General features: G+C 36.5%; 1 long non-coding RNA gene across 1 annotated transcript; it reads right to left on the reverse strand.

Annotated features, from left to right (window-relative positions):
• Positions 1-27,073: 27,073 nt before the first annotated feature.
• Positions 27,074-233,340, reverse strand: LOC138823272 (uncharacterized). Its single transcript, XR_011370774.1, has 3 exons — positions 233,071-233,340; positions 175,862-175,939; positions 27,074-27,145 (listed from the first exon to the last, which is right to left on the reverse strand). It is a non-coding gene; the product is annotated as an uncharacterized lncRNA (long non-coding RNA).
• Positions 233,341-288,358: the final 55,018 nt, after the last annotated feature.

Here is a 288,358-nt window from a genome sequence, read left to right on the forward strand (position 1 = left end):
CTAAATGAAGCAAGAGAATTAGAGGCATGGGTCAAGTGATCCAGCCCCTGCCCAGCAAGTGTGAGGCCATGTGTTTAAGGTTCGGTGGTGTCTTTGAGTGTCAAGATAAGATTATGGAAGGTTTTCATTAATAGTATCTATTTTATGAGAGACACTTAGATACATTATATATGAGACACTGTGTTTGTTCATAAAGATTAGGGGATGGCAAAGCACAATCCCAGAGCCAAACCTGACCCCGTTTTTTTTAAAAATAGAGTTTGTACGGGAACATGGCCAGGCCCAGTTCCTTTCATCTTGTCAATGGCTGCTAGCTTTCACCATATAAGCTCAGAGCTGAGTGGTTGCAGTAGCGATCATATGGCCCATAAAGTCAAAAATATTTACTATTTGGCTTTTGACAAAAAGGATTTGTTAACCTCTAAGTTAAGCTCTCAGAGCTGAGTGGGAGGGACTGCCATAAAACTCCAAATGTTGTGTGAGATAAGGGTTTAGAAGAGACAAGCCAGAAGATTCATGGAGAGGTAGTAGAAGAACAGCCAGCTCTCATGACAGTATGATCTGGATCCACAGATTCAACCAACTGAGGATAGAAATGTCTGGAAAAAGAATGGCATCTGTACTGAACATGTGCACATGTTTATCTTGTCCATTGTTCCCTAAATGGTATAGCATATCAGCTCTTCAAATGACTTTCCTTGAATTGGGTGTTATAAGTAATTTAGAGATGATTTAAAGTGTATGGGAGAATATATATATATATATATATATATATATACACATATATGGATATAACATATGCAAATACTATACCACATATAAGGGACTTAAGTATTTACAGAGTTTTGAGGGACCAAGGTACTTAATTACCTATGATCTTTACCAAGAGAAGCTAGACAGACAGCCTTGAGTGTAGGGATGAAGCATCTGAAATTCATCAAAGACAATGGGCTGACTTGGAAGGCTCTCGTCATAGCAATGATATGGACACAGGGAAAATAGATGGTTAGAGTTTGAGTCTGCTCATGACAGGGAGGAACTGAGGCTTCCTGGAGACAGTCTACTGAAGAAGTTAGAAGAATTACAGCTCTGAGGGAAAATTGAATGCATAGATAGACCTTCCATTACGCATATGCTGTTGAACATTTAAAGCAATTGTCTAGTCAGGAAAAGGATATTTTACATAAATATCCAGATTTCTACAGCTTCTTTAAAAAGTCCTGCTCTCTGGCAACACAGAGTATATACGTTCTTGGGTAGCAGTGTGGGGTTGAAGCTGAGTTGTGCTATGTAGGGATAAGAGAGCAGGCTCCACCCTGGCCACCATGTGTAATCATGGAACATCATCACCCCTGCCATATGGATGTAAAGACTGACACTCTTCAATTAGAATGTAGCCTTCACCTTTCTTTTTTCTCCTTGAGTTTTTATGTATGGACTATTCTTTATGAAGCATTCTGAAGACTCATTTCCTTCCATTTTAATCAGTGTGTGTGTGTGTGTGTGTGTGTGTGTGTGTGTGTGTGTGTGTGTGTGTGTATGTGTGTGTGTGTGTGTGCCATGTGCACTTTTAATTGGAGGATGATAGATCTCATAGGTGAACAACTGTCTTGAGGTCATGATCCCTGATTCAGTTCCACTGTGGCATATCTTTTCCTTCTCCCTCATGAATTTCTCACAGTCCACATCTTACCTTCAAGCTAAACATTCTGGCACCAGCTCCCCAGCCCCCCATTTCTGAATCCTGTAGATTCCATCGCTCTTTCCTGATTATATAACCACAACAGCTTTTGTTTGTGCTTTTTAGTAGTGTTGTATTTTTAATTCTTCCTTAAACAAAAACCGTTTCTCCCAAGCAAGGTTTTTAGAGGGTAGCTGGAGTTCGGTTCCCATGAGGATTCTTTAAATTCCTTCATACAATGTTTTCCTCTCTTTGCCTGCCTGTTAAAAATATAACCCTTGATGACATGTGATTGGGGGTTGGAGGGGGTGGGGTGCAAATGCTATAAAGTGGCAGTTAATCTGTTGCCACTCGGACTGAACTGGGGGGCTTCTCCATTCCCCCTGGCTGGAACCTCAGCTACTCTTGACGCCCCACTCCATAAACAGGGAGCAGACCCATGATGGACTCCGCTGAGCAAGCAGTATAGACACACGTCTACAGACAAAGCCGGGGATCAAGTTACATATGTTTTATGTTTCAGGGAAAAATAGTCTGGCCTTTGAAAACCAGTTTAGGCCAGAATCACCATGTTAAAAGCAGGCTGTAGAGTGCTGGAACTCTGCCAAAAGACTTCATAACGAAATTTTATCATTTTATTTAAAAATGCATATTATGGCATTTTTGAGCCAGTGAGGACCCAAAATTTAGGAGGGGGGAAAAATCTTCTAATTGGAAAAATCCAACTACAAAAAAAACCCTAACTCCATGACCTTAACTTCCTCCTGCCTGGTTTGCAAAGTTGAAAGGGCCAAACACATGCCATCCCAAGGGACACGTGTGCCAAACCCGAAGAAGAGATGGATGGGGGGTCCTGCTTGCCCAGTGGGAAGCTAGGTTTTCAGGTAGGTTGCCCTGAGCCAAACTGTCTGGATGAAGAAGCTGGTGAAACCCCCAATTCCTCCCCCTGGGTAATGACAGATACGGGCTACGGAAAGCCTGTGCTACAGAGTGAACGGAAGTCTGAGACTTCAGGCAGACCCAGGGCCCTCTATGAGCTCTTCAACCTCAGCTGTTCACTCAGCTTCTTGCCTTTTGGTTTTTTTTCCCCCCTCATCACAAAGGACTGACACCTGTGATAGAAGTCAGCTCAGACTTCCACACAAATGCCACAGTCACCTTGTGATAAGCAACAGACAGCGTTTTCTCAGGGCTGGAAGTCCAGGATCCAGGCTGTAGCATGCAGCAGGTTGGGTTTCTGGTGGAAGCAGAGCCTGTTGCTTCATCTTTCAGACAGCTAGTTCCTCCTGGGCGTGGCCTCTCTTCTGTGCATGCGCAGAGGGGAAGGTCTCTGGAGTTTGCACTCTTAGACCTTCATCAGTGCTTTGGGATTTGGGTCATACCCTCATGACCTTGTTTAACCTTAATTGCCTCTCTGAAGGCCCTACCTCCAAGTCCATTCATGTCTCCATGAGGACTTCAATGTATACATTTTGAGAGGTCACAGTTCAGTCCATAGCACCTGTTTTAGAGGACTGATGTGGCATGAGACAGGGGGTTCAGACAGCCGATGTTAAGCACGCCTCGGCGTTCCTGGCCCGCTCTGGGCCCTCTCTCAAACTGCAAGTTCACTCCATTGACTGAGGCTACACGACCTAATAAAGACATGTCAAAGACGAAACTGAAACAGAAAACTTAGAAGTTCAACTACAGAAGCCATGTGATTCTGCTACTCAGGGGAGTTTCTTTAAATACTATTTCAAATGCTCCATTCCTTTGTTGTCAATAAGTAGATATTTATTGGGGCTCTAAATTTAGTTCATTCCTCTAGTCTAGCAAAATTGATTGGGCAGAGAAATGCCACCCATTTCCCCCCTTTTCACTAGTCATCTTTTACTTCTACAGAAAGTTTTCTACAGTCGAGGGACTAATGAATGTTTAGACCTAGCACAAATGAGGAGTTGAGTTTAATTTCTTATTTCTCTAAACTACAACAACAAACCAAGCGGGCTGGGAGTGTGGCTCGGTGCTCGCCTACTTGTCTAGCATGAACGAAGCTGTGAATGAGAATCCGAGCATTGCAAATCAAAGTATCTGAATGCAAAGTATCTCCAAAGCAGTAAATCAGTAAGAATATCTTCATAGAAAGAAGAGTATGAAGACAAGACAACTAACTGGGCTGCTGGAAATAGCTTCAAATTCTTTACGTACAATCAGATACTTACAACATGATGTATCATTTTTACTGAGATGATCCCCTAACGAACAAGAAACTTTCTCTGTAACTCATTGACACTGATGCAAACATTAATTTGTCTTTTTTTTTTTTGCTTCTAAATAATTTTTAGAAATCTTTAAAAGATGATTTTAGGTTTCCTTAGCCACAGAAATGTAAAAGCCCTAAATTATAATAATTGATCAAAAAGGAGAAATGATGAAGAACTGTGTAAGGTGTTTCAATAATTAAGACAAAATGCCATGACAGAATAATGATACTGAATGGGGAGGAGATCTAGGCACAACTTTGACTCTGAAAAAAAATGTACAGAGTAGGTATTAGAATTATTGTAATAATTTCTGTCTAAAGATGCTTTGTCTAGGATAATCCAGAGGCTCCAACATTCAGAGTGAGTTTACTTGTACTAAGCAATGTGTCAGGTACTGGGTAAAATGAGGACATATTTCAAGATGAAATATATACCTACATTAATGTATCATTTTTTGAATAGTGTGATCTTATTGAATTAATTTATGTACAGACTTTTTTTCTTGGAAAAAAAACGCAGGGGGCATCGATGCTTTGACCACTTAAGTTTCTAGCCACTTCTGGTTCTTTGCTGGTTGACTGGGGAAAAGACTTTCATCAATTTTGTTTTGTTTTGTTTTGTTTTTGCCTAGGCTGGCTTCAAATCTCGCTCCTCAGATTTCAGCCTCCTGAGTAGGTAGGATTGCAGGCATGAACCGCCAGTGCCTACTGATTCCTTGCATTCAGTTTTTACTTTTTCTATATCTGGGTTCATTTATGATGGGGACTTAGATTTATCATCTTTAACGTTACTCCAATGCTGACTTTTTGCTTTTCATTGGGTTGCAAGTTGAAAGTTTCTAATACATAATAGACTCTTTTCCCTTTTCTGATTATTCTGCCATATTCTCTTAATGTTCTAAATCTGTTTTCCATGTGGAGGTTTGGAAATGGTCTGATACCTATTAATTTGTTATTAATTTACAACATTTATTTTAGTACTCTATGAAATGTTTATTTTTAATATTTGTACTCATAGATAATGCATATCACCAAGTTTTAATCTGAATCATTAATGTGTTTCTCCATCTTTCACCACCCAAATTTTTCATATTTATGGGCTCTTACTCAAACATTTCATTGGATTCATTAAAGTGCATCACCAAAAAGTGCTTTTATTTACAACATCTTGGTACACATATGTGTGTAAGATCTATTACTTAAATAGTTTAGGAAAACTTACAATAAAAAGATGGAAAGGCATGCTTTTACTCTTATTTCAAAAGTTAATTAAATATTCTTTGGAGAATATAACACTGGAAGCTGTTTCTGCCAAGAAGGAAAAAATTATTACATTTCTTTATTTTTTTAATATACTTTAGCTTCATTAAGACACTTTAATTGCTATAATGAAAACTTGTTCTTAATCCTCATCCAAGGGAGCAAAAGCTGTTTATTACTTAGGTTAAAAATAAGTGGTTTAGCATGAAATTCCACATAAAGGCAGTTTTCATTTATCACAATTCAGAGCGATCCTCAGTGACAACATCACCCCTCCCCCCAACAATGGTAGTTACTGGACAAGAGTGTGCCCTAAATTTGCGTGTGTTTGCCCAGCCTACTTTCCCAGTCCAAGTCTGTAAGAGAGTTCTTTTCTTTCTTTTTTATTAGCATATGACAAATTCAGACTTTGGGATATTAGAGAGAAGGGCATTCAGATCATCCCTCCACTAGGTAGAAAGCAGAGAACTTCTCAAATGCTTTGAGAGTCAACTTATGAGTAAATCAGGGATTTCCTGAGACACTGCCTGCCTCAAGGAATCATTTCCTGAATGGGATATCCAGTGTGATGCTTGGTGTACAAGATCCTCCGAAAATGATTAGTTCTTGTGTGTGTGTGTGTGTGTGTGTGTGTGTGTGTATGTGTGTGTGTGTGGTATGTAGCACCACTCTTCAATGAAATATCAATAACTGCACAGAAAAAGGGAGGAAAAAAAGACTGGTAAAAAGATAGAGAAATCAGACTGCCAGTTACTGGTAGCCCCAACTTTTAAAATGTAATTAAAGCATGATTCTAAGTAAGTACTTCAAATCTTCAGAGACCCAGAATGGTGAGTGTCTCCGCAGAGCAGGGAATCCCACCCCACCTGAGGGGCGGTGGAGAAATCACCATTATGCCAGTCACAGAGTCGACTTCATCTCAGGAGGCAGAGATGGAGTTTCGTTAGGTAACTTAGAGCTCTCAAAAGCCCACTTGGGGTTTCCTTTATCTTCTTCAGCTCCTGGGATTTGATATACTCTGGAAGAATAGTTTTTTAATTATTGCTCTGGGTCGGAGCTCTCAAAGTCAGGTCAGTTGCATTGTCGGCGGATGCTATCCTCTTGCTGGCTTCCTATTTGGGTGTCTAGCTCACCACTAAACAGGCAATCACGGTTGTGTTGCTTTTGCTGAGATCTGCTATATGCTACATGAGTGGGGTCCAGGGAGGAGCTCATTTATAACATGAATAAGCTGCTGGGTTTTCTGTAGTCTAGCTCTACCAGGTCCTGTAATGAGCACTCATTCATCTAAGATGTGTCCTGGCTTCAGATGTCATATCGGGTCTCTGCAGTTGTATTTCAGCATCACTCAGCGACCACAGATAAGGAAATATCTCAGAGGTCCTGAAAGGTATGCTGCCTGGCTCTCAGCAGAGCGGTCTGACACTTTTCAATTCAGGCCCACAGGGCTGCAAATGTGAAGAGGGGGAGAGATGGGAGAAAGAGAAAAAAAATACAGAAAAGACTTGGACTGATAGGAGATAAGGAAGCTCCCAGGACAGAGGCATTCACTGGAGGCCCCAGCTGAGCCTTGGTTAGCAAAAGAAGGAACCACTTAGAAGTAGAACCTGGACACTGTTAAAGGGGTCTCTGTGTGCGAGCTTATATCTTCACTAGAATCTTAATTCACGTGCAATAAGAGAAAAACAAACAAGCCAAGCATGGTGGTATGTACCTTTAACCCCAACATTCAGGAGGCTGAGGCAGGAGAACTGTGAGATGAAGACCAGCCTGAACTGGCCTTAACAGAGAGACACTGCTTCAAAAAGTCCCTCCCCCAGGGTACAAGCCCTGCTTTCACTATATTTGATGTTGATATAATTTGTGGAGGGGAAGGGAAAAAAATGTTTAAATAGGGATACAGGTGGACCCATTACAACAATGAGATGTACAAGACATTATGTCGAAAAACAAACTTTACAACTTTGGCAGGGAGGGGGGTTAGGGGGTGGATGGTGGTGGTAGGGTGGTGTGGGGATTAGGAGGTGGTAGGGGGTGTGGGTGTGGGGAGGTGGTAGGAGGGTGTGGGGGTGAGGAAGTGGAGAGGGGAAGGGATGGTATGGGGAAACAAAGGAGGAGGCAACACTGATAAGAAATGTACTCACTATCTTGCCCATGCAATTGTAACCCTTCTGTGTAATAATAATAATAATAATAATAATAATAATAATAATAATAATAATAATAATAATAATAATATAAAGTGAATGGATAAATGAGTGTAAATAAATGAATAAATATTAGAATGATCCCTAGATGGGGAATCAAGACTGAATTCCATTCTTAAACCACTCTTAAATTTCCTTCCTTCCTCCTTTCCTCCCCTCCTTCTTTCCTCCCTTCCTTCTTTCCTTCCCTCCTTCCCATTCTTTCTTCCTTCCTTCCTTCCTTCCTTCCTTCCTTCCTTCCTTCCTTCCTTCCTTCCTTCCTTCCTCCCTCCCTTCCTTCCTCTCTCTCTCTCCCTTTCCATTCCCTCCCTCCCTCCTTCTCTCCTTCTTTCCTTCCTTCCCTTTTCTTTTTTTCCTCCTTTTCTTTTTGCATTACTGGTAATTGAAATAAGGGTCACCTTGAGGTTGCTAGACAAGTGCCTTACTAATTAAGCCATTTTCCCCATTCTTTTGCTTTCAGTTTATTTTTCATGTAGTCTCACATTTTTGCCTAACCAGCTTAAGACCTTTTTACCACTGCCTCTCAAGTAGCTGAGATTACAAATGTGTACCTTTATGCCCAGTTTAGTTTTGAGATAAGGTATTACTAACTCTTTGGCCAGAGCTGGCCTTGAACCATAATCTTCCTGTCTCCATCATCTGAATAGCTGGGATACACGAGGTAATCATTATGCCTGGCCTTAAATTCATCTTCTTTTTGCCTTCTTATGATGAAAACTTGTGTTTTTTTCAAATCAATTTTTTTGTTATCTTTAAGCAGTTTTACAAAGGAATTTTAATTCAGCATGTCACTTTATGAGTATAATGCATTTTGATTAAGTTCATTTTCTAACTTTAAGTCACATGTTTAGGCTGAGGTAAAATCTACCCTAGAATTCTAATCTTCCCTTTATTCAAAGTCATATAAAAGAGCAAGTGTTTTCTGTGTTGCTGGCATTTATTCTGCATAGTTTTAATCATACATTACTTGTACAGCAGTAGTGTGTTGAGCAGAGTCTAATAGTTGTTGTATCTCTGACCTTGTCTAGCACAATATCTTGTTTACAATAAGTATTCAATAATTATTTGTTCAATAATGTATATAGATTACCTGTCAGGGAAATAATACTGTTATATAGATTTGTTTGTTAAACTTCTTCATAAGATTGCATCTTACCTCTTCAATCTTTTACTAAATATAATTTTTTGACATCTTGGGAGCATTTAAATAAATAGGTTGAACATTAGGAGAGTATTCCTAGCTTTATCATATGATTCAAGTGCTTAAAATATTAAGTGCTACAACTTATTTTTATCCACTTGCTTACTTGAACCAACACTGAGACACAAGGGAGAAGAAATTACCGTTTGTAAATCTGTTACCTTAAACTTCTTATTCTCCTGAGTTTCGTGATAGGTCCATATAGAGAAATTAATTTACAGGCATAGTCAGCATAATTGCTAAAAAATGCAAGCATAAACCACTGCTTACTCTCTCTCCTTTGTGTGACTTCTGCATATTTCAATATTCAGTTCATCACCTTTAAGGCTTTCAAATTCTCCAGCTGTAAGAATAACTATCAGATTCTGGTGCTGCACTAAAAATACACTGATGTTTTTGAAAATAAGTGAATCAGCACATTCTTTGTTGAATTGTTTTCTCATGTGACTTGTATTCTTTAACTTTTCCTTTCTCATTGTTCCTTTACCCTATCAGAGTTTCTTTGGATATCTGCATCTTCAAGTACAAAAGGAGAGACATGTAGAAAAAGTTCAGTAGAAAGAAAAAACTCAATAAAATAACACTGATCTGGAGTTATCAAAGCAAAACATTACTGGGGCCAGTCACTGTGGATTTAGCTAAAAAAAAATTTTTTATTTTTTAAGACATCAAAAAGTGCCCTATAATTTTCAATATTAGGATAGTCTGTTTACCAATAAAATTTTATTTATGTAGAGCTCATAATACTAAACTTCATGAAGCCCTTCTGTTTAGTTTACATCAGAGGATATTCTTGATAGAGCTCATCTCAAAATCACTTGGAGTCCAAAGTGTCTATGCAAAACCATTAATCTCAGAATGGGTCTAAACACCAACCTTGAGACAGGCTGCAATTTACTGTTCTCTGTGACAGACAAATAGCTGAGAAAACCCTGTCATTTAACCTCAATGCTTTCTTTGGTGGTTGTAGAAAGAAAGGCTTTTTCACATTGGCCTAACATAAAAAGGCTACAAAATCCATCAACACAGTATAACTTTACATGGAAAATAATACCATGCATATAGATATTTTGGCTATTATATGAAAAATAAACAAGGTAGTCTTTGAATCAATATAATTCTCAAAGAAACAGCATGGAAAGTTAGTTGCTTGCTGATTTTATAGTTAGAATATGTGATATCTGTATATTTATTCTATTTTGATATGCATGGTATTGGCCATATTTCCCTCTGCATACCCAAATACCAAATTACAAAAGAGTTTCCTTTACAAAGGCTGGGTGTGAATTTTCTATTAATGTTCAGATATTCTTATGTCAGTTGAGTTTAAGTGTTTATGCTGTATCGATTTTCTGAAATATGAAATGCATACAGGCAAGTTAATCTGGCTTGCACTAAGTGACTCAGACAAATACATGCAAATAATATCAATGAAGTTTACTGAATAAGTAACCCCTGAAACAGTCACACTCAGGATATGCAGAGACTTTGGAAATTTCCTAGAAAGTAAGAAACTTCGTCTATGCATATTATTCAGGTTTTTATATGAATTATTTTACTACTTCAAAAATTACACATGAATATAAATAAGAGGCAAGACAGTTTCCACTAATTTGCTTATCCTTATTCCAATTACCAAATACTTGCTGGAGACACACAGGCATGAAAGTTACTTTCTCTGTACTTAGGAAGCAGACCATAATTTTAGTTTTTTTCCCTCCATTGCTGATGCTACCTACTTATCCTAGCATGCATTGATCCTGCCTCTTCATCAACCTCTCCTCAATTCTGCTTTGGACACTGTGCTCCTTCTGGATGGCCTATCTGACCTCTCCAATTAGCCACACAGAAAAGCAGGGAAGACCTATGATTCTTCCTCAAATCTTCAGATTCTTCAAAAATAGCAGAGAGCTACTTCAAGTTTCTTTCATCTGTTTTTATTATACTATAGAGCACCTTGCCAATTATTTTACTTGTTTGAAGATTAAATTGTTTCCCTTTATAAAGGTAAGAGAAAAAAATTTAATAATCACAGATCAAGAAGTTCAAATAATTTGTTAGGGCACTATATTCTCACTAAAATCTGTTTGGTAAAAAGATTGATTTAGTTCTTAGAGGATTACATACAATTGAAGAGCTGAATAACAGATAGGTAAAGGTATTAGAAATATGATATATTCATTACTTGTAGTTCCTTATTTGAAACAAAATGTGCAAAATGTAAAAGGGCTTTCTTCTATCTCTGTGATTCATTTTACTGAAACGCTGGCCCAGATTTGAAAACTAAATCTAATTATTTTTGTTTTGATGGCACTGGGGTTTGAACTCAGGATTTTGTATTTTCTTGGCAGACATTCTCTGACTTTAGCAATTCTATCATTCCTTAAACCTAAATTTTATTGAGCATCTTTAACAAATTGCTAAAGTGGGTAGAATAAAGCAGGGTAAACATAGGACTTCCCATAGGACCTCTCCCTAAGATTTATATTTTAAAAAGAGATGAAGTTAATGTACCACCAAAGAAAGCAGATAGCTTCAAGATGAAAATGAATGACCTCTCGATTTTCATATGCTATTAATTAATTACCTATACCATTGTAGTTGGAGAAAAAGAATCTAATGTACTCCACTGAAAATTTGTTCTTACTTGAAAACCCCAAACCTAATTTGTTCTTACATGAAAACCCCAAACCTAAATATCTACTCTATTTATAATTTAAAAAGTACTTGCAATTCTTCAGTGAAAAACATTAAGTCTTCATATTCTGGCCCATAACTTTAATTAAGATAGCACTTTATTTAAGATAGCTCTTTAAATCTTTAACAAACCCAATGACATCTGTGTCTTTAACAGCTGATTAAAAAAATAAAGCATTAACCTGCTCTGTCACTGGGCTTTCTGTGGGATACAAAGGTGCTAAATTTCTTGGCAGAAATCCTCTGGGGGATATGCACCTTGTCTTAAATTCCTTTGCGGTAAAAGTCCTTCTCATTATGTTGAACATCATGCCAAACTGTGATTCTTAACAAGGCTGGTTGGTCTGAAGTTAGGCAGAGAAACACATGACCAATCAGAGGTCAGATGAGCACTCTGGGTGGAGGCAGATATACCTCCTTTCTTTTCATTGCTTCTACAGCTCCTCTCCATTTCAATTTCTGCCTGTGCCTCCATCTCCCAGCAATGTCTTTACATTTTATTTTTTATGTTAAAATACCTGTTTCCTCTAACGTTCATCCTCAGTGTCTTCCCATATGCTTTATTCTCCTCCAGGATCCATTCCTCCTCTAAACACTTATCATCCACTGCTTGGTATAAAGAGAATTCCCAGCAGTCGATTTTGAAATAAAAGATGAAGTGTTGAGCATCTGAACGTTCTCAGGTGCGGATGTCAGTACCTGGATGCTTCCTGTTGACAATGATGACTTTTACTCCGAGCATCCCAGATCTCTCTGTGCCGAACCGTCTTCAGAAATCAGCCGTATCTGATTGTTCTTTCAGATCAAACGAAGCAGGAAGACAAAGTAAGCTGAGAGCATATTCTTTCACTCTGCACTTTGTTGTTAAAAGAGGGGAAGAATCCCACTAGGATCCCCAACTCCGTTTTAGATATTACGAAAACTTTTGGAAGAATTTCTATTCTTCCTCTCTTAACTCATACCACTCCCCTTACCATCTCTCTACACTCTCCATTCACTGATGGTGTTGAATAAAAGTTTCTCTGCTCCTCTAAGGATTATTTTGTCCTGCTGAGCATGAACTTGGGGAATACAGAAGTAGACCACAGTCAAACTGAACTAAAAGACATTTGCTGTTTTTCAGAGAATGTGGCAGGCAGCTTTCTGTTTAGCTTCAAACAAGATCATTTCCCTCTCTTACAAAGAATACTTGAAAATAATCATTCATGGAACTATTGTGGTTCAAGCTTTATTTATTTTGATGTGTAGGTCCTAGAGCTTGAATTTAGGTTCTAGGCACTGTTCTGAGCTTTCCCCCTTCCCTCCCCCCACCCTCCCCCATGCTAGAGCTCTACCACTTGAGCCACAGATCCATTTCCAGCTTTCTGGTGGTTGGTTCACTGGAGGTAAAAGTCTTATTGACTTTCCTGACTAGGCTGGCTTTAAATTATGATTCTTAGATCTCAGCTCCTTGAGCAGCTAGGATTGCAGAAGTGAGCATCCGTGCCTGGCATGTTACTGAAGCTTTTTTGAACATATCTTATCCAAAGAAAAATAACAAATGTTTCAATGTCTTTGGGAAAGAGACAGATAAGAAGCACAATAGGCTATGCCAGATTCTTTACCAGGAGTGAATCCTTGTTGCTGAAGATGGGGCTAAATGCCTCCATGGAAAACAGCAAGGAAAATAATATGCACTTGGCATGCTTCTTAAAATATATTTCTTGTTGGACACAGGAAGTAAATTTCTATCAAATTGAAACGTGACATAATGTACAATGTGTCAAAGACATTGTTAAAAAACAAACAAATTGGAATTGAGCTGTGTATAGTTAGTCTTAGATCTCCGTCAGTTTCATACATTAAGTCAGTTGAACATGCAGAGCTTATAAATTCTCCTGTTGGAGAGGTTTGGGGAAAATTTCACAAAACTCAGTGGCGTCTTAGTGGGGATACTGACATTTACCACTGAGTTCTTTAATGACAAATAGACAAGAGAACACCACTCCTAATTTAACTCAAGCGGAATTCAATATCATAACAAGCCAATTGTAGAACATTGTTCTTTTATGAAACCAGTGTATTTTTGTGCTATGATTTTTAACTCTTTTATTTGGCAATGATTTGAATTTGGTTCTCAAAACCTAATTCTGCACATGAATAATCTTATATTAATGAATCTATTTCTCTTGAACACTTTCCGCTATTATAAATTATACACATATTATACATGTACATAATATAATATGATTATGTAATATATATTATATACACTATGATATATATAACATATAATTACATATTATAATAAAGTGAAATATGTGTTCCAGTTCAGTATTGTGTATATATAATTATATAATATATAGTATGCATAATATATGTTATATATTATAGTATATGATACATAGAATTATATGTATGGGATTGAAAGTGTAATACATGTCACAGTCCAGCATTGCAACTTAAGTGATATAGTTTTATAGCTCTTTTTTATCCACTCTTTAGAATGATATCCACGTGATCAACAGGTTGGCCAAAGGTAAATTGATTTTATGGGGAAAGGGACATCATAGGGTTTGAAGACAGGTCCACATTGGGATTTGAATGCAGAGCCTCAAGCTAGTAGGCTAGTACTCTTAACAGTTGAGCTTTTTGCTTGTTTCTTTTTCCTATAGGGTCTCTCACTTTTGCCCTGATCATGATCCTCCTATTTCCTAGACATGATCCTCCTATTTCCTAGAAAATGATCCTCCTATTTCTGTTTCCCAAGTAGCTGAGATTATAGGTATTTGCTTTCATGCTTGGCAGAGGTATATTATCTTTTAATCCTACAAAAGTTGTGCTATTTCTCTCTACTATTTCTACTTTTTCTACTATTTCTCTCTCAAAACATTGGAACAAATGGCCAGTTGGGACTGCAGAGTTCAGTGGGAGTGGCATAGGGTGCTTGTTAACTTTCTGGCCCCATAAAGAGAGTTGCCCTGCTTCTGCTGGGTGGCAAGAGTTTACTGTATGAATCCACTTTTTCAAAGACTAGTGCTTTGGAAAAGTAGACAGAAAGAATTACCACTCTGGGGATGGGATGGGGTGGGGGACTTGACATGCACACGCTCCTTGAGAAAGAAGAAATATGTGATCTTATTCAGAGGAGAGCAGAGGAACAGATAGAATACATAGGAGCTGAATGAAGCAAAGGCTCCGTCTGACTAGGTCAGTGTGGGTGGGTAGATGATAAGAAAGAGCATTGTGGCAACACATTTGCAGATGGCTCAGTTCTCCTGCTTTAGAGTCACATTGGGTACTCCTTGTCCTGGGTACTCCTTGTCCTGGAACTGTTATCTCTTATCTGTCACATGGTTTTAATGCTTAGCGTCCATAACATCACTCTGTGGAGTCTTCCGTGACCTCTCTCTCCTCTATTAACATTCTGCTGTTAGTCTTAGTCCTAAAATCTATTCATTTCTCACTAACCACACATCACACTTGGTAACCGTTTAATCAATCTATTTCCTGTAAACTGGTGCTAAAGAAATAAAACTCAACAGATGACTTTCCTTGAGACTCTCACTTCTATATTCTGAGCACTAAGCAAATTACTGACAGTCAATGTGTGGAAAGTTTGTCAATTAATACAATTAACAATTTTGACAGAATGTGTTTCAGAGAGAAGAATTGTGAGCAGGAGAAGAGAGTGGAGAAGGTATTGTCTTCCTCCTCCTCCTCTTCTTCCTTTCCCTCCTCCTCCTTTTTCTTCTTTTCAGTACAAGGAATTTCTGCTTCTTGAGTTATTAGGTAAGTACTCAAGTACCCAAGCCATACCTCAGTACTTTTGCTTTTAGTTCATTTTTCAATAGGGTTTCAAGCTAACTTTCCTTGGACCAGCCTCTAATTGTGATGCTCCAGCCTCTGTGTCCTAAGTATCATATAACTGGATTTACAGGCACACACCACCATGCCTGGCAGGAAGAAGCCACCATTCTTGACAGAGGAATGAGTCTCCTTGGCAGGCATAAGTTTTTTTTTTTGTGTGTGAAAATACCATACAGAGGGGTTACAATTACATGGGAAGATAATGAGTACATTTCTTACCAAGCATTGTTGCCTCCTCCTTTGTTTTGACATTTATGAATTTCCTATATGGAGTCACCAGAATGGCTGACCTGGAATACTGGAAGATGGGAATGATGAATGAGCTTGAAAAGTTAAATTAGGTCTAGAATGCTGGGCTATGGGCTTTACGCTCTCTTCTTTGAGAAAGGGATAGGTTTTTTTTTGAGCTGGAAACTGATATTATTGCCCTTATATCATCTCATATCTTCAACTTACAGACTTGGAAGAGCATGTCTTTGCTTTAACTGTATCTAGTGTCAAAGCTATGCTCTTTTGACCAGACCCATGGACCTCAGAGAGAGTTGGTTGGAACCATCAGGAACCTTGGATTTCAAGTGAAATGAGTTCCAGTGACCTGCTGAGTCCTACAGTGTGAAGGTTCACATCAGGCCAAGCCCAGCATCTGAGATCAATTCAAGTCAACAGATTAAATGCCTCTAGGGTATGCTCAGCCCTGTGGCGAAATACAAAATAAATCAAAAGCAGGGTTCTCCTGCCTTACAGAGCTGAGAGGGTTGTCTCTGATGGAATTGCTCTGAGTGACCTCCTTACTTGACGGGGTACAAGGGAATCAGGCAAAGCCCTCTTCCTAAAGAGCTCACTCTATGAAGTGAGCTGCCACTCTGGGATCCAGGGAATAGCTCAGTGCCATTGTAGGCCCCTATGACTATGACAATCCTTTGTCTCTCCTGGTCTAGACAAACCCAGAGAGGCTGCATGAAAGAGCCCTGAAGAGTACTCAGCTTCCCAAGGCTCTAAATCTGTCTCTAAGAATCCATGGTTCACTGAGTTAGCCATTTGAACAGACAATGTGTTTCATCACTTTAAATACTGAGTATAGGTTAACTTTTCAATGATTTATCACGTGTCCATTGAATGCTAAACACTACGCTGGAGAGGCTCCCAATGTTGCCTAAGCATATGTAAGAAACATGAGAAAATCATGGAAAATATCTAGCCAACTACAAATACCTTCATGGTATTTTACATTTTGTGAGAGTCTGCAAACCTCCCAGTAGAAGTAGACTATAGGCATACAACGGATGTGGCATGTTAAAATTAGGTCATTGAGTTCTAAAATGGAGTAAACTATGTAGATAATGGTGTTTGCCAAGGTTTCAAGACACTATGGATATAGAGCTGAGTCTCTCTATTCCTAGTTTCATCCATGTAGAAAGACATGGGTTTCAAAGACCTTTGGCTGCCCTCATAAACCTTCTACTGTGACCACGCAGTGTTTTTGTGACTTAGTGGCGAACCCAACTGGAGGAAGGCTGAGCTGGGTGAGGAAGGGTGGCTCTGGAGACTTGGGGTAAAAATAAATAAGGAACTCCCACAGAGAGTCCAGGTCAGAGGATGAAGAAACAGGGTTGATAGTTACAAAAGTATGAAGAAAATGAAAATTCTTACTGCTGATACACAGGCAGTAATTGATGTCCAGCCTTTGGGATCACAGTTGGCCATGGAAAAGTGTAGCATTTGAATGTAGCTTTCCTGCTGGCCTCTGTGGTCTGGAAGCCCATGTTTGGTCTATTGACTAGGACCTCTGCTTGCATACTTCTGTAGCCCACAGGACTTTATATTTGGTTTCTCCTCATCCTTCATTTCCCGAGTCCCTTCAATCCTGTACTTTTGATTCTGATGCTATGACCAAAATTTAGGTGGGTCCTTTAATTTTTTTGGGAGGGGGGAGGGAGTCGGTCGTGGGGCTTGAACTCTGGGCCTGGGCTCTACAGCTCAAGGCTAGCACTCTGCCATTTGAGCCACAGCACCACTTCTGGTTTTCTGTGGTTGATTAATTGGAGAAAAGAGTCTCAAGGACTTTCCTGCCCAGGCTGGCTTTGCACTGCACTCCTCAGATCTCAGCCTCCGGAGTAGCTAGGATGACAGGCGTGAGCCACTGGCGCATGGCAGGTTTTTTTATTTTTTTCAAAGCTGAAGAGCTTCTTGATGTGCCATTGAAAGATGTATAAATACAAGGACTCTCCTTGCAGAATTCTCATTATTTCTGTGGCTCTCAGACGGTAACTTAAAGAGGAATATAAGCCTAAACCAGGAGTTTTCAACATCAGGATTCCATTCACATTTTCAGATTAGAGCAATCCTTGCCACACTGCTTGTGCTCTGCTGTGTTAGGTATGCTGGAACACCGTTGGCCAATCTATACTCACTGGGCACCAGCTGTATCCCTCCCGGGGTTCTGACAAGCAGACTATACCTTGATATTGTCCAGAGTCTCTTGAGGAATAAACCTACCCCTTGTTGAGAATACTGAGCTAAATCAATAAATGATGATAATGGCTTAAGCTGGCCCTTGATGACGCTCTACTCTCTGACATGGCTCCATCATGAAAGCATTATCTTTATTTTTGTCATGATTATAAATAATCCAAGTACGAAAACTATAAAAACCTTCAACTACCTAATTGTGTGTTATACACAAGGTGGCCTCACTACCTTCATACATTTCCTATCTAGATAATATACCATTTGTTCCTCAAAAGTAGGAGCCTAGGAAATATTTAAGTTAATAAATAGTGGGTGCTTTTTCACTTCAGGCCACTCAGTCTTCTTTCTACCCTACCAATCCCTTTTTACTCCATTTATTGGCACTCTAAGCCTCTAATGGAAGAAGGTGAACTCAGGAGACATTTGAACATCCCTCAGACAGTGGATTTAAAGCACAGAATCTTCTCTATGAAACCCTGCTAGTCTACATCCTCTTATTTGTCACGGCAAGCCATGTGGTTCTCTGCTGTATTGTGGATCGATTTATCTGATATGTTTTGTTTCGGACTTTTTTTCTCTTAACAGACAGCAAGTTCTTTTTGAGTCTAATACATGCTTTGATTCATCATCTGTATTCTTCTAAGGGCCTACCACAATGCCACACAACTTAAATAAACGCATATTTAAAGGAAGTGTCCTTATGTTTAAGGACTCTATTTATCTCAAGCCAGTTTTTCTAAAATAGAGGTCATACAAAGTTTTCACTTTTCCATGTCTAAATTTTTTATGTTTCCAAGCCCAAATGGCCAAAGGCTAGTTCTGTGTTATACCCACAAGAAATACTTATACATAATCACTGATTATACATATATTAAAGATAAGTATCATTTAAGCTGTTGTTGTAATGATTTATCAGTGGTCATCAAATCCATCTTAGATTTTCTTTTACTTATTCTTTTTTCCTCTTCAATAGCAATCAGATTTCTCTTAGAGTGCCATTTTACCTTAATTTTGAAGTTTGTATTTAATATAATTGTGATCTTAAAAATCAATAGAGAGCAGGGATGTTTCTTGCAAGTGAGAGACATTATCTATTAGTTCTTTTCACTTCCAGCTGACTCTAATGGATGGAGCTTGAATGGGAGTAGAAGGCCCAGGAGGCTACACTAGCTTGTTGGCCACTCTGAAGAGAAGAATAGTGGAAGTGCTTTCTCCGCCCACCTCCCACTGTCCCTTTCCAGGATAGAGGAAAGGAACTCTTCAAACTGGCTACAAACTGCACTTAGACAGGTCTTGAGGTCACAATCTGACACAGACGAGGGAGTACTGAGCCACAGTCTTCTTTGCACACCTCATTCTTCGGATAAAGGCCTATTGCACTTTGTATAAATCTACCCTAAGATCATGCTCACACCAAAGAACTTTTGTTCATGAAGTGTGTCAACGGTAAGTAATTGAATGGAGAGAAAGGATGATAGGTAGATCTATAGCTGGACATATAAATAGACACACACACAGAAGCCAGCTCACAAATTGCCAGTCTCTCCTTGAGCAACTCTGAGAAGTGCCAGCTGTTGGCTGACTCCCCCATGCTAGGTAGGTCAGAAGGATATGAGAACCCAACTATAAAAAATGACAACAAAATGTACCCTTAGTTGGTCCTAAGGAGTTATATAAAGCTCCTCTAATTGACCACATCAGAGGAGAGTTTGAACTTCTTGCGTGAAAACAACTTAGCATTCCTGGTGATAACACCATTTACAACAAGGTTTTACACTGAGTGTTCAAGAATAATAGAGACAGTATTTTTTAAATAAATGTGTTGCCACATTCAGGCACACTGTTTTCAAAAGCATCATCTGGTCTCCTTTTAGAAAGGTAGGTTGCTACTCTGCTGGAAAAGGGAGATTGGCTCTCGAGAATTTTTTTTCAATAAAGTGGCCAAGAGGGGATTTTTTTTGACTCTTGAATGATATATGTGTAAAAAGAAAAAAAGTTTCCTTTATAGAGAGAGGTACAAAAAGTATCTTTTACCCTGAACATGCTATTCAATGGAAGTGGTCTTTGTTAATTCGACTGAGCTTTGTTATGTTCACAAATTGAATTTTTTGACACCTGACGCCTCGAAACATTTGCTGTAGTGGCGACATTTATCATTATTAGCTTCATCTAGATGCTACAAATCATCGGAGAGAGTCTCTCTGGCAATAACTCTGTGTTTGGAAAAAGCAAACCTCACAAAATCTACGGACTAAGGAAACAGTATTCACAGGGGAATGAGAAATTAAAAACGGAATAGCAGGAGACAGAAATCTATAAAATCCGTGTTTCACTTCAATGTTCATTCAGATGTGAACTATCAATTAAAATACTTTATTAGTAGAGAACAATACTTTCTGGTTAATCATATTTTATTGTAGTTTAATATCCCTTAAAATTTGGACTCAAGAATATCTAAAGTTGCATGATAAGGAACTTTGATAAAACTTGAAATCTCCTGGAAAAATGTACCTTTATACCATTTAAAATGATCAAATGAATTCTCACATGAATTCACGGGTAAGTGACTGGAAGATGTTAGTGATGTTTATTTAGGAGACACTGGCCTGGTACACACCATCTCCCACAGAATATTCTGTGTGAAGTGGACTGGGAGTGGGCGGTTGTGCATCTCTGAGTTCACTGGCAATGACATTTCTTATCTGGTCAATCAGCTTTGGAAAATTATAGTTTATTATATATTATAGTTTATGAACAACTTTACAATTTTAATTGATTTCAACCACAAGATTTCAAAGCACTTTAACTTAAATCAGGCTCAGTCTATAGGTGCACAAGGCAGGTTCATGAGGGAGAGACGTACTACTACACTGTTGAAATCCAACATGGTCAAGGTCAATGAATTCTGAGTTGCTACCTCCACATAGGTTAAGAATATCAGTCTTGCTTAATAGAAGTCATTTCTGAGCTCTTAAAATAGACATTATCTACTACATTATTTCCCAGGGAAGTGGTTCATGCGTTCACACATTCAGTAGATACTTACAGAGTTCTATGTACTTGATGTGTATTATTCTGACAGTGTCAGGGAGAAAGAAGAACACTGAATGATTAGTCTTTTCAGTAATGGAGTTCTCACATTTCTACACATGGAAAGTGAACATTCTGTAATCCATTGTAACCTGCCTGTTTATCAAGCTATTTACCTCTAACAATCTCCCCTGAAGTTAAACTTTCTATTTGGAACCTAACAAGAAAGATGACTTTGGGAGAAAATTGGCAGTTGGTTACAGTTCCTGGGAGGTAAAACTTTCAATATTTATTATGTCTCCCTAAATTGTCTCATTTCGGTGATCAGAGGGGTAGAAGGTAGCTTTCTTGAATTGTGACTGCTCTGTTGTAAAAAAACCTACCATTGCCCATTCTCTTTTCTTTCTTCTGCCCAAATATGATTTCATTCTATCTCAGTAAAAAAAAAAATTGTACTAGAATATAAGAACATTGAAAAGACCTGAACCCTATTCAGGATCAAAATGGAAGTTCAAAAGAGAAACCTGTTAGAGAGAGTTCTCTTATTTAATAATGATATCCAAATAAATTAGGATATATAATTTATTATTTATCATATATGCAGATGATCCTAAAATGCACACTTTATTGAAAATTGAAACATAAGTACCTTAGTTTATTACTCAAATGTTGTATTCATAACAATACAGACGTATATTATTTCCATTTTACTGATTTAGAAACTGATATAGAAATGAATGAATGAACATTTCCAGATTGAATTAAAAAGCGATGGGGCTGTAATTTTAGCTATTCAAGAGGCTGAGACATAGGATCAAGATACAAAGCCAACCTGGGTAGACAAATCTGAGAGATTAACTAGCAAAAAAGCGGGGCTGGAGGAATGGCTTGAGTAGCAGATTACCAGCCTTGACCAAAAAAAAGATAAGGAAAAGCTCAAGGCCCTGAGTTCAAGCCCTAGTACTGGGGGTAAAAATGGAAAGGAAGTGATGGAAGCCTTCACTCCAAAATGACTTATCATATAACCTTGCATTATAATTTTTACTTCTTATCTATTTTTTTGTGCCACTGCTGTGACTTGAACTCAGGGCCTGGGTGCTATTCCTTTGCTTTCTGCTTAAAGCTGATGTTCTATCACTTGAGCCACACACCTCCAGTTCCACCTTTCTCCTACTTAATTGGAAATAAAAGTCTCACAGACTTTCCTGCTCAGTCTGGTTTCAAACTGTGATTGTCAAATCTCAGATTCCTGAGTAGCTAGGATGTCTATTTACTTACTTTTTTATTGATGGGAAAACTGAACACTAAAGGTATGTATATATACATAGATACATAGATAGATATGATTCATGCTTTAGTCATCTTGCTCTGCAGTTTCTTATTGCTCTCTGATTATGACACTGTAAAGACTCATCAAGTTGGGCCACATGCTGTCTTATGTATGGTATGGTCTCAAAGAGCTAGTGGGAAATAATGGAGAGTCTTCCCTTATTCCAGGGATGTGTTTCCCCAATGTTCTTGGCTCTTGCCATAGTACAGAGGGCAATCAGAGTTCCTTGGGGACAAATCTTAGGAGTGAAAGGATACTGGGGCAAGCACAGAGCTTTTGAGATGCTGGAGTCTTACCATGTGGTCTCAATTCCTTTTGTGTCCTCCACAAGAATCTCACTTTCCATCTGAGTAGATCTGCCTCTGTGGAGGTTCATGACCAAGTCGCAGGTCATGCACCTGTGCAGAAACCTATTTGTTATATCATTTTACAGTCTGGTTCCTATCTAGGTGCAAGAATAATTACACTGTTATTTTTAGGAGCTGGGACATATCTATAAACTTAGCTTTATGAGGGAAATGCTGTATATCTGACCTCTGACCAAAGGCCAGTCATCTTCAGAATGATGCTTTTTCAACATGCTTCAGAATAAGTTTGTCAACCACCCTTTTGCATGAATTGTTTTTTGCCATTTCTTACTATCTTTTGGACAGCCCAATAAATCCATTTTTGCTCAAACTAGAACAGTAAACTTACGGAATTTTAATTCACCATTATAAAAGCTCAATCATCTAAATAAGGGGATTTTTTCAACTGACTATATTTATTCTCACATAAATTAAATACTTTAGCAAGGAAATCTATTCATATTCTTAAGGTTTTTTAGTGTGTGTGTGTGTGTGTGTGTGTGTGTGTGTGTGTGTGTGTGTGCGCGCGCACGCACGCACGCGCATGTGCGTGCATGCGCATGCATGCTTGTCCTGGGGCTTGAACTCAGGGACTTGGTGATGTCAATGAATGTTTTATTGCACAAGGATAGCATCTTTATACCTAAGCCACTGCTCTACTTCTGGTGGTTAATTGGAGATAAGACATTGGACATTCCTATCCAGGCTGGCTTCGAACCATGACATTCAGATCCCAGCCTCTTGAGTAGCTAGGATTACAGGCATGATCCACTGGCACTTGGCTAGATTTTTTTAAAATTAGGGCTAAATGCTCCTTGGGCTTGACAGAATATTGACAGGGACGTTGTATTGAGAGATCCTCTCCTATAAAGTCAAGCACATACATTTAGCAAAGCATTCAGTCAGCCGGGACACCTCCTTGGCTATAGATTTCTTAACCCTTTTTAACATCAGGCCTATACTGTCTTTCCCTCATTGTCTCAAGCCCAACAAAAAGGCCCTGAACCACATTTCTTGTTTGAGACTTAGCAATAACTCTTGCTTATTCGGGAGGAACCAACTAAGTAACACAGTGAAAAATTACCACAGTGTCTCACAAATTTAAAACTCCTTCCCCTTTGCTCTAAATGCTGTGTCTGCAAGATACCAAAGCCTCCAGATGAAAAGTAAAATCTGTAGTCAGCCACTCTGATTTTTTGTTCTACAAGACAACAAGCACAGAGCTACTTATAATCATCCGAGTGGTTCCCAGTGTTTTCTGACATCGTTAATGTATGCACTTTCTTTCATCTCACCCAATTTTTCGATTATCCACCTAAACACTCATGCAATCAGCTTCCGATCCCAGTTGAAGGTAAAAGGAACTATTCAGTTCTGCTTTGGGTTAATACAGCAAGAAAAAAAATAACAAAATGTATATTTAAGTCAAAGGTTTTGTGACTGTGTGTTGAGTTCCAGGCCTGGGAATGGGTAAATCTCACTAATGAAAATCGATCGTCTTGGCTTATCTGTGATTTTTTAAAAAATTATTGACAGCCTTCTGCCCCCCACCCATTTCTAGAGCAGACCGTGCACATTTTATTTTTTCATTTTTTTTCCCACCAACTCTCTGATATGGTACTGAGACACAGTGCCAGGAAAACTATATGGTATTTACTTCTCTGTCACTTTGGCCAAACATCCTTTTATAATTTTTTTTTAATTTAGGAAGTGTTTCAGAGTCTTTTTTTTTTCTAAAGGCTTCATTAAAATATCTGAGTACCTTACGAAAAACAAAGCCAATTAACTATCAAACTGAAAAGCTAGTGAGAGCATTTACATTAAATACCTACCCATTGTAACTGCTCTGAATCAGAACAGGTAAACTCTAGACACCTGGTTTAAATGATAGACCTGAGGGAGTTTCTTTTAATGTTTTTTTTTATCCTTTTATTTGTGTTGTTCATTTGTATGATTTTTCTGTTTCTTTTTATGGTTTTCCTGGATTGGAAAGTCAGAGGTTGTCCTGGTCCGAACTAGGATGAGTTTGGAGTTGAAGCTGTTATGAATCCTTATTGATACCTGTGTTTCTGTGTGTTTTATAGGCAGCAGCCTACCTACATCACAGAACACAAAAAGTTATCTTTCAATGTGCATCTCAGAGGAGCACTAAAACATTCAAGTTTATATATTAGCTATTAAAGACTAAATGCTTGTCCTAGAAAACCTCCCAGTATGGGAAGAGTGGTTTTCATGAATTGGCAAGAGCAGGGTTTGAAGAGAGGATACTTAAAAGACAAGGGGAGGTTGACATGTTTTATGACAGTGACATTCATGGGAAGTGCTTTTTCTAAGGTGAAATGCCAGAGACCCAGAGGAATTTCCTCAACAATGGGCTTCAGAGAATCAAGTATTGCTTTTGCCCTGAATATTGAGTTATACTTTTACAGCAGAAAACACACAGGTGATTCTATTTCAGCTTGGAGTGTCTGACTCCCATTAGTAATAAGAAGAGCTGTGTACCTAATTCCTGGAATACTTCAATGATAATTTATCCTGCAAATCTAATTTATTTGAAGGCTACTATAAAATTATACAGATAGGTTTTTCAGTATGTGATTTGTCATGATTCACATGAATGAAAGAAGTTAGGAGACACATTTGAGAAACTTATTAGCCAAGCAACTTAGAATATTCAGTTCTTATCTAAGATAGGGGTGTGTGCGTGTGTATGTGTGTATATGCACACTCACATATATATCCAATACATTTAGGATCTTTTTTTTTTCTATCCATGGTGTACAAAGTGTAATTCCAAAAATCTTAGAGAGGATTTAAAAAGAACAGTGACGGAGGAAAATGTACGGCAGTAAAATATTAAAATCTACTTTGTGTTAACTATTTTATCTTAACAGAAAAATCTCACCATTACCTAAATTGAGACCAAGGGAAGACAGATACCCTGCATGCAGGAGATGGCACACAATGCAGCCATTCATTACGGAGCTTTATTTTAGTTTTGATTAATTACTCGCTGAGCATATGAGTATGTGCATACGGATGCTCGCAAAAGCACTTATTAAAGAACTCTCTTATCACATTTTTTTCTGAGACACCCTTAGGGGAAAACTAAGAACCAGAGCCTGAGAGAGATATTAAAAGAAAACAACAGTAGTTGCTGCTATTTTTTAACCCCCCCAAAAATCACAGTATCTTTTTTTAAAAGCATCTTATTTTCTCTTTTTTCTTTTTGTAAATGGGAAAGCAAAAAGGCCTCTTCCTGCAACTGCTAAATTTGTGTCAACTTTATATACTTGTTTTGAATATAAATTAATTCAAATCTAGTAACCTAAAAATAAAATACTATCATTGAGAAAACTGTAGTGACTGCTTTAGACCTTGAAGATGCAGACCTGCACTTTAAGCCTGTGTAATAATTTTTTTCATGTTAAACCACATGTCATCTTTGAATACAAAGCAGTGAGAAGAAATCTGACTGGTTACCAGTGGCTCATGTTTATAATCCTGGCTACTCAGGCTGAGACCAGAGGATCAAAGCCAGGCAAGCAGACAAATACAAGATACTCTAAGTGACCAGCAAAATGAGAAATGGAGGCATGGCTTGAGCAGTAGAATGACAGTTGTAAAGCCTTGCAGGTCCTGAATTCAAGCCTCTTCACAACAACAACAAAAAAGAAATCTCCTAAGTTGCTATTTTTTTCATGGAAAAATGTTATTGTTTTCTATTCGTTTTCTATTTTTCTAATCTAGAAAGCCCTTTGCTTCATGGAGACTTTGGTATTAAATTTTGTGTTAGAGGAAGAAATAAAGTATCAAACAGAAGACTAGAAAATTCCACTCATTTTATTAAGCCCAAAAAGTCAGAGACTTCCTGAATGATTTATTCTAGGAAACAAGGTCTTCTAGAAATATTCCATCAAACATCCTGAATAGAACACTTATCAGATTTTATAGTTTTTTGTTTTGTAGCATTCTCGTAGATGATACTTTCGTTTTGTGGAAATCCTTCAGAATAAACTTTAAATGAGTCTGTTCACAAGGTTCAAAAGCTCTAAATTACTCAGCCCTAGGAACCATTGAGAAAATGCACTGAACTGTATCAAGGAGAGAACAAAAAAACCAACCAACCAACCAAACAAAAACCAGGTACAAGTTTCCTTCTCTCAGGTTGTTACATAAGAGCTGCTCAGAAAGGATTAAGACTTCCAGAGAATAAGCGAACTCCCAAACAAATCACTTCCAAAGAGGTAGAAACACACACACACACACACACACACACACACACACACACACACACACACACACACACACACACACACACACACACAAACACACACACACACACACACACACACACAAACACACACACACACACACACACAAACACACACACACACACACACACACATCTCTATAATCTGTTATGCCTGGCCTATGTCATTCTAGCAGCAAATTCTCTGGTTAAAAAGCACAGCATCTATATTTTAGAATGTCCCCATGCATCTAATTTTTCCAGTAAAAGAAAGTTTATGAAACTATTATTGCGTTAATAAGATCAGAAACACTATAAAATCAGATAATTACATTGCTTGACTGTTCTGCCTATAACAGATTCAAAGTGGTAAATGGAATTATTGGGATCCAGTGTCAATGACAGCTTAGCCAAAGTGACTTACCTCATCAACACAAACTACTTGTATATATTAAAAAGCCGTTGTACCTATATTCATTTTAATTCCCAAGTCTTACCTTTTCTTCTACACAAATTTTCAGTTCCCTGGCTGTCGCAGAAACTCTAAATCACTGTCTCAGAATCAATCGTAGGAGATCTAGAATAAGATAAAGAAAATACATGAACCAGAAGAATATTTAATTGGAAGTTTTGTGTGAATAATTTTAGTTCTGAAACTTTTCAAAAAATTAAAAGCTGTATGATCACCAAAGGTATTGCTGAATTATGACAATTAGATAGAAAAGATGATTATAATCAGAGAGAAAGTCTTTGTATTGTCTCTGGGCAGAATGTGAAGGGAAAATTTATTTTATTTGTCCATGTGGAATCTTTTTTTTTTTTTTTTTTTTTGCGTTGTTGTAATGGTTTGTAACGAAGAAATTCGTATAGCGTATTTATCTTCACAAAATGTTAAGGAATTGTTCCAAACTACCATCTTTCCACTTTGTCTAAAGCCTCTCCTACCTCTAACTCTAGGGCTGATTCCTACTACACTTTATGCAAACTAGGTCAAGGGTATGAGGTTCGGTCTTCCCCAAGCCTAAGATTACATTCATTACACTGTGAAATTTATAAAGTGTTTCTTTTTGTTGCTGAGGAAAAAAAATTACATAACACGCCTATTTTCTGTGTGTCATCTAATTGTTTTGAGCCACAATCCTACCTAAAATAAAATAACTTTGAATTTCTAATTTTAGCAGTTTAGTTCCTTAGGGTAATTTCAATGGATGAATTAGGGAGTTCAATTTTCCCTTCTTTTTTTGTTTTTTCTTTCTTACCCTGTTGTATGAACCAACTAACAAGACAACAACGAAAAGAACAATAATATATATATATATATATATATACCTATGTATAAGCATAATCTAGGAGAGAGATTTTTAATATCATTGATATAATCACCAGAAGATGAGAAATTTGGAGAAAATAAACTTATCAGAAAGTGGGTATGGTTTTTAAATATACTTTGAGAGACAAGGTCAACCTCTGGTTTATATATTAATTCAAATATAATACTTAATAGATTAATTATAATATATTAATTATGATGTTAGTAGTTATGGAGTGGATGAAACTTTCCAAGAGATGGGAGAAAGTGGTCTACAATGTGAGAAAGTACCTACACCAAGGATAATATTTGGGAAGAAAAGGAGGCAGTAAAAGAGAAAGGGGGACAGAGGGTTGGTACCAGGTTAAAGGAATCACTTGAGATTCTGTGGAGAGTCTTGGGGGAAAAACAAGTAGTTCTCAGTGAACCGTGCTGCAGATAGGTTTAAAAGGACGAGGCCTGTTGGAGGATCATAGGATTTGACCTCCAGGAGTGCTTGTACAGAAAAAAGACAGGTATTTTGGTCAGATGGAGAACTGCAAAAAAAAATTCAGGTAGCAGACTGAGGACAGCAGTAAAGAAAGACTGAGTGCTAAAGAAGAGGGTGTGGTTGATTAACTGAGATAAAGAGTGCACAGGAAGGAAGTCTTTTTTATGTTTGCTGGTCCTAGAGCTTGAACACAGGGTGTAGGTGCTTTCTCTGAGCTCTTTTGTTCAAGGCTGGTGCTGTGCTATGTGAGCTACAGCTCTACTTCTGGTTTTTTTGATCATCAATTGGAGATAAGAGTCTCACTAACTTTTCTGTCTAGGCTGACTTTGAACCTGGATCATCAGACCTCAGCCTCCTGAGTAGCTAGGATGACAGGTATAAGTTACCTGCATCTGACAGGAAGTCACTTATTTTAAAGATGTACAGAATAGAACATATGGCTTCTGCAAATGAGAAGGGTGGAAAACAATTGGAGAGGCTGGTTAGGAAAAATGACTAAAAAAATTAAAAGAACATAGAAGAGACAGAAGCCAGTGGCTCATGCCTATAATCTCAGCTACTCAAGAAGCTGAGATTTGGAGGATTATGGCTCAATGCCAAACTAGGCAGAAAGGCCTTCCAGACTCCTCCAAAATAACCTATAAAATTCAGGCAGGAAGTGTCTCTTAAGGGGCAGAAGACCACCTGAGTAAGCATGAGTTTATGTGTTCAAACCCCATTGCCAGCCACAAAACAAAAACAAAACAGCAAAAACTCAAACCCCCACAAACACAAAAAACTGTGATGTGATCTAGGGAGACTGAACAGAAAGTAGCTTTGTCCTGGACATAATTGGGAACATTTTCATGATCTTCTCAAGAAACTCTGAAGGATCATGTTGACAAAATAAAGTTTGCGCAAAGTGAGGATTTACTTTGCAAAAAGCTGGCATGTCAAGGAGGCATATAAACCCCACAAAATGGTAAAGAAATTGATGGATGGCTTCAATGGATAGATGGATTGAATAATCACAAATTGCATCACTGATTGATTTAGTCCACTCCCCTCCCTTCTTCTCTTACTTCCTTTTTTCTTCCTCCACTCCTCTCTGCCTTCCTTCCTGGTCCTATTTCCTCCATTATTGATTTATTAACAGATATTTATGGAGTGCTATTCCCCCCCCCTTCTTTTAGGCATTGTGCCAGAACCAGCAGAGAGGGAAGAGAAAGTGGTTTTAAGATCAAGGATTTGTAGAGGAGTTAAGAGTGTTTCTGGCTACATTTTTTTTTTTTTTTGCCAGCAACAACACTTACCTCTCCTAGGCTCTCTGATATTACCACATACTTTTGTGTATATGTGTTCAGATCACTTGAGAGATGTTACAACATCATTCCTGCTTCTCTTATATCTCACTTTGAAATTCAATGGATTTTTTTCACACAGTGAATATATGAAATAGGATGGCGTGTGTGTGTGTGGGGGGTGGGTGTGCGTGCGCGTGCGTGCATACATGTGTGCACACAAACACACATACTACAGTGTGTTCATTTGAAAACCTGATAATCTTTCAGTATCTCTCACAGTAAGTGCTGTGTAATCAGGAATGCTGTTTGACAGCAGTGTTGCTGGTGTACAGCACATAACTACTATGGATGAACCTAAGTGGAGGAAGCTTTCTAAAAATATCAAGGAATGAAGAGGAATAGATGAGGTATCCTGAAATTGGAAATGGATTCTTGAGGAGGGAGAATAGTTCAAGGCTGGTATGTGTCAATCTACATATGTCGATCAGTATTGTCTTATTGAAAGAAATAAAACAACAAAACTATCTTCCAACCAAGTAAATAGCATTCCAATATCCTGAGGCATTGGTGTTTGAGTCACTGTGTGTTGGAAAGTGCACGAAGGTAGTGTAAAAGCACACAATGTCATAAACATAGTGAACCCATAGAATTTTCAGAGTTCTATTCATTCTACCAATCAGGAATTCCAGGTTTTGTTTTCATAAATTCTAAAATTTCAGAAGCTACAGTTTGTTGCCTATTCTGAGGCTAAATACTAAATTAAAATTACAAGCGAGACAATTAAAATGCTATTAATTTTGCTGATCCAAATAACATCACTTAAATACTTCTCTGTTGCAACTTCATTGAGCTCATTTGTTTATCCTGCTGACACTTTACATAACAAGAATTTGGCAATTTGGGTCATGTTCCCATCCTTTCAATCACATGTAAATCAGGAGTGATAAAATTTAAACTTTGGACATAACATGCAAAACAAAAGGATTTAAGGAACAAATCAAATGTTGAATTATTTCCAGGTTAGAAGCAAGTTTTCAAGTGTCACAGTATTTGAGATTTTATAAAATATCTTTGGAGATACTTTCATGCTGTCATTAGATGAATTTGAAAGGCGTTGTGCCAAAGAATGAAGATTTATATTGCACCTGGAACCTGTTAGTCAGCTTCCTTCAAAGCCCATATTGGAGTAACTGTGCATATGGCAGAGTGAACAATGTTAGACATTTTGAATGAACTAAGTACAATCTGTTTTCTACTACTCATCTTTGAAAAAAATCATATATATATTTGTAGGCTTTACTTTTGCAGCTCTCTAGAGGAATTTAAATAAGTATTCTTATTTTCTTTACGTATCTCATGCTTAATAATAAAATATTTCCTTTTGGAAATCAGTGACCTCAAGATCCAGTTACTACTCCATTTTTGAAAAAAAGAATGAGTGTGAATGAAGACATTTTAAAATATTTTTATGAAGGACATAGACCATAAAAGACACTGCAAACAGAAAATACATAAATGGATTACCAATCATCAAGACCCACCCATCCCCACAATAGGTTGTGAGTGTTTTATCCAGTTTGGTAATACTATTTTGATAGTTTTGTTCTCAAGCCTTTTCTCTCCTTCCATCTCTTAACTTTGACTTGGTAGATGTATTTTTCTAGACATTTAAAAAGTTTTCATTCATATAAGCAAAACAAACACACAATAAAACATACATGATTTTTTTGTTTCCTTTGGCAAAGAATTTTTGCTTCTTCAGGAAAATGATTAGTTAGAATTTCTGATCCTATGTTTTCTTTCTGACCAACCTTTACTCTTTCAAACTCCTTTCTTCAGTGTTTTCTTTATTGCTCACACCACACTTGAACAATAAAATGTTTAATCCGCCTGCAACATTGTCATGCCCTCTCTTAGTGGAATAAAATAACTTGTACAGTAACAGCAGAGAATTCGTTCTCTTGGTAGAATGTATCTATTTGTTACCCACATTATTCCTTACCTCCTGTAAGGTCTTCGCTGGGCCATGCAGGCTCTGTGCAGACACCTCCCTATCTCTTGTCTAAGTTTCTGTCCAGTGTCTGTGTTACCTAGACAACTGGCACACCTGGAAGTAGTCACCTCCCCCTCCTGGTAGGTTTTATACTGGGCTGCCTCTGTTCACGCCTCCCATCTGAGCCTCCCATCTGACAATAGGGGGGTCCCACACCCTGAGGTCACATCCAGATCCAATGTGGCCACACCTTTCCCCCACCTGGCCACACCTCTTCCTGTACCTGGCCTAGGTAACTCCTGGCTCAGGGTTGGGTCTCCTCTTTTTGGCCAAGCCTCTCCACCACTAAGGGGGGGGGGGGCGACGGGGGCGGTGGCGCAGCAGTTTGGTAAATAAACTTATTTTCTTTTCCTGCTTGAATTCCTCCTGGTGTTCTCTTCATCTGCTACCTAATGAAACGTACCTATTTAATATACCTTACACCTCCACTGGTCTTGGAAGTCTTCTGAATTATTTTATTATCAATATATCATGTTTCTGAGAGAATGATAGCCAGTGGATTACCACTATCACAGACTTTTCTATTTACTATTTACAACTATAAATAAATAACAGTAAGTGGATTTTACTATTTACTATTTACAACTATCATGGATTTGATATTTACTACAAATTATAAGAAAAAAAACCCAGTTCTTTTAGGTTTACAAATATACTTTCTTTGTGGTGTATTTTTTACAAAATACTCCCTGGCCATGAAATGCTTAAAACAAACACACAAATAAATGAGCAAACCTTTTCACCAGGTTCCAGGTTAGAACCTGCTGAGATACAATTTTCCATACTCAGGGGCCAATGATCCGTCAAATGCACTTAAACTCACTGGTGTCATAAGCCAGAAGGGGTCAGTCAAAAATTCCTCCCTATGATATAATCTATGTTCAGAATTTGTCTGATAAGCAGGATGGTTCCATATCTTTTTTTTGATGATGAAAAAGCTAAATGTATCTGCTTCTTAGAGGAGGGAAATAATAATTCTAGTTAGGCAACTGCACAGCAAATGATTCCAAGTCACTATTTACCCTCTAGACATATTCTCAGATTCATCAAGCTTTAGCAAACATAAAAGATTTAAAAACATATAGCAGCAACCCCAAATCTCAAGTGTCTTATGACAAAGCTGTTAAGTATTTTTATATGCCTTCATGATGTGTGGAGTAGAGTGCTGTTATTGGTAAGTGGAGATTGGAAAAAAAAAAAAAGTTGAAAAGAGGCACATTTTCTTACTTAAATAAATGGAAGCCAAGAATAACTTTCATAACGTGCTTTAAGTGCCATTTCAAACCCCCCAAATAAGCTGAAACAAATAAACCACTCCTCTCATTTTGATGTAGATTACTGCTTAAACCAAGGTATGTGTTCTTAATTTACATGAAAGGCAATTAGGTCTGCTGTGGACAGCACTCTGAAAAATGCATCTGCTTAGGGCATGCTTTTCTACTTGAAAAAAAAAAATGACACTAAAGCATTTTTCCTTCCTTTACCCCTTAAGCCACTATTCACTTTGGGCCAGATATGTTATTAAAAGTCTTAAACTGATTTGAGTGAAGGATTATTATGACTCTTATACTTGCTTAAAGTATGTTTCAAAATTATTTTTTGATTCACACTTTAGCCCCAAGTTTGATATTTCATGCTATTTGGTATTTAAGACATGACTAGAAAGTGGTATTTTTTTTTCTGTTCTAGAATGCTTTATGAACAAGCGAGGCATTGAAAATACAGAGGAAATAAATGAGCAGGAAGACAGCAGAGAACCATGGCAGGAATATTTATCTTAAAACATAAGTTTGTTAACCTTAACCCATTTTTTAGAATCAATGTATCTTTCTGTAGGAGTTGAATGTTCAGTGCTTAACAAGTTCTTCTGTTTTCAGATTTTTTTCCTTAATAAAGATGATACAATTTCATTTCAATAAGCAGTATTTGGAGGAGAAAAATAAGAGACTGATAACTATCAGCCCTTTCATATTAAAATTTTTCCATGCAAACTTTTTTGTGTGTGTCCTCTTTGTCTGCTAGAACATTCTTAGATGGGGAAGCCGTGATTTACAAGGCAAGCTCATTCTTGGATTTAAAGGGTACAGAGTCTAGACCGTTAAGCCAATTTATAAATGCATTCAAATCATAAAGTTTGATAATTTTTCCCTGTAGTTTTATAGATTGAACCTAATGCCTCATGCATATTAGCCAGTGCTTCACCACTGAGCTATGCCCCTATCCTTTAAAAAAAAATTTTGGTATTGAGATATGTAACTTTTCCCAGGTTACAAAATTGGTAAGGATTCTTCTGCCTCGACTTCCTGAGTAGCAGGAATTATAGTCATGCAGCAAATAAATTGTTTAATTGGAAAGAACTATATTCTTTGAAGGATAGAGCGAAGTTTGTTCTAATCTTGGGTATATTCTAAATAATTGGGGGATGTGAGATGTGTCAAATAAGCTGATGGAATGAGGTGGGGTAAGACTGTGGAGAGATTAGGATGGATGGCATGTGTGGAGGCTCAGTAGGGGAGGACACTGGTATGAAGGGGAACTCACAGGACTGATTGGTAAAGCAGAATGCTGTGCCAGATGAGGCCCAAGAGGTGAGTTGGCAAAGCCTTGAGACAGCTGCTGTCCTGGGATTGATGGATACCATTGGAGGTTTCAAGTTGGCTCCTCAACTCAAATGATTACTTCAAAAGATTGCTTTTTAAAACATAGCTAAGTATGCTATTGCCAAAGGTTCGTGGCAGCTCTGGATCCTTTTATACTAGAGTTGGTTGGAGATACTTGATTGTGTACAAAGCCTCACACAGTTAACTTGTTTGCTCTATTCAGGTGTCTGAGATTCATGCAACCAAATAAAAAAGCCCAAGTCAAATATATTTACACTAACACATTTTCCAGAAGAAACGAAGTTAAGACTACAGTTTGATTTGAGGTAAAATGTCTACTTGAGTGCTTTTTAACCTTGCTCTGCTTTTTATTGTTTTGCAACAGGACACAGATCTGAGTTCTGTTTCAGTCTTTCAACTGCATGATTTTGTAGTGAAAACCACTCTAGAATTTGTTAGCTTTAGTTACACGGATGGGATTGGTCATAACATTTGGAGAACTGAAGACTCTCAGCACATGGGAATAGAGGGAAGTATTCACAGCATCTTGTCTCATAGGAAGGCTGGCCTGGATGGGGATTGGATGAAAGGAAGCTTTTGCCAATGGCATTGCCTGCAAAGAATCAGGCCATGAGACAGCAAAACAAAACATAGCTTTGGTGATTCAGAGGAGACTTGCTGGGTTTTTATTTAGTTCTGCAAGAATCCAGAGTAGAAGGGTGGATCTCCAAATGGAGGAGGAAGGTTGGTATAGCAGTAGGGTAACAAGGCGGTCTGCAGCCATAGAAAACAAAACATCCACTAAAGCTCATTATTACATGAGAAGAGTTCCAGAAATATAAAAGGCAATGTTATTAGCCACATAATTAGCTCAAGCACGCAGACACCTAAATCCAAATAAGATAAAGCTATGACTTTTTCTGTGCAGACACTGCTGTGTTACAATTCTGTGCAATCATGGGTGTCGAAGGCAGTCAATGTACCATAGTAGTCATTACCACTTACTGATTGGATGATTCTGGAAAACTTGCTTAAGTCTTTCAAAGTCTCTAATTTTATTTCCAATGGAAACAGAAGTAAGATTTTTTTCCACAGGGATGTTGTAGAGTGAAACAGGATAATATACAACACCTGATACGAAGTCATCACTCATAAACATTAGCTCTTATCCTAGTTAAAAATTTGTGGTAAAATGTAACTTCTCCTTCTCTTGGTTTCCCAGCTGGAGAAATATCAGAGCTATCAGAAGCAACAAACTGTTCAACTGATTTTATTTGCACAGTATAGTCTGAAAGACCACTTTGCGAACATGGAATACTCTTAACAATGCAGTGAAGGGTTTCATCTAAGTTAGATAAATATTATTAGCCTCATTATATAAAGGTCAGAGTGAGGCATAGAACTAAAGTAACTTGTCAAAGAATGTCAGAGTTTGAAACAAGAATTCTAGTTCTCCTAGTTCCTAGGAATACCGGTAGACAACAGCTTTCTGAAAAAAAAAATTCTCATGCATTCAAATCAATTCAAACATCCAAATGATTACAATTTAGCCAATTCCTTTGCTCCCCCACCCCAAGCTCATAGTTAAGAAAACAAAATACTACACATTTGTGAGATTGTGGCTTTAGCAAACCGTGGTGTAGAGTTACAGAGAACAGAAAGCTAAGGATTCTCTGAAGAAATTTACAAAATGACCAGCAGACTGATGCCATTCAATTTACTATCACATAAATTAATTAATATTGAAATTCCTAAGAATTATTCCCTGCTAGTCTAGACAGACATAGTATTTTATCTGCATATACAGACCAAATAAAACTCATTCGGAATTAGATCTTCCCTAACTCCAAATGAGCATATTACATGCGATGCTTGGGAAACTGACAACCTATTTGTTTTTCTGCCTCATCATGAATTTCTGTGCTTTACATTAACATTTGATATAATATTATAAACTCCATACATACCTTGCTCAGTAACTCTAAGACCTTTGTTATCTTTATTTTGTTTTTCCCCCTTTCCACATCAATTCTAAAATGGGACTTTAGCTTGTAAAACAGAAAAAGGAGATTTTTTTTTTGTCACACTCTCAAAAATATTCCTGGGCTCACAGGAAATTCCGATGCGGATGTAAGTCTGTTATTTAAATCAATGTTATGCCAATGTATAGGATTTTATCACTCTGTCGCCTTGTTCTCAAGCAAAGTACAGTGTGTAAAAAAAAAAAAAAACAGCATACAAATTCCTGAAAAAGATTGCTTTATTGTATGGGGCTATATTTTGTTTAAGATTTAGGTCTCTGCTTCTTATCTAAGTAAGGGGTATCTATGTTATGTCTGGCTGTGTCTGTGTTTGGTAATGTGCACACAATTGAACTAGTGTATCATGTAGCAGTGATTCCTAAGGATTATATTGTCCTTTCTAAACAGCCCAGCTATTTATTATCTACAAGTAAAGAATAATGCTGCTCTCTCAATACAATGGGATTTTTAATTACTCTGTAAAACCCAGTCCAAGAAAAAGTCAATTTGGGCATGTATATCAGGATAGCTCATTTTCACTAGGTTGAATATTCAAAAGAAGCTCTCACATGTCCTCTATCCACCAAACTTCTTGTTCTTCTCATGTCTTTGTTTTGGCAGCATGGAGCAAACACATGTAGTAGTATAGTGTGATGGTGACAGCTACAGGCAGGAGGCCAGGGAGGGGGCTAGGAAGGAACAGAAGCTCAGGGGAAGGAGTGAGGCAGAACAACTGGCAGTAGGGGAAAGTAGTAAAAGATGGCTAGTCCAAAATCTGCTTTGTGCCCTGTGCTGGTGGCTCATGCCTGTAATCCCAGCTGCTCAGACAGTTGAGACCTGAGGATTGTGGTTAGAAGCCAGCTTGGGCAGACAAATCTACAAGGTTCTTATTCCCAACTAACAACAAAAAGTGGAGGTGTGACTCAAGTAGTAGAGCAAAGAAAAGTGTCAAATGAGAGTGCTAGGCCCCGAGTTCAAGCTCTACTACTGAAGAAAAACAAAAACAAAAACAAAAAAAACAAAACCCCAATGAACCAACCAACCCACAAAAAACTTTGCTTTTTAGTCTGAAAGTAAAATTAGAAAATGGCCCAAGTTTCCATGGCCTTGCCTTGTTCATATTTGGAATATCTGTTAACTGTAAGGCAAAGATGAGAGGACATTTGGAAGACTTTATAATTAATAAAACCCTGATAAAAATTCACAAAAAATATGGAACATGCCAAAAAGCAATGGTATGTTTTATGCTTAATATATTTTTGTATTAAAAAAGGATTATTACTTTATTTCATATAGGAACAACTCTGGAAAAATTTTCTAAAATGAATACTAACAAATTTCAAGATCATTTATTAGAAAGGAAGAAAGCAGACTGGTTGGGAGTATAGTTCAATAGTAGAGTGCTTGCTTAGTATGAACAAGGTCCTAGACTCATCCTAATTACCAGAGAGAGACAGAGATAGAGAGAGATAGAGACAGAGAGACAGAGACACAGAGAAAGAGGAGGGAGAAAGAGAGAAAAAGAACAGAGAGATAAAGAGAAAAGAGTCTATTGAATTTATGCATGCTAAGGCCTATGTTATCAGTAAAGGAATTATTTTTAGTTTTTGATATTATTATTTAATGGTATTAGAGTTTGGATTTAGTCATATAGGTCCATGCTTTGTTAAACAAGACAAGATTGCCATTACAGACATGAATTTGGCTAGTGGATCTTATCACATTCTTCAGTCACAATTCAATCTTGTAATTGCTCTGTTCTCAAAGTCCCACTGAAGCCAATGGGAAAATTAGGCAGACTCAAAGAACTTAATTGGAAGGCCTCAGATGATAAGTTGTATAAAGTGGTTGTGAAACCTCCCTTTACAAATATGGTCTTAGGCAAAAAAAAATTTAAAGAACCAAGATATGCCATGCTGACTTCGAAGTGGACGCTATATTGTCTTCCCATGAGAAAATTTAGCATGGAGTAGAACTTTTCAAGTAGAGGAAAAAAATGCTTGACTGTAAGACTGTGGGCCAGGTGATCAGAAGACCTTAATTATAGCACTAAAAGCCTGGGAAATTTTGGTGATGAAGAAACATGATAGAAACATAGGTGTAAATCATCATTCATTTATACAGTCCATTTCTACCGAATACCTTGTCATCTGAACAAATACCCTATTGCAGGAGAAATGTTTCTCTAGCAAGACAGGACTCAAAGTATTCCACATGAAACTAGGCCATCAGAGAAGGAACTCTCAACCATTCAAGTGTTTGTCAGGTTCATGTTTGATAAGAAATGTACTCACTACCTTACCTGTGTAACTGTAACCCCTCTGTATATTACCTTGACAGTAAAATTAAATTTAAAAAAGATATTGTTTATTGATACAAGTTTTATGATATCAAGGGTTATAGAATAAAGCCTACATTTTTTTGTTTGTTTACCTGGGTGTTGAACTCAGGACCTGGGCACTTTGAGTTTATTGTCCTCAAGAATAAGGCTCTTCCATTTGAGCCACAGCTCCATGCTGGCTTCTTTGTGTTTAATTGGAGAAAAGGTCCTCACAAACTTTCCTGCCTGGGGTGGCTTCCAACTAGGATCCTCACATCTTAGCCTCCTGACTAGCTAGGATTACAGGTGTGAGCCACTGGTGCCTATCAAGCCTACGTTTGTAGGATGATTATTTCTTTTCTAACCTGCTAGAGACCAAATATGACAAATATAGTAATCTTTAAATTTTAAATTATGAATTTTAAAAGGCAAAACAATGAAATTACTGAGGTTTCTGAACACCTGCAAAGGAAATGACTGTGTTGGGTGATAGCTGCCATTTTATGAAATCTAGTAAGAAGTCCAAATGGAGGAAAAACAAAGATGTTCAGGATGCTATTTTTAAGTGTGACTTTTCTATTTTTTTTCCCCTTGTGATATTCACGTTCTAATAAGACAAAAGGGGATTTGAGGAACTATAAGACCACCTGGCTGCCATTCTGTATAGTTGAGTCCTCTGTCATTGCTGACAACTAAACAGGGCAGCTGCTGGTGGTCCCAGAGGAGGCCCAGGCTCACACACAAGCACCAGAGACCATTCCTGGCACAAGCGAACACTGCGAAGTCTGTCATGAATAGCCACTGCAGTGACAAAGCACAGAAAGAACAGAATGGGAATTCTCCTTGATTCCCTTTGGAAAACAGGACCAATTCTATAAAAGAAACACACAGGTAAGTGTGTGAAGCGGGGGCCTTGTGTTCCTTAACTTAAACCCTGAAATCCCATTTTGATCCTTTGTCAGAATCTTCTATTTCTAAACTTTCACTTTCTATAGCATATAGAGCCAGGATTGGCGAGTTTGGCTTGATAAACATTTCCATTAATTAAACATGTTAATCTCCCCACTTGTCAGTTGGAGAGTTGTTCCTTTCTAGATAGGTCTTTGGTCCCAGGGCATGCTTGCTGAGCTTGGAGACTTCTACAAAGATGCTGCTGCCCAGGCACACCTCATTAGGACAGGATTCCCAGAGTTTACTGAGGCTAAATGCTTCCCCAGTGCCCCATCCTTCCTGCCGCAGCCTATTTGTTATATTTCGCATCTCAGGATTGGCTTGCCGGTATCTTCCAACATGACAATTAGCTAATTTAATAAATCTAATTTAGTCTAACGTACCGCTGTGAGAGGACTGCAGGAGGGCCCTCCCATGGCCTCTGGGGCTCTTCCTTGCTCTCCTCTTTTCTAAGAGAATCTATAGTTGGAGAACAAATTTCTGGTGGAAGTGGGCTCACCTTTATTTTGGAAATGGCAAATACATTTCTGCTTTTCTTGGAGTTAGTTTTGATTGACTAGTGATGTTTGTGTGGATGTCCATCGTGAGCGCTGGTTTAGGCTTTTGGGGGCAGTGTCATGATTGATACTGATGTCACCATAGGTTGGGTAATGAAGGCCATAGATTTGCTAACCTCACTCTAAGCAGAGCAGAATGCTACTGGGAGGTAGATACAGTGTTAATCTATGAGCTGACAATGTTACCAACTCTAGCAGACCAGAATTTTCAAAATCATCCATGGAATACTGTACTCACAGAGGGGTGAGGAAAATGTGATTATATGTGAATGTCTACCTATATTGATCAGATTCAGAGTAATCAGTTCATTGTACCCAAGCCATTTATAGGTGCTGATCCAAAAATGATTCTTTCATCATCTCGTGGATTTCTACCCAGAGAAATGTCTTTCACTTTCAGATTGGTCCTACAAATCCTTAAGTTGTTAGTATTAGCACTGGAGAAGAAAGGGAAGCCTAGCATAAAGTAAAGCTGAAGGAACAAGGGATCAGAACAGGGACAAAACATTGGAAGAAAGACAATCTAAAGTAATAGAAGTGACATTCTTCTGTAACTGCAAGTTCAGCACACACTGAAACAAAGATAATATGAATACACAAGACAAAGACTAGAGGACTAGTTTTGGGAGAAGTATGTATTTGATTATATTACTCTAGTATATATTTTAGGGAAAATATCAGTATTACAGTCATGAATCGAGTCTTTGTGTTTCAAACAGCAACAACTACCCTTTCCCCTCAGACTTAATTTTCCTAACATTAGCAGTCTGATGTAAAGCAAAGCATGGGTCCAAGGAAGAGAGGAAAACTTTGATACAGTTTCAGAATCAAATATCTCTGTTTGTATTTTTGAATGCCCACCATTCATTCAAGGAGAAAGGTAGAGAACTTACATTTTATGAACAGTAAATTGACAGAGGGGTTATTAGAGTGGTTAGAGTGCCTAAAATATCATGAAGTGCCAGGAGAAGATGGCTCAAACAGAAGAAACAGTGGATACTGGCAGTAGGAAAATCTTCAAAAGCAAGACAGATGAATGTTGAAGGGGTGGCACTGATCACACTACATTGTATTCATAAACTGCTTTGTTTAATGGAAACTCTCTTGTACAATTTCTTCAAGTTAATAAAACAATAAAAATGTACATTAAAAATAGTTGCTTTTCAGAGTTCAGGCCCCATGACCAAGCAAAAGAATAAATAAATAAAATATAAAAGGTGCTTTTGGATCTTTCATACAGATAGCACTCACATGGTTCTGTATTTCCATATATTTAGTCTCAATATTCTCTAAAGCGAATGAAACACCCTATATTCTACCATTCTTGTAATAATGCAGTGGCTTTGGTTGTTTCAATTTTGACATAATGTGAACAAGAATATTTCTCAGGGGGACAAAATATTGTTAAAAAAAAACTTTAAAATGATCCAAAAAGTGTTTTGCAGCACATTCTCCTAATTATGGCTCATGATATTTCAGTTTCACTCCCTCCTATTTCCCCTAGATTTTAGTAGCTTTTAGCAATGCTGTGAGGCCATATACAAGATATCCACAACCTATCAAATGATTCCATGCTCTGCATATTTAAGCCCTTTGCAACAGGATGTATGTTCTGATAACAAAGGAAAACATGGATAGATTAGACAGAGGCTTCACAAGGGAAGTAGTTTGTGGGGGAAGTCCATCCTCTCCCACCCCAAAGGAAAGGAAACATGTATCTTCCGTCATCTCTTCCCTATATTACTATTGGTAAGGTTAGAGATGATTTATGGTCGATGATGAAAATTATGTACTGGAGAAATTGAGGAGATGGAAAGTGGCAAAGCAGGGGACAATATGCTAAGAACAAAGGGCTGAACAAGCCTGGCTGTACCCAGCAGAACACCTAAGCCACTCCACAATCAAGTGGTGTAAAACCGTCGTGTTATTATGCGTGGACACAAGAATAAGGGTCACAAATTTGGATTGGGCATTGTGGGAATGGTTTGCCCATGATCTCTGGGGCTGTAATGGGAAAACAAGAAGGCTTGTTATGCTTACATTTATTGGAATAGATGGGGCCATTGGCTAATGGTCTCAGTTACTCTCTATTTAGGTTGGTCCATGGAATCTTTTGGATAGTCTAGGATTAGGATTCCTGACCACATAGTGGTTTATTAACTAAATCACATACCTGTAAACAAGGGGTCAAGTGAGAATTGTATTTATTTCATATGATCTAGACTTTAAAGTCACAGTGTCACTTTTGCCTTCATCTATTTCTCTATTTTCTTGCCAGATTCAAAGAAAATGCAAATAGATTCCTTCCTCTGATGATGAGTGGCAAGATTTTGGGAGAGCTTGGATCTGGAGGTAGTATTGAGATCATTTTGGGGAGATATAGTACAGCAGTAGTAATTCACATGTAGAACCCAGTGCAAAAGTTTCTTAAAATAAAGCTGGCAAGGTGGGTAGGGAAGAGAATACACAGAATACAGTATATCATGCTAAGAATCTTGGTCTTTTTTTTCTTTCTAAAGCACATAAAAAGTCATTAAGAAGTGTACGCATGGGACTATCAAACTATGATTTGCTGCAGCACAGATAATGGACTGGAGAGAAGCAAAATTGGATGTGAGGAATCCAATTAGGAAATGTGAATGATAAACAGGGCACAATATGGAAGTGCTTAGGCCAGGATTGTGGTGAGATGTGGGAACAGGTGACTGGATTTAAGAAATATATAGGAAGGGATATCAAGTGGGTTTGGATATGGAAAGTTAGAGAGAAGGAGGTGTTGTGAGTGGTTCCCAGTGTCTTGAATTGTCTGTTAATATGGAAGAGAAAATTGGAGATATATCAGGGTTTGAAGAGGAAAGATAATGAGCTCAGTTTTGATCTGTAGAGATATACAAGTGGATATGTGCAAATATGCAGTAAAGTACATGGTTGGACTTTTAGTAAGTGGCTAGGGCTAAGATACACATTGGAGAATCATTCAGTTACAGGTAGTTCCTGACCCCAATGGCATGGCTATGGTTTTCTTGAGAGAATGGAGACGTTTAATATTATGTCAACTTATTATAGAAGGGCAGGTTTGAAAGCAGCTGGCTGAAGACACAGCAGAGAGATCAAAGGGACACTGAAGATAATAGTCTTATTGAAGCCAAGGAATGAGTGTTAGACGCAGGTAGAGGCTGGCTGCATAGACTCCAAGCATTTACATGAAGGGTAAACATGTTAATTGGATTTAATAACCTCTAATATAAAGACGCCACTTCTTAGAATGACATTCAGCACCTCGCCAATGAACTAAAATGCTTGTTACTATTTAAAATCTCTAATATTTGTCACTTACAATAAGACACATGAATTATAACAAGGTGTGAATTTCATAATATGAAGCACACTTTTCCCCTGGTGCTGGTAGCTCATGCCTATAATCTTAGCTCCTTAGGAGGCTGCTATCTGAGGATCATGCTTTGAAGCAAGTCCTGGAAAAAAAAGTCTGTGGAACTGTTATATCCACTCTACTACCAATAAAATCTGGAAGTGGAACTGTGGTTCAACTGTCAGAGTAGTAGCCTTGAGTAAAAGAAGCTCAGAGACAGAGCCCAATCCCTGAGTTCGAGCCCCAGGACCAGCCAAAAAAAAGTATACTGTTCACATGAAGTATTACTTATTGCACTATAAATATAAATATAAATATAAATATAAATATAATACCAAGCCTTTATTTAGGTTATAATGCATATGAATAATTTTTTGGGAGAGTGCCTGATTTTTTTTTTTTGTTCAAGGCTAATGCTTTACCACTTGAGTCATAGCTCCACTTCTGGCTTTTATTTATTTACTTATTATTTTGAGATAAAAGTCTCACAGAGTTTCCTGCTGGCTTTGAACTGTGATCTTTACATCAGTTTCCTTAGTAGCTAGTATTACTGGCGTGAGCCATTGCTACCCATCTGGCTTTTATTTATTTACTTATTATTTTGAGATAAAAGTCTCACAGAGTTTCCTGCTGGCTTTGAACTGTGATCTTTACATCAGTTTCCTTAGTAGCTAGTATTACTGGCGTGAGCCATTGCTACCCATTGAATAATTTTTAGATGCCAGATTTTCTCTACTATTTTCTAATGCATTTTCTATTTGCACTAAACAATAATAATCATCATCATAATAAAACAATGAAACTAAAAACATGCCAGTTTTTGTTGACTTATTTTTTAATTCATGGCATTTTTGATATATATGTATGTCATTTAATATATTTTTAAATTATTTATTCATTTATTTATATATTTATTTATTTTTGGTGCTGGTCCTGGGGCTTGAACTCAGGGCCTAGGCACTATCTTTGAGAAGTTGTGTTCAAGGCTATTGCTCTATGACTTTAAGCCTCAGTACCATTTCCAACTTTTCAGCAGTTAATTGGACTTTCCTCTCTGGCTGGCTTTGAACTGTGGTCCTCAGATCTCAGTCTCCTGAGTAGCTAGGACTATAGGTGTGAGCCAGTGATGCTAGGCTTCAAATGTTTTATTTTTGAATTGGAAATTTTTGTATATTTGAGAATATGTATATTTATACATAGTATATATTAGTAAAAAGGGATATATACATAGTAAAGGTATATATAGTAAAAAGGGATAATACCAAGCCTTTACTTAGGTTATAATGCATAAAACAACTATCTATTTTCCATTTGTTTATTTTTAATATGTTTATATTTAAATATATGCAGAGGAACTATTAAGCATAATGTAATCATTTTCTTTATCAAAATAAAATTTAACTCAATGATACTAAATTGAAAAGAATAATATTATAGTTTTATAATAGCTATATTTTGTCAAGGTCTAAATATGTTAAACATAAGCTAATATAGTTACAAATGGAATATTCATTATATTTCTTTACTTTCAAAAAGAAATGCTCTTTTCCAATGGCATTGTATTAATGAGAATAGCCAGTTGTTTTAAGTCTGTTGATTATTTTTGTTTCATGAATTAGGGAAATGATGACATGTTAAAATGCCTATTAAAACATCAAATTTAGGCATAGGAATTATTTTTCAAATGTTTCAAAGACCTATGAGATTCAAGGTGGTTTTGAGAGAATCATAGAATAAGAAATTCTAAGCTTGATCTCATGTGGGATGAGGGTATTTGAGGACAGCTTTGGCTGTATAAGAAGACCTTGTCTCAAACATGAGGAAAAAACCAAAACTCTATAGAACAAAGGAACTAAAAATGAACAAATATAAAAAAGGGGGTAGAGGCCTATAAGTTTAATGTTTGCTTCAGAAAATGTTGTAGCAGTTCACTATTATATGACATGCAAACAGTAAGATATGATTGTCCTTGTCAACTTCAAGTACCTGATGGCTAAAAGGAAAGCAAAGTCAATATCGTGTCATTTGTGCAATGGTATGTCTACTCCCAAAGGGAAAAAAAAGTTTTCTAAAATTTACTTTGTTTCAAATCCAGTCCTACAACTAATTACAAACATATTTGTTCAAAATGATTATTATGTACCAATGTTTAGTTAATTTAAGATGGTGATCCATTGTGTAGATGAAGTCTAGTTTTATTTCTGAACCTTTATGTCAAGTTATCTAACTTCAGATGATTTGCCTAGGAGCACTAGTTGCTTTCTTAAGTCACAAAACTATACAAAAATATTGGTAGCCTACCTTCTTACACTAATTTATCCCTATGGTGTTCTCTTCCATGGACCCTGATAAGATGGACATAAAATATAATTGTAATTAGAGAGATGCTGAACTACCAGAAAGCAAATGTGGGTACTTACTCATCAAGAATACCTGCTGATTCTCAGGTAGAGTTGGTACTTAACTTACCTGCATGCTGTGCATCCACTGTTTGTATTTCTGAAAGTACCTATTATTCAAATCACTAGTGGCCATCCAATTAAAAATAAGCAATATCTCATTTGAACAAGTACAATATGTCAATTGATCTAATGAAATGGGTTTTCTTTGGTCACTAGTTGAGGTCTGCTGACATTGGTTATCATCCTCAATATATATTGGTTTACTACATGAAAAGGGCAAAGCTAGTGTCAAGATTAATTTGATCTTTTGAATGAAGGCTGAGAATTAAAACATGATGTCCAGTTGAGCTTTGAATGGTGAGGGAAAAGCATTCCAGGGGCATGAATGTAAATGCAAAGTCTGAAAAGGACAAGTGACCTTCAATGGGTAAGAATGAAGAGCCAAAAAGCCTACATGGAATTGTTCTACTAGTAGCACTATTAAATAAACCAGAAACAACAGTTTTCAGAGGTGCATCTACCGATTTTCTATATTTAATAGTTTAGCAGGGATATGAATACTAAGGGGTAGAAAACCAAGTTAAACTTGGTTTAAGCTTTGGTGTGATTGTCTACCTTTAGAAAGTGATGATGAGCCTTACCTCGCTCATTATGAACATTGGAATGGGGATGGGGAGGAAGAGCAAGAAGCCACAGAGATGATGATTGACAGTCAGTGAGTAGGTTTCTACCCAAGCAGAGAACTCTCCCCTATCTCTAGAAATAATCAGAACTCCTGATTTTCAACAGCTTCCAGAATGGTTCCTCATATCTCAGGAGCTGGTAACAATGAATGAGGCAAATTAAATGATGTTTTCTCTCGCTCAGGGGAAAAAAATGCACCTATTTTGAAATAATTAATTTCCTCGCAGAAATCTAATGTAAATGAGATTGGGATTACTTTTTTTGAGACATTCATAGATGTGTTTACAAATATTAAAGGGAATGAGGTTATGTTTTCTCCTTATTAACTGGAAAACCAAGATAGCCAAGATGATAGTTCAATTGGAACTTGAGAAAACATGAATGATGTTTAAAGTCTTCTCAAAACCTTTCATTATTTTTAATGTAAAATTAATATTATTGTAAATTACTAGAGATTCCTGTGGTGAATGACTCATAGAACTCAGTTACTGAAATTGAGCCCATTAGTTGGATCTAATTATTCTCTTTCTTCATTTTAGAAATACTCTAAGTCTTATATAGAGAATAAAATCCACTTAATTGATCTTAGAAAATGTTGTGCCTCTCTTTTAATGTTTCTTATTTATGAATTTTCAGCAAGGATAAATGCATGTGCTGATATTCTTTTAAGGAACTCAATTAATTTTATTTTATTTTTTATTTTTCTAAGACAGAGTCTTGTTAGATAGCTCCAGGCTGGTTTACTACTTGTTGATCTTCCTATCTCTACCTCCAAGTATTGGGATTACAGGCATAAGCCACCAGGCATGTGCCTGGTGTTTCAATGCACTTTAGACCGATACAACTAAATTCTCTAATGATGCAAGTAAATCCCTCAGGTACTTGTCATGATGGTTACTCCCTCCCAGAATAAATAATGAAAGTAGTAATTAACAGAAGTTTGAATTTACTAATTGAAACCCTTTTGGTTTGAAAAAGTAATTGTAGCTCCTAAAACAGAACAAATAAACAACAGCAGCAACAAGGAAAGAAAAAAAAAACAATATTCTTTAAAGGAAAAAAAATCTTGCTTGATTGGTTACTGAACAGGATCTTGGTGTCACAGATGATATTTGAGCTGAGTCAAGCTCCATTTAACAGATGGACAAAGTGAAGCCAGAGAAATCCATTCATAATCAGTGACTGCATATGAAGAAAGCAAGAAAACAGACCCTCTTTTATATAAGTGATAAAGGACCACCCATACTAGCTATGTTATTTTGTTTCTTCCATGTGCAGATGATCTGGTAGGTTATTTTCATTTTTATATTTAGAAACAGCAAGACCCATTAAGGTTAGGAAAATACTTTCTGTTTGAGCTACCTAGTGCTGAACCGGTTGATCACAAACAGGTTCTACAACAGGATGAAAGTGAAACATTTCAGAGAGGAGTTTAAACACAAATGCCTTGGTAGGTGGCAGTGGTCATGGTTCTGAAGCTTTAGAAGAAATAAGCTTTTCTAGTTTGTTCTATATTACCTGGATTCACTTTTAATTGAGAAATAAAAAAGAAAGAAAACTGCCTTTGCTTCGGTCAGCCTTCAGTCTACTTTGATTTAATTCTTGAAAACATTCTTGGTGTTGCTCATTTTCAGCTTTCATGTTAAAAATAATTATTTTGAGTTTCCCTATTATACCATCGACATTCCTTCAACTTATTCTCCCTAATCAACTCAACATAATCGCCTTTTGAATTTCACAGATAGCTCTTACAAAGCCTATCTTCCCACTGATTTTCTCCTGTTTGTTCTCCAGTTAAGCAAAACAAACAAACAAACAAAAGAACCTTTCTATTCTGAAATTGGCTGTAGATTGTTTTCATAGAGAAAGTGGGATATTTTAGACTTTAAAAATATATTGTTTCTTGTAGTCATTGGTGGCTCATACCTATAATCTTAGCTACTCAGGAGGCTGAGATCTGAGGATTGCAGTTCAAAGCCAGACCAGGAAATGAGACCCTCATCTCCAATTACTCAGAAAAGTAAACACCAGAAGTGGCGCCATGATTCAATTGGTAGAGCGCTAGTCCTGAGAGAAGATAGTGCCCAGGCACTGAATTCAAGCCTCAGTGCTGGAATACAGCTTTCTCTCTCTCTCTCTCTCTCTCTCCACATATATATATATATATATAGCTTCTTATGAATTTGATCAAATGCCTATATTTATAATAGTTTAAAGATCTTAAGAGTGACCTCCAGCCAAGCATTCAACTGTACTGGGACCTTGTGTATTCATAATAAACCATCAATTGAGCCTAATATCTCTGATAACATATTTCAAAGCAAGAGACAATGCTAAGTAATGTGAAAGTGATATTTCATAGACACATGCTACTTATTACCTTACAAATATCAGACAGAGTTATGTAACAGGAAGACTCCTTTAGAAGGTGATTTTTACCACTTGAGAATAGTTTCCTTTCACAGGACAGGTTCTCAGTTCTTAGGGAGAACTGGTTCTCAGCCAGTGAAGGGCTATGTTGATCAAGAAGGTCCCAGTGGTATAATTTTAGCTTTTGCAGAATTTTCCATTGCTTATTTTCAGCACTACTGCTATTTCATCATTTCAATGATTGCTCCCCCAACACTGACTGACGATTTTATTGGATGCCGAAGGGGCTGAGTTGGATTATATTTCACTGAACAGCTACATAGCTGGTGTAAAAAAAGGCTTTGGAAATGAAATAATCCCATCTAATTGACCAAGTAAAAGAGAAACAATAAAATCAGTTGCTGTGACGTGCAAGCTTGAAAGCTGAAACATACAATAAATACCAGATTAAAATTTCTGAATCCTGTAGATGAGATTTTAACTATAGATGAGGAGTTGTGCAGTTTTGGAAGGTGTGGAGTTTCTTATCATTTTATATTTCTTATCATTTATATTTACTATAAAGGTTAAACTCAGGAAGGCTCTTTTAGATACATATTCCACCCACTAAGCTTTGTTCCCAGCATCATAAATGTTAAACTGATGAAATATTTGATAAGCACAAAGTTTAAATGGGTTAATAACATGGTGCTTATTTTTCTACAGTGAATTTATTTCCAAATTGAAGGATCTAGATTGAGGGTGAAAATGACATTTTTCTATGTCTTATATTGAGTAAAGCATTGTTCTATTAGCATTAGCAGGATAAAAATATCTTTATTGGACTTTGTTGGGAGTTGTAGATGGGTATATATTGAAGAAGTATATAGCATCACTTACTAGTGAAGAATTGTGGGGCTTTCTCCTCATTTACATTTTGCTATACAGAATGTCACTCATGCCACAGCTTTACTATTCTAATAATACAAATTCATATTATTGCAGGAATATTATAACTACCACTATTTGTAGGAACATTGTATTCTTCCTGCTTCATCAGGTTTGAATACATATAATAGGCTTTCTCATCTCCTACCAACTCATCTAAAGCATCAGTGGTGGTCCGGGGATGTAGCTTAGTGGTAGAGCCCTTGTCTAGTGTGCATGGGGCAAAAGAGAGTCAGTGTCAATGCAGTGTGTCCCCCAGTGTCTAAGAATTAAAAGATGCAAATGAAGCAGGACAGACAGTTCTTCGGGCCACCTTCAGAACTTGGTTCATCTGTTCCACTTCCTTTGTTCCATGTACATACTGGACTTTCTACAACAATTTGCCAATCTCTGGAACACCCAGACCTTGATTTCAAGTTTGTTTTTCTCTGCATGCTTATCTCAACATTCACCAATGTTGTTTTTAGTAAGAGAGAACTATGGGACACTTAACTAACTCAAGCATATCTTGTCATAGGAGGACGAGAGACAAGATTGTTGGTGTAAGGAAAATCCGGCAATTATTACAGGAATTAAAAGGAAAAACTCAAGGACATTTAAATCATTTCCACAGAGACTGGAATAGTGATTGGCATTTAGCTGTAAGTGAAGAGCTCAGGGGCTTTATGAGCAGTTTCAAATTCTTCAAAAGTAAATGATTTCTTATTATGACCATTTTCCATCTGAAAATGCTAAAAGGAAGAAAGCTGAATTGTTTTGCCCACACTCAGAACTAACCAGAGTGTCACATAAAGCATATACAATAAGTATTATGTTAGGTTGTTTCCAGATGCCTCTACAGGACCTAAAGTTTTTCAAAGTAAAGAAGGCAAACGGAGATACTGGAACTAGGTAGGCAATTCTAACAGGAGTGGGTTTGTGATGTCCAAGTTTCTGGTGAGTTCTTAGCTGTTCTGCTGAGGTTGTAAAGAACTCATCTCTACATCTAGGGTTTGCATTCTTAGGTGTAGAGACCTATGGATTGGAAAGATATCCAGTTTGTCTATGTAGGAACTATTTGGTCTTGATTTCTGGCAGAGGTGGGAAACATAAAGCTCATGAATTCATTTGGAACATGACAGGAAAGATACATGTGTGTTACACTGGCTACCTATTGCTCCTGCCTGTATTGATAATTTTGTATAGCCAGGAAATGACATTATAAATTTCCAAATGGACACTGGCAAAAAAAAAAAAATGCTTCCCTACCCCTGTAAGACAAACAATAGTTCTCTAATAGGAAATCTCGGGAACAGAGATAGATTTAGAGACAGGGGAGAACAAAGCTTAGTCTTTTGAGCTCTTATTCACTATTCTTTCATTTTATTCAATACTGATCTCTGAAGATAATGTTCACTGAAATATTACTTTTGTGTGGAATTCCTGTTAGGTTGGAAAAGTCAAAATCTCCCCCAAATTAACACACAGGTCAGAAGGCAATCATCAGCTAATGTAAAGTTTTGCATTCTGTGCATGGCTTTATAAAGATCTGTAAACACGTGGAAATGACAATGATTCAAATCAGATGTTTCTGAGAACAAAAAACTCATTAGATACCATACAAATCTTTAGTGGCCAAAAGAATTTTGGTGGCAAACAATAATACTGCATAAAGAACTGGCATAGAAACCAGTTGTCTATTATTTTGGCTATAGTTCCTTTAACTCTAGGAGTCAGTAACAATATTCTTGCCCTGGTAAGATTGTAAAATTGTACATAAGTTTTCAATTATGTTGAAGTATAGTAACTGAGTCTAATTGTTTAAACAAGATTAAATACCCTGTTCTTGCATTAATAAAAGTGGCTTAATTTTTTCTGTGAGTGTATGAACTTGAAATAGTGATTTAAAAATAGTCTAAGAAATAAAATCCTTTTGAATGTTACTATCTCAATTTATAAATAAACAAATTGAGGAAGACAGACATCGACTTTACTGTTTATCACCCTGTTTTTTAGTATACTGTTTTCCTACTGTCTAGTGTTTGGGGAGCATCTTCAAGAAATGGGATAGATCTGTAGTGGGGGCATCCGTGTCACCCTTTGGAGATTATGAGGCTAAGAATCATATCAGGATATGAAACATAAACCTTTTCTTGACAACACTTGAGCAGCTGCAAATACATGCATGCATGTTGCACTCAGCCATTTAGTTGGCCCATGCTTTTCTTCTCCAGTGAAAGGCCTCACTCATGCATAGGCTCAGACTTATCTACCAAAGATTGAATTGTAAAATTAACTCATTAAGATAAAATGGCCACTGTCATCTTTGTTCCACCGGACACCAAAAGAAAAATCTGCTATTGAAAAATATCAACTGAAGATATTTGATAACCTATGATGTTTTGGGTTGGAATAGATGAAATCAATCTGAAACAACATGGGCATTGTAATTATGACCTACCTCCTGATCCACTGCTTCTCCTTCAAATTTACATATAACCCTACCCTATCCTTTCTACTCACAATTGCAATGGCTGAAATCCTATCTAAGGATGATTTCTATGTATAATAGCTATTAACAAAAAAGATTTAGCGGGCCAGTAGTTATTCATCATCCAACTGTGTGTTGTCCCATTATGACTCATTCTTTAGAAAGGCCAGTCCAAATGAATCCCTCCTAGAGGAACTTTTCTTTCCACTAAAACCAAGGACCATCCTTAATCTCATCTCTAACGCATGAAGTCCTACTGACTTCTTTATTCTTCAAAATACTCTATACCTGAGTACTTCTTGAGTCCTATTAGAACTCTGAAGCAAGTCACACTTTTCTATCAGTTTCATCTTTGCAGTCCCTTCTAAACCAAACCTCTACCATCCAGTGAGTGTGGTGGGAGGGGGGCGTGGAAGAGATTGGTAGAGAAAACGAAATCTAGTTAGTACTTCTTTCCAAACAAGGCTTCTAGAACAATCAATGCTCCTCTCTCAAATGGTTTCCTTCCACTCTCTTGACTTTCTTAATGCTTTTTTTTTTTTTTTTAACTTCTAGACTCTTTGAATACTGAGAGCTTCATGTTTTCTGCTTGTAAGTGGGTACATGTACACTCATGTCTTAGAATGGCTATCTATCATTCAGTCTCAGGTCAAGAGCCACTGGCAACAGAAGGTTTCCTTTCTCTACTGGCTGAAGATGATTTCATCTCCCACTGCTCTTCCTTGTCCCCACTGGCCAAATCACCCTTTTATTCTCTGCATAGCTCTGACCACTGTCTGATTATTTGTTTTCATGCTTGTCTTGTCTTCCTTCCCACAGGAGAAGGTAAACTAGAAAACAGAAAAAAAAATCTGTTTTTTTACCACTGTAGCCCTAGTTCCTCTAATGGAGCCTGGAATATTGTAGCTACTCAGTCAGTTATAGTCAGACAAAACTACCACCATAGTGTTTTCCTTGTAACACTCAGCTATGATTAGCTGCTGTATATGACTCAGTTTGACTGAGAACAATGGAGGTATATTTTAGAGTTTGGAGTTTTTTAAGGATGGGTGGGACAGGTTGTTGTTGAAGTGTCTCTGTCACTGTTTTGTTCTACTGAGAGGCATCTGGGACCCAAGCGGAGAGAACAACTGCTTTTGCCCATTAGTCTTATTTTGAATATGGGCCACATCTGAGATAAAAATGAAGCACCTAATTTTGATCTCTTCATGGCTATTTTGTTATCACAAAGGGAACATAATTATGTTTGTTTCATAGGATTGTAAGGGGTATAAAATACTGAACACAAACACTAATCTACAGCAAGTAGGCAGTTAATAAAACACCTCTCTCCTATATACACGAGCACACACTGTGCACGCAAACAAAGATGATTACTTCAAAAATCAATTATATTCAGGGTTAATTAAGCTTAGGACAATCATTTAAAGTAATTTCTAGGGGGAAATTATATATCTAAACAATCAGCTTCCATATAAACACAATTTAGCATAGAACCTGGTTGCAGTTTGAGGATTATTTGTAATGCAAAATATTTGCGTGTAAGTTTTCTTACCAAGGTGCTTTCCTTACATATTTCCCACAGTACTGGTTTCCCAACACTCTGCATTGTTACTCAACTTTTGACAGTGTATGCTCACTGTACAAATGGGACAGAGGCAAATGTGTAATTCATTCAGTTTTTTTTGTAGAAACAAGAAACTAATTGAATTCCAATGAACAGTAATCAGTCGTCTTTATGATAAACTGAGACAAAAGGAATATAAAAGAACTAACTTGTTATGTTCAAAATGTATCTGAAAGGCTTATGTGATAGGCTGTGAAGGACCATCGCATCCTAATTTATTTTACTTTCTGTTATTTATTCTGTTTTTCGTTAGCTCAACATTCTTGCTTGTGAAAGCTCCTTTAATCTTGGAGGCTGATAGTGACAAAGGATGAACATTGCAATTGAGCTTTTGCTTCTTTCATTTCTGTTGATTTCTTAATTATTACATTTAGTTACATGACAATGTTCAATTTATAGATCTTATCAATACAACTATTGGCTCACTTCAGAAAACAATCCAAGCCTTACAGTACAAATTGAGTTTACTGAAAACCAAAGCCAAACAAAACAATACAACAAAAGCTGGTATTTCATGAAGCTATTAAAGCATTTTGGAATATTAGTCAGTGACTGTGTTCTTTTTATAAAAGATAGATACATATTGGGAATAAAATAACATATATAATGTATTTTATTTAAAAATAATTATGTATTTTAATAGCATTCTTACTGTATCTTCTTTATATTCAAAGTGATCTGAATGATTTTTAATATTTATTTCCTGTTGAGAATACAAATATAAAATATAAAATACTCAAGAACAAACTAAGGTCAATTATCATATACATATAAGGAATATCTGTTCATGAAGACAGGCATAGAAACTTGGAACTACATATATATATATATATATATATATATATATATATATATATATATATATATTTTCAAATACAAGAACATGCAAGCCTAAATCTTACTATTTCCTAAATGCTGTAAGTTTCATCAGGAGACTCTGCTCAACCATCTAAATTACTCGCATAATATTTTCTGTCCCTAGAGAACCAACAGGCAAAAATTTTAATTATATGCTTTGCTCTTTGCATACATATAATTATTTTCTTTATAAGAGCTCAGCATTCGAAAATTTTACAGATGAAGTAACCAATAATAATTAATAAAATTGTTTAAATATATTAGTTTTAACGAAATGTCTTTAAGGATTGAGGCAACGGCTATGATTGGATCTGGAAAATAAAAGAGATTCTTGTTTTGTGTGCCTCCTGGCTGAAATGCAAAACGCTGGCAAGGATTCATGGCAATCCTTACGGATGCTTTGAGGGGTCACAAATGACTGTTTCTGAAATCAGTTCATTAGTTTATCTAATTTATTATGTCCATACAGAAATGCCTTGCCACAGCAGAAATGGTGAAACTGTTTTTTGTCCATGCTTAACTACTAATTAATTAGCTAGAATTCACGTTACTTACTATTACTGTAATAGCGATATAGTTTTTATATTCGATAAGCTATATCGTCGGGTATTTTGAAGAGCGTTGGTATTTAAGTGGCTAAGTCCAGCTTATCTTGAAGTATACTGACCTCTTAATAGGAACATAATGAGTGAAGTTAGCATCTGTACCTCCGAAATAAAAACTTAACATCAACATGCCTATTAACAAAATGAGAAAAAAACTAATTAAAGCAAATTAGCCTAATGTGCACAGGCTGGATAAGACAGATTACTTCTAAAAATCCGAGAAGATAATGGTACCCATATGGGATATGTTTTTGGCATTTTTCATATAAATTGGACAGTTTTAGAGGATAAATATGGTACAGAAGTCCTTACAGGCAATTATGTCTTTACAATGCTGGTGGCTGACATCATAAAAGTATAATTTTAATTGCTATTAATTGCATTAAGTCTACTCTTATTGAATACTTAATGCCATCTCTGACAGTCGTACTAATTTATATACTTTAATGAAGCTTCATGGTAGAAGTTTGGAATTATGGAGCTACTAAAACTATGTCGTAAGTAGTGCATTTTATCCGACAAGAGCTCCATAGAAAGGCATTTTATTGAGTATTTTTTTCTTTGAAAGGAAGCTTTCCTTCTCCCCATGCTGATGTGTGTGATAAAGTGATATCACCAGGTAGGGATTTTTGGTAAGATAATTTTTGAGAATATTTCTAGTAATATTTACTATATGTTTAAAATAGCCCTTGCCTCCCCATTGCATCATAGGTCAAAATATATTTGATAAAAATGATTAACTTACAAAATTTGGCTGCCATAATTTCAGGCACCCTGTCTTCTTCACAAGAGAGAAGTTATTTAAAACATATCAAAGGTAAAGAGACAAAGAATGAAGGATCAATATCATAAAAGGAAGAAACCATTTTTGAATAGAGCAAGGCAATAAATAATTCTCAGTTCAGCATCTATCAGCTGACATTCACAGTCATTCCTCCAGTGCTACTAGTTACTGGAGGTCTCTGCTGTTGGGGTGATTTACATTATTAAATTATGAGAAATTCATTCATCTCAATCAGTGCTAGTTTCAATATTTGTGAATTAGTAATCTGCCTGGTTGCCCTAATGGGAGAACGCATCCATTATTGCCTTTTTAATTTGTTTTCATGTTCGTTTACTAAAAACATGCTATTTGAAATGGTACAGGCGACAGATATGAGATCAATTGAGTGCAAGAGAAATCTTTGCTCTTGGATACAGCATCTTTTGGTAAATTCTAGCGTGTTATTTCTTTTCGCAAAGGCATGCTTAATAAAGTGGACAAGCACAAATGTCAGGTAAAATATGCCATGTACTTTTATATGCCCTATCGATTTTTCCTATAATTAAAGTGATGAACACACACTGTTTGGTAATAATGAAGCTAGCTTTCCATTTGAGACTTTTTTTTAAAAAAAAGGTTTAGCAGAGTCAGTTTCAGCCTGTTGCCTTTTGGCTAAAATATCTTTGCTCAAATTTCCCTGGAGACATCTAAGTAAAAAGCAAGAGTGTGAGGGGCAAGTCTAAAGATTAGAAGTCTACAAAAGTTTCAGTTTCCTTCAGTTCTAGTTCCACTGTTTCTGAGAAAAAGATTTGGGTTAAGATCTCTGGAACTCCTGACTGTCCACCACAAATCGTGGCAAGCAACAGAGGTAACCTGTTCAATGATGCCCTGGGAATTCCCATTGGCAAGCCAAGTTGAAGGCTATTTTCAATTTCAATCTCTTTATTCACTCTTTCATGCTGACAATGTCAACCAATTAGTGCTACTTTAGGTAATGCTTTTTCATGAGACTGACACTGGTCCATAAGGAATTAGGCCGAGACCACCAATCCATTTCACATGGCCCAATGAGTAGCCATTGGACGGTGACAACTTTTGATCATGACCTGCATTTGGGTTCAAACCAATTACTTAGCAGCGACAGGTTCCATGCCACCTGACTAAGCCTGTGTGTCATTCAGGGACCCAGATTAATTAAAACAACAACTAGGCAGAAACCTTTTACATAACTCATTTCCACTGCTCTTCCCACCATGATCACTGAAATGGAAAAGAGCAGACTAGTGTAAGTCCATACTAAAGCCCAGACAGAAACTGGCATCCAGATTTGGTCTTATTTGTGAATGGGGAGGGACAGAGTTAGTCTAAAGGGGAAAAATAGGATGAAAAATATCTTTTCAATTTTTAATTCCTAAGAAGTTGAGTTTTAGTATTTTTTTTCCTTCTTTCATGTAAAGCTTTTTTTTGGTCAAATATTCTGTTTGATTTGAATGTCCTTTTACTTTCAGATTATTTCCTATTTATGAACATAATTCATGCTTACTGCTGCATTTAGAAAAATTAATACACAAAAGCCTGCCACACACACACATATATACACATACACATACACACACAATCCCACCCCAGAGATAACAAATGATTGAAAATTTCCTGAACACAATCTAGTTTTCCCTATTTGTATATATTTTTTGCATGAGTTGTCCATATTTGATACTTCGTTATCTGCCCGTGTCCCTCAGTGAATTTTGTAAGCATATTTTTCTCAATAATGTCACAGTTCATTTTGTTGCTGCTGTGGCTGTTTGTTCATTTTGTTGTTGCTGTTGCTGTTTGTTTCAAGTTGTCTGTTTGGCTTTCTCAGGTAGGGAATGCAATGATTTAATAGTAATGTTTGTTATTATTAGTTGGTCATTTTCAGGTTCCTTTGGCTATAATTGTTAGAGCAGAGGGAGAGGCTATTGCTGGGCACCCATTAACTGAAGCAGTTATTGATCAAACCTCCTTGCCTGCCATTCACTGCTGTACAATATTAACCCAAAGGGAAAAGATACGAAACTGGGATTTCACACATAATTCTCCATAGTCTCAGAGTCACTCTTTATCACTCTTGTATATTCTGGTATCTGGACTTCAAAATAATAATTTTTCTATAAATCTGATAGCTAGAATGCATATCCAATCAAAGACTGGGTTGCTAGTCAAGGAATTTTTTAAAAACACTATAATTTTGCAATGCAAAATGAGGTACAAATTCTAAGAACTATGCATTCAATTGAAAGCATGTACTCTGAGCTTACTCAGTGAAAGATAGCTATTGCCAGTGATACTTTTCAAGTTCCAATTGTTTGATGGCCATCTTTCTAAGAATATTGAAATTTCTTTACTATAATGTATGAATGGGCTGAATAAGGACTGAAGATCCTTATATATCTAATTATATCTAATGTATAAATTAATATATAACATATAAAATTATATATACATAGTAAGTATATATAGCCTACATGAACCTTCCTTTCTTCAGCTGCCTGGCATTATACATTGCATATTAAATGAGGTATTTTTATACATGATAAGCATAGGTTAGTTATAATTTTATAACAAGCCATTTTTATATGCATAACAGGAAGAAGTATTTCTAATTGAACATGGGCTGATTTTAGTATGGACATCACTCTGTCAGATACTAGTAATACTATATTACTTATGAAAATATTTACCTCTGTATAAAATTATGTCTAATTCACACTGATTTACTTCTTACTTATTCTAGTTATTTCTCTGTATATGCTTCAAAAGCAGCTATCCCAAAACATGTCTTTTTGGAACAGATCTCTTGGTTTAGAGCATTCTGGCATATATAGTTGCATGCAAATAGATTAGTAGAATCACTAATGATTAGAATGTGTAATGTAGTAATATATGAATGTCATAATGTAGTAATATGGTAATATACGAAAGAGCTGGTAGCAATATATGAATGATCCCTTTATGTACATAGGCAGCTGGTCTGGCCTCACATTAATCTTTTTATATCAATAAAAAAATCTAAACCTTAGACATAATTAAAAGTACACAAACCTGGACAGAAATTGGTATATTGGAAAATATGAGATTTTTGAAAAGTGTTAGCTTATATGGTTTTACAGCTATGTTCAAGGAAGTTTCTAAGGACTTTATAACAGTTTGTAAAGCAGCTCTTACCTAATGCACAACTTGGTATAGGAATTTATCCTTCTTGCTTCCTCACTCTTTCTGTAGATAGAGAGAGGTTCTTAGCTTTCTCTGGGCTGCTGTTTCTTCCTCCAGTGCCTGTCCCTATGAGTGAGTTTTGGAAACCCTTCTTACCTTGGAAGTTGTCCTGGGTTGCTCAGTGTCACCACCCCTGTTGCTCTTGTTGGCTTTACCCTGATTTCTCCGAGAGAGTCACAGACAAGTGCTATTCAAGACATCACAGTGACCTACCCCTAATAAACAGGGCTCATGAAATTAACTGACACTTACATGGTATTTGAGGATCTTAAGGGTATTGGGCCTCATACTGTAAGTTAAAGGATCTCAACTAAGAGGCTAAGACAAAGATTTCATAATCACCAAAGAGGACCTCAATGCATAGACAACATTCAAATTAGAAGATGCTAGTTGTGCATATGTTTTCAGGAGGTGGGGAGGTGTTTTGGTACATTGGTTCATTACTAATAAAATTGTCCAGAGTTCCTCAGGAGAAAGCATTGTAAAAAATAAAATCAGGCTTCCCTTTTAGGTAACTAATTATCATTCTCTACAAAAGCAAAGTCATAAAACCCTGGCAAGTTACTTCCCTTATCTGCATTCATTCCTTTATTTATAAACTGATTGTGGCATCATTTTGTCTCACCATTTGTGAGATTTAAGTGAGTAATTTCATGTAAAATATTCAGAATAGTATCTGGTGCATTGTCTACCTTTAATTAATGTTGGATAGCAGTCAATTCTATTTTCTTCCTCTTCCTCATTCTCTTCTTCTTCCTCTTTCTCCACAAGAACGGAATAGTTCATGATGGCAAGATATAAGACAGAAGCTCCTGATTTTGCTGCTCCCTGACTAGGTTTTTGCATTACACATGGGCAGAGAAAATGGAAAGAGTTGTTGCTGAATTGAAGCCTCAGAGGAGAGAATAGTGGAGTTAGTGGGGAATTAGCAGGTAAGGGTTTGCTAAGAGAGGGTGATGATTTCAATAGAATGATTTAAGATGATGTATTACATTTTGTGGAGAGAACTGGGCTATGATAATGATAGCACAGCAGGAAATAGGATACAGACAAAATAAAATAAAGTGAGAGGAATTAGAGAACATTAGGAAGTTCAAGAAGTAAAAAGATATGACAGTGAAGACAAGAGCTAGGTGAAATGAGATAAGGAGGCTGCAAAGACACCCGGGGCAGGAGGACAGGAAGCAGGGGACAGATCCTATTTCTTTTGGAAATTAGGCTGGGAGTTTTAATTTCTTTTGATGCTCACTTAAAAAAATCCATTTCCTTGTTTAACCCCATGTAATTACTAAACTAGCCAAGTGTCCATTTCTCCACGCCCCTTTGTCTATCTTCTAGCTTAGCATTCTCTAGTTCTCAGCAATGACTCCATCTCTGTTGCTTCTATGCTTGTGTAGCAGTGGCAATGCCTTACCCATGTGTTCCATGTTTCATACCCTCCTTCTCTTTCTGTCCTTATTACATTGGTTTGAACGTTCATTCACAGAGAATACACACACACACACACACACACACACACACACACACACACACACACATTCAGGCCAAGGGAAAATAGAAATGTGTACTTCAGCTATGACATTTCCCTTCTGCTGTTGTCTGACAGAAATTTCCGCAAAGAACTAAACCAAGAAGTGATTCTGCTGGAGTTCTGCATTTTAAATGGCAAGCTGAAGGCCAGCGCTGTATGCATGTATGCATATTTAGGGAGCTGGTTGCTAGTTATTCAGCTTTTGCTTGTAACCTGTAGCCAAGTGGATGAAGCGAATAATGGCCCAGGTGAAACTGGGAGGCACAGTTCCTTCAAATCTGTATCAAACTGAGAAAAAGATTGTTTAGCACTAGAGTCAGGGTGTAGTGGAGGGTGAATTGGGAGGAAAGCTTTTTATTCCTCTCTCAGCCTCTGTTGGGTTTCTATCTTACTGGACTCCCACACAAATTGCAAAGGAAGCTTTGTTCATCCTTTCTGGTTGTCACTTTGGAATGGTTGTATGAATAGGACATCGTGAGTCATTCAGTCTGATTGACTTTGCTGCTTCCTAATTCTGTGATTTGAGCGAGAAATAAGTGGAGAAATGGCCAGAAGAGTAGCTTGAGGTCAAGGGCAAAATAGAAAACAATAGAAAGCTAAAGAAAAGCCACTACAAAGGAGCCAGATTCATGTTAGAATTTAATGAGTTTGATTTTGCAGACTGAATTGATTTGGTTACATGGATTTGGTAACATGGATTGGTAACATGGATTTAACGTTGTTAAGTACCATAGAATCCTTGGAAATGTTTTTGTCATTGCACTATAACTTCTGTTTATAGTGTCAAAAATTTCTTTATATCATTTATGCAGCTGTTTCCACTCAATACTCTTCCAATAAACACTTTTCTGTGTTGATGGATATATATTATCATCACCAGTTAATGACTACATTTCATTTTTTGTGTTTACTATTAATGCTATGTCCTCATAAGCATTAGTAACACTGTAATGGCAGGTGAGACCTTAAAAGAGTATACAGAGGGAGAAAAGATTTAAACGAAATACAAAGGATTATGTATAGATCAGCAAGAAAATAGAAAGGAATGGGAAGGTGGGGAAAAGAAATACTCAGAGCAGAATGGAGATTAAAAACCCCAGCAATGATAATTTAGAAGATATTGAAGAGGAGACATTAGTCCCTGTTAACTAGGGAAACAACGTACTAGGTTTGGAAACCAGGATGTTATCTCTTGAGAAAACAATAAAGATCATGATTGGGATCACACAAGTTCCTGAAAATGTTGGCAATAACAAAGCTGGGACATTTGGAAGAGTTGAAATATGCTGGAGCTATGGGATATACATGAGACAACATGGTAGGAAGTTCAGAGTGAAGGGGGATCCAGGACATATAGAAATGTCCTCCTTGAATCATTTGTTCTTCAGGAGAAAAGTAAAAAGTAGTTGCAGAAGGCTTGCCTGTAATCCTAGCTACTATGGGAAAGAGAGAATTGTGGTGGGAAGATAACGTGAGTCCAGGAAGTTCAATCTAGCATAGGGAATATAGCAAGACTCTGTCTCAAAACACCGACAACAACATTAAACTGGAGGGAAGGGATGGTAGGAGAAAAACAAAGGAGGATGTAACAATGCTCCATAGGAAATGTACTCATCACCTTACTCATGTAACTGTAACCCCTGTATACTATTTTTTTTTACAATAAAATCCTAAAAAAATAAAAATTGAAGTTAAAAAGAAAATAGGAGGAACAACTGAATGCATACATTCAGAAAGCAGGAAATAAATTGTTGGAAAATTTGTTGGTTTTTTTTCTCATCAGTGCAGCAAGAAGTAAAAGTTAGAGGCTAGCAGAGGAAAAAAAGGAAATGAACATGAAAACTGTAGAAAAACTGAAAAAATGCTTTAGTTAGGAGAAATTGAAATTGATGGTCATTTAGCCAATTGGAGTCTTAATAAAATAATGTGAATTAGAAGTTTATCCAGTCAATGAATTTGACTTTGGCTTTTGGGTTTACAAAGAGTTTGAATAGAACCAGAACTGTTGGCTCAGTTCTGGAATCAGGCATATGAAAAAAATGTATAAATGAGCAAAGAAAAGGATAGAGAAAATCAGAAACAGTTGAAGAAAAGGAACTTTTACCTCTAAGGACCATGAGAAGCACTGAATTGCAGGATGTAGTTGCTTTACAAAAAGCAGTCATTAGATCATAATCAAAAGTTGTAAAATAAAGGATGGAATGTCATTCACTTTATAAAAAGATCATTTATGTTATGGAAAAAGCTGCACATCTGGTTTCTCTGCATTGCTCATTGTTTAAGATACAATTTTCTGGACAAAAATTAGAATTGTGAGCATTTTTCTAGGACACATCTATTATCCAACGTGAACCGTACTCTCATTGTTCTGCTTATGCCAAAACTAAAAGGCGAGGGTGGGTGGTGCATAGATTTAGGACTTAGTCGATCATCAGTTTTGTTGCCAGCTCTGAGGATGTGGTTTTCAGTGGGCCTTTTAAACTCTGCTCCACTTCCCTCATTCACAAAACCAAGAGAATAATCTCTGCCTGTTTCAGAGATGAGGATTATTTTACCTTGGGATGATTAATGACCTGATATCAGTAAAGCAGTCTCAGCTTCTTGCAGATAAAAAGTACATGCCCTGAGATTGCTGTATTAGTCCATTATTATTTTTTTTCCTTCCTCCATGGAGACTCTGAGCTGATTTGCTACAATAATAGCTTGGGATGTTTGGGGGGGTGGAGGGAGGGGGGCATGTGAAATTCTGGAGGCATGGAATGTTCAAGTGTGTTTGATACTCTTCTTTTGTGAATATTATCATGTAAAATGATGCAATTATCTGAATTCTTTTTCAGGGTTTTATGTACTAAGATATAACCACGCCTCTGAAAGAAATGACCCACAACACAGTAAGACTGAGTGAATAGTTTCCTTTTCTAAAGGTTGTGTCTGAAATCTTCCTACTGGCAGTAGTCACTACTGGCCAGGGTAACAAGCAACAGTGGTCATTCTTTTCCTGGATACTTTTAGTTTTCTTCTCTCTTATAAGACTTCTTCTTAATCTCTCTAGCAAATTAGACATTTCTGTCATATGGCAATGTACATGCTCATTATCAAATTCGTTTCTTTCATTTAAAGGTTTGCATAAGTGACTTCTTTTTGGTAAAAAAAAGCAGCCATAAAAAGTCTATGAGATGATGGAATTTCTTTTTGAAATATATGCTTTAGTGCATTAATGTCACAGTAATCCTAAATTTTCTTACCCCATGATTTGCTGGAGATTACTTTGCTTTAGAACATACTATTCTGCCCTACTTTGCTTTAGGTTAATGGGCAAATAACATAGGGTTTAAGCTCATTTGCAAAATCATTTTGCAAACATGCAATATCATGAAGTACACATATACCGTAATATGAATAAATAATACCGAATTCATGATTCAGAGCAGGCTAGAACAACTCCCAAGAAGTCTAGAGAGGAAGGAAGGAGAAGCCAAGTTTTCATCCTTCCCGAAAATTAAATGAAAAAAAAATCCATGAAACAGAAAGAACTATTTCTACCTGTATTTATTTTTCAGGACTGTTACATACATACATTTCCTATAAATTGTGTTACATTCTATGGTGAATGAAATATGGGGATTTGATATGTGCTTTGATAATTTCTGGCAAACCCAGTATTTGCTTGTATTGGTGTTAAATGCAATATACAAGCAATAGAATGGGTGGAAGGGAGGGATGTTGACCCTGGGCTTCTCAGCATTGTAGTGATGCTGTGTAACTCAGATCAGAGGAAAGCGCAAAGAACCAAGGAGGTTTAGAGAGACTCCAGAAAGCTTTAGGAAAACCACAGGGGTGGGAGGAGACTAAGAAAGGTGAGGGAAGGAAGAAGGTCTGCTGCAAGTGTAATTCCGTCACTCTTAGCACGCATATAAGAATTTTTTTATTATTGTGAAAATACCATACAGAGGGGTTACAACTACATGGGCAAGACAGTGAGTACATTTCTTTTTTTTTTCCCTATTTAAACGATTTATTTTTCCCCTTCCCCTCCACAAATTATACCGACATCAAAAACAGTGAAAGCAGGGGTTATACTGTGGGGGAGGGACATACAAAGCAACAAAGAAATAATCTTATAAATGCGTTAGAAACAATCACATGAAAGAAAAAAAACATTTGAATACATATCTTAGGGTTCATTTTCCTAACATCACCTTATCTGACCTTTTCTGTTTGACAGTGAGTACATTTCTTACATGTAAGAATTTTATACTTATCTGTAAGAATTTTATACTCATATAGGAAAATCAAGGTGGTCAACCCATTCTCCTTTCAAAGAGTAGAAACCAAGGAAACATCTTACTACATGTTTTAAGGACTCTTTAAAAAGAAATACAGCTAGAGACTACAAAGATGTATTATTTTGAAAGTTAATTTGTGTTTTGCATTCTGCATAATGTTATTCCAAGTAGACAGAGTAAACATTATTTTATCTGAAAATAATAATAATCCTAATGAATGTAGAAAAGTAAATAGACTAAGACATTAAGTGGGGGAATAGAGTCGATAAATAACAGACTATTATTTAAAAGTCAAGTTCTCTAACATTTGATTTCTTGCTTTAAATTGGTTACTGTATTTCATAAGCTTTTTGATACAGTAAAATGAACTTTGGCTTAAAAAGGGAGCTCATCTTTAAAAATATCTGTAAGGGCTTAGCAAATGTATATAGTACTTATAAAAATGATCAAACAATTCTGTCACTAAGACAGAAAGATGTTGAGGGTGAATATAACTATTTGAGTTGAATATGCAATTACAGACTAAGCCTTGGGTTACTAGTTATCATGGGAATGGTATTATTATCTTGGCAGTTAAAAGGTATCTCAAAAGTGAATTCCATGAACTCTGGAATTCTCCATGTACTTTTTGTTTATCAGTATCCTTTCTATTGGATCTTTCCAAGTGAACTGCTCCTTCTCCTGCCATACTATTCTATCCATGGTGCTGGACACATTACATGCAAAGAAATAAAAAAATAAATAGCACAACAACAAAAACCCTGATACCTACTCAGATGTGTCTGTAAACATCTCAGCTTTCCTAAACACAAGCACTGATGTTCTGTAGCACACAGTAACTTGGCATTGATTCATGGGTGACAGTCTTTCTCTTCTGTAAATCTTTATTAAATAGCAACGGTTCATTATAGCATTCTGGCATGCCGAAAGGTAAAACACAAACATTTGTACAAATCTCTGGAATGACCTCTTCCAGAGAGGAAATAAAGACCAGTTCCCAATTTCTAGGTATCCCTCAACCCTGAAAACCCCAAACATCAAGGTAACAAAGGTAACATTACAATAAAGTAGTTTGCTTTGGCAAATCAAACAGTCTAAATTTATTTCCTGCAACATCTTTTCTTTTTTTAGCACTATAAAAACAGATTACCAGAGGAAAATGTGGTCGTAGGTGCATATTTTTTTTTAAAATGAAACTGCTCCCCGGAACTTTTCAATAAGAAAAAGCATGTGACCTCCTTTCTGCGAGACCCACAGTACAGTAAACAATTGAATCCATATTCAGCCAGATGCTTCCAGTGTGTAAATTACTCCCTGGGTAAATGTTAGGCACTTTTGGAGCCGCATTAACTCTTTCAGGCTTCGAGTATGCAATTTAGTAAATTACTGCTGCCTGTACTTAATGGTGCTCCAGGGACTGAAAAAGATTAATGTATCTCCAGAAGAGGCTAAGTTACTCTCAGGGAAAGCATCTGACTCAATAGAAGTAGCTTGTGTCTAATCATTCTTTGTGAAAGGAGGTATTCTTTAAAATTCGTAAAGAATAAAGTTACCCTCATTTTTAACACTGCACATCTACCTCCCCAAAGCATGCATTCGAAGAATCTGAATTTTCTTTTTCTTCTTTTCTTCTGTGACAGACACACTTTATTTAGGCAAAGATTTTTATCGACCCCTTTTTCTGTAAAACATAGTGGTAGCTATTAGTTCTTGATCAACGTTTTATTTATTTATTTATTTATTTGTCATTTTGTTTCAGCTAATTGCATTCTATTTAATCGCTTCTCTGAAATTCCCTCCTCTGAAATCATCCCTTACTGGTTTTCTTATTATTTCTTCACTAGCCACAGTCTTCTCTTTCATATTGTTTTCTCCTCTGCTCCCACTGGTATTTATTATGGACCCTAGCATGGGTCCTTTCTGGTCTCTAGACCCACTGAGCTCTGTCGACCTCTCTCAAAGTTCAAGGTCTAATGTGGATGTGATCCGCTCCTCCAGATAACCATCTACTTCCGCAGTGTAGGACCTCAAGTACAATTTCAGCCTACGGGCTATCTCACTTGGCATATAATGAAAATATACGGAGCCTTCTCCTGGATCGATTCACCACATGCCATCCTCTCCTGCCACAGGGCACCTGCTCAGAAGCTGAGGGCAGAAGTCATCCTTGTGCTAATGCCAAACCCTTACTTTATCCCTACAGCCCAAGCTTGTCGCCTCTTGTGATATTTCCCGCTGCACTTTGTCTAGTGTCACCTTGGACATCTTTTCCTCTGTGAGTAACTATTGAGTTCTCATTTTGCTTCTATTTAAGCTTATGGCCCCTCCAATTTCTACCTGTCGAAATGAAAGTGATTTAAGACTTTCTTCCCCCTATTAACTTTTGATAGGAACTTGTTTCACTCCACAGAACCAACTCATAATCTCTTCTAGTTTCTGTGTCAACACATTTGAACATTTATGTTGACTTGTGCTATAGAAACCCCTAAAGTTGTAGAGATTGCATTCTAATGACAGGTGTTCATTCTATAGCTCAAGTCCTCAAGTCTTTTTCCTGAACCTAAGACTATCTGAGGAGGTTAAAAATAAACTTGAGTGTGATGGTGATGATGATGATGATGATAATGATGTATAGATGTGTATGTCATAGAGTTACATTAGATATTATTATTATAGAATTATATATCTGTATCTATATCTCTGCCTATATATATACACACACATATATATATATATATATACATACATCTACATCTATCTCTGTCTCTATCTACCTATAGATAGACAGCTATCTATCTGTACTATAAAAAAGTATAGAGACAAGTGTCTATCTATAGGTAGATAGAAACAGATAAATATACCTAGATAGCTAGATAAATAGCTAGCTAGATAGATAGATAACTGCATGAAAAGATCTGAGACTGTGTGAGTGAGCTGTACACAGGCAGAGTGGAGGGAGTGGGCACTGAAGGAGATGAGGACTGTGGAGGGTGGGAATGAGGAACTGAATGTGGCCCGAGAAGGAGCCTGGAAGCCACTGGCCTCCTTGGGCACCACAGTGTGGACTCTCTACTCAGCTCTCATTAATATTTATCTTCCTGCTGCATATTTCTTGTCTACAACTTCGTGCTGAGCCTAGCAGATTTCTCTTACTATGCTCAATTCATTACAAGGAAAAAGAATTTTGAAAGAAAAAGGTTTTAGAATTTTACAAGATGAGAACTCAAACCGATTGCTGTGTAACAGTAAAGGGATTACATATCTAATCCAATCAAGGTCTTTTTGCTTCTGTTTATGGTAAACTTTTTTTTTTAATTTAAATTTTGTGGTAAAGGTGATGTCCAGAAGGGTGACAGTTACATAAGTCAGGTAATGGGTACATTTCTTTTGAACAGTATTACCTCTCCCTCATTTTGTCCCATTTTTTTCCCCCTCACGACTCCCCTTCCCACCAAGTTGTAAAGTTCATTTCCAACATGGTGTTTCTATGATTTCCTTTCCCCTCTCCAAATCAGATTAAATTTATCTACAAGACAAAGGGTATAGAAATTTAAAAAAAAACAAAAGGGAATAAACCAAAGGGGAAAAAAGAAAGACAAAAGGAATAACTGTAAACAGTACAATAAAACCCTCTTGTTTCCATTTCTTGGAGTTCATTTCCATAAGCATCATTTTTATATGGTCATATGCTCATAGCTATGGAGCCATTGAGGTCCTCTCTGAAGAATATTCAACATGCAAAACATTTTGGCTTGCACAGTAGTTTTTGTTAAGTGACTAACTGGGCCTTTTGGATTTAAAACTTGCAAATTTCATCTGTATGCTAGCTTTTGTTAAGTAGCTAAGTGGGCTTTTTTTTTAATTTCAAAATTTATAAATGAAGCTAGATATGTTGCTGCACACCTGTAATGGCAACATTTCTGAGGCTGAGGCGGGAGGATAGTGAGTCAGCGGCCAGCCTGGGCTACATTGGAATAAAACAAAACGATTTAGAAATTAGAACACTGTGGTTGGAGGTGTGGCTCTGTGGCAAGAGTGCCTGCCTGGCAAATTGGAGGTGCCCTAGCACGATCACCCCCTCTATTTGAACAATGTTGCCATTGCATAAATTTTCCAGTGGGGATTGGGGCACACATTTGAGATTGAGTTTATGGAACTGCCACAATTCAGCCATGTTGGACTTCCCTCAAACAGTCATGTCCCGTGTTTTAATTTAAGTATTCTAATGAGGCACATTAACCGATGAGATCTAATTCATTTATGCAGTTTCATTCAAGCCCTGCGTGGGCTTTCCTTTAAGATCACAGTTTCCCCAGTGACTTCTGACCCTGAAGAGAGTCTATAATGTGGAAGAACACAAGTTGCCTGGGAGACAATGCAGTGCACTCAAGAGACACATGAGCTTCAAGAAGAGACTGACATCTGTGTGAGTGATGATGCTGCCAACAGACACAGACCCAATTTATCCTGGGGCATGCACCTCTGAAGTTGAGCAAGTGGTATTCTATTTGCTCCATTTTTAATGTAAGATCTGGGTCTTTACACAATGAAGCTTTCAAAAGGAAGTTGGTACAATAGACCCAGGAACTGTAGAGATGGAGAAGAAAGATGGGGGCGGGGAGAGATTTTTATATCATCATTGTAGCTGGGATACTGAGCAAGTAATCTGACTTCCCTGACCCTTGGTTTTCATAGACCATAAGGCTGGATACGAAAGGGCTGGATAAGAAATGTGACTATACACACTTCATTCTTCTTGATAAACAACACTGGTGCCCACTCAAGCAATCCTAGTTCTGATAGACTTCTTACTTAAGTCAAGTCTCTCTGTCTCAGGGACCCTGTACAGAGAGATGGGTGGCTAAAATAAAAACTTTACCACTTGTCTCAGATTTTCACTTTATGTAGACTTTATCCTTTCCATGAAGTGTTTTATTTCAGCCATAATTTTTTTCTACTTTAGAAAGCCAATAAGAATTAATCAATCAATAATTGCATTGATGGGGAAAAAAACTAATAAAAGTAGAACCATAACAGGACTTGAACTTAATAACTTTGAAATATAAAGGGGAGGCTTTATCCATGGGAATTTACAGATATTATTTGGTCACCAGACGGCTTTCATATTTCTTCATTACTGCAATACAAACATAAGAAATACGGAGAAAAACCCTCTATATAAGTGCTATAAATTTTGAGCTGAATTCCCTAGTCTGTACCACTGGAGTCATCCAAGGAATTTTTTTATATATACAAAATCAGGCTTAATTTAGTGTGCATTTTGCTTTTTCAACACAAAAAATGTGGAATAGTTAAGTTTAAAAAATACATTTGGTCTACTTTTTCTTTTAACTTTTAACTTAATAAAGCAACCCACAGATTTAATATGTCACTTTGCAGCCCCTCACTCACGATGTGACTTCTCAAAGGTCTTCCTTCTTACATTCTTTTAAGCAGAAAGAGAGTCATGGTCCAAAGTTTCCTCCTCTGTTTTGGGTCCTTTATCCTTGCCTGTGTTAGGTAGTGAGGTTTCTTTTGCTGTTTGATTCCTACCGGAATCTTCCATACAGATTTATAATTCTTTCCTCCCTTTTGAAAAGAAAATCAGGGAGTAAATTCCATTTCTTTCCTTAGAGAAACCTGTCAAAAATCAATCCAGACATGATCCAGCTCATTGTCTGGTTTTCTGCGGACAAGTTGTGATAGCTTGTCTTTCACTCTATTCCTGTAGTCCTAGGTCCCCTTTGTCCAGGAAGCATTTCAAGATCTTGGAGTCCCAAACCACATCTAGCCCCAAAGGTTCTGACCCTATTTTTATTGCTATAATTCTGGCTATCTTCTATTTTAAAATGATTCACTTCCACTTTCCACGATTATTCTTCCAGTTTTCATCTTTCTGTCACCTGGGCATGCAGATTTTTAAGAACAACTTTGTTCTCTTGGCTTCAAGGCACCTTTCCCTGGAATCACATGGCCTCTTCATAATCAACACAAAAGGTGTCTCTCTCAGTCACTCTCCTTGACTTTCTATTGTCTTTCATACTGATTGTTCTCAGTTTCAAACTTATTCAACCAGGGGTTTGGGAACCTGGTCTTTGCCTGACTGTTTCTGATTACTTTCTTCACTGTGGACTTTAAACTGATATTCCTGTCCATTCCACAGGAGGTAATCATCCACAAGAAAGGATCAGCTCCAACCAAGACAGGAGAAGAACAAAATCCTGGATCTTCTCAGTTCCCCCAGACAACCTTCTATTTGAGGTGTGTGGTTCTTCCTACCTCTCTCAAAGAGAAATCTTCATAAAATGGGCACTCTCACTTTTCACACCCAGGGCCATGATCTGTCTTAGAGTTGGTTCTCTCTTTCATTGCTTTCACATTTATATGATGATTTATCCTCTCAAAACGTCATTTCTTATTTAGTAAAATTTCTTTAAGGCCGCCTTTCAGAAGTGTCTGTCCATTTTTCCAAATGATCAATTCCTCTAATTAGATTAATTAATCTATGCGAATGCTAAGGAAAGAGTCACATTCACTGTGATGAGATAGAGAAAGGATGGGCTTCAAGTGAAGAAAAGCTTAGGCAATTCGCATTTCTGCTACTTAGGAGCTGTGTGACTTTTAGTTTTTCATAAACGTATTTAATTAACAGGCAGTGCTTTAGGATATGCTATGTTATGCTATGTTACGTTCAAGAACTTAAAAAAAGTATTTATTACAGGGTTCTAATTTATTTAACCCCTCCTATAACCCTATGAAGTAGTTTCTATTGCCTTTGACAGTTGAAGAAATGAAGAAACACTGAGGAAAACTTCATTGCACTGGAGTACAGTGCTAGTGAGAAGTGGAAAACAGTTCTAGCTTACATTATTCAGCACAATGCTATGCTGTTGGTAAAGTATCTCTCTCTCTGAGCTTGAACTAGCTCCCTTGAACTAATGAGGATGGCAATAAGTGTGCAGTGCTGTAGGAATTAGAAACAAAGTATTGATAACTTATTGCATACTGGCTATTCTATACTCAATCCCCAATATGACAAATGGTAAAGGAAATTTCCCTAGTTTGTAGGTTATTGCCAATGATTTTTATTTTTCTTTTCTTCCCTGCTTTAATTTGGAAATGTCAAAGGACCTGTTCTTTCTCTTAGTCTCCTGCTTATACTCTTTCTCCACCTCTTCCTCCTCCTTCTCTTCCTCCTTTTCTTTTGACTCCTCTTCCTCCTCTCCTCTTTCTTTTCCTCTTTTTATTCCTCTTCCTCTCCCTCCTCCTCTCCTTCCTTTACCTCCTTCTCCTCCAGTTTCTCTTCCCCCTCCTCCTACTTCTTTAATATAAAGTGATCACAAGCTTTTGGTTCTTCTGGGGTTGAACTCAAGACCTCATGCATGCTAGGCAGATACTCTATCATTTGAGCTACATCCCCAGCTTATCAATCCTTTTTATCTCATCCAAGATCACAAGTTTAAATAGTATCCACCTATATACTAACAGCTCCTACATTCTTATCTTGTCTCCTAAGCTTTGATTAATATCCATGTAATAGTATACTTGAAAGCTGTACTTGAATGCAAATGAACATCTCAAACTGACTATAGCCAATCTTGTGTTATATAACAATCCATGATCATCCATACTTCAGTGAACAATGATTCCATTTCTTTGGGTTGAAGTTGTTCTCCTAAAGTTCATGTATTGAAACCTAACTCTAATGTAGTAAGTCGCTCCACAGACACATGTTCATGTCTTGAAGGCTCTAACCTTGAGCAGAGTAAGGCTATTCTAGAGGGAGTGATTGGATTAATTCTCTGTGGGGTATTTTTACTATAAAAGAAAACTTTCTCCCACATGCTCACTCTTTCTTTTGCTTTTCTCTGTGAGATAGTTTGACATAAAAGCCTCACCGGAGGCTATTTCTGTTCCTTTGGAATGGTGAGCCAATTCATTTTTTTAAAGTGAAATAACTAAACTTACCTTTATAAATTACCCAGTCTGTGGTGTTTTTTTTTTGTTTTTTGTTTTTGCTGGTTCTGGGGCTTGAGCTCCAGGCCCAGGCACTGTCCCTTTGCTCTTTTGCTCTTTTGCTAGCACTCTACCACTTGAGCCACAGGACCACATACAAAGCAACAAAAAAATAATCTTATAAATGTGTTAGAAACAATCGCATGAAAAAAAACATTTGAATACATATCTTAGGGTTCATTTCCCTAACATCACCTTATCTGACCTTTTCTGCTTGACTCAGACATATACTAGATATTGCAAATAAGGGAAACCATGGGACCTATGTTTCTTTGGGCCTGGCTTACTTCACTTAATATAATTGTTTCCAAGCCTTTCCATTCCCCACAGTATAACTACTGCTTTCACTGTATTTGATGTGGGTATAATTTGTGGAGGGGAAAGGGAAAAACAAATCGTTTAAATAGGGATACAGGTGGACCCATTGCAACAATGAGATGTACAAGTCGTTATGTCAAAAAAGGAACTTTACAACTTTGGTGTGGGGAGGGGGGAGGTTTGGGTGGGGGGGCAGTATGCGGTATTTTGTTATAAGATCAGAAAACAGATTAATACATTATGCTTTCAGGTTTTTTTTAGTGCAATACATTTGAATTTATTCCCACTTTGAGGTAGACTTTTGTCTTCCAAAGAGATGTTAGGTCCTAATATAATACCTATGAGTATCCTTACTCACAAATAGGATCTCTGCAAATGGTCAAGTTTAAATGACATCATGGGGCTATTCCTAATCCTGTATAAGCCATGTTTCTAAAAAATGGAAACAGAGACATATATTCACCAAGGAAAGACAAGGTGAAGAATCAGTGAGAATGTCATTTATAAGCATCGAATGCAAGAAGGGCCCTTGAAAGGACTCTGACTTCAGACTTGTGTGTGATACTTTGTCATGGCAGCCACGGGAACTCATACGTTGTTTCTGTCGTTGCCTCACATTCTGTATATTGTATTTCATACACTTTGGCTGTATTTTTAGGACATACCCACAATGGACTCCTCACCCATCCACTGCTTCCACTGCATTGTGCACAGAGCTCCCAGCATCTCCCACCTGGATCCCTGCGGTAGCCGCCACTCTACTCTCATGCTTTTACCTTGGTCTCTTTGCAACCAGCTTTCCACAGATGTAACTCTAACCCCTTTATATAGCACCCTTACAACAAAATTACAACGACAACGACAACTAAAGTACAATGATGTCAGCTTGTGTTTTTCACTGGTAAAAAATCCATTCCATTGAGAGTGAAGTGCCAATAACCTTACTTATTAGCAGCCAAAGACCCTAGGTGAACACACCCCCATCCACCCCGTGGACTTACTTCTTTGACCTCATTGCCATTCTCTCTCCTTCTCACTCTGCTTTAGCCACATCTACTCATTGTTGCTACTTGAACTTGCCAGTTATGCTCCATGGGCTTCAAGAGAAATGGGCTTACAGTTCACAAATGTGTGATCTGGAGGCTGAAGATAATGCTTGCCAGGCAATGACTGTACAAGACAAAGCTTCCAGAGAGTAGTCATTTCCTCTACACACAGGACTCCACTAAGGAACAGGTGTTGCTGTATGTGGGCTCTGCTTCCATTTTGTCTGAGGTTTTTTTCCAGAGCTGCAGCAGAGACTGGGCCTCTTGCTAACAACCCTCCTTCCTTACCTATCCTTTCCCAGGTATCAGGACAGTGCTGAACCTCGAAGTTCTCCTACCTGTTCTTGCCAGTCTTCCCTTGATAATTCCTGGTAATTTCTTCCTTGCTTGCTTCTGTTTCTCCCTCCCACAACACTTTCCAGTTATATGCATAGCTGGTTCCATTTACTCCTTTAAACTTTTTACTTAAACATCCTCCTCCTCCTGATTCTTAATCTGACCTCCATTTAACACACCATTCATCCTTCATTCATCTTCTCAACTCTGATTTTTTTTTTTGCTAAGGACCCTTTTTTTACTTGTTACTTCCTAATTTACTTAGTTAGCATCCTTTAGTTTTTTTGTTATACATTCATTGCACAATGAAGACCTCTACCTGTTAAGTTTACTAATATGACACAAATAACTAGAAGAATATTAGCAAAGTGAAAAACAAAACATTTAAAAATCATCCTCCCTGTTATTTGCACGTCTGTTTTGAGTTATTCTATATATACTGACAGAGAAAATGTTTGAAAGAAATTGCTAGTCTTAGATTCTTTAACCCCAATTTCTTCCATGGAAAGCAGGAAATATTGCTCTTCCTTTTCCTTTTATCTCTACTTTACTTCAGTTATTTATTTATTTATTCATTCATTCATTCATTCATTCATTTAGCCAGTCCAGAGGCTTGAACTCTGGACCTTGGGCCTGTCCCTGAGCTTCTTTGTGCTCAAGGCTAGCACTCTACCACTTGAGGCACAGCTCCACTTCCAGCATTTTCAGTGGTGCTGAGGAATCGAACCCAGGGTTTTGTGCATGCTAAGCAATCATTCTACCAGTAAGCCACATTCTCAGAGCCACAAACTAATATTTCAATGTTAATATGTTATCAAATTACCCTGTTTCTAATGTTTGAATAATGACAGCATTTTTTCATTATAGAGAGATATCAAGCATCATTTTCCTCTTTCTGATAAGTCCCTGGTAGTCATTTCTCATGTGTTTTTGTCTCTATCTCTTCTACATAAAGAGAAAAAAATAACCTGATGCTAGTTCACTAAGTAATCCAAGTAGAACCATAGGTGTAGGAGAGAGGTCACTGCTATTATTATGTTCCAATTCACCCAATTGGATGAGACTTCCAAGTTTCTCAGCAGCTATGCCAGTTCTCCTGTTGCTGGGTATTCTGTTTAGGTTGCATAGTGATTGACACTCTCTTTCTTGGCTTAGCTTTTGTAAGTATGGATTTTTTCCCCAGATTTGCCCATTTTGTGATAATGGAGGAAAATACTCTTGTTCTTTATACTTTCTCATTTCTTCTTCATCTTTGTCTCTTTGTTTCATTAAAACATGTTTTATGTGCTAGGCACTAAGCTAGGTGCAGGGAGAAGGTACACATAGAGCAGACCTGATACCTACCTTCATGGAATTTATTCTCTTTGTTTCAATTTAATTCTGTTGTGTGAATGCCATTCTGCAAAAATACTATTTGTTTACTGACTATCAGTTCAGAATTACCAGAAAGAGAATTGTAGCATTAAAAATAAATCCCACTGAGGGGCATCTGGGATGATTCCATATCCTGGCAATGGTGAATTATGCTGCGTTGAACATGGTTGTGTTGATGGCTTTACCTTGTAAACTTGTAACCCTGTTGGTGTTCTATTGAAAAAATTCCCAGGAGTGGGATTGCTGGGTTATAGGTTAGTTCTATGTTTATTTTTTTGAGGAACCTCCATATTGATTTACAGCGTGGTTGGACAAGCTCACATTTTCATCAATAGTGTAATAGAGTTCCCTTTTGGCCACAACCTTGACAGCATTTGTTAAATTGTTTGTTTTCTTGATAATGACCATTCTAACTGGGGTAAGGTGGAATCTCATTGTTCTGATTTGCATTTCCAGAGATATTGAACATTTTATGTGTCTATTGGCTCTTGAAGTCATTAGCTCTATTCACCATAGGCAAGATATGGAATGAACTCAGATATCCCTAAATGGATACATGACTCAAGGAAATGTGGTGTATATAAATAAGGGAATTTTACGCATCTATTAGAAAGAATGCTATTGTAGTACTCTTAAGGAAATAGACTTGGAAAAATACATTAATATATATTAATCCAGACTCAAAGAAACAAAAGTTTCATGAAGTCCTTCATTTGTGGTAGATAGAATATACCTATTAATCTATATGTAAACACATATAGAATTGACTGAAGGATAATTCACTGTATCGAGAGCTCAAAGAGTATAATCTTCTAGAAAAATTAGGTTAGAAGCCAACAAAATCAACACCAGGAAATGGTACATGCAAGAGAGGCATTTGAACGAAGGGAAGTGAGGGGGAGGTAAATGAAGAGTGGAGGGGGATAAGGTAGTCAAGAATTCCTTGAATATACCACCAAATTAAGAAAGATAGGGAAAAGTGGGTCATAGGGAAGGCGAGAAGGGGTAGCAGTGATCAAAATGCATTGTATTCATAAACTGCTTTGTAATATGGCATCTTCCTTGTATAAGCAAAGATAATAACAAATAATTCTAAAGAAAAAATTGCTTGTGAAATCTCTACAGTTTCTTGGCGTTTTTAAGGAGCACATTTATTTTGTAACTCACATGAAATACTATTAAAAATTATTTTGATTATTCCAGAAACAAGTTATTGACTAAATCCAGAATTATTCTTTTGGGTCCAAGGCATGTTAGCAAAGCATAGTTTGAGTAGCCATAGCAGGCAAGGTGGAAGAATGCAGAGAAAATTCAAGTGAGAAGGAGATGAAGGAAAGTCCACAGGGCTTCTGTAACCCTGATTAAGTAGGGCCCCTGAAATAACTTTAAAATGTAGACTTTAAAAGATATATCATACGATGACATGAAGGAAGTGGTTATGAATCACTGATGGTGGGAAAATTCTCAAGGAGAGTTCTAAAAACTGCTTGATGTTAAGCAGATGCATTATCTTTCAGATTGAACCCCAGGAAGTGAAAGTTTTAAGATGATAGACAAAAAGAGTATTTTTTTCTTTCATCCTAATAGTTGGGATAAAGTTTCTGTCAGAAATTTCTAAGGCTATCAATGGTGAAACTAATTTTAGGTAGTTTAACAGCCTAATTATTTTACTCTGTAGCAGTGGTGTGTTAATTTGTTGTGGATATACACAGTGAATTCTCATTAATTATAACTTTTGGAAATATTGGCAATTTCACATATAGCATTTATTTATATACTTATAACCCTTATTATTATTTTAGCAACTACAACGTAATTTGGTTGCATGAATCAATACAAGTCAGAACTGATGCCTACAGGAAAACTAAGTAGCTTTTATAACAGATATTTGAGGAAAAAAAAGTGCTGTCTGAAATCTGTCAATCATAATGCAAAGATTTGCTTTCCAAAATTATTCTAACTAGGACAAATGGGGAAGCTATCTTTGACAATTATTTCTTAATTAAAATCAGTCACACAGAAACTCAAAACTATTCCTATAAACCTTGTTTACTTGTATCATACTGATAAATAGAGAACACAGCTTAATTTATCTTTAATTTAAATCAGGTAACAAATTAACAAATTAAATACTGTGTTTCTTAATTGTTTCTTGTCAGGTGGTATCCAAACTTGTAAAATGTTTACCCACCTGGGTGAGATTTCTGCAAAGTGAGAAATAGACTTTTACTCTCTTATAATTACGGATATAAATGTACCTTATTTGGTTTGGTGCATACCAATTTAGTACACAATTTAGCACCATGAATCTAAGCACCTTTGTTGGAAAACAATGGTAGTTTTGATTTACAAAATGTGATTTATTTTAACATATTTAGATATATTTAATTGACAACCATTTGAATTCTAACATTCTTATTTTTCTGAGTCAAGTAACACAGGCCTTATTACAGTTATGGCTCAAAGTATATATTACACATTAAAATGTCATATGTTATGCAAAATATTGAGAAAGATTATTAGCAAAACATCCAATCTCATATTTATTGTTGCTTCTAAGTATAAGAAGAAGGCCCAGAAACTCATTCATATTAGATAATTTACCTGATGTCATATGGTAAGAATAGGGGTTATACCAGAAGTTTCCAGAATAATTATAAAACATAAATAACTATAAATGTTCTAAATAATCAGTGGTAATTAATTTTCTAAATGATGATCAAAAATGTCAGTTTTAGTGAAAAAAGATGCTGAATTGAGTTTTCTTGTTCTATAAATTTTTAGCCTCGTCATAAAGATTATATAAGCTAATTCCAACTTATAAAAAGGAATTGATATGTATGCATAATATATATACATATATGATTATATGTGGTAAGAACACTTAACATAAAATCTGCCATGCTGATAAAATTTTAGTTGTCAATACAATATTGTTCACTTTAGCTACAATGTTGCACAATAGATCTCCAGAACTCTTGTGCAACTAAAATTTTATACTAAGTAGAACAAAAATTCTGTAGTAGTAAAAATGATTATTTATGGTTTTTATGGTCTGTGTCCTCTACTTTTATTTGGTTATTTGCTTTACTAATAATCTAGGTGGTTATATATATATAGATATATAGATATAGATATAGATATAGTTATTGGAAAGATGATTCACAGAGGGGTTACATTTATGTAGTTCAGGTAATGAATGCATTTAGTTTTGAACAGTGTCACCCCTTCCCTCACTCTCCTAGTTTTTCCCTCCTGTCCCTACCCAGAAGTTGTATAGTTCATTTGCAGCATAGTGTCTAGTGAGTATCACTGCTGCATCTACGTGTTTTTAATGAATATGATTATTGTATTATGAGTCAGGACACAAATGTTTGAAGCAAACTAAAGAAAAAGAAAAGAAGTTTCTCTCTTTGTTTCTTGCTCTTCACAGAGCAGTCACCATGGATTGAAAGCTTTATGAGAGGTGGTGCCATGTCAGATGGCCTCATCTGGATACCTGAGTCCAATACAGCTGCCTTCAGACTCAGCTGTCTTTGTCTAGGTGAGCTCTTTGAGAGAAGGAAGGCTATGCCTGAACTCACCAGCCACCAAGGACGGCACAGATTCTAGACCAGTGGCTTCTATCAGCAGAGGCTGAGGAAAGGTTTTGTCAAGGACAAGTCTTCTTATAAGGGGGGAATAAAAACTTCCAATTTAATCATCAAGAGACAGAGGACTTAAAGGCAGAGACAGAGGACTTTGAGAAAGTTCCAGTCTGTAGCAAAATTCAAACCAATGGACAAGACATTTGGATCAAGACACCCACCAGTCCTTCTGAAGGGACTGGTGGGGATAGGTCCTTGTCTTTGCAAGGATGACTCTGGGCATCATAATACAGCTGAAGCCAAATTATCTCAAATGAGTCCCCTGGAAAGGGCAAACTGGCTAAAGTACTCTAGCTTAAGCTGACCCGAGAAACCTGAGCTATGTCTTACCCTGAAAAAGAAGTACTTGCCTTGTATTCCGTGGAGCTCCTTTCTCACAGTAATTAATGAAGCTCAGAGGTTGAAGTGTCTGCTGCATCACAGGGGAATGCTTTAGAAGCTTTAAACTAGCTCTCATATTTCTAGGGAGAAATTCTTGCCATGGAGGAGTTTTTAACCAGCTATGCAACGTAGGTGAGGAAGAACAGGTACATGCCCCCAGTCATTAGAGAGCAAGTGTGGAAAGTGCATGGTATTTCCTTCAAAGACTGCATTTGTTTCATGACAAAAAGGGACTGAATGGGTTTGAGAAACTGGATGTTTCTCTAACACTAACAGTAGTAACTAACGTTTGTGGAGTCATGTATTGAGAATTCTCTATACTGTAGGCATTTTGTCAGGATGCTTTATGTATAACTTAACAATTCTGAAAAGCAAATAAACGTTAATTTTGCTGGCAAAGCCTAGGGTTAGAGAATTGGATGAGGACTCAGGACAGACAGATGGGTTGTCTACAACCATATGTCAAACCTATTCTCCCCGTCTCCAAAGACGATGAAACAGAAAAGCTGAGGACAAGCATCGTTGTCACAGATCCCAAATCACCTCTGCTATTTGCAATTTCTGGGAAACAGAAATGGGTGATCTAGGAATAGAAGGAAACTTTTCATAAACGTCTCTAATACTTAAACTATATCATTAAATTGTGTGTGTGTGTGTGTGTGTGTGTGTGTGTGTGTGTGTGCGCGCGCGCGCGTGCGCGCACTACTGCCAAGGCTTGAACTCAAGACTTGGTGCTCTTGTTTGCTCCTGTTTCTCTACCCACTTGAACCATGCATCCACTTCTGGCAAGTTTGTATCCACTTCTGGCAAATTGGAGAGTCTCACAGAGTTTACTGCCTGGGCTGACCTTGAACCTCAATTCTCAGATTTCAGCTTCTTGATTATCTAAGGTTATAGATAAGGGCCACTGGGAGATCAGCTGATTAAATTTTTTACGTGTATGTGGAAACCAAAGGGGGAAGAGGAAAGTTAAAGATGGGGGAGGGGTGAAGAGAGGGGAAGAATTCAGTCTTCCGCTTGCATTCCGGAGAGACTAGAGAAACACTGTCTCTACTACTCAAACACACTTAAAATGGCACAGGTGGGTCAAAGAAGAGCTCTCTTAGTCAAGAAAAGGTCATGTCTTGCTACGTTCATGTCTAGAGGCACTGAGCTCTGTCGGGTGGGACTCAATTTGCTAGCTATTGTGAAGGGATCTTGCACATTTGAAAGACAGACTTGTTTTTATTCTCACTGAGATTAGATTGGTGCTAGTCCACAATGTCGCCAAATTATATTTGAAACAAGTCTTTATTTCATTCTCTGACCCTTTACTAATTCTTTGCCAGAACCTTACATTTGCCCTTGGGCTTTCAGAAAAATAAGCTTATTTCAGCTCACATTTCATTCTCCTGGATCGACTTTATCTGGCAGTGGAGTGGGGGGAGGGTTGAAGACAGAAGACAACAAGTCAAGTCTTGAATGGATTGTTCAGGCTTCTGCCTCCTTGACTTTTATAGAAAGTGAGAAATAGGCTCAACATTAGCTGTGGCCTTCTGAGATAATCCAATAGAGAAAATCTGTGGAGAGCTCTGAGAACCACTTCGTATTATTAAGTGAAGAAAATCACTCTACCATATGGCCCTGTACCAAATATCTAAGGACAAGCTCATGACCAGGCATAATTTTTTCCCCCAACCCTACCATCCCAAATTGAATGACACAGAGATCATTTTGATACCTGCTGAAGAAATATGTGTGTAACTTACTCTGCTCAATATCTTGCTCCAACCTTTCTGGGGGCCTGTGTGCTGCGATGCCTACAAGGTCTACGGCTTTATTTGGTGTCAGACATAATTGTAGCCTTTCTTGTTATCTATGAGAAGAGTGACATAGCTGCGGATTTGCAGCCAAATTGATATACAGGCTTTTTAATAAATTGATGAAGACTGAATCACTGTTTTGTCAAGCATAATGGGATCATTATCTTGGCAGCCATCATCCAAGGATGCTAAGCTTGGAGGTGAAAGGTCAAGAACCTCAATAATGAACAGATCAGGCGGATATCACCTAAACCTACCCATCAGCCTTAGCATCACTTCATGGAACATAGCTGGGGACATGCAAGAAGAATATCACTGACTGGAATTTCTGGCTCCAAAAAACCTCTGCGTTCCACCAACAAGTAACTGTCACTAGGAAGAGAAAGAGATGAATGGAGAATATAGGGGGAAATGCAATAGGGAGATTTGTCTAGATCCTAATGTTAATTATTAAATGGTATATTTGAGGTATGATTGAGTGTTACTTGTTATCAACCACTTGTGTCAGGAGGAATAAAGTCATGATGACAAACATGGTAATAAATTATTATCTGCATCGATGGGAAATTTACTTTGAAGTATTGGTAGGTGCAAAAAGATTTTTTTTTGACACAGGATTTTGCTGTGTAGCCTAGAATAGTCTTGAATTCCAGAATCTCCTGCCACAGCCTCCTAAGTATTGAGATTATAGGCATGCATCACCATGTCTAGCTAATTTGCTTTAAATATCAGTAGTTTAATTAATAATAAATCATATGGAGTATATAAGTCAAACAGGCAGGAATGTATAGCTGAACTTTTGTGTATACTTAGACATATCAATAATAAACTTAAAATGTTCAGAGCTTTGTCTTTTTCAAAATACCTGTTTCTCTAAGGAGTCCTGTGGCCTCTTGATAATATGGAAGTATAGAAAGCTAAAGGCTTCTGTGGCTTTCTCCAACCCATAAACTGTGGCCCCATGTCCATAGGCTTCCTTACTTATATCTATTCCTGTTCTCTAGAGTAGCACAGTCTCCAACAGTACACTCTCTTTGAAGATAGTACCTGTCCATTGCAGTCTGATTCATGAAGAGTGATAAAATAGGTTGTTTCTCCAATTCTGGCTGGCTTCACCAAATGGTCACTACCACACCAAATCACTGCACTGGCTTCAAGGCATACAAAAAAACCTCAAGCTTATTTTATGGCTCAGGCTGCCAGTCCTCCCCTTACTCCAGGAAGCTGGCCTTGGAGTTGGAGGTGGCTTCCTACTTTTCCCTGCTTGTTCTTCTACTGTTCCATACTTTACCGTAGTTCTGTTATCTTCCTCATGATCTTTTCTCTATCTCTTTGACAACGTAGTCTGTTTTTTAGTTACCATCGCTCCTCATTCAGAGTGACATGGAGGAAGCATTTAACCTGCCACTTTATCCTGGAAGCTCCTCAAGAATTGTATTTTCCAGCATTATATTCTGCCTATTACCTTTCTAAGAGCCAGTATTCCCATGTGTCATTTGCCTTAGAGACCTCAGATTGTCAAGCAAAAGCCTGAAGGACATTTATACAGATACCATGCTGATCTTTTTCATCAAAGGAGTCTTGCTTTCCAAATAAGAGATTTCTTAAACTCAACAAGTCAATATAAGTCTTATTTTACACTCTTTCACTTTCTCTTTTTAATTTTCATATTTGTTTACCAACTGTCTGTCCTTGTATATATGTTTACGCTCTCACCTGAGGCAAATGCATATTTTATAGCTGAGTCCCTGCTGGTACTTGTCACATGTTGACAATATTTAGTAGTGTTTGTAGTGTACAAATAACATCATATAGATGCGAGGAAGAAAATAAACAACTCATTCAACATATTCACAATTGGATATCTGTTTTTGTTTTGGATGAGCTGAGGACCGAACTCAGGGCATTGTACTTGTCAGGCAAATGCTCTTCCACTGAGCTAAATCCCCCAACCACAATTTGCTATCTGAATGACTCTTTTCCTCTGAGCTCCATTAAGGAGTTTAGAATGTTGGAGAGCTAGACAGGAAGAATAGAATTGAGGAGCGATGCCCAAGAAGGGAAGAAGCAATACTCCTCTACTACATGGATGCATGAATAACAAAAGGAAAGAACACAGCAAGATTTTTCCTCAAAGAGTCACGTGACACACACAAACAGGAATAGCTGCTACTAGACAGATTCAGTAGTTTGCCAGGGATAGAACTTCTGAAAGCTTGGTAACATTATCCTGCATTTCTCTAACACTCTCAGTTCATATCTTATTTTATTGTTAGATCAGCCATTTGTTGAGACATTCTAATGGGTTTCATGAGAGCCAATGCTTTCGTGGTTACCATCTATGCAGATAGATATTTGCAATTTTTTAAGCCATTTGGTCAAAGGTCTTTATCAGTGTATTTTTTTTCTCCTAAAGTCATATCATGCCCTTTAGTCCCTGGAGGAATATCAGGAGAGGTCTCAAAAAATCAAAAGGTCATTGCTTTAGTCTAAATCAATTTAACAGGAAATTTCTAGACGGTCCAGGTTTTCTCCATTTTTTTCTTAGATTTAGTTTTTCTCCAATACTAAGTTTAAAACACCCAAAAACCATAACTGAAGAAAGAGTTGAGCACTTAGCCTTGACCCATGTCTTTCTGGGGTCACCTTTTGAGTGTTAACTATCCACAATTAATTACTTATAATACATAGAGCTCTGTATGAATTCTTTGCGAATACCTAAAGTTATCATTTTTCTTTGCACCTACTTATACAACAAGCATCCATTAAGTTTTAATTATCTGGCTCATCAAGCCTTTCATCTTCATGTTCTATCCACTGCTGGGGGCCTTTGAAGATGGAGACTTGACTTAATATATACAGTTCATCGAAGAACTTAACTTTGGGCCATACAGGTTCACCACTTATTGATTGAAGTTATGAGGCCAATATGCTCTTCATCCATGTAAAAGTTCCCATTCCCTCTGAATTCAAATTATTATATTTCTTAGGGAATCGGGGCCAAATTTGGCCTGAAGTTTGTATATCCCTTCTAGAACAAAAATTTGATGAGATCAAAGTTTAAAAACAGCTTTCTTTGTTCTGGGCAAATTCAACTCTGAAATTTAACAGAAAATACTGCAACATGGAGGTACTGGTTTGAAAGAATATACAGCAGAATAAAAGAACAAGAGAGTCTGCGAAAGAGAGAAATATGGAACACACAAAACTAGGCAATTAGAATTGTTTATATTCAACTAGTCATTGATTGATTTTAATATACCACTTGTCTAACTGAAATCTGACATTATTTCCAGTTTTATTTATTTATGGCCACTGGAGGAACAGGTTTACACAGCATGGCCAATCTAATTCTTTCTCTTGTTACAATGGTAATATTCTGTATTTTCAGAAGAAATCAATTTAAAAATGTATTCAAAGGAACTGCTCATAACCCGCGTCAAAGCATTCAATAAGATAAACTTAACAAAGTCTAGAAAGTCTTAAAATAAAGGAAGATAAAGGTAGAAATGTTCTTATTTGAGAAGCTATAGTCATTCACTAGCAAAGAAAACTCTTTACTAATCACACAATAGATAATCATCCACATATTCAGCTTTTAAAAATTTTAGGTACCATTTATTTAATATTATTTCATTTCCTCTAGTCTACATATTGATAAGGAAATGGCATTTGAGTACTGGCATTTGAATTTTGAGATGCTAAAAATCTGGCAAGAACAAAAGTGTCTCTTATTTTAAGTGTCATTCGAGTGTCATATAATAAAGTTAGCTGTGACTGTAAGCTTTCTTTGGAAGTGGAGACCAAGCAGCTATTTTTTTAAAGGTAATCATCATGCCACATATAGTATACTAGTTTGCTTTCTCATATGCCAGCTAAGACAATGAGCTCTTAAGCTGTACAGCTGGATAGGGTTTGGCACAAACACAACCTGTTTTCTCCACATCAAATTCCTTCCCTTAATTCATTTAGCTGTGAAGCAAAGTTTCCTGGCATGATACCCACTACAAAGAACAGATACAACAACACCCAAACTACTACCACCACCAGGTTAACATCTATTGTATTCTTTTGTATGCAATTTACAACAGATGTTAAGGCACAGTACAAAAAGCAGAGAGATCAGTTCGGTTTAACCATCTTACTGCTACTTTACTCAACTATTTGCTGTTAATAAAATTCTGGAAGTTAGATTCTGGCTGACATTTTCAAGCTTCATTTATCTGAGAAAAATGATTTGGATGCATTAAAATTAGAGTGGGAGAGGCAATTAGAATAACTTAAAATACAGTATGAGTATTTTATTTTAGGGGCCCACTTATGTCTAATTTATGTTAAGAGATACACATACAGGTTGAATGCTACCTCAGTACAGTTCAACCTGCTTCTAGACAGTCTTTTCTTAGGTGATAAATACTGTTATTCTAAAAATCATAATCTATTGTGTCTGCAGAGTAGTTGTAGACTAAGCTTTTCCCTTTCCTTCTCTCTTTTCTTACTTCTTTTTACTTATACTTCTCTCTCTTTTTCTTTCTCTTTTTCTAAGTTGTAGTGTAACATTGTCAAATAATAAAAGTATTTTGCTTATAATTTTGAATTTTAGTCTTCTGAGAGTAATATTAATGGGCTACCATTATAAAAGGCAAGTGAAACTCAGCAGTGGTAGAGCTTGAGCACAGCAAGAGAGAATTTTACTGTGAAGGTAATTGAAAGTTATACTAACTAGCATTTTGTAATATCCTGAACAATAGATTTTATAGGAAACTCTACAGAGACAATGTGCTTGAAAGAACATTAAGAAATATGATTAATGTTAACATGCATACTTAGCATGCATGAGACTATGGCTTTAATCCCCCAAATATAATTATATAATCATAAACACACATGCATACATACATTTAGCTTATTTTGAGATTTAAAAGTCCTTTCTCTGCCCTCCAAGAGGACTCCATTGGACTGCTCTTTGGGGCTTCTCTCTAAATGGACAGTCTGCCATTTCATGCCTTTCTTCCCGCTATCAAATAAAGTCACTCTGTCTCCTTAAAGAAATGAGAAATTTTTTAAAGTTCCTTGTCTCTAGCCAACTTTTTAGGTACACTTATTCAAGGTCATTTTAAATAGTAGCATAAAAAGAATACCTCCCATGCAATAACTATGGAAAATAGCTGTGTATTACCACTGAAGTCTGGCTTACATGCATGGTGTTTTACCCTTTCCCTTGTATTTTTGCTCCGGCCAGCAGAGAAGTGAAGATAGAAGTTGATAGCCAGCATCAGGCAGTTTTAAGCAATGTGCACAGTGGTTCCAATTATTTTAAGGTAGTATGTGCCCATGGATAATTGCTTACACATTCACTTATTCCTAATTTGAGTCTCACGATTCCTAAGTAGCTTCATCATCGCCCCCTCTGAGCAGGCCTTTTGCCCCCCTGGGCTAGATCAGACATCCAAAGTCATCTGTTTACTAGTGCTGTGTTACCATTAGCAATCTGCAGTGGCTGTCACAGAGCTGTGTGATCAGCAGGTGGTATTCTGCATGACCAGGGTTGCTTGAGAGATAACACAAACATAATCTTCTGGGAAAAATAAAAGAAAATATCTAATGAAATCAGTACTTTTAAAAAATATGTGCTCAAGTAAGCTTAAGAGCACATTTATTATACTTCCCTTCTAAATCGTATATATATAAAATCATTTCATGAGCAGCTGATGACTTGAAACCAAGACTGTCTGTTAAAGTTATAGTATACACAAAATTATAGATGTTGGGAGATTTCCCCCTGCCATTGTTCTACTGGAGAATATCAACCCTCTTTATTTAAAGGCCAGTGTATCCCCAGGCAAATTGAGTTTCCATGCTCAGTTGATTCAGAGCCTATTTCAAGCAAAGGCTGCCAACTATGTCAAAATGTATACTGATTTTGTGATATACATAGTTTTCCAAGGGATGAACTGAGATCAGCAGTCTCAATCCATTTGTGACTTGACTTAGATTTAAAGTTACCCTCAAGGAATAGCTGGCTGGTATATAGTGAACATGAATATTTTTCATTGAGATAGGCTTCTCCTTACCCTTCAGTTTTGTTGATTATGAGACATGAAATTGTCCTGAAACCCTGGAAAAGAATATGTCCTATTATTAAAAGAATTCATTACATTAGTGTAAGGAAAAACAGCCTACTTACAATCAACAGTACCATTTTGAGTAATTTTTTTGACATTTTTCTGAAAGAATAGTTTCTCCCTACAGTATTAATGCTAAGTAGATGGAAAGAGAATGCAGTACAAGAATACAGTATACACAAATTGCATTTTAATTCCTATTTTTCTTTCAAAAGATGTCAAAGATAAATCTAAATGTGGTTTAAATACACACTTTGCTTCCAGTGTTTAGGAAATGATGCCTAACACAGAGAAAAAGAAAGCCATTAATTTTCCATTTGCATAACTTGCCCTTGAACTTGATTTGACACTTCTCATTTGTGTTTACAATATAAAGTCCAAAATTCTAGTCGAAAGGGGAGAACTCTGACTTGTTTTTGCCTCTCCCTTTTGGCACATAGGCACTGTATTTTTCTTCATGTGTATTTTGTATAGACAATTTATATGCCTATTTAATAGTATGTGACTCATTATAACCTACTCCTATTCCATCGATTTCTACTTTTGTATGTTTTAAACATCTATTGGAGTATTTTACCAAAAAATATCACCCACCATGTAAAATTTGTACTACACATTAAATTTTCTTTTAAGTTTTTTTGGTGATATGTAAGTTCGACCCTTCCCAAATGAAAAGGTGCAGCCCATGATGTAAATGTAGGTGTATTCCAATGAAGCGTCACACGCCTCACTGCTGTAAAGGAACTCAGGAGTTAAGTTTCATTGGCTGACTTAAACTAAAGCATATCATATCATTCCATTTCTTCTCCCTCCCGAGCCCTTCTTACTTCCTTCTTATCCTTCCTTCTTCAAATGTCATGAGCAATTTCTTTTGTCAGAAGGACTGTGTCAGACACTGGAGATACAGGGTTGTCAAAGCAGTGGCTGCCCCCAGCTTCCATAGATAGTCAGAAAGGAGAGTCAACACATCGCCATGGATTCCTGCTATTATAAAGTGCTGTAAGAGCTGGTAGGGGGCGCCAGTGGGGCGGGGAAGTGGGTAGAACACTGGCTCACCTATGTGGGTGACAGGTTTGAGGAAAGACTTCTAGGAAGAAGTCATTGAGTTTAGAGAATTGCCACCAAATGACAACACTTTTTTTAGAGGTAATCTGTATATGATCATATACTTGGTTCTGCAGCTAAAATTCACACCCACAATAATCACCACCAACAAAAAATACGCCACAGAAATGCAGCTAATGCTCTGATTCTTACCTTCAAGTATCATTGTTTATACTTTTGTGTGTACTTGTACAAATCGGTACATTGTTTAGACATGCACAGATTCCTTGAAATACTTTCAAGTACCTTCCCTTAATTAAAGGTATATTTATTAATTCCTGATACTAATTGGGTAACCTTCTTAATTAATAAACATCATTGATTTTTTTTAAACGTTATGATATTGGATTCTGGGAATATGATATTGAAGTGTCACATATAATGTAGGAGACACAGAGCAGGAGGAATGCAGTGTGGTGTCATGTTTTCTCTGAGGGGTAGACTCAGGGTGGAATGAAGTCTGGGGAAGGCAGGCATTTGTAGCCTGAGGTCAGGGATTCTTCCTGCTAGGCAGTTATCAGCATTCTCATTCTACGGAGCAGCAACTGAGATCCATAAATATTAGATGATTTGCCCAACTTCAAACGTCTTCAGAATTTTAGAAAATTATTTTAAAAATCGTATCCATAGAAGGAAAATAAATGTCTTTGTTTGAATCATTACTGTATTATTGATAGTAGTCACTGAAATCTTAATTTAAAATGGTATTTAACTTCAAACAATTTAAACCATTCTACAAATTACTAGGCAGCTAGAGAACCTAACTCGTATGGTTTAATGATAGAGTTCTAAAAAGACACAACAAACAAATGGAAAGGCCTGTGAACTTTTCATTTACTTTGAACTTATTTTGATTCCAACTTTCTCTGCCGAGGTAATTAATCACCACGGAGACTACTTATGTTAAGGAAAGTGTGGGCTGGAACGGGTAAGGTGTTGTATCTATAAATCAGGAATAAAGAAAGTCAACTTTTATTTCAAATTTTTCATTTTTAATATAGTATTTAATTATAACTTACCTACTCTAGCAGCATAAAAGAAAGTCTGAAATATGCAAAGAACTTTAGCACAAAGGAGCTTCTTATAAGTCTCAACAAAGGATAATCTTTTTTCCCCTAAGACTTTATAATATGATAGGAAAAATTATCAGGAGGTAATTTGGAAAAAAATAATATTGAAAATCTCCAAAAGAAAACATATTTTGTCAGATATCCAGAAACTCAGCACAGTTTGGTCTTGAATTATAATCTCAGTTAGTATTGGCAGTTTTGCAAAGCATTTAGAACTGAAATGATTAGTGCACTGAGCCACATAGCCGACTTTGTCTATCATTCTCCATCAAAATCTGTTTTTTTAAATAACAGTATACCACTGGACCCAAATTCAATGGTTTCCCAGAGACCAATTTTTACTGTCAGATGTTAATAAACTAGTGTCAGCATAGTTGGATGATTTAGATGTGCCTGGATTGTTAGGGTGCTCGGGGTAGTTCATCACCATTGTAAATTACAATAGTTCACAGAAATGATAAATGTCTCTCATCTGCCATTATACTAGCACATTTAAATTATGTTGCGTTACTATTCTGTCTCTTTAAACAAGAAGGAAATTAAGCCTCGGGTTTAATTAAACATTATTTAAAAAATTGGTTTTTAGTTTGTAAAAACTCACCCTGTGATTCTTCCAAGTTCTTTCCTTGAGAAAATAGATTGCAGGTTTCATTGGGATTTGACCTTAATTAATCCTGTACTTTGTGATCTACCCCTTGCTGAAACTGTCTTATCAAAAGGAATGCAAGCTATGGGCTAAGATAACAATCGGTCATTAACTTCTGTGTGTGATGCTGGCTGTGGTCCATGGCATGGAATTCAAAACCCATTGTACACAGTAATGTCCAGGCTTAGTGCTCTATGGCCAAGAGACAAAATAAACTATGCAGAACAGCATCATTACAGAGTCTACATGGATTTACACTAGCGCAAACCATCTGAAACATTCATAACGCAGCTTGTGTCTTGGCATCCAGTCCTGCCCTGTTAGATTACATGGGAGATAGCTCATTCCAGCAAGTAAACAAGCAAACATGATCACTTTCCAAACACCATTATTTTAATAAGAATGATATACAAAGTCACTCACTTAATATTTCTACTGTTCTGTATTGTAGAGCTATAGCTCTCTTTATTGACACAACCCAACTGCTTTCTAAATCAGGGAAGAGTTTGAATTAATAAGTATGTGTTGCTGATGATATAGGTTATATGTAGTCAAGATTCATATAACACATCTGCAGGACTACTTACAAAGCAAATGCTTACAACATCTGTAATCTATTATGTAGTTTAGCCTTTCTTTCTTAGCCCGGACATTTACAATTTCTCCACTACGTTTTTAAATTTGGGAATTTAAAGAATGTCAAGTGATGATTTCTTTGCATTTGTGCAAGTAATCTAAGAAACATCTTGTGACTGTCTGTCACAATGATGATGCCCTACATTTTTTAAAATTGTGATAATACCATACAGAGGAGTTATAATTATGTGAGCTAGGTAATGAGTATATTTCTTATCAAGCATTGTTGCCTTCTCCTTTGTTTCCCCTACATTTTATACTACCTTTTTCAGATTCAAGATGACTCTTCTGACTTTCAATTATTAGTCATTCATGTTGCATTTAATGAATCCCCTAGTATGTGCTGGGTACTCTTCTAGAAAATTGGAATATAGCAATGAATATCTATGTAAAAATAATAAATCTGCTCTCAATTAACTGCATATTTTGAAAGTAGCAAGTAGGGAAGATTTAGAATATACTCATCAAAAAGAAACAAAAAGAAGGTAAGGGATATGCTGTTACCTTGATCTGGTGGTTAAACATCATAGACATATATTGAAATATGAAACTATAGCTCATAATTAAATGTAATTTTCCAGACAATTATAATAAATATATTAAAAAATACCCACCCTCATGGAACATACATTATAAACATGTCAATAACCACATCAGAGATTTTAATACACCTTTTATAGTACCTAATGAAAATGATGATAGCTGTTAGGATATTATGGTAATAATATGCCAGTCCTGGGGCTTGAACTCAGGGTCTGAGCACTGTCCTTCAGTTTCTTTTGCACAAGGCTAGCACTCTACCACTTGAGCCACAGCACCACTTCCAGCTTTTTCTGTTTATGTGGTGCTGAGGAATCGAACCTAGGGCTTTGTGCATGCTAGGCAAGCACTCTACAACTAAGCCACATTCCCAGCTCTAACATGAACTTTTTTAAACAAAATTTTCTAAAATTATTTTTTTAGTAGATACTGTGTTCTGAATGTGTATGCTTCCCAAGTTGGCATGTTGAAAGTATAACCCTCAAGAATTCAACCTTTGAGAGGTGATTTGGTGGTGAGGACAAAGTTTTCAGGACTGGGATCAGTGCCCTTCTAAAAAGATCTGGTCTCTTCTTTCATGTGAGGACATTGGGAGAGGATGCTATCTCTGAATGAGAAATGTATCCTCACCACACACAGAATCTGCCTTGACCTTCAACTTGACATCTCTCAGGACTGTGAAAGACAAATCTTTGATGTTTACTAAAATTAACCATTAAAAATTGAAACCAACCCACCAATCAACTGTTAGTGTTTAGAATACATCAGAATATCTCAACAGGTATAAATACAAATATACAAATACCCAACAAGCACATGGGAAAAGCCAAATATCACTAATCAGCATAAAAGTGCAAAATTAAAGCCACAATGAGTTATCGCTGCACAGTTATTAGGAAGGCTAAAGTGAAGATGACTAACCATATCAGGTAATAATAAAGGTATTGAAAAGAGCTAATTTTACAGACTACTTGTAAGAGTGTAATGTGACGCAAGCACTTTGAAAAAACTCATCATTTGTGTGCATGTTACCAAGTACTCTACCACTTAGCTAATAACCTCATTGCCTTCCTCCTTTTTCATTTAGTTTTTAATTTTTTTTTCCCAGAGCTGAGGACCAAACTCAGGACCCTGAACTTGTCAGGCAAGTGCTCTTATACTGAGCTAAATCTCTAACTCCTACACACACACCCACACACCTTTTTCTTCAAACACACACACACACACACACACACACACACACACACACAGCCCCAAACTCTAATTTTAACACTGTCTTACCCAGAAAGAATCCTGCTTTTAATCTATCTCTCCAACTTTTATTCTTCAAATTTGCTTGGATCATAGGTGAGTACCAAAATCCTTGGCTTGTTATATGACTCAATACTTACATCTTGGATATTTTCCCAAGAAAAATATCTTTACAAAGACTGTACACAAATCATCAGAGCAGCTGTTCAAAATAGTTTAAATTGGAAACAACTGAAAATGTCCATCAATAAGTAAAAGGATAAACAAATTGAACTGTATGTATTCATGATCATCAGTAATGATATGTGCAACTGCATGGGCACACTGCAGAGTGAAATCCATTTACATGGAATTCTAGAAAAGAAAATTTTAATTGTTAGGGACATAAGACCTTGGTTGCTTGGGAGAAGATGTTGATCTGACTGACTGGGAAGGATCATAAGCAATCTTTCAGGAGTGATGAAAATGTTCTATTCCTTGACTCTGGTAGTGATTATGTGGTGTGTAAATGTGTAGGAACACACTGAAATATATATACACATATATATATATATATATATATATATATAAATACAATCTTGACTTTCATAATTTGAAAAATGCTCTCACATACCTTATTTTCCACCTTAGGCAGACACAACTTTATAAGGTTGTCATTTTGCTGTATCCATTTGCTGTATTATATATATATATATATATTATATATGTATATATATACATGTATGTATATATGTGTGTGTGTATGTGTTTTGTGTGCATGTATTTGTTACTATACGTGCACATGAAAAAACACAGATACATAAACTATCTTCTGCCTGTATTCAGACAAACACAGAGATGCTCATTGTTGCTACCAGAATCGTCATCATTGTCTAAACCATATATAATAATGTGAGCATCCATCTCACCGAGTTACAGTGAGGATGCATTCCGAAAGCATCATGAAGTGCCTAAGTACACAGTAAGCGGTGACCACTGCCATTATGCAATGCCACTCATTATGCTCCATCCAGTCTCTTGAATACCATAAACATAAACCCAAAACCCGTGTTTCAGGATCATTGTGTGAGTCAAGTGAGTCCAAGAAGGATAATATTTGTGAATTCACTAGCATCCACAGCTGCCTCTGAGCTATGGCCAACATGACTGTTGAATGAACATATATAGTTGGGGCCCTTGTTAGGGAATTACTGGTGAGATTCCATACCTATATGGTATGCATGCATTAAGCACTTTGATCCAGACTCTCCATGTAGACGATTGTTTACATTGTATGCACCCAGTTGACCACCCCCTCTTGAGGTCCTCCTGTAAGCAAATCTGGGGAGTCTTGTCCCCATGGCTCTATCTCCAGCTCACATATTTTTTTTTTGCACAGTGTACTGGTTCATTTGGAAGTAACCCAAAGAGGAAACAACATAAAGCAGTCATTCTTTCTTTTCAGTTATTAAGGGAACCTAGATCAAGAAGGTAGGGATTGTCTCCTTTATTTCCTTCCTATTACCAGTGTCCATCATTTGACAGTGCTGTGCCTCCTCCTGCTCTGTCTGCGAAGTGCCCACTGTGGAACCTGAGAACATAACTTAATTGCTGCTAGTCTACATTTTTTTTTGTTTAGTGTGTTGTATAGTAATTCAATTACCAGAGTCACACAGGTAGAAGATCTCTTCTGTCTATTCTAGAAGGGAAGGACAAAACTGAACTTCCAAGTCCATCTACAACAGAGTGTGGCAATGAAACAATTTCTAGATAAGGTTCTTATTCATTATACAAACAAAGCAAGCAAAGCCTTAATGATTTAGAAGAAGAAAAAGTCCAATTCAGAAACATAGTGATTCACTTCCAAAAGAAAGGCAACACAAATATCTTTATAACAACATAAAAGTATTTCCACAGATCATAGCCTTAATTACATTTATGAGTTTTAAAGCTTGCTTTACTCACTGTAGGCATTATGACAGAGATGAAATGAAACACAAGTCTACCCACCATTTTTATAAAGTCTGATTCTGTGAATATAAAAACCATTCAGCATAATATAGTAATACTGTAGACATTCAAGTATTTAAAAAAATTGCAAAATATATCCTGTTAGATAAGCAGCAAGTATTTAAAATAAATCCAACAAAATAAAAAGAGAATTCCCTATGTCTTGAACTGTTTTACTTTAAGTATAAAGCTTTCTATTACATTTCAGAAAACAACTAAAATTGTAATAAGTCTCTTCTCTTCCTGTTTTCTTCCTGATTTTCCTCTCTTGCTTGTTTTCTATGTTATGTGATTATAAGGAACGTTTTAAAAGTCCATAAAAATTTGATGACAAGTATGTGCTTTCTGTTACTACCATGAAGCAAATACACTGAGGTGGACTAGTTAACAGATATCTTGCTGAAGCTTAAATGAGTCCATCTTGGGACTCAGCAAAGCAGAGGTTTCCTTGGATACCATGGACCAAACGGAAATGCCCTAAGCTGCCACAGTGCTAGAGTAGAGTTCTTATATGGACTTTGTCATTTCTCCTTTATTTTGACTGTAGAATGAACTTTAAGTCTTAATACCAGCTGACAACTACATGGTACTAAGCCACTAAGTGTCAACCTCTGTCAACATGTCACACACAAAAGCTGGTAGGTTGCATAATTCAGGTCTGCACACACATGCTCAAGTTCCTATTTCTAGCACTTTTGATTATGATCTGGAAGGTATTGCTTCTTTTCTCTTTGCAACTCTGATTTTGAGACCAGGTCCAGAGATAAGAAAAATAAAAAGAGGCCATGCCCTGTTCAAGTGTTGTTCAATGAAGTCGGTAAAAAGAGAAAGATTTATAAGATCTGAAAAGGAATCAGAATATTCAATGAATTGGACTAGAAACAATGTGTATGGGTTTCAAGGATGATATTTTAGGATAAAAGACACTGAGTGCAAAAGAAATTGTAGGCATCCTTTGAGAGATGTTAATAAAGAAATATGAGACAGTAATATTACCAAAGTTAGGATTTTCAAAAGCTGACCTATGGCTTTCTCTTCTCATAGAACTGCTTAATGTGATAAGGAGAAGATTTCAGGTGTTTGAGAGAATGTTCTCACTCTCAGTTAGGAGCTCAACTTAGGTACAATTATCCCCAATGACCCCCAAACATTTCACTTCATTTGTTGAGGGTTTTCTATGTTTTGCGCTCTGTCCAGGGTACTAGTCTAACATCAGAGATGCAGACAAAATTTCATCAAGGAGCTTACATCCAGCTCGGATGCACCTTTGCTAACAGATGCATTAGGAAATGTACACTTGCAAGTACAGCTTGTTATGTGTTGGTGAACAAACTTTGGAGGGAAAAGAAGGGAGAATAAAGAGGTGGGAAGGGAAGTAGCCATTACAGGGATGATGGCAGGGAAGGGCTCTTCAACAGCAGAGTTTGGTTTAAAAGCATGAAGGAAGGGAAGGAACAGCTAGAGAAAGGCCTTGAAGCCAGAGAGAACTTGATTATGGAACAAAATCCCAATGAGGCAGCTCAGCTGCAGAGGAGGATAAGGAAGGTCTGAGTTCAGTCAGGATATGGATGAGAGTGGACCATAGCTTGGAGTAGTCACTAATGAAAGAAGTAAGTAGAGAATGGTTAGTTTTGAGGTTTGAGGGTTTTTTGGTGGTGGATAATTAAAGATCAGAGTCTCATGGACTTTAGTGCCTGGGCTGGCTTCCAACCATGTTCCTCAAATCTCAACCTCTTGAGTTGCTAGATTAACAGGTGTGAGCAACCAGGAGCCTGTTCTTTTGTTTGTTTTCTAATGGAGAGGAATGTCAAGTTCTAGCCATCACAGTAATCGAGGTGAGACATACACTGATTTGGACAAGAGTACTGGAAACACAGGTGAAGAAAAGTGGTCTGATTGAATATTTAATTGGTTAATTAATTAATTTTGTGCTGGTCCTGGGGCTTGAGATCATGACCTTGCACCCTGACTTGGCTTTCTCACTTGGAGCTGATGTTGTTGCCCCTCTACTTCCAGCTCTTTGTTGATTGATAAGAGGTAAGAGTCTTATTGACTTTTCTGCCCAGGTTGATTTTGAACTGAGATCTCAGCCTCCTGAGTAGCTGAGTCAAAAGCCACCAGCTGATTTTACATTTCTTTTAAGCAAAAGGAAATAAGCTAGATGTTGAAGAGAGAAGACAAGAATGAGTCTAAGATTTTCATATTTTTCATAAGCCAAGTCTTACGAGAAGTTCTGTCTTCTATCCCTACCCTCCTATATCTAAAGACAAACAGAAATAAAAAGTGCTTCAAAACCACACCTTTGGAGTTGTTCTGCTAAGAGAAGATAGACAAGAGTACATCTACTGCTTAGAAACGCATCCAGTTTGTAGTTAATTCATTTAAGAAATTGTTCTTGAATGGCTACCCTTCTAAACATTCTGCATATAAGGCTGACAAGTTCAATTTCTGCTTGGGTTAATGGCCACATGAATGTCTTACACGAGTTAAGGTTGCTTGGAGGCAGGAATGATTTCTAATTTTTTCCTTATGTTTTGCAATGCCAGATAGGGTTTTTTTTTTTAACTTGCTGTTTAAGGTCTTGCCTCCCCTTGTAATGGTGGGTAAATCTAATTAACATTAATGAGGGTTCTGTGTGCATATTGACAGGATAATAGACCTTTTAGGAAGGTTCTCCCCCTCCTGAACTACCACTCCCCCACTGCATACCAGCCGATTATTTCATTAGGCAGCAATAATATAAGCCCATGCAAGAGAACACACACGGTAGAAACTGAATGGAAAAATCTGCCTTCATCCACACTTTCCCCAGCATTAGGGTGAAGGCTAGTGGTAGGGGAAGGGAGGAAGGAGACTTAACAACCAACAAAGAATCTAGTTCGCTTGAAAGGAAAAGTTTTGGTTTTTTTTTTTTTTTTTTTAATAAAAGTCTATTTTGAGATATCACCTCACTCCAGTTAGAACGGCAAAAATCAAGAACTCTAACAACAACAGATGCTGGAGGGGATGTGGACAGAAAGGAACCTTACTTCATTGTTGGTGGGAATGTAAACTTGTTCAACCACTTTGGAAAGCAGTATGGAGGTTCCTCAAAAGACTTCACATAGAACTCCCCTATGACCCAGCAATCCCACTTTTGGGCATTTACCCAAATGTTTACAAACAAGACCACACTAAAGCTACCAGCACAACTATGTTTATTGCAGCATTATTTACCATAGCTAAGATATGGAACCAACCCAGATGCCCCTCAGTAGATGAATGGATCAAGAAAATGTGGTATATATACACAATGGAATTCTATGCCTCCATCAGAAAGAATGACATTGCCCCATTTGTTAGGAAATGGAAAAACTTGGAAAAAATTATATTAAGTGAAGTAAGCCAGGCCCAAAGAAACATAGGTCCCATGGTTTCCCTTATTTGCAATATCTAGTATATGTATGAGTCAAGCGGAAAAGGTCAGATAATGTGATGTCAGGAAAATGAACCCTTAGATGTGTATTTTAATGTTTTTTTCTTTCATGCATGTGTTTCTAACGCATTTATAAGATTATCTCTTTGTTGCTTTGTATATCCTTCCCCCACAGTATAACCCCTGCTTTCACTATACTTGATGTCAGTATAACTTGTGGAGGAGATGGGGAAAAACCAGTTGTTTAAGGATACAGGTGGACCTGTTGCAACAATGAGAAGTACACGTTGTCATGTCCAAAATGAGCTTGACAACATCGGTGCGGGGGGGGGGGGGGAAGGGGGAGAAGGAGAAGGATTGGGATTGGGGGGAGGGGGGAGGCTGGGAAGGGATGTGAAGGGTAAACAAAGGAGGAGGCTGCAATGCTTGGTAAGAAATGTACGCATTATCCTGCCCACGTAATTGCAACTCCTCTGTACAGTATGTTCACAAATAAAATAAAATTAAATTAAAAAAAAAGTCTATTTTTGAATCCAGTCTATTCAGTGGTACTTGCTTATGGCTATTTTCTGCCTTTAAAAAATGACAGTGTTTATTATATCGATTTCTAATTTTCATCATAAGCAAATTAGTAGAGAATTGAGAATATCAATAAGACCCAAGAGACTTCTCAAGTTGTGTACTTAAAAGGATCAGAGGAGTGAGATACATTATGAAGCTGTTACTACTAAAATTGTGTAAGTATGAATATAGGCTAGAGCAGAAAATTTGAGTATGAGATTTACTTTTTTTAGGATTACTATTTACTGACTGTCTCCATTGATAAATGTGTTTAAACATTCTCCCCTCTTATTTTTTAATTATCTTTAAGTAGTTGTGCAAAGGGGTTTCACTTCAACTTATTAATTTATGGATAAAATGCATCCTGATTTCATTTTGAGATGTTTCTTTCCTTCCTCCCTTCTTCACTCCCTTCCTTCCTTCTTTTCATATTTTCTACCTTCCATCCTTCTTTTCTCTCATTTATTTACTTAATTTTATTTATCATTACATAGTTATACAAAGAATTTTCAATTCAATACAGCAGTTTCTGAGTAGCATGCATCTTAATCAACATATCCTTACTCTTATTTTCTTTGTTATTGTGAAGGTGATGAACAGAGGGGTTGCAATTACATAAGTCAGATAATGAGTAATATTTCTTTTTGAACAGTGTCACCTCTTCCTCTTTCTCCCAGTTTTCCCTCCCTGCCCTCTTCTTCCACAAGTTGTATAGTTTATTTTCAACATAGCATCTGGTGAGTATTACTGCTGCATGTGTTTACCCTTTGTCCCACCATTTCTGTTCTCTCCATTACTTTCCCCCAAACACGAGAGAAAAGATACACATAAAAACAGCAACAAAGGAGAGAGGAAATAATTAAGTAAATAAATACATTAAAAAAAAGCAAAATAGCAAAAAACCTCTTGATTCCATTTCTTGGAGTTCATTTTGATAATTATCATTGTGTATGAACATATGCACATAGTTATTGAGACTTTGTGATCCTCTCCTAAGAATATCCTCCTACGGTCTCACTGCATGAATGTTTACAGTCCTGTATAATTTATTGTGTATTTTTTATGTTTGTTTTACTTGTAGATTTATTGGCACATTCTAGCTACAACAAATGAGGAAAACCATGTAACCATGTTTCTTTGGGTTTGGCTTACTTCACTTTATATAATTTTTTCCAAGTCTTTCCATTTCCTTATGAATAGTCCAATATCATTGTTTCTGATATTTCCTTATTCTTGAAGGGACAAGAAACTGAGTTTACTTTATGGTTATTTATCCTATCAACATGCTTTATGTATGATTAATAGAACTATTGTATTCTCTACCCTCTCACTCCATTCCCCAGGAATCTAATTAGTCAAATGAAGAACTTTATCTGTTAGTTCTTCTGAAAAGCCAGGTGTGTTTTGTAGCATTCCTGGGAATTTGGAATAGATAAGTGTTGGGAAGAGGTTGGTGGAACCGGTTATTTATTTCAAACTTCAGTCACTAAATAAAAGCATGCCTCCCTAAGCTACTCCCCAAGAAGAGAGTGCTCACTTTTCTCTAATAAGTCTGGCTCAGTAAAGAAGCTAGAGGTATGCACTTATTTATTCATTTTATTTCTCTTTCTAGACTAGAGAGGTTGTGAGTCTTGTGGGGAAAATGGGAGACAGAAGAAATATTGAAAACTTGTTGCTTTGTATGTCCCTCCCCCACAGTATAACCCCTGCTTTCACTATATTTGATGTCAGTATAACTTGTGGAGGAGATGGGAAAAACCAGTTGTTTAAGGATACAGGTGGACCTGTTGCAACAATAAGTACAAGTTGTCATGTCGAAAACGAGCTTTACAACCTTGGTGCGGGGGGGGGGGGGGGTGGGGGGGAGGGGGGAAGGATTGGGTGGGGGGGGGAGGCTGGGAAGGGATGGGAAGGGTAAACAAAGGAGGAGGCTGCAATACTTGATAATGCTTGATAATAATTACATGGGCATTATCCTGCCCATGTAATTGTAACCCCTCTGTACAGTATGTTCACAAAATAAAATAAAATAAAATAAAATAAAAAAAGAAAAAAATTATTGAAAACTGGCTGATCTGCTTGGACCTCAATCTTTCCTGTTTTGGGCAGCATCAGGTAAATCCATCAGCTAAAAGTGCCTGACCCATTTAGCCATGCAACAGTTCACCCTTAATCCCCACAGATTCATTTTATACTTCCGATTTGGCCTGCTGATTCAGCCTCAAAGATCAATATGTTAGAGCAAAATGCTTTTTTTTCCTTCTCTCTTTTTTCTTTTCGTTGTCCTGAGAACTCCAGGAGCAAAGATGTCTCTACAAAAGGAGGTGCCAAGGTCTGAAAGATCTCCTTATTTCCTCTCCTAATGTTGACTTAACTTTGCTCTAGCTTAATATTTTCTAAATATACAGTGAGATGTTTAATAGGCTAAGAAAGGAATGGCAATATTACTCAGCATTTTCATTGCTCATTTAAAAAAAAGTCTCTAAAAATATGGATGAGAAATAGGATACTGGTGGCTCATGGCTATAACCCTAACTGCTTAGAAAGCTCCAATCTGGAGGATGAATGTTTAAAGCTAGTCTAGACAGAAAAGCCCTTGAGGCTCCACCTCCAATCAACCAGCAAAATACCCTGCTGGAAGTGTGGTTCAAGTGGTAGAGTGCCAGCTATAAGCAAGAAAGCCAAGTGAAAACTTAGGAAGGTCAGAAGTTCAAGTCTCCTGGAACAAACAAACCAGCAAAAATGAATGTTAGTAAAACAAAAAAATGGAATAATAGGAACAGATTATATAAATACTGGTGCTCACACAAGTTTTGGAAGCCAAAACTTGTAAATTTTGGAAAAATGATTTGTAGACCAAAGAACTTGGCTACTAAAATGGGAAGTTTATCTTTCCAAATAAAATAAAATTTTCAATAGAGGAAATTCTTTGTTTATATAAAATAGCAGATTGTGTGGTAGGTGCAGAATGATCACCTCCCCCATGTGTAAATAGCGCTGTGATATTTTCAAAGCAGACACACACACTCACACATACATACACACACAGTCCTAGTGACTCTCCCACAATGTACCCATGTTGTAGCTTTGGAGCCTGGCTCACAGTAGACAGGAGAAAATCCTTATTGAACTGAGTCACCAGTCTTCAGATAAAACAGTGATTATTAAGTCGATACTAAAAATGAGAAAATCAAACCCTGGAGCTGCTTAATGAATTTCCCAGAGTCCAAATACATCCAATGTTGTGGGCAGAATTCGTACTCAATGACTCCAGTGCAGTCCTGCTGCTAGTCACACCAAAGAAATCTGGGTTGGAATCACATGGGTTCCTCCAGATGTGAGACATGTGAACAATGCTGGTATCAGGGCTGGAACTCAGGAGCCTCCAGCTCTTGATAGACATTTTTTTTTACATAGGTGACATTGCGCCATATGAGCTACATATCTAGTCTGGCATTTTGCTTGTTAATTGGAGATATAAAGACTTTCCTGTCCAGGCTGGCTTTAAACTGAGATCCTTCAGATTTCAACCACCTGAATAGCTAGAATTACAGGCATGAGCCATCAGCACCAAACTTGGAATCGATTTTGTGAGATTCACTTCTGACTTGATCATTTTTATACCTACTGTTTACTCCAAGTATGTTTTGAGTAAATCATTAACTCATATAGAATTTTACTTTATAAAATATTCCTTTAGATCTGGATACAATGATGCATGACTACAATCTCAGCTACTCTGCAGTGGTCAGTAACATCTACATTTGAGCCTGGTCCAGGCCCAATGTAATTGCTATTCTATCTCAACAAATGAGCTGGATATGGTGGTATATATCTGGAATCCTAGAAATTTGAGGGGCATTGGTAGGAAGATTAGCATTCAATGCTAGCCCTGGGAAAAAGGGTGAAACCCTACCTGAAAAATAACTAAAGTACAAAACATGACATGGCTCAAGTGGTAGGTACCTGCCTAGCAAATGTAAGGCCCTGAGTTAAAACTCCAGTGCCATCATAAAATATACAAAACCAAAGCCAAAATCCTATATGAAACTGAGTTGGGTAAATATAATGAGAGATCTTTGGACCAATTGCAGCAGTAATTTATAAGTGTAGACAACATTTCCAATCACTCACAAAAGATGATGGTCAAAGTGATGAGATTTGAAATAGGTCTTAAGAGATTTTGATAAATAGAAACATGGGGAATAATTTTCCATCTCACTAAAAAAGTAAAAAAAGAAAGCCACCTAATTTTGGTGAGGGTGTACTTTCAGATACACACTTTGAACAGTTAATATGAATATAAATTTGCATCATTTATAAGAGACTAATTTAGTAGTTTTTCAATGTTTCATTGTACATCTAGCTTGGCATCTTATTTCTAAGAGTAGTAATAAGCTCCTGTGTATGAGAGAGTATTTACTCAAGGACTGCTTAGAAGTGAGAAAGAGCCGGGCGCTGGTGGTTCACTCCTGTAATTCTAGCTACTCAGGAGACTGAGATCTGAGAACTGTGGTTCAAAGCCAGTCAGGGAAGGAAAGTCCATGAGACTGTTATCACTAATAAACCACCAGAAAACCGGAAGTGGTACCATGGCTCAAGTGGTAGAGTATGAGCCTTGAGCGGAAGAGCTCAGGAACAACACCACCCAAGCCAGAGTGTAAGCCTCATGAAACCCCCCCAAAAACAAACAAACTGGGAAAGAAAATTAACCCAGGAATCTCTCAGAGGGTACCAGCCATGTACATTGAATTATAAACAATGATCCTGTGGCTGTATGGCATTATTTTTAGTATAAATAGGAATAAGACCAGCTTATAGAACAAGAGAGTATCAATATATTTGGAGCAAAACAGTATCACACATATAAAAGGTAAATTATCTTCAAGTCTTCAAGTCTGTGTGGGTGAGCAGATGTGTCGCTATCCATAGGTGAGTGTGTGCATGTGCAACTGTGTCTGTGCGAGTAAAGAAAATGTCTTGATGATCAACAATCAAACAAATGATCCTGGCTGCCTATGGGATAAAGTCTACTAGAACGATCTGAGACTTTCTTAAAACCACATACTCAAATAATTTGAAGCCAGTTAAAGAAATGTAAAACAAGTTATGGCGAAAATGGAATGGGAACTGCTTTTTCTAAAATAGAATTCTTGACTTCCTGGCTTCTCTTACCTCTCACAGGCAAATGAGAAGCAGTGGTGGCTCACACCTAGCTGCTCAGGAGGCTGAGATCCGAAGGATTATGTTTGGAGGCCAACCCATGCAGAAAAACCACTAGACTCCATCTCCAAAATAATTAGCAAAAAGCGGGGTTGTAAGCATGGCTCAAGTAGTATGGCTCAAGTAGCATGGCTCAAACCACTGTGCAAATCTTGATGTCAAATCCAAGCATCAAAAAAATAGGGAGGGGAGATGGACTGAGTGTGGAAATTGTACTGGAAAAAAATCTCTGGCAGACAATCTCAACCTAAATTGAGGGGGAGCAGGAAAAGACAACAGACAGCTGACACCTTTAGGTTAGACTCTTATCCTTGAAATATTCTTGTCTAGATACAATGTGTGAACATAGAAAAAGAATCTAGCTTCAAACTTTGTCTCCCAAACTCCAAGCTGCCATCTTGCTTCTGAAGAGCATAGCAATCCGTCTTGCTTATTCATTGCTCTCCATGTTGTTCTGAATTATTTTAATTCTCTACTTTACAAGATCCTCAGGCAGTTGGGAACATTTTTCTAGGAATATTTACTGCTTGTTGTGCCCATTCATAAGCCCTAATTTTAAATTAAGTTGCCTTTTTATGCCGTATAGATCCTTCTAAAGCACCACATTGCTTATCTCTTGCCATTCAAATGAGCTATTCAATTTTCCCTTTTCAAAATTATTTCCCCCACAAACTGGAAATGAAAGGGTAATTTCCCCTTAATTTTATTGCATTGAGCTTGTTATCAGTGGGTGAATACATGTGAAAACTCTTTTAACAACAATACATTATGTCAAATAAATGATAGTGTATTCCTTGAGACGCGAACCTGTTTCAATAATCTGACAAATGAATGAGCAATTTAAATAGAGGATTCCATCCAATATTTTGCAGTAAAACTTCTGTTTTGGATAGAAGAGGAAGGAGGAAATCCAACCTTCTTCTGTAGGTGCTGGAGAAAGGTTGCAGCAATGACAAGTTGGTCCCTGTCCTGGGCTAGGTCCAGATTGGTCTGTAATCCCTTGGAGGGTAGGGCATACTTGGGCATGACATCATGTAGCTGTTCCCACCAAGGTTGTCAGAAAGCATGGCAATCTCAAAGGACTCCAAACACTCTGCAGGCCTTTGGCCAGCTCCCCCGGCCCTTGGACACACACTGAATTGCATCAGCAGATTTTTTTTCTGGTTTTCTTTAGTTTGTAGAACATACAGTGAAACTTCTCATCCTACGGAATCTACCAAGCCAATTCTCATAAAAGATTCCCTTTTATATGCCTTGTGTATCCTATTGGTTTTGTTTCTCTGAAGAACCCTGACTAATGCACCCTTCTTGCCTGGAGACAGAGGGATTTTCTCAGTGGATACAAGTGGGTGAAGTTGTACAGAACTAGAGTTTTAGTGAATAGAAGAGAAATGAAGTGCCAGTCTCCAGTTGCTCACACCGAAATCCTAGCTATGCAGGGTAATAAGAGCTGAGGATCTTGTCTTAAAGTCCTGGTAGGCAATTCATGAGACTCTTATCTCTAATCAACCAGCAAAAATCTGGAGGTGTAGCTCAAGTGGTAAAGCTCAAACCACGAGTAATAAAGGTGAGTAAAAGTGCAGGGCCTATTACTAGCATACACACAATAGCAACTACAACGACAACAAGAAAGAACCAATGCTTATGACTCTCAGAAGTTTGTGAAGCATTTTATTAGAAGCTGAGGTTCTGTGAGATAGCTATAATTTGAGCTATTATGTTTGTTGTTATTCCATCCATGCTACAGGCTCTGGCTCTGGCTCTGGAGAAACTTGTTATACTAAATAATTGAATGATTGGGGTGATGCAACTTTACCGAGTGTCAGCTGATCAGGCTATGAGGAAGCTGAACCCCAGTTGTATTTCAATGATAATGTCTTTACACATTCGTTCTATTGTTTTTATAACCGGTGAAGCAGAGTTTTCAACAGTTAACCCCAACTCCTGTAAGGCCAAGAGTCAGAAGGAAGCCTCAGAATCAGTTTATGCACCAATGAACTAGATTAAATAGGTGGATTTAATTAATAACTATTTGCAAATACTTCTCTTTAAAAATATGGTTGAATTTGCACAGAAGTGAAAATGTCTTCCTAACATAATTACTGACTACATTGTACATTCTTGTCCAGAGTGTTTTCTTGACCAATTAATGCTGGAAGAATAATCTTTGCCATGATAGACAATTTTTTTGAGAAATTTTGGGCATCCCTGAATAAACCCAACCTCCTGGTCTAGTCTCTTTTTTTGTAATCTGATTGACTGAGGGCTGGAAATAATTGACAACTAGGGACAACTTAGGACAGGTGTTTTATGTGGTTTCCAAGATGAGGCAAACATAATCACCACCTCTAGGCATCATTGAGAACTCTGGCATTGATCTTTAAATCCTCTCTGCTCAAATACATGGGGTTTACAATTTGCTGAGGATCCAGCGACCCTGCCACCTTCAATCTGTACAAGAACCCACATATCAAAACTCATCCTTTGCCCTACAAATTATATTTGTACACATCAAACAAAGGTTTGTCCAAAAGATGTTTTATTCCTCAAATATTTCAATGACAATTCTTATGGACATAATCAATGTGACTCTTCAAATGTGCCAAGTTTGGCTTAATAATTTGTAGAAAATAAGTCCCAATGTCAACATTATTGACCTATTTTCAAAGGCATGAACTTAATGTTTTTTTTAATTATGATTAAAATTTGAAGTGCCTGGAACTAATTAAAATGTAAGAAACTCTAATCCTAAATGCTGTTACAATATGTATTTCAATTGATATCAGAGTGAGGATAGAAAATTGACTTTCAGACTTAACAGTATTTTTTCTCATTTTCCTTATTTTAGGACAATCTAAAGATACTCTAAGATAATTTTGTGTTGCTTTGAATGATTTAATTACCAAATATTTTTCCAAGTATTCTGTTCCCTGGGGTAGTGTTTTTCCTTGGGTTTCTCTTCTAATTGCTGGTAATGACAATATGAATTATGTGTAGGGAATTTAAGTAAGAAAGGAAAATTCACTATATTCAGATGTGCTGAATGCACATCTACACTGCCATACCAGAGGTTAAAATATTAGTAGCTGTAGGTTCAGTTTGCTAAGTAGCTATTTCAGTTGTCTTTCCCATAGGAACCCAGATTTACATCAGGTCCAGACACTAAGGGGTATTTTATTCACTCAAGAGACCCCCAAATCCTGTGTCACAGAGATTCTCAAGTATCACCTGGCTGACCACATGAATCATATTTAACAACATTGTCCTCCAAATTATAGATTTTGGATAAACACTGCAAGTTTTCATAAAAGCTAACCAAACATTTTTTTTTAAAGCCACAACAACCTAGCAAAGCAAAGTGTGAAGTGCTTAGGTAAAAGAAACACGAAAAAGACCCTTATTTGATACTGAATATCAAATATTGTGTCCTTGAGACCAAAACATGCCTATTCCCCTAAGGGAAGAAGATGAGGGAAAGGAACCTAGATCAGGCCACTGAAGCATTGCCCTTTTTGTGAAAAGAAGCCTTGAAAAATGATATTCATTATAAAGGGAAGAAACTCTCTTCTCTTTCTGGTGTTGTGGTAGAAAAGTCTCCTAATTTTCCTTTGAGGTGCTGGGGATTGACCCAAAGGCCTTGTACATGCTGGGCAAGCATTCTGCGGTTGAACTACATTCTCATCCCTAAAAACTCTTTTGGCAAACATTTTAACTCTAAGCATTTTCACTGTGTGGGTGTAGGGGAGTCCAATTTCCGGTATTTACCCAGGGCATAGAAATGCCAATCCCATTTCATGAGACTCGCACTCAGACCTGAGCTACAATGGAGTCACTAGAGAAATGGAGGCCAACTGCACTGTGTGTGCACCATTTCCACAGCCCACGCACAAGGGACACTCTTGTGCTAAGGAAAGTCAGAATCAGGAAAAGCAAAGATGGTGAAGGGGAATTATTTACAAGAGAGAGTTAGCATCTAAAATAACAAAGATAATAGAAGGCTGAGAGAAATTAATTAGATAATTTTGGTCAAAGTAACTAAAGTGATAAGACAAAGGCTAGAAGGAAGATTCTGATATAAGAAAAGAATGGGTGGATCAAAGAAATCTAATAAATCCTTATAAATGAAAATTATAGTCACTGAAATAAAGGCAAATGAATTTAATAGTAGACCAGGAAACAGGTAGAGAGAACTGTAATTTTTTTTGGGGGGGTCCGGCCGTGGGGCCTGAACTCTGGGCCTGGGCGCTGTCCCTCAGCTCTTCAGCTCAAGGGTAGCACTCTACCCCTTGAGCCACAGCGCCACTTCCGGCTTTTTTCTTTTTGCTTATGTGGTGCTGAGGAATCGAACCCAGGGCCTCAGGCATGCAAGGCAAGCGCTCTACCACTGAGCCACTTCCCAGCCCTGAGAACTGTAATTTAAAAGACACATTTAAGGAAATCAGAATGCAGCATGAAGAAATAAAAAAATAATAAAAGGTGAAATAGAGCTTAATAAATATACAAAACTCTAATGAAAGTACTGGTAACTGAGAAAAGAAGAGGGAAGGGGTGATATTTGCATAATGGCTTTAGATACTCCAGAAGTTAAAAATTCTGGAAATTTCAACTTCATATTACATAAGTTAATATTGATGTAGGAATAAAGATGATTGCAAGGTCTCGTATCTCATACATGGCTAATGGAAGGGTATATTTCCCCATGCTACTTTGAAAGGATAGCATTTTGACTGTTGATTGAACCTCTGTTACCATTCTTGTAGTTTTTCTTTTCTGTATTGGGTGATGGTAACTCCATCCTGTCAGTCATTTAGGCTAATGGATGTGTAGTCATACTTAATTATTCTCTTTCTCACATCCCACCTCCCACATCCAATGTATTTGGAAGTTTAGATGGGTCTCTCTTGCTGCAATGCTTGGTAAGAAATGTATGCATTATCCTGCCCATGTAATTGTAACTCCTCTGTACAGTATGTTCTCAAATAAAATAAAATAAAATAAACAAAAACAAAAACAAAAAAAACAAAATATAGCTAAAATCTTACTACTTGTCAACACTAACCAACACTATTTGTTTTTAGACCCTACTAGCCCTTATATGAGTTACTGCTACTATATTGGTTTCCTTGTAGATTTCTCTAGTTTTATTTTTAATATAGCAGCTCAAGTGATTTTTTTTAAAATAAGAATTATGTTACTCCTCTTCCACACTAAGATGACTTTGGAAGGTTGCTACCTTGGGACCTTTCCCCTAACACTTTCACTCTATAACCTCTGTCAAGTCTTTGCACACTGGTTAACTTTTTTTTTTTTTTAAATTTTTTTTATTGTAAAGATACTATACAGAGGGTTACAGTTACATGAGTGAGGTAATGAGTACACTTCCTCTTGAACATTGTTACCCCCTCCATTGTTTTCCCCCTACCATCCCCTCCCTCCCTCCCTTCCCCAAGGTTCTTTTTTTTTTTTTGATTGTGATTAAGTGATTACTTAATTTCCGGTAATTCACAGTATTGTGGAATAATGATGCTCGTTTAAAGTCACAAGTTCATTCTAGCTTTCCTGGAGCAAATTGTCTATCACAGTCTGTAATATATAACGGTGCTCACATGTTATATACCATATATGTGATCAGCAGCATGGGGATATTTGGTAGTGGTTCAACCAGATGAGTGGGAGTTCTTTGTTTCTTAAGTCCTGTTAGTTTTGTCATATCACCTAACATTTTGGATTTATCATCCACTTATCAGGGAGACCATGTACTGTTTGTCTCTTCGTTCTTGGCTTACCTCGCTCAACATGATTCCTTCTAGCTCCATCCATTTCCCTGCAAATGCCATTATTTTGTCATTTCTGATGGCTGCATAATATTCCATTGTGTATAGATACCACAATTTTTGGATCCATTCATCTGTGGTGGGGCATCTAGGTTGTTTCCATATCCTAGCTATTGCGAACAGTGCTGCAATAAACATGGAGGTGCACGTGTCCTTGTATATTGGTTCCTGTTGTTCAGGGTAGATGCCTAGGAGTGGTATGACTGGGTCGTAAGGGAGGTCAATCTTTAGCTTTCTAAGGACCCTCCAGACTGCTTTCCAAAGTGGTTGTATGAGTGTACATTCCCACCAGCAGTGTAATAGCGTTCCTCGTTCTCCACATCCCCTCCAGCATTTGTCGTTGGCTGATTTGTGGATGTGGGACATTCTGACTGGGGTAAGGTGGTATCTCAGGGTTGTCTTTATTTGCATTTCCTTCACCACCAGGGATGATGAACATTTCCTCATGTGTTTCTTTGCCATTTTTATTTCTTCATTTGAGAAGTCCCTCTTTAGTTCCCTTGCCCATTTAGTAATTGGTTTGTTAGGTTTGGGAGGGATTAGTTTCTTGAGTTCCCTGTATATACAGGATGTTAACCCCTTGTCTGATATATTGCTGGTAAATATTTTTTCCCAATTATTTGGTTGTCTTTCTAGCTTGGTTGCGATAGCTTTATCTGTGCAGAAGCTTTTTATTTTAAGGTAGTCCCATTTGTCGAATCTCTCTCCAATTTGTTGTGACCCTGGGACTCTGTTCAGGAAGTTCCTTCCTGTGCCTATTAGTTCAAGTGTCTCTCCTACTCTGTCCTGCAGTAGTTTCAGAGATTCAGGTTTAATGTTAAGGTCTTTAATCCATTTTGAGTTGATGTTGGTGCATGGTGATAGGCTGGGGTCCATTTTTAGTTTTCTGCATGTGGCTGCCCAGTTTTCCCAGCACCAGCGGTTGAAGAGGCTGTGTTTCTTCCATTGTATGTCTTTGGCTCCTTTGTCGAATATCATCTGGCTGTAGGCCTGTGGATTTATTTCTGGATCTTCTATTCTGTTCCATTGGTCTTCGGGTCTGTTTTTGTGCCAGTACCATGCTGTCTTTGTTATTATAGCTCTGTAGTAGAGTTTGAAGTTCGGCATGGATAGCCCTCCCATATTGTCTTTATCCCCTAGAATTGTTTTGGCTATTCTAGGTCTTTTGTTGTTCCATATGAATTTTTGGACTGTTTTCTGTATTTCAGTGATGTACGTCATTGGGATTTTAATAGGAATTGCGTTGAATTTGTATATTAGTTTTGGAAGTATTACCATCTTTACTATATTAAGTCGGCCTATCCAAGAGCTTGGGAGGTCTTTCCATTTCCTAGTGTCTTCTGCAATTTCTTTCTTTAACTTTTTATAGTTCTCATTAAATAGTTCTTTTACATCTTTGGTTAGGTTAATTCCTAAATATTTTATTTTTTGGGAGGTTATTGTGCATGGGGTTGCTCCCTTTATTTCCCTCTCTTCCTGTACATTATCAGTGTATAGGAAGGCAACTGATTTTTGTGGGTTTATTTTGTATCCTGCTATTTTGCCGAAGTGATTTATGACTGGTTAACTTTTTAATGTATAACGTATCCCAATCTCTTGCTATGTTTATTTTTTCCCTCACTTCCCCAAACTCTTGCTTTATTTTTGTCATACCTATTTTCCCTCCAATATTCTCTATTTCTCTATATAATTCACTGTGATTATTTATCACCTCTGTTTTATGTGCCCTGGATGACTGGAAAGGAAATATTTTGTTTAGTAGAGAAGTGTTTAGCAAATAGTGTGCACTCAATAGGCACTTAACTCAATGATTTAGCAAAGCTATGTACATGCAATCATGTTTTCCAGGTTAGAGCATGGCTGCATTTCCTGGTACATATAACATATTTTGTTAAGGAAGTAAGCCTAAATTTGAGAAGTAACAAATTAACAAATAGATCATGAGGAAAAGGAGGACTGGCTTTATTTTACATCCTTAACAGAACAAAGTAATTTCACATTCTATATAACAAAAGGATCATTCTTATATTCAGGGATATTATTTTTATTTGAGTCTGTTTCAAAGTTATTATCTCATCTTTGTTGATTGATGTTAGTTTTATGGAAAAATAATGTGAAAAACACCCAAGAGAGCAAAGTAAGAACATAAAGAATATCTACACAGAGTATAAAATGGTGCCCAAATCCTATAAATTCTAGTGTTTCTCCACTAATTCAAGTGCTTGCTATTATATTTTGAAGAATTTTATTATAGAGGACAAGACAAGAGAGGTGCATATTTAGAATATAATTTCAAACCACTGAAAGGAAACACTGGTTGTGGAAGACCTCTAACATTAATAATAGGATAAAATTAAACTACATTCCTAAAAGGTTTGCCATGGAGGAGTTAGCTGGCATCTTTGGGCCTCGCACTCCTCGAGTTAAGTGGAGTCTTGCCACAGCCCGGATTAGCACTGAACTCTGACTCCTATCCCTTCCTTACATTTTGCTTAGTTCAACCTACATAACTGGATCTCTTAAAAACTAAGGAAGGAAAAAATGAAAAAAAAGATACAGTGGAAGTGAAAAAAATGCTTTTTGAGGATAAGTTTCTAATTGGAGTATGTTGCCCTCTCTCTTTCACTCACAGGCTCTCCTTGGTACACTGCAACATGGAAAGTTAACCTGGGTCACTCCTCTTTCTCTGAGGTTGTTATGTATATCCTCTTCCTCGCCTGGTCCTCAGGACCTTTTTCTAGTGTCCTCTACCTTTCAGGTGAACAGACATACTCTAGAGTGCACTCAAGTGGCTTACACCAGAACTGAGCCTTTTTCACATTGCTTCCTAGCAGGACCGGGGCAAGAACCACATTGTCATTTAGGAAAACCCCAGGATAGTACTAGGCTGAAAATGGTTAAGAATCTGAGGACTTTTATTTTCACATGTAGAAACATAGATTGTTTTCTGAGGACTTTTATTTTCACATGTAGAAACATAGATTGTTTTCTGTGCTTTGAGTGTATACAATCGCATGTTTATTATTATAATTATTCTCTTCATTTACTCTGTGCCATCTCTTTTTCTCATGTCACTTAGAAACCTCTAGGAAATTGAGTTGTCTGGATCGCATATTCTAAAAATGCAGGCTGAAGCAAAAAGAAATTCTGTTCTTTAGTGCTAACATACAATTTCCACATACAAAAAAAAAAACTAGGACAATGTACCATTTATGTTTTCTATTGCAGCAGGACTTTGAGCCTTTTCCAAAAGCCCTTTCACAAAATTGATAGATTATTCTTCCTATTAAAAGAGTCTTTTATTCTGGGTGCCAGACCTGGTTCTTAGGGCTGAAATATTGCTGCCCCCCCACCTCCTACCAGGGTGGTATTTCATTGCTGAATAAAATTACAAATTGTGTACCTGATTCTCTAGGGCATGGAAAGTCTCCAGGGGTTTGAAATGGGCACTAGAGGGGATATGTTTGTTTGTTATTCTTAAATAGAGCGTAGGAGCCCAGAAATGCGTGAAAAATTCTATCAGACTGAGTGCTGCATAGAAAAGGAGTGTTAGATTGGAAACATGAGTTAGAGACCTTGCATTAAATGGCCTCCCAACTTTGGTAGTGATAATGGAACACGAACATATAACAATATTTGCTATTCATTGCATGTTTTATGTCATGTGTTTGATGTACATTAGTTCTGTGTGAGTGTGTATGTGTATGGGGGGGCGGCACACCTCGAACTTAGTTCCTCATGATCTTACTGGCTCTTTAGCTCAGGGCTGGTGTTCTACCACTTGAACCCCATGCCGCACTTCTCACCCTTTGCTAATTAATTGTAGGTAAGATTCTCAGATGCTTTTCTGCCCAGGCAGTCACCAGTGCTTGGTTAATCCTCTGATCATACTGCTAAGTAGGACTTATCTTCATTTTGAAATGAGGAAATGGAAGGATACTAAGATTAATTTGCTCAATTAATAAGAGACATTGTTAGAATTCCATTTCCAAAGTTTATGGTTTTTTAGAAGGTCATGTTATACCCCAAATTGCTTTCATTTTCTCTGTCTTTATCTATCTATCTATCTATCTATCTATCTATCTATCTATCTATCTATCTATCTATCTATCTATCTATCTATCTATCTATCTATCCATCCATCTATCTATCTGTCTGTCTATCTATCATGGAGGCATCAAATTACATAATATTGATGGACCCTTCTAGCTATAAAATGTAGCATAATCTAGAATATAAACCCAGCCTTGTATAGCAGCAAATGTCAAGTAAAGGTAACTTAGTTATGTCCTCACTAGGAACTATTTATTCATGCAACTAGAATAAGTAAGCACTACCCTGTGCCCTGAAAAGTAACAAAGACAAGGCATAGGCTTGAACTGAGCTTTTTTACTCAAAGCTATTGCTCTACCACTTAAGTCACATCTTCATTTCTGGAGTCTCATGGATTTTCCTACTCAGGCTGGCTTTGAACCAGATTCTTCAGATCTTAGCCTCCTGGGATAGAGGCCTATCCCCATCCCCTCCTGGGATAGAGGCCTAAGCCACAGGATGTGGTACCAAATACTAAGATGGGCCCATTAATCAGCCTCTGGTTGAGGACATCCTATGACACCTCCTAATTCTTAACTCATGACTACTGATAAAATGTCTTTCTGGGTCAGACAATGTCATATAATGATAGTAAGGAAGTTTGCTCAGAAAAATAAAATTCCCCATGATGGCATATGCACAGTACTGACTTTGGCTGGCTGGCTGTAAGTGCTTTCAGGAAGAGATCTCTATTTAAGCCTTCCTGTTTATGTACTACATATTATTGCAAATCATTATTATGCTGATAACAAAATGCTTTATGGATATAAACATGATCAGTTGAAAAATTATTATAGCACCACTACCTTGCCATTCAAAACTGTCCATTAAAAAAGAGCCCCTTGGTCTGGAAATGTAGTTTAGTGGTAGAATGCTTGCCTAGCATGCATGATGCCCTGGGTTCAATTCCTCAGTACCACATGAACAGAAAAGCTGGAAGTGGCACTGTGGCTCAAGTAGTAGAGTGCTAGCCTTGAGCAAGAAGCTCAGGGACAGTGCCCAGGCCCAGAGTTTAAGCCCTAGGACTGGCAAAAAAAAGAGCCTGTCTGGTGGATGGGACCCTCCAACCACCCCTTGGCCCAAACCAACCAATCGCAAATTATCCTAGATCATAATCCTCAGGGATGTGGAACTCTCTGGCTTCGTCCAGCTCCCATATTGGGAGATTAAACCCACTTTACTTCCTGGCTTTACTTTTGCTTCTTTAAGCCTGTGCTTCTCTCATTACTCATGGGCTGTTTGTTCAGTTCTTACCTGAGAACACCATCTAGTAACACTTTGACTCCCCTCCTACTTAGTCCTCACAAACTGTTCCTGTTCTTCCAATGTACGCAGCAGCTTCCACTTTCTCTCTACCATCTTCTCATCATCTTGGATGACAGTATCTTACCCTTACCTCCCTAGGAATTCTTGTTTTGTAGATAGTTAAGCAAGGCTTTAAGAGATAAATGGAGTCATTCTACTCCTCTTGACTAGAACACATGAAGCTTTTGCAATGCACTTGTCATAAAAAGCAAACTTACTTTTTTGGCCCTGAGGCCCTCCATAGTCAGGAGCTCTCCTTCCCACCCTCTTCTCAGGCTATTTCTCCTGCTCAAGCTTATCAGTCACATTGGCTTGCTGTCTCTCTGTCTCTTCTTCTCCCCACAATCCAAGTTGTTATTCTTACCTTTTGTTTTTACTTCAGCATCAGAGCACTGCGTAGCTTAGTAGTCCCTCTGTTAGGACTCTGCTTTGCTCCCTTCCTCCCTCCTGACTAGCCTTATCCTGCTGATTTCCACTTCTCTTAAACAGCATCTTTCCCCAAAGGTCTCCTCCATCTACCCTACATAATTAGATGCCCCATCTTGTTTCTACTATAAAGAGCAAACTGCTTGTTTTCCGCACAGTACTTATTGTAGATTGTTTTATTATTTATGAAAGCCCAGGGGACATTATTTTCTTTGTCACCTTTGAACCCAGAACCAGGTATGGGCCCTGTTAATCATATGGTCCTGCCACTCTACGCTTCTGCTTGGTCACTCCTGTGCTACCCTTGGGTTGTAGTTTAAAAATCACATCCTCAAGGCGGCCTTTTGTGGCTTCTAGATGAAGCCATATTCCCTGCTCTGTTTCTGATCCTTTACCATCCCTGACCTAAGGCTTCTCAAAGTTCACCATCAGCATGGAGTGTACTTAACTTCACTGTTAATTGTGAAGGAAGAGCCTTATTTTCGTTTTCATACTGGGTTTTGAACTCAGGGCTTTTCACTCACTAAACAGACACACTGCCACTGGATCCATCCTATCAATTCCTTCTAGCATTGGTCATTTTTGAGATAAGGTCTCAATTTACACCTTTGCCAGCTACACTCCTCTAATGGTGGTTATCTTTCTTGGTGGGATAACAGGTAGTGGGCCCAGCGCCCAGAATTGGTTGAAATGATGTCTCATGAACTGTTTTCATGGGTGCCAGTCCTAGGGCTTGAAGTCAGGGCCTGGGTGCTATTTCTGAGCTTTTCTTTTTGCTCAAAACTGGTGCTCTTGAGCAACAGCTCCATTGCAGTCTTTTTGGTAGTTAATTGGAGATAAAGAGTCTCACAGACGTTCCTACCTAGGATTGCTTTGAAGCAAGGTCCTTAGATCTCAGCTTCCTGAGTAGCTAGGATTACAGACGTGAGCCACCAGCACCTGTGTATAGTAGTTAGGATTATAGGCTTTAGCTACTGTGTTTGCCTGACTTGTTTTGGAAGGTTATTATTGGTGATGATATAGACTAGCTTGTTCATCCATGATCACTGGCACCAACAACATGGAGCGATATAGCAAGAAATTAGCAACTAATTAATAGAGAGAAATAGTTACTGAGAGAGGACTGGGGATAGGGAAAAGAGACAGAACATTTACAATTTTTAGTCCAAATATTATCTTATTTTCAGTCTTATTTTTAGTTATATATGATAGAGAAATCAGAAGCCTACATTAAATCTTGTAACAAATATCTACTTATAAATATGTACTGAGCCCCTACTATATGTCATGCCAGAGTTACAAGCTAAGCTATGGATATAAATAAAGATATTAATATTATAAAGAAGAGACCTATTTTTAATATGTTTTGGTAAAAAGTGTGAAGGGATAAAAGATGGTACATGAATGGTATGAATCAAATGCATTGGGAACCCAGAGGTGGGCAGACCTGGAAGGGAAAGCGATAGAGGTCTTTAAGGATGAGGAAGAGTTCCATAAAATTCAGGGTAGAAAGAGGACACTGTAAGAAAACAGAAAGGCTCCAGTGGAGGAGAGCCACTCTGAGATGAACAAGAGGATCGTGCAGGTACAGGCAGTGTTCATAGCACTCAGATGTAAGCATGGCAGGGTAGATGATGGCTCCAGGTTCTGAAGTATTCTGTGGTGTATTTGCTCACATGAGGGGAAGTAACCTGAAGGCAGGCATGGGGAAGAAGCATTTAAGGAGTTGGTGCCTTAGGGAGGTAGAAAGAGACCAGCTTGAATTTGGGAGGCTTGATATTCATGCATGAATTATTAAGGGCATTCTCTAGAAAGAAGGAAAAAGAATGGAAATGGAAGACGGAAAGAGATTGTGCAAAAGAATAAATAAAAGAAAGAAACAAAAGGAGGAAATGGAAGGCTATGGTGACTTACAGAACTCAAATCTATAGGCTGATATGAAACGAACACAATCTGAATATCTGTTGTTTATACAAAGGCACTGTTCTATGTGTGGTCATCGAACTTACATTACCTTTATCAGCCAGGCACTATTATTGATCCTGGGATTTGAAGTTAGTGCCTCATTCTTGCTGGGTAAATGCTCACCTACTTCAGGCTTTTTAATTTTTTTTTTTTACTTTTCAGATATGGTCTAGAATTTTTATGTAGGTCCATTGTAGGATCTTTATTATTCTCTATATAACTCTCATATAGATAGGATCACAGGCATGTACTACTGTCCCAGGTTTGAAGTTTGAGAAGGAGTGGAGAGTCTCCCTAAACTTCTGCCTGGGCTGCCTTAAACTGAGATCCTCCCCAGCTCTGCCTCCCAAATAACTCAGAGTACATATTATACCCATTTTTACTCATAAGGTAAAGGACAAGCAGGTATAGTAAGTAACTTTTCAAGGTCATCTAGCCCCCTATTTTAAAACTGAAGGAGAAACTACTGTTTCCGTGTTTACTTATTTACCCCATTGAAAAGCCATAATATTTTTGCCATTGCTTTCTTATTTACAAAATGACGAATAATTCTACAAACTTCTTATCTGGGAATACTGTTGCATTTACAAAACAATCCTGGTTTGTAGTTCCATAGAGCTACAGGTGTGGTAAAATTAATAAATTGTCTCTTGATTTGTACTTCATTTTGCATAAAACTAAATAGAACCTAGAATGTCAGTGAAGTAGTGGTGAGTTTGTAAGTCACTGTGTGAGCCATACGCAGCTCGGGTAAGGGGGATTCTGCTTGTCCTAATTAAAAAAAATATATAGTAAAGTCCTTTCTGCTTAAGCAAAATAGAATATATATTCAAATTAAATTGATTTAAGCCAGTCTTGTCTTAACCTAAGACAAATGTGTTTTAAAAATATTTTTTAAAAATCAACCTATTATATATGATATTTATTTTTCTTCTGAGAAATAAAGAATGAAATTAAAATATCAAATTGAATCCCTCTTTTCTTGGCACGTAAACATCAGGATTCAGGCAATTTTTGAAAAGAAAAATTGGGGAGCACCTGTCTTTTTTAAACTTTAGAATTAAAGTGAGAAAAAAATAAAGAACATCAGCCATGCATGACTTCTTTCTGATAAACCATTTTAAAATTCAAAGTTATACTATTTTTTAAAATTGTAAACCTTGGTCCATCTTTTATTTACTCTGTCTGATAGCAGACAAATCATATATTTTCTCATTCGACTGCCATCTATAACAATAATTTAAAACCAGCTAATAAACATTATGGTTTGTTAGAACTGCTACCGATTAAATCTTAAGTGTCTAATACACACAAATATAAACAGAATGTAATTAGAGCTATTTAAAGAACCCATTTTTAACTTAGATTAACCATACTTTCCATTTGCTGAGGATAAACACTCATAAATGAAACCCATTGCTAAGCAAGAAGCAATTACTTCAGTTTAAAATATTAATATGCACTGCCTTTTAAAAAGCCATAGAAAATCATTTATGTAGTACACCGTACAGACTCAAGTCATACCCAAAAGGAAGCACGGACTATAGCATTCTGTGTTCTAATCGAGAAGCAATCATCTGAGGTATGGTGCGTCCTTATCCTTTATGAGGCCCATTAAACTCTGGTTCGATTAGTGTAGTTTCCAACATAATATTCCTATCTTTGTATAAGTGTGATTTAAAACCACATGTGCCCACAAATACACGGAGATAAAAGAAAAGAATTTCACCAATGAAATACAAACCTCACCATCCAGTCTCCAGGAATAGTTGAGACATCTTTATAACCTAAACAGATGGGGATTTGAACATCTTGAATAAAGACAGTTTGAAAGAGAAATAAAGGCATACAAGCTGAATGAACACTACATCCAGTCTGATTGAGTCTTACCTACTAACCAACCCCACAATCTTTCTTGTGATATCATACATAGACTGACCAAAGCTTTGGCTTGGGCTAGGATTATAGTTAATAAATGCATGCATTTGTAGTTGCTGCTATGAGTTAACTACAGGTCAAATCTACTCACAATGAGCACCATTTTTATAAAATGCATCCAAGCTGGTCCTGAATGAGCTCAGAATAGGGCTTTGTTGATTTCTTCCCAGTGACACCCACTAATGGAAAAGTCTAGACAGATTTGTTAACCCTTACTGTGCTTGCATTGGTCATGATGGCATTGGATGCCTCCTTGGTTAGAACTCTGGATATAGTAAGATGTTGGTTGAGGGTGTGGTCTCACTATCATGGGACAAAAGTCTATGGAATACACCTGCCCATTCCACAGCCCACATCTTCCTACAGCAGTTAGTGTAATTGGAAGAACTGCTTAAAATGGGATCTAGTATTTTTGATAAGCTAATTTCAATACAGATGAACTCAGTAGATGATTTGCACTTATGGTCAAATGTTTTATATTGTAGATAAAACGTATAATTTTAGAAATGTATGAGTGATTCCATTTACAGTTATATTTTTTATTCCAAATTATAGAAAGCTCTATTTTAATTAAAGGTATGAAAGTGCAACAGCTTCAAGAGCTGGAAAAGAATTTTTGCCTTAGGCAAAATTACCAAGCAAGGGACATTTGTCTTTGATCCTAGTCCCAGTTCTCAATGGTCTTCCATTCCCTCCCAGAACACAGAAGATTCGCAGGTCCCTTTGGAATCCTGGACCTAACTCCACCCCCACTACTCTTATGTTATTTTAACCAGGCTTCTCCTCTGTTCAAAAGAACTCTCTGCTATTGCCTTTTCTTCTGTATTTTCTCATTTAGGATTTCCTCTGTTCCTTCTAACTGTATTTTTTTTTCTTGATATAGTCCCATCTAGAAATTAATGCTTATGAATTCAGTATAAGGACTCATTTAATGTTTCTTGAGGATATTAAATGATTTTCAGTTACAGAAGCATTCTGGATCCATGCCTAAGCTAAAGCATGGTTTCTAGTGATAGAAATTTCAGGTTGGTTTAAGGAGATTTTTGTATTGAAAATGTTTTCCAAAACACCCTCTGAATGTGGTTTTATTTGCTAAGGGACATTTGTTATAGTTTTTTTCATGTGTTTTCATTCATCATCTTCAAGTACAGGGGAAGGTCATGTGATGTTCAAAAATCAAACTATTATCTTCCACAATGTCTATTAAAACAATAGACATAGTTGATTGAGGTTTTTTTTGTTCTTGTTTTTGGTTAATCTATGAATTGATAACATGAAAATTCAAAGAATAGGAAAGCTTATTTGAAACAATATGGTAGATGTCTATCCCACAATATTCATCGCCAGTGCCAGCCACCAAAATAGAAGTTGAGATGGCAAATGTGTCCCTTTGCTAACTATAATATTGACCAGAGTTCTACCAATATTAATTTGAACCAAAATTACTAATAATGACAACTTAGGGAGTATCTTGTAGTCCATAACTTTATAAAATTTTATAACCCATCAACTAAATAGCCAAAGTCAGTTGACTTTATTGTTTGGTAAGTGCTTGATAACCAATAGATTTAATACACTGTTAATTATCCTAGTCTCCTTAAAATAGTATTTTCATTTTTATAACCAAGAATATTTAGAGGCTAATTAGAAATCCAGTAATGTGAATTGTAAATTATGTGTAATTACAATAAAACTAGTGAAGAATAACATACATTACTTATAAATTGTAACACGGTGATAAATTAAAGCAATTACAGGTAAACCAATAATGTTCTTTAATTAAGTAGTTATGAATGAGAATTTGTGCTTTGCATTTATAATAACCTATAAGGTTGAGGATTGCATTTCTGGCTTCTGCAGAAATCGATTACATTTCTGCTACGATATTCTGCTAAGAATAACTTGTAAGTTCATTACTGTCATTATGCCATTATCATGTAAAAACACCCAGGATTGTGAAATGTACAGTGTGCTGACAACCAATCAACTATGCTTCTAATATAATTATAATTATGTCACCATCTCTCCTTATGCTTTTATGAATCTGTGAGAAAGTTCATATTTCCACACGCCTTCAGTATTGGTTGCAAAGTAATAGAAGATGCTCTGTCATGAGCTTATTGAAAATACTATTGTATCTGACATTAATAAGGCTATTCATCCTCATAATTATCTCACTGCAGCTTGCAGTTCATAAGATTATAGGAATATTTTTATGTTACCAATCTGCTTGCTATATAATGCATTATTATAACGTTGATGAAATGTTTCAACATGGTCAATGTGTAATCAATGTCACAGTATGAGTAGAGCAAAGACTGCTTTTAATTTAAGTCATGTATTTTGTGGGTGTGTGTGTTTAAATAAGTGTGTTTAAATATGGTGAAAAGAGAAGTTAGACTGTTAGGACAAGAACTTGTTGACCCAAATTTAAAATATCGACCAGGCCATTTTTATGTTTTGGTGCTAGTTTTGGGCCTTGAACTTGGGGTTTGGACACTAACTCTGAGCTTTTGAGCTCAAGACTAGGGCTCTGCCACTTGAACCACTGCTCCACTCCTTCTTTGTGCTGGTTTCTTAGACTTTCATAGACTTTCCTGCTCAGGATGACTTTGAACTGCAATTCTCAGATCTCAGCCTCCTGAATAGCTAGGATCAGAGGGGTGAACTACCAGCACCTGGCTACAAGGTTATTTTAAAGATGATATTTAAAAGATGAATACAAAGAAGTAAGATAATTCTGAATCATCTGGATACATAACAGAATGAGTCAGCGTGTTATGAGGAAGAAACAATTGAAGTTTTCCAAAAAGTAAGGAATATTAATGAGTAATATATATATATATATATTGCAAATAATATTCACAATAAACTTTGAGTGATATGACCATATAGTCACATGTCTGGTTGTCTTGCCTGCAAGCTATTAAGTGGGCTCATCCTTCATGGATGCCAGCAGAAAAAACAAGATCCATAAGTCAAAGATGAAGGACTTCAGCACTCAAATCACAGCAAAGATCATCACAGTGTTCTTATCTTCTGGAGATGATATCTAGGGACTCAGCTGAAGGCCATACACACAAGTTGGTTTGCAAGCAACTGAGGAACAATGATCATGGGGAGTCCACCATTTTTATGGCAATGAGAAGAAAGCCTGGTCCTTGTCCCAGAGGGAGATGGTCCCTCTCTTAAGATGGTTCCTCCAAACATGAACTTGAGAAAGTGGCCCCAGTAAAAAAGTCAGGGGTTTACACACCTGAAAATCCTAATCAGACATGTAGCAGCTCAAGAGAACTATGAAGGAGTATTTTTCCCAACCTACAATAACTATGTCTATATATGTATATGTCTGCATGTATACATATGTATACATATATGTATATACCTATACATATAATTTGTATATATCTTTGTTCAAAAGTTTGACATATGACTAGATAGAAGAATTTCTCTACTGATTTCAAGTTCTAAATTCGGTTTTTAGGACCACAACTACCACTATATATTATTGGAATATTATTCAAATTAGCACAAGAAATTGCTCCTGATGGTCCTCCTCTCTGAAATGATCTTCAAATGATGCTTGTAGTCTACCTGTCAATATTTTGAACTCTGCCTTTTTAGTCTTTCATTTCTTTTCTCGCTTTTGATTCATTTCACATCCATTTAGCTTTGGAATCATATTCTTACTGAAATGAGGGCTTAGTGTTCCTTCAACTCAATTTACTTCCTATATTTAATTGCACAAGCTCATAATTGGTCTTGATGGGCCACTTTCTCTCTCTTTCACACATACATAACACATAAATATGTATATATGTGTGTGTGACATATATATATATATATATATATATATATATATATATATATATATAAGAAAGAAAAAACACATAGAATCATAATGTATGTTTTATTCTTTATGTCCAAAGTCAAATTTTCTAGCTTTTAAATTCGTTATGTGGAGACATCTTCCATTAAAACTTTCTGGCAATGCAGAGTTGTCTCTATCTTTGGATACTTTTCTGCTTGCCTTGATGAACTGCTTTTGTGGGCATTTATGCCAGCCTTCAGATGTATGATGGCATGATGTGTGATGTATGATGGGGGAGGATTAGGAGGAAACCTGGGAGAAAATTACTTTTAATAGCTCCTGTTATTGACAACTTTTTTATTTCTTTTTTTGATGACAGTGCTGGGGCCTGGGTGCTATCTCTTAGCTTTTTCTCTTAAGGTTGACACTCTGTCACTTGAATCCAGCTCCACTTCATGCTTTTTCCTGGATAATTGGAGACCAGAGTCTCAGAGCTTTTTCTGCTGGGGCTGGCTTTGAACTAGGAATCTCAAATCTCAGTCATGTGAATAGTTAGGATTACAGGTGAATGCTACCAGCTCCCAGCTCCTGAAACTTTTCAATCTACCAGCCTTTGAATTTGGATTTCAAAAGTTTAACTCAGTGTCTAACCCAAATGTTAACATTATTTTTTCTCTAGTTCATTCTTCTCACTACAAATACACTCATTCTGCTTTAAGTTGGTAAATACAGAGGGAAAAGAAAGAAAATCACCTCTTTTCCTGAACACATCACCTCCCAGCTGCCTTGTACCCTGCCTTTGGAAGAAAGCTGTTCCTGAGGCCCATCTTCCCTTTAAATTCAGCTTTGCGGTTGCTGTCTCCCTCAAATATCAACCTTTTCTTGGTAAAGGCTGAATTTTCTATGAAAAATACCCAAAGCAGACTCAAGACACATATTAAGCATTTTGCATGGCTGGTTTTAGTCCCATTTACCTGGATTAAGTTGTCCCTTTTCAATGGCCTTCTTAGACCATTCAATGAAATCATATGCCTGTTGGCAAAAGACCCATAATGGCAATTCATCATGACATGTAGAGAAGGCATGCATGCAAATAAAGCTCTTCATAAAACTAGTTATGTATAACTTTAGGGTTTGGACAATTATAAAATATGTGACTGAGGCCCTCAAATTTTCAATGGATCTCTTTACACTACTAATTAAAAGATGGCATTATATGCAGATAAAACACCCACTATAGCTTCATGGATTTTGTGTCATTTGAAAGTTCAAAACCACAGGAGAAAAAAAATGTAGATGCTATTAAGATGGTCTTAACAGGATGGCTCCAGTGGCACACACCTACAATCCCAGCAAAACAGGAGACAGATCTGAGGATCGCATACCAAGCCAGCCACAAAAGACAAATCCAAGCAACGATCATCCCCAATTAACCAGCAAAAAGTTGGAAGTGGAGGCATGGATCAAGTAAAAGAGTGCCAGCCTTGAGGAAAAAGATTAAGTAAGACTGTGAGACCCTGAGTTCAAGTCCTAGGACTTGCAACAATAACATCAACATCATCATCATCATCACCAACAACAGAAAAGTTGTCTTTCTCCCTATTTGTGTTAAAAATAATTATTTCATAGTGCCCTTCCTGTGTGGCACACTTTTTGAGAAATAAAGACCATGTCTCCTGCTTTGTTCCTTTGGTCAGTGGATTAGGGTTAACAAATTAAAGACTCTTGAGCAGAGGTTTGGAAAATAGAATTTTATGGGACTGATTGATTCATTCATTAGATATTTATAAAAACTTGTCTGTATACAGTTAAAATAATCAGCATAGTTTTGTTGTTTTTTTTTGGGGGGGTTGGGAGGGTTCTGGTCGTGGGGCCTGAACTCTGGGCCTGGGCGCTGTCTCTCAGCTCTTCAGCTCAAGGCTAGCGCTCTACCACTTGAGCCACAGCGCCACTTCCGGCTTTTTTCTTTTTGCTTATGTGGTGCTGAGGAATCGAACCCAGGGCCTCATGCATGCAAGGCAAGCACTCTACCACTGAGCCACCTTCCCAGCCCTGTTAGTTTTTTTTAATATTGTTTTTGGAGATAAGGTCTCACATATGTGTCTGAGATGTGATATTCATGCCTGACTCCATCTACTAAGGGATTGGATTACATACAAGTATGCACTACTACCCTCAACTCCTATAGTTCATTGACTATGATGAAGTATTTCATTATTGGGAATAATTACACATAATAATTGAATGTCTTTCAAACTGTGGCTAAGTTTTAATTTACCTAAATAATAAGAGCTTACATAATAACTATTTTTTCTAGTTAAAAAATAGTCTTACTATGTTGAAACAAACTTTACAATTTGGGGGGAGGGGAGAGAGAAGTTGGGGAGGTGGGGAGGAAAGGGATGATAGGGGAAAAACGAGGAGGTTAAAATGTTTGATAGGAAATGTACTCATTACCCTACTCAGGTAACTGTAACCCCTCTGTACAGTACTTTTACAATAAAAAATAGATATGGAAAAATAGTCTTCCTGTAGATGAAGGTAATGATGGAGTTAATTTGTTCCTTTCCTCCTGTTTAAGTTATGAGTAATTTTTAAACATATTTACCTTCTGTTTTGGGAAAGTCAGTTTCTAAGTAAACAGTGTCTCAACAGTTTGAATTGTTCCAACTGTTCTCTTCAAATTGAGGAAAAGCTATTAAATATTTATTGTCTTGTATTGTGTTATTTACTGTTATGATGAATATGCTAATTTTATTAATGGTATTCAGAAAGCCATGAAAAAATTATAATTCATGAATGAAAGACTAAATGCAACAAGCTAGTAATTTGAAGATAAAATTTAATCCATGAATAAAATACATCATCTAACATTGTCATGTATGTTCATAAGGCCATGACTTACCAATTTATGTATTTACTTACTTAAGTTTTGAGATAGGATCTCACTGTATGTCTCCAGCTGACCTCAGAGAGTTACATCTAAACCACCTGTCTAAGCCTTCTAAGTACTAGGGTTACAGCACAGGCCTGATAAAAGTGAGAAATGGAAGAGTAACATCTATGAAAGTTTTTATTTTCTTTCTTTTCTTTATTGTCAGTAGTGGGGCTTGAACTCTGGGCTTGGGCGCTGTCCTTGTGCTCTTCAGCTCAAGGCTAATGCTCTACCACTTGAGCCACAGCTCCACTTCTGGTTTTCTAATGGTTTATTGGAGGTAAGAGTCTCACAGACTTTCCTGCCTGGACTGGCTTTGAATGGTGATCCTCAGATCTCAGCCTCCTGAGTAGCTAGGATTACAGGCCTGAGTCACTGGCGCCTGGCTTATGAAAGTATTTTCAGGAAAAAATATACATATATATTTATTCTTTATAAATACATACTTACATATCATTATATAACAATATACGTATATGTTGAAAATATATACATGTATGCATGTATGTATGTATACATAATGTTCAGAAGTATGAAGACAGATATTGGATTTTGATTCAGGAGAACAAAGAACACCCCTTTATAGACAGGTGAGGATACTGACCCAGGGCTACATATCCCAGCTCTAATAAGGAGTCTGTTTTATACCAAGATATCCCACTTCCTCCTTGCCTTTGAGGATTCTCTCCTCAGGATATAGATGAGAAAAAGAGCAATTGCATTTCATTGAGTGCCTACAATGAGAGACTCTGCTTCTGGACTTCATTGAAATAAAACAACAGAAAAGACAAAGGCTTTTAAAATTCATGCATCATGCTATAGAACACTGATACAGAGGCACTGGGTTATTTATATGTTGATTCCCCTTACTTTTCTTTACTTTTCCTTATGCTCATGACTATTTTTTCCCATAGGATCCTTTATTTTTTGGCTAATTGTAATGAACAAAGCAATACATTATTTATAACAAAACAAATGGTGACATTTAATTGCATTCAATACAATGCTTATGACTTTCAAACATACAATATATGTACATCTGCTATTACTCTTCATTTTCTTTACCTTACTATCAAAGAGATTCAACACTATAGGGACCTTTACCTGTTTCACTTGGAGATGCTTGTAAATCACTCAGAAAAAGGCATGACACATAGTAGGTGTTAGTATCCATGCAATGTTCTATGAAGAATATATAGAATCTGGGCACCAGTGGCTCTTATTTAAAATCCTAGCCACTCACGAGGAAGAGATCTGAGAATCCTGGTATAAAGCCAGCCCAGGTAAATGAATTTCGAGAGACTCTTCCCTATAATTGATCAGCAAAATTGTAACTGGAATAGTGGCTAAAGGGGTAGAGCATCAGCTATGAGCAGACAAAACCCAGAAGGGCACAGGCCATGAGTTCAAGTCCAGTAAGTACCAAGATAACATAGGATGTGAAGGGGCTTCAATATTAGGGGAAAAAATGTAACATTCCTGAGAAATGATTTCTTAAAAATCATGAAAGTTGGAAAAATAACATTCACTAATTATTTTCTGTGAGATCTCATCAATTATTTATACATAAGTCATCTAGAAAATTTGAAGTCTTTTTGACTCTACTCTTAAAAATCTTTCTTTCTATTTGTATCATGGGTCTTTTACTGGACATTTCAATATCTTCTTTGTCTTTTTATCTTTAATCTTTACACCAAATAGGTCACCTCCAGTAATCCACGGTCTTAACTAGATTTATGTATTAAGTTTTTGTGTTTGATGTAAGAGTAATACTTCTTAGCCAGTTTCTCATGGTCCTTGCTTGTGTGAAATTTACAGTAATTTGGGAGATATAGGCATTAAGCAATTAATGACCCAAATATTAATAAATGACATATGTAATTTGGTGTTGGAATGGATGATTGGCTATTAATGCATGGATAGAAACTAGGATAATCTAGAATATCAGAGGAAAAAAAAACCTTCCTGAGAAAGTGGTGTGCAAAATTAGATTTAAGGCAAAGTCCCATGGAAGAGGTGAAGAGGGCCTTTCAGAAGGAACAGAATATGCTAAGCCTCTGACAAGGGTGGGGTGGGAACACCATCAAGAATGAAGACTGCAGCATTAGGGGGAAGCCAGATAGTGTATGAGGGCTCTGATGGATTTCAGACCTCATTCGATAGGAAATCACAGAAGTATTTTAATTGTAAAGTTGACCCAATCTGTAAAGTCACTCTGGCTGGGCTGGAGTTTTAAGTCTCAAGGGTTCCCTATTGTCTGCTGGGTAGAGATTTCAGTAGCATCTTAACCTCTTATTCTAATTGTTCAGCCATTTGTCATGCTCAGACTCTTCCAGTGATACACCCTGCACTACCTTGGGACTCTGAGCTCCATTCCTGTCCATCATGATCTTAATTCCATGTTTTCCTTTTCTCTTTCTATCTCTTCTCTTATATTCTCTTTTCCTTTCCTCTCTCCTTAGTTCTCATTTCTTTCCTCCATCTCTTCTTTTCTTCCCTTTCTTTCTCTCTTCCTTTTACTTACCTATTCTTTCCTATGCCTTTCTTTCTTTTTGATGCCATGCCTTTTCTATCCTCCTGTTTTAATCTATGCTTTGCATAAATTATTAGTGTCACATCAAGTATTTTTCAGCTTTCTTCCTGTTTGAATCACCCTTAAAGTATGTATGATATATGACTGACCCTCATGGCATAATCATTTTTAGATTTAAGCTTTATTAAAATAGCTTTCCTTTAAGAACTATATCTGATTCCTCTATGCTACTTCACATGAAGTTCACAAAACGAAGATATAACAATATTTCATGGATATTTGTTGAAAACATTCATGAGGTTACTGCAAACTCTTAAATATCATATATGGGCCTTTTCATTCTATCCCAATTTTTTAACTGCACCAGAACAAAATATACTTTGATGACAGCTTTGTTAATATTCTAACCCAGTTCTGAATCATTTTAAGATATACTTAATTACGTTTTCCAATAGCTTAAAATTTCTTGTCTTCCCAGTATATTATTATGGCCACAACTAATACCAAATTTTATTTTACAGAAAAATACAAGCCCTTAGAAAACAGTCCTGGATTCATATTTGAGCTCTGAGAGTATAACTGAATTGTCTGGCTCTTCTGGTTGGCCCTATGTCTGTAATGGACAGATGACAAGGCTTGTAATGATAATGAGAAAGGGTATAAGCCTTCCAAAGAAGGCTTCTTCCAAAGAAGTTCAGTAATCATTATTTCATTTATAGTCTGTCCACAGCTTCGTGTTGAGGTGAAAATTTGCTTTTTTCCCTCCATGACTTACTCTATTAGATTACCTACATTTAAAAAATCCTAATCCTTTTGTTACCACAATGCTTCACCAATCATCTCTTTCCTTACCTTAGCATTAGCAGTCTTTCTCCTTTTCTATGCTTTCTGTTCTCCCCTGGAGAATATTCAGTTATCTTCATTCCCAAACATCGCTCATTCTAGTGGACATTCGGTAACTCACTCACTCATTCATTTATTTTTAATACACTTTTTGTTGTAAAAATACTGTACAAAGGACTTACAGTTACATGAGCAAGATAATGAGTACATTTCCTATCAAGCATTGCTACCTCCTTTGTTTTTCCCCTACCCTTTCTTCCTTCCCACGTCCACAAGTACACGCCCCCCCCCCCAACCTCTCCACCTACTGCCTAAATTGTAAAGTTCATTTTGCAACATAGTGTCTTGTACAGCTCATTGTTAAAATGGGTCAACCTGTATCCCTATTTAAGCATTTTGTTTTTTCTCTTCCCCTCCCCAAGTTAGAGAAGTGTATATACAGGATGCAGGGCACCAACATAAATACAGTGAAAACAGGGGTTATACTGTGGAGGAGGAACATACAAAGCAACAAAAAAATCACATGGTATATTATAAATACGGTAGGAACAATAGCAAGAAAGAAAAAACCACTTGTGGGGTTCATTTCACTGAACATCATTTTATCTGGTCATATGTACGTAGTTTTAGACCTTATCTGCTTGTCCCAGACATATACTAGTTATTGCAAATAAGGGAAACCATAGGATGTATGTTTCTTTGGGCCTTGCTTACTTCACTTAATTTTTTCCAAGTCTTTCCATTTCCTAACAAATAGGGAGATGTCATTCTTTCTGATGGAGGCATAGAATTCCTAATCTTTGATAAGGGAGCTAAAAAAATAGAATGGAAGAAAGACAGCCTCTTCAGTAAATGGTGCTGGCAAAATTGGTTAAATACCTGTAGAAATCTAAAGTTAAATCCTTATATATCACCCTGCACCAGAATCAAATCCAAATGGATCAAAGCCTTCTGAGTCAAAGCAGACACTCTGAAAACATTACAGGAAGGAATAGTAGAAACCCTAGGTTTCTTAGGCATAGGCCAAAATTTTCTCAATAGAGACCCAGAAACACAACAAATCAAAGAAAGGTTTGACAAATGGGATTGCATGAAGCTACAGAGCTTCTGCATGGCAAAGGACATAGCTAGCAAGATCAATAGAAAGCCTACGGATTGGGAGAAGATCTTCACTAGCCATACAACGGACAAAGGTCTCATATCTAAAATATACCTGGAACTCAAAAAATTAAATCCCCCAACAACAAATCCTCAAAGAAACAACTGCCCAATAAATAAGTGGGCTAAATACTTAAAGAAAAACTTCTCTGAAGAGGAAATAAGAATGGCCAATAGACACATGAAGAAATGCTCAACCTTTCTAGCCACAAAAGAAATGCAAATCAAAACAACATGGAGATACCACCTCACCCCAGTTAGAATGGCGATAATCAAGAACTCTAACAACAACAGATGCTGGAGGGGATGTGACCAAAAGGGAACCTAACTGCATTGTTGGTGGGAGTGTAAACTTGTTCAACCACTTTGGAAAGCAGTATGGAGGTTCTTCAAAAGATTCCACATAGAGCTCCCCTATGACCCAGCAATCCCACTTTTGGGCATTTACCCAAATGATCACAAACAAGACCAAAGTAAAGCTACCAGCACAACTATGTTTATTGCAACATTATTTACCATAGCTAAGATATGGAACCAACCCAGATGCCCCTCAGTAGATGAATGGATCAAGAAAATGTGGTATATATACACAGTGGAATTCTATGCCTCCATCAGAAAGAATGACATTGCCCCATTTGTTAGGAAATGGAAAGACTTGGAAAAAATTATATTAAGTGAAGTAAGCCAGGCCCAAAGAAACATAGGTCCCATGGTTTCCCTTATTTGCAATAACTAGTGTATGTCTGAGACAAGCAGAAACAGTTAGGTGAAATGAACCCCAAGATAAGGATTCAAAGGGTTTTTCTTTCTTGTGATTGTTTCTAACATATTTATAAGATGATTTCTTTGTTGCTTTGTATGTCCCTTCCCCACAGTATAATCCCTGTATTCACTGTATTTGATGTTGGTATACTTTGTGGAGGGGAAGGAAAAAAATAAATTGTTTAAATAAGGATATAGGCGGACCCATTGCAACAATGAGATGTACAAGATGTTATTTTGAAAAACGAACTTTACAACTTTGGCAATGGGGAGAGGTTCGGTTGGGGGTGGGGGAGATGGGAAGGGATGAGAAGGGGAAACAAAGGAGGAGGCAACAATGCTTGAGAAGAAATGTACTCATTACCTTGCCCATGTAATTGTAACCCCTCTGTATGATATTTTCACAATAAAAAAAAGAAAATGTGATATATATATATATATATATATATATGTATATGTATAATGGAATTCACTCATTCATTTATAAGCAAAGAGACACCACAAATACAGACAAGGCTAGACACCAAGGCATTAAGAATGAACAGAACACTGCTTTAAATTTTGTGCCACAAGAGTAAAGACAAAATGTGTAAACAGACCATTGCTTAGTAAATATGACCCACTAATACAACTGCAACTGGGATAAGGGAAGCAATGAATCGGAGAAATAGTTCTGCTTGGAAGAGCAGGGGAGACCCCACATGGGAGGAGGGAGATGGGAGGAGAGAGTTGTGGTAGGTCACTCGGCTACTGGTCAGCACTAGCCTTAGGAAAAGTAAAAGGTGTAAAAAGTTAAAACCTGTTGAGTAGAAAGGGCTAGTTGAAGACAAAGGAAGCAGGAAACTAGTGAGAAGTGAAGATGCTCCATGCAATATCACAGATCACATCATACAGAAAGAATGGAGTGGTCCAACTTACTGATCCCAATAACCTCCTTTAATTGACAAGACATGATTTCTCTTCATCTCTCTGGCCTAGTGGAGAACTACACCACTTAACACACTCTATGTCTCTCTGTTTCTCTCTCTCTCTCTCTCTCTCTCTCTCTCTCTCTCTCTCTCTCTCTCTCTCTCTCTCTCTCTCTCTCTCTCTCTCTCTCTCTCTCTCTCTCTCTCTCTCTCTCTCTCTCTCTCTCTCTCTCTCTCTCTCTCTCTCTCTCTCTCTCTCTCTCTCTCCCTGTTTCATCTCCTCTTTCTTTCTGTTCACATTCTCCTTGCCTCCTTTCCTCCCTCCCTCTGACCAATTCTAAAAAAAAAATCTCCCATTGCTTTTTACTAAGCAACAGCTCCCCACTCATAAGGACTGCCATTATATCCTTATTGCTACCATTCGGGCAAAACTTACCCTGTGGCCTGATACCACATTTATTCACTCTGACTTCATATTTGAGAATTTGGTGTATATATCATGCTAGTCTAAGATCTTAAGCATCATGAGGGTGGCATTTGTCAAATAAAGTTGTCAGTGGAGCTGGCAGGCCCATCCTTCTTGGATCTTATAATAAATGTATTTAGCTGCCATCTTCTCCTTGTCTTTTCTTCTTTGTACTGGTCCCTGGGAGTTTTGTTGTAGGATTTTAGCTGAAAGATATCAATGGTTCTTCTAATCATAATAACCTAACGAGTTTCCATGGTGAGTTGATCTTGGCAAATGGTCTTGGTCCATTTTCTTGTCTGTATAGTAGTAGGTTTCCATATATTAGAGATAATATCTCTGGTGTGTGACCCTAAAATATGGCTGAAGTACTAAGATTCTACAACCTTCCCAAGTTTTAGGGGGAAAAAAGCCATGTTTGTGGTAACTGCAAATATTTGCGGAATGGTGAACAATCTATCTAATCTAATTGATTTCTATGCCACTGATATTTGCATGTTATCTGTGTACCCTAATATACATAATTATTGAGACATTAGCAAGTCTTTTCTGCCCATTTTAATGGCTCATTACCTGCGATAGCGTGTTATATCCTGGTTTATATAAGAACAGCTGTGACTAATATATTCCTGTAAATCATCCCTGTTCATTTTCATCAGGATATTAGACTCAGCAAATATGTGTCATGTGGATTTTTATGCGCCAGGCTCTGAACATCACGAAACTTCCCAGAGCCAGAGATAACTGCACTGAATCAGCTGTTCCCAAGTTTACTTTTAACCATTGCTCGAATTAGATATCTATGAGTTCCCCTTAGAGTCCCATCCCATGCTGCCAGCTGCTCCAGATGTAAGGAGCTTTTATAGCCTTCAAACACATTTTATCTGTCATCATTTTCATCAACAGGAATATCTTTCTCTTTATTCTCTCTCATAGAACCTGGTAAACAAGGAGAGAGGAAAGCTTGGCTTTATTGTAACTCCAAAGAGGTCAGTCCGGGGGGGAAAAACTGCTCAGCATGTCTCTCTTTGCATCTCTTTCTGTGCAGTTCTTCAAAGGCTTACCAAGGACCACCTTAATCCACATGAGGAAGATGCCCAATTTTCCAAATGACCTTTCTTTTGGAATTCATTGGAATTCAGCTTGAGATGATAGAAAAGTGATGAAGAACACAGGGAGGTGTAGGTTCACATTCTGTCTCTACACTCACTCTGTGTGTGTTCTACTGAATCAACTGCATTTTTCTCATCTGTAAAATGGACAATGATTTTGAGAGGGTTCAAGATGATAAAGAATCCTTTTTAAACATACAAAAAGCATTTGTATGCCTTTTGATTTTAATCACAGAGCTGGGCTATAGTCAATGATGTTTGCTAAGATAGAAGGACCTACTTGGCACTGTTGGCTTATACCTGTCATCCTAACTGCTCAGGAAGCTGAGATTCGAGAACTGTGGTTGAATGGCAGCCTAGACTCTTATCTCTAAATAAACACTAAAAAGCTGAAAGTGGCATTATGGATCAAGTAGTAGATTGCTAGCCTTGAACAAAAACGCTAAGGGACAACACCCAGGTTCAAAGTTCAAGCCCTAGTACAAAAACACATTTAAAAAAAAGTTGAAGAAGTAAAAAGACATTCATTGCAGCAGTATTCAATAGCAAATAACTGTAAACCACTAAGGGGGTATTGCAACAGTGCTTGAATATAAATTATGGAATGTCATATAATGTAAATTCATATTCACTTCTTACCAGTCATATGGCATTGTGTAGTTTTTAAGGGGATGTTCCCAAGGGCTATTACTGAGAGTAAAATAATAAAGTCTACAGTTCTTCTGCAGTACATTATAGGGTATAAATTTAAAAGAATATTCATATACCTCTGTTATTATGAATATAACAATGTGCAAAAATACTGGATAAACAGATAGCAGGACTGCAATTCAATGAACAGGGATACATAAGTAAGGATTAGTAAGGGGTGTAGAGAAAGTCCATGTAGCCTTTCCCCCTTTCTGCTCCCGCCAGCCAGCGGCAGGCTTGTTAAAATAGTATGGATATATTCTTCGGTGTTTTAGTAGTGAGATGATAGAAAATGAATTCAGAGAGAGAAAGCAGAAGTCAATTTGGAAAAACAATGCAACAAAATTTTCTAGGACACTATGCTGAGCTGGCTCAAAATTGTTACTTTCCAATATTCTAATACTTGTCACTGAGTATGTAGAAATACTCTTTGCTGATAGTTCTTGTCCCACAGATCAAATCTGTAATTCATTTGAAGGTTAATAACTCTGCCTTTGAGGTATATTTAGTGTACTCACCTTTTAAGGGTCATACACATAATGCTGATAACCTCATTCATCACCTGCATTACTGTGTAGCATGATCTTTTACTCTAAATCCAAAATTAAACTCCCATTAAACCCCATAAAATTCATATTAAGATACCATGCACAGAATGAATAAACAGTTTTATATAATGACAGGTTTAATCTTGTTTATCCTGTTAGTATCTATTCTTGAAAAACTAGGCCCTGAAATGCTCTATTTATGCTCCTAAATTCAGAATAGTCTAAAATGTCATTTTTATTATTCCTTATATTAGAATGCTTGAAATTAAAAACATTCATCAGAAAATTGCTGTCTTCAAAAATGTATTGCTCAATATGGAATGTAAATATTAAATTTAAATATTTTAAAATTAAATTATTATTTAATTTATAATTGCATGAGCACTGTGTATTTGGGTTATGTGGGTGGACGACTCTTTTTGCTTGCAGAGATTTGTGTTGTAAGATCATTTTTTAAAAGCCACAAACCCAAAATCCTCAGCTATTGGGACAGAAAGGTCACTGAAAGTCAGAGAGAGTCATTAACAGTAGACATTTCAAATCAATCTCAATTATTGTAAGTAACTTTCAAAAAATACAGACACACAGAATTTTCTAAGCTGCCTCCCTGTCGCCAACATACTGAGTATCAACTGCATGAAAAATTATAAATAAATGCCAAAGAAGGAATGAGGTAAATGCAGTCACCTGCACTCCCAGGTATGAAATATGAATGCACAAGGATTCTATTTAAGAACAGAACTTGCATGGCTTAACACCTTAATAGTTAAGATGAAGAACCAGAAAGCATATGCTGCCTTAATAAGATGGTAGAAAGTATCTGTGAAAATTTCATTTTAAAGAAGTTTATGTATGATGTCAGTTCTGGTTTGTAATTAAACATGTAGCACACCTCATGCTTTTTGAGCATGGAACATTCGTTATTTTAGCTGAACTGTGACAAGCTGGCTTTCCACACAAACACTGTACCTTTGAGTCTGCTCCAGTGCTGCTTGTGCTGGGCTTTTGCTTGGACTCTACACATAGGTTAGTGGCAGGTTTAACTCATGGTGCCGTATTGTCTTGTGTTTGCTTTTCTTTCCTTGTGAGGTTTCTCTGAGTTAGTCTCTTGCTTTATTTCCTCTATTTCTTCCAGCTCCTCTGCTCACTCGCACCTGGCACAGGACTTTGGCCAGGGTTCACAACTAGGGTGTCTGTGAGCTGACATGACCTTATGGATATGGACTGTGGACATGCCTTATATGGTCTTTAGGAACAGAAAAACGTAGGAAAATACAATTTAAAAATCTCAACATCTATTTTTTTGAAGTTAGGAGACTCAGAACTGCAAACCAGTTTTCTTTCTTGGCTACTCCTGGCCAAGGAGAAGCTGTCATTCCCCTTCCTCTTTACGATTTGTGCCATGCTTTGTCTTGGTACTCTCTCCTCTGCTTCTTTAAGAGACTGCAGTGAGTTAGATCACTAGTACATGGTATATCATCCAGTTGATATGTACCAAGTGCATTAGTGCTTTTTCACTTGTGCTTGGTAAGAATCCATTAATGGGATTAAACAACCAAACTGTAAAAGGACATGAAGATTAAAAAAAACTCCAAATTAAAGTTATAATCATGCAAGGGATGCAGAGATTAGTATCGATTTGAAAAGAAAATGTTCTTAAATATTCTATGATGGCTGCTACTTTCAATGAATCTTTATTCTATCCCAACGTGTTTTGTGTGTGAATTCTCCTTTGTTTTCTTGGAGCACATAAATTTCTAAATATGTATATATTAGGTTCAGAAGCCAATGACAATGACAGAAACCAGGATTAAATTAACATACTATGCGATCAGTAAGCTTTTATTTTGACCACTGATACAGTCAACAGTACATTTATTATTTATTTATGATAAAAAAACATACCCTTCTCTTTTACATTGAGGAACAGCTTAAAAAATGTCACTATGTGGGATGTTTGTGTGAACATCAAAACAAAAATGGAAGAACAGCTAGGCATTCAAAATGACAACATAATTTGGATATACATGTCCAACTTATATATGTATATACATTCACACACACACACACACACACAAACATTTACCTCTTTATCGAGAACATACGTACCTACGTATTTTTGTGCCAAGCCCTACATTTCTGTCAGGTATCCTATGACTCACATTTGATTAAAACTATCCAGTCCTGTAATATCCTTCTTTGTTATGTATTATCTAAATCCTATGAGCGAGAATTCCTGGCACAGAACTGAGGGTGCTGTAATAATCCTTTTGTACTTTTGGGGAAACATGAAGGATATAAAAACTTGATAGAAACATAAAAAAATCACTGTGTAATAATAATTGGATGATTCTGATATAATTAGTATTTCTGGTAGTATTTTATGTTTTAATTTATAACTTTACACTAAGCAAGATCTCACAGTAGGAAAATATTGTGGTAAAATTCTATGATTTTAAATATAGCGGGCAGCTGGAAAGAGTGAGCATATGTGTGGTGATGAGCAGGGTGCTAAGGGGCTTTCAGCTGTGAGTATTTTTGGTAAATATCTGCAAATATTATAGAACACACACCATGGGAAAAAAAACCCATATAGCTTGCAGACCCTTACTAAATAATGTGTAAAATCCATGCGAAAATAATGGCTGTAGATGGGAAGAGAGGCTCATCTAAAGAACTGTTTTGGCTAACATTGCTTTCCTAGTCTCTCATTTGGGAAATCAAATATTGAATTTAGCATCAAAAGTGGATCCAATTACGGTTAGCCCCAAGGGAAAGGCTGAAAAGTTTTTTTTTTTCCTTTTCTCGGTTACAAAAGAATTTGGAATTTTATCCCAAGCTTTTTTTTATAAAGTCACAAGAACAGCAGATACTTCAGGCATAAAGTAGCCAGGTCCTTTAGCGGTGTGATGTCATTAATAAGCTTATTTCATCATACAGAGAGGGATACATTTTGGTCTCAGATGTAGAATATATATGTGACTCCTCACTCCTTAGTTTCTTGACTACAGAAGGAGGACTTGACTTGACTTAAGGAGGAAAATCAGTGTCATATTGGAAAGATGCTAAAAGCCAGCATCTCTTTGTACTCAAGAACCAGGCTCCAAACTGAATCATGTGTCCAGAAGGGAGTTGCTGGCCAGTACTCCTGGAAGAATAGCAATATTTAAGAGATAATATCCCTGCATTCCCAGCAAACTGCTCATTGTGAACTACCTATCTGCCCTTTTAAAATATTACTCTATGTAGTAATACACTCTATTTTGAACCACTGTTCACAATTTGCACTCTACTAAATGGAAAACAAAGTCTTTTGATGGTACTTTGCACTTCTATCTTTTGTATAGAAATATGGTTAATATGACATTGCCACTTCAAATTTTACCCAGTAATTTCTCTGCTACTCTACTGGAATAATAATATATAGAAAAAGGCTTAATCATCAGATGGATGATGTCGTGTTGTTAGTGTTGCTTCCAGGGGATTTGATATCTTTATTTTTTTTGCTTTCTACTTTATTCCAAATTTCATATATATACCTGTTTATGAAAAATATCTATCTATATATTTATATATGTATATAGAGAGTGTGCAAGAGAGACAGATAGTTGGCTGGTTATTTTTTTAGCATTCGTGCAAATAGCCTTTTATTAAGTGTTCATTTGTAAGCAAAATGTTTTGAATAAACCTGCACAACCAGAAGCATGATAACTTACAGGAAGGGAATGATCTGAGAGCAAATTAAAAATACAAAGTCTACTTTCTTTTGAGAAGGTGATGGAGATGAGTGTTGCACACATGTGCAGGTGCACAAAATTCCATTGAAAGAAATGCATGCTCTGTGATGTGATTGGACACTTGAGAGAGAATAGAGAAACTAGTACTATCCAGATGTTATAATTCTGCTCCCAATGACACCCCTGGCGGCCCTGGCTCTCCATGAGGAAGAAGGGAACCATCTCTCCTGTGGTGATAGCGTGGAGGAGGATGGAAGCTTATTCTCTGTTGCACTTGACACTGAGTGCTTTACACGGAGAAGCCCAATTAATGCTGGTGGAATTGAATTTATTGAGTTGAACTGAAGGAAAAAGAGGACTCAAGAGACTCAGAGACGTCAAGAATGTATTGCAAGAGGGTCAATTTGAAGGATAGACTGAAAAGCTTAAATCTCTGGATTTGCCTGTGTGGAATGTGAGATGTTTATAGCATGAATGGGAGACAAATAACAAATATTCCCATTGTAACATTGCTGAATATTTGGCATTATCAGTGATACTCTTTGAAGTATCATTGGAGTATCATGTATGTGAAATAATATATGTATAAATATATATTATATATAAATAATATATAAATATATGATACAATATATTTAAATTATATAAATATATTTATATTACATAATGTATATTTATATTATATATACTATAAATATATTTACATTATATAATGTATACTTATATTAAATATTATATAAATAATATAAAATTTCCAAGTAATATTGTTAGGAAGCCCTGAGCCAAACATTATTTATTTATTTTTAAGAACTTTTGAATGAAAAGCAGGTGAAGTGACAGGAAAATGACATATTTCAGTTTGTTTAGACTCTTGATGGAAAGTTTATTCAGTAAACTTGAAATTTAAGTTATTTTTGATTTGAGTTAGTCTAATAACCAAAATATTTTTTTACATTGCAAATAGAGTTGTCTTTAGAATGTGTTCTAATCTATTAAGATCTTCCTCAAATTTTGAAGAGAAAGTGTGAAAAGTTTCAACACGAAAATTGTTATTTTTATAAATTTATAATTTTGTGAGAACAGTGCTTTGCTAAACTAATGGCAGCAATAAATACAACAGCTAGGACACAATGAAATGTTCAGAGATTTGTTCTCAAATTAAGAAAGAAATCTATAAGAGAATCAATGAGTAAAAAATGAGATGTTTTTACTTGAACAATAAGTTGTTCAGGAAGGTTAAGATACTGTTAGGATACTGTACAAAGCCAAAGAATGGAATAAAACAAGTTTAAAATTTTTTGCTTTTATGCACCTGCTTCTAAATATATTTCTATTTTTTTGCCAATTGTATGGTTTTTAACAGTCCTTAATACCTTCACATTCACAAATAGAAAAATGAATTCTTTAAGTCTCAAATACCCCAAAATAATATTATTTCTTAAAATTTTATTTTTCAATTTTCTTTTTTAGGAAATATTGAAATCAGAGACCCACATTTTCTAGGTAAGCGTTTTGCCAATGTGTCATGCCTTCAGCTGTGTGTGTGTGTGTGTGTGTGTGTGTGAACTCAGAGCCTTATGTTCTTTGTTTGTTGTTTTTTTGGGGGTCCCGTCATGGGGCCTGAACTCAGGCCTGGGTGCTGTCCCTCAGCTCTTCAGCTCAAGGCTAGCGCCCTACCACTTGAGCCACAGCACCACTTCCGGCTTTTTTCTTTTTGCTTATGTGGTGCTGAGGAATCGAACCCAGGGCCTCTAGCATGCAAGGCATGAGCTCTACCACTGAGCCACCTTCCCAGCCCCAGCCTTATGTTCTTGAAGCACTTTTTTGTTCATTGTACTACCATGTAAGTCATGCCTTAGTGTTACATTGTCTACTAAACAGAAATGTTGGTGAGCCTTTCCAGCTCAGGCTGGCTTTAAACTGATTCTCTAGTTCTCAACTTTGTTATTTGCTAGATTTTCAGAGAGGAATTTATGGCCCCTGGCTCTTGCCCTTTATCAAACTGTCTACTTTTTGATCCAAGGACTTCTTTTCTTGCTTGGGCACACACTTGGACTGAGATCTGTTTATTTTAGGTTACCTGTGTAAGGTAAGATGGTAAAGGTACTCCATTATGCCCAGTGTTAGTCTATTGAGATGAAGTCTTGTGAACTTTCATGCCAAGGGTGGCCTCAAAACACATTCCTCACTATGTCAGCCTCTCAGGTAGCTGGGACCACTAACATAGCCACTCATATACTGTCAAAGTGTTTCTTTTACTACTCTCATAATATATATGTGCTGAAAAAGTGTTTTGAGATAATTCAGTACTTTGAGTTCTAAAGAACCAAAAATGGTTATGGGATAAAGAATGACAGTCTCAAAAGAAACAATAAAAACATCACATGGTTTCTAATTATTTTCTGTGAGAAAAATTTCTAGCCCAAATAACTTGTAAATTTTTTGTATCAAATCTTGAAAATATTCAGTATAAATATTGTAAAATGTGGAAGCCAAAAATCTTTATTACACAGCAAAATGAAAATATTGATGTTATTTGCAGAGAATTTACAAAATGTAATACAACAGAAGTTTTAGAAAGGGGTTTGGTTAAAAAGAAAACAAAAAGTATGCATTAAAGATTAATAATTTTCTAATGACTTCATTTCTGATAAATGGTCTTTTCTTTGAGTCAATAAGCAGCAAAATAAAAATAATGGCAGTATTTTCAAAGTACTTATACTGAAAACTGGTGGATGAAATTGCCTTCTATGGCGACAGTGTGGAAATATTATTGCACACTGAATTTTGGAGTTCCGGGAACTGAATGTATATGACAGATGAAAAAATTAGTAAGGGAGGATGACTACAGAGGCATTTCCCCAAATGAAGCTCAGAAAAGGAACTGATCTGATATAGTAATGAGTTCTCTGAATACAGTTAGGCATCTTAAAAAAAGCTGTCAAAAAGGTTAATAAGTTTTCAGAGGATAGTTTGCTAATAGAAAACACAGCAATATGGATTCAGAGGACCTCATGAATGCTTACTGTTTTCTACAGAAGCAAAGGTGATCCATCTTTCATTATTCACCTTTTTTTTCCATGTTCACATAAGAGAAAGTTTGACCAGTGAAGTAAGAGATAACATATAGGACTTAGATATAAATACATACATATCTCCTTCTGTCTTTTGATAGATATGGATAGATAGACAGGTAGATAAATAGCAAATCTGAACAAAAACAGAACAAAATGAAAAATAAAAAATGAGTACTGGATTTAAAAACCTTTTGTGTCATCCATTGGTTAAACTACCTCATCACAAAAGTATGTGTTTGTGTGAGTGTATTTGTGTATTTGTGTGTGTAGGTATGTTGAACCACAGATGTGTTGACTTGTCCACTAGTATTCTTGTCAAAGATTATATTTACAAACAAATGAAGTGCCAATATCTTTAGTATGAATTGTTGCCTTTGGATTTTCTCTATTCAATGAAGCTGGGTTGTTTGAACAAATGAAGCTACTTTATTTTATCTTCTCAGCCTACAGCAGGTGAAAGAATTTCTAACAGCACATATTCCATGGATCCCAGTTGTTAGAGAAATAGAATTATTGGTGCATTCTATGGCTCCTCATAAGTTGTTCTAATACAGTGAAAGTTTGGGGAAATATTTTGACAGGCAAGGAGTGCATAAGGGTAAAGCAAGAGTTTTCTTATGGGAACATAGCTATATAGTTATTAAATAAGGTAAAAGAGAGTGAGGGAAACGAACAATAAATCAATTTCTTGATCAGGCTAATGTTGAAAGCATTAGAAAATTTCAATATCAAGGTGATGTACACTTGTAATCTCAGCCTTTAGGAGGAGGCAGAGGCAAGAGGATGATCTTAAGTTCTAGATCCGTTTGTACTACATAATGGGAACTTGCCTCAAAACAAACAGATAACATGCTAAAACTCCCAAATGACAAGCCATATAACTACTGGTTTTCCTGTCCACAAATATCACGATTATTTTCCAGCTTTTAAAATTTCCTTGCCCGATAGACTTCCTTTAAACACTTGAAACTGAAAGAAGATACATATCTCCTACATGTGTTTCAATGGAGATGATAGGTTTTGAATCAAAGTCCTGATCAAAGTTCTGAATTTTGTTTTTAAAAAGCTATTAGAATGCTCAGATGACTCCATAAATTTGAAGTTCAAGTCAGTGTCACAGGGACACCATACTTAAAAGTGGAACTGAATTTTATGTTTTATCCATTGTGAAATTATTTCATGAGAGACTAATTGGACATAGCCCTTGGCAAGAATGTTTCTGGATTCCCTTTGCCACAAAGTATGATGGAAGAGCTCTTCTGTTGACTAATAACACATTTCATGCTCTTTTGTGTGTCTTTATACCTGTGTCACACCTAAAATAAATGAGCTATGGATTAAAAAAATGAATATTGAAGGACACCAGGAAGAACCATTTCATTTAAATATTTCGTTTGTGCCAAAATAATTTGTTTGGAATGCTGAACTCGTGTATTAAGTAGTTTGTTTGATATCTAGGTTATCAATTTGGAGATAAAACTAGTAAGCATTACAACTACTAGCAAAAATAAAAGAGCTACCTGCTCTGAATTTTGCAGGGAGAGAGAGGAGAGAAGAAGGGGAAGGGAGGGAGAGGGGGGAAGGAGGGAGAGAGACAGAGAGAGAGACAGAGAGACAGAGAGAGACAGAGAGAGAGGATGGGGGAGATTAGATTGAAATCCTCCAGAGAAAAGGAATCTTCAGGAAGAAATTAACAGGTTGAAAAAAAAAACCTACTTAGGTCTTCAGAGAACAACAAAAGCTGTCCAAAGTGTGTAACAGGAATTCATATTTCTGAAAGATCATGTCTTGGAAGTATCTAGGCAGGTTAGAGACTAGTCTTAATCTTAGGCTTTCTTTTTCTTTTTGATAAGCCCTGAGATTTGAACTCATGGCTTTGCACTTGTTAGACAGGTATTCTTGCTGGAGCCATGACTCCTGGCCCAGATGGTTTTTCTGATTAGTTTTAAATTCTGTGTTGTTGTCGTTGTTGTTGTTTGCCTAGAACCAGTCTCAAACCTTGATTCTCCTCGTGATGCCTAACAAGTAGATGGGATTCTAGGCTTGGGCCACCATATTCAGCCTTAATGTGGGTTTTCTTAAACCTTAGGTTTAACACATATCTGTGACTCTGCCAATTACCACCTGTGGGTGGTACTCAATACTCTGTGGAACTCAGAATACTCTAGTACTCAGAATGCAGTGGTGAGAGGGGGAATAGAGAGAGCCTCCAGGTTAGGCCTGGTACAGAGCTGCTAAGCTGGTGTTGTGAGATGGTTTCCTTTGGGAATCACCACCACAATGCTCAGGCAGCAAAGAAATAGGGAGCAGGAAGCCATCAGCCTCCTTCTATTCTTTCATAAAATAGATACCAGCTTCCAATAAAACCTTCCCTCTTAAAGAGACAGCGCCCCCTCCCCTTTGGCTCTTTGTTAGAAATTTCATTCTTCATGGATGCAGTTAGCATGTTCTATGGCTTCATCACACTTAATATTTTCCCACCTGATTCTGAGGTAACATCTGCCATCTGGAAGAAGCTAGAGCTGTCACTGTCTGAGATGAAAAGCGAGAAGCTAAATTTTAATGACTGGAACTATCAGGGTATTTTTTGAGAACATTGTTCCCAACTTCGGTAAAACTTTTCAGTTCTTAGAAGTGCTTTGCCTGATATATCAGAATCACGAATTTTAATTTTAAAAGGGATCATGATGGACTTATTCATCACTTTCATTTCATAGGCAATGAAATGGAGGTCTAGAGGGATTCACTGACTTGCTTCAGGTCATTTTCATAAAAATGAAAAAAATAGTCTTGAACTAATTCTCTAGGTTTTTAGATTGGGGGAAAATACTTTTAAAACTCACTTTTAAACAAATCACCCAGTACCCCCCATGTTCAAGTGTAAGCTTGTTCTCTTTCTTGGATACCTGAGTCCCCTCAGTCCTGAACTTGACAAGCAGTGGAGGGAGGAGGACAGTGTTGTAAAGTATATGCTCTAACTTGGGCACCAGTGGCTCACATCTATAATCCTTGCTACTCAGGAGGCTGAAATCTGAATCACAATCTAAAGCCAGCCTGGGCACAAAAGTTTGCGAGTCTTATGTCCAATTAACCATTTACATACCAGAAATGGAGCCCTTTCTCTAGCCTTGAGCAGGAAAGCAAAGGGCCAGTGGCCAGGCCCCGAGTTTAAGACTCAGTACTGACTGGCACTGGTACACTTAAACACTTTCTCTCACACACACACAAAAGTAAATTCTCTTAAACAAATATTTATATCCCAGTAGGAATAGTAGTAGAGAAAGTGATGTGTGTGTGTGTGTGTGTGTGTGTGTGTGTGTGTGTGTGTGCGCGCGCGCGCACGCCAAGAAGTAAGCTTGGGGAGCAATACCTTAATATGAGCTCAAAAAGGTTTTGGTATGTGACAAACTTTTGCCAATGGGTACATGATTAAACAAACTATAGAGAAGTTTCCTGTGGGTGTGAAAGTTTGTGGGGGGGGGAGTTTACATAAAGAATGTCACCAGATAGTAAGAATTGGGGTGGTCTGGAAGTGAGCAGTTAATGATAGAACACAGACTTGGTAACTGTGCCAAGGGAATGTTGATAAATGAACTAGGATCTTAATTAGGATCCAGTTTATTATTAGATTCAGGTGGAAACTTTTTGATTGGCTTATGGAATATTTTAAGCTTTATAAAATAGTTTTCCTTATGGTATTTAAAAAAAACTTACTTTCAAGGTGATGTTCAGAGGAGTGACACATAAGTAAGGTAGTGAGTACATTTCTTGTTGAACTTGTTAACCCCTCCCTCATTTTTCTCCACTTTCTCTCCCCCTCTTCTCCCCACCCCAGTTGTACAGATCATTTCCACCCTATTGTCTGGTGAGTATTTTAAGCTTCTAAAAGATGTTTTAACTTATAAAAGTATTTTCAACATGGATTATTTTTGGCTTTTGCTAAAAGGCATAAAGTAGCCATTTGACATACTTGTAAGTGCAACCAAGTTATTTCCCCTGGCAGAAATACAATCTAACAGAGTTAATAAGTATTTATTAATAGAATGGTTTATGTTAATGGGTTAAACCTAACCTTCTGCTTATTAGAATGAAATGAATACATTATAAGAAAATATGTTATAGGTCAAGCGGAAGCCAGACCTATGCAATGTTCTTGCCGAATAAATAAATAACTACTATGGACTGACTTTTCTAAAGGAGACATCAATTTAAACAAGTGATTAAAGTTGACAATGGAACTGTACAAATGACCCAAATTAATGAATTTTCTAATCATTTTCACATTTATGGGCATTAGCCCCATTGCATGCTGTTTTTATAAATATGCATGACATGATCACTGACACCCAGAACTGGATGCAAATGATGTTCTGTGTCATCTGTGAATTCTGACACACTCTTCTTTCTTAGGCTGTGGAGTTTTCTAATCTCTGTCTCTGTCTCTGTCTGTTCCTCCCTTCCTCCCTGTCACTGACTTAGAGGTGTGTGTATATGGCAGAACCCCTAACCAGATCAGAGATAAAATGACCATTTACAAAACATCAAATCGTCTGCAGCCTTGGATTAAGGATTCTGACCTGAAAAAAAAATTCTGCTTCCTAACACCTTCTCTTTGTAAGGATGATAAACCTATGGCCATTTTGCTCATACTCTCTGACAGTAGTAAGATAATGTCATTCTTCAAATAAGTTCTTGCTTATTGGTTGCCTTTTGATGGGTTTATCAGCTGCCAGCAAATAATGGATAACTGTTTTGGTGAAGCCAGCCATGCCAGGCCTATAAATGAGAAAAAGACTCTGTGTGGAGTCTGAGCAAGACAGGGAGATCTCTGTGGCCCACAAAGCTGTGAAAATTAGAACTCCTGCAATGCTTTTATCTATCTTTTCAGCCTTCACATATTTAGGGTAGAAAGCGCTCTGTTGCAATCTGATGACCAGTCCAGCTATGGACTGAAAGGCTGGATTTACTACTATACTAGGAACTGTTAACAATGTTATTTCTTTAATTTCTATTAATCACGACAAGCTCATTATCCAAAAACTTTAATTCCTAGTTGGTGGAATTGTCTCTGCAGAGTTTGGGGTTTTCTTCTATTCTGATAAAACTCCTCTTCCCCTTTTTAAGTTTGCAGAAATGTCATCAATATTCCTTCATGTTTTCTTTTTATGTATAAAAAGAACATCTTATCATTAATGCTTGTTGGTGTGTTTGTTTAGTTATAAATTTGTTGCCAGTCCTGGAGCTTGAACTTAGAGTCTGAACATTGTCACTTGACACTTTGGTGCTCAAGGCTAGTGTACTACAACTTGAGCCACTGCTCCATTTCTGGCTTTTGTGGTTAACTGGATAACCTCATGGACTTCCTTGAATTTCATCCACCTAAGTAGCTAGGATTACTAGTGGCTCCTACCTGTAACCATAGCTACTCAGGAGGCTGAGCTCTGATGATTGAGGTTTGAAGGTAGCTAAAGGAGGCAAGCCCAGGAGATTTTAATCTCCATTTAAGCACCAAAAAACCAGAAGTGGCTGTGACAAAAGTGCTAGATTGCTAGCCCTGAGCAAAAAAACTCAGAGAGAGTGCCCAGGCCCTGAGTTCGAGCCCTCGTCCTGGTACACACACACACACACACACATACACACACAGAGAGAAAGAAACACACACACAGAAACACACACACACAAGCGGCACACAAGCAAGCTTTCTTAAAGGTATGGTTTTATGCAGATACATTTTTAAAAAGAATTTTAAAATTTTATTTGGCCTGGGTGCTGTCCCTCAGCTCTTCAGCTCAAGACTAGAACTCTACCACTTGAGCCACAGCACCACTTCCATTTTCTAGTGATTGGTTGGAGACACAGTCTCAAGGACTTTCCTGCCTGGGCTGGCTTTCAACTGTGATCTTCAAGTCTCAAAGCTTCTGAGTAGCTAGGATTATAAGCGTGAGCCACTGGCGCCCGGCCAATTTTGATTTTTATAAATTTATTTTTTATTGTCTTTAAATCATTATACAAATTAATTTCAATTTAACACATTTTATGAGTACAATGTATCTTTGATCATTATTTCAAATGTTTTAGTGAAACATCAAAGCTTCTGTATTGTATGATACTACCTTGTAGTACAAAAAGTTTTTTTGTTTTTGTTTTTGTTTTTGATACTGAGGTTTGAATTCAGGGCCTCACAATTGCTAGGCTGGCACTCTACCACTTGATTCATGTGGCCACTTTTTGTGTTTTAGTTATTTTCCCAAATAAGATCTCCTGTTTTGTCTAAGCAGTTCTTGAGTATGATTCTCCTATTTACATCTCTACATGACATACATGAAACACTGCAACCAGCTTATTTTTTGAGATTAGGTCTTGCTAACATTTTTGTCCTGCCTGGCTACAAACTGTGAGTCTCCAGATCTCTATCTTCAGAGTAGTTGGAATTACAAGCATGAGTCACTGAGCTTGGTCCTTCCAAAACTTTTTAACCTATAGCTATGTTTTGTGAATTGGGTTAAGAATTAATAAAGCTTAGTAAAAATAAAATATAAAAATAAGCTCTAATGCTAACATATAACTCTTCTTTTATATTGACTGGAGCATTTCACTTATGATTTATAGGTATATATAAGCTCAAATATGTCAATTGATTTGATATTATATAGATGCCATTGCAGAAGTAAAAATCTTCACATTCATTGAGGACCTACAAAAGACTTAATGGTCCCTAAAAGGCATGAGCATGGAGAGCAAGCAAAGGTAGATAATGTCTGCCTTTATATTTTTCCAAATGTGAATGAGCTACAGAGAATTGGCCAGTGAGCTAATGTTTAGGTCTGTCCCCCAGTGGCACAGGTTTTATAGGTGAAAAATATGAGCCTGGTCCTGAGCAGGACCACATTTGTTCTATGTATTTGCTTAAAGTCACATCAGAATATAGACACCAATTCTTACATTTATAGAACATCTCCTTCTTTCATTTAAAATTCATTTTCATTCAACCCTTTTTATTTAAGCATACTTCGATGTATTTATAATAAATGAGAATACATATAAACCTTCCAGAACATCGCTGGGAATACGGAATTATATTAATGACACTCTTAATGTCATTTATTTGACATGGGATCTGATTATGCCATTAAAGAACTAGTTCCTCTGATACTCACCCAGGGATTCGAAATAACTGAATTGGGGAAACATCCCAGAAGCTAGGAATAGTTATTTTTAAATTCAATGGTAGAATTTCACACATTTAAAATGGTACAAATCACAGTTTCTCCTCTTCAGGAATGTTAAATCTTGTTTGAGAGGAAATTAATATTTTCACGATAAATTAGAAAACAATTTGAAAGCCATCTATAATGTGTAGAGAGTTAAGGTCTGGTCATGTCAATCTGAGACAATTTAAAGCACTAGACAAATCACCATGGGCTGGGATCCATTCAGGAAAACTTCCCTGTGAGGTTACAGCTTGAGCTGAGTGTTCTAAGTGTATGAGACTGTTATTAGTAGAGAGAGAAGAGCAGGCATACAAGTAAATGTGGGCAAGTCTGGGGATAAAACTGACTGGGAGAACTAACTGATAGAAGCAGAAAGCTTGAAGTAGGAGAATATTGTTGAGATTGATAAATTAAAATGGAGTCCGTTTGCATGGGCCCTTAATGCTGGACTGAGCTTTTAAATTTGTTCTAATATGCAAAAAGAAGCTAATAGGAATTTTTAACAAAGGCAATATATGGTAAAAGTGACCTGTATTACCAGCATAAAACAGAGTGGTGACACTCAGAACCAGGTAGCCAACTATTAAAAATGAAAAATGAGGTGATGACGGCCCAAATTAGAGGAACAAGAGTAAGACACAAGAAGAAGGAGAAAGCCAGAGATTTTTATGGAGCATTTTTATAGTAGCATTGAATGGTTAAATGGGTAGGAGATGGAGGAGAGGTGACTTCATGTTCAAATCTCAGAAGGCTGGGGGTTGTGTACAGCCTTGGGCTCCAACGCAGACCTCATGGGAAACAGAGTAACAAGGGAGCCATTAATCATGAGAAATTGCTTACTTCATTCGGCACTACTGCAACAAGATATCAAAGACTAGACAGTTTACAAAGAACAGAAATGTATCCTACAGATTCAGAGACTGAGAAGTCCATGCTCAAGATACTTGCAACTAGCTGGGGTTGCTCTCTGTTTTCAAGATGGCGCCTTCAGCATGCAGAACTGTAAGAAGCTCAAACTCACTCTTACAAGCCTTGTCAAAAGGATGTTCTCAAGATCTAATCACCTCTTACAGGCTCCACCCCTTTAAGGCTCCACCCCTTCAAGCTCCACCCCTTCAAGGCTTCCTCCCTTAAAGGCCCCACCTGTTAAATGCCCCACATCTTAATGCAATCCCATTGGCAAGGGATTGGAGAGGATATAGTCAAAGTCAAGTTAAACAAGAGTTACCTTTAATTATGTACATTTGCACTTGACTTTATAAACGTTGAACATCTGGAAACAGCCGGAAATAAAGAAAGTCTGAGCAGAACTGCAACTCTAATAATGAGCACGTGCGTGATAAGTTACATGCAAGAGTAGATACTAATCAAAGGAATTGGATCAACAACAACAACAACAACAACAACAAAGCTGAGAGTGAGAGTAGGTACTTTAGGAATTCTATGAGACGACTTGTAAGAAGAGGAGTTAGAAAGGATATAAAGGGAGAATAAGAAAGGTATTAGGAGGGCTAAAAGAATCAAGAAGAGCATGTTGAGGAGAGGGAGATTCATGACGCCCAAAGCTATAGAGATAGGGTATGTTTAGTATGAGGAAATACTATCTAATGTGTTGCACAAAGATCAAAAATGAGTTAGAGTAAAAAGGTCAATTGGGGAGGGAGTCACTTAGCACAAATGCTTTTATTTTTTGTAAGATAGCAAGGTTTCAGTTTATTTAGATGCATCCTCCTGCAGAAGGAACAGCAAACTCACTTCTGAGATTGTTTCTTGCTTGAATTTCGCAGTTCAGCTGAACTAATTTAAGTTTTTGAGCTTATGAACAGCTGCGACTTTGTATTTAAATTTCATCTGCTCTCTGTCCTACTTAATGTTCCACTAACAATCCATCTTACTTTCAAGTCTGACAATTTCATAAGGGTATTGACCACCCACAGAGAGAACGCCTTCAAAAGGGAAAGCCCTTTAAGAACTGTGTTGAGTGAAGCAAAAATGCTTAGATTGTAGTCAATACTATTAGAACTGAGCTCAGGAAAGAGAGTGCAGTGATTCAGAAGAATTAGTTCCATTATTTGTACCAAATGCTTCAGGAAAGCAATAGCATCCAGGAAAACAATAGAAGTTAGGGTAGCATGATGGTCATTGGGATCATAATACTCTACAGGTGAGCATTCCTACTTACAGAATTTCAGTAAAAATACAGTTAAACACAGAGAATGGAGAACTGCACCAACATGCAGACACTGAAGATTTTTTCCAGGTGAATGGTGAGAGTTCTTGCATATAAGAATAATGGACACCAGAATCAAATACAGTGAAAACAGGGATTATACTGTGGGGGAGGAACACACCAATCTTGTATATACATTTTTTTCTAATTTGGGGAGAGGAAGGGGAAAAAACAAAATGCTTAAATGGGGATACAGGTTGACTCATTGTAACAATGAGATGTACAAGACACTATGTTGAAAGTGAACTTTACAACTGCAGGTGTGTGTGGGGGGAGGAATTGGGGAGATGGGGAGGAAAGGGAGGGTAGTGGATAAACAAAGGCGGGGGTAACAGTGTTCAATAGGGAATGTACTCATACAGTATCTTTACAATAAAATATATATAAAGAAAAAAGATTAATGGACCCCCCAAAAAGAATAATGGACCAGACTGCATAGACCTCCACGAATAATTGATTTTAAAATAGAATAGAATAGGATACATTGGAATAAGCTGCTTGATTTCAATTATCTTAAAGGGAAAATTTTAAACACATGCACAGGATGAATATTGACATTTAGAAACCTTTGAATTGTAGTATAAATCCTGTACATTAAGTCAAGATTGTAATGGCTTTATTTTGAGAAATATTTGATACTTAACAGCTTTGCATAAAAGGAGTGCTTTTTCAATTTTCCTTTGAAAATCTGATTCTCATCCACAAATATTTCTGAATCATGACAGTGTTTCTTTAAATTAAGTCTGTTCCTGAAGTGACCCATATCTGGCCATCAGGTAACCTGTATCAGGTAGTTCCACATGTTCACAATCAACCTCAGTATGCACCCTTTAGGCTGATAACTAAAATGTGACAATTCGGATAATTAAACCACCTAAAGCCAGCAGCTGATGGCTTGCATTAATTCAAAGCAGCTTAAGGTGAAACTTCTGCTTGCTATCCAATTACTGCAGACATGGCTATATACTCTCTCAACCATGTGGTGTGGGTTTTCCTCAGACACACTGAAGCTGATACCTGACAAAAACTGTAATTTAAACAAATAGAGGGGCAACTGATGGATGGTAGCCTGTTTAATCTAACTATGAGTCCCTCTCAAGGCTCCTACTGATTAGCAAGGTTGAATAGGTCAAAGGATGACATTTTCCAATCAACCTAGCATTCAGGGAGAAATTATATTTTCCTGTATCATTCATTAAGAGCTAGTGGAGTTCAGATTTTTTGGCTTATATGGAAAATCCCAATTAATTAAAATAATGAAGAAGGAAAAATAAAAGCAAATTGCTTTTATACTAGGGTTATAACATTTATATGCATAGATTTCATTCATAGTAAAGGATGGTAAGGGATTTCAGTACGCTTCTCAAAATGTAACCACATACTGCAATCACTCACACCATTATGGTACTTAGTTTTATGTTTCAAAAACCAAAGTTGTCACCTAGAGCAATAATTTTAGGATACATTTTAAATTATTGGCTATTAAATATAATTATACTAGCCTTGTATTATACATTGATTTTAGGCTTTTTTGAACTAAATTTCCAATCGCAGCATTTTACTGGTTAATTGGAGATAAGAATCTCCCAGACTAACTAAATTTCCAATTGCAGCATTTTACTGGTTAATTGGATATAAGAATCTCCCAGACTGTTTTTCATGAGATAACTTTGAACCATGATCCTCCAATCTCAGATCTCAGCCTACTGAGTAGCTAGGATTACAGGAATGAATAACCTACAGCACTCTGTATAGAGTGATAACTTTATGCATCCACTTGAGTGAGCTAATTGAAGCTTAGGGCAATGGTAAAACATTATTTGTGCGGGTATGGATGTGTGAGGGTATGTTTTCATAAGAGGCAATGTTTGAATTAGAATGAGTAAAGAATATCTGCCCCTTCCACCCCTGTGAGTGGACATTATCCAAATTATTGGAAACCTAAAGAAAACATAAATCTCTCTCTGTCTTTCTTCCTGAGCACCATAGAGAGTAAAGTGAATTGGAAATGAACTGTCTTCGTATGGGCTATTTATGTGCAAGCCTCTCTATTAGAGAGCAAAACTGAAATGGAGCCTTATCTGAGAAGCTGGTTAGGAAAATGAGTATGATTTTCTCACATGTGCCCATGGCCTGGAATGCTAAACGTTAAATCCCTGATGAGTCTTTAATGAAGGTAAATAACTTGATAGTCTAAGAAAGAATGATTTAAATTTGGGATTTTGGTATCACATAGTCTCTTTTCAGTTGTTTCCTACTTTGAGACTGAATCTTACTTCACAAAACCAAGGAATATATGTTCTTGAAACTAGAGGTCCAAGAGGCAAATCAGACTGAAGGGAACGGGAAAATGATTCTTGGGTGTTAGGCTCTGGACTTGGAGTTTTTCAGTGAAGGAAGATAGAGGAGCCTGAGTGCCCATAGGAATGCTCTAAACGGTGATTGTTGCAGGTGTGTTTGAAGGTCTGGGTCAGCCACATAGCCATCCCAATGGAGATGCCATAGAAAGGCACAAAGCAAGAAGAGACTGAAGAGAAGGAACATATAAAGTGGAAAACATATTTAGTATGAGGATAGTCCTGTAGTCTCACAGATTAAAGGCTATCATTAGTACCTCAGGGCCAGGAAACAGGAAATAGTCAATAGTAATGTACCATTTTGCCACATATATCATTGTGCTTATATGAACAGCGTAAGAGAGCAGGGTAAGTGACTCATCTGTAGTGTTGATGTCAAGTCTTTCAATGGCTAGCAAGTATCTTTTGTTTTTAATCAAATGAAAGTCACTTAGGGACCTGTGAATACTGGGATGGCCTAACTGCCCCCTGGTGTGCAGGTTTAGTTTGTAAGGGCAGCTGATTTTCGCCGAGCTTCTTTTCATGGAGTTCATTAGACTGGTGCTACAAGTAAATAACGTGAGCAAGAAGAAGACCTTTTGAAAGTATACTGTGTAAGAACTCATAAAATAAAATAAGAAATCATTTGAACTGTTTTCTGGGCTTTTATGAGCCAAGATTTCTTCCAGGTAGCTATTTTCTCTAGCTTCCAGATTTTATTTATGTTGGCTGAATGAAAAACTTTCCTCAAGGTAAAGGACATTCAAGCAGGTGTCAGGCACCAGGAATAATGTCAGATATTAATTATTCAATTTAGAAATATCACTGAATTAAACTGAATTAAAACCGATCATTAACCAAAGCGTTTATTAGCAAGCTACAATATCAAAATTGAGCCAGTAACAATGTAAGATTTTCAAATCATGTTTGATTACTTTAAGGTTTAAATTTAAATATGAATGAAGGGATGTGAAGTTAGAAAAATGATATCCAAGAGATTTTCTTGCTAAATATTATGTGCTTATTCTTATAGTACTGATTTGTATCATACATCATATTAGTCAGACATATACAGTACATTAATGAAAATGTCCTAGTGTACACAGAAAAATCCTAGCATCTCTTTGATGCATTTTATTAAAGATTTCCAAGTACTTATTAATATTTATTTCAAAAGAAATATTGTTTGCCTATGTCAAATAAAAATGTTTGCTTTAAAATTACTAGCAAAACTTAGAAAAAAGAAGAAAATGCTATGACAATTTCTTGAGTAGATAAGCTCTATCTATGGAAATGATCATATAAAAGGACACCTTCTCCAAAACATATATCAAAGATTGCACTTATACTGGGTGTTGGCGGCTCATAAATGTGATCCTAGCTAATCAGGAGGCTGGGATCTCAGAATCATGATTTGAAACCAGCCCAAGCAGACAAATCCTGGAGCCACTAGTCTCTAAATAGCCAGCAAAATGCCAAAAATGGACATGCGGCTCAAGTAGTAGTGTATCACCCCAGAGGGCCTGCACTCAAGACCCCAAACCTGAATACACAGAAAGATATTAATTTTCCCCACATAAAAGTATGTAGACTTGCTTACAGTGACAGTTACAAGTGAAATTAAAGATGACAAGAAAATAATATCAAAGCCATACCTTGAGGTAGAATTGAGAGAATGATTTAAATTAGCTGAGAAGGGGAGTACTTAAGAGATTGGCAGGATTCATTTAAAAATGTTTTGGTGGTATTTTGACAGCCAGAGAATCCCACAAAACATCTTAAAGGTGCTTATAAATTTATAAAAATATTTATTAAAATAAGGATATTGGAATACGATTCAAATATATACAATGGAATTCTATGCCTCATCAGAAAGAATGACATTGCCACATTTGTTAGGAAATGGAAAGACTTGGAAAAAATTATTTTAAGTGAAGTAAGCCAGGCACAAAGAAACATAGGTCCCCTGGTTTGCTTTATTTGCAATAACTAGTAGACGTCTAGGATAATCTTACTAGACAAGCAGCAAAGATTAAAAGCTATGTATGTATAACCATATAAGATGATGCTATGTGAGATGAACCCTCAGATAGGGACACAAGAGATTTTACCTTTGTTGCAGTTGTTTTTAATGTACTTAAAATTTACTATGTGAATTTTTGTTTCTTTTGCATATTCTTCCCCCATGGTATAACCCCTGTTTTCACTGTATTTGACTCTGGTGCCCTGCATCTTGCATATACATTTTTCTAATTTGGGGAGAGGAAGGGAAATAACAAAATGCTGAAACAAGGATACAGGTTGACCCACTGTAACAATGAGACCTACAAGACACTGTCTTGAAAATGAACTTTACAGGGCTGGGAAGGTGGCTCAGTGGTAGAGTGCATGCCTTGCATGCCTGAGGCCCTGGGTTCGATTCCTCAGCACCACATAAGCAAAACGAAAAAAGCCGGAAGTGGCGCTGTGGCTCAAGTGGTAGAGTGCTAGCCTTGAGCTGAAGAGCTGAGGGACAGCGCCCAGGCCCAGAGTTCAGGCCCCATGACCGGACCCCCCCCCAAAAAAAAAAAAAAGAAAAAGAAAAAGAAAATGAACTTTACAGCTTGGGGCAGGGAGAGAAGTTGGGGAGATGGGAGGGAAGGGAATGGTAGGAGAAAAACAAAGGAGGGGGTAACAATGCTTGATAGTGAATGTACTCATTACCTTACTCATGTAATTGTAACCATTCTGTACAGTATCTTTACTATAAAAATAGGTATTTTAAAAAGTAATGAAATTCAGATATATACTACAACACTGATGAATCTGATCACATGATTCTAAACGAAATATGCCATACATGAAAGGACAATATTATTTGACAAGAGGAAGAGAATAATGAGAAAGAAGTGTGAAAGTTAATGGAAGGTGAATATGAGTCAAGTATACTCCAGTAGCATGCATGAAAATGTCACAATGAAACACATTATTCTGTATAAATGCCATACATTACTAAAAAGAAAATTATTGTATGATTCTATTTATATACATTACACAGAGAAAACTATAGGTAGATTATAGCTTGGCATCAGTTGTTCATACCTAAAATCATAGTACTTGAGGAACTGGAGAATCATGGTTTAAACTCAGGCATACACATATCTTGAAATCAATTTAAAATCCACTTCTAGGACAGTGGTACATGCCATGCCTTTTATCCTAGTTACCTGAGAGGATTGCTGTTTGAGGCTATCCTGGGCAAGAAAGTCCATGAGATCCCACTGGAATGGAAGAAGTGATGGTAAATGCCTGTGAACTTAGCTATTTCAGGAATCCAAAAATAGGCAGCTAGCAATCTAGGGACATACCTAGGAACACACTGCCAAAAGAAAAATACAAAACACAACAAAAATGGAAGGAAGCAGATTGTAGTTTACTGGGGACTGGGGAGAAGGGCTATGGGAAGTTTATGTATATTAGGTACAATTTCTGTTTGGAAAGATAAAATATTCTGAAAATAGTGGAATATATCTATCTAATTCTATCTATCTATTTATCTATCTATCTATATCTTTTTTGTTTGTTTGTTTGTTTTTTGCTGGTTGTGGAGCTTGGGCCTGGGTATTGTTCTGAGCTCTTCAGCTCAAGGCTAGCGATCTACCACTTGAGCCATAGCACCCACTTGCAGCTTTTTCTGTGTATGTGGTGCTGAAGAATTGAACCCAGGGCCTCATGCATGCAAGGCAAGCACTCTACCACTGAGCCACCTTCCCAGCCCCCCATCTATCTATATCTTATATCGTATCACTGTCCCTGTGGTTCTAGCACTTGAACTACAGCACCACTTCTGTCATTTTGGTGGTTAATTGGAAATAAGAGTCTCCTGGACTTTCCTGCCTGGGCTGGCTTTGCCATGCTCCTCAGCTATCACTCAGCCTCCTCAGTAGCTAGGATTATAGGCATGAACTACCAGTGCCTAACTAATAATGATGATATTTTTGCAAAATCATGAATATTCTTATACACACTTAAACACACTTACATGACTAAAATGTAAGCTTTATGTTTTTATATGTCCTTATTTACTACAATGAAAAGCTAAAAAGATAAAAGTGAAAACTCTTGGTAATTCGTCAGGTAATTTAATATGTATTATGTCTATATTCAAAGCAGGGACTTTGAAATAATCAGATTAGTCAAATAACTGGCTAGTTGCCAGGCAAAATACTACCAAATGTCCAATGGTGAGATAACATACAATGAAAAATATATTCATTCATGTTGAACCCAGTGTAAATAATAGGACTAGTTCCACAGGGTTATGTCTGGAAAACACAACTGTTAATGAGTTGATCCATGTACCACCTCATAATCATTACTGAGTACCCTGCTAGCCAGCATGATTCCATTCCATCCCTCTGTCTACTAGAAAACTCTGGTAAATATGGCAGTAACTCTGCAACAAGATTCATCTCATGATTGGTGTATTTATCTTGTTCCTGGTATTAATCTTCTGGCTATAATGTTAGTTTATTTCACTGTAGGATTTTAAAAGTTGTATATTGCCTCCAATTCTTTGTGCAAAGGATGTAAGAAAAAAAAAACAATGTTAAAATAGTTTCATCCATGGCATGGTGCTTAATGTGACAAGTGTTCTCATTAACTTTTAAGGGCAGGCCTAAGGATAATTCGGATGAATTGATATACCGTTCTTCAGTTTAATTAAACATGCATGTAAATGAACACGTGTGTGAGCACACACACACACACACACACATGCACAGCTGCCAATGTGTAAATTCTGTCCACATATTGTACATTTTTATCTCTAGTCACATATATCCCACACTTCTCAAATAAAAACTTGTTAACCCATTATTTAATACACTGTATGAACAAGATTTGTTAATATTCAAACAAGCAAAAATTTTTTACAAAATATTTTGGTGAACACAATAGCTTACAAATACAAGAAGAAAGACTAATCAAGCTAATATTTGGACAGAACTAAACCCTTTAGGAATATGTGTGTATATGTATATATATATGTATGCATGTATGTGCTTATGTATGTATTTATGTAGATAGGTTTTGTAAATGCTTGATCATGATTGAAGAATTGTGCATTAGTAATGTCCAGAATGGGCCACTGTTTAATTTGACACTGGTAGTGAAAGAACCATAAACAAAAGCAGACCAACCATTCCCCTTTTGCTCTGGTTCTACTAATTCTGCCTTTGAGAGAGCTCATCTGATGATTTTAAATAATGACTTCTATGCTTATGTCTACAAGTTACATTTCCTATTTTCAATGTTCTGTGTTGAATGAGGTGAATGGATTTATGAAACTGTCACCGAAGCTTTGTTTAGTAACGGAAGTCTATAATTATATGGAACTATACGATTTTAGAATGGGAGACCTTAGAAATAATTGCTTTTAATACTGTTTCTACAAATGAGGTATTTGACACTAACCACTGAGGTAAGATGACTAGGGAGGGGCGAAGTCAGGGGGATAAGCCACGCTCTTTGCCTCATGCTGTCTGAACCCAGCTGGAATATGATGCACTTGAGAATGGACAGTGTCATTGATACATTGTTCCCCTCCAATTCAAGAAGTGGCCTCTATGTCACACTGTACACATGCCCTACTGCTAGAAATATTCCTCTTTATTGGAACACTTAAATAGAAATTATATCAATGAGAAAATAAAGGCTCAACCCCTTCACTTCTCATTTAGCATTCCTTTGCTACAAGAAGCCCGAGAGTACACAAAGTGAAGAGGAACAACGTAATGAGTGAATTCCCAGATCCCATGTAGAGGAATAATTAATCCATTTGCTTCTCATTTTGATTCTGCACCTCCCTTAAAATTTATTATTAGAATTGAACAGATGCCCTCTACAAAGAGTTTTCCTCATAATGAAGTCGGAGCCTGGAGAGTCAGGGTGCTGTGGCTCACTCTGCAGGCAGACATGGGGAGTGGGGAAGTCCTTGAAAACATATGTTCTTTTAACTAAAACCTTGAACTTCCAGAATTAACTTGAAAATTGTACCAGAGTGTTTTTCACCCTACCATTTTTGATGCTCTGAATTGGGCTCATATTTTCCTCTCAATCAGAAGTGGATGTAAAAATCACAGAAGTTACATGAATATGAGGAATGAAGGAAAAGATAACCACCCTAATTGGGAACAATGCCAGCAGAAGCCTGAAACTAAAAATTAGACTAATTATATGATCTAGATGCTCAGCGAGGAGATAAGTACATTAATCGTTTAGCTGAAGTGCTACAGTTCTCATCATCACTTCATTTGGCTGCCAGGGTTCACGAAACCAGGCAGCCCAAAGGTTAACATCTGGCGTGGTAAAATTTTAGCATTATCTCTATCATAACTAGGAAACACACTCAGTTCCATGAGCATTTCATTAATCTGTCACAGTTTTAATATGTGCCGTGCTAATGCTAATAGAAGTAAGACAAAACAAGCCAAGGAAGTAAAAGAATAAAGACTAATTCCAACATGTAGAAAACATCCTAATACATAGAGTAATGCTTCGCACATAATATACGAGCAGTAAATATCGACTTTTGCTATGTGACTTGAAATAGAACCTTCTCCCTACCATAATGTATTTATTCATGTTCATCTTTTCTTTTTTTGGTTGTGGGGTATTCCATTTAAACTGTAAATTTGTGCTTTTTCTTTATTTGTCTCTATGAATTACTTCCACTGAGTTACCTTCTCCTTATTGCTATCAAGCTCAGAAAACTAATGAGAGTTACAAACAACTGAATTTACCATATCTATTGTAAAGGATTAAAAAAATCCATCTTCCAAATAATATCTCAAATTGTGTTATACCTTTAATCAGCTGAATAAAGAAAATATCCTCTGAGGAATATAGAATAGAAAGAAGTTGACCCGAAATGGGAATGAAGGAAGAATTTAGGGTTCTCATTCAAGCCTAATTTATGTTAGTTCAATCAGTTTTTCTCAATGTGCATTCAAATTAGCATAAATAAAATAAACAGAATAATAGGACTGAATAATAAACATTAAAGATGAGATGGTTAGCTGGGCACCGGTGGCTCACGCCTATATTCCTAGCTACTCAGGAGGCTGAGTTCTGAGGATGAGGATCATGGTTCAAAGCCAGCTCAGGCAGGAAATGTCCATGAGACTCTTATCTCTAATAAACCATCAGAAAACCATAAGTGGTGCTGTGGCTCAAGTGGTAGAGCACTGGCCTTGAGCTGAAGAACTGAGGGACAGTGCCTAGGCCCAGAGTTCAAGCCCCACAACAGACAAAAAAAAAAAAAAAGATATGGTTCAGAGGAACGGATCTGACCCTACAATCTAGTAGAATCACTGAAGTTGAATCTACAAGTTGACTCTTGGAGGGAGATGTTTTGTGGGTTTTATCACCTTTGTCACAAGATAAAGCGTTTGCCATTTACGATGCAACCCAGAACTCCCCTATGAGTTTTTATGAATGTTAAGTGAACATATGTATCTTTTCCCCTCCTAGCCAGTCAGTCTTCAAAGGAAGAAAATAAATTTTCATTCTGCATCTAGTTAAAGTATCAAACAGTATCCTAGCAGCTGCCCATTAGTTTGATATTTTATGACCTTGTGCCACTATTACTTTTATTATGCTATTAGAAGTTAGGTCATACATTTGAATACAACAAGTCTTCACTGCTTAATATTAATACTCATTAATTCCTGTCAGAGTGATAAATCTATTGTTGTTGGTAAAACAATTTTGTTGGTTTTAGATTTTTAGGTGACAGTTCTTTAATTATCTTTAAGTAGTTGTACAAAGGAGCTTTATTTCCACATACAAGCTTCTGGGAAAAATGTATCTTGATTAATATCACTACTTCCATTTTTCTCCCGCCTCCTTCTCCCAGTGAAAATTTTTAATGTTTATCGATTTAACATTTTTAAGCCATGTTTCCATCATAAGAATTTCATCTCTTTTTTCTAAATAAATAAGATCAGATCATATATGCAAGTTGTCATTAGATATCAACCTTGCTAACTTTCTTAGTTACAGAGACAGAATAGAAGAAGGTGCCTTTGGCTAGTATAGGTCAGGAATCAACAGGAGGCAGAGTTTAACAGCATTTCAATTATGAAGTGAATGAATAATATTATGAAATATCATGAAAATTATAATAAATTATTTCAGAGAACAGGAAGGGCAATGCAAATGAAAATCCCATAATATTTATTGCATCTCGATTTACTATACAAATCTAGAAGTTTGAAAAATTAAGCACACCAAAAAGAAGTTTGACAATTTTATTTTTAAAATCCAATTTGGACAAGAAAAATGAAAAAAAACCCAACAAACATATTTTTTCTTTGCTATATGCCTGAGGCTCACAGGTGCTGATTTTTGACAGATCATTCTGTAATGTGCAATCAACTAAGCACTAAAAATGTGTCTACTAATTTTATAAGAGGGAATAAGAGCCCAAGACCTCTGTTAATATTAGCAGCCTCACATCTGGGGATTCTGCAGTGATTTCGGATGTTCCATGCATTCGATGTACATGGGGCATTTTAAAGAAAAAGCAAACTTTTCTCCTTAACAGTGCAACTGCTGTGTACCAAATGTGTTAAATGATATCTTTAAATTTAAATGATGCTGTAGATACTAAATCATTCTCATGAGAGAAGATTAGGAACAGTGTCAGTAAGTTGGCACCTTGTCCTCCGATTTGGCAGTAACTTTCTCTTCACTGCTGTTTCATCTTCTCTAGTACTACCTAGTTCCTACTATATTGCAGCTATTGCTGGGAATTTGTATTCCTCAAACTCTGATCAGAGCATTGTCAAAAACAGCTTTAATGTGGCTGGAGAAAACCTCATTGATAAATTCCCCTTCCTTTCTTCCCTCCTTTTGCTTTCCCTTCCTCCCTACCTCCTTTCCTTTTCTTTAGAGATGAGTTTTAAAAAAAATAGTAATTCATTCTGCAAAGAGTAATACACATTGCTCTTTTGAATTTAGATCACTTGACAATGTTGATTACTGTAGTCTGGTCCATATTTTACTGCATATGGATAAATCAGACAGTAAGCCTTGCATTTTCATATCAGGGAGCTAGTGAAGGGGAAAACACACATGGCATGCTGGGGCTGCTGGATGTAGAAGCCCTGTTTTCATCTAGGATTGAGTAAGGATCTGATCCTAGCTATGATTATGATGAAGGAATAGACAGTTACACAGGAAATACATTTGGCAGAAGAGTGGGTAATGATGATAACATGGGCCATGGGAAAGAGTCCAAGAAAGCAGGAGAAATAGCGAGAGTGAGAAAGACAGAGAGAACAAGAGAGAAATGATATAGTCTTCCCTTTAAGCAACAAATAAACAAGCCAGAAAGCCAACATGTAATCAAATATAAGAAGAAAAATTTTCTTCAGGACTATATTTAAGGCATATGCTTAGTATTTACAAATTTGGAAAAAAAAGAAGCATCCACCAAAGATAATAAGGATTATAAACAGAACAACATCCCAGAGTAAAATTATGTGTTTTATCATGAAAATTATGAGAATAAATCAATAAGGTAAGATGTAAATTTTGATTGGACCCAGATATTCTTAATATAATGCCATTATTTCTCATTTCTCAGTTTAGATTTCTTCCTCTTCTTTTCCTTCCTTCTTTCCCTTCCTATCTTCTTTTCTTTTTCATGCTATTTTCTATCAACCTACAAACATAGTAATTTTCCTATATAATTCCATCCTCCTAAATTTAATGATACATAGTTGTATAAGATAATCACATACTAAAAAGAAATCGATCATTCTCATTCTAGGTTCATCCACTTTCAAAGTTCTTTTTATAAATATATATTTTTATTATAAAGATATTGTACAGAGAGGTTACAGTTACATAAGGTAATGAGTACATTTCCAGTCAAGCATTGTTACCCGCTCCTGTGTTTTTCCCTTACCATCCCTTCCTTCCGCATCTCTCCAACTTCTCCCTCCTTGCCCCCGGGAGTTGTAAAGTTCATTTTCAACATAGTGTCTTGTACATCTCATTGTTACAATGGGTCAACCTGTATCCTTATTTCAGCATTTTGTTATTTCCCTTCCCCTCCCCAAATTAGAAAAATGTATTTACAAGATGCAGGACACCAGAATCAAATACCATAATCTAAATAATCATATTGCTAGAATGGGTGGAGCTTACCTAACTATAAAATAGTTTGTCTATTGCTTAGAATAGAATATCCCATTGAATGATAGCCTTATACATGACCTTGACATATGTAAAGTCAGCCCAGGCTCATTTTAAATTAGTAATGCAACAATGTGCATTAAATACTTTAAAAATCATGGTGCTGTGTACCTATAATCCCACTTGCTTGGTAAAGAGGACAAAAGGCTCAATTATTCAATGGCAGACATTTTAAAGGGCTAGACATATAGATCAAGTATAGGAAAGCCTAGCATGTGCATAGCCCTATGTTCAATCCTTAGTAGCCCAAAATCTTTTCATAAGGAAATGGAAGATTTGGATAAAACTATTCAAAGGAGGAAATAACAATGCTGGACAAAAATGTACTCATTACCTTACTCATGTAACTGTACCCTTCTGAACATCATCTTAACAATAATGTAAAATAAATTTATTGAGTGATGTAAAACAGACCCAAAGAAAGATTGCATGGTTCCCTTGTTTTTTGTATCTCGAATGTTCCCATAAATCTACAAGTAAACACAATTCATGGTAAAAGAAAAAAAAAACCACTTGGACATGATAAATTATATAGGACTCTTGACATTCACTGACTTGACATTCATTGACTCGACAGTGAGACCAAAGGAGAATATTCTTAGGAGAGGATCACAAAGGCTCAATAACTATGTGCATAGGATCATATAAAATAATGTTTACTGAAATGAACTTTAAGAAATTGAAATGAGGGTTTTTTTTTGTTATTCTGACTTTTTTCCTGTTTGTTTTCCCCTTGGTCACAGTTTTTGTCTTCTGTACCCCTTGTCTTGTATGTAAGTTCATCTACTTCCAGGAGGGAAGGATGGGAGCACCGGTGGGATGAAGGGTGAACAAATGCAGTAGTGATACTCACTAGACACTGTGTTGAAAATGAACTATACAAGGGAGGAAAAAACTGGGAGAAAAAATGAGGGAAGAGGTGACATCGTTGAAAAAGAACTGTACTCATTACCTGACTTATGTAACGGTAACCCCACTGTACATTACCTTTACAATAAGAATTAAAAACCGACCAACTATCAATCAATGCAAAAACAAAAAACAGACACAAACTCACATACTGACAGTGTTAGTAGGAATGACAAAAATGCCCTATGCCCAATTCCGTTCTCCCATCTCTCCTTCCTCTCCATAACAAAAGCAAATCTTCTCTTTAGTTTGGGCCTTCACTCACCTGTCTAAAGATGTGCTGATCTGACAGACTTTGGTAAACAAGCAAGGCAGAACCAGCATCTTTTCTGTCCTTTCCTCTCCTACTAGATCTGGAAGAGAAACTTGATGATGAGAGCTCTAGCCTGGACCTGATCCCATACCACAAAAGTAGAGTGTTGAAGAGCTAGAGAGGTTGGAATAAATAACATCATGGGTTGTCAGGCCTCACGACAGGCCCCAGAGGACAAAACTGTCTGGCAATAGCTTAGTTATGGGGGAACATAATCCTAACACACAGAGTAAATAAAACTAAGTACAAAAACTAAAATACTAATTGTGTTTCTGAACTTTCAATTAATATGAAACTAAATATAGTGTAAAATCATTTGTTCTAATTGGTTTATTTTAATTTCCTATTACTGTCTCTCATTCAAATGTGGGTTGGCTGGATTTAATAAAAATAAACTTAAATTTGTTATTAATTGGTATTATTTTCATCATGTATTATTATTATCATACATTGCAGGTATTTTTCAGTTGAAACCCTATTTCAGTCATGAACTATGAAAAGGAATTTTATTTTTCTCCTTTTAACTCCAATAGCATTTAAGAAAGCCATCTCTACTGGTATGTGTATTTTATTTAACTGTTCTCAATCTCAGGAAGTTAAGGCTTTTGTATTCACACAGATCCTAGGCAAGTGAATCCCTACAATGAGTTTTTAAATGTCTACTGATATTTGTGGTTATGCATAGATTCTCTATAAAATACATGTTCCCCCAATAACTCTTAAAAGAGATAGCCTTTTATTAATAATATAATTCTTTCTCTCGTTTGCTTTTACAAGTTCCATTTACAGTTCCCCCAATTGTCCCCCAAATGTGAAATATAGATTTAAAGTGTACATATATGTACACTATAAATGTATACATACATATGCATATATTTAAACCGAGGATAATAAAAATCTATGAATATCTAAAATCCAAATTCTTTAAAATGCTATTAATAAAGACATCAAAATTCTGTATCCAATGCTTTGCATATCTAATGTTCTTAACAAAACATGCATTTCAAGCAGAAGTTTTAAGAGTTTTAAATCACAGATTTTCACAGCATTTCCTTCCGGCAGCTGATGAAAATTGGATAATATACAATCAGAACACTTTTTTTACACATTTTAAATTGATTGAAAAATAGAAACAGATTTAACATTCAAAAAAACCCACATTTGCAACCGTTATATAAAAATGGCCCGATCTGATTTAGTAGATGCTAGGTATAGAAACTCAGAGCTGACAGTGTTCTTTGGGATGTTTTAAAACAGAGGGAATGTATGATAAGCACCAAAGCTGCTTCTCTGAAAATAAGGGCCTCACGCTATCTGCATGATTCTTCTGTGAGGATGGCTATCGAAGAAAAAGAATCTCCCATCTCATGAAAGGTGTTCTTCATTCTGACATTAAATAGGTAACACATAATTTTCAATATAAAGCCATAAAGCGAATGAATTGCTGAAGAGTAGATACATATTTGGCAAGATTTGAAAGTTGAACATTTATTACCACCTTCAATGTGATAGATAACTTCACAAAAGGTAAATAATGAATAAGGGTATTTATCTGACACCATGTTACAAAGCTACATATACATTGACAATGTGGTCAGAAATGTAGTCTAAGCTGGGCACTGGTGGCTCACCGCTGTAATCTTAGCTACTCAGGACGCTGAGATCTGAGGATCCTGGTTCAGGGCCACCCTGGGCAGAAAAGTCTGTGAGCTTCTTAGCTCAAATAAACTATTCAGAAAAAGCCGGAAGTGACACTGTGGCTCAAGTGGTAAAGCGCTAGCCTTGAGCACAGAGAGGCTCAGGGACAGAGCCTAGACCCTGAGTTTAAGTCCCAGGGTGGGGAAAAAAAGAAAGAAAAGAAAAGAAATATAGTCTAGAATGTACACAGCCTTATATAACTCAGCTTTATGTTCAAAGATATCATTTTACTCTCAAGTACTGCCTTGCTTAAGTAACTAATTATTTTCCTAACATAAGCAAATATAGAACATGTTCTGTATACTATTATCCCCTATACAACATCAGAGGCATTAAAAAGAGGGTCTGTGGGAGTAAGAGTGTCTCATTTCCTCCTCAAGTACAGTGAAGCCTCTGTACATCCTCACACTGTTTCAAATCAGAGCTCTGATAGAATCCATGGAGCTAATCCACTCAACTGTCTTTCTACAGTTAAAAAATATTGTAAAATGAGAGAAATTTATGAGTAAATAGGATTTATCTTTCCCATTATAAGACATTTTCTAATAAATATGTAGTTTGTATTAAACAGCTTATTTCTTAAGCCACATTTTGACCACATTTAAAATTTACTTCTTCACTAGAGAATGGATTAGTGGCAAAGAAAAAATTACCAACCCAAGCAATAATAACATGAAAGTTAGCAAAGATAAAGTGATAAGTAAAACTGTTCTATCATGAAGGTAAGGTTGAATAAGATTCTTGTGCTTCAAAAGATCATGAGATTGACAAATAGAAGAGGCAGGAAATGTATTGCAAAATTAAGGATATTTTTGAGAGTGAAATGACATGCTACTTATAATAGGCACTAAGTGGGACCATATCCAGAAAATCAGGAAATGTGTCTGCCATATTTATTCAGACTGAATTGAAGGTAATTAGATGGCCTTTAATTTTTCCAAACTGAAAACAGGGATCATTGTAATGATTTTGTCTACTATGAAAAGTGTGAAAAAAATTGAAGCAACTCAGCATGTGGCTGGCCATATGAAATAGCTGATATTGGATATACTCTACTATAACAACAATAAAGTTAGACACAAGATAGTAAGTAATAGTTTTGAGTACAGTAGTCCATGCAGGATGGTGATCTTGAGAGACTGCCTTGTTGAAATTCCCAGATTGTATGCAAGCTACTATACCCCTGTGTTAATCTTGAACAGAGGCTGCAGAGATTACAGACCAGGGCTGCTGGAACAGAAAGAAATATACTATAGGGTAGAAATAGAAGGAAGAAGAGGTAGAAGTTTACATGAAGATTTCCTGTAGGGGTTAGGTAGCAGGGTGGGTGTAGGGGAGTTGGCTGAGGCTTGAGTTGCACAGATAGAGGCAAGACTCCATAGGATTAAGCAGAGAATAGCTTAATTTGGTAGGAGACTGAGAACCATTATCTCACTTATCATTTTTAGCTATGATCATATTGGATGGAAACATGCAAGCCAAACCAGATCAAATGCTGAAGTGAAAGAAGGAAAATTCTTAATAATTAAACAGCTATTGTTAAGACATTCTAACAACTCAATAGATAACAAGAATTAACATATACATACCTAATAATAGATCCTTAATTTTATAAAGAAAATGTCAACACAAAATAAGAGACAAATTAGTTAAATTTATACTAATAGATTTCTAATACTTAGTATTTTATTGACTTTACAGACAAAATAGTCTAAGAATAAAAAAATGAATAAATGAATAAATGATACCAAATGAATAAATTGATACTATGTCAACACTGTACTAAAAAATTCATAGTATATTTTTCTTTCACATGCACTTAGAAAATTCACCAATATAGGACTTATGTAAATGTAGGATGAGTCCATATCGCTCTCAAAAAATTTCAAAAGATCAAATTTTTCCAATGTTTGTTTAGAATGAAAATAAAATAAGGCTTGTAGAAAAATGCTTAATTTTTGGAAATAAAACAATGTAAATACTTTGGAAATCACGTATAATGAAAGAATAAATGTTAAGGAAATTATAAGATACTTTGAATTATTTGGTGATGGAAATACTTTGTATGAAAACTCCTGTGTGCATTCAAAGCAGATATTCAAAGGAAATGTTGAGCAAAATACTAGCAGTAGCAACCTTAATTACTTCCTTAAAAATCAGGAAAAAAATAAATTAGGGCTGGGAGTGTTGCTTCCTGGTAGAATGTCTGTCTAATATGTGGAAGTCCTGGGTTTTATCCTAGCACCACAAACAAACACAAATAATAAGAAAGTAAAAACAAAACAAATACAAAAATTCAATTTAATTATGAATAGCTCCAATATGTAGTGATTAATAAATCATTCAAAATGGATCAAGAAAATGTGATATATATATACATATATATATATATATGCGCAATGGAATTCTGTGCTTCCATCAGAAAGAATGACATTGCTCTATTTGTTAGGAAATGGAAAGACTTGGAAAAAATTATATTAAATGAAGTAAGCCAGACCCAAAGAAACATAGGTCCCATGGTTTCCCTTATTTGCAATAACTAGTATATGTTTAGGACAAGCAGAAAAGTCAAAAACTATATACATATAACCATATAAGATGATGCTATACGAAATGAACCCCAAGATAGGGACACAAGTGGTTTTATCCTTCTTGCTGTTGTTTTTAGATATATTTATAATGTATCATGTGATTTTTTTGTTTCTTTTGTACGTTCTTCCTCCAGGGTATAACCCCTGTTTTCACTATATTTGATTCTGGTGCCCTGCATCTTGTATGTACATTTTTCTAGTTTGGGGAGGGGAAGGGAAATAACAAAATGCTGAAATAAGGATACAGGTTGATCCATTGTAACAATGAGATGTACAAGATGCTATGTTGAAATGAACTTTACATCTTTATCAGGGAGAGGGGTAGGAGAAAAACAAAGGAGGAGGCAACAATTAACAATGCCTGATAGGAAATGTACTCATTACCCTACTCATGTAACTGTAACCCTCTGTACAGTATTTTTACGATAATAATATATGGAAAAAAAGAAATCATTCAACGTTTTACCTTGAAAAGGTTAATAAAATTAATGAGCTCCAATAAGAATGATCAAGAAAAAAATTGAAACTAAATTACAAGTATCAAAAATGAGAGAGGAAATATGATCATAGCTCATGGAGACATTTAAAGGATAATAAAGAAATAATATAAATATTTTTGAGAATACTTGACACCTTAGATAAAATTAAAATGCTGAAAACCCTATTTGTGAAGACTAGCATGAGATAAAAGTTGAAATCCTGAATAACTTTGTGCCTTAAATAATTGAATTTGTAATCAGAACACTCTATACCAAGAAAATTTCAATCCTAGATGAATTCTCCAGTGAATTTCTATAAAAAAATTATGAAATAAATAAGTCACACAAGTTATTTAAGAAAAGAAATTAGGAGATATTGAAATATTTCCTAGCTCATTTAATGAAGCTAAAAATATTCTGATAGTAAAACCTAATAAACTATTTTAAGAGATAGAGACAAATATCCCTCCTTAAAATAGAAAAATAAGTTTTAACAAATAAATTTTAAGCCAGATGAAGAAGGAAGTAAACTAGTCAATCATCACTACCAAGTGAGAATAAGCAGAATACAAGATGAGTTAAGCCCTGGAAAAATCTATGTATATCACCAACTAAGAAAAGAAATACCTTATAATCACTAGATTATATTCAGAAAGAATAGGTTTTGACAAAATCCAATAACTGTTCATTATAGAAAATACTTATCAAACTAGGAATAAAAGGAACTTCAATAGTCTAAAAGGACATCTACAAAAAGCCTAAAATTAACATCATACTTAATGCTTGAACATTTTCCTCCCAACATTAGCACAAGGCAAATATATCTGTCCTCACCAATTTTACTCAGCTTTGTATAAGTACAAGGGAAGACAATAAGCAAAGAAAAATACATAAAGGATTGAAAAAGATGAACTAAAACTCTTTATTCACAGAGAAAAATGACTGTTTACAAAAAAATCAAATGGAAACTAAAGGAAAAAACCCTTACTAGAAGTAATAAGTAAATCAGAATGATTTACAAGGTCAATATTTCAAAAATCAATTGTATTTCTACATGCTGGCAGTCAGCAATGGGGAATTGAGAAATTTTAAATTCAAATTATAAATCCATAAAAAGTTAAAATGAAAAAAGACGAAAGGATGTATGAAAGCTCCATCCTGAAAAGTATAAAATATGAAAAAAATCTAAGTAAAAGCAGGCAGTTACCATGCTCATGGATTAAGAGAATTAAAATGATCTTAACAGCTATTTATCTTCAAGTGGACTATAGACTCAAAGAAATCATGGTCAAAATTTCAAGGATTTTTTTTGTGGAGTTAAGTAGTTTATTTGAAATTATACAAAATATAGAGTACCTACAGTAGCTAAAAACAATTATGAAAAGAAGGAAGTTGATTTACATGATTTCAAGACTAAAGTTCTATACAGTCTAGTATTAGTATGGGATTATTAAATAGATAAATGAAATAAACAGTCCATACACTGACATATATAACCGACTGACTTTCATTTAAGTGTCAAAGCGATTCAGTTTGGAATGGCATTGTTTTGTTATAAATTGCACTAGAATAATTGCATACAATGATGAAAAAAATGTATTTTAGTCCCTTTCCTCATCCCATGTACAAAATTAAGAAGATCATGGGTGTAAATCCAAGAACTCCAATTGTTAATATCTTCAAATTTGATATTGACACAAATTTCTCAGAGACAGCATATAGAGCATTAAGCTTGGAGGAACATATTACTGAATTAGACCTTATAAAATCTCATCTACTAAAGATATAAAAATATTTACAATGGGTAAGGTCTGATAAAAAGCTTCTATTCTAATTACATTTCAATATAAATCAAGCAAATACACTTAATGTACAAATATCTTGCACAGATATTGTAAATTAAAGATACATGCATATAGGCACATAATAAAATATGCTCTGCATCATGGTGGTCATTAGGGGTAATCTGAATTAAAAGTACAGAGGGATTACAAGAAAAGGTCAAACTCAGAAGACTAATAGCACCCAATGTTGGTAAAGTTTTCAGACAAATCTAATGCTAAGACCTTTTTAGTCAGTTATAAAATGGGACAAAGGTTATGAACACTGGTAAAGTGTTCATTATCCAGCTAGACATACACCTGTCCCATGACCCTGAAGATTTACTCTCTGGTATTGTCCCAAGAGAAATAAATGCATATGATCACCAAAACAACTTTTCAAAGACATTCATGGAAGACTAATTCATACATCTAAAGCTTGGGACCAAGCCAAATGTCTAATGAAAGAATAATTAAAAATTGTGGGATATTGACTCAATGGAATGCTACTAAACTCTAAAACATTATATAAATGTATGACCACTGTTATACAGCAGAGAAAAAAAAAACTGAAAAACCTTCACCAACCAAATAAAGAAGGTAGAAGTCAATGGCATTTTGTCATAGGAACATATAGTGTGATTACATTCAAATGAAGTTCAAGGATAGGAAAAATTACCCTCCATGATAGAAATAAAAAATTTAGCTGCCTATTGGGAGTGAATGGAGAGGGCAGACACTGTCTATATTCCAGAAAGTATCCCATGTTAATCACACTTGTGTATATTAATAGCTGAATTGAATATATTCCAAGTATATATTTTTGTAGTTCCTATCATTTTAAAAGATGAATGGCTTGAAACACACACACACACACATACATAAACAATGAAATTCTATGCTTCCATCTGAAAGAATGATATCACCCCATTTGTAAGGAAATGAGATGACTTGGAAAAAAATCATATTAAGTGAAGTAAGACAGGCCTAAAGAAATATAGGCTCCGTGGTTTCTCTCATTTGTAATAATTAATATAAGTCTAGGATAGTGCTATCAGAAGATAATAGTAGCTCAATAGCTATGTGCATATGACCATATCAAATGATGATAATTAGAGTGAACTCCAAGATATGGAAACAAGACTGTTTTTTAATGTACTGTGTGGAGTTATTTCTTCTTTTTCCCATTGGTTTATCCCCTGTTGTCACTGTTTTTAATTTTGGTACCCTGTGTCTTGTAAATACGTTTATCTGATTTGGGGAAGAAAAGGGGAATAATAAAATGGTGAGACAAAGGGTGAACCAATGCAACAGTGATACTGCATACTCAGAAGACACCATGTGGTAAATGAACTTTATAACTTTGGAGGGAGGGTCTAGGGGGAAGAAAAAGTGGGAGAAAACAGGGGAAGAGGTAACACTGTTTGACAAAAAATGTACTCATTGCCTTACTTATGTAACTGCAACCCCTCTGTACATCACCTTTACAATAACAAATAAATAAATTTAAAAAGGTTGGAATGTTGCCAAATTGTATGTTTTAATACCATGTAAAAAAAATTCCAACTCATTAATGACTAGAAATCAGTGTTTTAAATACTTTTTATATGCGTGTACAATTCATACAATTAAAAGCTGACTTAAACAATTATTTATGAATATGTTGAAGTGACAAAGGCATACAAGCCTGAAGTTCATAACCTGAAGTTTATCCTAAAGTTTAGGAGCAAGAGCAAAATAATCCTCTGGAAGTTAGAGTGTATAGTGGATATGTTTGGATGAAATATCACATTATTATTTGTAGCTCATTAATAACACTCAGAGTAAAGAAGAGATTTGTATATAATGTTAAGAAGTAAAAATTAATGAAACAGGCAAAATGGAGCACTCAATAATGCCAAAAAGCATTGGAAAACAGTAATAAATTTGGAGGTTTTGCACAAGTAGAAATCCCAATGTTTTTCTTTCCAAGAGTCCATCCATTTAGTAAGATACACTCTGAACCATTAAATGGAACATTGAAGTGTCAGGATTTAGTTGCTATTTCTTAGAAAAGTCCTAAAAATTAGTAAGGATTAGGAGTTTCTACAATAAATAACTGCAGAGACAGTTATCTTTCTTGAAATAAGTAAATGTGATACAATTCCTCATTTATTATGCTAAACACCTTTAAAAATTTGTTGTGCACTTAGGTGATCTAAGTGTATATTTATTTTCTTGGTTCCTCTGAGAAACCCTGCAAAATATCCTCCCACTGTTAATTACCAATTCAATCAGTTAATGCTAGAAGACAATATTTTGCCATAATTATGAAGGACAATTCTTGTAAGCATTTGATGTGATGAATACCTTTCCTCTTCTTAGCCAGGCTATAATGTATTAAGCACAAATAGAAGGGAAGAAAACAAGAGTACAGTGCTTAATCAGCAGTGACCCTGAATTAAAGTAGGTGATGTTTGCTGTGCTTGAGAATAATAGCAATACGACTCCAATTAACTGTCAAATCATCTGGTAAGACTGATGTTACATAAATAGAAAGTCACTTGGCCTTCCCACCCATTTTATTCAATTTTGTCTCTATTTTAAAATCATTTGCAGATAGTTCCTTTAACTATATTTAATTTAAAGCCAAAGGAAACACTGTCAAAAGTCATGATGGAGGTTAATTTTGATGGAGGAGGGAAAGAGGAATGGTGGGGTGAAGGGTGGCTATAAGGTAAAGGACACAGGGTAAGGGATCCACTGGGATGCTTACATCGCTGTTTCCTCACTAGATCTGAGTTACAGGTACTTGACAGCTTCGTGAAAATACTTTGGACCACATATTTATAACTAGTGAGCTTTTCAGAACGTAGGTTGTGGTTCAAAACATTCTACTCTAAATTAAATCTTCCCCGCAAAATATAGAATGTCTATATATAGTGTTGTAAAAAATGGAAAGGTTTCATGCTGTTTATAAAAAATCACAATCATTTTTGAAAAAAAATTCTTCATCCATTTTTTGTACTTGCCAAAATACCAGGATAGCTATTTTTTAAAATGAAATAAGCCTTAAAAAATTGGCTTTATGAGAGCCAATTTGGATTTTAGAAAATTATGTGCAACTTACCAAAATGGTGAGAGAGACCCTTGGTTTGTGGTTCTTCACTCAAGTTGAAAGTAAAGGTATTATTAGCGTAGTACAAGCCTGGAGAAAAAGAACAAATGTAAGTATCAACATATTTTAAATCTTTTTATTTTAACTGTATATTTCAAAAATCACTATAATATGTTTATCTATATAACTACAAAATGATAGCTTGCTTACATAAGTATTCATGTTACATACAACTGTTGGGAATATTTGCATCTAGTTATAGGTAGATAATACAACTAGTATGATACTGACACACAAAAAATAGACACATAGATCAATGGAATAGAAAGTGAAGCCAATGTAGCTACAGCCATCTGATTATCAAGAAAGATATCAGAAACATATACTGAGGAAAAGATGACCTCTTCTGCAAATTGTGCTGGAAAAACTATAGATCCCAAGTAGAAGACGAAACTCATTACCTGTCACTCAACCTGTGCACAAATCAATCCAAAATGGATCAAAGATCGCAATGTAAGATGTGAACCACAAAAAAACATAGGGAAAACATTTTGAGACATAGTACAGGCAATAGCTTTCTGAATTTGACTTTAACAGTACAGAGAAGTAAGGGAAAAGTGATATTACATCATGTTAAGCTTTTGTACAGCAAAGGAATCAATCACCAGCATGAAGAAAGAACATATAGAATGGGAGAAATACTTTCATCTGATAAGGCATTAATATTCACTATACACAAAGAACCAAAAATAAAATAAAATAAGCTGAAGCACAAACAATCCATTTAACAAATGGGCAAATGAATTGATAGACAATTCACAAAAGAAATTCAAATAGCCAGTAAATGTTCAAGTCCTTAGTCAAAACTGAAATTAAAATGCTCAAATATATACATTGCTAAAGGAAATAAAAATCAACTACATTAAGACTGAATCTCATCCTACTCAGAAGGGCAATTATCAAGAAAACCAACAACTTATGCACATGAAATGTAGGGAAAGGGAACCACTCAAACACCATTATGGAATTCAGTATGGAGGCTCTTCAAAAATATAACTAATATGATTTTGCTATACTACTCTAGTAAGTCAACATACAACAGAATACCTTCTCACTACAGCAATACTACTCCAAGCAGCCAAGGTGCCCACTATAAGTTATGGAATCAGTCTAAGTGCCTATGAATAGATGAACAGCTAAAGAGAACGTGATAAATAGGCACAACGAACTTTCTTATTGTTTTGTCGGTGGAGGGTCTTGAACTCTGGGCCTGGGCGCTGTCCCTCAGCTCTTCAGCTCAAGGCGAGCGCTCTACCTCTTGAGCCACAGCGGCACTTCTGGTTTTCTAATGGTTTATTGGAGATAAGAGTCTCATGGATTTTCCTGCCCTGGCTGGCTTTGAACTGTGATCCTCAGATCTCAGCCTCCTGAATAGCTAGGATTACAGTCAAGAACCACCGGTACCCACGCTACAATGAACTTTTATTCAGCAATAAAGAAAAATGAAATTATGCCATTTGCAGGAAAATAGATGAGTCTGGTGATGATCAAGTTAAGTGAAATAGCCAGATTTAGAAAGGCAATACCATTTTTTCTCTCATATGTGAAATCTAGATCTCCTATGCAACTCCCCCCCACAACTCCCCTTCCCACAAAAAAACAACATAAAAAACTAGGTTTAAGCTGTAAAGTTCGTTTTTCGACATAACGACTTGTACATCTCGTTGTTGCAATGGGTCCACCTGTATCCCTATTTAAACGATTTGTTTTTTCCCCTTCCCCTCCACAAATTATACCAACATCAAATACAGTGAAAGTACAAAGGAAATTATTGGTGGGAGACCAAGGACTGGAAAGAGAAGATCAAGAGACAGTGATGAAGCAGGAAATATAATAAATTATATAGTATACAAATATTAAAATATCCACAAACCATTTTTCACTATTAGTAAAGCACAAAAAGGAGAATCTAGAGAAGGAGAATGCTTCCTTCAGAGTCATTGTTATTAATGGCGTTCTTGAGAGATAAGGAAAAATTGGACAGGGGGAGGTTAGCTCTGACCTGTAAGGGGGAGGGCAGGAAATAGAACAGGGACAAATGAAAACAGGGGCAGTTCGGGTGAGAGGTGTGAAGAGAGCCAAGCTATGACACTTGAGTATAATGAAACAAAGAGTGGAACTTAATCCTTTTCAGTTTACCTGAAGACATTTTTCAGAGTGATTGGAACTCAGATGAAGCATGAAACAGGAGATTGAATCACATGCTACATTCCAGGCAGTTTGTTAGGGCCAACCATTCCACAGTGAATCAGGAAGGCATGAGCTTTGGCTCCTAGAGTTCCCAGTTTATTGGAATTAAGTGACAATGGATTATAATAATGTATAACAAGAAATACAGGTTTTTGTGAGGAGTCTGTGGCAGAAGAACCAGTCTGTTCTAAGGAGCCAAGATAAAATTTTGAGTCTCAGAGAATGCAATCTTGAAAGGCGTGAAATTCTATGCGAACAGGCAGTGTGCAGATTATAAAGAAGGAGGAAGAGGAACAGGCTTCACTTACATTCAAGCCACTGGGAAGAGGAAATAATCTCTCTGAGAAGTCTGGCATTAGGAAAGACTCGTGAGGAAAGTTTTATGAAGGCGGCTGTGTTCAAGTGTGGAATGCTTTGAAATTCAAGCAAGGTTTATGTTTGTGGACTTGGTTATTTGATCCAAGGTGATTCCAAAAATTGCAAGGCAATGGGGCTGGTCTGATACTCAGTTGTTGCACATAAATGTCACTGCCAGCGTTTACAGCCAATATCTGGATAGGTTCCCTGTGTTGGACTTGTTGTTAGAAACTTTGTACATCAGCCCTGGCTCCTGATGGGAAAATACTATGCCAAAGTAAGTAGTTATTCCCATGAATTGTTGTTTTAGATGTTTGTAATGAACAAGGGTCCTTGTTGGTGACTAAACCCACCCAGTGCATTAGGGGTGATTAATCAGCAGTGATTAAACTTAGTGTATCAGTGTGATTTTAGTGTATAGTTTAGTCACAGTATACCTGGTATTTATGCAGGTAATTAGACTTAGTACATCCATGGTCCCTTAAGTAATTAAGCTTAGTCCATAAGGGGTCCTTGCTGATGGTTAAAATGTGTTTCCCCTTCTAGCAAGTTCCCTCACAGATCTTCAGGCTAATTGGTCAGTGAATAGCTTAGACCTGGAGTATTTCTGTTTCCTTCTCACGGGTCTTTGGGAAATGTTTGGGGAACAATGTTACAGGTGTTATTGCATTTGGGATGAGCTGTAAGGTTTAGAATTTCAAACAATGTCAAGTTAAACATATTTTATCATGGAAATCCATGAGTCCAGTTCTATAATTAGTTCTGGTAAGTGCCCTTTTCTAGTTATCCATGGCCTTTTGTATGTTGAGCCAGGAATCTATTCATGTTATCTTGTATTGTGATGGGAGCTAATCCAAAACCATATCCTATATTTTCCCAAAGCTAGATGTTTTGTATGTGTGATGCCTTTTACATTGTCAAAATAGTCCTGTGAAGTAGGAAATATTTCCCTGATTTGAAGCCCAATGAGGTTTAGTGTAAAAGAATACTTTCAAGATGGCCTAATTCGCTACTGAACCATAAAAATCTAAGGACAAGAAACGTCACCTGTGGTTGTGTACCTAACTTGTGCTCTGAATTATTTCTCTCTTGTTTCCTTTCTGGCAACTCTTTTAGAGATTCTGGAAGAAAATCTCTAGCTATATAGAACTAGTGGCCAGCACAGTCAGAGATGATAACCCTTCCTATTTGGAGGAATATTTACTATTTATATTTCCTGTTCCTTGGGAAATAGATTGGTGGTTTTATATACCTGCATATATTCTTATTTATTGGCATAATTGGCAATACACTTTCAAATGCTATTTGCTTACGTGTTAAACTGAAACATTATTAAAGGGATCCACTAGAATTAAGATAAACACAATAGCTTCTTTGTAACTATTTATCCTGGTTCAACAGATAGTTTCCTTCCTTCATTGCCTAAGGATAAAATTTTTATAGGTAATTTATTTTTATTTTATTTTATTTTATTTTGGGGGGGTAATTTATTTTTTCAAATATATTTATTGCTATTGTAAAGGTGATATACAGATGATTATGGTTACATAAGTCAGATATAGAGTACATGTCTTGATGTAATTTATGTAAATATGAATTACATATAATGACTTAATTTCAGGGAATATAGTAGTCATTTCTTTTAAATAGCTGTAGCATTTAAAGGCAACTATAGTTGTCTTTTCTGAAAAGTAAGCACTCTTCTTGGAGGGATTTTGAACATTACTCAATGCATCAGGACTTCTAGCATCCAAAATTAGAACCAATCATTAAAAAAAAAAATCATAGGAAGTGACACTGTGGCTCAAGTGGTGGAGCGCTTGCCTTGAGCTGAAGAGCTGAGGGATAGCACCCAGGCCCAGAGTTCAAGCCCCATGGCCACCAAAAACAAAAAATCATAACTGTGATCCCAGTCTTGGAGAAGCCTAGTTAGTAGGATAACAATTTGAGTTTAGCCCAGACAAAAATGCAAGACCCTCTCTCAAAAATAAGTAAAATAAGAAATTGCTGGAATTAGGAGTCAAGTGCTAGAAAACTAGCCTAGCAAACCTGAATCAAACTTTAATAATAATAATAATCACCTTTAAAGTAGAAAATGATACCTATGTAGCTTCAGTGGATCTTCATTGCTTTAAAATTGTACTACTTTTAAATATAACTATATGCTAAAGAAATAATTTAAGGTGATGTCTATCCAAACTAAATAAATGAAGAGTACATCAGTTGGTTAGATTTGTTTAGCTCATCCTAATTATGAATTGGACAAATACATAGCTAATCACCAAAGGGATAATGAGCAGGAGGGTGTTAGAAACTTCTAGGTTGACTCTTATTTGGCTGATTTAGCTATAGTTTATAGCTGGAAGCCTCAATTTCTTGAAAATCACAGAAGATGGAAATAGCATGTTAATTTATGGAGAATAATTACTAAAGGGTGCTATTGAGTTCAGCCATGCAATCAAGATTATGGTTTCTAAATATCAAGTGACTTAAAAATAATCATTTACTATTAGCTTTTATCTTGCAATAAGTACTTTTGGCTTTTAGTATCTTGATATCCCATGCAAATATGTAGAAAATAACTAAGATTTAGGAATTTAAAGAAAATGGATATAATATTTATCTTTGAACGATTTGTACCCCATGCAGGCTTATAAACAGTGATAACCAAACTAATTATTTAAAATGGCTTTAAGTTGTCTATTCTCTATGTTCAAAGATACATATTTTTCTATACACGGAGATATTTTTCAATTAAGTTTTCTCAGATATATATTTGGGGGATTTTGCTAAGACTCATACAAGTAGAAGAGTAGAAGATTTCCAGAGCTCTATGAGTCCAGAGACTAGTAACATATCTGAAGATCAAAGGGGGGAAAAGTGTCTATGATGAAAATAAATGGAGTGGAAAAAATAGTTATTTCTGTCAGTGCTAAAAAGCTTAAAGAGTCACTGATTAAGGTCACTGCCAATTTTATCAATGAGGAAAATGCTTTCATAAGCTCTGGAACCCTCACTTTTGCCAACTTCTTGTGGACATGCAATGATTGACTGTCAGTATTTTGAGAATCAAACACAAAGAGGATTCAGGGTCAAGAAGATCAAAATTTTTAGCAGAAAACCTAACATGTCTAAAACCAACTCCAAGTAATGCATCTTTTGCTCCCTTGTCTTGTTCATGGCCACCATCCTCAACAACAATATCAAGAGAAAAAGGAGCAGAGAAAAGAAGGAAAGAAATAGTTAACAAGCATGTGAGTATTTATCCTTGGTTTCTCTGAAAACAAAATCTAACATCTTCAAGGTTTTTTTTTTCCTTTCAGGGATTCATGAATAGAACCTGATCCTGCTAACAACTAGATGTATCCAAATTTCACTTTCTAAGCTAATGTCCAAATGCCTACAACTGGTCAACAGCTAGCCAAGTCTAACTTGTAACTTAAGTGAAGGTTAGATGGTTTTCCTACTTGTATACTCCACACAAGAGTGAGAGAAGATTGTAAATAGAATTGAACAGCATTTGAATAATGGAACTGGAAATTATAACAGGAGGAAAAATATAACAGGACACACATTGTGTAGATAGCTGGCTTGCTCAGATGTGGAGATGTCATAGAGCCCTCCTGTTCAACACAAAATTGCTTCACTGCAGACTAACTGGAAAGTAAACAAGGGAAGATGAGGCCAGCTAATATAGTATTAATAATCCAAAGTTTTCACTGTATTTGATGTTGGTACAATTTGGGGAGGGGAAGGGAAAAAACAAATTGTTTAAATAGGGATACAGATTGACCCATTGCAACAATGAGATGTATAAGACCCTGTGTCGAAAAGTGAACTTTATTGATCTTGCTAGCTATGTCCTTTGCCATGCAGAAGCTCTGCAATTTCATACAATCCCATTTGTTCAACTTTCTTTGATTTGTTGTGTTTCTGGGTCTCTATTAAGAAAATTTCGGCCTGTGCCAATAAGACCTAGGGTTTCTCCTATTCCATCCTGTAATGTTTTCAGAGTGTCTGCTTTGACTCCGAGGTCTTTGATCCATTTGGAGTTGATTCTGGTGCAGGGTGATATATAAGGATCTAGCTTTAGTTTTCTACAAGTAGTTAACCAATTATGCCAGCACCATTTCTGAAGAGGCTGTCTTTCTTCCATTCTATTTTCTTTTTAAGCTCCCTTATTGAAGATTAGATGGCTATAGGTCTGTGGCTTCATTTCTTGGTTTTCAATTCTATTCCATTGGTCCTGAAGTCTGTTCTTGTGCCAGTACCAAACTGTTTTGATTACTATGACTTTATAGTAGAGTTTGAAATTTGGTAATGATATTCCTCCAGCACTGTTCTTTCTGTTGAGGATTGTTTTTGCTATTCGGGGTCTTTTATTGTTCCATATGAATTTTTGGATTGCCTCTTCTATTTACTTGAAGAATGAGGTTGGAATTTTGATAGGTATCGCATTGAATTTGTAGATAGCCTTGGGAAGTATTGCCATTTTCACAATGTTGATCTTTCCAATCCAGGAGCATGGGAGGTTTTGCCATTTTTTAAGGTCTGTGTTGATTTTCTTTTTCAAGATTTTAAAGTTTTCATCATAGAGGTCCTTCACTTCTTTAGTTAATTCCTAGGTATTTTATTTTTACAAATGGAGTTGCTTTCCTAATTTCAGCCACACTTTTCTCATTGTTGGCATACGGAAAAGCCATTGATTTTGGGGGGTTAATTTTATAACCTGTTACTTTGCCAAAGTTTTGAATCAGCTTGAGTAATTTGGGAGTGGAATCTGTGGGATTGTTTAAATACAAGATCATGTCATCTGCAAAGAAGGACAGTTTTACTTCTTCTTTCCCTATTTGGATCCCCTTTATGTTTGCATCTTGTCTTATTGCTGTAGCTAGGCATTCTAATAATAGATTGAAGAGAAGTGGAGAGTGGACATTCTTGTCTTGTTCCTGAGTTAAGAGGAACTGGCTTTAGTTTTTCGCCATTAAGTATAATGCTGGCTGTAGGTTTGTCATATACAGCCTTTATTGTATTGAGGAATGTTCCATGGATTCCTAATTTTTCCAGAACCTTCATCATAAAGGGGTGTTGGATCTTGTCAAATGCTTTTCTGCATCTATTGAGATAAACATGTGGTTGTTATCCTTGCTCCTGTTGATGTGATGAATTATATTAATTGATTTGCGTATATTGAACCAGCTTTGCATCCCTGAAATAAATCCTGTTTGATGGTGGTGTATGATTTTTTGGATGAATTGTTGAGTAGAAAGCCCACGGATTGGGAGAAGATCTTCACTAGCCATACATCGGACAATGGTCTCATATCTAAAATATATCTGGAACTCAAAAATTAAAACCTCCAACAGCAAATCTTCAAAGAAACAACTGCCCAATAAATAAGTGGGCTAAAGACTTAAAGAGAAACTTCTCTGAAGAGGAAAGAAGGATGGCCAATAGACACATGAAGAAATGCTCAACCTCCCTAGCCATAAAAGAAATGCAAATCAAAACAACATTGAGATATCACCTCACCCCAGTTAGAATGGCTAAAATCAAGAACTCTAATAACAACAGATGCTGGAGGGGATGTGGACAGAAAGGAACCTTACTGCATTGTTGGTGGGAATGTAAACTTGTTCAACCACTTTGGAAAGCAGTATGGAGGTTCCTCAAAAGACTCCACATAGAGCTCCCCTATGACCCAGCAATCCCACTTTTGGGCATTTACCCAAATGTTCACAAACAAGAACACACTAAAGCTACCAGCACAACTATGTTTATTGCAGCATTATTTACCATAGCTAAGATATGGAACCAACCCAGATGCCCCTCAGTAGATGAATGGATCAAGAAAATGTGGTATATATACACAATGGAATTCTATGCCTCCATCAGAAAGAATGACATTGCCCCATTTGTTAGGAAATGGAAAGGCTTTGAAAAAAATTATATTAAGTGAAGTAAGCCAGGCCCAAAGAAACATAGGTCCCATGGTTTCCCTTATTTGCAATATCTAGTATATGTCTGAGTCAAGCAGAAAAGGTCAGATAAGTTGATGTTAAGGAAATGAACCCTAAGGTATGTATTCAAATGTTTTTTTTTCCTTTCATGCCATTGTTTCTAACAGGTTTATAAGATTATTTCTTTGTTGCTTTGTATGTCTCTCCCCCATGGTATAACCCCTGCTTTCACTGTATTTGATGTCGGTATAATTTGTGGAGGGGAAGGGGAAAAACAAATCGCTTAAATAGGGATACAGTTGGACCCATTGCAACAATGAGATGTACAAAGTCGTATGTTGAAAACGAACTTTACAACTTTGGTGGTGGGGGGGAGAGGGGGAAAACGAACTTTACAACTTTGGTGCGGGGGGGGGGTGGGGGGGAGGGGAGAGGGGGAAAGATTGGGTGGTGGGGGCGGGGGGGGGGGAGAATAGGAAGGGATGGGAAGGGGAAACAAAGGAGGAGGCTACAATGCTTGATAAGAAATGTACTCATTACCTTGCCCATGTAATTGTAACCCCTCTGTACAGTATTTTCACAATAAAAAAAAAGAAAACCGAACTTTACAATTTAGGGGAGGGGGGGGAAGGGCGGGGGATGTAGCTGAGGAGGTGGGAAGGAAGGGATGGTAGGGGAAAAACAAAGGAGGAGGCAACAATGCTGGATAAGAAATGTACTCATTACCTTGCTCATGTAACTGTAACCCCTTTGTACAGTATTTTCACAATAAAAATCTTAATTAAAAAATAATCCAAAGTCTTAGGCAAAGGAGGATGGCCTCTGAACAATGCCAGTTTAATTCAGCAAAAACAAATTAGCACAGAACACACCCATTAAGGATTATCTCCACACTGAGATTCCTTCTCTGCAAGTAGTACAGCTCTAAGATCTCAATTTAAATCTGTAAGGGCTGTTTGCCTAACACCTGGAACTGTTTGTCATATGTTCTCATCCCTCCAGGCTGCTCCTCATTTTTATTTGGCTCTGATCCATGTCTTTGATATCCACGTCTTTAATATGACCAGTAACTACATAGCTGACAACTCTAACTGTTCTTTTGAGAGCTGTGGCCTAACAAGGTCTTGATTGCAAGACATAGCTTGAAGAATGAGAGGGAACTCTGTGGTTTACTGAGACAACTATCTTCTTTTCCTTCCCTCGCTGCCACTCTGGGAGAACCTCAAAATTCAGCCCTATGCATAGAACTTTGCCTATTATAGTTGAATAATGTAATGTTTTCATAAAAGCAAATAGTCACTAATATTTGCTGAACTGGTGGATGTTATTACCATGCTTCCAGAATTAACTAACAATTCTACACTAGTGTTCTGCCAGGACAGTTGGTTGCAACCTAATGCTGAGAATCTTGCTATTCGGGTTCCCACACATATTGCTGGCTAGAATTCCTGAAATCTAAGGGTACATGTTGTTGTTACTGCATTTTGTCCCTCATGAAATATGTTGTGATGGGGTCTTTTTCTACTGGAAAGTAAGAAAAGATGGAGCATATACATCCTTAATTGAGCCTTTCCCCCAAAATTTGAGAACTGCTTCCATGAAAGAATGGAAGTCAGGCCATAGGAAGTTTCATGACTGGGAGATTTGATGTAATGATTCATGGCTGGAATTGACTACTCTTAGATCCCTAGGTCCTGGAGAGAGGCTTAGGGGCCTGAATACCTCAGGAAGAGATTTCAAGTGCAGTCAACAATTTGACATTCTTGCCTAGAGTCAGCCTTGTTTGTACTTCAGAGAGGCCCAATTTATTTCAATTTTTCCTTCTTATCCAGGTATCATGAGAACCATTAACTTTTTGCTTCTAATCTGTGTGTTTTTTTTTTTGCCTAACATTACTAAAAATTCATTTTCTACTCAGAATGTAAATTACATTTCCTATTTGTCCTCAAACCAATGTAGCGTTTCTTTTTGCTTTTTATGCGTGATATTTACTGCATCTCTGACATTTTTATTTAGTAGTCAGTATTAATAAATCTTCATGAAAGTAAAAGAGTCATTGTGATTTTGTTAAAAATGCATTGCTTACAGTGCTTTGAAGAAGCATGGATGTTCAGCTACAAAGACAAACAATCACACCAAGGAACAAATGCTGACATTGACATAGTCAAATTCATCTTGGCATTCCTAAGAGTAATATATTTAAAGGAACTGCTAATTTTTTCAGAGTTCAGTTCTTTTCAGCTCTGTAAGGGTAATGTAGTATTTCTTTTTTATTAAAAAAAGTTTTAGGCCCCAGATATAGTTGTGCTGTTTCTCAAAAAAGTACCCCAAGTTTATTAATATTTTTCAAGATAAAATATTTTGTAACACATCTTCCTGATGTGTTAATTAAATTTCTCTTATTTGTGTTTATACTTAAGCCCACTGAAGATAACTAAAAAGAGAATTGAGTTCTTAAAATTAACTTCTTCCTCCTGCTCTTCTGCTTCTTTTTCCTCCCCTCCTTTGCTGGTACTTTGCTGATTTGAATTTAGGGCCTTACCTTCATTTATTTCACTTGTTCAGTGGGCTTTCTTTTTTTAAATATGTTTTTTATTGTAAAAATACTGTACAGAGGGGTTACAGTTACATGACCAAGGTAATGAGCATATTTCCTATCAAGCATTGTTACCTCCTCCTTTGTTTTCCCCCTACCATACCTTCCTTCCCTCCTCCCTAGGCCCCCTCAATTGTAAACTTCATTTTTTCAACATAGTACTTGTGCATCTCATTGTTACAATGGGTCAATCCGTATCCCTATTTAAGCATTTTGTTTTTTTCCCTTCCTTTCCCCAAGCTACAAAAGTGTATATACAAGATGCAGGTAACTGACATCAAATACAGTGAAAACAGGGGTTATACTGTGGGGGAGGAACATACAAAGCAACAACAAAAAAAATCACATGGTACATTATAAATACATTAGAAACAATAGCAAGAAAGAAAAAAAACCACTTGTGTCCCTATCTTGGGGTTCGTTTCGCTTAACATCATCTTATCTAGTCATATGTACATAGCTTTTTACCTTTTCTGCTTGCCCCAGACATATACTAGTTATTGCAAATAAGGGAAACCATGGGACCTGTGTTTCTTTTTTTTTTTTTTTTGTCGGTCATGGGGCTTGAACTCTGGGCCTGGGTGTTGTCCCTTAGCTCTTCAGCTCAAGGCGAGCGCTCTACCACTTGAGCTACAGCGCCACTTCCGGGACCTGTGTTTCTTTGGGTCTGGCTTACTTCACTTAATATAATTTTTTCCAAGACTTTCCATTTCCTAACAAATGGGGTGATGTAATTTTTTTCTGAAGGAGGCATAGAATTACATAGAAATACAATGTAATTCTCTCTCTCTCTCTCTCTCTCTCTCTCTCTCTCTCTCTCTCTCTCTCTCTCTCTCTCTCTCTACATATATATATAACATTTTCTTGCTCCATTCATCTACTGAGGGGCATCTGGGTTGGTTCCATATCTTAGCTATGGTAAATAATGCTGCAATAAACATAATTGTGCTGGTAGCTTTAGTATGGTCTTGTTTGTGCTCATTTGAGGGGAGCTCTATGTAGAGTCTTTTGAGGAACTTCATACTACTTTCCAAAGTGGTTGGACAAATTTACACTCTTACCAACAATGCAGTAAGGTTCCCTTCTGGCCACATCCCCTCCTGCATCTGTTGTTAGCATTCTTGATTGAACCCACTCTTACTGGGGTGAGGTGGAATCTCAATGTTGTTTTGATTTGCATTTATTTTATAGCTAAAAAGGTTGAGCATTTCTTCATATGTCTATTGGCCATCCTTCTTTCCTCTTCAGAAAAGTTTCTCTTTAAGTCTTTAGCCAACTTATTTACTGGGCAGTTGTTTTTTTAAGGATTTGTTGTTGGGGGATTTAAAATAAAAGACCCGAATAGCAAAATGATCCTTACCAGAAAGAATAGTGCTGGAGAAATACCAATACCAAATTTCAAACTCTACTACAAAGCCATAGTAATCAAAACAGCTTGGTACTGGCACAAGAAAAGACCTCAGGACCAATGGAATAGAATTGAAAACCCAGACATGAAGCCACAGACCTATAGCCATCTAATCTTCGATAAGGGAGCTAAAAAAAATAGAATGGAAGAAAAACAGCCTCTTCAGTAAATGGTGCTGGCAAAATTGGTTAATCACTTGTAGAAAACTAAAGCTACATCCTTATATATCACCCTGCACCAGAATCAACTCCAAATGGATCAAAGACCTCGGAGTCAAGCAGATACCCTGAAAACATTACAAGACCGAATAGGAGAAACCCACGTCTTGTTGGCACAGGCCGAAATTTTCTTAATAGAGACCCAGAAACACAACAAAACAAAGAAAGGTTGGACAAATGGGATTGTATGAAGCTGCAGAGCTTCTGCATGGCAAAGGACATAGCTAACAAGATCAATAGAAAGCCCACGGATTGGGAGAAGATCTTCACTAGCCATACAATGGATAAGGGTCTCATATCTAAAATATACTTGGAACTCATTTGGCATTCTACGGCTTGAACCATGCCTCCAATGTAGCATTTTGCTGATTATTTTCTTGAACTTTTCTGTCTGGCTAAACTCAAATTTCCTGAGTAGATAGTATCCCAGCTCTGAGACATTCTTTATTTCTTATTGAATATCCTATTTCATAAAATAAATTTATTGGACTTAAATTTCATATGTCTTATTCCTCGGAAACAGTGTTCTATTAGTTCAGACTGCACAACAATCAAGTCATCGTCAAAATAATCAAAGTAACAATAATAAAATAAATATAATGCAGGTTAGTGCATAATATAGTAAAACAACAATCCTAAACAAATTCCATTTTAATTATAAAAATGTAAAAAAAGGATATCTCTAACAGTGTCTGGCACATCATAAGACTTGGAAATATGTTGGTTTTTGCCCCTTTGGACTTGCTTTTCACAGCAGTTTGCTCTGTGACAAAATTTGGCATATGCTTTTTCCTGCAGGGAGGCTTTTCTGTTCACAAAGTTTAGAAGAAGCCCAGATTGAGATGAGAAAAAAAGAAAACAGTGATATTCGTAAAATGATAAGGAAAATGAAAACTGAAAATAGATTTTAGTCTTTCATCAGATGGGATTGTTTAGTGCAACTTTTAATATTCTACTGTACTTTGTAACAATAAAAAGTAGTATATGAAAAAGAACCTGTAAATTTGTGGTGTTTTATGACCATATGCTCTTTTACATGTAGCTCTTCTTGGTTTGGCATTTATAGAAGATACACACACACACACACACATCATATATGATATGTGTGTTAGTTGTGTAATTAAAAAGGAATAGTCTTATTGCTTTTAAAGTTTTAGTAAATTTTTTTCTCACTCAAAAATTCTTTTTAAATGATCCTGCTTTCTTACTTGGAATTGTGTTAAAAAGTTATACACAAATGTCATGGTTTCTATGCAAACCAGTATTAGGCAAAGTGAACAGCGATTACAAGTGGGTGGGTCACAAACAATCTGTGAGCACACTTTCCATTCACATCAAAGTTAGGAATATAGAAATCACATTGGCAAATTGGTTCTCTCACAGACAATGAAATTCCCCTATACGAATTAGATATTAACAGAAAACATATATATATATATATATATATATATATATATATATATATATATATATATATACTCACTCACTTTGCTTATGATTGTTGCTCTGCTACTTGAGCCATCTCTCCTGTCTGGTATTTTGCTGTTAGTTGGAGATGGAGTCTCATAAATACTTTTTCTTTGTCTGGCTTACAGCTGTTAACTCTCTAGGTCTCAGCCACCCAGGTAGGTGAGAATATAGACATGAACCATTGATGCATGATTTATAGATGATTTATAAAGTGTGTACTTAAAATAAATGGAAAAATAATGGAAAAAGAAAGAGTAAATAGAAATGAAAGAAAAATGATTCATGGTGCAAAATTTATTTTTTTGAATCATCAGTAAGCTAACCAAATAAAAGATTTGAGGAATGTTAAATGCTAAGTAAAAATATTAAGTAGTATTTTAAAACTTTTAAAACTTTACTTATCTATAAGACAAAGGCAGTTTGGCGGGTCATAAACATGAAGGATCATTGGAAAAAGTAGTAAAAGGAAAGAAAGGAGTTGGATAAATAAGAAATGTTTGAAGTACTCAGCAAATTTAGGTACTGCTTAGTGTATTGTCCACATAATGAATATTTCAGGTGCATAACGAGATCCTTATAGTTTTCAAAGACAAGCAGGGAAGATGGATTCCATCTGTTAAAGACTTCTGATTGGCATATATGTTGTAAGACTACTTCAAGAGTGAAAGAATTCCGCTCAAAAGCCATAGCTATGAAATATTTATCACACCTACTTTCATAGAAAAGCATGAGCGGACTCTGTGACACAACATTTACTAATAATGCCAACAAAATTACATATCTTGTGTTAAGTGATTATTCTTAAGAGATGAACTGGGTTTTGCTTGTGGTGGCTGATCAGAGAAAATAAGGTGGGTTACAGTTTGCAGTCTCCTTAAAAAGAATAATAATATACTTTTAAGCTTCATAGCACAGGGGACATAAGGTCTGATAAAGATTTGTTAAGAAAGATGACTCTGGACATTTTTTGCTAGGGTTATTTCTTTTTAATTTCAAAATTACATTTCTGTCAATATCAAACCCTCCCTGTAACAAACCTTTTGTATATAAAAATGCTGTAGCTATACCTTTGAGTATTTCTTTTATTAAGCAAGGCAAGGACTCGTGTGTCTCCAAATATTGCTCAAACTTACAAAGCCAGCTGAATAACTAAACATTAAATCATCTGTAGCCCCCAAATCTGCAAATGATTCTTGAAAATGTAGGGGGGAAACCCTCTGATTCCTTCTAAGTATTTCTTGGAAACAATGATAAGCAGTTTTGTTTAAGTTCTGAGACCCTCGAGCCTTCATAAAAATAACTTTGAAATATTATATTATGTGTGAAAATTTTACACACATGCACATTTATAATCAGCAGACAGGGCCTCTGCCTTTCTTTGACCTGATAATCAGCCATGCTGCCTACTCAAACATGAAAAGAAAGCAAGACTGAGAAAGCTCAAGCACATAATCTCAGTGCCATTTGGAGCCATGTGTCTTTATGAAATCCTCTATTACTGCAAATCTCTTGGTTGTATTTTCTGTGGAATTGTCTGTTTCTCATTATCAAAGTCTAAAGAAATTTGATACAGTCATGTAACACTTGGCAAAGGAGTGTTAGAAAAATGCATTCCAAAGTGCTCAGCTTATCTTTTCTTTCCAAAGCAGTAACTACTGTCTGACTTTCCTCCTCTGGAGAAGCCAATTGGGAGGGCAAAGAAAAAAAAATCAAACCAAAGTAAATTAAGCAAGGGCCTTGTGCCTGAATCAATCACAGACGTCAGCTTTTAAACAATGAATTGTAGTTAACAGGCACTACGGGCAGCATTAGTGTGGAAGATTCCTTCTCTGTAAAGTCACCTTTGGCTTGGAGAATGTATACCAGGCCATTCTCTGAAAGCAAGTTCATCAGAAGAAGGTAGAGTGGGTGAAGTCTGAGGTTTGCAATGTCTACAACTGTAATCATGGTCCCACAACACTAGCCTCTATCAGCTTGTGAACTCTCCGAGGCAATTCACAGTGAGGTTTAGTCTTTATTTTAAATATCCTTTCTCAAGGGTAGGGGGAGGGAAGTCTAGGGGAAATTAGTAAATAGGAGTTTCCCAAAGGTAAATGTAATGCTGTCTTCTCACAGGTGTTCATTTGGTCTGCACATGTGACTCAGTTCATTTATTCAGATATTGCACAAATAGTGTTCAGACAACTCTAGATATGCACATTTGATCAATTAAGAGAGAACTCTGTTTTTGCCACTGAAGCTTTTAAAAGGCATTATAGTTAAAATACACTACAGGAGCATGCTGGGATAATCGACTGTCAAAACGACACTGGTACCACTGAGTGGTCTTAAAATAGCAGGAAATACAACTGAACGCTGGAAAGGAAATCACTATTTCACTTTTTTTCAAATAAAACATATTGCACCTCTGAGTTCACAATGGGATATTTGCTGAGAGCCTGTAATTAACTCATAATGATGAGAGCCATGGCAATAAACATTTCCTTAGCAAAGCATTTAATCGTTTTCACAATTTCCTACACTTTTTTTTTCTATTTCCCTGTCAGTTTTTTTTTGTTAGCTTGTCACTATGAATCACAAAAATAATAGCTGCTTTTTCTTATTCCTAGAAGGGTCTATTCATTTTAATATTACATAGAGAAACAACATTTCTTGATAAAAATTTATCACATTGTTAGTTAACATGGCATAAGCCAATGTGAGAGTGGTGTGTGTGTGTGTGTGTGTGTGTGTGTGTGTGTGTGTGTGTGTGTGTGTGTGTGTGTGTACGTGCCTGCATATCTATATGCAAAGTAAATAAATAAATATATAGAACACACACATATATATATTTACTTTGGAAACTTAGAGCCAGCAAACTCCAAATGCCCCTTGAACACCTGTAACAGCTGCTTTCTGACTCATCTCCCTCCTGCCTGCCTTGCACACAGCTGTTGAATTAATCTTCCCAAATACCTTTTCATCATGTCACTCCTGTGCTCCAAACCCTTCAAGAGCTGCCCAATACTAATAGTACAAGGTCTTCATTCCTTGCCAGGCATTAAGCCCCCTCTACAATCTGCTTCCAATTTTCTTTTTTTGCCTCATTTCCCAGTATCCCTTTATAATGTAACAGCCCTGTGAAGTCTCTGCTCCAGTCAACTCAATCTCTTTTGAAAAGGTTGTATGCTGTCCTTCTTCCCCTGTGATTTCCTCAAACTCTCCTCTTCTTCACATCCTTGTACGCTTGTTTGGATCACTACCGCCCCACCCCCCCGCACCTCCAATCCCCTATCTACTGGCAAGTCAGCAAATGCTTCCCAGCTCTGCCTGAGATTGCAAGTTGCATGTGAGCAGGGGCTGATCTTATATGTCTCCATATATTCTACAACTTTTTCTTGGTGCTGGTTTGTCCTAAAGCTTGAATGCAGGGCCTGAGCCCTATCCCTGAGCTTTTGTACTCAAGGCTAGCACTACACCATTTGAGCCATAGCTCCACTTCTGGCCTTCTTTAGCATTCAATTGGAGATAAGATCTCACAGATTTTGCTGTATGGACTGGCTTCAAACCATGATCCTCAGATCTCAGCCTCCTGAGTAGCTAGGATTGCAGATGTGAGTCACTGCTGTCCTGCTTTTCTATTACTTTTAACACAATATCTTGTATAATAAAGCACTTGATAAAGTTATTGATTGCTAGAATCATTGTTACTATAAAACCCAGAGCAATACCATAGTATTAGATTTTCTTCATGAGTATTTACAGTAATTCTTTCCAGAGTGTATTTTAACACAATAACAAATTGAAAATTAACACTTATTTTTATATGCAAATATCTTTTAAAATATGAAAATGTTGAAAAAACTATTCATCAATATTATTACACAAAAGAGAACTTATTGTTCATGTTTATTTTCTGCTATGTTTATCTATAGTAGCTTGTCTATCTCAACCAAATGATATAAACAAAATGTTATGTCACTTCCCAACTAAAGAAACCAAAGAGAAAAGATAGCTTTAAAATCCTTCTTGCCTATATTCAATTCAAATATCCACACTTGCTAGTCTACTTTGCCATTGATAATGTTGACCTGAGAAGGCAAGTTTGGGTCGGCTAAGTTTTTCTCATTACCTAGTATTATATTGTTTAAGGATCTTGTGATCTTCGGTAAATTATGATTAAATTAGACAAATATCATGCAGGTGCACGTGTGCACACACTCACACACACACACACACAGAGTCACCTCCCCCCCCAAATAAAACAATCTACAGGAATTGATTTCTTCAGCCCTACTGACATAAAATGACTTGAAATGTTAGATGTGTTGGGAAAAGAAAAATACAACAGTAGCAAATCTCAGACAAAGACAGACAAATTATGCTTCCTGTTCCCAAGATTGTTTTGAAGATATAAATGCCTATCCTGTCATGATTCTGCAACAATTTATATGCAATTTAACAGCACAGTAAAGTCAAACATTACCATTTATTGCCAGTTGGAAAGGGGGAAAATGGGAAACTCTATGTCTAGGGAGGAATTGTGCAGTTGGCACATTTGCTGGTTCTTAAATTAAACTGCTATTCTCAACGAGTTTGCCTAGGAGTGTGCAGGAGCCCAGTGTTCTTCCTTCTAATTTGGATTGCTTGAGGCCATAGACTCATTGAGTGGTTCCATTCGTGAACAGCAGATGATGCGTGATGAAGCTGTAATGCTCCGCAGAGGAAGTTAGTGCTGGAGAGCCGTACTATACTAGAGGGGGTTTTGATAAAAACTCCCATCCAGTCTACAAATTGTAGACATTGATTTGAAATAAATTGTGACGGATGATCAGTCGATGACGATTTCCATAATCATTATACTGTCGGTAATTTATCAAGGTAATGATATTTGTGTCCCTGATGCCACATTCATCCTGTACTGAGGACTGAAGAACATGCTGGGATTTTTAAAAACCCTTATTAAGAATCGACTGGTTGCATTATGGCTCCAACTGTGCACTCATCAATAGGATGGTGACAAGTGAACTAAACATTTTTTAAAAATGCCACTAGCTTTGTCATAAAATACTTTTGACAAAATCGTCCATTGCACAAAGGCAGTGATTGTATGCAAGGAACATTTTAAGTAAATCTTCCTCATCAAGATTTCTTAGCGTAGTTTGCCAACATAGTTTGGAAAGAGACTTTACACAACGCTGGGCAAAGCAATTTGCCAAAGAACCCCTTCTTAACCCTTCTCCTATTCACCCTCCTAGATCGTTTCCTTCCAGCATATTGTTCTCTTTAGAATGAAGTCGTTTCTTAACAACGACAAATTTTCAACATGTATATATTCAACAGATGCATCACATTCTGCATTTACTCCTGTTAGATTTCAAAACTGATGAACAATATCTCATCCTTATACAGAGGAAAAAAAACCCGCTAATGACATTAAACACTAAATGTCATAAGTATCTCTTCACCAAGATCCAAAGTGAGCTGAGAAAGTCAATGAGAGTGATATAATTAACAAAATTAACAAACGTGTTTTCAGATTGCCATTAGAAAATGAATTACGATTAGATTTGTAAATGTTATAGGATCATTTATATTTTCATAGAACATGGTTTAAATACATAGGACCCAATGATGATAATTTCATGAATAATTCTAGGTTGGCAACTTGAGAAGTTTAACAAAAGTTAGCATAAAGCAAAGTACTCTGACTGTATTTAGAAAAGAGATTATTAGGTATTTGCTTTAATAACTCTATTCACTCTATTGACATGCATTTATAATGGGACATCATACACCTAGCACATGCCTTGGTGGTCTGTAGCCAAAGACAGATAAAATTACTTGATGCTGAATATGTTAATTTTATTTTGTCAAATGCTCAAAAATATGAAGATAAAAGTTAGGCACAGTGGAAACCAGCCCAGGCAGGAAAGGCCATGAGACACATCTCCAATTAACCACCCCAAATCTGGAAGTGGAGTTTTGGCTCAGTGGTGGAGCATCAGCCTTAGAGGAAAAAACTGAAGTACAGAGCCTATGTACTAAGTTCAAGCCCTACTATCTGCACAAAAAAATGTATGCAGATATATCTATACAACTACCAATTTTCATTTGTTTCAAAAATGTTTCTATTTTTATGAGTCTGAAGTAAGTGGCATGGTCTGTGATCTCAATAGTTAAGGTATTTGCATACTGGCTCCATTCCTGGTGTTCTGACTTTATCATTTATTTATATTTTGGCAAAATATCCATAAGATTTGTCTTTTTTGATTTTTAAATTTTATGTTCACTGTTTTAAATTACACTTGCAATAATCTCCAATCATCACTACTAGTCATGGTGTCCTGCATTTAAAGTTACTTCAGTTTATCACCTGTAAATAAGAGTGATGGTTATAATGCCCATTTCATATAATTGTTGTGGAAATTAAGTGAGATAATATGTATCAAGCTTGCCCAGTACAAATAAAGTGCTAAAATACATATGCTAATTTTTTTCCCACATGGTTTCCCTCTAATGTAGATATTAACTAACTCTTTTAAAGGAAAAGTAATTTTTGTATCAATGAATAGAATGATTTCCATTTATTTTACTGTGTAAAATTTTTCTGTATATTAAAATGTTGTATTGGAATCTTACTATGAAACCCTATATAAGAAACAAGAACACCAAATTTTGTTTTCTGATTTTACAAATGAGAAGATAAAACCCTGAAAACTTAAATAATTTTCCCAAGAGTTCATAAGCAGTGATTGGTGGAGTAAGGAATTGAGTCTTGTACCTACGATTTAGGAAACACCCAATTTAGGATCTGTGCTTAATTTTTTTTTCTGTTGACTCATATCTGGCACTCTACCACTAGAGCCATACCTGCAGTCTGGCACTTTGCTGTTTAAAATTGGTGATGGACTTTTGCAAAATTTTCATAAATATAAAAACTAAAATAAGGACAGAATCTGATCCCATTCCCAGCTAACAAAAAAATAGAACATTAGAATGGATAAGGAATTTTTTTCCAATAGGATCTCCAAAATATAGGTAATAACAGCAAAAAACAGAAAAAAATGGCTTACATCAAATTAAACTACTTTGTGTAAATTTGGGCTTGTTGGCTTAAACCTGTAATGCTAATTTCTTTGGAGGCAGAAATTGGGAAATCATGATTGGAAGTCAGTCTAGGTATAAAAGTTCTGAAGACTTCATCTCAGCCAAGGGCTGGGTGTGGTGGCATCTGCCTATCATTCCAATTAAAAACAGGAAGCACAACTATGAGCATCAAAGTCCAGCCAGGCTAGAGCTAAAGAAAGAATACACCTAGAAAACAATCCAAGTTTAAAAACATGCAGGTGAGGATTTGAGAAGTGCTCAATTATAGAGCAATTAAAGTAAGTGTAAGTCCCTGAGTTCAAATGCTATACCACAAGAAATAAAATACAACAAAGCAAACAATCAACAGAGTGAAGAGAAAACCAGAAGTGGTACTGTGGCTCAAGTGGTAGAGCACTAGCCTTGAATACAAAGAGTGCAAATGCAAAGAATACAAAGCGGTATCCTACATAATGGGAAAAAGCAGTTGAACTATACATCTGACAAGGGATTCATGTTCATAATAGATAAGGAATGCATAAAAGAGCCAAATACCTGATTTGAAAATGGCCAGTAAGAGCCAAGTGCTGGTGGCCCACACCTGTAATCCTAGCTACTCAAGAGGCTGAGGTCTGCAGATCATGGTTCAAAGCCTGATAAAAAATGTACTCATTACCTTGCTCATGTAATTGTAACCCCTCTGTACAGTATTTTCACAATAAAAAATATTTTAAAAAAAAGTCAGCCTGACAGGAAAGTCATGGCTAGGGAGGTTGAGCATTTCTTTGTTTGTCTATTGGCCATTCTTCTTTCCTCTTCAGAGAAGTTTCTCTTTAAGTCTTTAGCTTCCTTATTTATCGGGCAGGGGTTTCTTAAAGGATTTGTTGTTGGGGGATTTAAAATAAAAGACCCCGAATAGCAAAAACGATCCTTAACAGAAAGAACAGTGCTGGAGAAGAATCAATACCAAATTTCAAACTCTACTACAAAGCCATAGTAATCAAAACAGCTTGGTACTGGCACAAGGAAAGACTTCAGGACCAATGGAATAGAATTGAAAACCCAGAAATGAACCTACAGACATACAACCATCTAATCTTCGAAAAGGGAGCTAAAAAAATTAGAATGGAAGAAACAGCCTCTTCAGTAAATGGTGCTGGCAAAATTGGTTAATCGCTTGTAGAAAACTAAAGCTTCATCCTTATATATCACCTTGCATCAGAATCAACTCCAAATGGACCAAAGACCTAGGAGTTAAAGCAGACACTCTGAAAACATTACAAGACCGAATAGGAGAAACCCTAGGTTTCCTTGTCACAGGCCGAAATTTTCTTAATAGAGACCCAGAAACACAACAAATCAAAGAAAGGTTGAACAAATGGGATTGCATGAAATTGCAGAGCTTCTGCATGGCAAAGGACATAGCTAGCAAGATCAATAGAAAGCCCACAAGTGGGAGAAGATCTTCGCTAGCCATACAATGGACAAGGGTCTCATATGTAAAATATACCTAGAACTCAAAAATTAAATCCCCCACCAACAAATCCTCAAAGAAACAACTGCCCAATAAATAAGTGGGCTAAAGACTTAAGAGAAACTTCTCTGAAGAGGAAAGAAGGATGGCCAATAGACATATGAAAAAATGCTTAACCTCTCTAGACATAAAAGAAATGCAAATCAAAACAACATTGAGATACCACCTCACCCCAGTTAGAATGGCTACAATCAAGAACTCTAATGCAGTAGGGAACCCTACTGCATTGTTGGTAGGAGTGTAAACTTGTCCAACTACTTTGGAAAGTAGTATGGAGGTTCCTCAAAAGACTCTACAAAGAGCTCCTCTATGACCCAGCAATCCCACTTTTGGGCATTTACCCAAATGATCACAAACAAGACCATACTAAAGCTATCAGCACAATTATGTTTATTGCAGCATTATTTACCATAGCTAAGATATGGAACCAACCCAGATGCCCCTCAGTAGATGAATGGAGCAAGAAAATGTTATCTATCTATCTATCTATCTATCTATCTATCTATCTATCTATCTATCTATCTATCTATCTATCTATCTATCTATCTATCTATCTATCTATAATGGAGTTCTGTGCCTCCTTCAGAAAGAATGAGAATTAAGTGAAGAATTAAGTGAAGTAAGCCAGGCCCAAAGAAACATAGGTCCCATGGTTTCCCTTATTTGCAATAGCTAGTATATGTCTGAGACAAACAGAAATGGTCAGATAAGTTGATGTTAGGTGAAATGAGCCCCAACATAAGTATTCAAATGTTTTTTCTTTCCGTCAATTGTTTCTAACATATCTATAAGATGATTTCTTTGTGGCTTTGTATGTCCCTCCTCCAGGGTATAACCCCTGCTTTACACCTTTGGCCTGGGGTGGGGATGTGAGGGGAGTGGAGGGGATAGGGCAAGGGATGGGAAAGGGAAACAAAGAAGGAGGCAACAATGCTTGATAAGAAATGTACTCATTACCTTGCCCTTGTAATTGTAACTCCTATGTATGGTATTTTCACAATAAAAAAAATCGTTTAACTAGGGATACAGGTGGACCCATTGCAACAATGAGACGTACAAGTCATTATGTAGAAAACTAACTTTACAACTTTGGTGGCAGGGAGAAGGATTGGGTCGGGGGGAGGGAGGAGGATGGGAAGAGATGGGAAGGGGAAACAAAGGAGGAGGCTACAATGCTTGATAAGAAATGTACTCATTATCTTGCCCATGTAATTGTATTCCCTCTGTACAGTATTTTCACAATAAAAAAACAAAAGCCAGCCCTGACAGGAAAGTCCGTGAGACTCTGATCTTCAATAAGCTACTCAGAAAATCGGAAGTGGTGTTGTGGCTCAAGTGGTAGAGCAATAGTCTTGAGTACAAAGAGGCTCAGGGACAGAGCCACAGCACTGAATTCAAGCCCCAGAACTGGGGGGGGGGGGGGGGGGAAAGAAGGCAGTAAGGACCAGAAACATAGTTAAGCAGTAGAGTGCTGCTTATGGCACTGAGTTCTGTCCTCATTACCACAAGAAAACAACTACAATAACTACAAACCAATGAACTCTTAGCTGAGCATGTTGGCATACACCTGTAATCACAGCATTTGGAAGGAAGGCTGAGGCAGGAGTGGTAGTATAATTTAGGCTTCATAGCAAGTTCTAGGCCAGCATGATCTGCATAGAAAGACCTTGTCTCAAATAACAAAGTGAACAAACAATAATAAAATGGGTAATAAGGTCTGAACAGTTCAGGAGCAGTTCAGAAGCCTGCATTTGCTCATCAACACACTATCCTACCCCCCCTCTCCCCCAAAAAAACACAACTAAAAGGAAAGTATACCTACAAATAAAAAACTTTTAGCTAGTCATCAGGATTCTGAAAAAATACTCAATATTATTAACCAGAAAAGTGCAAATTCAAACTACAATGAGATATTATTACATTCCAGTAAAAAATGACAAATATTAAAAAGATGGAACATGGTAAGTGCTGGCAGAAATATAGAGAATCAAATACCCTGTGCACTGTTGATAGAAAATATAATGTCACCATTATGGAAACCAGTATGAAGGGTCCTAAAAAATTTAGACAAATGGCATATATCTAGAGAAATTCAAATTAGTATGCAAAAGAGACAGCTGAAGGCATATATCCAAAGAAAATGAAATTAGTATGCAGAAGGGGTACCCGAACACCCATGGTTAGTGTGTACATAATAGGATGCCATGCCACCATATCAAAGTATAAAATGCTGTCATTTGCAATAACGTGGATGGCATTGGAGTTTATATGCTAAGTGAAATAATTCAGTTCTGGAAAGACAAGAGCTTACCACATGATCTTAGTTATGTAGAATATAGAATGGTTAATCTCACGTAAGTTGAGAGTAGAGTGCTGACTAGAGCATCAGGAGACTAGGAAGGAGGAAGGCATGGGGCAAACTTCACTAATGGAAAGACTAAGAAGTCTTAGTGAGCTATTAAACAGGGAGGTGACAATAGGTAACAATAATGTCTTGTATATATAAAAAAAAAACTAGAAGAAAAGCTTTTGAATGTTTTTGTCATAAATAAATGATAAATGTTTGAGGAAATATGTTTACTATGATTTAAACATCATACTGTGTATATCTTAAAATATACATGTGAAATCTTTTAAGTTTTTAAAAAATCTATTAGCCAAAAATAGAGTTAAAATGTTTAAAGAAAATATATGTATCCATACAAATAATATCTGCAGTCATGCTAACACTGATGTGGTGATTTTATCATCATAGCATTATAACAATTATAATTCTTTTTTTAAAAATCCACTCAACTGTATAAAATTTTTCTGTACTATATACATATGCAGTTTCGTTAAATTTTGCAAGTTTTGAGAAATATAAACTTCCTGTGTCTTTTAAAAACAAATGTCATTTAAAAATATTTTAAATGTCATTTGAAAGAAGTAAATACCAAAATTTCATTTATAGCCATATTTGATACAAAATGTATAAAATTTCTATTAACAGTGTAGAAGATGATTTATTTTGTGCTATTGAAATTTTATCTCTTGTTCATCAAACTATATTGAATAACAAAGTGTAATTACAGGTGTTAGAAATATTTTCAATTTTTCCTCAAATGAGAGTTAGTTAAAAACAAGAGAAAAGGAGAAATGGGGCTCAAGATTATAGAAAGCAGTGGAAATAAATACCATGATGCAAAGCAATCAACAAGAAAAGAAATTTGCAAAATGAAACTGAAGAAGTATGAGGAGAAGGGAAGGAATAAGGGTGGGAGAGTTAATAGAGAGGAAGGGAGAAGGAGACAGGGAGGGAAAAGGAGGAAGGGAGGGAAGGAGGAAGGCAGGGAGGGATTGTGAGGTAATTTTAATCTCAGTTTGCAAATAAATAAAACATAGTAGCTATGCATTGTCAATCTACTTTTCTCTTAAGGGAGATTAAGGTTATTTTCAGTGTTTTCTTCCAGGCATGGCAGAACTACAGAAATTATCCTTGTGTCTCTCAAAAGAAAGTAATGAGTATTTCAGAATTTTCAAAGATAATTCAGAAAAATACCAACAATGTCTGTGGAATGTCATACAAAAGGACCTGGGGAAATTCAACATACATCAACTTGAAGGATGACACTATATTCCATTAGCTTGCTTTTGCTTTGACTTTTTAAGTGGCTTTTAAAAAACATTTTTGAATTTTTAAACACATTAAAGAAACACTATAATGCTTTTTAGTGTGTGAGTATGTAAAGTACTTTTTTTCTGCAACATAACTGAAATCTAATTAATCATTTCGCTAGAGATTTTTTTTTGGAGGCAAGTTATTGTGACAACAATAGGAAAATGACTGCTCCTCATCACGGAAAATGTTCCAATTGGAGCAACACTATAATTTTGGGCAAGATTGTAATACTTTTATAGTCACACAACCTACAGATGAAAGAACAGTCCGAGTGGCATGCTTGGAAATTCACACATCTTTCTCAAGATGGGAATTGTTGCTTTTATCTTTTAGAACAAGACTGTGATTTATAGCTAGCTCGGTTACATGACTTCTTTTTCCATTCATAAGTTAAGAGAGTAGTGCTCTGCCTTTAGCTGTAGAGTGAAGCACTAAAGATCTTTTTCTTACAACTCCTTTAGTGCTGACTTAATTACCTAGATGGCCTCCTTCACTGTAGCTGAGATGCGAATGCTTGGCTGTACTTTTATGAGTGAACTGTAAATTTTAGTGCCAAATAGTTATTTTCTGCTTATCCATCTGGAGCTCACAAAAACAAATGGATGTGTGGGTAGCTCTATATGTTCAAGCTGGTTGAGTCATAAAGAAATCTGCAGTCCTCTTGAGCTGTGTATCAGCTCAGGCAATTTCCACCAGTAGCCCGTATTCTACCCTAAAGCTCAGCTCAGATTTCAAGAGGTTCATGGCTTATGTGTCAACTCTACCTTCCCACCTCTGTTGCTCACACTCAGAAAAAATAAACACTTTTATGGCTGCATTATTACTGTGATGATCATCATGAATTCTGATTAGCAATAAAACTAAAACACATTTGGTATTTGTTTTGATGGTGGGATTGATTTCATGATAGACATAAGTTGTGGTAGAAGCACTCAGCTTCTTGTTAATATGCAGTTGAGCAGATAAGAACCCTTTTCTGGGATAATTCACTCCTGAGTTAAACATTGAGGATCTCAGGTGCTCTCATACCATAGAGCAGTGAAGTATTAACCAGGAAGTTTCTAGGAAATCTTATTCAGATTGTATGTCCTTGATAGCAGTGAAAAGATTTTTTGATTCTTCACCTGGATTCAACAATCTTAGGCCAAATATCTCGTGTTTCTGTTCTCTCATTTGTAAAATCATGTCACTGAATGACTCATCATCATTCCAGTTTTAATGTCCAATCTATGTGGACCCCTGTGTATTCTGTAGGGAGAGGTGCATCTAGTTCTTCCTGAATTCACAATTCTAACCCCCAGGATTTCTAAACACAGTAATGAACCGAAGAGTCTGTGGGCTGGAGAAGGAAAATGTCACACATTTAATATTTTTTATTTTATATTTTGTATTATTATCTTTAGGTATACAAAGGAGTTCCAATGCAACATAACAGTTTGGAATCCTACATTTTACATATTCCGTGCTCCTAATTTACTACCATGTTTAAAAATGCCCTTCAACTTTCTTAAGTCCAGAGGCAGACACTACTTATTGTGTAAATGCTTGGCACTGTGTGCTTTATTTTCAGTCTTGAAAAAGTTTTGCCAGTAGAGGGCCAGTGGTTCACGCCTGTAATCCTAGCTCCACAGGAGGCTGGGGTCTGTTATTTGAAGCCATCCTGGGCTGGAGAGGCTATGAGATCCTTATCTGCAATTGAGTAACAAAAAAGTAAGAAGTAGAAGGCCAAGAGGTAAACAAATGCAACCACGGTACTCACTGGACACTATGCTGAAAGTGGAGTATTCAATTTGTGGATGGGATGATAGGGGAAACCTGGGAAAAAGACAGTGAAGGCTGACATTGTCCAAAAAGAAATGTACTCTTTCCCTGCCTTATGTTATTGTGACTCCTCTGTTCTCAGCATTTTCAAATAAAAATAAGAAGTATAAGAAAGAAAGAAAAGTCAGAAGTAGAGCTATGGCTTAATAGTAGAGCACTACCTTTGAGCAAAAGAAGTACAGAGACAGTAATGAGGCCTTGAGTTCAAGCCCTAGTACCAGCACCAAAGGAGGGTAAACAGCTTTGCAATTATATTTGTATTACAATAGAAGTCTGTGATAAAATATATAGTTTGGAGGATTTTCTTCAAGTTTACTTAGTAATAATCTTTAAAATAAATACTTTAAAAATAATATTTTACTATTTTTAAATAATTTTATGAAGGAGATACAATTCAACATTAAAAAAAAACAAAACCTTATAATAGGTTCTGTTAAAGCTTGGAAAGTTAATAGCCCTAGTCATTAATCAATTATTTGTACATTTATACGAACATATATAATATGTATATCAGTATACCTGTCAAAATATATTGTTTCTCTAATAAGCATCAGTGTATTTATTCATTTGTATATTTATTTATTACTTTTTTTCTCCGACACTGGGACTTGAACTCTGGACGTTGAGTCCTTCCTCAGCTTTCTTGTTCATACTGGTACTCTGCCATTGAGCTATGCCTCTAGTCTAGCATTTAGCTAGCTATTGGAGATGGACCTTCACCATCCGGTTCTCAAACTCCTGAGTAGCCAGGATTGCAGGTGTGGAATATTGATTTATAACACATATCTTATTTGAAAAATATAATCAGTGTGTCTATAAACATATATGCACCTCCCTACAAATGTAAATCTTCTACATAATGAAGTTTATACCCAACACTAATTATTAATTTCTCCAAGAAAGGGGACAAAGATAAGAAGTAAACACAGTGATTTGAGCTGCTAGATAGTTTGCTTTTTCAGAAAAATGAAGCTGGATCAGAGAAAGCCCACTGGTAAACGAGGATTGGTGACAGATCAAATGGTGAGCAATGTAAGTGATACCCTCTCAAATTAAACAGTTACCTTCAGCCTGCAATTTGATTATCACTCAGTGTCTATTTTTAAAATAAGACACTGAACATTAAAACCAAAGCAGGTTTATTCTCTTATTTTCCAAGTTTATCCAGTGAAAATTACCTTCAAGCTAAAGGTTTAGGTTTGTAAAGCTGTGAAATTACTAATTCACTTGTATTCCCTGTTATAATGGTTTCCATATGGATAGGATTTTTCATATCTAAAATATATCCATATGGAAATTGGGCAACCATGAATTTCCTCCTGATGTTACAACTAAGCTCCCAGCTGCCAGTGCTGTGAAAGTAACAGAGTTTCTCTGCGGGACGGCAAGGACACTGCACCCTACTGCTTGCACTTTGGGTCCAGGGTCTCTGGGAGGGAAAGGCTTCTCTTACACTGACTGCATGGCTCAAAATTTCTTTGTGATTTCATCTCCCATTTTAGTTAATACAGCAGTTTCTTCCTTAAAAGAATAATTTCATAGCCTATAATTTATCAGCCCTGTATTTAAATGCATTTGCACAGTAAAATACTATTTCTTAAAAGGGTGGTCCACATGCCAAACACCAGCAAATCACTTGTTGGAGATGGCTCTAAAGCAGATATTTGGGCAGAGTTCCAATGTGGGGATTTCTCATCAGTATGTCCCAAAGCCTTAGTACAGCAATGGTCAGCAGATAGATAAATAAATAAATAAATAAATATTATATAATATATTCAGACAATGAACACTGCAGAATGAAAACCATTATTTTATAATAAAGGGAAAAAACCTGAACTGAGTAAATACAAGGCAAAATTGCCCTGAAACTATCGATAATTTTCAGAGATTGAAATCCAGAGGAAATACTGATTTAATCTTATTTAAATTGAGGCAACAAAAAATTGGATTTATTTCCTAAAATATATTCCCTAGAGTCAGCCCCATAAAGATATCAAGTATTATTTTAGGCAATCTAGCTCTATGAGTTTTCTTTTCTCCATTACTCCTGCAGAAAAGCTCAGATCCATAGCAACATTACATCCTTTGCAAATGCTGAATTTTTCAAAGGTAAGATAATATTTTAAAATGTCAAAATATTTTCATATATTGTTACTTTGGATTATTTATAGAAAAACTCAAGTGACTCAATGTGTTTGGAGTAATAAATAGTTCTAACATTTTAAAGTTATTCATTGGAAACAATTTAGTCAGGGAAACAGGAGAAGGCCCTGAGAGATTGAAATACAGGAGTGGTAGAGTATTAGTGGTAAACTCAATGGTAGAGCACATGCTAGGCATGCGGAAGGCCTGGGTTCGATCTCTAGAACTACAAAAAGACAAGAAATAAACAAATAAAGAAGGAGAGAAAGCAAGCAAGCATGCAAGCAAGAAAGAGAAATGACTTAATGCCTATAAATGAACAACTAAGTGAAGAAAAAGAGGACACATGAGAGATACAGAACTTATAAGGATTTTCACAAGTAACAGAAAACCAATATACATAGGAAAAGCCAGTTTTCAAAAGAAAATGAAGGTGCAAGATTTCAGGACTCAAGCCACTAAATAATCCATTTTTGTTTTATTGTTTTTCTTAGAAAAGTACATTCTACTTTTATTCTGATTTAGGTAGGAATCAAAAACAAAAGATAAAAATTTTCATTGATGTGACCTCTCTATATGGTATTTTCACAATACTAATAATAAAAAAAGAAAAGAAAAAAAATTTCATTGATGATTAATTTGTCTTTGTAGTAATTCAAGGAAAGACTTTATTTTAGTATGAGACCTGAGATCAACTTCCTGCAGGTGAATGTCCTACTTTGAAGGATAATGTGGTATAACATGTGTGAATCTAGCAGGTATTAAACACTTGATCCTTATGCTAAAGAAGATACCGATTTTGTAAGTAGATACTTCTCTGTATTCAATCTTGTCTTTGGTAGAGAAAGGTAATAAGGCTCTCAAGCATTTCATGTTTCTAATATTGTACATGTGCATATATCAGTGATGTAATTCGTATTTCCTTTACCATCCCTTAACATGTAAGCTAAAATAACAAAGATTTATATATCAGATTTTGCATTTTAGCACTAAAAACAAACACTGCAATTCTGTATGTAAGTGAAAAATTAATTCTTTGGATATCCTAATAATCTGGCACAATTTGTACAAAATTCTACCACTCCTATCAATTGCAATTTTAGAATTAAAATGCAAAGCACACTTCATTACTAGATAGTTTCAATGCAGACATTAAAATACTTGTGTTAAAATATTTGATAAAAAAACTCTGCTTTCTAAACAGTAGTACTGTGTTTTGAAAAGAAAAAGATAAGATAAATTCCTTAGAAAATAACTCCCAGGAAAGTCAAGGCAGTAGGAGATTTAATTGAATTAGACTTTAATCACACAAATTTGTAAACAATGCAAAAGAATTATTGATCCCCAATTCTTAAATATCATATTGCATGAATAACAAATGATATAAAATATGCAAAATAATAGTACATTAGCCTAAATAACACTAATAAATTGCAAAGCTTAGCATGAAATTGAAAAATCACTAATGGAACCCTATGCAGTTTGTTCATGCAACAAGCAAATACTCATACATAATGTAAGAGTACAACTGTTAGCAGCAGGCTTGGAGAGGACATTTTAAGTTTATTATTATAGATGGGCTGAATTGATCTAGAAGCGGATCCTGAGGAGATTCTACTTACTGAAGAGCATCTTGGGAAATAGTCACTAGTTTGTACTTGTATCTGAAATTCTTATTGTCTAGATCACCTGAACTATGAATACCAAATTTTTGACAGAAAAAATTGAACTAACTTGAATAACTTACATGAAATCCTAGTAACAATGGTCTTGCCATCTGAGTTTTTCTTTTATGATCTGTTTCCATTTGGTATTCAAGTTTTGTGTTCTTTAAATTAAAACATCTCTATGTTGTACTTAGAGTAATTAATATGTGAAAAGAACATGCAAAAATGATAGTAAATGTTCATTATGTTGATTGTAGCCTCATATGATTCAAGATTCAATATCATGCACAAGTTAGCATATATCAGAAGTGCCTTAGTCCTCTCATGCAAGGGAAATGAGTTCCTGAACATATTAGCAGGAGCTTGTTAGAACTATGTTTCAACTGTAACTTAGTCCCCAGGCATGGAGATGGATGATAACATTATTAAGAAAAGCTCTAGTGTTTTCTACTTTCATTTTACCTTAATATCACCTCTAAATTTAATTGGTATTTCAAAAAAGAATATAGTTTGAATCTGAACATTTTGTATCTAAAGGTGAGTGTAAGGATGAATTTGAAGGTGATATGAAGTTGTCAAAAGTCATAAAGCTGTTACTAATTTCAAGATAAAAATAAATTGTGTAACTGAAGGAAAAGCTTAGCGAATACAACAGGGAATATAATAACGAGTTCACCTAATATAGTCCCTAAAAGTGAAGAGAAGATTTTTAGTTAAAGGAACTTAGAGAAGGTGAAATCTGTTTGTAGAAGAACACCCTGGGGAGATAGACTAAGTAAAAATAGAGTTGTGTCCATCACTCACTTTTATCCTTAATGTTTCATTTTTGACCTTTCCTCTGATGTATAATCCTTTGGGTTCACTTAGGAATTAGGAAAGAAGCATGTATACAGCATGCCCATCAGTTATATTGTCTAGTTCATATTTGTGATTAATATCATTAATGAAAATAATTCAAATATTCATATTTCCTCAAAAAAGATAAATCTGAAAATATTTAAGAACATGAAGTACATCATACCATGCTATCTGATCTTGGTCAACCATAAAACAACTGTGTTCATGCTTAGGTGATTCCTTCACATTTTAGGCTAATTGACCCATCTCTGGAATGCTCAGTCAGGGGACACCTGCTTCATGCAGGGGATTTGCTAACACTGAGCATTAAATTGTAAATGGAATAGTGAAAGGGAGTTGCACAGAACTATTTATGATATAGCACAAATACTAAGATTTGAGAGACCATTGTAAATGCACATGTGAAGAATGGCTAGTTGTGCGTTTAAATCATGCCAATACAATGACTAGTTTTAAGAATAAAATGAGAAAGAAGTAAACAGGCTGATATAACGGTAAAAGACTGAAATACACTAGAAGCTTAGTTAAGATAGAAGGTCAATAAAATGAAAGTATGTTACCTATTGATAAAAGGGTAAAACTAGCTGATTTCCTTTGATTTTCAAAGTTAATAAAACACAATTTTGATTTCCATCATCTTCTTTTCTAGAATATTACTGGTGATTTTGTAAACACCTGACCTATCATTCAAATATCTTGGTAATTTAAAAATTGATGAGTTTGATTAACCTATACATTGACTTGGTCCTAACATTTTTGTTATTAGCAGAACACATAATGTTGCATAAAATCAAGCTTCTAATTCTTATAGTAATAAATCATTTGAGTTAAAATGTTGATAATTTATTATTTATTATGATATATGAAAGAAGAAGAATCCAATTGTCACCAAATTTGTATTTAAAGTATTAAGAGTTGTTTATTATATGTATGAGCACTCCTTTTGAATAGCTTTGGAGCCTTCAATTTTAATAGTCAATAGATTCAGGTAACTGTAGCCCCTAGATCAGTCTTATGCTATCTCTCTCTCTCTCTCTCTCTCTCTCTCTCTCTCTCTCTATATATATATATATATATATATATATATATATATATATATATATATATATGAGAAATAAGTAGTTAGAAGAAAAATCCAGAGTATACTATATTATTTTTAATAACATTTAACATCACTACTTCAAATGAGGTAATGTTTGGGAAATTTAAAGAAACAGAAACATAGGAGAACTGGAACACTACAAGAGTTAGTGAAACGAAGAGATATAATTGTGTCCTTATTTAAAAACCAGACACATAAGCTAAATCCGTATTTTTACAATAGTTTAGCATTCAGTTTACAAACTTAATGACACAGAGAAAAGAGGGATACTTATTTGCAACAAGGGTTTTTTTTTGGCATTTGCCATAGGAGCTTTGATTTCATAAATATGAGGAGGGGGGCCTAAGAAATATGCACCTTTGATTACCTCCTCAAGATATGCTGATACAGCTGTTCTTTGAACACAGTTCGAGACAGCAAGTGTAAACAATGGATATTTATGTAGTTGTAGAAAGCTACATATATATCGATGCCATTTAGACTATAGTTGTTATTTACTTATTTATTACACTGTAGTTTTAAAGTAACAAAATGTGCAACTTATAGAAGCAATCATAAACACAAAATATAAAGGTTTTATGAGAATACTAACTGAATAAAAAGATGGTCTATGTTCATGGATAGGCAAAATCAGTATTTAAAAATATGTCAGTTTTCATCTAAATTGATCTAAAGATTTAGTATCGCCTTCCCTCCTTCGAAGAAAAAATAATTCTGAAATCAATTATGAAATGTTTATGCAAGTACAAAAGTGCAGGGATAGGCATGAAATCTTGCCAAAGAACAGAGTAGAGACCTCCAGCTTTATTAGATACCATGAACCTGGGTGTATTAAGGCATTGTAATATTGGCATATTATTTTAAGCTAGAGCCATGTCTTGATGAAAAACTAATAAATGTCAAGGTGAAGTTGGGAATCAAAGACAAAAGTAAACTTTTCAGTCAATACTATGTCATTATATGAACAAAAGAAGTTGGGTTTATCCCTCAACCAAGACAGAGAAAAATCTAAGTCCAAGTATATAAAAGACCTGAATATATATGTATGTCCAATATTATTGAAATGATTGAGGTATTATATGAAACATTGAACTGAATATAGAAGTGGAGTTCGATATGTATGTGTCGAATGAGAAATGTTTATTCTTTCACAGAATGTACTTATGACCTTGTGCAACTGTAAACCCTCTGTACAACATCTTTATAATAAAAAATTGTGCCGGGCGCTGGTGGCTCACGCCTGTAATCCTAGCTACTCAGGAGGCTGAGATCTGAGGATCGCGGTTCAAAGCCAGCCCGGGCAGGAGAGACTGTGAGACTCCTATCTCCAATAAACCACAAGAAAACCGGAAGTGGCGCTGTAGCTCAAGTGGTAGAGCGCTCGCCTTGAGCTGAAGAGCTGAGGGACAGCGCCCAGGCCCAGAGTTCAAGTCCCACTACCGACCAAAAAAAAAAAATTGTATGAAAATACATCATATATTAAAGTTAAAAATAGATTAAGATGTCAAGTCATCCAATAACAATCTGATCATTATGACTACAAAGAGAATTATTTATAGCATTGTAAAGCATCTCTGTGTGTGTATGATTTGGAATAGTACTGGAAAAGAATCTAGGGAGAGAGAATGATGAGAACCACTTTTGTCCTCAAGAAGTGCAGAGTTTATCAGATAGTCTATGTTACCACCATCATCCCACATCACAAGCTCTATAGAATGGGTAGAATGGTGTGACAAGTACAAAATGGCCATGTATTTGGGGATTACTTAGGACAAACCTCTGAAACATATAGCCTTAAGTAGAGCCCTTCCTGGGAGAAAAATATATACCCATTGTTGAATTATTAAGAGGACAACCAATTACAATTATTGGCTACCAAATAAAATAACCCATAGTATTTATATCTGTTCATACACATCTTTTTAAACCCTTCTATCACATACCTTACTGTTCTCACTATTATACTAGAAAACAACAAGGTTTACTGTACAAACAAACGTAATCACATTCTTCATTAAATAAACTGTAGTATTAGATCTGTCAAAGTTTAGCTGAATCTACAATATACGTTTATGAGTCACAGGAAAACATCTTTGAACTCTTTTTTAATAAGTATTTTTATTGTGAAAATACTGTACAGAGGGGTTAGAGTTACGTGAGCAAGGTAATGAGTACATTTCTTATCCAGCATTATTGCCTCCTCCTTTGTTTTTTACCCTATCATCTGTCCCTCCCACCTCCTCAACTACACCCCCATCATTGAACTCTTATAAGTAATCCATAACTTCATTGATTACCAGAGGTGGTTGACTTTGCCCATCACTTACACTAAGTTGTCTCTCTGTGATCACTTGAGCCTCATTATTCATCTAATTACTGTGATTATGATGACACTAATCATTGCTGAAGTCTCAATGTGTGAAATTAATTCACTCAGGAGTGTAAATATGTATCTATGATATGGTGAACACAAAGTGAACATCAGATTTAGAAATTCTGTTAAAAATGGGAAAACAATACTAGTGTTAGAATAGTAATAGGATGTATGTATGATGTGGGACTGAAACCATAGGGTGACTGTAGTAGATACACTTACTGCTAATTAATCCGTGTGGGAATATATCTTTAGAGTGTGCGTATCCCTTCTCTGGTGGACTAAATTTGAAAATCTAGTTGAGTTTCTTGAGATCAACATAAATTAATTCATCATCAAGGTGACCTAATGGCTGACACATTTTGGGACATGAGGTGACCTGGCTGTGACAAGCCACCCCACTGATCACCAGTGTTTATTCAACTGATCCTACTGGCTTGCTGGGTGCCCCTTTCTCCTCCACGTTTTCATGGCTGTCCTCAAAACAAAGTCCTGAGCTGAAAAGGACATTCGGTATATTTTCCCCTTAACACTGAAGAAATTTCCAGGCTGATGCTTTTAGAGAAGAATACATTTTTAGTTCATCTGACTCTCGTAGAATTGTAAAATGGCACTCAAAATAAGATCCGGGAATAAGAAATCCTTTTCCTTGCAGAAATATGTCTATTACTAATCCCATCACCGAAATCAGACCTCAGCAAACTGGCTGCAGGACAGCATATGGTCCCCATTTGCTGCGGAAAAGAACCACACCTGCCCGACTTTCTTGAGTCTCTCCTACGTAGTGGCTGGGATATGAATGCATGACGGGATTCCTCACAGGTTGGTTAAGAGGCCAACACTCCCCCTTACCGCCCATGCCAAGGCTGAGGGCAGAAACGTGAGCGTGTCCTGGTGAGGTGGGATTCTGTGTGCAGGTGCACACCAGCTGGAGGCAGCGTATACGCCAGTTGGTGCCTAGGAGCCCAGACCCACACTTGCTGTGATTCAGAGCCTTCCTGCATCCCAGCTCCCTCATGTGGCAAGCCCCCTGGAACACTGGTGATTAGGCTCATATTTTAAAATGGCTTGTGACTGACAGGACAGAAAAACAAAGCACTTGAAATAGCAGGGCAACACTTCTTTATAGATTTAGTTGAATAACTTGGGCATCTCTCTTTAGTCTAAAGCAAACAAACACGGGGTGGGAATATGCAATGAAAATGCCATATGTCAGAATTGAAGAATAAAAAGGTTTGAGTCACTAAGTTTGTTGAGCAGCCACCAGGAGTTGGACAATAGAGAAAAATGCTCTGGATAATAATATGTTCTTTCCAAGCTCCCATTTGTTTTAGCAAATTATATTTTTCTTGTAAGTCTTGTTTGCATACAGGAATCATTCATGAATATCCATGGGTGACACAATTAATCTTTTACATAAGACCCCAAACGCACTAAAAAATAAGCCCGTACTTTAATCAAATTGGGGTTGCCTTACCTAACTGGCTACATTTGGACATGAAGATTTAACAAGCTTACAACCTCATGCCAGGTGATAGGTTTAGAATCCAGGTAATGAATGGGGACACACTGTTTCCCTTTAAGAAGCCAACAGCCCAGAATGCCAAGACATATAACTCCAATTCTAAGCAAATGTAATGCACAGGTCAAGGAAAGCCATTAGGTAAGTATGTGGCTGATGGTATCAGGGGGTGTGAGGAAAAGTTTGGGGGGAGGAGTAGGTAGGCATAAAAGTATAACAGCCCACAGAACAAAATAAATCATATGAAAGTGTAAACACAGAGGTGTGAAAATGTCCTGCTTAAATGGATAAAGAAATGGACAAAGTGTGATAGTGCCTTACCACACCCATAAATGAAGGACCTGACAATACTTGTCCACAAGTTTGAATTTTATCCCTAAAACTAACCAGAGGTTATAAGTATGATGGGGATAAAATCAGATTTTTAAAAAAATTTTTAGGGTACCATGGAGAAAGAAGATGTGAAGCAACTTAAGAAGCTATTGCAAGGGCCCAGTGGAACTATCCCAAGTGTTTGACTGATGGAGAGCAATGGCGGTGGGGATAGAGAGGGCCATGGGATGAAGAGGAAAGGCTGCTTAGCAGCCGGAATGGAATGGACAGGCCTACTGTTTAGCCTGAGGCTAAAAGGGGAGAAGAAGATGAGAGACCCCATCTCTAATGATCTCCTACAGTCTCCCTTGGAGGTATCTGTTGTCAGAAAGTCTATTCTTATTTCAAATGGCATTCTCTTTTGATCTTGTGTAAGTCTTTTTGGAATTCTCTGAAAAAAATGGAAAATAAGTACTAAGTATACTCTTCTAATAGCCTATTGAATAATTGAAGATGTGTATTATGTCTGTTTTTAACTTTCTCTTTTCTAAGATTATACAATCTCATGTTTGCCAGTCTGAAACATTTGATTGGATTTGTGTTGTCATTTGCTCCTCCATTTTCTTCCTTCCTTCCTTCCTTCCTTCCTTCTTTCCTTCCTTCCTTCCTTCCTTCCTTCCTTCCTTCCTTCCTTCCTTCCTTCCTTCCTTCCTTCCTTCCTTCCTTCCTTCCTTCCTTCCTTCCTTCCTTCTTTTCTATTTTTCAAATGTCCAAATGAAACAAGGAGGGACTTCCGGGTAGAACAGTTTCCTCATCCTCTGCAGCAATAACCTTTGCACAGATTTGGTATTGAGCCCCACTACTGATGTCCATTCCTCTTTTCTGACACTGGCCCATAAGACCATGTGCTTCAGGGTTTTCCACCTTAATCCCTCCTACCACAACTTGCCCTGGCTGGCCCCAAAGATCTTAAAGTAATTCAAGGCCACTGGCCAGAGTTTAAGAATGTGAGATGAAGCCTCCGAAGGGGATTTTGAAAAGTTCTTCCTTGCTCCCCTAAGAGAAACAGCTGATGTTTTAGGGTAATAGACACAACTAGAGCATAGTCCACTTACTCTTGGCCTAAGAAAAAGGATGGTGAATAGATCAAGATCGAGGAGGACTTCAGAAGACTGCATCAAGCACTAGTTCTTGGTACTAGTCTAATAGAACATTGAAACCTCACCCTGACTTCTGCATTGCCATTTTGGTACACTCATCAGCCTTCTACGCTTTAAACTAGTGAGAGCTAGATTGTCTAGCTGGGATCCAAAATAAAACCCAATGCCTTTTACATTCTGTGTTACTGTTAACATATGCCATGCCTTCCTTCCCTCTCTTTCCTTGCTGTCTGTCTGTCTGCCCTCTTCCTTTCTCCTATCTTTTGCAAAGACTGCATTGTAAATCCTCTTATTTTATTGCTTCAAGTCTTTTTCCAATATTATTTTAAATTGACAAGTGCAGTGTGATCTAGCACCCATTATGGAGAATGAAGGTTTATGAGGAGGTTTGGAGGAAAGAACACACATATTTTATATACCTCATAAATAGCATAGGACAACATATGTCATTCACAGAAAGAAATAATCAGTGTGGTGGCTGCCTAGGAGATGCTCGATGCAGATAGGGAGGATTTGGTAAGACGTTTCTGGTGAAGGGAGGGATAAGAATACGTGAATGTCATAATTTTGAAACCAACGGGAGAATGGTCTGGCTACTGCCAGTAGTATCTAGGGCCATCAAAAATAAGGCTAAGGGCCTTGATACTAAGCAGAGTTTAGACATCTTGTGTCCATAGAGTATATAAAGGTATATAAAAATTCCCTTCCATATCATTGTTCATTATTTCCCATTGTCTCTACAAATAGAGGCATGTCTTCATGACTTGCTGGCAGGAGCTCTACTATATATCTTCATATTTCATGTAGGGTTGAGACAAAGGGTGCTAAATTAACTCGGTTCTTTTTTTGATTCTTAGTTAATTGGCCTTAATACACAACCACACAACTATATTATCCTCTTCGTAGTTTCCATTTTATTCTTTGCTTAACTGACTAAAAATTAGCTGGTTAGGACAAGCAATACTACTTGATAGTTTCAACCAGCCCAGAAAAAATTGTTCTCTACAAAGCTTTGTTCTTTGTTACTGAATGCCCTGTGATTGATGTGTTTGAAAGCAGATTTTTATGACATTTCCCAGTGTATTTCAAAATATGGAAATTAAGATCAGTGGTCTTTGAAAAAGAGCACAGAATCTTATTTTTCTTTTACAGTACAGACAATATCCTTTATGTCTAGTCTTTTATTACTCCCCAAAATCAATTTTTCTGGCACATTGGGCACACGTTAATTAAAATGATGGGTTAATGCTTTGTGGGTCAAAGGACTGATGGCAACAATATTAAATAATAAACCATCTGGCCTTTTTTAATTCCAGTAGTAGAAAATAATCCAGAAGAAATAAAAACTCCATGTTTCTCAAAGAGCAGCTTACCTAAGAATAATTGCTAAAGAAGATCAAATCACTTTGTACAAGAGAGTTTTTACAAATCAGTCCTTTGCAGTCTTTAAACTGAAACTACATAGAAGTAGACAGTTTTAATTATAAAAATCATGGAGAGGGAATGAAAGAATTATCTATGAATCATTAGCTATCTATCATCTTTTAAAAAAGTACTGGTAGGATTAAACTCAAATCCTTGCGCTGTCTAAACACTTCACCCACTTCCCAGCCCGTTTGCTTTTATTTTACAGGTATGGTTTCATGTTTCTATGCTTTTGTCTAGGCTAGTCTTGAACCTCAACCTCTGTTCTCATGTTTCTTCCTCCCAAGTAGATGAGCTCAGCAATGTGAGCCACTACACCTGGCTTATTTTTGAGTTAGAGGTCTAGCTAACTTTTACCTGGGGTGATATTGAATCTTGATTCTCCTGTCACTGCTTCCAGAGTAGCTGGATCAGAGATCTAGATCATGTGTCCAGCCAATGAATTTATTTTTCAAATAAATTCAAAATGAACAAAATGGATTATTTCTTCCTTAAACTTTGTGCTGTTTACATTTAATATATTTTCATAGATTATGAGAAACAAAGGAGTTTTTGGGGTGGGAGGGGGTAACAAGAATTTTTAAGCTAGTTTTACTTCAATTAACCTAATGTCTCTTTGAAATACTACTAAAGAGTTCTCAGGGAAAACAAATCCTCTAAAATATAAGATAGACTTAGGGAAATGTCAGTCTGACATCAAAAGTAATAAAAACTTTTAACAAGTATAGATGATCTTAATATTGCAAAGGTGACAATGCTCCTCAGAACCTTGGGCTTTGGGATCAAGTTGCCCATCAGTGTAGTCAGGACCATCAAGTATTTGAAGCTTTTGATCCATTTGGGAATCAAAAAACATATTGATCTATTTGGGAAGAAAAGAAACACATTAAAGTTATTTTTAAATGTTACATTACACTAGAAAATATACATTACATGATATAACTTTATTTCCTTAATATGTGGGGCTGTTAGTTTTTTTAAACTTATGTATGAGAAAATGGTGGTTAGAAATCAAGAAGAAAATTAGGTGCCACAATTTTGGGGACAACTATAGTGAATAAAATCCATTACACAAGTGAAGCTCCCTCAATAAGTTCACACTAGATTCCTTCAAAGATGCTCTTCCACATTCTTACCAAAGGACTTATATTCACACACACTGGAGAATGTGTCACCTAGTGGCTGAAATATTGAGATGGTTATTCTCTCTCCTATCGAGTCCTTGAAGTAAAGCACTGTGCCTTGGTTTCATGACTCAGAACGTACCTCAAAAATTTAGACCAGAACACATACTTTATTTGGGATGTGAAGGAATCATTGCTAGGTAAGTATCTATGTGAAACAAGAGGAGCAGGTAACCAGTAATAGATGAATTGACAAACCAGTCACTACTCTGGGCATGGTGGCTGACAACATTCTCACAGCAGTTGGGACACTGAACAAGTTCAAGGCTAGTCTAGACTGCACAGTGAATTTATAGCCAGCTCAAAGACAATACCATACAACTCTGCACAAAACAACCAGCTACTACTGTGAGTGATTAGAGCTTTTTTTTTTTAAATTGTGAAAATACTGTACAGAGGGGTTACAATTACATGGGCAAGGTAATGAGTACATTTCTTATCAAGCATTGTTGCCTCCTCCTTTGTTTCCCCTTCCCATCCCTTCCCATGGAGAATAGTCAATCTGGTTACACCTCCCTTCCATTAGGCACAGCTGGAGGATTGCTCTTTTGTATAAGATAGGCAGGAGTTGGCATTTGCAAATGGGTACACTGAAAGATCAGAGTGCATTGAAGTGGTAAAGGTAGGAGATGGGATGGTCCCAAGAGCATGTGCTCCATAAATGATTAGGCCCAGCATAAAACTGAGCACACAGTAAGTATGCAGTAAACATTTGCTGAGGGATAATCACTTTGATACAGCAATGAACATCTTAGACCACTTGTTTGAATGAAAGCCTTCTAAATCTTTTGAATTTGAGATTCATTAACAAAGTTAAGTTTTTGGACCTTTAAAGTTTAGGATCAAATGCCCAAATAGTTGCCATCTTCCAACAAATTATTTTAAATAAACAGTTGGTAATCCATTTTAACATACAAATTGCCTTATCAATATATCCTTTATTACTATCTATATATTAGTACTTAGGAGAAGTAGTACCATTGGTATAGTAGTTACGCTTCTTATTTTCTCACAATAAAAACCTAAGCTGGCCTTGATCTCACAATCTCCCTGTCTCAATCTCCTGAGTATTAAGATTACAGTCATGCATGATCATATCAGACACCGTCTTTCTTTAAATACTGTAGAAGGTAGAGAACAGTACCATTTCAGAAGCTCTGTAAGTAGCTGAGCAGGATCCAATGACTGTGACAGTGATGTCTTTATATGTAAAACTAGAAAGGATTTGCTCTCTAATGATCAAGTTTTTGTGAACAATTTAAGGTGAAACACAATTTTACCGTATGAACTCAAAAGACCTTATATAAAGTAAAGAATTTGCATGTGGTTTAAACTATTATTTCATCTAAGGTCTATGAGACGACTGGGTAGGTGAAATGGGTGGAAATCAACTGGGCTGAAGAGAAGTGCCTTAATGTGTGAAGAGAGCAGGCTGCCTCAGCAGAGTAGCTCCTGAGGAGACAGGCTGGTATTATGGATGACAGTGGGATTTACAAGTAGAAGTCCCAGGTTCAAGACTTGGTCTGTTCTTTATAGTGTGCAGTCTTGGGCAGGGAAGGTGTACTTTTTTGTTGTTGTTGTTGTTTGGGTCCGGTCATGGGGCCTGAACTCTGGGCCTGGGCGCTGTCCCTCAGCTCTTCAGCTCAAGGCTAGTGCTCTACCACTTGAGCCACAGCGCCACTTCCGGCTTTTTCTTATGTGGTGCTGAGGAATCGAACCCAGGGCCTCGAGTATGCAAGGCAAGTGCTCTACCACTGAGCCAACTTCCCAGCTCCCAGGGAAGGCGTACTTTTTAAACCTTAATTTTTATGTTAAAAATAGAATAACTATAGACACTTCATTGGGATATTTTCAAGATTTGCGCAAATAGTAGGCTTTGGTTACTATAAAGTATTATGACAGGTATCTTTAGTACTGAAAGAGATAAGTGGGAGGGTCATTTGGTGTTTGACCTCCCAACTACCAATGAAAAGAGAAATTTCTTGATAGACACCTTTGACCTGGGCCCTTAATCAAAAGGGAAGACAGCATTCAGTATCCTTGACTAGTGGAGAAACGAAAGGCTTAGCAGTGATTGAAGGAATCCATCAAGGACCCTCCAGTGCCAGAAACAGCTTCTCTTTCACTTTTCTCTTTCAAGAAAGAGGTACTATGAAAGCTTAGTTTAGTTAGAAAATAGGGTTCTAATTCCTCAATACAATAAAGGCTGTATATGACAAACCTACAGCCAGCATTATACTTAATGGTGAAAAACTAAAGCCATTTCCTCTTAACTCAGGAACAAGACAAGGATGCCCACTCTCTCCACTTCTCTTCAATCTAGTATTAGAATGCCTAGCTACAGCAATAAGACAAGATGCAGACATAAAGGGGATCCAAATAGGGAAAGAAGAAAACAAAACTCTCCCTCTTTGCAGATGACATGATCTTGTATTTAAAGAATCCCATAGACTCCACTCCCAAATTACTCAAGCTGATTCAAAACTTTGGCAAAGTAGCAGGTTATAAAATTAACCCCCAAAAATCAATGGCTTTTCTGTATGCCAACAATGAGAAAAGTGTGGCTGAAATTAGGAAAGCAACTCCATTTGTAATAGCCCCACAAAAAATAAAATACCTAGGAATTAACTTAACTAAAGAAGTGAAGGACCTCTATGATGAAAACTTTAAAATCTTGAAAAAGGAAATCAACACAGACCTTAAAAAATGGCAAAACCTCCCATGCTCCTGGATTGGCAAGATTAACATCGTGAAAATGGCAATACTTCCCAAGGCTATCTACAAATTCAACGCAATACCAATCAAAATTCCACCCTCATTCTTCAAGGAAATAGAAGAGGCAATCCAAAAATTCATATGGAACAATAAAAGACCCCGAATAGCAAAAACACTTCTCAACGGAAAGAACACTGCTGGAGGAATATCAATACCAAATTTCAAACTCTACTATAAAGCCATAGTAATCAAAACAGCTTGGTATTGGCATAAGAACAGACCTCAGGACCAATGGAATAGAATTGAAAACCCAGAAATGAACCTACAGACCTATAGCCATCTAATCTTCGATAAGGAAGCTAAAACAATAGAATGGAAGAAAGACAGCCTCTTCAGTAAATGGTGCTGGCAAAATTGGTTAACTACATGTAGAAAACTTAAGCTAGATCCTTATATATCACCCTGCACCAGAATCAACTCCAAATGGATCAAAGACCTTGGAGTCAAAGCAGACAATCTGAAAACATTACAGGATGGAATAGGAGAAACCCTAGGTCTCCTTGGCTCAGGCCGAAATTTTCTGAATAGAGACTCGGAAACACAACAAATCAAAGAAAGGTTGGACAAATGGGATTGCATAAGGTTGCAGAGCTTCTGCAGGGCAAATGACATAGCTAGCAAGATCAATAGAAAGCCCACCGATTGGGAGAAGATCTTTACTAGCCATACAACGGACAAGGGTCTCATATCTAAAATATACTTGGAACTCAAAAAATTAAACCACCCAACAACAAATCCTCAAAGAAACAACTGCCCAATAAATAAGTGGGCGAAAGACTTAAAGAGAAGCTTCTCTGAAGAAGAAAGAAGGATGGCCAATAGACACATGAAGAAATGTTCAACATCCCTAGCCATAAAAGAAATGCAAATCAAAACAACATTGAGATATCACCTCACTCCAGTTAGAACAGCAAAAATCAAGAACTCTAACAACAACAGATGCTGGAGGGGATGTGGACAGAAAGGAACCCTACTGCATTGTTGGTGGGAATGTAAACTTGTTCAACCACTTTGGAAAGCAGTATGGAGGTTCCTCAAAAGACTTCACATAGATCTCCCCTATGATCCAGCAATCACACTTTGGGCATTTACTCAAATGTATACAAACAAGACCACACTAAAGCTACCAGCACAACTATGTTTATTGCAGCATTATTTACCATAGCTAAGATATGGAACCAACCCAGAAGCCCCTCAGTAGATGAATGGATCAAGAAAATGTGGTATATATACACAATGGAATTCTATGCCTCCATCAGAAAGAATGACATTTCCCCATTTGTTAGGAAATGGAAAGGCTTGGAAAAAATTATATTAAGTGAAGTAAGCCAGGCCCAAAGAAACATAGGTCCCATGGTTTCCCTTATTTGCAATATCTAGTATAGGTATGAGTCAAGCAGAAAAGGTCAGATAATGTGATGTTAGGAAAACGAACCCTTAAATATGTATTTTAATGTTTTCGTTTCTTTCATGCATGTGTTTCTAACGCATTTATAAGATTATTTCTTTGTTGCTTTGTATGTCCCTCCCCCACAGTGTTACTCCCGCTTTCACTTTATTTGATGTTAGTATAACATGTGGAGGAGATGGGGACAAACGAGTCGTTTGAGGATTCAGGTGGACCTGTTGTAACAAGGAGAATTACAAAATGTCATGTCAAAGCAAGCTTTACAATGTCGGTGTGTGTGGGGGGAGGGGGGTATGATTGGGTGGGGGGGAGGGGGGAGGCTGGGAAGGGAGGTGAAGGGTAAACAAAGGAGGAGGCTGCAATGCTTGGTAAGAAATGTATGCTTTATCCTGCCAATGTAATTGTAACCCCTCTGTACAGTATGTTCTCAAATAAAATAAAATAAAATTAAAAAAAAAAGAAAAGAAAATAGGGTTCTAATGAAAAGTTTAAGAACATAGTTCAATTCCTAGAAACCAGTTTCCAAGCAGGTAAAGCTTTGTTTCTTTCTTTTCTTCTTTGAAAAAAATGTTAAATTGTTATTATGAGGGTTATAGTTACATAAGTCAGGAAAAGACTACATTGCTTTTTTGGGTCATGACACCCGCTTTCTTCACTACCTCCCATTTTCCCTTCTCATCACCCACACACATGTTGGATAGTCATTTTCAACAGTGTCCAGCGAGTAGCATTGTTGCATTTTTTCACCCTTTGTCCCTTCATTTCTGTGTCTCCTCTTATACCCCCAAAGACATATAATGCATGTGTAGAATGAAAAGAAAGCAAAACAAAAAACAGCAACATAAACAAAAAAAACTATTGTTTCTGTTTTCTGGAATTCATTTTGATAAATACTATTTTGTATGGTCAGATAGATGCACATAGGCATTGTGCCTTTCTGTTCTCCTAATACAATGGCTTTATTTTTTTTCTTTCTGAATACTAAAGCTGATATTCTTTACAGAGAAGGAAAAAGAAGCGCCTCCATTCATTTTATGAATAAATTCTTACGACTGTTCCAATTAGAAAATCGTTCTGTTTGTATGTACGAAAACAATCAGCGTGCAAACATTCTGTCTGTGACTTGCAATAATGACTCCCACATATAAAAACCTTAATTGCTTTGTTTGATGCTGTTCTTTGACTATCACTTCCTGTTTTGCAAGAAGGAGAGAGAGCAGTCAGTTTGTCTTGGAGTTCCTCTATCAAGTTCAAACCCTGGGGTAGCATGGACCATTTGCTCACCTTCATTGATTAGTGAAGATAATTCTGTTTGTGTGGATAGTGACTGGTGAAGACAGGAGGGCTTTAGAAAGCCATGCTCAAACTGAACTCCCCTTAGCAGAAGAGGGAACATCAGCAAAGAATTTATTTGGTTAAGTTTTCAGTTTAGAGGGAAAAGTGCTGGATCATTGTACAAGACTTTTCTTTCTTTTTTTTTTTTTTTTTTTTTTTTTTTGGTCAGTTGTGGGGCTTGAACTCTGGGCCTTAGCGCTGTCCCTGAGCTCTTCAGCTCAAGGCGAGCACTCTACCACTTGAGCCACAACGCCACTTCCAAGACTTTTCTTTCTTTCTTTTTGCCCTTTGCAAATTCTTTATGGTGATTGATTACATAGTTTCACAAATTTCACAGTATTATCACAAACACATTCTAACTTTCATGGGGCAAATTGTCTATCGTGGTCTATAAAGTTTACGAGTTCTATGAGCTTTGACAATACAGTTATTTCTTCCACATTGGGTGATATGTACATTTCTTTCATTTTGCATAGCGTCAACTGTTCCCTCTTTCCCACTCATTCCCTCTCATTGCTGCCATTGAGTAGCTTAGTTCATTTTGGTCAATGTCCAGTGCAGCTGATGGGTCCCGCTGTTGTATGTTTTTTCCTGATTCTCTCTAGTTCTGTGTCGTCCTCCTGGTTTCCCTCTGGTATGCACATATATACCATATATATGTGATCAGCAGCATGGGGTTATTTAGTGATGATTCGACCAGATGAGTGTTGGGGGGGGTCCTTTGTTTCTCAGGTCTTGTTAACTATCATATCACCTTACATTTTAGATTTAACATCCACTTGTCAGGGAGACCATGTGCTGTTTGTCTCTTTGCTCTTGGCTTACCTCACTCCACATGATTTCCTCTAGCTCCATCCATTTCCCTGCAAATGCCATTATTTTGTCGTTTCTAATGCTTGTATAATATTCCATTGTGTATAAATACCACAATTTTTGGTTCCATTCATCTGTGGTGGGACATCTGGGTTGTTTCCATATCATAGCTATTGTGAACAGTGCTACAATAAACATGGAGGTGCATGTGTCCTTTTATACTGGTTCCTGTTGTTCAGGGTAGATGCCTAGGAATGGTATGGCTGGGTCATAAGGGAGGTTAATATTTAGCTTTCTGAGGACCCTCCAGACTGCTTTCCAAAGTGGTTGTATAAGTTGTACAATACTTTTCTATGTGAACAATTTTTGGTACCCTATAGGGTTCAGGGAACCTTGTTTGCCTCTTTAGAATTCTCTTAGCCCTTTGCAGAACTGCAGTTGAACTCTGCATAATTTAATTTTTCTTTGCAAATACTATGTTCTGAATTAATAGGGAAAGGGCACAAAAATATAACAAAATATTGTATCTGAAGCGTCCCTAGGAATAATTTCAAAAAGTCATCCTGGCTCAATAGAATTTTTATTTAATATGTTTTTTATTGTAAAAATAGGTTACAGAGGAGTTACAGTTACTTGAGTAAGGTAATGAGAATATTTCCTATCAAGCATTGTTATCTCCTCCTTTGTTTTACCCCTACCATCCCTTCCCTCCCTACCTCCCCAACTCCTTCCTCCCTCCCCCCCACAAGTTGTAAAGTTAATTTTCAACATAGTGTCTTGCACATTTCAGAGAAACAAAAACAACAGCTTTACCATTTCCATAGGGCTTTCTTATAAGTTACCTGTTTGACTTATTAAATTCTACTCCAAATCTTAAAAGGCAGAGCAAAGAGGTATTATTGTAATTCTTGTTTTATAAGGCTTCCCTGTGTGCTATTACCCAGGTAGAAGATAATAGAAATGGAGTCAGAGCCAGGATTCATGCTTCCAAATTTTATTTCACTTCTACGACAGCCCAATTCTATCCTGGGAGAACAGAAGAAAAGTCTGAGAGTGTCTGAAACCTTCCATTTTCAGTAAGGATGAACAATAGACTTTGTGAATTGTATCTTCCTTTACAGCAGTGGTTCTTAACCCTCATTGCACATTAAAATCGTCTCGGGAGCTTTTAAAGAATACCTTTGCTGGGACTTCACCCTGAACCAATTAAATCCAAGTCTCTGGGGGTGGGCCTTGGCATCTGTATTTTTCAAAAGCTCCCTTGATGATTCTAAATGTGTAGCTAGGGTTAAGATTCGCTGCTTTAGAGTAATAATCAACAAAACACTGATTGCATTTTTTCCATTGTTAAATCACTTTGGGAATATAGTAATGAAAAATCCTAATAGCCACTTCGCCAGCAGCATCAGAAGTGTGGGCCTGGCCTTGGTCCTTAGTAGGAATTCAAATAAACCTAGAGATTGACTGACAGATGAGAGTGCAAAGACATAAGATGTCTTCACTGCCTGAATCTGTAACTGTGCAACCATCAATCAAGAAAATCTGAGATAAATAATGCTCTGATCCCTTCACATGTTTTAATTATATTACCTTAATAGTTCTTACTACAGATGACCAGAAAATTAACACCTATCATCGATAGTGCTATCAACAGCCAATAATTGTTTTCTTCACTAAATAATTGGTGATTATCCTTTCTTTGCTTGTTTTTCTCTAAATAATTATGGAAATCTTTATTCATTTCAAGGTTAACCTATCAATTAGCTTATGAATGCATACCATCTCTTAGGGAAATGTTATTAAGAGTGAATGCTTGATGGGACGAAGTACTTGTCACTGGAATGCTTTTCTATTTCCTTAATAATTGGTCCATTACTGACAAATCTGATCTGGGTATTTATGGGAAAAATCATTCACTTTCTATTACTCTCATTGCTTTGCTTCTGTGGTACTCGTTTCTTTTGGGGGTCCTGGTCCTGGGGCTTGAACTGAGGGTCCGAGCCTAAGTGCCATCCCTGAAATTTTTGCTCAAGGCTAGTGATCTCACAGCTTCACTACCAGGTTTTCTGTTAGTTAATTGGATATAAGTCTCAAAGACTTTCTAGCCCAGGATTGGTTTTGAACTGGGATCTTCAGATCTCAGCCTCCTGAATAGCTACGATTACAAGTATGGGTCACTAGTGCCTGGCATGAATCACTAATACCTGGCATGTACTACTCATTAAAACATGAATTTAGTAGAATTGATTCTGCCATGACTAGATCACAAGCAGGCACATTGGGTGGACCATCTTCTATGAGAAATACTGTGATAGCAAAATCAGAGGTAGGCACAAAAAAAGACAAAAGACTTAAAGGGAGAATTGATTTTTCATTGAGTCTGAGGAAATGATTCCTTAAAAAAAGGAAGCATTTTCTGGTCTTGAATCTCTAAATCACCATATTCATTGAGTTCGAAGGCATCTGTTTTCCACATTTGATATTTTTCAAATGGGAATGTTTACAAAGTTAATCTTTTTGTTCTTTTGAGAGCACTTATTATGTTAACTGTGTGTTTTGTAATTGGAGGGGTTTTACTGCCAATAAAATATGGCATCACATTTGCTGAATTAGATTTCCTTTGTGAAGTTTACCAAACATCCACACGACAAATCAATAATGGCTGCAACCATGCCCTGTCACTAGTTCCTATGGTTTAGTTTATTTACCCAAATCTGTATACTTCAATTTGTATATGAATAAAATAGTGGGGGGGGAACTAATTTTCTCATCCTTTTTCTTTTGAGAAAACAAATTCTAATGCCAACTATTTTGAATCTTTTAAAAATAATTGTTTTATAGTACAGATAGAAACACTCCAGATTATTGTGACGCAAAGACATCACATTCTAGTAAGGCTGTTAGGATCATTTCTGAGAATTGAATTAGAAATGTGACAGGTAGCCCATACTTTACATAACTCTGTTAAAAGGACTCTGTGCGCTTACTTTCTATGTCTGTACTCAAATGTCAGGTAGTGCCTGGTGGCCTTAATGCATTGTAACCTAGTGGCCTGAAATAATTAATGGACCTTGCTGGACTCTCTACTTTCTGTCAGAGAATGGCTGGGGCATAAAACAGAACAGAGTCCAGTGAGTTAGAAGATTATTTTTCATTAATTTTTATTTTTCCCATTGTTGCAGTTGCTTTGAATAATAAGACTTGTCCTGATCAACACGCATACTATTATGAGTTAGCAATTTTTCACCTTTCCCCCTTCTGACATATAAAAATCGAAAAAGCTGACATTTAAGTGTATATACTTTTCTGGCCTTAAAAATCAGACAAGTTGTGATTGTTGTTTCTCATTGTCCTAAGTTGTATTCAATGGGTTTTTTTTGGCTGAGAGAACTATTTTCATATTGTGCACATTGGACCTATAGAGTTGCAGCACCATTTGTAAGTTATATTATTAGGAAAGCATATATCAAAGCCCAGGACACAAGTCCTGCATAGGACTAAGTAACACGCTCAGCAGGAACTTTGTCTTCGCATGCCTTCATATATCTGAATCTTTTAAAAGATGTGACAATCTTTAAAATGATGTTTCTTTCCCCTGTACACAAAAGCCATCACTTCAAAAGCCTTTGATTAATTTGAACACAATCAAGGCCATAGGAGATAGCTGCCATTTAGTGAGCCAAAGCAATCCAATGCCAACTGCAATAAACCTATCAAGCTGTCATTGAGTCAAGCTGTGAGAAAGACTACAACGATTACAAGCAATAGTTTCCTTCAGTGGTTTCATAATTTCAATTTTTTTTGTTACATTTTCAGATCTCCAATAGTTCTAGTAAGAATGCCTTAGGAGAGAAATATTTTCCCCAGGGGTTACTATCAACAACTTAGTGTATTGGTTTTTTTCCCCATCATTGATTTCAGTATAGAAGCTCATCAGGCAAGAAATATTGTGATTATAGCTGTATATAAATTATTTAAAGGGGTTCAGCCAATCAAAATAGAGATCTAAGTGACTATTTTCCTCTTGATGCCTTTGTGACTCCTATTCAAAAAGCAAATTTCTGATTGATAGGAGAGTTTTGAAGTTACTTCAAAAGGGCCATTTTTTTTCTTTTTTGGATGGGAGGAGACTCTTGATATGAATGGTTCCTGCACTTCAATGATAGCTCTTTTCTGACAACTTTGCAGAGGAGAAAGAAAGAGACCAAAATAACAACAAGCTGGGGAGTAGGAAGTGGAGAGAGGCTGAAAAAGAGATAGAAGGAAAGCACATAATTACAGTCTGTACTGGGAAAAAAGATCCATGTACTGAGCATGTACCCACTTATCTCATCTTTGGAAAAAGAAAGCCATCTCTGTTGAATAATGTCACCTCAATAATTTCCATCAATATCAGGTTCTCACTCATGCCTTCCAATGGAAAGAATTAGCACTTTGCAGATAGACAATAGCATGCTTGACTTCATACTTTGAACATCACAAAACCAAACGCCAATCACTCTCCTACCTAAATTATTCACTGCATTTTGAGATTTTTTTTCACTTTTTCCCCCACTTTTTAAGATAACATACCCATTGTCTCACTATGCATCACTGTATACCAACTCTCTAATTAAAGCTAATAATTACAGATTACCTCATTTTAGATAGAATCTGGAAAAATATCATTTCTTGAATTATGTAGGAGAATCCGTTCAGCTTCATTTTTCTCCCCCTAAAATTAAACCTGGAAAACCTAGAACTTCCTAAGAGCTGGCAAAGGTAGCCTCCAAAGTTGCCAAATAAAAACAGATGACTTAAATTTGGAAATGCATTTTAAAACACTATTACTTTCTCCTCCAAGTAGATTGTGCAAGTGACATACATGCTTCTCATAAGTAGGCCATCTACTCAAGATGGAATGCCCTCCCTGATGGATGGTACTTATGGAAAAGTGGAACAACAATATCGTGCCATTCTGAACAACAACTCCACAACAACTTCCTCTATCAACAGTGTGGTCTCTATTCCAAAGTACTGTAAAGTATGAGGGAAAAAATAGGAAGTTATAAAGTCCCGATTAAAGCATTTAGCTTGGCAAGTCATTCATCTCTTTGGCTTTATCTGCTTAGGGTGTTTACTTCCCTCTGTGAGCAAATTTCTACTGACAAGTAATTTTTTGGAGGACAGCCAAGTGGGGTGTTTGGGAGAGGGGGAAAAAATCTCTTCCATTATGAAAAAACTGGTGAAATGAAAGTCTCACGAAGTGACATTCATTGTTTCAAAAATAATACACTTTCTCTAGTCTCCTGTTCATTCACCAAAGGGAAGACCCCTTTGGTTCTTTAGTTCTCATCAGGCAATGAGATATATGAAATAATTTGGAACAAAATAATTTTTGTAAGACATTTTTTATCCCAAAATTCCAGTTAAGAAACAGAAATATTATCTGTTGTGATCTCTACCACTGCTATGTAACTAAGCAGGAATAGAACCAAAGAGGATCAGTTTATAAGGGCACAGAATCCAAATCCTATTAATTTGTTGGAATGATCTATGTGGAAACTAAAATGCTGGACACCCATTGCTTACCTATAGCATTTATTGATGTTTGAGTTAGATGTTCTGAGTAATTTAAATATAAGGTGCTCCTAAGAATTATCATATGTGTTCATGTTATCATTCCGACACAAGGACAATTCTTCTAGGAAATAAATCACTGGAATGCTGGTTGATACTTTTCCTACTCAGTTTGTCTGGAAGACAGAGACGAAGCCAGGAATCTCAGTTATGTGTGCTCTGAGCCTTCCTCCTTTTGGGTACCTTCCAAGTTCAGAAATCAGGATGGTATCAACAGAGGATGCCTGACATATGATGATTTGATTTATGTGATGATTTTACAATGATCCAGTGTCTATCCTGCACTTTGACTTTTGACCTCTCTCCAGGCTAGGAATTTGTTATGAGATACTCTGTGGAGATGCTGGGTAGCAACCTCCAGCCAAGCTCCCAATCAGCCATGTGATGATGAAGGCAAACGATGATGAATCAGTACAAGGCTTGGGTGTGGTTTATCCCTTAAGGGTTCATGTGTTGGAAGGTTAGTCCCCTATAGGACAAGATTAATAGGTACTGAGCTTTATGGAAGGTTGTTAGATTTTAGAGTGTCACCCCCAGGAAGAATTAAGGAAGGTCTTATGGGATTTCATGAGATGGTGGTAATTCTCATGGAGTTCCTGACTTCTTTTCTCACTAAATATCAGAGACAAACAGATCATTCCAGAAATGGGCTTCCAAATCTCCCACCCAAAGGGAACTTTGGTCCCTGTCTTACATTGTTTCTACTACTACAACAGAATACAAGAGACTGAGAAATTTATTTTAAATAATACCAAAAGTTTATCTCCCACAGCAGAGGAGACTGAAAGTTCAAGATCAAGATTCTGGAAGGTTCAGTGTCTTGCAGGGATCTAATCCCTTCCTCCAAGATGACTCCTTAAACAGTACCTCCACTGGAAGAAGAAACAGTATTATCTCAAGACAGAGGGTGGAAAGGCAAAATAAAGAGATGACCTTCTCCTTAAGCCCTTTTATAAGGGCATGGAATCCAAATCCCACTCATAAAGGGAGAGCTCTCATATCTAATCATCCTCTCATACAGTTACATTGAGATTTAAGTTTCCAATGCATGAATTATGGGACCACAACAAAATTTACAGCAGCCACTGAAGCTTTGTCTCCAGGTATGGTTTAAAAAGCATACTCACAAGCTCAGGCCTATGCTCCCAGAGCTAAGGAGGTAGGGACAGGAAGATCATGAGTTTAAGGGCACCTGATCTATATGGATCTAATCTGTCTCATGAAACAAACATATACACATACACACAAAAATCAAAACAAACAAACAAAAAAACTTAGAAAGCACAATCTACATGAGTCAGGGCTCGTGATGAGCAGAAGGGAAGTTTCAACTGGGAGCAATTTTAAAATTCTCCAAGAGATACTTGAACAATATCTGGGTGTATTATTGCTTGTGAAAAATTCAGAGAAGTGGCTTCTATAAGCCTTTAGTGATCAAAATTTGAGATATTGATAAAACTTTTTGCGATGCACAGCATAGTCCTAGAACAAGCAATTATCTGCGCCAAATGTCAATGGTGACAAAGGGGAGAAACCTTGAGAAACCTGGAGTACAGTGATTAATAAAGGTAGAATGTGCTCAACATTTGGTCTAAAATAATTACACTTAAGTAGCTATCAAATACCTGTAAGATGAAGGTAAGGACAAAAGATGAGAAAGTCCTCTATTTTTCTTGGAGGCAGGATGGCATTGTGGACAGAACATAAATTTACCCTGATATTACTGAGCTCAAAGCCAACTGTGACACATACCTTCATGGGTACATTGGGTACAGTGTGCTTAGCCTTTTGTGGACTCAGTTTACTTATGAAATGAGGAAAATATTTCTCACAGGATTAGTTATTAGTAATATCATTAAATACATAACAGTTACTTCACTCCAAGAAAAGACTTGAACTACTACTCAGGAGATGATGAGCAACTACAAATTAAGCAACCGTAGTGTAAATATATAGAATCAAACATTTAAAACATTTATGAAAACGATAAGACTTGTTGGACCAAGGGATGTGTAGAAATGGAAGAGAGGAACCAAGGATAATAAGAGTAAATAGGTAGGGTTACCTTGAGCCTAGCTATGAAACCTGTAGAAGACATAGTTTACAGGGGGAGAAACAATTCTATTTTGGATATAAAGCCATGGGTACCTTGGGGACAACAAGCTGGAGACATAATGGGTATAATGATTTACAAGACACTTGTACATGCGCTGTTCCATTGAAGCTTTGGTTTCTCATAATAGTCTGGCAGGAAACAGGTATTGTTATTCATATTCTTGAGATGGAGGAGGCTGAGGCTCATTAAGTCTAAGAGAATTGTTCAAGAGCATAAAACAAGAGACTCTAGAGTCTGGCTTGACTGCCTCTCAACAAGACTTTTCATGAATAGCTCCAGGTGAAAGTTGGGCACAGTGGCATCTATAATCCCAGCCACACACCGGCAGACAGAGGAAGATACTGGGTCAAGTTTAGCTCAAGCACAAATCCTCTCTGAAAAACAATCTAAAGCTAAAAGGGATGGAGAATTGGTTTAAGTGTCCTTGAATTCAATCTCCAGTACTATTAACAATAAATAATAATAAATGCCAAGTTGGCTAAGTAGTACATGAGTTGAGGAAAGTGGGCCAATGTTTGTTGGGTTCACTATGGGGTGTCATTTGTTTCTCAAAGTTCATGAATAGTGAGGAGGGAGCTGTGATGATAGTGAAGACAGATATACACTACAGCAAAAATATTTCATAGTTCACTACTTGAACAAAGGGGCCAAAAGAAGTTTCAAATGAAAATATTAACAAGCACTATCAACTCAAGGAAGATGATATGAACCTTTCCTATCTATGAAATGATGATGTCAGTCAAAGGAAAGACATGAGTGAACAAATATCCATCAGGCCTTAATTTTTCAGGAATGAATCACCTCCCACACTCTGAAAACTGATGCTCTTTCTTTCCGCTAGCAATAGCAAGCTCAGGGCTCCAAGGTAGAGCTTGCAAAAGGCTGAGTTTACACAGGTTTGTTTATTGCACTTGTAATGTCTAATCACTTACACTTTTGGCTGAGGGGCACATATTTAAAAGTGCACACGTGAAAACAATTTGATTCATCATGTAGGTTCTCAGTTCTGAATCTGGATTTCTAAAAAAAAAAAAAAAAAAAGTTTACCCAGCCTCATTCTACCTACCCTCTGTGGAGTTTCTGGCAACTCATGGCCTTCAGCATCCAGGGTAGGATCTGCTCCCACTGGCTGGAGCAGTACTTTCAGAATGGTCCAAAGAGAGCTGGATTATACTTGAAATAGGCTCTGCATTCTCCTCATTCTTCAGTATTCAACTTTTTTGTGTTCATTATTCAAGTTTCCTGCAGATCCATGAGGTCATTTCTGCTTTGTGGCCACTACATAGCTTCAGGTTGTGTTCCCTTGGTATCCATTACATCCAATGTCTCCCCCTCCTCTGTTCCTGTCCCTCATTCCCAAACTGGAATAGCAATCCTTCAATCATATGGGGTCCTCATATCACCATTGTGACACCACAGACCCACGGTGACCTGATATTCCCACTGTGACTTCCCTGCTTCACTGTGGCTTTCTGCCCACTGTACAGAGACATTGCCATTTTGGTACCAAAGATCAATTGTGACCTCATATCCCTGTTATGACCTCATCCTCACTATGTCATGATATTACCACGTGTCCTCATAGACCCACTATGAACTCATATCCCCAAATAGGGCTTTTCCTATTTTCTTAAATTCTTGAGGGGCTTTGGCTCAGTTTATGGGTCTTTTTCAAAGATGTAACTCTTTTTGTTTTTCATTTAATGAGCACCAGTTTTTATCGTTACCGTATCTTTATTTAAGGTGCTTTTTCTTTGTAATTTGTTCTTTCTAATTGTTTGTACATTTATTCCTCATCCTTCTTCCTCTGTTTTGACTCTGTCTCTCTCCCGCTTCCTCTCACTCTCTCTGTCTTCTTTCTTTGCTAGTCTGTTTTTGTTCTAATCTAGATATCACTAGATACCATTGTTTGTTCTTAGAAGGAAGCTGTGTTTTGGGAGGGTAACTTTTTAAAATATAATTTCATGATTTTATGAAAATGTATCCTGAATGCTGGGCACCAGTGGCTCATGCCTGTGATCCTAACTACTCATGATGCTGAGATCTGAGGATGGCGGTTCAAAGCCAACCTGCACAGGAAACTTTGTGAGACTTTTCTCTAATTAACCACCTAAAAGCAAAATGTAGAGGTATAGCTCAATTGGCAGAACACTAGCCTTGACCAAAATAGCTCAGAAACAGTGCCCAGGCCTTTAATTCAAGCTCCAGGACCATCATTTGCTTTTAAAGGTATATGAAAATGACTAGAAAAATTTTGTATTTACTAAGATTTTTTAAAATTTTGAACTTATTTTTATATTTTCTAATACCTTAGTCCATATTAGCTTATTCTTACCCCCTTTTTTCTCTGTAAATATTTTCCTGAATAGTTGCATATTATGTTGTAGTGTGTGTGTGTGTGTGTGGCAGCTCTGGGGCTTGAACTCAGGATTTCACACTCTCACTTGGCTTTTTCACTCATGTCTAAGATTTAAGTGTGAACCATTGGTTCTCAGCTCTGTTAGAACATTTTTACAGTGCTTTCCATTGTAAAATCTACTATTCATACCCATATACCCTTGATATAAACTCTTGGTTTCTTTTGTTTCACATATATCTAATACATATTGTCTTTTCCTCATTTTCAATTTTCTTTATCCTTTTAAAAATGTACTTTCTATAAGAGGCATAAAATGGATTTTATTTCTTAACTCTCTAAGGTCCCTATCTTTTCATGCTAGAAGCTCTTTTATGCACATTTCACATTTGAAATACTTGACTTTGTTCCTTTTGCTTGACTTTATGGCTTTATATATTGGCTTTATATTTTTTTCCTCTTAGTTTTTCAGATTTCATTCAATTACTATACTTTTTCTAATTATTTTCTTTCTTAAAATTCCTACTCCCCTTTTATGACTATCAATGGTTTCTTTTCATTCCTCAAACTTATTCAGATACATATTTATCCTAACTTAAAAACAAGATATTTTTATCCTCACTTTTCTGCCTCCATCAGATTAAACTTGAAGGATACATTGTCTTCCTCCCTTTTCTTCTTTCTTTATAGTTCCCTCTCTCATCGAATCTTTCTGCCCTTTCACAATTGTACCCTTGACTAAATTTTTTTTAAAAAAATATTTCTTCCTTGGGGCTGGGAAAGTGGCTCAGTGGTAGAGCACTTGCCTTGCATGCCTGAGGCCCTGGGTTTGATTCCTCAGCACCACATAAGAAAAAAGCCGGAAGTGGCGCTATGGCTCAAGTGGTAGAGTGCTAGCCTTGAGCTGAAGAGCTGAGGGACAGCTCCCAGGCCCAGAGTTCAGGTCCCATGACTGGACCCCCCGAAAAAAAAAATATATATATATATCTTCCTTATATTGGCAATATTTCCTTTTCTAAAATATTATTAACTGAACATGTGGACTTCTGGTTTCCAGTCCAGCTCTTTTATCTTTTCCGTCAAGTTTTCATCTAGATTTAAGATGAAGATTCATCAAGTTGAATCTGGATTTAAGATAAAAGTCCTGTACTTTAAAACCATTAGTTTAGCTTAGTTACTACATTTCTCTTCCTCCTGTTAGATTTTGAAATTATAAAACTTCTATATATTTTTGCTATGTGCATCATATTTATATTTCTTGTTAGTTTATTTTGTTTTTGTGCTGGGTTTGATTTTCCTAATTGCCCATATGGTTCTTAAGTATCTGAATTACAGCCTATCTGTCCTAAAAGTTGTTGTTGTTGTTTTGGTGAAGAGAAGACTCCTTGTGTTTGTTTCCTCTGATTTCATGCTCCATGTTGATTCTATCCCACTTCCATGCATGGGATTACTGTTCTTACAAAAGAGACCTATCAACCTTTTATCATGTAACCTCACAGAGACAAAATGAGCTGTTCATGACAAATGGAGCTTTATGCAGCATTGACTGTCAGTGGCCAAGATCTTGGACTTCTTAGCCTCCCAAACCTTGAGAAATAAGTATATATTATTTGTATAAAGACCAGATTATAGTATTTGTGGTAGCCACTCAAATGGGCAACACATGGACATAAGTGTTCAGAAGGAGATACTAAAAGAGCCCATCAGAAAATGAGAAGTGGAACAATTTGAACATTTTTGGGCTAACCTCACGTTCCAGAAAGCAGTAACTACTTCAGCCTCTAATTTTTTCTTCATCGTCAGTATCTGTGTGCCTTCATTCTTATTTGACCAGGCTTTTCCTTAGTTTAGTGGGGCCAGGAAGACTAATTTGTATGCTTTGATTATAAAGAGGTATTTAAGTTCTGACCCATGCTAAAGAAATTATTCAGATGCATACTTAAAAATAATGCTAGTCCAGCCTCAGGGAATGCCCAGATTTATATCTCACCTCCTATGTGACCACCATAGATGTACCTGGCCCAGGTTCCAATGCACAATTATAACCATATCATGCCCATATCTACTGGATAAAGAAAAGCAAAAGAATTGGCCTCCAGAGACAACAAGGAAAATGTAAGGCCTAGTAACTCCTCCCACCCCCACCCCATCATCTTCTCTATATGATGATTTACAACACTTAGACAAAAGTGCTTTATAAAACTCCTTTTGATTGGGTTTATCTCACTTTAGGTAAAAATAATCAATGTAACTAACTTTTACCCTATACATGCTAAAGTAGTTTTAAAAAGTAATAAAATATAAGTTAAAATATCCCTAAAGTATGCAGTGAAAAAAATCCGTGTGATAAAACTTTATTCATATTTATTTCTTATTCGTAGTACAATTGCCTGAAATTCTCTACAGGTGTCTAGGATTATTAGAAAAGAAATAAATAGTTCAAGTTTCTGTAGTTATGCTTGTAATGAATGCTACTCACTCTATGAAAAAAATTTCAGGACACTTTAATTTATCTAAAGAGGCTGGCTGAATTTGTATCATTTTGATCTAGACCTTTTAGCTTCTACTGATTATAGTCAATAGATTAAACAAAACACTAATTCTAGCCAGACAAAAATTTTTGAATTAAAGAGAAACTAGCCATCACTAAAAAGCAGGATTTACTCTAAACATTGAGTATTAGCTTTTATCACCTGAGGGTCTAGAAAATCCTAGTCCAAATATTCAGAACAATGAAATCCAGAGATTCTGCAGGTCTTGTTAACTCATTCTTATTTTCAGAACTCTTTCTAAGTTTATTCCAAAGAACTTTTTGGCCAAAATGTTGGAAACAGTTGTTCTATAAAGGTTAAAGCCTTAATTATCTCACTTCCGTGGGGCATAATGGAAAATAATATATGGTACATTTTCAATGCTATCTGAAACAGGTATATATAACACACGTAACAGTGAGAGTATGTGAAATATTCAAAGGATACATAAATAAGAATAATTAGAAAGAAAGGTATTCAACACTAAGGGTAGAAAAATAGCCTGTCAAGTGATTATTTTCAATTTCAAGTCTGTTATCTCTAAAATATTCTGTAGTGCATATTCATATAGTTATAGGAAGGACATTTGGTTTGGCAGAGAGATCTCCTGAGTCAAAATAATTCAATCTACTCCAGATTTCCAACGGCTTGCTACATATTCCCATATGGCATTTCTGCCAGCCTCGCAAAATCAACTCATCCAAATTTGGGCACCTTTCCTTCTATCCCCTCTTTCCTCATAACTCATTTTTCCTCTAACAATCCCTCTAGCTATTGATATTTTCATTCAGTTATCCAAGCTGGAAAAGCTGGAGAGCTCCTTCATCTTTTTGCATTCCTTAGATTCCAACCACATCGGACCACTTGCCTGTCCTTGAACATCCTTGGTTCTTGGCTTTGCATAATATTTGCATGAAATTTACTGGTTGCACACACCTCATGTCAGATCTGCAATACTCCAAAATGTGAATCTCTTCAAGCACTTGTTATGCTCAAAAATTTTAGATGTCAGAGAATTTGGGGGTTAGGATCTTTTAAGATTTGGATTTTTAGAATTATTTTAATGTCTATTCAGCTTCAAACTTTCCCAAGTAAATTTTTCCTGGGGAAAAATTTTTACTTCAAATACTGCTTCCTAATTGGAATCATACTTCATTCTGTCCCCTGTGTTTTCATGGATAATTTGTAAAAGAAATCTAATCTTTCCATCTATATTTTATTTCTTTTACAAATATGCATGTCGTACCAAATCATACTAAATATTGTGATAGAAATTATGTCACAAGTGCCTTCATGAAAATAAGTTCAAATAACCTCATGATGAAACTCAAGGACATGGAAGGACAAAGGTAAATCCAACTCCAAATTAGTATAAATGTAGAAATAAGTAAGATCAGAGCAGAAGTAAACAAAAGAGAGTTTTAAAAGCTCACAAAACAAAAGAAATGAAGAACTGGATTTTTTATAAGATTAACAAAATTTTCAGACCCTTCTTTGATTTTTTTAGAAAGATGTGACCCAAATAAAATCAGGATGAAAGATGAAATAGGCAAAATGACAACTAATAATATAGAAACACAGAGGATCACTAGGTACTGTTGTGAACAGCTATGCGTTAATACATTAGGAAATACAGAAGAAATAGGACAAATTTCTGGACACTGTAAGCTACCAAAATGGAACTGAATTGAATTGAATTGAGGATAGAGTACCTGCATTGACCAATAGCAAGTAATGAGAATGAGTCATTAAAAAATAATCTCCCAACAAGGAAAAGCAATACACCCAAGGCTTTCACTGCTGCATTTTAATAAATTTTCAAAGAATTAATGATATTTCTCAAACTATTTGAAAATATTAAAATGGATGAAATCCTCCTAAACTCATAATGTGGGTCAATATTATGCTGATATCCAAACAAGACAAACAGAACCTATATACCAAAATCCCCAATGAACATGGTTATACGTGTTTTTAACAAATACTAGCAAATCTAATTCAACATTATACAAAAATATAATTTTGTATCATCTCATGGATACATGAATGTTTCAAAATATTTAATCTAATATTCTTAATACCATATCAACTGAATGAAAGATTATGATGTCAATAGATGAAAAAGTACTACTTGATGAAACTTCACCTGATTACACAATAAAACAAATCCTGGAAAATGTAGATAACAAACACAGTGAAGCTTATACATTACAAAGCCTTAGTATATATTATCCTGAGTGAGAAAAGGCCAAAGTATTTCCAGTAAGGTTAGGAATAAAACAAGGGTGGCCATTATCAGCATATTTATTCACCTGTTTTTGGAAGTGATAGGCAGAAAAGTAACACCAGAAAAAGATAAAAGGTATCCAGAGAATTCAGATTTTTCTCTGTTTGCAGATGACATGATTTTTTTTAATATTAATTTATTTTATTTGAGAACATACTGTACAGAGGGGCTACAATTACATGGGCAGGAAATGCATACATTTCTTACCAAGCATTGCAGCCTCCTCCTTTGTTTACCCTTCACCTCCCTTCCCAGCCTCCCCCCTCCCGATGACATGATTTTTTTATTTTTATTTTTTATTGTGAACATACTGTACAGAGGGGTTACAATTACATGGGCAAGATAATGAGTACATTTCTTATCAAGCATTGTAGCCTCCTCCTTTGTTTATACTTTACATCCCTTCCCAGCCTCCCCCGCCCCCCTACCTAATCCTCCCCCCCCCCCCCAGATGACATGATTTTATATGGAAAAAAACCCTGAAGATACCACCCCAAAATCATATAAACTGATAAATGAATTCACTAAGATTGCAGGATATAAAACCAACATCCTCAAACACATAGCATTCCTACACACCAATAATGAGACTGATGAAAAGGAAATCAAGAAAGCAATTCATTTAAATTAGCTACACAGAAACACAATCAAATAAATTTATTCATAGAAATTAATGCTAATTATGAAATATTTATACAAGAAGTTGAAGCTGACGTGGAAAAGAGTCCCATTCTCATATATTGTGAGAACAATGTTAAAATTCCCATAGTATACAAGGTGATTCTGTTGTAATACCTGTGATATTTTTCACAGAAATACTCCCATTATACTTTATATGGAATAATAACAGATTAAATAAATGGTCAATGCAATCTTCAGCAAAAGGATAAAGCTGGAGGCATTATAATCCATGACTTTAAATATACTATGAAATGATAATAATTACAACTGTGTGGTTTGGGCATCAAAACAGACACATAGACCAAATGAATGGGATAGATTAAATCCATGTATTTATTGCTCACTGGCTTTTACAAAGGAAGTAAGAAAGTACATTAGAGAAAGGAACTTCTCTTCAATAAATTGTTCTGGGAAAATTGAAAATCCATATGTAGATTATTCTAGGCCCACTCTTTCACCATGCACCAAAATACAAAAATCAGCCCACAAGGGATCAGAAACTTAAATGTCAGGTTCTAAATTGTGAAGTGCTTAGCAGAAAATATGGGGTCATGCTTTAGGACATTGCTATGAGGACAGAATTTTTGGATACAACCTCAAATTAACATGCCATAGCAAAAACAACTGTCCAATTGGATTACATCAAAATAAAAACGTTTTATAGAAGGAAACAATGCAGTAAAGATGGCCTACAGAATATGATAAAATACTCATATTCCAGTCAACTTATAAGGACTTAGTTTTCTGAATCTCATACAAATAGGTAGCAATCTGATGGATATATGGTTGACTAACTTGACCAGACATTTCTCAAACAGAAACATAAAGTATATGTGAAAATGACAAAAATAATTAATTATAAGAAAAATGCAGAGCTGGGAAGGTGGTCAGTGGTAGAGTGCTTGTTTTGCATACATGAGGCCCTGGGTTCGATTCCTCAGCACCACATAAGCAGAAAAAGATGGAGTGGTGCTGTGGCTCAATTGGTAGAGCACTACCTTGATATGAAAAGCTGAGGGACAGCACCCAGGCCCAGAGTTCAGGCCCCACAACCAATAAAATAAAAGAAAGAAAGAAAAGAAAAGAAAAGAAAAATGAATCTTGCACCTACATTTTTCTAATTTGGGGAGGGGAAGGGAAATAACAAAATCCTGAAGCAAGGATACAGGTTGATCCATTGTAACAATGAGATGTACAAGACACTATGTTGAAAATGAACTTTACAACTTTGGCGAGGAGGGGGGAGAAAGGTGCAGGGGGGGGGAGATGGGAAGGGATGGGAAGGGGAAACAAAGGAGGAGGCTACAATGCTTGATAAGAAATGCATTCATTACCTTGCCCTGTAATTGTAACCCCTCTGTACGGTATTTTCACAATAAAAAAACTTATTAATATTTTTAAAAAGAAAATGAACTTTACAACTTGAGGGGGAGAAGGAGGAGTTGGGGAGGTGAGGAAAGAAGGGATGGTAGGGTTAAAACAAAGGAGGGGGGAACAATGCTCGATAGGAAATGTACTACACTATACCTTACTCATGTAACTGTAACCCTCTGTGTAGCAGCTTTACAATAAAAAAATATTAAAAAAGAAAAATGCAAAGCTAAGTCAGAAAGTGATTATCATCACACAAGATGATAAGAAATAAATTCAGTAAGGATGAACAGAAAGGGGAACTGTTCTACACTTGATAAAAATGTGAATTAATGCAGTCATTACTTTTTTGAAGGAAACATTACCAACCATATAACTCAGTAGATGTATATCCATTAGCTTGTATGTATTTCCAATGAAGTGAGATTAGTACGTTAAAACGACCTGTACTCTCATGTTTATTGTAGCCCTAATCAAGAGAGGGAAGGTATGGAATACATCAACTATCAATGAATAAATAGGGAAAACATAAAACTGTCATTTTCAGCATTATAGTTGGAACTAGAGAATAAATTACATTAAGTAAAGTAAGTCAGATACTAAAAGACAAACATTGCCTGTCTAACTCATATGTAGAAACTAAAAAGTTGGTCTCAAAGATGTAGAAAATGGAGCAGTGGTCACAAGTGACTGAGAAGGGTTCAGTGGAGGGAGGGATGGAGAGAAGGTAGTTAATGGGTAAAGGGGTCTAATTGGATAGGCAAATAACACTTTGTGATCTCCATAGCTCCTTAAAGAAACTGTACTTGTCAACAATGAATGGAGTATTTCACAATGGAGTATTTTCACTATTGATTCTGAATGCTCCTAATACAATGAAATGACATGTCTGAAGTTATCAATAGGTCAATTTGCCTTAATCTGCTCACTATTCAGTGTTTATATGTATTGAATTATTATTTAGTACCAATAAATACATATACTTACTATGTTTCAAAGATCTGCTGGTCAGAAGTCTAAAATGAGATTTAGGAAACTAAAACCAAAGTGTCAACAAAGCTAGTTCTATCTGGAGGTGGAGAACTTTGTTCCTTGGCTTCTTTTATCTCTTGCATTTTGAAGCTGAAGACCACATCAGTCCAGCCTCACCTGTCATCACTTCTTGTATTTATTCCCTTTAGTGATTCCATTGGTCTAACATAATAATTCAGAATAATATTCCCATTTTAAGATGTTTAATCATAAATAAAATATTCCTTTTAGTATAAAAGATAGAATTTACGATTTCAAATATGAGGACATGGTATTAGTAGGAAAAGATTTTGCTTCAGTGGAGCCACAATTGAAGATACTTGATCAGTACTGGATTTTTACACCAGGGATTTATAGCTCTGTACACAATTGAACCAACTAGCCACCAACAGACAGACACCTCTTCTAATAGACAGTGGCACCCAAGAGATTTTTGATCTGATAAGAATCCATGAGTACTTACTAAATATAAACTTCAAAAGTTACTTAATGCCATTCATGGCATAGAACAGGTCAAACCATCATGCTTAAATAGAAAATAAAATTTGTGTGTTTCAATCCATGCTGCCTTTTATTAGTTCTTTTAAAATTTATGTTGTACAGTAAATTCCCCCATATAAATTCTAAATACTGATCTTTCTTGAAAGTGCATGTATCTGCTGGAGGGATAGCTCAGCAGAAAGTATTTGCCTTGAAAGTGAAAGGCCTTGAGTTGAAACCTTAGTACTACCACCAAACAAAGGCAGTGTCTCTTACTTTGTTTCCTAAGAGGCTGATGATAAAATGGCTCTCTTCTTCTTTTGTTAGCTTTGTCAAGTGAACTAATCATTGGAGCCACTAGCATGATAGACAGTTAAAAGACTCAAATGTCAGGATGTTTTGATCAGTCACGTCAATAGTAACTTTCAGATTGAATGGTCCTCTGGTTTATGTCAAATCTTTAGCCTGGATTTTTTTTTCCTTCAAAAAATAGAAATTGCTTACATTCTAATGTAAACTCCTTTTTTCTGTTGTTTACACAGCTCACTTTGAATATCATTCACCTGTTAGTGAGCAATGATATGGGACACAGCCCACCATAGCCTGAGAAGCAAATATAATCCCTGTGTGCATTCAGCTTGTGATCACTATAGGATTCCGTTCTGTGATTTGTGGAAAACAAAAAATGGTTTGTCACCAACCTACAAGTGTTTGAAAATTTCATACCAATATCCTCTCAACTTCTGATTTGCTCACTTGTTGGCTGGCATGTTGCCCATTTGCACATGATTCTTTTTTATGATTTGAAGGTAATATGCAGGTAGCTATCAAGTTACTTAGAAAGGTAAAGTTGTATATTTGGAGAACGTGCCTTGCTGTAGATGTTAGACAAAATGGAAAGATGGACATTTCAGATTCCTCATAAAGTTGCAATTTTAGAGACAGAAGATAGACACAGTATTGTTCTCCATGCTCTCCAAACTGATGCTTTTATTAAGACTTCCCCCTCCCAAAAACTTAAACACTTCTCTGCTTCACAATCATCAATAGAATGACCTAACTATCCCCAAATTATTTGACAGCAAAAATCCCAGGTGAGACCCATTATTCAGTCATAATCATGTCTACTTGAATAAATAAACTTCATTATCTATGTGCTGAAATTCACGAACATTTGTGAATGAAGTGATATAGCATATTGATGTTGCTTTGGTCCATTTCTGTAGTGTAGGTAACATGTCAGCTTACATTTCAATAGCCTATTCCAATTCAGAAATTTTTGAAAAAGTTATCTGGAAATGTTTCAACCCAACAGAAATGTAAATCAATTTTTATCTGTGGTTAGCCACTGGCAGTCAGGGGTGGATTTTCTGTTCTCCATGTTATAGTCCTCTTGTTAAAATAGTTAGGGAGCACCCCTGGGAAATGCTATATGTAGATGGAAACTGTTTACATTAGGAAGTGCAAAATCTGCTCTTTGTGTCCTGTTAGTTACAAACACATTCTCATCACCGGTAGTCTGTTCTCCTAGAGGATTACAGGATCTGATGTTCGCCTCTTCTCCATGAGCACCCTTCTACTGTGTGTCACAGGGAATTTCTATGTCAAGCTGAAGTAGTATTTGAGCTTAGCATATAATTTTACCTCATGTAACTTTTTCATTCAAGTGGGAACCTACTAATTTGGCATCTGACAGTCTTCCCAGCTTCTGTTGATTATGCGAGACAATGCTTCTAGACAGGAAAAATATATTAGGTGTTCTAATGCTTGATAATATATCTTAAGTACATAACTTGTATTTAAAACAATTATTGAAAAGACCATGTTAATGAACTCATCACCTTTGTTGATAGATATATTACTGGTTAAACATAGTTAAGGTGTTGAAAAGATAAAAGAGTTATATTCTGTGCCTTTAGTAAAGGGGGGAAAGATTCTATGAACAGTGTTGCAAATTAAAAGCTGTCAGTTATCTAAGACACGACAACATCTTAGAAAGGGGAGGGAAGGAGGCTGGCGGTAAACCTAAGTTAACATTGAGTTTTTAGTTCAGTGCTTCCACTGTGTGTCTGAGAATGCTAAGGAAAAGAGATAGAATATAGCATGAGACAAGGACCTTAAAGAACATTACACCAAAATTACAGGTTTTGATGAACACATAGAACCTGAGGCCCTCCTACAGGGATTCTTTAATCATGGAGAAGCCAGAAGTACAAGGGATAAATAATGGTAGGAAATGGTAGGATGATCAAGGCCAATTTTGTCCCAAGACATGTGTGCAGACTGACTGGTTTGCCAACATAGCATATCACTGAGATGTGGGATTCCTGATGAGAAATACTTGTGGTTGTAGCTCAGTGGCTGAGCACTTGCCTAACACACATAGCCCTGAGGTTGTATTGACAGCCCACAGAAATATACAAATAAATAAATACATATCTAAAAACTTAAAAAATATAGTTCTGGAATGGTGGGCTGAACAGGTGAAAGAAGAATTCCTAATTATTGATGGATTCTAGGCCAGACATTATATCAGCTTCTTTCCATGAATTCCTTCACTTAATCTATAATGTTCTTATTTCATCAATGAAGCAAGTAAAGATTTGGAAAATGGCAAGTGATCGCCCTAAAATAATACAGGAGGTCTGTAATATTTCCTCTGGTTAAAGTGGAGAGTGTTTGGTTGGAAGGGTAGGATATCAGAATCTGGGTAGAATCACTTCTATTTTACTGAAGAAGAGATGAGAATAGCTGAGGCTATTCTTTCAAAGATGGGGTGCCAGAAAAGACGAGAGTCAAGATTAGAAAGTTTATTCTGATAATTTCATGTCAACGAAAATGCCATCAAGGAAAATTGGAGAAAGGAAACCAGATGTGAGAGAGTTTAAAAATGGAAATCTCTGACTCCATATTGCTTTAGAATTTAGCCTCAACTCCCATCAACCATCAACAGCAGAGCTTCGCCAGGGGTCTGCTGAGAATGCATTACACATCCCCATGAAACGTTTACCCTCCCCTCAGCATCTAAGCAGTGGTAGCTAGGCTACTGGAATGGACACACACACACACACACACACACACACACACACACACACACACACACACACTTTGTTTTTGTAAAGATTTGTTGAACATCAATGTAACAGAAACTCTGACCCAAATTTCACAACTAAAGACAAAGAAAATCTTCCCTGGGTACAGGACCTTTCAGTTGGCATTTGAATGGGGGCAGATGGGGAGTGAAGCAATGTGGAATGTGATAGAGGAGTCTTCCATCCTGGGAGACCACAAGAAGACTAGCAAGAGGCAATAGACTTCCACTACATGGTACTATTATGGCCAAGAGTTCTGCACTTCAAAGTGTAGTGTGGATGGTTGATACATGAAAGTGGAGAATGGACCCAGGTAGGTTAGAGAGCAGCAGTTTTGTTTGAAGGATTAAAGAATTTGAATCTTTACCTCACTAGCAACAGAAAACCTTTGAGTTAATGAAGGTTTGTATTAGGGAGGCCACTGATATGATCCAAATTTTATTTCTAGATACTTTTGAGAACACAGGGACATAGGAAGAACTTTGAAGAGGACATGGGTCGGGGGGCTCAGATTTAGGCAGCAGGACTAGAGAGAAGCAGATGATTTTGAAGTTACATAGGAGGTTGAAGGGCTGAATCAGAAAGCACAGGAAAGAGACAAACTCTAACAGGAGGGGAGAAGCAAGGAAATGTTTCTCAGAAGGCAGGCCACAGGTGCTCCTGGATAGTATCTGACCCTCATTTTTGACCTCTCTTACCCCAAAGTTCAGTTCAAGTGATTGGTCTTTTAAATTTGCCACAACCACATATGATACTCTCCACATCTCTACCTGCACAACATTTGTTTCCATATCCATAGAATTACCTTTCACTCTGGGTCTGTTTTTCAAAATTCCTTTTCTTCTTTCAATCCAAGATCAACAGTCATCCGCTCATTAACTCCCTCTGAATTTGAAGTAAATTTCTGCTCATTGTGCATACATTATTTTAATGACTCACCTTTCTCCTTCAGCATTGATCACCTCTACTCTTATGCATAGTATTTGTGTGTCTTCCTACCTCTTCTATATGGCCACCAAGAGCAGGACTTTGGTCATAAAGTTCACAGCAGGATTTTGATCTTTGGCTCTTTTAAAAACTTTGTATTATTGGCTTGTTCATTTGATATAAAGTTCCAGATTACTAGATTCTCAGGGAAACAAGGACTCAAGCCATCCACTTCAGGTCAATCTTCTGCTCCTTGGACTTTCTTTATTCTCTTTCTTTCCTCTATTTATTTACTTTATTCGCCTGGTTGCTGGAGGTATTTGAGTTTGAAGAACAAGTCTAGGTGGGTGTACCCAGTTCAACAAATTCTCTCTAACTATGATGTGTTGATTGGTTAGGTTTTCTGATGTAAAGAAAAAAGCATCTAAAGTCAATTCAAGGTTGGTATATCAAGTAATTTGTGGGTTTTTAGGGCTTTGTTTTTCTAACATAGAAATTAGTAGGAATGCTGACAAAAATCCTATAAAACTTATGTTTGTTTGGATCTGGCTTACTTCGTTTAATTTTTCCAAGTCTTTCCATTTCCTTATTAATGGTACCATATCATTCTTTCTGATGGAAGAGTAGAATTCCATTGTGTGTGTATATATATATATATATATACGTATATGTACATATATACGTATATATATATATATATATATATATATATATATATATATATATTACATTTTCTTGATCCATTCTTTCACTGAGGGGTATCTGAGTTTATTCCATATTTTGGCTATGGAAAAAATAATGTTGCAATGAGCATGGTTGTGCTGGTAGCCTTAGTGTGGTCTTGTTTGTGTTTTATTGGATAAATGCCCAGGAGTAGAATTGCTGGATTATAGTGAAGCTCTATGTTTATTTAGTCTTTTGAGGCCTCTATACTGCTTTTCAGAGTGGTCAAACAAGTTTACATTCCCACCAACAATGTAGTAATTTTCCTTTTGGCCCATCCTTGCCAGCATCTGTTATTGTTAGGTTTTGTTTTGTTTTTGCAGATCATGGGGCTTGGACTCAGGGCATGGGCACTGTCCCTGGGCCTCTTTGTCCTCAAGGCTAGTGCTCTACCACTTGAGCACAACTTCTGGCTTTTTTTGAGTAGTTTTTTTGGAGAGTCTCAAACACTTTCCTACCCAGGCTGATTTTGAATTGTGATCCTCAGATTTCAGCTTCCTAGATAGGAGTACAAGCACGAGCTACAGGCACTTGGCTTGTTAATTATTTTGGTAATGGCCATTCTAACTGGGGTGAGGTGGAATCTCAATGTTGTTTTAATTTGCTTTACTTTTATGGCCAGAGGTGTTGAACATCTCTTCATGTAGCTATTCGCCATTCTTACTTCTTCTGAGAAGTCTCTCTTCAAATCTTTGGCCCACTTATTAATTGGCTTATTGTTTCTTTGAGGGTTTATTTTTGGGGAGTTTAATTTTTGAGCTTAAATTGTATTTTAGATACATTGCCCTCATTGGATGCATAGCTGGCAAAAGAATCTTTTTCCATTCTGTGGATTTTCTTTTTATCTTGATACCCATGTCCTTTACCATGCATAACCTCTTCAGTTTGATGTTCATATGATCATATTACAATGATAACAATAATTACGTATGTATGTATACATATGTTACAATAGACATTGAATCTCTAGATGAAAATACAGTGTTGGAAATTTAAAAAAAGACAAGAAGTCTAATACAACATCGTTACCCTTAGCTGTTGCAGTCTGCAATATAAATAAATAAAAATATATTCACAGAACAGAAACCTAGATAAGGTCTAAATTGTTCTAGCATAGCTTACTTTGTTTTGTTATTTTTTTATTTGGGGAGTAGAGTTAGATTCTGTGTGAGGGAGATGATGTTTAGACAAGTTCATCAAATAGAATTAGTGTGGCTTATATATCTGATACTGTCTAATGGCTAGACTATGATGAAAATATAGACAATGACTAATTGTAGTAATGGAAACTAGGTTTGATGGAATTCTTTCTAACAAATACCTTGGAGGGAAGGGACGGTAGGGGAAAAACAAAGGAGGAGGAACAATGCTTGATAAGAAATGTACTCATTACCTTGCTCATGTAACTGTAACCCCTCTGTACAGTATTTTTACAACAAAAATATTATTAAAATAAATAAAAGAAATTTAATGCCTTAAAAAAAGAAAGTTCTTGATTCTCCCTTCTTGGATGACATACTAAACAAAATTCTCTATTCTGTTTTATAACTTAGACTGGAATACACCTTATCAAAGGCTGAAATTTATTACTCTTCATTGGTGAATGAGAGAAACTGTAATGAAAATCCTAACATGGGATAAAATACCAGGAGGAATCAAAGTAATTTGTTTGATATTATCATGTAATAAAGGCCTTTTTTCTTCCCTGCATAAAATGGAATTTGAAGACATTTAAGTTATTTCTTTGAATCTTTGGGAATATTAGTATTTATTGAAAACATAGCCATAAAGAGTTCAAATGATAAAAATTAGGTAGCTAGGGCACTTGACTTCTCACAAAGGTATAAACAGATAATTACATTTGAAAAACCAAAACATCAAAACACTGTGTTTCACCTACAATGAAAAGTTCATATTTTTAAAAAAGGCATTAAGACAGACTCTCAGAAAATATCAAGTGAAAATATTTTTGATGATGGAAGATTTGAAATTTGCATTGAAATCCCAAACTAATTACTAATAGATAAACCCTTCAAATTTCTGATATATAAAGACTTAACCTTTTATCCTCTCCTCAAACTCTATTTCTTGGCTGTGTATACTGGAAACATCAGGACTAGAGTCATCTTTGGGCACTACAAATTTATGGTATAGGGAGATTACAGTGAGTGTGAAGTTTTGGAAAAATCTTTATGTCTTTGTGAGGTTACAGAATTCTTTCCATAATATTCTGGGCTGCAGACATTTACAGAACCTGTCCAGCTCCAACACAGCCTTCAAGTTCATCTCCCAGGAACACAATGGCATGATGGTTCCCATTATAAATGATACTCTTCTCGATTGTTAAGGCTCAGTGACATCGTGGGGTTGAAGCTGTACCTTGATTGGCTGTTAAACTGCGATCAATGAAAAGTATTTGTTCCATAATTTTACAACAAGCAGGAACCAGCTATCCTGGTGGTAAGTCAGCATGTATATACCATCAAAAGTAAAGTCTCTCACTTGGATAATGGACTGAATTTTCTTCAAGACAACAGGATACAACTAAAGTTTCATTTAAAAAAAAATGCTGAGCACTTTTCTGTTACTTGGTTAAAAAGAATAACCATATGATGAAGGACAAAGTTCCAAATAAGAATGGTGATTTGTCTAAATTATATGTTAGTTGCATCAAGTTATACAGAGAAACCAAGGTTTCACCTTAAAAAAAAATCTAACAGGGGGAAAATGACAAACATGAAGTCACTTTTTCTCGGTCAGCAAATATTTCCTGTAAAGGTCCAGAGAGTAAATAGTTCAGGCTTTGTGAGCTGTATTTGGTGATGGTTTTATATTCATCTTTTTCTTCATAATTTTTCCCCTAAACACATTTTTATTATTTTATTTTCTATTGTAAAGGTGACATACAGAGGGGTTACAGTTATATCAGTAAGGTAATGAGTACATTTCTTTTTAAACAGTGTTACTCCCTCCCTCATTTTCTCCTGCTCTCCCCTCAAATTGTAAAGGTCATTTATAACATAGTGTCTAGTGAGTATCACTGTTGCATTGGTTCATTCTTTGCCCCTCTGTTTCTGTGATTCTCCCCCTTCTACAGATCAGATAAACTTATATACAAGATATATATATATATATATATATATATATATATATGCATACATACATGACATACAGAAATGTTTTTAAAAAAGTGACACCAGGGCATAAACCAAAGGGAAACAAAAGAAAGAAAAAAGAAATAACTGCAAACAGTACATTACAAAAACTTCTTGTTTCTATCTCTTGGAGTTCGATATGGTCAAATGCACCTAGCATTTGAGCTATTTTGATCCTCTGCCAAGAATAATATAGACATAATCTAGTTATTACAAATGAGGGAAACCATGCAGCCCATGTTTCTTTGGATCTGGCTTGCTTTGCTTAATATTTTTCCCAGGTCTTTCCATTTCTTTACAAGTGGGGCAATACTATTCTTTCTGATGGAAGCACAGAATTTTAGTGTATGTGTGTGTGTGTGTGTGTGTGTATTTACATATATATATATACATATATATATATATATCACATTTTCTTGATCCATTCATCTTCTGAGGAACAAAAACAAAAAAACCAATAAAACAATTCTTTAAGATGTGAAAAAGAAGGCTTACAACAGCAAGTTATGGGCTAGCTTTTGGGCTGAAGTCTGCAGAGCTCATTAGAGTTGTGAGTTTTAATACAAGTCCTGCCCACCTATCTCTGATCTGTGCACCACTTACCCTGTTCCTCCTGGAGAAGTAATGAGGAGCATCTCCCTAAGGTTTTAGATCAATGCTTGCAAACAGTGGCCAGGGTGGTCTCCCAGAAGCACAGCTTGAGAAGAAATGCAGGCAGTTGGATGTTGCCTGTGTAGCTATCTGTATAGTCTTGGCTTTGTGAAGCCTGCCTCTGTTTGATCTATATCAGCCTTGTGAAAACCCAGAAGAAGAAGAAACGAGATATCTTCCCCCAAACCCAAAGAAAGCTGAAAAGCCTTCTTTCCAGATGAGCATGTGCCCATGACTGGATCACACCCAATGTCCAGCCTATTCACCATGAGAATTTCCTTAAGGTTTAAAACTGCATTTCACTGAAACCTGCTCCTTCTACCCTCTGTACCATGACGATTCCCTCAATACAGTTCCTTTCCCTGGCTTTCTGACAGTTAGTTTCTCTTCCAGCAGTCATAATACTAGAGCTCCCTTCTCAGAGTTGTTACACTCAGTGGACATATTTTAGAAACACAATCCGACCTTTAACATTGAAGAAACATACCTTTTAATCACAGGAAGAGCAACAAGAGCATTTATTCAGCAACTACTATGTGCACTTCTCAACACTTTATACAAGAACTTATTTAATCCTCACAACAACCATAGATGTAGGTCCTTTATATCCATTCTTTAATGTAGGGAAAGAAGCAGCCACAGGCATGTCACTATTATGTCTACACCATCACAATGGTGTACTTTGTACTTTGCATAAGCTCCAAGTACACACTTGGAGTACTTAATTATTTGAGAATAGTTGTGGTTATAATTCATTCAACCAATGATCTCGGTAAAAACTACATGGAATATACAGGTAGCCTGATTATATCATTCTGAGACAAAGATTTTGTAAGCAGTTAGTTCCAGTCTGAATCTGGTCATCTACTGGTGTTATTATCATTGTGTATAGGTACTTATGAAAATTGAAAAATGCATATTTTAAGGAAAATCTTCCTTTCAGGCTCTTGAAGAAGATCAGCCATAGTGACCATTGCTCCCATCAGCCGTTTAACCTGGGCAAGTGCATTCTTCTTTGACCATCTCTACAGACCACTCCACCCGCTGGGACTATTTCCTTAGCTCCAAAGAGCTTTTGAGTTTATGGCTCCAAATAGATGGTCTGCTTTTCACTTGCTTACCCAAATAGAGAATATTATGTTGTGATTTTTCTGGGAAATGTATTAAGCTAGTCAAATCAGGCCATTCTAGAGACTTATGTCCTGGTAGAATAATTTCATAACCTCCCTTTCTTTTCTTCCACTCTTCTATTATGAGCACAAGCATTTGCCAGCAAAGGAGGCATTTGGCTGTGAGTTAATGTGTGAGACTCTTGAAATACCTTTGCTGTCTGACTCGCTGTGTCAGCTTCTAACTGCTTATATAACTTAGGTAATATGTGCTTGCAAATATTTCCTGGCCTATTTCATATAAGTTGATAAAAGTAATTGTCAGTAATGATGACACTTTGATTAAATAAATATGCTATTGAGGAGTTAGGTACACAAATTATATACGGCATAAATAATTTGTTAGCATATCTGTCAACCTATTTCGCTAGCTTTAAATTGTAGATTCATCTGTGGAAGCACCGTGGTATTTTGTAAATTTGACAGCCATAGCTGTTTCCTGAATGTATTTGACATTACTTTTTACATTGTTTTATGCCAATCACATTTACTGCACACTGCTTATTACTTTATTGCCGAAAATGGCAACATGTATTTTATTTAGCTTTTTAGAATCAGCAGGCTATCACTGGCTTTATTAATCACATCCAACCCTGAGGATTATAACCCCTGGATTCAAGTTTATATAATTGCTGGTGCTCAGAAGCTGAGAAGTCAGTAATGCAGTTAGATGATCTCTCTTGAGGAATTATCATTCCCTAGAATGTTATGTTTGTTATTGAGGAAAGGGCTGCACGTATTGAATGCATTATCTATCTATCTATCTATCTATCTATCTATCTATCTATCTATCTATCTATCTATCTATCTATCTATCTATCTATCTATCTATCTATCTGCCTGCCTGCCTGTCTGCCTGCTTATTGATCACCTATCCATATATTCTTTCTTTCTTGCACATGTGGCTTTCTAATTTTGTGTTAGGATACAATTCTGTTGAAAAGAATCTGGATAACCATTCTTTATGTACCATATCTTCTGCATTTTACAATTTAGAAAAGATTTCTTTGCTTGTATTTTTAGCGATTTCCCCAGCAGACGCTTTTACATGTGTTATAAAATTAAAACTACATTTGTTAACTCACATCACATCATTTTATTAGCCCGGTAGAAAAGTCAATATTTCTAATTTGTTACCTCTGGATCTATGCCAGTTTAGATGTGTAATAACAGCCCAACAAGGCAAGGTAATATACACTAACCCAAATCTATAAAGAAGGGGAAGTCAAAATAATAAGGAATGTTATTTGGGAGCCAGAGATATGAGAAGTAATCTGAAACAACAGAGGAACACTGGCCTGGATTGATTTTTGACTTTGGAGGGAGGCATCTTCAAACATTTAGTTTTGCAGAAGATAAGAGGGGTGTTTATATTTTATTTTTCTGTGGAACTCGCCAGAGGCCTTTTTGAGCATTGTGCTATTATTCCCCTCTTCTGACAGAAGCCCAATGTAAACTCAAAGGAGTTTGAGTTCCACCTCAGCTTTGGCTCTTGCATAGCTCAAGTACTCTCCTCTTTCTCTTTCTCTCTCTACTGTGCCTTAGTTTCCTTATTTTATAAATGAGAAGTCAGTTGAGATGGATTTTTGCTAATAGCTTGGAAACTAGATTCTGATTTCTAAGTAAATATATAAAACAGCTATATCCATATTCCTGTTTTAATATATGCATCAACATGTTCTTTTCAAGAGAGTAAAAATGAGAAAAAAGTGAATAATGTTGGAAGTGAAGGTTGGATTTGATCCTTTATTTTCCCTTTTCCCCTTATGAACTATAAAAATTATCAGAAAAAATACATTAAAAAAATCACAAACAAGACCATACTAAAGCTACCAGCACAACTATGTTTATTGCAGCATTATTTACCATAGCTAAGATGTGGCACCAACCCAGATGTCCCTCAGTAGATGAATGGAGCAAGAAAATGTGGTATATATACACAATGGAATTCTATGCCTCCATCAGAAAGAATGACATCACCCCATTTGTTAGGAAATGGAAAGACTTGGAAAAAATTATATTAAGTGAAGTAAGCCAGGCCCAAAGAAACATAGGTCCCATGGTTTCCCTTATTTGCAATAACTAGTATATGTCTGGGGCATGTAGAAAAGGTCAAAATCTATGTACATATGACCAGACAAAGGAGGAGGCAACAATGCTTGATAAGAATGTACTCATTATCTTGCCCATGTAATTGTTACCCCTCTGTACCGTTTTTTCACACACACAAAAAAAGATTAAGTTAAGCAAAATGAACCGCAAGATAGGGATACAAGTGGTTTTTTTTTTCTTTCTTGCTATTGTTTCTAACATATTTATAAGGTACCATATGATTTTTTTTGTTGCTTTGTATGTTTCTCCCCCACGGTATAACCCCTGTTTTAATTGTATTTGATGTTGGTATAATTATTTGGGGAGGGGAAGGGAAAAAACAAAATGTTTAAATAGGGATATGGGTTGACACATTGTAACAATGAGATGTACCAGACACTATGTTGAAAATGAACTTTACAATTTAGGTGGGGGTGGGAGGATGGGGGATTGGGGGGAGTGTAGTTGTGGAGGTGGGAGGGAAGGGATGGTAGGGGAAAGACAAAGGAGGCAGTAACAATGCTTGATGAGAAATATACTCATTACCTTGTTCATGTAACTGTAACCCCTCTGTACAGTATTTTCACAATAAAAAACATTAAAAAAAAAAAAACTGATTCCACAGTTAAGCTCATAGGCATAAAACATAGGTTGGGTTCTTACCTCATAGTCTGCCACTTCTCAAATCATTATTAAGCCTAACTGGCCATATGGTGGTGCCAAAGAGAAGCCCCTGTAATGTGTGCTAATAACTGAATTCAGGTTTAGTCTAATTCTCAGTGTTACTGAGTCACTAAAAATAAATGATCATGCCAAGTTCCTGTGGCTCACAACTGTAATCCTAGCTACTCATGAGGATTGCAGTTCGAAGCCAGTCCAAGAAAGAGAGTCCATGAAACTCTTATCTCCAATGAATCACCAAAAGGAGAAAGTGGAGCTGTGACTCCAGTGGTGGGTACTCACATGGAACAGAAAAGCTCAAGGACAGTGACCAGGCCCTCAATTGAAGGACTGCTACACACACACATATACACATACACACATGACAGACAGACAGACAGACAGACAGACAGATAGATAGATAGATAGATAGATAGATAGATAGATAGATAGATAGATAGATAGATAGATTACGGCAAGGCTTAAGTGGTGAGCTAAAAACTTACCCTCTCATGTCAGTTCTTGTAAATTTTAATTGTTAGCAAACTACCTTTACTTTTTGGGAAGGGAAACACATTATGGTTTCACCAAGAAAACCAACAGAATGAAAAAAACCTCATCTGTTTAACGTTACTTTTGAAGTAGCAAAATATCAGTTTATCTTTCTATCTTTTCCTTCCTTCCTTCCTTCCTTCCTTCCTTCCTTCCTTCCTTCCCTCCTTCCTTCCTTCTTTCCATCTTCCCTCCCTTCCTTTCTCCCTCTTTTCCTTCCTTCCTCCATCTTTCCTTCCCTACTGCTTTCTCTCCCTCTATCCCTTTTCTCTATTTCTCTTTTCTTCCTCAGTCTCTTTTTTTTCTTTCATCTTTCTCTTTCTCTCTCATTATCTCTCTTCCATTCTCTTTCTCTTTCTCTCTTTCTCCCTCCTCCCACTCTCTCCATTTCTTCTTTCTTTTTCTTTTTTTCTTTTTATCTTTCTTCTCTTTCTTCCATTCCTTCCTTCCTTACCTCCTTCCTTCCTTCCTTCCTTCCCTCCCTCCCCTTTCTTCCCTTCCTCCTTCCCTCTCTCCTCCTTTCCTCCCTTTCCTTCCTTTCTCTTTTTTTTCTCTTATCCTTTGCTTTTCTTTCACCAGAGCCTTGTTCAGGCTAAGAGCAATGCTCTACCACCAAGTCACAGCCTAGCCCCCTCCCCCCATTAAACACTGACTTTTGTCTTGGTTATACTGTCCAAGTACTCTTGGGGCCCTGGTGGTTCCCTAACTCAGCTACTGATAACCATCATCATCCTCAATTGATTGGATTCTACATATCATACAACTCTTCATCTAGGACAAAGTTGCAAAGGATTGAAGGCTTACATCTCCCTCCACATGTTAAAGATCTCCAATGTGACTTGCATTCAAAGGTGAAGACTTCAGGAGGTGACGGAGTCCTGAATATGAAGCAGTCATAAGTGGAATTAGAGTCTTTACAAGAAGGTGTACAAAAGAGACAATCTCCACATCTCTGTCTCTGTCTCTCTGTCCCTCTGTGCCATGTTAGGAAGCACTAAAAAACCTCTCTCTAAACCAAGAAGTGGGACCCACCAAGAATCAAATCAGTCAGCATCTTGTTCTTGTGTTCTTAGAATGCCCAGACTCCAAAACTGGAACAAATACATTTCTATTATTCAAGCCATTCCATTTGTGGTATTTTGGTGCTAGCAGCATGAATGAAGACAAACATGAATCTTGAAAAAAATAAACAAGCATGCATTCAATTGTACTAATGACCCTATTTAAATGGATCAAATATATAAAATAGGAGTTGTTATTATTGTTAGTTTGCTAAGTATGCGATAGTTGCAGACTGGTAAATGAATTTCTTCTGTGAACCCTTGGACAGGTGTGCTTGGGTCTGGGGTGGTTTGAGTACAACCTGTGAAAAGTGGCCACAGTGAGCCACTGTAAATGGGCTTTAAACCCCAGGCCCAAGTCCAGAATCACATGATAGGTCTGGCTACTTACTTCCACATATTAGAGACAGGAGGAAGTACACAGAAAGATTTATAACATGGTAGCAACAGGAAGACATTTTCAGGCATATACTTGAATACAGACATCGGTCTTAGATTAAATGGGGGAGAATTGAGGTTGGGGTGAAAAGGTACACAGTTAAAAACAGTCCCAAACCACAAATACGGCCTGGTAGACTATAAGCTCAGACTCGGTTTTTGGAGGGGTTCTGGGAACTCTGAGGAGAGGAGCCATTTTGCCTTTTGACATTAAGGCAGGGTTGGGAGAGTTTGCCTTTTGCTACAAGATGTTCATTTGTGAATCTGGTCTTTCCTGTAGCCCCATGTGATTGCACAATGACAGTAGCAGAGAATAGTTCAGATCAAAAGGAACAGGTATAGAATTGTGTGACTTTTAGTTAATTCACAGACCCAGCAAAAGTATCTTTCAAGTTGCTTCATATGCTACCACTGCAAATTAGAGATCATCTAAAGTTTTCATTCCTAAGTATCATTTTCTTATATCAACTAAATTTCCTTTACCCAACTTGACCTAAATAGAACTAGAATATTTTTTCTAAGTGCCACATAATAAAAGAAGGAAATTCTCATTGTAGCATGTATTTTGAGGGCTGTAAAATGCCCTCAAAATAAGCGTCCATTGACAGAGAAATGGCAAAAGAAAATGTAATCTGTATGTAGGTCTGTTATCTCTCTATGTATTTATATATGAATGTGTCACAATGAGTTATCTTTATATCTATGTATCTATGTAACTATCAATCTGTATATTTATCTATCACCTATCTATTGGTCTGTCTACATATGTTCTCCCGTGTATATATATATACACACACACACACACACACACACACACACACACACACACACACACATACACATACTTCAGACTCAAAAAATAATAAATCTCGTTATTTGAGACAAGATGAATAACACAAGAGATTAGGCTTGATAATAAAGATTAAAAACTGTATGAAATCACTTGTATGGGGAATCTAAATAAAAGCAAACTCCCAGAAATAGAGAGTAGAATGCTTCCTGGGGTACCTCTGAGGCAGAAAGGAAAAGTATTGGTTTAAAGGTAGAAGGGTTCAGTTAACCCAGGAGGACTCCATTTCTGAGATAAAATGTGCACTACGGCAACTATTGTGAACATGATTGTATTGTGTCTTTAAAATTTGCCAAGTACACCATCCATGTTTCTAATCATGTGAACTGAGGGACATGGTAATTAGCTTTAGTGTGGTTAACTGTTTCACAATGTATGCATAGATCAAAACATAAATGTTGTATATCATAAACACGCACTGTTTTACTTGTTCGTTATACCTCAAGAAAGAACAATAATGATGTAGCCTATGCAAAAAATACAGTGAAAGGCAGAAGAAAGTGCTAAAGATGTTTCTGAGTTTATTTTTGTTGCTTCATATACTTACCTTAAAATAAAATAAAAATATTTTTGGAAATTTCTAGGAATATTAATATGGAAACACTGAAACAACAGGAGGTATATGTGGTAATAAAAAAAAAAAGGACTATGGAACAGGTCTTAATCTTACTCTAAATAATGGGAAATACAATGAAACAAATGAACTGAAAACATTGGAAATACTCCATAGCATTCCAATTGAAAGAAGCTAGTATTACATTTTCTAAAATGATGTGAGCATTGCCCGATTCAGATAGTAATGCAAGCACAGCATTTTCTCCTTTGTGTGTATGGGAAAGGCAGACCTTTTGAGAGTTAGAATAGCTTTCAAGACTCCTGATTTAAATTTCAAACTCTTGATCGTAGCTGGGGAGCAAAGGTTTTTATCTGGGAATTGGAAATTGAGTTCTTTAGCTTTATACCAAGTGATAATATTAAGCATTTTGTTGTATCCACCATGCAAGCCCAGTTCCCCACTGTGCCTTCAAAGCCATAGTGAATGAACCATCTTTGGATTTGCTTATCAGGAAGAGACATTTAGAAAGACAATGCACTTGTCCTGCAAGACTGAGACTTCTGATGCTTTTAGATAGGCCTGTGGAGAGCTGCAAAATGGGCCCGAAAATCAGGCTGACATGGTCTCTTAACAAGCTTCAGTATGCTCTGTTGGCTCAGTGAGTTTGTGGTGTCACCCCCACAGGGCTGCTGATGGCAGCCATCATAATTAGAACACATGAATCAAAAACACCAGGTGAAGGTTTTGCCCTAGAAGAAAGAAAAGGCAGATGGAGGGAATTACCATGCCCTTTGACTATTAAGCTCTTTCAAGCAGCTGGATCGCTGGCCAGCCCAGCCTCATGAATGAGGTTGTATGAGACTTTACAGAGGCCTGGTCCTTCCTATCACCATGCTTCCAAATGGCAAAGGGAGCAGAACAACTCTTCCTTGTCCAATTTCCAGAAGAAGTAAAACCTCAGCCTTTTGGGCTGACGTTTGGCAAAAACAGGTAAAAGTGCTGGTGTAAACGTGTATGTGTGTGTGTGCATGCAGGCTGTGTGTGTGTGTTTACATATACATTTATATATGGAAGATTACATAGCAATCTTTTCACAGAAAGAAAACCTGAACAAATATAAGGGATATGACCTTGAAAGAGGTTTGCTGAACTTTAATATGATTGGATATTTTCCAAACTTTATGGGCTCTTGATCTTAAAATCTGCCTAACAAAAGCTCTGCCAGGGAAGCTGTTATTACAAAGATGCTTCTCCATAGGAGAAGTGGGTTAATTGCAAGCTCTCCAGCAAAGAAAGAAGGGTTTTGAAAACAAGTGCAAATTTGACAAAATGAGTAGCATTGCTCTTATGGCAAAAAAAAAAAAAAAAAACCAACAACAACAACAAGAAGGAGTCACATTGGAAATGGCAAAATGTCTAATATAAATAGATGCTATAAAACTTGAGAGGGGCTATAAGAGATTTCAGATTACTCATAAACCATTGCCTATCTGACCTTGATATGAATACAGAAATCCATTAGCAATCAAATCTTCAAACATAATTGTACACTAAAAATATGTATTTTTATTTTCCTCTCCCAATTTATTTTGACAGGACCTAGTTTAATAACATAGTGCAGACTTGTGTATGTTTTTGTCTCCTTTTCTAGTATGTTGCTTTTGAGATTCAGTAAATATAATTCATGATGAAGAACAAAACAAGGAATTTCCATTTTAAGCCAAAGGGAGTTTCACAATATGCAAAGGATTTTGATGTGTCTCTATTTACAGGTAGTTATGATGCTTTTCTTTTCATAAAGTTCATCTTTAGGGTCTTCTCCTGACCTTATTAATTTTAAGATAAAAATCATAACCCATTAGTTCTATTACTGAAATGATAATATCATTAAATGAATAAAGTGAATGCTTAGTTTTTGAAAATAAGATTTGTAAAAAAACAACTGGAATATGTTTAGTATGCACTTGCCAAAATGCAGTCGACACCAGAAAGAGGATCATGTTAGACTAATAGGAATCTTTAATAAATCCATCAGAGAAATCACAGAGACAATTGCACTTCTGTCCACATGTCTGAAGGGCAGCAGTCCCTGGAGGAAACATGCCTTAATTTTGCCTATTAAGTAAATGAATATTCTTGAGAATCCACATAGTCAAGCAAAAACAGAACAGTGCCCATTGCCTACTTATATTTTAGTACTAGTCAAAATAGACATTTCTCTGTCTGATTTGAGCTTCATTTGGAAGCAATTAACTATTTGATATTAGATATAATAAGGGTCTTTAGTGCCTGGACCACATTTGCCTGCATCAGTTGTTTAAAGCTTAATTGAGTAAAATTGCCTTCACACTCAACTCTAAATGATAACCAATTCCTGATTGCTAAATGCTACTTCCGCTCTCATTTCTTAAAATGTGCTGGGCAGGTGAAAAGAATTTGGGGTTAATGGTAGGGCAAAATAATGACTGCTTCTTGTTTTTATTTTACTCTCTTGAGTATTACATTTGATCACCCAAATTAAAGTAAATAGAATCGTTCACACGTTGTTACCAAACACCACCCCAGATGGCCAGCTTTCCTGTGATATTTCATCTTTTAAGTCTTTACAATTTGGAATATAATTTTTACCTGTTATGAGTAAAATCAAAGGGGGCACAGAACTTCAAAGAATAAGTAAGATTTTTGCATTACTTTATTGAGAAAAAAGAGAAATGTCTGAGGAGTTTATACAATTTTGATGTAGATATGGCACTTGAGACAGACCTAGATCAAGAGCCTCCAAACTATCATCGTTGAGAGAGAAACTCCTGCTTTGCCAAATAACTGCTGTAGACCATTCTTTTTCCCCCCAAGATGATTTGCCCACTCTCTTAGTTTGTTTTATGTCACTATTATAAAACAACTGAGGTGGGGTACTTTATCAAGTCAAATTTACTCAGCTTATATTTTTTTCCAAGTACTTTGATGCTGGCATCTTGGCCTTTCTACTCAGTCCAAACATGGAGGATAAGGGGGAAGGGAACTGGTGTGCGTGCCCTTTGGTCAGCCCACTCTCTGCAGAACTCATCCAGTCATAGGAGATCTGACCCACTTGCAGGAGGCAGCAGTTCTTAAAGTTGGAACCCTTATGACCAAATCACCTTTCTCTCCCTTCTTCAGGTTCCACCATTCCAATATGACCTTTTGATGGGACACACAGTCTGACAGGTACTAGGGACCAAGTGCAGGTAACTATCAGGTCCTGCCTATATGCCTGTACACCAAACTTCATCAGTTAGCTTTTGCCAGAGGTGGCACGTTATGAAGGTATGATGTAGTCAAAAGTAAAAGAGGCGCTTTGCCTTTTACCTAGAAAGTGCTGGTGTAGTTCTTTTTTTTTAATTTTAATTTTAATTTTTTTGGACATACTGTACAGAGGGGTTACAATTACATGGGCAAGATAATAAGTACATTTCTTATCAAGCATTCTAGATCTTCTCCCTATGAACTGCATGTTAGTAGTAGCATTGTTTTTACCTCATCTGGTTGCTAGGAAGATTGAACAAGGAGACCTGTGAAAAGTGCTTGGCTTTCAGAAAATGCTTTGTAAGTGTTTGCTTTGGTGAAGAAAAAGAATTACCATTCATTAAGCTCTTGTTCTGCAAGGCAGTGCTAAGGACATATATTATTAATAATAATCACCCAGATCAGACACACATAAGAGGATGATATATAAAGAGTCAGACGATTCAGATGTACACAATGCCTTTGTCAAGAATTCTTTAACTGTGGCTGGGAAGGTGGCTCAGTGGTAGAGCGCTTGCCTTGCATGCATGAGGCCCTGGGTTTTATTCCTCAGCACTACATAAGCAGGAAAAAAAGCTGGGAGTGGTGCTGTGGCTTAAGTAGTAGAGTGCTAGCCTTGAACTGAAGAGCTGAGGGACAGCACCCAGGCCCAGAGTTCAGGCCCCATGACCCCAAAAAAGAATTCTTTAACTGAAAGGGACATGTGAGTAAGACGCTGGTGAAGATAATCCTTAACCATGCTTGTTACGAGGTTTTGCAACACCTCGAAAGCTCATTTTGGTCAATGAGCAGATGTGCCTCTACTGACTTTTGTCATATCTTATGGCTATCACAAGGTAGACTACAGCTTCTTGGTTCCACTTGAGTGTACAAAGCAGGCCTTCATTCAGGAGGTGACTTGAAAGTTTGTAAGATACAAAGCTAATAACTCATGAGACTCTACTTTTCATCAAAGCAGAGAATTCTCTGAAAGTTTAACTGCTGCAGCATTTCCCTTTTGTTATGATTGTTTGTCCCTTCCAAAACTCATGATTCTGCCTTTTATTTTTTTGGTGGAGTCAATACTGTTGTTTCAACTCAGGACCTTGAAGTATCAACTTGGACCAAGCCCTCAGATCTTTTTACTTCAATTTGTTTTCAGATCTGTGTTTCTCTTGGGTGACCTCAGTCACAAACTTCTTTTACCAATGGAGTAACTAGGATTATAGGTATACAGTGCCACTGGCTTGTTTATTAATAGAAGGTCTTGCTAACTTTTGCCCAGATTGGTGTCCAAATGGGATCTTCCTTTCTCTGCTTCCAAAATTAGCTGGGATTATCAGCATGCATTAGGACATGCAACCTTGTGTTGATATTGGACTTCCATTCTGCTGGTCTTGGGAAGATGAGCCTTTAAAAGGTGACTAAGCTAGAAAGAAGGACTCCTGTTTTTCTCATGGGACTGGGTTAATTGTCTTGGTAATAAATGAGTTCGTCCTCTCTTGGGGGCTGCATTGCTTACCATAAGAGTTGTTAGGAGAAACGTCACCACCTTCATGTTCTTTGCCACATTTCCATTTGTCCTCTGACTTCTGCCACACAGGAAGGTACATGAGGCCCTCATTAGATATAGCTGCCTGATTCTGTTCATTCTATCTTTTTGATCATGAGTGAAAATGTCTCTTTTCCTTATAAGTGTTCCAGTCTAAGACATTCTAGAAAGCAGACTAAGATTCCTTTGTAAGGGTCTCACAGTTTGGTATAAACATAGAATCAAAAAATGATACCTGATATGGCCACCCACCTCACAGGTTTCCCCATTTTAGTCCACATAAAAATCTACTGGTGTAGAGGTACTTGCATTAGTATTGGAATTCTGTTGTGAGATAGTACTAATACCCTTGTTATAGTAGTTCCTCTTTTGTAAGGATTCTTTTTGTTATCACTGTGCCTTTTTAAGAATAGGAAAGATTACCACTCTATTTTTTTTTTACTTCTGGTAGCTAGACCACATATCAGATCCTGCATTATTTCCTCACTGTCTTTATGAGGGAATAACCACTTTCTCCTTATGCTCCATTGCTTCTATTTAATGGTCACTTTTTGCTTTCAGAGTCAGAATTTGGTCCAAAAGTAAGTCTCCCCTTCCTCCTTTCACATATCCTTAACAAAGAAAAGCATAGTCAAACCTTTGCTTAGTGCCACATCATGAAGTTTATTTCAGTGTCCTCATTGTAAAAAGAAACCCAGTTTGTAGACAGCCCTTTACAATTTAGTTATATTCCAGGTATGTCTCAAGTATTTGTTTGATCAGGACTTAGACTTACCCGTAACTTTCACAAACTGGGATTTTAGCATGAACCACCTTGCCTAGCCTAAATATCTTTTTAATGGGCAGGTATTTTCCCAGTTTCTCATGAGGGCTATATCAATTTAGCCCATGAGATTGCTAAGTTAGGATTCAAAAAATACACTGTACTCCATTTCCCATCAACTTTTTCACATTTATTCAACTAACGTTGATTATTGAGTATACAATAAGTTACAAAATGGAATCTACATTGTGAGAAGTACATTGTTTGAAGAGAGACTTTGAGAGATACCAGCTGGCTTTGAGATTCTTAAAATGTAGTTAGAAGAAAAATCATGACCTCTTGAAAGAATCTAATAAAAGTACAAACAAATACGTTCATAATACTTCATGAGAAAGCATATAATGAGTATGGAAATGCAGAAGGGATGTGCCCAAGTGCCAAGACATGAAAGTTAAGAGGAATTAGTCAGAACAGACTTAAGAGGAGAGCAAGTTCTGAGGTGAATATTGAATGAGGGTATAGATGTGAAGTGGGAGTCTATAGAGAGTATCTTGAAGGTATGTGAGAAGATAGGAATACAACAAGTAGAACCACAGATGCATAATAATATGTGAATCCCTGAATCTGAGGTTAAATGTGGCATCTTAGATTGCTTAATAAATGAACTACAGTGCTGTATGATGTAGTACCCATCCCTTAGGGCCCATCCTGTCCCACAAAGTCACTATTGCTTTCTGTCTCCTAAACTTCCATGGGCTTTGTTCCCTTGGGCTCAGGACAAGGAAAAGGCATGTCTACTGTGGCAGATCTACAAAACTTGGTACCAATTTGCTCACATTCTATCAAAGCTAACACATATGCAGGTCAATGCACACATATTTGCTTTCTCAGCAGCATGTAATAGGGTTTAATAGTGTCCTGCAACAGAAGCAGGAATAATTCATATTAATATTCATGACCTATTAAGAATTTTATATATAATGAAATATATATATATAATATAAGGAATTACATATAAATGAAACGTCACCTAAATATAAACTAACATCATAAGGAACGAGAAAATGTTCTGTATAAGGAAAGAATTGTATGTTTGTAACATCACCTGGGGAACCTCGTCCTTTGTTCAATTGTGGCAAGTAAAAAGAAAGGTAATGCAGGCAGTGGTGGCTTATGCCTACAATTCTCATATTCAGGAGGCTGAGATCTTAGGATCCTCATTAGAAACCAGCCTAGGAAGGCAAATCCAAGAGATTCTAATCTCCTATTAATCATCAGAAGGTCAGAGTTGAGGTGTAACTCAGATGTTAGAGTACCAGCTGTGAGCTAAAAAGCTAAGCAAAATCTCAAAGTCCTAAATTCAAGCCAAGTACATATGCACACACACGTGCACATACACACAATCCCATGTTATGGGACTTGGTGATTTTTAGCATTTCACTCGATTTTAAGGAAATTAAGATTCATACATGTAAATAAGAAGAGTAATTTGTAGTAGAAATTATGTTAGTATTGAATTAGGCAATTTATATGAAAATACAGATAAGCCATTATAGAAGCTTTATAAATAAGTGCTATTAACAGAAAATTATGCTAAATAGAGGATATAAGTCGTGAAGATAGATTTTTTTTTTACATTATTGAATAATCAGTCTAAATGAAAAAAAGAAAATAGAATACAAATCGCAGAATAGTGACTGATGTGGAATAAGAGCATTAATAGATATTGCTGAATGAATGACTTTTGTCCTCTTCTGGTTTGGCTCCTTTACAGACAAAAAGATTACTTCAAAGAGAGCTTGGTTTCATCAAAAGTAAAGGTAAAATGAAATGAAGTTTAATTGTTGTTTAGTGACAAGCTATGTCTCCTGTCTCAAACTAGTTGACTTTGGGGTATGAACTGTGAAGGAACCAGACAGATAATGGGTGAGGTAGAATGGTGCAACTGTCATACTTTTCAAAATTAAGATGGAGAGTACCACTGATAATTGGTATATTTGACATAAATATTCAGCAATTTCCACGTGATACTATGAAAGCATATTCAGTGATACTTAAGAAATTGGAGCTATTAGTAATAAGAAACAGCTACTATTCATCCAAAACAATAGTGAAGCTACTAAGGATATATATGAACCAATGAAAAAATATCTAGTTATCTAACAAAGTCCTGCAAAATAATGTTGCTTACTACCTGGAGAAAATGTGGACTGATAGAAAAATGTAAAGGTAAAGTTGGAATTGTCCAAATGACCATGCTCTAACTAGGATTTATTGATAACTTTGCATTTTTTTAATTGCAACATATCCACAGATTATTATTGAACTATATCTTTAGTCCTTCCTGTTTAGTGGTTTAATAACTCATTTGAAATTATGAGGAATTATGAGGAAATTAATCTATTATGTGACAAATCCAGGGTCTAAAAAGGTATTACTCAGCTGAGGTTTTGGAGTATTAACCAACAAAATGAAATATAATTGGCATACATACACACATTATCCTCTGCTTAAATACAAGTAATCCCAAACAAAAGTTGGTAGTTAAACACAGATATACAAACTGTGAATGTTAAGGTGGGATAAAATCCTTTCTAGAAAGTATCTAATTAGAGTTTTGGGTAGAAAGATTATAGGTGTAAGTTGATGGAATACTGAATATAGTCAGGTGATACACATGATAGAAGGTCGATGTCCAGAATGAGCAAAACAATGGTCTTACCTAGGGAAGTCCGCAAGTTACCCAGAATTCTCACCATTCTACCCAGAATTCTTATCACTTACCCAGAATTCTCAGCACAGTTTACAAGAGAGTGTAGATAATACCCAGATCGATTTTGAGATTATTGCCTCAGCTAAAGGACTTTTAGCCTTCTATCAGGTAGAAGTTGTCTACGAATATAATCAGAGAAGATTTTGTGAGTACAGGGGTAAAATGTCAGAGTTAAGTGGGGGAAATTTGGGTTTAATTTAGAAAGACAGGCTCTGAGTGCATTTATTCATTGGTGATATTACAGAGGAGACTCAAAGCTTAGAATTAACATTGAGCATCTTATCTGTGATCGTGGCTATTTAAAGTATGTTGAAAAGAGTCAGGCAATTATAAACAAAGTCTTGTGGAATCAAAGTAAAATTATCTAGAAATAATACACAAACATCAGAGACCCCAAGGTTGAATTTAGGGTTGAGAAGTAGCCTTTGTTTCATGGTGACAGGTAAGTATAAACTATTAATCAATTCTGATGGGGTACGGAGGCTATCAATTCAAAATTAACAAATAATTTCATGTCAAAATACTAGATTGTTGGTCCCAAACAGCAAGCAATTGAAATGATCAGGCCTCTCATGTAGCATTTTTAGGATGAAAACGTTGGACCAGATGGCACTTAAGGTAGATTTCAAATCTGAGCTCTGTCAGTTTATAAAGGGAATGCCCTAAATTATAGCTGAACTGTGTTATCAAGAGTGCCCAATACTAACATGATTCTGAGATGTATAAGAGCATATCTGATAATCATGATTATTACTGTACTGTTATTGGTTATATCTCTATAGTTATTAATTTAGGATTCCACAATGTAAAGGAAAGTAGATAATTTTGTGTCTTTCTGATGTTGAAGCATAAAGGGAATGCTTCTTGGTCTAAGGAGCCTTTGAAAGAAAGTTAAGAGACTGAGATTTAACTGGAAGAATCAAACTCTGGGTAAGTGGTTAGCAACAATAATAAGACAGAGGAAATCATGTAGGTGCTGTTGAGCAGCTAGTTTCTGTGTTGGATGAGAGCTGATGAAGAGAAATGGAGACTTAAAGACTTAGAGACTTAAACTGGGAAGGTGTTTTTTTAATGCCCTATGTCTTCTTAATAATGAAACCTATTACTAGGAAAAGTTGACTAATCTACTTATCTTGAAAATTTTTAAGAAAAATTGCATGGCATTTTCTTCCAGATGTAAGTGTAGTCCTGAGTGAACTCGTGATAACTCCTACTATATTACAATGTAATACAGTAAAAATTCAGATAACACGTGGAATGTAAAGTGGGTTGATCTTGCAAAATAACTGAAGACTGGGGTATACTGGCTGGTGATGCTGTCATTTCATTTGGTTTTTCAAACTCATAATCTTCAGGGCTGTGATCATCCAATGTTAGTGTCTAAGAACTGGTAGTATCTTCTTCTAAATTATAATGGATCTAATTTCTAATCTAGTTAAAAATAACCCAGAAATACTGATAAGATAGATATTGTCTATGTTTCTCAGTGAGGTTCAAATCCATGAAGTTGCTTCTTTAATTTTTTTTATCACATTAAGAATTTAAATGGCTGGGAAGGTGGCTTAGTGGTAGATTGCTTGCTTAGCATGCATAAGGCCCTGGGTTGGATTCCTCAGTACTACATAAACAAAAACAAACAAACAAACAAACAAACATACAATCTTGGTTCATTCTCACTTCAACTATCTGATTCTGGCCAATTGCTGCCTTCTATATGAATTGTTACAATATTTTAAAAAAAGAAATGAAAGCAACATAATTAGGATAAGAGCTCCAGTGATCTCTTTTAATTTTTCCTAATAATTTGCTCATATAGTTTCAAATATTTTCTAGTTTTAAAACTATTATTTGGTACAGTCATAGTATTTATTATCTTCTTTGTGTAATGCCTGATTTGTGGTAGGTGTTGTGCCACACCTTAGCCTAAAGCCTAAGTGGCCACATGAATTTGACCATTACATTGGAATTCCTGGTTATATTTTCTAGCCTTAAAGGACACATAAAAATAATTTCAAATACTAGTCATGATTATTGGATGGAAACAGGCTTTGCCTAAGGTGAAAATGAGGTCCTTACAATGTAAAAGAAGAATTTGGTATTTTGTGCTCCAAGCCTAGATTCTCAAAATGTGAGGCATGGTATGGGCATCAATGGAGAAAGGCAGAGCTTGATCTTCTAGACCATAAGCTGCACTTGATGTTGCTATAATTTGTGGAGGGGAAGGGAAAAAACAAATTGTTTAAATAGGGATACAGGTGGACCCATTGCAACAATGAGATGTACAAGATGCTATATCGAAAATCAAACTTTACAACTTTGGCGGGGTAGTGGGGGAGTGTAGTGGAGATGCGGAGGACAGGGATGGAAGGGGAAAAACAAAGGAGGACGCAACAATGCTTGATAAGAAATGTACTCATTACCTTGCTCATGTAATTGTAACTCCTGTGTACGGTATTTTCGCAATAAAAAATTATTAAAATACAAAAAAACAGAGTCACTCAGGGATCCATAGGCACACTTAGAGTTTAGAAAAATCCTGCTCATTGACTCTCACTAATAGAGTTGGTTTTTATTCAAAGAAGGGTAGAGTGTGTCATAGAGCAACTCTGAAGAAAAGAAAGAAGTGATTAGTACACCCTTCTCACTGACACTGGCTCCTTTTGCTACTGAATCTTGTGGGAAGTCTCTCTTGTGCAGCGAATCTAGCTTTACAAAGCTCACATTGCTCTACCCTTGAAAATCATTGATGTGAACAATACAGTCCAGGTCATCCATAAATTGAATATTATATTTCCAATGCAACACTTCATATATATCCACTAACATCTCTTTTCATCATCTATACACACTCTTTCCATGAGAGCACTTGAAAAACTTTCCATTTCACATCTGTATGTCTGTTCACACATTTCTCTTGCCCTGACATTTCTTTCTTCCTGTCTATTTCTGTGGACATTTTTTCACACATTTAAAGGCACATATTGAAGTCTCTTGCCACCACCACAACTTTTATAATCAGAATATTGCCTATTGCATATGTAATATTTAATGTTTAAGAGATTTGAAGTTTCAGGCATCTCTATTTAATACCCACTCTCTCCTGTATGTTTGATATTCGTAAACTTTATCATGTAGACCCCCTACTTTCTTCATCAGTTACATAGGGACAATGGTACAATCTTCCTTTCAGAATTTTTTTTTGAGAATGAACTATATAATGCTTACATTATATAGTAAGCACAGTGTGTGTCATGAGGTTATATCTCAATAGCTATTACCTAATAACTCTTATGAGAACAATATCAAGCATCGATCTATTTTTCATAGAGAACGTTTTTGGACATATATATTTCTTGAAGACAATGATCAAACTATATGAACATCTTTTTTTTTGTGGGGGGGAGGTCCAGTCGTGGGGCCTGAACTCTGGGCCTGGTCGCTGTCCCTCAGCTCTTCAGCTCAAGGCTAGCACTCTACCACTTGAGCCACAGCGCCACTTCCGGCTTTTTTCTTTTTGCTTATGTGGGTGCTGAGGAATCGAACCCAGGGCTTCATGCATGCAAGGCAATTGCTCTACCACTGAGCCACCTTCCCAGCCCGATATGAGCATCTTTACTCTTTTACTATCTCTCCTTTTTTGGGTTGTGGAGCTTGAGCTCTGGGCCTGGGTGCTGTCCCTCAGCTCTTCTGCTCAAGGCTAGTGCTCTACCACTTGAGCCACAATGCCACTTCTGGTTTTCTGGCAGTTTATTGAAAATAAGAGTCTCATGGACTTTCCTGCCAGGGCTAGCTTTGAGCTGCGATCCTCAGATCTCTCCTCTTGAGTAGTTAGGATTACAGGCGTGAGCCATGGGTCCCTTTTACTCTTTTGCCACAATCTTTACTCTTAAGATAGTTCTAGCAGGTGAATTTTACCACAATGAATTGGACCTACCATTTTTCTCAATCCTAATATAACCAGTTTATGTTTTATTAGAAAAATAGGAGGTTCCATTTCTCTGAGAATTTCCTTTTTATATATGTAATCCTTTCATCTTTTGCAGGGTATTTTTGGAAATCTTTCTTCAAATGTCTTTTCTGTTATATAATCATGTTTGTGGATCCCCTCTTCAAGATCTCCTGTCTCCTTACTACTTCAAGTTCCATATGAAACAGGTTTTATGAGGTTTTAATGATTCTCCCTCTAACTAGATTCTGTCACCAGGGTTTCAATGCACTGCATGACTATGCCATTATATTTTTTGCAAACAATTGTACCATGTTTCTGGTATACACATTCTTAAACATTAAACAAATATAAAGTGCTTTCCCTTGGTTTTAGGCTCTATAAATTTAGCATGTATTCATTGAAAAATTATAAAGATAAATTCTGAGAAAATGGCATTACAATTGATTAGACAAATAACAGTAACATCCAATCCTGTCAATAAATGATGACTGCCAATAATACTGCATGTAAATTGTATTTCATTCTCTAAACAGGAATTTAAGCATGGGGAAAATAGTCAATGAGTTAGTCATTAGAGACCTTATTACTGAATTACCAAAAATGATTTGAATTAGGTCAATTTACTTCTATCTAGATAAAAATATACTAGGTAGGGGCTGGGAAGGTGACTCAGTGGTAGAGCGCTTGCCTTGCATGCATGAGGCCCTGGGTTTGATTCCTCAGCACCACATAAGCAAAAAGAAAAAAACTGGAAGTGGTGCTGTGGCTCAAGTGGTAGAGCACTAGCCTTGAGCTGAAGAGCTAAGAGACAGCGCCCAGGCCCAGAGTTCAGGCCCCACGACCGGACGCCCCCCTGCAAAAAAATTATACTAGGTAGGTCTATGTAGCTATTTAATATTTTAGTTAATTGACTCTCAGATAGTCAGGCACAGTGGCACATGCCTGTCATGTCAGCACTTGAAAGGCTCAGTTAGAAGACATTATAGGCTATATAGTAAATTAATGCCTTAAAACCATGAATAAGAGCTGGATGCCAGGAACTCATGCCTGTTGTTGAGCTACTCAGGAGGCTGAGATCTAAAGTCTGTGATTCAAAGCCAGCCTAAGGAGGAAAAGTCTGTGAGACCCGTATCTCCATGATAGTACAAAAAAGCCAAAAGTGGGTATGACTTGAGTGGTAGAGCACTAGCCTCGAGCAAAAGAAGCTCAGGGACAGTGCCCAGGCACAACAAACTTTTTTTTCTGCCCGTGAAAACTGAAATCAGATTGTCTAATATTCCAAGTTATAAAATATATTGGTAATATTTCTAGGCTGTTTCCTGAAGAGTCTTTTAAAGAGTGGAGTAGATTGTCTGTGTGAGAAATCTTTTAAAGATAATGAGAAAAGCTGACTTCAATGAACTTCTTAAAGTAGTGCCTACCCTATAAACTTACCAATTTCATAATGAAATTCATGTATCAAAAAGGCCCAGAAAAACACTCCTTGGTATAAGAGGACAGGCCTCTTGAAGCATGAACCCACTTTCAAGGAAGGTCATTCTCTTGAAAGGCTTTCAAATGTTCACAACAAAACAAAATTTCTAAGTCATGATTTGAAGAATGAAAGGAAATGGAATAAAGTAAATGAGAGAAATAGCAGGATGGGCCCGATCTTCTTTCGATGTTCTGTTTTCATGTTGTTCTTATATTTTAATTGCCTATATGATTGTTGAAACATGCCAGCCCATAAATATTTTATGTCTCCTGGTATGACATTATAATAAATCATTTGATATTCGTATCTTTGATAGGAATGTAGCCAGTATAGAAATAAAAGCATACTTACAAATAACTTTTGGCTGACAAAAAGAGGACATGGTATTTTTATATTATAAATGGTTAGGGGTATTATAACATAAGGCCCAAACTAATAAAGGGAAAGAAAACATAATTCTAGATATGGTAAATCAGCCTTGAATTTATATAGAATTTTAGTTTGTATAGAAAGACCTCCTCTTTATTGAATATTTATGATTTTGCTTTTCATGTGTCTGATATATGTTTCTAGCAACGCTATGAGTAAGGAACTGGAATGTTTTAGGAAGGATTGTTTTAATACATGGTGATTAGAGTAAAAGCACAAAGCATCCTCTTTCTATTGAAGCTGGGATTGAATAACTTTTTGAGAAGAATGGTCCTATACAGTTAGTGTCCAGCATCACACATGTCTACTTTTAGATTCAGTAACATAGTGCATATCCTGTTTTGATTTGTGACAAACTAAGTGTCTTCAGACATTGACAATGTTTCCCTCAGAACAAAAGTAATGAACCCTTATGGAAAACCATTGTACTTTTTACAGTAGTCCAAAGGGGGAAATAATAGTACTTTATGTTACTTATCCAAAATGCTATTGAATTAGCTTTAAATTGACAAGTTTTTTATATTCATGCCCCATATCAACAGACCAAGGTTTAAATTTGCTTTGTGATGGTTTCTAATTGAATAAGTGTTTGTAGAAGAGGTTTATATGCATTAACTTAAATTTACTATCAGTTACACATATAGATTTTAAATAAACCTGTATGTTTCATCATTTTCCCAGTTGTCCTTCTAGTCACTTATTTCTCTTAATTTTCCTAACTAGATCATTATGATTTTTGTTTTGTCAGTTAGATCAATAGGCTATATAAAAATATGCCTTGAAGATAAACATTTTTGTAATTATTCAAAATCACAATTCTTTTTCAAAACCAAAGCCTAGGCTACTGTTTCTCAAATGTAAAGTCCATGAATCACTAATCTCAGAAATAGCTGTGATATTTGTAATTATTATAGATTGTGACCTTCCTAGATTTACTGAGTGAGAGAAAGTAAAAGGGCATACAATGTCATCTGGCTTACTAATTCCCCTGGATAATGCTAAAGTCCCTTCATTCAGAAGTCACATTTATAGACCACAGACAAGAAGATCTATACATTGTTGAAGTTATTCACTCAATGGAATTTGTATTTCTTTTCTTTGTTGAACCAAATTTGGACTGATTTATCTTCTATATTATAATTATTAATTAATTATATAAACATTAGAGATCTTTCCTTAGAATTTCTCAGGTTTTAATACCTCAAACAATTTTAGTACCTCAAAGGCTTCTCCTTTGTTAGGTACTATATAAAGTAAAAGGCTTTATTGATTTGCTTAGTTCACTGATGATCAATAACATGGTTGCTTGTCTATGAAAATTTATGCCATTAAAACCGGGGGGGGGGAAGCACATAAAAGAAACAAAAAAATCATACAGTACATTATAAGTACTCTTGTGTCCCTATCTTGGGGTTCACTTTGCTTAGCATCATCTTCACTGTATTTGATTCTGGTGCCCTTCATCTTGTATGTACATTTTTCTAATTTGGGGAGGGGAAGGGAAATAACAAAATGCTGAAATAAGGATACAGGTTGACAATGAGATGTACAAGACATGATGTTGAAAACGAACTTTCCAGCTTTGGTGGGGGGAGGGAGAACTTGGGGAGGTGGGGCGAGAAGGGATGGTAAGGGGAAAACAATGGAAGGGGTAACAATGTTCGATAGTAAGTGTACTCATTACCTTACTCATATAACTTTTACCCCTCTGTACAGTATTTTTACAATAAAATATATATAAAGAAAATTTATGCCATTGATTTACATTAAACCAGAAATTGACTTTTGTTTTAAAAAATATTCATTTGAAAATTCAAAGAAATGAAAAATGCAAAGATCCCATATATATGGTCTTTCTTTCTATGCCACTTTTCCAGTTTTAAGGTAATTAAAATAATAAGTCATAATAACTTTACTAATTGTAAATTTTTCTATTTTTAGTAAACATGTTAAATATATGCATTCATCTCTCTGAAATTAAAAGACAGGACAACACCTCCTGTATTCTACTTATTCCTTAGACTTTAATGTGAGAAGAGAAAAGAAAATTTTGTAACTTTTAGTGGCTCTCAATCCAAGTTGGGAAAATATTGTATATTTTATGTACCAAGGAATTTGGGGAAATGCCAGGACCTTCCATAATCTTTTTGGTAAGACTAATAAAAGTACTAGAAAGTTGACAACCCATTTTAATCCAATAAGGGCAACTATAAAATTAAAGTAAACTACAAAAAATAGTTACAGACCATATAACTTCCCATTCTGATTTCTACCATATTACTACAGATACATTAATCTCAGTTCTGCAATTAAATATAGCAAACATTCACTATCAATTCTGGTGTTCTTTCCCTACTTATTTCTTGGTTGTAAGAAACATCCTTTGCTAGTTTGATAGGATGGGCTTACAAGGACCATATTTCCTACATTCTTTTACAGTTTAAAGTATTTTTCTATAGTTTTAATATTGATGATTTGGTTAGATATAGAATCTGTCTTCTCATGTTCTTTGAATGACTTGAAAATATGGCTCTTGAGAAATAGGGTGCTACCCTCATATTTATATTCCTATAAATATTTTTATCTTTTTCTGGCAGCTCTGAGGGTTTCATTTTCTCTTTTATTGTTTTGAATGCTAAACTTTGTATGGAAGTTAGTATTTCATGAAGCTTTTTCACACAAATGTGGTGAGCCCTGTCAGTATACTCAAGATTCAAATTCGGCTTCCTCAATGTTCACAGAAGATTATCTAGGCTATGGTTTTAAATACTAGTTCTGTTGCAGTCTTTTAATTCCTTATTCAAGCTTCCCATTACGTTTATATTGAACTTCTCTACCTTTTATCTTGTTTATGTTATCTTTGACTAATTTTTGATTCTTGTTTATTACTTCATTTTTTCTTTTCTTGTATTTTTAATATCATCTATGCTATTTATATATGTTTTCCTTTTAATACCTATTAAATTACTGGCTATTTTTATATTTATATTTTTCTCTTTCTTTTTCTTTTTGTGCAGAGAATCTCAGTAGATACCCCAGACTAGATGATTCCTGGTGTTTTGAATTTCTGATCCTATTCTAAAAATGAACTCCAAAATCTTGTTTCATCATGCTAAATTCAAATTGAAATATGTGCATTAACAATTCCTTGCTTGGTAGATGTTTTTGTGAAGAGAATTTTCATCACCTAAAATGTCATCAGGCACAATTATCTATTCTTTCTGTCTCATAGATTTTGTAAGGAATTTTGCTGTATATATGTATCTACCTATCTATCTACCTACCTTCCTACCTACCTGCCTACCTACCTACCTACCTACATACCTACCTACCTATCTATCTATTTTCTGTCTACCTGCCTTATACCTCATGGTAGGGTTTCTGGTTCAAGAAACCTCTACCTTGATCAATGTTTTTATAGTTTTTATTTTTTCAGTACTCTGCTTTGAAATCAGAGCCTCACACTTGTTCAGCTTGCTTGCTCTTGGTTGGCTCTCTACCACTTGATTCATACCAATAGCCCAAAATTTTCATGGTTGTTTTTCAGATGGACTCGCTCTCAATTTTCTGCCTGCGTTAGCTTTGAACCACGATCTTCAGGTTCTTGAGTAGCTACAGTCACAGGTCTGAACTACTTGTTTCCAGGTTAGTTTTTGTTTTGATGCATATTTGTGTGGAATTATTATTATCCTCTGACTTGCTTTCTTTTCCTTCTTCTCCTTTCCTTCTTCTTTCTCCTTCTTCTCAGGAGCCTTTATGGAATTAATTCTTTTCCTCTCCTTTTCTCCTAGAAGAAATGTATTAAAAGGCTGTCATTTTTGCCCTGCTTATTCTCAGACTTCTTATGAATACTGCTGTGAGCTACTAAGTGCCAGATGTTTGTTTATTGCAGTGACATGGAGCTTTGAACTTTCTCCTTCTTGAGATCCTTGAAGCCTCCATCCTCTATTTTCTTTCTCTACTATCTCGTAGAAAAAGGAAGAACTCTGTTAGAATTTGATAATCACTTGCTTTGTCTGCTAATAATGAGGAAGCTTGAATAAAATGCAGTTCTACTTGCTCTCCTTTATGCTTTTATTTTTTAAAAACTTGGATGCAGCCCCTCAGTGGGCCACAGCTTCCTGGTTAGCAAGCAGTTCATCATGCCCAAAGTCATGGTGTATCTGTTAGTGAAAACGAGGACTCCCAGCATGGAAACCTCAGAACACCAATTTATGCACTTTGGCCCTTTCTATTAGGATCATATTTCCCTAGTTCCTTTCTGATATAAGTGCAGTAGATCAATGTTCTGAGCAAGGAATGAAAACTTCTTTTATATAAGGCCTTGTTAAAACCTAATCTTTTCATCTTTCTGTTGATCCTTTTTTTGTGTGTTGTTTTGTTTTTGGTTACTTACATATCACTTTCTAAAACTCAAATGTCCTAACGCATGCTAAAGTACATTAGTCCCTCTTCTACACCGTATCATTCCATTGCCATATATTTTTCACTCTACTTTTCCCTTCAAGTTTGCAGCTGCATTTCACTGTGGTGGTAATGTGTGGAGTTTAATCACAACATAATTTCACATCCACTGTCAAATAAGCATAATTCCTTGTGTTACATTATTTACGTATTTTTCAACTCTCACTGATGACTAAAGAAGCTTTGTAGTATATTATGATGATCTGACTTGAAAAGAGCTATTTTTTTCTTCAAAGTCATTGCAAACAGCGACTTTGCTTCTTTTTGAACCAGGTTGTTAGTCTTTTAAATAATGATATTCGATATATAGTACCTATCTGCTTGGGCCTTTGACTATTTTGTCATGGAATAAGGCTCATGAAAGGTTGTACCAGGGATGGTTATTAATATTAGTGTGGTGAGCTAATGAATGTTTTGTTTCTTTTCATTATTATACTCAGAAGATGCACATCATAGATACTGGCTTTTACCCTTATACATAAATCAACTTTACATGTAATATATAGTAAACATTTCCCAAGAAATCAGACCTCATAATTAGATAAAGAAACCTGAGCTGAACATAACGATACATTCCTGTAATCACAGCGTTCAGGAGTCTGGATCAGGAGATTGTGAATTTGAGGCCAGCCTGGGATACACACTGAGACCATGTATAAAAACCCAAGCTGGCAAGCGAGCAAATTACCAAACAAAAAAGATATTCATTAATCATTTTATAAAGAATGTTTCATGGGCTTGGAATGTGGATTAGAGGTAGAGTGCTTGCCTTGCATGCATGAAGCCTTAGGTTCCATTTCTCAATACCACATAAACAGAAAAAGCTGGAAGAGGAGCTGTGGTTCATGAATAGAGTGCTAGCCTTGAGCAAAAGAAGCTCAGGGACAGTGTCCAGGCCCAGAGACAGTGCCCAGGCCCTGTGTTCCCATCCCAAGGCTGGCAAAAAACGAAAGAATGTTTCATGACATAATAGGAGAGGATACAGTCAAGCTTTATTGTATATAACATAGAATTAAGGAAAGTAAGGGAAGGGGTGGATCAAAGGGTGGATTGAAGCGGTGAATGTTGAAGGAGGTGATACTGATCAAGATGCATTGTATTCATAAACTGCTTTGTTAAATGGTACTTCTTCTGTACAATAATTCAAAATAGTTTAAAAATCTCAAAGCTCAGGCATATCTTTTTGAATCATATCATAAAGGAGAAAATTATATATGCTAATTTTGTTTTGCTTGAGAAATAATGTCTTAAAGTAGATTTAAATTGGGAAGTTGTTTTTAAAGAAGTTTAATAATTTCAGGTCATGTCCAAATTCATATATTTATGCTCATATAAACTGAAAGAATTTTAGATTGCCAAATATAAAACAGCCACCTGTATGTGGTATAGTCCCTGAAAAATAATTTCTTCAAATTATATGGTGAATGTAATTAAATTACAGCAGAATAAAGTGATTTTTACTAATATGATTGTTCTGCCATATGCATATTGTTTTATAACCAAAGAAATAGATTTACAACCCAAAGCAATTAGTCATAAAATGACCAGAGAAAGTACTAACACTGAAGTCATCACTCAAAGCCTAGACATTCTGAAAATTAATGCTTTTACCTTGGTTATTTCTATTGTTTGTTGCAACTTTCCTAAATCACTCTTGCTTGCAATTCCGTGATGGAATAATATGTGCCATTAAGTCATACTTTTTAAATGGAAGACACATAAAATTAAGTGTAAGCAGATAAATAAAGAGCCAGTAAGAAAAGGCCTGTCAGAGATTGCTTATTTCATGATGCTTTACTCACCAGGAAGGAATAAATTTCCCCTTCTCCTGTGTGTCTTTGGTAGCATATGCGTGATAATTATTAGGACATTTTAAAATTTGTTAATACAATATGCATTATCGTTTTCTTTCATTAAAAAAGATGTGACAAAGGAAATCTTAATTTGAATTTTCCACATGGAAAATAAAATCTTTCTTTTAAAAGAGCAGAATGTTATAGCCCTAGGTCAAGTTAGAATTGTTTCACTACATGTACACTGCTTTATAACCAAGGAAACCACATCCTCACAATTATTCATTTATATTTTTCAGTTGGACATAACTGCTCTAGGCAACAAGCACTGGCTGTATAGAGAGTCATAATCAAAATGATCTATAACAGTTCTGCCAATGCGTTCGTCAACATACTCTTTGTGTTCATGAAAACTCCAACAATTTAATAAGAATTCAAATTAAAGTTCCCAAATTGAATATTCCCAAAATAGACCAGTAACCTGATTTCACCAAATAATTTTGACTTGGGTTTTAAATTAACTAGAGTCAGTGCTAAAAGGGATTAATCATGTAAGACAGGACTGTCAAATATATTCTATAAAGGGTTGGGTTAAAAATATTTTAGATCTTGGAAGGTAAACAGAGTCTGTTGTGGCTACTGAACTCTAAAGAGATAATAAAAAAGACAGACAATGTCAAGGATAAATGTAACCTTGTTTTAATAAACTTTGATTGGTACACTGAATTTCATAGCGTTTTCACATGTTGCAACAATGTACACTTTTCTTTTGACTTTTTCAAATATGTAAAAAAGACTGGAAAGAATTTTTAGCTTAAGAAACACCTGAAAACAGAAGACTGGCAAGATTTTGCCCAAGGGTTGTAATTTAGTGCCTTTTTATCCACGAGATCATATTAATAGCTTCAAAGATATTTGGCAGATATTATATTGATGATTATGATGATGAAGAGAAAAGATTATCGTTCTAGTGATGACAATGTCCAAGAAGATAAATGAAATAAACACTAGAAACAATTGAACACATTCATAATTTAGAGTACAAAGTTTGAATTTCTGGACGTTGTGCTATAATATCTTTAATAGCATTTTCTTATTTTTCATTAGGATATTTAATTCCCTGCAGTAGTCCACCAAATACTTAGGTAAAAGAAGAACATTCATACTTCCATTTCAATTGTAGTCATTATCATCCGTAACCATCATCATTTACTTGCTAAGATATTATAACAAAGTATTCTATAATTGCTTCAACAATATATCATTTATATTCTTCTTTTTTATTTTTAAGATACTGTACAGAGGAGTTACAGTTACATGAGTACATTATTTGTGGATCATTGTTACCTCTTCCCTTCCTTGTTTTTGTCCCACTATTCCCTTCCATCCTCCCCATATTCTTCTTTATATGAGTTTTTTCACTAAACATTGTATAAAAGTATATACATACATATTAAATGAGTTTTCCAATGTCTAATATATATGTATATGAATGTATATTTATATATTATTCATATATTATAGGGCAGAACTATCCATCTTCTTGTAACATTACCTGAAATTTCTCCAAATAATACTTTCCCACTTTAATTCTAATGAAATCATAGGACTAAAATCTGCCTAGTAAATTGAATAATGTGGTCACACCACTGTCTAGTTGCTGCACTCTAATTGTAATTGACTCAAAACATAAATGTTACTGCGATGGCAGAGGTTTTGATAACAAGGTGAACATTTAGATCATTTTGCAGTAATGTCCTGACCAGTTTTGTTTGATGTGGTGGGAAAAGACAGGATATTTTATCAGTCCCTGTTCCTCACCCAAGAATTGGGGAAGCTCGAACTTAGCTAAAGTTAAATTCCTAGGGCTGTCATAAGTTGGGCCTTAAGTAAAGCTGACTTGCTTGCCTAAGGCAAAACAGTCATCCCAAATCAAATGACAAATGATGGTGTCTTTAAACAATAGTATGCTCTATACATGCTGAACTTTCCTAACAGGAAGAATGATGCATTAAACATCAATGCTGCAAGAGCAGTTTGGAGCATGAGGTGAGGAGTAGGGAAACATCTAGATAACATTTAAATGAATATATATATATATATATATATATACATATATATACATATATATATGATCCCCTTCCTTCCTTCTTTCCTTCCTTCTTTCCTTCCTTCATTCCTCCCTCCCTCCTTCCCTCCCTTCCTCCCTCCCTCCCTCTCTCCTTCCCTCCCTCCCTCCCTCCCTTCCTCCCTCCCTCCCTCCCTCCCTTCCTTCCTTCCTTCCTTCCTTCCTTCCTTCCTTCCTTCCTTCCTTCCTTCCTTCCTTCCATTCCCCCTTGCCTTCCCTCTTTTCCTTTCTCCTTCCTCCTCCCTCCCTTCCTTCACCATATTGTCAGCCCAAGTGGTCTGACAAGGAATCACTATTGCTTGACAGGGAAAAGATATTGTTCCATAGGAACATTATGTCTGAGAAGAGTATTTTATTACGTTAATAGTTAAGATGATTGATTTTTATTCCAAATGTCACAAATATATTGGATGGTTAAATAGATGCTTTAAATTGTAAAATCTGTGTGCCAGGGAAAGTGCTAGACATTTTAAAAATAGATAATCTGTAATCTTCCTCAAAACCTGTATATATAGGAAATACATCCAATGCTTAGGAATGCTTGACAGTAGGCAGCATGAGATTGAAAACATTGAGTGAGTCATACGTAGACTGTAAAGAGTTCCTCAAAAGGAACTGTGAAGGGGAAAATAAAATGACTATAATATGGTTCTAAAAAGCTCCCAAATTTAGATGTTATCTTACAATTATGTATACATGTTTAGATGTACAAATTAATAGAATATGGTTGTGAGAAGAACAAAGATATTGTAAAATCAGGCTTCCAAAGGATCATCTTTTGTAGCCTATTGATTATTAATGATAAAGGCTTTAGGAAAGGGTTTTTTCTGCCATTTGGTGTGAATAGCCAACTGTAGCACAGGGAATATCAGTGCATCCTTGTCTTGTCATGCAGAGATATGTGACTATACTTGCCATTCACCACTGTGTTGCTTTTTTTTTTAAAGTTGGACTTCATTCCTAAATGTCACCACTGTAGTTGTCATTTACTTTATTTGGCAGTTTTGAGAGATGATTCATCTCCTCTGTGTGAACACATTTTGTTAATTTTTAGTCATCAATAACCATGACAATGATAATTTACTGTAAGTCTAATAAAGATGAGGGCCTTTTTCCTAACCCACTTTGTATAATTGATAGTCAAAGTAAGATCAATACAACAGTGAAGTCTTGACTTAGCTAAGCAACTGATAATGTAGATATTTAGAGTGATTTGGTTAAAACATGCACAGGTAAGTTAGCCAATAATAATAACTTACAGAGAAGACTTCTGGGTGGATCAATGGGTAGCTAGCTAGCTAGGCAGATGGAGTTAAATCTCTGTGTGGGTGTGTCTCTCTGTTATATATATGAAGGTAAAGAAGTAAGAAGTATATGTATCCTTACAGGTTTGCACCTAGGATAAAGAAGGTAGTAAGGGAGAAAAAGAAGTTATTATGGTGTAGGAAGGGAGAATCATCAGCCTTAGGATTCTCAATAGGGAAGCAGAAAAAGGTAAGGGACAAGCAGAGCAGGCACATCACAGGCAGGAACAGCAAGATGTTCAAGTTTACTGTATTACTTGTCAAACTTCCTGGTGGGGATTAGGAAGCCCCTCTCCTCCCTTGAAGCTTTCAAATGACTTCTGGAGTGGGACTGATTGGAATTTTTAGGTCAAGCATACCACTATGATAACACTAATGGATCCAACTTAGGAGAAATTAAATCCAAATAATGTATACTTGCAAAGGTATAAAATTAATTCTGTGTTAACGGTGTGAAATTATCCAATTGCGGTCTATTAAATTCAACAGATATACCTAAGTGACTAGATTAGTGTGAATAAAGGGAATTAGGGAGAATATTTAGAAATTTTATTAGCAGTTTAAAAACAATAGAGTAGTAAGTGGAAAGTGTCATGAATTAGGAAGAATAATTATGGCTGATTTAATTGCTAAATTATTTTCAGCTTAGTTTGAGGATCCTTTTTAGATTCAGCCACCAATTACAGTAATTTCTAGAATATATGTTTTCTTGCTTTTAGATAAGGGAGTGATAATTTTGTTTGTGATTATTGGTTTCAATGGATCATGGTGAGAAAATATGATGTATAAATCCCTGCGTTTTCTCATTTGTTAAGCCACTTTTCCAAATGTATGTGTATTTTTCTGTGATTCTTTTCATGGAATAAGAATAGAATGTACATTATCTATACGCAGCATAGCATTCAAACCTTAAGACAGTAAGCCCAGAGTCAGTCCAAATCTTACTTTTCTAGGTGTCCTTGAGCAAGTTAACTATCCATTCAGTGCCTCAGTTTCCTTATCTGTAAGAAGTTTTTATGAGGATTACTGGAGTCAATAGAGCAAACCCTGGAAATACTACTAAGCATGATGTAATTGTTCAATGAATACTATTTTCTCTACCAGCTAGTAATCTGTCCACATGTACACATGCATGCAAAAACCTACACCAATCTATTATTAAATTACTCAGATTCTTGTATTTTCTTGAATTCTAAGTAAAAATTTTACAAACCAAGTATCCATTGCTATTTGCCTTTATGAGTGGCATCTCTGCAAGTTTTTGACTTGTATATATACCACAGCTATGTTACTTGGTACAAAAAAGCTTGTATTTCTTTATCTTTATGAACAGAAAGTTCTACTTCTTTTGTTAACAGTATGATTGTAACTTTCCCATGTTCAATGATATAGGCAAGGAACTCTGACTTTCTTTTTGCTTTATATTTATCATACCCTTCACCTTTATCTTTATATTTTCTAAAATCATTAAATTTTTAAATGTGATGTGTCATAAATTGTTGGATTTTTCTCTTAGCTTAAAAATAATTGGTTCTCTATTGAAAATTCCATTTATATTTATTTCCACATGATAATTTGAGGTCTTACCTAGCTTGAATTAACTATTTATATTAATTAATTTTCTCATTTTCAGTATTTACTTGATTGGGCTTGTGAATATTCCTTTAATTCCCTCTGTATTTTCCAGTAGAAAACACTCTCTTTTCTTAACTGATTTTAACTGACTAAACACTCTCTTTTCTTAACTGATTTTAACTGACTAAACTACTTTCAAAAAGATTTAGGAGTTTTTAGTAAAAGAGTATATCAAGTAGTAAAGATAAAATATTTATTTTTGAAGTTATGAGAGTTTTGGTAAACAGCAACAGTTGCTGTTGACTTTTTTCAATGTGTTTCCTAAATTACAAATTTGTTAGAAAAACACAGTCTTTAAAAATTTAACTGTGTAAGAGTGGAAGTCCAGAGAATGGTAAATATTGTGGCTTTTTTTTCCTTGTGAGCAACTGAACGCAAAAAGAAACATAACCTAATTTGCCTAAATGCAAACTCTGTGTGAGAAACCGTTATGCGAGAGCAGATTTGGATACCTGCTTTTAGTGGTCTTTCTAATGATGTTAGACCAAAGCAGGCAGGCTGTCAAATATTTACAAGGCTGCACTTAGCTCTAAGCTGGGTATGAAAAAAAATTCTTAGTGATTCCTTTATTTATTAATCTATTCTGTTCCATAAGGTGCAATTAGCCAATAAGCATATCATCTTAACACAGCTTAGAAAACTAATTAGAGCAGGTCACTTGGAAAATCTGAATGGTCCAAACAACCCTTCTATGCAATGACTACTCTGTTAAAAGTTCTCAGGTTAAGGCAACCGAATTGTTGCCAAAAAAAGAGAAAAATGAATGACTCTAATCTGCATTCTGGCTTCATATGACTTGTAGTGATTTTAAGTCAATATATGAAAAATGTTAATTGTATACATTGCCTGAGATCCTTGTCAAGTAAGCCAAGCAGCCCCCTCTTCTCCAGTGAAGATGTTCAAAGCGTTTGAAACATCCTCCTATTGCTAGACCTTCTGTTTCTCCACCAACATATGCCCCCAAGGAGCTCACTGGAGGTAAATGAATGCAACAACCTCTTGCTAAGCATTTTTATTCAAGTCCATCTACTGTCATCTTCCTGAGAGCACTTGAGAGGTGCGGTGGAGAGCAGTCGTAAATATGGTTGGGAGCTGTCAGTGGTGTAGTTTGTCATTGTTCCTTAGACAAAAGGCAGACTGTCACAATAAACAGCATTTATTCCTTTCATATTTGTGGCTTTGGGCTGGCAGAGGGGAGGTATCATTGGCTGTAATTGTAGAACACATAAATAATAATAGTAGCTTGCAAATCATTGATCAAAGAAAACAGAGAGAGTTGGCAGGGATGAAGGCCAGAAAATAGATGCTTCCAGCAAAAGCTAATTTACTACCCCTTTAAAAAATATGATCTCCACCTTAGCCATAAAAGTAAAATGATTTTGTTTGCCTCTTCTGCTACAGGTAAGGGAGATGAAACTTCTAAATCACAGGTCTCATGAATTATTTTGGGCACACAGTTATGTGTAGATTACTGTGAATTCAAGAAGTATTTTATAAATAGTCATTTTATTAGTAGCCATTACTTTCACTAACGAGACGTAAGTCTTTAAAGATTACTGTGCTGAACACATCAGCTTGAAGTATTTTATAAATTAATAGCCATTACTTTTACTAATTAGATGCAAGTCTCTAAATATTGCTGTGTTGAACATACCAGCTTGTTGAAGCCCTCAGTACTGCATACATAAGCTCTTTCAAAATAGCTGTTTTAGAGGAAAAAAAATATAATGATTGTAAGAACTGGGGAAAAAATTACTAGTGTATATCACACCTAAGAAATCCCACCTCCACAGAGGTAAAACACCTACCACCCTCAGGATTGCTGCCTGGAGTCACACTCTTCATTTTAGACTCCTCCAAACATGAAAAAATACAAAAGAGTGTGATGTTCTAATTGAGCCACCAATGAAAGAGACACTGTGGGCAGCCTGGGCCTAAAACCTATGGAAGGATCCTCCATGGGACAATTCCCTTAGGAGGACAAATACTGGTGAACTCTCCCCACGTTATTGCAAGGCTGAAAACTTTCTCATTTACTGCTGGAGAAAAACTGTCTATTGTGGCTTCTAATAAAAACCTGTGAAACCACATGGGTGTCAAGTCATTTTTTTCCCAACTTTTCAAGAAACTGGTGACAATGCTAAGTTCACTGTTTTAGCTTTGGGTGCGAAGTATTTCACCCTATTTGTGATGGCAGGTTTACATCTGAACTGTAACCTATTCTTACAGGAACATAATTGGAACTAGGTTTCACACAAGGACAGGGGTTCTCTTTACAGATTGCATGTGATTGCTCCAAACACGAAAAATTACACGTGGATTACAAGAGGGCTATGTGAGTATCCACACTTCTGTGTGTTTATAGGGATTCATTAGTATTCTTCCAAAGAAAGTATGCTTTGCTAGGTCGTGATGATATGATACAATGATAAGAGATACAATATAGAAAGCTGGCATCACCCAGAACATGGAAAGGTCCAGGCTGTCTAGCAGAATACACCACAAAGAAAAATAACCTGAAGTTTCCTTGTGCAGACATTTTGGCCATCAGCATGGATGTAGTCAGGTTGCAAACTTTCCTGGTTGTTATCCCTTGCATTGCTTTTTGTATAGCAGTTTTGACAGTTGTACCGTTCACAGCAAACTGCCATCGTAGTCTGTTCTGCTTCAGTGCCATTTGACTGTCACAGCCTGTCACGAGGCAGGAAAGCTCTAAAACCCTAACCCCATCCGACAGGCTTTAATCATTCCTATTACTCTGGTTGCCTGCTCAGGCCACCTTCAAGCACACGGCATGGAATTTTACCCTGCCAACCGCACCTGCTTCATAAGCTTTGTTTCATTTTTTTTTCTCCTAAAGCAGAACAATAAACTATATTGCTTTGACAAGAGGGGAAAAAATCAGAAAATAATAAAAATATTTCTTTATTTACTATGGAAACCATACTTAATGCAATCAATTAATGAACCAAACCAAAATGAAAGCTGTATTTTCTTTTCCTCCCTATCCTCCAGTGGTAGCTGCTTTTCTTCGTATGTATGCAAGGACAAGAGGTAATATCCTTTTGTTTTGATGGGAGAATAAGGTGATGAGAATTGGTTGTTTCTTGAATAGAGAAATCATGTGGGAAAATACCTTGGCCACTCATCTCTTTAGTGGTCTTTTCTTTCAGATACTTGTACAGTCATTTACTTGTTTTCTTATCTGTGGAATTAGGAAGGCCCCATTTCTTGATCTGTGGCCAACTACTATGGTATAGAGACTCTCACAGAAGATGATTTAGATTTTTGGTACATCGGCACAAAATGCCTGTGGAAGGTACCTTAACTGGTCATAATGAGGTGCCAAATGACAGAAGCCACATAAATTAATCTGCTTTTCACTTATTAAAATCAAGCAAACGATCCTGTCAAAGAAAAGAAATCCAGGCAGTCTTGTAAGCATTATTAGTATTAGATCTACTGAGATCTAGGATCTGGCAAGCCACCATGGACTGTGTCATAATCTGTCCTCACCACAGGGTATAAGAAATCAGAAGATGCCTAGCATCACTAATAACACTATTCACTTAGTAGCTAGTTCTGCAGTACCTCTTTTGAAGTAGCATTGTAGTTAAAGTTGCTTGCTTTGGACCAGATGCAATTGTTTAGCATGACCAATATAAACAATTGGTCTGAATTCTAAATATTCACTTCAACTTTCTGTATTTAGGGTCAAGCTAACTAATACTGGGAACGTACTCAATTTGTTTTAGCTAGATGACTCAGATATCTTAGTTCATCAAAGGTATGACTGATTTAAAACTAGCACCATCTGTGTCCTTTTTCATAGAATCATATTAGAGCAGGCAAATCATTTTCCTATTTTTATCCTGTTGATTAAAAGTGACTGAGAAAGAAAAGAATCTCTACTTAGAAGTCTAAAAACCTTATAATAAAAATGATAACCTCTGCAAATAACTAAAATGTGAACAATGAGGGTAGGCGATTAAGAACTATTTCCTTGGGAGTGGCGCTGTGGCTCAAGTGGTAAAGCTCTAGCTTTGACCTGAAGAGCTGAGAGACAGCGCCCAGGCCCAGAGTTCAAGCCCCATGACCGATCAAAAAAAAAAAAAAAAAAAAAAAAAAGAACTAGTTAGCAATAGAGTAAGGTATGATAAACA

Source organism: Dipodomys merriami, unplaced genomic scaffold, assembly GCF_024711535.1.
Source record: "Dipodomys merriami isolate MVZ:Mamm:240054 unplaced genomic scaffold, mDipMer1.0.p SCAF_12, whole genome shotgun sequence".
In the NCBI taxonomy this organism is placed as follows: domain Eukaryota; kingdom Metazoa; phylum Chordata; class Mammalia; order Rodentia; family Heteromyidae; genus Dipodomys; species Dipodomys merriami.